General features: G+C 36.5%; 8 protein-coding genes across 19 annotated transcripts; 2 read left to right on the forward strand and 6 right to left on the reverse strand.

Annotated features, from left to right (window-relative positions):
- Window positions 1-3,482: 3,482 nt before the first annotated feature.
- On the reverse strand, window positions 3,483-9,990 carry LOC109080907 (methylcrotonoyl-CoA carboxylase beta chain, mitochondrial). The gene is made up of 17 exons (XM_042757347.1): window positions 9,767-9,990; window positions 8,998-9,064; window positions 8,784-8,868; window positions 8,566-8,667; window positions 8,338-8,465; window positions 8,137-8,249; window positions 7,258-7,371; window positions 6,873-6,937; window positions 6,688-6,787; window positions 6,509-6,604; window positions 6,354-6,426; window positions 6,189-6,265; window positions 5,754-5,820; window positions 5,467-5,623; window positions 5,225-5,339; window positions 4,984-5,069; window positions 3,483-4,038 (listed from the first exon to the last, which is right to left on the reverse strand). Exons 1-17 carry the CDS (start codon window positions 9,902-9,904, stop codon window positions 3,921-3,923), a joined length of 1,701 nt encoding a protein of 566 aa, XP_042613281.1. The 5' UTR covers window positions 9,905-9,990; the 3' UTR covers window positions 3,483-3,920.
- A 531-nt stretch (window positions 9,991-10,521) lies between these two features.
- LOC109086776 (mucin-17-like) lies at window positions 10,522-15,655 on the reverse strand. Of its 2 annotated transcripts, none has more exons than XM_042757325.1 (14): window positions 15,466-15,655; window positions 15,207-15,368; window positions 14,878-14,980; window positions 14,169-14,439; window positions 13,766-14,087; window positions 13,428-13,533; window positions 13,178-13,307; window positions 12,938-13,100; window positions 12,737-12,842; window positions 12,110-12,462; window positions 11,742-11,838; window positions 11,373-11,652; window positions 11,042-11,258; window positions 10,522-10,895 (listed from the first exon to the last, which is right to left on the reverse strand). In XM_042757325.1, exons 1-14 carry the CDS (start codon window positions 15,547-15,549, stop codon window positions 10,785-10,787), a joined length of 2,505 nt encoding a protein of 834 aa, XP_042613259.1. In that variant the 5' UTR covers window positions 15,550-15,655; the 3' UTR covers window positions 10,522-10,784. The 2 variants fall into 2 exon arrangements, with proteins under 2 accessions (XP_042613259.1, XP_042613258.1); XM_042757324.1 differs by having other exon boundaries at window positions 15,159-15,368.
- A 17-nt stretch (window positions 15,656-15,672) lies between these two features.
- On the reverse strand, window positions 15,673-30,169 carry LOC109086725 (transcription factor TFIIIB component B'' homolog). 6 transcript variants are annotated; one of them, XM_042757307.1, is made up of 34 exons: window positions 29,869-30,169; window positions 27,468-27,704; window positions 26,129-26,696; window positions 25,871-25,977; window positions 25,692-25,748; window positions 25,324-25,443; window positions 24,637-24,767; window positions 24,357-24,451; window positions 24,167-24,221; window positions 23,936-24,061; window positions 23,606-23,839; window positions 23,212-23,424; window positions 22,606-22,776; window positions 22,436-22,511; window positions 22,171-22,351; window positions 21,041-21,114; window positions 20,758-20,931; window positions 20,422-20,662; window positions 19,966-20,014; window positions 19,322-19,464; window positions 18,999-19,221; window positions 18,723-18,892; window positions 18,545-18,602; window positions 18,314-18,391; window positions 18,047-18,215; window positions 17,825-17,967; window positions 17,506-17,739; window positions 17,221-17,329; window positions 17,026-17,125; window positions 16,858-16,939; window positions 16,399-16,588; window positions 16,087-16,291; window positions 15,915-15,987; window positions 15,673-15,809 (listed from the first exon to the last, which is right to left on the reverse strand). In XM_042757307.1, exons 2-34 carry the CDS (start codon window positions 27,689-27,691, stop codon window positions 15,688-15,690), a joined length of 4,995 nt encoding a protein of 1,664 aa, XP_042613241.1. In that variant the 5' UTR covers window positions 27,692-27,704; window positions 29,869-30,169; the 3' UTR covers window positions 15,673-15,687. The 6 variants fall into 6 exon arrangements, with proteins under 6 accessions (XP_042613241.1, XP_042613244.1, XP_042613240.1 ...); XM_042757310.1 differs by lacking the exon at window positions 29,869-30,169 and adding an exon at window positions 28,206-28,398 and having other exon boundaries at window positions 23,326-23,424; XM_042757306.1 differs by lacking the exon at window positions 29,869-30,169 and adding an exon at window positions 28,206-28,396 and having other exon boundaries at window positions 27,468-28,125.
- Window positions 30,170-30,726: 557 nt separating this feature from the next.
- On the reverse strand, window positions 30,727-64,734 carry LOC109086807 (disabled homolog 2-like). Of its 5 annotated transcripts, XM_042757336.1 has the most exons (15): window positions 64,597-64,734; window positions 63,340-63,479; window positions 45,203-45,411; window positions 41,304-41,452; window positions 40,765-40,863; window positions 40,512-40,643; window positions 40,236-40,319; window positions 39,117-39,140; window positions 38,977-39,009; window positions 38,426-38,488; window positions 36,026-36,637; window positions 34,918-35,065; window positions 33,877-34,377; window positions 32,524-32,603; window positions 30,727-32,379 (listed from the first exon to the last, which is right to left on the reverse strand). In XM_042757336.1, the coding sequence occupies exons 3-15, from the start codon at window positions 45,282-45,284 to the stop codon at window positions 32,311-32,313; spliced, it is 2,076 nt and encodes a 691-aa protein (XP_042613270.1). In that variant the 5' UTR covers window positions 45,285-45,411; window positions 63,340-63,479; window positions 64,597-64,734; the 3' UTR covers window positions 30,727-32,310. The 5 variants fall into 5 exon arrangements, with proteins under 5 accessions (XP_042613270.1, XP_042613272.1, XP_042613268.1 ...); XM_042757338.1 differs by lacking the exons at window positions 63,340-63,479; window positions 64,597-64,734 and adding an exon at window positions 54,849-55,238 and having other exon boundaries at window positions 33,877-34,374; XM_042757334.1 differs by lacking the exons at window positions 63,340-63,479; window positions 64,597-64,734 and adding an exon at window positions 54,849-55,233.
- A 4,878-nt stretch (window positions 64,735-69,612) lies between these two features.
- LOC109076513 (transmembrane protein 8B-like) lies at window positions 69,613-187,198 on the forward strand. Its single transcript, XM_042757326.1, is given in 14 exon segments — window positions 69,613-69,797; window positions 104,186-104,375; window positions 113,676-113,883; window positions 126,925-127,058; window positions 129,697-129,965; window positions 158,763-159,142; window positions 170,269-170,365; window positions 171,604-171,727; window positions 172,645-172,787; window positions 174,682-174,860; window positions 175,343-175,489; window positions 177,024-177,140; window positions 186,408-186,546; window positions 186,549-187,198. Coding segments are annotated over 14 exon segments (2,406 nt in total). The 5' UTR covers window positions 69,613-69,712; the 3' UTR covers window positions 186,743-187,198.
- Window positions 187,199-190,151: 2,953 nt separating this feature from the next.
- On the reverse strand, window positions 190,152-195,680 carry LOC109063286 (glutathione hydrolase 6-like). Its single transcript, XM_019080366.2, has 4 exons — window positions 195,472-195,680; window positions 193,873-194,282; window positions 193,663-193,776; window positions 190,152-192,972 (listed from the first exon to the last, which is right to left on the reverse strand). The coding sequence occupies exons 1-4, from the start codon at window positions 195,588-195,590 to the stop codon at window positions 191,744-191,746; spliced, it is 1,872 nt and encodes a 623-aa protein (XP_018935911.1). The 5' UTR covers window positions 195,591-195,680; the 3' UTR covers window positions 190,152-191,743.
- Window positions 195,681-217,205: 21,525 nt separating this feature from the next.
- Window positions 217,206-229,191, forward strand: LOC109065635 (threonine--tRNA ligase 1, cytoplasmic). 2 transcript variants are annotated; one of them, XM_042757333.1, is made up of 22 exons: window positions 217,206-217,408; window positions 217,702-217,767; window positions 218,134-218,324; window positions 219,073-219,196; window positions 219,407-219,528; window positions 220,199-220,316; window positions 220,403-220,467; window positions 221,199-221,277; window positions 221,469-221,615; window positions 222,690-222,788; window positions 223,080-223,246; window positions 223,407-223,569; window positions 223,933-224,070; window positions 224,278-224,355; window positions 224,440-224,540; window positions 224,753-224,857; window positions 224,938-225,010; window positions 225,115-225,229; window positions 226,207-227,067; window positions 227,231-227,294; window positions 227,811-227,868; window positions 228,466-229,191. In XM_042757333.1, the coding sequence occupies exons 1-19, from the start codon at window positions 217,352-217,354 to the stop codon at window positions 226,353-226,355; spliced, it is 2,157 nt and encodes a 718-aa protein (XP_042613267.1). In that variant the 5' UTR covers window positions 217,206-217,351; the 3' UTR covers window positions 226,356-227,067; window positions 227,231-227,294; window positions 227,811-227,868; window positions 228,466-229,191. The 2 variants fall into 2 exon arrangements, with proteins under 2 accessions (XP_042613267.1, XP_042613266.1); XM_042757332.1 differs by having other exon boundaries at window positions 226,207-227,294.
- A 48,233-nt stretch (window positions 229,192-277,424) lies between these two features.
- Window positions 277,425-280,225, reverse strand: LOC109065634 (growth arrest-specific protein 1-like). The gene has a single exon (XM_042757360.1). The coding sequence runs from the start codon at window positions 279,671-279,673 to the stop codon at window positions 278,891-278,893; it is 783 nt and encodes a 260-aa protein (XP_042613294.1). The 5' UTR covers window positions 279,674-280,225; the 3' UTR covers window positions 277,425-278,890.
- Window positions 280,226-288,358: the final 8,133 nt, after the last annotated feature.

Here is a 288,358-nt window from a genome sequence, read left to right on the forward strand (position 1 = left end):
TGGACAATACGATTTTCATGGTCAACTTTACATTTATTTTTGCAAATGTTTGAATGTTTAGATTAGAGTGCACTTACTACTACGCTGTAATCAATTAATAAGTGGAGCGGCTGGAAACTATAGTGACCTCTCCTGGTTGGAGTTATTAACATCATCAACTGAAAAGCAATCGTTCCGCAGGCTTATATTTCAGACGTTTTAAACCGATCATCTGAGTCTAATATGATCCTGCGGGCCGCATTAAAAGACACTGCTGGCCGCCGGTTGCCCATTTCTTATCCACGTAATGAAAAAATTTATACGTCAGAGTGTTTAGAACCGGTTCTTTGAAACAAACTTTTCAAATGAGCCGATTCGCGAAAATGAGTCGGCTTCGACACATCGTACTCACCTGTTGCTTAGCAACTCAAATTGCCACCGCGTGAAAATCCCTGTCTCTGGCATATTTCTGCATGCAAATCTCTAATACCCCATTCACGATGCTGGTCGCTGCTTTAAGTTCATAGGTTGTGCTGCTAACGTTACATCGAGCGATGAGAATCACCCGCCGGAGAACACTATCCACGGGTCTGTAACGTTAGATGCTAAAAGCTGGAAGGAGAACCAGCTAATTTAGCTAATGTTGTCAAAACACTAAACAAGTATATTTTACTTTAACTTATAATGAATTAATTTTTCTCTTCAGGTAAATGTATCAAATACAACACATTTGCGGTTTCTCATACTATCTGGCAGAGATGGGACCAAGTCATACATGTGCAAGTCTCAAGTAAGTCTCAAGTCTTAACCTTCAAGTCTCAAGTAAGTCCCAAGTATTTTTTTCTTGGGCAAGTCAAGTCAAGTCAAGTCTCAAGCTATGTCAAGTCAAGTCAAGTCAAGTCCTGTATTAAGTCAAGTCAAGTCCAAGTCAAGTCACCTCATTATTGTAATTTTACCTGCAGAATCTGATCTTAATAAAGTGAAAAGACAAGATATAAGTAACTGTCAGTAAATTAAAATAATTTGGATTTGCATTGTAAATACTCATGTTCAGTAAAATACATCATGGAATCAAACAAAATTGTTACTTCATAAAATTATTTATGTTTCACTTCTGCCAACAGTGTTTGAAATGTTTTAAATTTTCAATATTGAGTCCATAAAACAAATAACAGCTTAACATCCAACAGACTCCTCTCTGAACACCTCCCTCTCTCTCTCTCAAACACAGTTTACATACAACATTAAACTTTGTTACATTTCTCCTCTCTCTCTCTCACACACACTCACTCTCACACACTCTCTCTCTCTCTCTCTCTCTCTCTCTCACACACTCTCTCGCTCACACACTCACTCTCTCTCTCACACACACTTACTCTCGCTCTCTCTCTCACACACACACACACACACACATACACACACTCACTCTCGCTCTCACACACACTTACTCTCGCTCTCTCACACACACACTCTCTCTCTCACACACACTCACTCTCTCACACACACACACACACTTACTCTCGCTCTCTCACACACACACTCTCGCTCTCTCTCTCACACACACACTCACTCTCACACACACACACTCTTACTCTCTCTCTCTCTCACACACACACTCACTCACACACACACACACACACACACTCGCACACACTCTCTTTCTCACACACACACTCTCTCGCTCTCTCACACACACTCCATAAGAGTATATCCATAAGTCATTACCTCTTTTACAAGGTATTGCACTTGCAAAATATAAGATTCGAGATTGTTTATTTTTATTTAAAGGAATTAATTAATTATAAAAGCGATTTAAGGGAATAAAGAAAAAGAAAGGCTTATTGTATTAGTGAAATAATTTTAACTATTTGCAACTAATATTTTATTTTTAATTATGCATGCATTGTCTCTAATAAAGGACATTATAGCATATTTTTAATTCAAAAAGGCAAAATGTAATAAATAAATAAAAATGTTAAATGTTTATCTACTTACATTTTACCAGGCATTCGTTCACTTCTTTAATCATTTTGACAATGATGAGCTAGACCGCTGAACTTTTTAGTCTTCCTAACAACAAACAGAGCGGTGCATAGTCCTAATGGAGTTCATCAGAGAAGCATCAAGAATATCAATATTTTGGCAGTGAATCTCTTATTTGCATCTTAAGTTTATTGCCAATAATAATGACAGGTTTGTGAAAGTGAAGAACATGGTGAGTTCGCGCAAAACACATCTTCAGCACAGCGACTCATTTGCACGTCTCTGATTGGCCATTGCGTTCAACAGACATGTCTGTGATTGGCTACAATGCTCAACGCTCGTCGTGAGTACCTTTAATGCAAAGGGAATATATATATATATAAAACTGTAAAATGCACTTTTCATGATTAGGTAATCGCGGCAGCTGTCGTCTTATTCACATTTGTTTTTCTGATTAATTGTTTTGCTCTATGAGAAAGACAAGGTAACAAAATATTCGGGGCTTTATTATAAACATTCGGGGCTTAAGCCTCCTTCGCCCAGCCCTAGCGCCGCCCCTGCAAGAAACGCGTTTTTTTGACGGCCTGCTATTGGATCGTTAGGAAAGATTAGATAAATGTGATCATTTATGTTTGGGCCTTTTTTGGGCCTGAAATCGCTGATACAACCTTTAATGGCTACTTTAGCTATTATTACATTAGCTAACTACCAACTAACCAGATAACATTAACAAATTGACAAGCACTAACTGGGCAGAATGGCTCTTCAGATGACGGACGAAATTGGAGGTTGTCGTCTGGCTGTCCGAGATTTGTATGTTGCATGTCTTGCAAAGCGCTGTTCTTCTTTTGCCATCTTGCAAAAAATTCTTGAAGCCAAAAGCTATGACCCTCGGTACCCCTCCGGCTGACATGTTGATGTGATATCTGATCTAAGTGGGCGTGGTGTGCGTAAGGTACGAGAGGGCATGACTGATGATAGTGTCGTGATCCAGTGATGACAACGCTATTCTCAGCCTGCGCTCCAGCTGAGTAATCAACTTTATTTTTTAAAATAATTTATATATTTTATATTCAAACTGAAAACATGATGTGATTAACACTCAAGTCATTCAAGTCATCGTGTCTCAAGTCAAGTCAAGTCCCGAGTCTTTAACTTCCAAGTCCGAGTCAAGTCTCAAGTATTTTATTTTTTGTCAAGTCAAGTCACAAGTCTTAAAAATAGCGACTCGAGTCGACTCGAGTCCAAGTCACCAAGTCACAAGTCCCCATGTCTGCTATCTGGATATGAACATTTTGTCTCTGTACACAAAGTTAGTGTACAATCATGAGAAAATCTCCATCTGCCATGTCCTTCTGTAAACTCACGCAAAGTAACCAAAGTGGATCATTGTATATTTTCCTTAAAAAAATAAACATTCCCTTAATTTCTAATGTTTGATATGTAAGTCTCCTCCAGTGCTATTAACTAAAATTAAAACAAAATATAGTAAAAGTTAATTAAATAAAGCTGAAATCAAATTGCTAGCCAGTTTGTCCCACATGAGGAATTTAATGAAACTCTGAAGTGTAACAGAAGTTTGGTAATTCAAGTGTTTTTGGTATTTGAGTAGTGCATTCATAAGTACATTTATATGGTACAGAACCATGGTTTGTTACAAAAATACTACAGGTACACTTACAATGCTTATTTCTTTAAAAATGATCTTAAGATGTTTTCTTTCATGTTCTTATACCAGATAATATTTTGTGATGATTTACTGTTTTATGTATCAAGGGAACAAAACAACCAGAAAACTACACAACTTATGAGACGCATCACTCAGTTACAGGCTTTAAAGGTTTTACTGTTGTTGTCAAATATACAAAGACAAAACAAGTCTATAAAGTTAGTGCACTACCCAAAAGACAGAGGGCATTGATTTAATTTAAAAATTTATAATCTTTACAAAACCAGATTTACATTCTGAAGACACCGAAGCGTGTTTTCTGTGTGGGGGCGTTGAGAGCAGCACTCAGACTCAGGCCTAGGACGAGACGAGTGTCAGCCGGGTCAATGATCCCATCGTCCCACAATCTAGGAGGAAGTGCAACAAACGTGAAAATCAGACATTACACAGGGAGGGGGAGTAGTAGGAAAAACTAATTCATATGCCCATGTTGTCTAATAATGACATACTGTACTGTTTAAAAGTGGCACCAGTAATATTTTTTTAAAGAAATACATTTCTTTCAAAGACATAAAAATCTTACTGACTCCAAAATGTAAAAACAGTGCATTACACTAGCAAAAGCAAAAAGCAAAATTAAAAAAAACTGCGTGCATTTTATGTAACACAATTTAAAGCTACAGTCCATAACTTTTTTTTGGTTAAAAATGATCCTATATCAATATCTGAGCAAGTACATAACCAGCCAGTGTTCAAAACTATCGCCTTACTGTAGCCTGTCACACAACGGTTAGCTTATAATAATGTTTTCTGATTTGAGTGGTATGGGTATGTTTTCGTGGGAAATTCGAGCATGCCACCGTGTCATTACGTCACGTCTGTAAACATAAAAAGTTGTCCCGGCTACTAGGCTAATCGCATGTGAGGATCCTGGAGGATGATAGCCTTTTCTAACAGCAGCTAGAATAATTCATTTTATCATTTTGATGGCGGACTGTAATCCAGAAAGGACACGCAAGGAAGATAATTCCGCAAACAGCTGCAATTGCAGGTTTACAAACAGAGATGGCGACGCGGAGGCAAAACTTAAGGACTGCAACTTTAAACATCAGTTATGATGGAGGCAGTCGTGGCCTAATGGTCAGACTTATAACCCAAAGGTTGTGGGTTTGAGTCTCAGTAACGGCAGGGATTGTACTGTAGGTGGGGCGAGTGAATGGACAGTGCTCTCTTCCACCTTCAATACCACGACTGAGGTGAGACCAAACCCCCAAGTGCTCCTCGGGCGCATACGCCACACACAACGTTCACTTTCACTTCACTTCACTAAACATACATGGCTAACTAGTTACCTGGCACTGGAATAATATGGGTTTCCCTCCTCCTCAAAGCGTTTGATAATTGGCTCTTTCATTGCAGCTTCCTGTTCTGCTGTCAGCTGGAAAATAACCAAAAATGTGTTAAAAGTTAGCTAAGATGTGTAAGCTATATGCCTTTTTAACTCTCAGTAAAACATCTAACTTCATTTCCCAATTTCCCTTTAAAGATTTATAAATTCAGTAAATTGGCAGTGTTTTTCTTTCTTTTTCTTACCTCTTTTCCTTCCCTGGCTTTTTGATCCTTAGTTATTGTAGCCAGCACTGTGGCTGCCTGCTCCCCTCCCATCACAGAGATCCGGGAATTAGGCCACATGTACAGGAACCTGGGGCTGTGAGGTGGACACACAGTCACTTTAATGAGGTAGTTTATCTTGTGCTCTTCAGTCAACTGGACACCTGGAGTATGTTTTTAGAGTTGTACCTTGAGCAGGTAAGTTTACTAATAATAAAGCTTACCCATAAGCTCTGCCACACATGCCATAGTTCCCTGCTCCATATGATCCTCCAATGATGACAGTAATCTTAGGCACATTGGCACAGGCCACAGCGGTCACCATTTTAGCTCCATCTTTAGCAATACCCCCAGCCTCATACTCCCTGCCAACCATGAAGCCTGGTAAAAACAGGGAAAGACAACATCAATTTCACTAGACACACACATACGATTCTCTGCTGACTCATTCAGTATCAGAGCACTGTACTGTAACACTATGTATGCACTGGGATGAACTATACATACTGACCTGTAATATTTTGAAGAAAGAGCAGTGGAATGTTTCGCTGACAGCAAAGCTCAATGAAATGCGTTCCCTTTAAAAAAAATAAAAATAAAAAATGGAAACAATCATTTAAAAGTAAACATTGTCTATCCACTTTAACCGCATGGAAAAGAGCAACCTGGAAGATTATACTAACCAATTATTTGGGTTCAACAGAAAAATTCATTTTTTAAGAGTAGATTATGAGTTTTCATTTTTATGCGTACTATTTCATTTAAGCACAATGGACCGTATGCATACTGACCATCTATGTATTTCTGCTAAAGTCTCAGCGCAACACAAGCTTCTGGTATTCCAGTATTCTCCCATAGCAAACTGTGATAGCTTTTCTGTCGTTTTTCTAATAACTGATGATCACAAATAATTATAAGGTCAGAACAATGATCAGGAGATACTCACCTTCTTTGCAGATTCTGAGAACAGCACACCATTATTGCCAATAATTCCCACAGGGTAGCCAAATATCCGTGCGAAACCTAGAAAGCAAATGAAGGAAGCCAAAACAAAGTCAGAAATCAATGTTGAAATTCAACCACAAAAAGATGTTTATTGAAAAACATCCACCTGTGACGAGTGTGTCTCCATAGAAGGCCTTGAATTCATCAAATCTACTGCCATCAACAATACGAGAGATAACCTGAAATTTGAAATTCAAGTTCTGTCTGCTGAGGCAACATTTCAATAGGCTTGTATTTCTGTGATCAAACTGTGGCCATTACCTCTCGAATGTCAAAGTTGCGTTTGAGGTTGTCTCCCACAATGCCATAAAGCTCATCGGCAGGAAACAGAGGAGCTTCAGGAGGTTCAACAGTGACCTAATGAGCAGTGGGCAAGTTAAAGAAAATCAGCATCAAGTCATGAAGCATCTCTGAGAAGACAAGAGCAGCTGTGTCCTCACGTCAAGATTCTTCTTGTAGTTCAGGCTTCGAACGGCTTTCCGTGCAAGATGGAGGGCGTGATTATCATCCAGGGCATAATGATCAGTCACACCTGACTTTCTGAGGAGAGACAAATGTTGAAAAATATATTAGTCCAAACAAGCTCAAAACAAGTGTATATTGAACACACAAGGGCTTCTCGAACCTGCAGTGAAGGTCTGCACCTCCCAGGTCTTCAGCAGACACCTCTTCACCTGTAGCAGCTTTTACCTGTTGAATACAGAGTGGAACATTTATAAACATAAGCAGAGAGTCATATCATGCTCCACAAGCCCCGTTCACACTGCCAGCGACAAAGCGGCATGATCCCATTCATTTTCAATGGAGAGCTAGTGACTTTTTTGTTATATATGTATATATATATAGATTGTGCTTGTATTTTTTAAAGACATGTCCAGACATGCAGTCTACCAATAACATTAGAGCGACAGCACTAGGAACGCCCACAAGCGTCTCCAAAGTACAGTCTAACCACATACAGTGCAAAGTCGCTGGCGGTGTGAACGGGGCTTTAGGACAGTAACACCTACCAGCGGTGGTCCACCTAGAAAAATGGTCCCTTGTTTGCGTACAATGATGCTCTCATCAGCCATCGCAGGCACATAAGCGCCCCCTGCTGTACAGGAGCCCATCACAACAGCAATCTGAAACATAACAGGTAAAATTGATCTGCCTTGATGAATCAGCTCCCTTCGAGATGACTGAAAGCACAATTGTCATGTCAGTTACCAAACAATGTTTATATGAATATATTTACTTGTGGCTATATATTCATAAATGAGTTATATCAATGGTTCTCAAACTTTTTTAGACGTCCCATCGTCCAACACAATTAAGTGAAGGCCCCCTATATTGATTAAGATATTTCCTTTGGTATTTTTGTTGCATAATGACAATGCTGCTTTTCGGATTTTTGTTTTTATTTTTTATTATTAACAGAATCTGGGAGTGTTGATAAATTAAAGCTGCAGTCTGTAACTCTTTTTTGGTTATAAATGATCCGAAATCAATATCTGAAGAAGTACATAACCAGCCAGTGTTCAAAACTATCGCCTTACTTTAGCCTGAGCACAACCCACACACGGAAGATAATTCCACAAACAGATGCAATTGCAGGTTTTCAAACAGAGATGGCGACAAAGAAGCAAAACTTACTGCAGCTTTAAATGATCTAAGATTCGTTTTGTAATTCTGGATGATTTGAAATACTGATTCTGTATGTTCTTCAATAAAAGTAAAAGTTAAGGGGAAAGAAGAAACATTTCACTTAAATATTATTTCATCATTACATCCTGACGTTTTGAGTCTTTAAAAAAAAAAAAAAAAAAAAAAAATTAAGATAGCCAATGCCCCCTGTTTAGGAACCACTGGCTTATATGAAAAAAAAAATACCACATAACAAAAAGTACCTGTGCAATTCCCTCCGAGGACAGGCGGGCCTGATTGAAGAAGATGCGTCCAAAGTGATCTCTGTCTGGGAACACATCTGCCTGTCTGGGTAAATTGGCTCCTCCAGAATCCACTAGAGGGCAACAGATCAGGGATGAAATAAAACCATTAGTAGGAAAAAGTTGTTTTCTACAGAATAAGAACCCTCTGAGAGAACTCACCCAGATATATGCATGGTAGATGGTTTTGCTGTGCAATCTCTTGGGCGCGTAAGTGCTTCTTCACAGTAACCGGATAATAGGTTCCACCTTTGACAGTAGCATCATTCGCAACTATAATACATTCCACCCTGTGAGGTACACAGGCAGGGTTTTATGAACCATAAACTCTTGCATGTTACTATCAGATGTAACAATGCAGACATATTGATTGTATCGTATGCTGCTCACCCTGACACTCGACCGATACCAGTGATTATGCCTCCTGCAGGAACCTCCTCCTGACCATATAACTGATAGCCAGCAAACTGAGAGAACTCAAGAAAAGGAGATCTGCATTCAGACAAACAAAACAAAGTTCAGTGTGAAACCAGTCTGAAATGAATGGACAGCAACATTTCAATCATCACATTTTAGTTGTTTGTTAATAAAAGTGAGTTTGCTTTCACCCAGGATCCAACAGTCTGTCGATGCGTTCCCGAGGCAGGAGCTTTCCTCTCGATGTATGTAGGTTTCTCGCTTTTTCTCCACCTCCTTTGAAAGCAGCAATGTTGTGTAAACATTAGTGTGAGGAAATATACTAGCTGCCACAAACTACCCTCATGTAATGGCTTCATCTGCTGTGTTTAATGGTATCAAATCAAGTACTTGGAACTTGCTCACCAAGTTTGATCTTCTCTGCTCTGTCCTTCAACTCCTTCACCAGAGCTTGCATTCGCTCATAATTTTCTTCAATGTGAAAGATTTTTTTTTTAATTATATAAATGAGATGTGTGTGTGTATATATATATATATATATATATATATATATATATATATATATATATATCTATACATATATGTATATATACTTATATATATATATATATATACACACACACACACACACATATATATCAATTTTCTAATTTGTGACCTTGGTGAACTCAAGGCAGGTGAAATATGAAAAGAGTACTTTTGCTTCTTTTAGTAAGAATCTTTAAAAGATACATTTATATATTTTGTTTATATATTTTATTAATAAATGTGTGTGCAAAATACATAAAAAAGACATGAAAAGTTTTGAATGATATAATCAATCAACATTTTTGATTAAGAGTAATATGAGTTAAACACTTGTAGTGGTCGTATCTGATTTTTTTCTCTTATGAGGCATATTTTGCCCCACGTCTCAAGAATCAGCGGCCGATAGTGCAAGATGCAAATAAAAGTTTCCTCGTCTAATGTATGTGTATTATATCTGAGCTATTTCACTGTCTTTTTGAATACTGATGCAGGCATGCATAACTAAGAGAACGTAAATATATTTAACTGTTACAGCGGTGCTGTACGTAGTGCACAAGGACACGACATGCACGACTGCCGAGGCAGATGAGTCCCTACTGCCGGCTGGCTGCAATAACTTGAGTCCGAGGCTTCATTCGTGGCCTACCTGAAAGACCGGAGACTGCAAGTCGGGCTGCGAGCCCACTGCCGCCACTTTGTCCACATGATATAACCTGGAGACCACAGAATTTACACTCCTGCTCCGAATGAATGAAACCACCGGTCTAACACAGTGCAGAATCATGGCTCATCCTCTGACTGACATGCAACGTCCCCTGGCCTCACCACTTAGGTTGGACAGCAAACGGTTAACTCCCCGCCCCCTTCCTCAGCAAATAAGACCGGCGGACTTGGAACAGCCCCTCTGCTCTTTAAATGCACTAGCAGCATCTCTGCTATTTCTATCATACAAGGACTGCCAGAAACATGAACTTCAGCAGTTTGCTTGTATCATTTCATATTATTGATCTCAATAACTGAGTTATGACCAGTGGTTATGACTCTTATCCAATATCCTGTTATTTTGTCAAAAACACCATTACATATAGCTTAACAAAAATTTTAATTTCACAAAACTTGTGTTCATCATGCTATTAATCGGACACTCCAAACGGCAGAAATATAGTTACAGTCGGAATAGTTTGTTCAGTTTAAATCACTCTATTTTCATTTTTCCTATTTAAGTGAAGTGTATCTTCTTATTTATAACTTCTCCATTGCTGTAATACACAGACTGTGCTACAGACCTTAAATACAACTAACTATTGGCAAAATCTAATTATTTATGAACATTCTTTATAATAAATTATCACTGAAGAAAGGTATTATAACCCTCAAAAGGGCTTTGCCCTCAGAAAGAAAAAAAAAGAAACACAGTCCCCATAAAAACAAATATATTTGCACTGAACAATATATTTAAACTGAAAATCAGTAAGTAAATTAATACATGTTTTTCCTTCATTAACATAATTTAATTAAATAAATTATATTACCAACAATTCTCTAACAGGTGCATTAGAATTAGAATTAGAATTAGAAGTGTAACAGTGTTACACATCATTCACTCTAGTGCAATGAACTGGAATAGTAGCAGGGAAATTGAACCAGAACATCCCAAATAAGAATCAATCCGAATCCACAACTTCAGTGAAGATGTCATCCAGTAAGAAGTGGGACACTTGAACAGGATTCTTATCAGCATCCAAATCAGAGACAGGAGGGCTATTCTGAGGAGACTGCACAACAGAGGATGTAGCATTAATAAAAACAACCAATAAAAAAGATGTCATCAATTTAAACCTTTCATTTCCGTATTTTACATTAATATAAGGTGTAATAGTTCACAGAATACAATGATTTGCTAATAGATCACAGCTTGTACCTGATGATCTGCTGATGTTCGGGAGGGTGTGGTGGATACTCTGGCTGGGGACGAGGTAGGTGTGGACGTGTTCTCATCAGTAGCTGTTAATGGTATACGATGAAGGACAACCCTTGGCGAGTATCCTGACGGCACAGACGGCTCCTCATCAGCATCGGATTCTAAACCAGAGCTTCTGCTTCCATTCAAAACCATAGATGCCTGATGCATCTCATTCCTAAGAGTACAAACAGATTTAGTAGTTGTTTTCACTGTGAACAGCACTAAATATTGTGATTTCAACAAAGAATTACATACGGTGTCATTGGCATGAAATGGAAAGCATCCTTACCCTCTAGAAGGGGTTTTCACAGTGACAGGTGTGCTGTGATGCTTTGGTTGCAGGACACTATGGGCACTGCAGATTTCCTCTACAGATAACCTTTCTAGCTGTATCCGACACACACTTGAGATCTCTCCTGTTTGTTGTCTTGTTGGAGTTCCCATGGACTCTTTCAGTTTTGATGTCTGAGTTCGTTGAGGTGTTGTCGGGGCAGCTTGGGTTGACTTTAGCACACAAGGTTGACCTTTAAGGCGTCTTTCAGGTGATCTTAATGTCATCTGAAATGTACCTTTTTAAGAGAAATCAGAAAATAAATAAATCAATAGCACAAAATATAATGGGGACAAAGATAAATAAAGTCAATGAAGAATGACTGACTTCTTGTTGGTGAGTTTTTTGCTTGTGATGCTGGCAGACTCTCATCTGACTTTGGCATGTCAGAAGTAGTGTCAGAAGTAGTGTCTAACTGGTGTACCTATAAAACAGATGTTTGCATTGTCATTGTTTAACGTTTTATACAGGTGAATCTCAAAAAACCTAACCAGGTCACATTTCACTCCAAAACAACTTTTAAAATGAATTAATAAATAGATATTTTGTTCATTTTACTCCCTCAATACATAATGTCTGGAGTTTTTTTTATTAAATTAATTTTATTTTATTAATATATTTTATTAAATAATTGTGATTATTTAACATTTTTGAATAAAGGAAAAAAAAATCAGTAAAATGTGATTATAGCATACTTCACTTGAAATTTCAGAGGTTGTCTCCTCACTCTTTGTCGGACTAAGAGCGATTTGTTCATCCTTATGAGGAATGCTTGAGACACACACTTTCAGGTCCATGCTGTTCTCTCCAATCTCTTCAGAAACAGGCACAAATGCATCTGACAGCAACATGTGGGAAACTCCTTCACACCAGTTCTCCATCTCATCTGAGTCCATGGGCAGCATATTGCTTTTGAGGGACCACTCTGCTGCTTGAGGGTCCAGGGACTGCTGAGGTGTAGCTGAAAGGGTCTGTGTAGAGGTGGGCTGACGGAGGTCAGTTTCTAAAGAGTCATCTTTTCTTTTTGATAATTCAGGATGCAGTGTGCCTTGAAAAAAGATTCAATATCAATTGAAAGCATGAATTTAGAAGCAAATCAAAAATCATTTGTTCAAATAATACATGTATGTTAATAGACACTTAATTTTGACAAAAATAAATAAAGACCAAAAATATGGTTCAGTTTTTTTCTCTGGATCTGTTGCTCCCAATGAAAAAGCAAAAGCCATTATTAATTGGTTTCATTTTTAACTTAAACTGCTATTTTAACTTTTTTTTTATATATATATTTTGCTTTATATTATTATTTTATACATTTTTACCTCTCCTACAGCCAGCTGTTTTCCATTCCACTGCCACAGACTGACTCGCAGCCATCTCTTCTGTTTCAGTATTTGTTGGTCTTTCAATATCTTTTGACTTCTCGACCTGTGGTAGTTAATAAATTTATAGTTTTGTTGAATTTTTTATTGGGATAAAAAGTACTCATGCGACCGATGATCTGTCAAAATACAGAAACATACACTAACTGCATCTTCTCTAAGACCAGCTGGGAAAGAGTCTTTGTGAAGGCTGCATTCTGCAGTCTCATCCAATACAGGCACCAAAATATCAGAGAGCACCATGTGAGAAACACTCCCACATGCCTCCTCACGGTCCTCTGAGCCAATGGGCAGCAAGCCAGCACTATGACAGAAAGACCAAACCATCAGTAATTTAACTAATATTTTGATTAAAACTTAAAATATACAGATCACTCATACCATGTCTCAGCACTACATTGTGTTGACTCTGACATTAAGGTTGACGAAGGAATGGTTTGTGATTGCTCGTCACTCTTAGGGGAATCTCCAGTCTTCCTTTTGGGAAACGTCATCTCTACCAATAACTTGCCTTAAAAGCAAGAGGCATTAAAAGCATCAGAAACATTACTCAATTAAAGAAAATTCATCAAATTTTTACAGAAACTAAGCAGTAAATTGAGAAATTACGGTTTCAAGAGTTTTTCACCACCTTTTGCCTGAGTCTGTCTTTTCCTCTTGGGTGATACTGATGGTCCCTCGTTTGATGATTGTGTCACTGCACATGACAGGTGTACAGTATCTGGATCCTCTCTCACCTGTAGTACAGATTTCAAATAAAAGCCAAATTAATTACGGGTATTAAAATTATGGACATAATAAAACAAAATAGTTTTGAGATTGTTAACATATTTAAAGTTATTATTATACAATTTTGAAAATGTAAAATATTTGGAAATAAGAATGTACAATTTAATATCCAATATTGACCAATGCCATTAAAATTATCTGATAGTACTCCTTACCCAGTATGCCATTCAGATAACTAACCTGTGATCTTTCTGCCACAAGTGGGCTTCTCTTTCCAGTTGTTGTCCTTTCCTTGCTCAGATCATCTTTCATGTCCTCACAGACGGGGAGCAATATATCAGTCAGCAGTATGTGTGAAACACCCTCATGTGAATGCTTTTCCTGGTCTTCTTCTGTAGCGACGGCACCCATGTGAAGACTGCTTTGGATGGAACTTCCACTCGCCATATGATCACCATCTTCCATTTCAGCAGAAACCGGCACCGATATATCAGACACCACCACGTGTGCAGCATCCTCATGCCCATCCTCTATTTTCAGTTCCTCTGGTTGCAATTCAGTGCTATTACAGAAAGTAAAAAAAAAAAGTCTATAATAACTGTACACAGATCTAAGGACATTTATTAAGATAGATGTGTATTACCATGCTGTTGTTTTTGGTATAAGCTGTTGAAGTTGTGAGGACGAAGCAATCACAGAAGGCTCTCCGTCGAACTCCTCTTTTGGAATATCAGAGAAATCTTCTTGATCAGACCTCTGTTCCACTTTAATGGATTCTTCTTTAATCAGATGTGCTGGTTTAATGATTAGAGCTGTGGCTGGATCGCTATACCCAAAGTGAGATTGCGAAGGTCTTGAGAAATCATCTTTAGTAGATGTTGTTTTGGGGATTTTTGGCTTCACTTGCAATTTGCCTAGAAGAAGGAAAAAGAGATTATAAAAGTTAAATGACACGAAACCTATCAGGTTTGTTCTCATGAGTCAAGCAAGCAAGTCCGAGCTTCCATTTATCATTTCTGATGTGCTTTATGTACGTGTTGATCAATAAAAGCCTAAATTAAGTCTGTTCATCATATAGCATCTCTTCTTAAGACTTGGATTAAACCACATTTATTTATATGGATAACTTTTACAATATCTAAAAGCAAGTTTCAGTTGACTGACCTTTCGATGGATGGACAAAAATGATGAGAGAATATAAAAAATATCTTCATTTGTGTTTCAAAGATGAAAAAAAAAATGGCTTTGGAACATTATGAGGATGAGTAAATGACGACAATTTGTCATTGCTGAGTGAACTATCCCTTTAAAATGATAAAACAAGTCAGTTAAAGGGACATTAATATCATTACCTCTCCTAAACAGCACAGTATTCTCTTGAGATGCAGATGATGTCACACATGATGCCTCTCGGCAAGTTTCAGGCTTTTTAGCAAAATCAGCCATTTTTTCCTTCTGTGGACACAAGTACTAATCAACTCATGTAATGTGGTCCTAGTAAACTTGAAACTTTTACGTAAAAAAATAACTTTAAGGAGACTTCAAATTGAAATGGACCACTCATCAAGCAATTTTATAAGGTACGTGATAGAAGAACTCATTTTTTTGTTTAAATATAAACAAAGACATTTACTTGGTCACTAACTGCAGGAAGAGCTTTCTCACTCTCTGTAAGACATACAGAAAAGTCCTCAGGTTTTTGGAGCTCACAATCATGAGGGCTTTCCTTTTCCTTATTAAAAACATCCTTCATTTCTCCTGATGAGAGTACAAAGGCATCAGCCGAAACCATGTGTGAAACACCCTTATTACCAGCTTCAGTGTTCCCCTCAGCACTGTGCATCTGTGAAGAAACATTTAGTGAATGCCTAATGTATCAAATTATAATACAGCAAAAACAGTGTGAATGGTCTGTTTCAACAGAACAGCCTCTGACTCACTGGAGGGTCAACAACAGAGTCCTCATCTGTCTGGAGCTCTTTTCTGAGAGGACTTTCCCATTTCATTGGACTCTCATCGCTCATATTTTCAGAGACTGGCACAATGGCTGTTGATATCACGGCGTCAGGTCCAAGATGTGCTCTTCTCTCACTGTCTTCAGGGCTTGATTGGATTTTATTTAGAACTGTTTGTTTTTTGTGTGTTTTTTTTTTGGTTTGAATCTATGTTTGTGCTGTGGCTTGAGATGGTGGTAGATACTGACTGGGTGCACAGTCAAACTGGCCATTTTTTGAAGGCCCAACCTTCACACCTGGCTTTAGGTTTGGCTTGACCTTTATCTTGCCTATGGAGAGATCAGACAGGACATTACCATCTGGTCTCCTTGAATATACCAGGTTTAATATAGTAATTGATGTGACCAAAAAAAAAATGCAAGTGAATTTCCTACATCTCCTTTGAGTGGGAGCTTTAGTTCCTGGGGATTCTGTCAGGATCTCATCCAACTTTGGCACATCTGTTGGCTTTTACCAAAAGAGAAGACATTTTAATTAAAAGAAAAATGCTACAAATATATATACGCTCTGCAAATTATGATAACAAAAGAGAATACTACATCATACCATGACAGAATTACAGGAGAACATCGTGGGTGGACCAATTAAAGAGGTCACATCATCACGACTGCATTCCTGTGAGGATATCAATTGTGTCCTGGCACCATCTACTGCATCCTTTAAAAGAGGATCCATGGAGTCATCCACTAACTTGTGCGAGCTACTTTTACATGGATTACTGGTCTCTTCTGATGCCATATGCAGAGATGCACTACAAAACAAGGTCATCATGGATGAAAGGAAGGGATAAATCAAAAGTGTTTTTATTTACTGCGTAAAAAGTTATCGAATTAAATCTGGACTGGAAGGGAAATGTACCTGGAAGCCTCTAATGTGACAGAATGAAAATGTGAACTGCTCGACAACAGTGAGGTTGTTTGGAATTGTGCTGGCTGCAGTTCATAACGGGGAGTACCCTGCTGCCCAAAGGCAGCCTCGTGAAATAGCTGAGAGGCTGGAATCTCATATAGAGTTAAAATAAAGGTGGGCTCCTCCTCAGAATATTTATCTGTGACAAGAAAAAAAAAAAGTTAAATTAAATTATTTGATTAAGCAAGGATGCATTACATTGTCAGTAAAGATGTTTATAATGTTAAATAAATGCTGTTGAAAAGATATTGGGGAAAAAAAAAGTTTCCACAAAAATATTGAGCAAGACAACTGTTTTTAAAATGTATAAGAAATGTTTCTAGAGCACCAAATCAGCATATTAGAATTCCTATATTTCATAATATTACAGTTTTTCTTGAATAAATAAATGCAATCATGCATTGTCACCATTACCAACTGCACCTGTATCCACTCCAGCTGAATCTGAAATGTCAGATTTTGAATTTTGATTCAGAGGGGCACTGCATTCCTGCCAGAAAACATTAGTTCAAAGGTGTTTATTTCATTTAGCAAACAGAGAATACACAAGGTGTAATGTTTGTCAGGACTCTTCACCTCAGAAGCTTCTGATGGCTCTTCTGTGCAATCTTGCTTTCCAGAATCCTGCTCGTCTGGTATTTGGATGTCTTCAGCTGCACACTTGCCAAACTGCATCCTAAAGCAACATTTAAACAGCATACTATAAGTCATTTAATAAGATTATATAAATTCCTAATTATTATCAATTAAAGCAGCAAACTATGTTCATACGTGTCCATATCACACAGGGTGCTTGCATGTTCATTGGGAGGATCAGAAAAAGATGAAACCAGACTGTGTGCTTCAAATGGTGCTGATGAAGCATCACTGAGAACTTGGTCTACAAGAAACCAATCAAATAAACAGACTCAGTCATTTGCATGTACACATAAAGGATGGTTCCTAGTCAGTTTTTTGTTTTAACTTAAGAGTGTAAACATGTGGCCTAAATATTTCTATTAAGAAAATAAAATTAGATCAAACTAATTAAATACAACTTAAAAGTCTAAAACTCACCATTTGGTTCTGTATTTCTTTTATCAGTGCCGTCCACAAGAACTTTTGCGGATAAAGTTTGTGTTGAGCTAAGTAATGGGACAGGAGACAGAAGATCCTCATCCAGTTTACATCCCTGTAAATCCACCTCAGATGACAAAATCTTATCTTCTCTGGAGATGTTCTCTAAGTCATGATCCAAATTACTGTGCTGGGCTTGAACAGGACTCTGAGGTTCTGGCTTTTCAGAAGGATCTAAATGAAGATGTCGAGTCTATATCATTGGCGGTAACACCAGTGACCCTTAAATCGATATTGTCAATCTGAACATGAACCCCACCTTCTTTAGGCTCTGAGGTCTGCTGAGGGCTGATCATGACTGGGGATGTCCCTTCTAGGTTGGGTGTTTGCTTAGCAAACTGACTGTCTCTCTCTGGGGCAATATCATCTTGAGTATAAACTGAGGAACCATCCACAGAACAGCTGCATAGATGCAAAGACATAGGTAAAAAAAATTCAAGACAATTTCAGCCATCTACTGATTTCATCTGCCAGTGCGCACCTGACTGGAAAAATCCTCTTCAGCTCTGTCTGAGATTCCTCAATCATGACGTCTGTGACTTCAGATGCAACAGGCTCTGAATCTTCCTCCTTCTGATCAGTAATTAGATCTTCATTCTCAGACGTCTGCGATGGAGACCTATCAAATTCTCTTCTTCTTTCAGGCACATCTGTAAAAGTCACAGATTTTTTAACTTTTTGGGATCTGCTGCAAACCAAGTTAAGCACTTAATTATTAGTTTTTGATGTCTGAAAAAAGGTGTTGCACCTTCATCTGATGGTGTGGTGTCAAGAACCTGGGGCATCTCAAGGATGGGTAAAATCTTACTCGCTCCTGGAGGACTTCCTTATTTAGATAAGTGGTACAAAGACAAAGAAGTAAATTAAGTTGCGTTGAAAGGAAAAAAGACAAAGACAAAAAAAAAATGAAAAGAAAGAAGAAAGATGAAAGGAAAGAAAGACAACCAAATAACAAAAGCAATATTGCTTTTAATCTTACCAACTGATGTTAAGGAAGGAAGATCATCTACAGTGGTTTCTGCTTCATCATCCTGGACCTCCAAAAAGGCATTAAAGAAGAAAACAACTCACTGCAAGTCAAATATTTTGTATGTTTGGGTTTTCCGTCACATGATCAGAGCACACACTGAAGACACTCCTGTCACAAATTCTCTCACCTGAACTTCCTGAGGGCCGTTCTCTTCTGGAGTGACACTACATGTGCTCTCTTTCTCAGGACGGTCCCTGTGCTCTTCTTCGAGGCATTCATTTGGGGTATTCTTCACTTGGACTTCCACAGGACTGCTACACTGCAGCTGCACTGAGTCATGTTTGAAATACGGGGTATCTGGATTTGGAAAGAACACATGCCCTCATTCAGAAGAGAAAACTGGCCATTCACAGGCCACTGGACAGTCTTCTTAGCTCATGGTTTATATACATCTGAAGCTCACTTTCACTAAAATCTGTCTTCTGTACATTCAGAGGTCTGTGGATGGACTGTGCTGCCCGGCTCAGACTGGGTTTGGGCTTGGAAAGCCTTCTCCTTTTTTCGACAGTGCTTTGTTGGGCAGATATGGAGGCGGTGTCGGTTTCCTTCACTTCTTGAGAGACCCTCTCTTCTAGAGTACCACTAGTACAGCCCTGTTCCTCAAGACCATCCCTATGCTCTCCCACCTGCAAATCACATCAACAGTCACAGTTAACTGATTACTACTTGAGTAATGCACAAACAATAACAGATCACACACACAGAGTAAACTCCTCCAGTACTGACGTGAAGGTCTGTGGCAGGTGCTGCGTCCTGCTGACTCTCAGAGGTTGTTGATTCCTCTGCAGTGGTTTGTGCTTGACTCCTGAGGTAGTGCTTCACTTCGTCATGAGACACCAACACAACTGCTCTTTTCAGTAATGTCTGACCTGAGGGGATATTAGAAAAAGCATTACACCCATTTTCAACTGTTGATGTGTGTTGCACCAGATTTAATCTCAGTGTTTGTGATTAGATAAAGAGCCGAGAAACATACTCTTGGTAATGTCATCCACATTACCATTCAAATGTTAATACTTTTGCTCAGCAAGGATGGATTAAATATATCAAATTGATGGTGAAGACATTTAAAATGTTTCTATTTCAAATAAACGCTGTTCTTTTGAACTTTATATTCATCAAAGAATCATGAAAAACTATATGTATAGCAGCACAACTGGCAATAACAAAAAAATCTTGTGCACCAAATCAACATATCAGAATGATTTCAGATAGATCATGTGACACTGAAGACTGGAGCAATGGCTTGAAAACAGTTATTTTAAAAAGTGATGAGCATGAGTAAAAAAAAAATTCTGTGCTCAATTTGTTTAACTGGTCTAACTATGATGAAATCATTATAAAAAACATCAGTATGAATGCAGACTTACCATTAACTTCAGATGAAGTCAGAAACTCTAAATGATGTAAATTTAAACCCTAAAAAGAAAAAAAGGTAATTGGTGTATTAAATAAAATGAGCAATTTAGTCTTTCTTTTGGTCTGTTTACATTCAAACTCTGAACATAACCGAAACGGTGACATAATAAAAAAAAAAAACTTTAGAATAATATTCCACATCAAAAGACTGTAGTTTCATTAAATTACAATGCACTTCATAATCAGAGATCCATACTTTTAAAGATAACAGCTTTAAAAAAAATTATGCACTACAGTTTCAAACTACTCTGATCAATACCTTTATATTATAGTGATTACTGGCACTCTGTAATGTTATTGCAGGCTGAAACAGATCCACATCACACCAAAAAATTCCCAGCTTTTTTTTATTTTTTATTATTATTGTGGAAATGTTGAGCAGATGGAATTACAGCCATTTGTTTTACCTCCTCCATACGTTGATCAGCCTCTTTAGAGTCTTGCATGCCCACTTGATTCTCCATGGCAGTGCTGCTCCTGTCCTCTGGTGACGGATCTGACCCAGTATGACACTGGTCTATCTGATCTCCTTCTGAAGCAGTCAGATTGTGCTGGTTCTTTTCCGCTGTTGTCCGCTGCCCAGGAGAACATTTGAACAAGCTTTGTGAAATCTCCTCCTTAGCTGTGCTCTCTGGAATGAGCTTCTCCCTGACACATTATGAGGCAATTGAAGAAGATTTGTAATTAGAGGACTACTGAAAGAAAATCCCCTACCCTGACCTTGGGAAGATAATTTTGCATACCCTTGATCTTCTTTAACACCAGGGCCTGCTGTCAAGACTTCACTACCATGACCTGAAGCAGTCAGATTACGCTTGACCTTTTCTGCTCTCATCTGGCGTCCAGGAGAATGCTGCGGGCTCTGGCAGGACTGTGGTTGGTCTTGGATTTCAGAGGAGTTCTGTGAATCTTTTAGCCTGTGATATCATGTAATACAATTTACAACCGCTAAAAGATGTTTTTTTTTTTTTTTTAAAGATCACTGTGTAGTGCTGTAAACTGTTGAAAGAATGAATCATAATTTACCTCGGAGGAGTTCTCTCCAGAACAACTACAGGCTGATTCTGGAGCTGATCCTCAGCAAGACAGATGATCCTCGACTATAAGAATAAAAAAAAAAAAAAAAAAAAAACATGTTTCAGGATTATCCCTATTAATAGTCATTTAAATAATGTCATTCAAGTAAATGTAAAAGCAATATGATACTGTTCTGTGCACGTAAAGTTCCTATGCAGTAAATAAATCAATGCCAAAAAAAAATTAAAATAAAGAAAAAGGATATTTCACCCAAACCTTGTCATCCCAAACCTGTTGACTTTCTTCTGTGGAATTAAAAAATATATTTTGAAAAATGTCTCAATGAACGTCAAAAGATATTCATACAGGCTTGATCATGATTGTGAGTAAATGATGACAATTTTCATTTCTGGGTGAACTATCCTTTAAAAAGTGGTCTCAAACTCAATTCCTACAGCTCTGCAGTTTAGTTCAACCATGCTCCAAATCATACCTGCTTGTTCTAGTAATCCTGAAGACCTTGATTAGCTGGATCAGGGTGTGTTTGATAGGGTTGGAGCTAAAAATGTGCAGAGCTGTGAAGGAATGAGTTTAAACCACCTTTAAAACATTATTTTATCCTGGGTGTTTATCCATATCCTGTGGTAAACAAACCAAAAAGAGACTAGGCAGGTGTGATATCAAACTCAGATATGTGACCCTGGAGCACAAAACCAGTCTTAAATTGCTGGGGTATATTTGTAGCAATAGCTAAAAATACAATGTATGGGTCAAAATTATAGATTTTTATTTTATGCCAAAAATCATTAGGATAATAAGTAAAGATCATGTCCCATGAAGATATTATGTAAATTTCCTACTGTAAATATATAAAAACTAAATTTTTTATTTATTTATCATTAGTAATATGCGTTTTTATTTGGTTAATTTTGGAGGCTTTTTTGTCGATTTTTTGATTTTTTTGAATTTTCAGCTTCCATATGTTCAAATAGTTGTATCTCAGGCAAATATTGTCCTATCCTAACAAACCATACATCAATGGAAAGCTTATTTATTCAGCTTTCAGATGAATACATTTTGAAAAACTGACACTTCCAAGACTGGTTTTGTGGTCCAGGGTCTCATGTGTGAAAACATACCTCATTCTCTGCTTCTCGGCAGCTCTCATCTTGACATTCTTCTACTGTATCCTCTATCTCTACTGTTGCTTTTGGCTCAGAACATATTTTGACTTTCCTTTTTAACAAACTGGGCCTTTTTGAACGTTTGAAGGAGCTTTTTGAAATCTCCTCAGCTGCACTCTCTGGAAAGCTCTTCTCCCTGACACATGAGGCAGTTGATGAAGATTTGCAATCAGTATTGCTAAAAGAAAGTCTCTAACTTAAGGAAGATGATTTTACACACCCTTGATCCTCTTCAGCACCAGGGGCTGTTGACGAGACTTCACTCCCATCCGCACCCAGCTCAGATCCAGTACACTCTGAGTAAAACATACAAATCAGATGACTTTTAAAAACAGAAAACATAAATTTTTAGTAAGCACTTTAAAATGTATTTTTTTAAAAATCCTCAACCTTCCTGTGATGTTTTGCTCTTTTTAGTCTTTCGTTCTCTTTTTGTAGGTTCGCCTTCTTCCTTCTCACTCTTTTTGGAGCGTTTCCGTTTTTTAGTTGGGACGGCAGATGCCTCATTGTGCTCCTCATTCACTGCACCACTTTCTCCATCAGTAGGTTCTTCATTCCGTACTGTCAAGTTTATAAAAAGTATATTTTAATCATGCACACTGCAGTTCTAAGGTTTAGGGTGAGTAAGATTGAACATTTTAAAAGTACTCAAATTCAGCAAAGACTCTGATCACAAGGGACAGTAAAGACATTTCTAACACTACAAAAGATTTCTCTATTAAATAATGCTGATCTGTTGAACTTTCAAGTCATCAAAGAATCCTGAAAAAACTATCATGGTTTCTACAAAAAATTATTAATCAGGAAATGCTTCCGATGGATCATGTGACTAGATGATCCAGACTAGATCATTGTCTGCTGAAAATTCATCTTTGATATCACAGGAATAAATTACATTTCAAACTGTAACAGTAGTGCAGTGTAAACAGTAGTGTATATCTCTCATTTTGAGGGTCTTTAACGTGAGCTCGGTAATGTCAACATATTAACAGAAACCTTCAAGTGTCTTTTTGTTCTTCTTTTTCTTCGGTTTTTCTTCTTTTTTCAATTCTTTCCCCTTCTGGTCACCCTTTTTTGATTGTTTGCGGGTCTTTTTTGATTCAGGCATACATGACCGATCTTTATTGTCTGCGTTTACGGAGTCTTCCTCCACAAAGTCATCATCCACACACACAAGGTCACGATCTTCAGCTTCCATTAAGCATTTGGCTGAAATAATAAACAGATCTGATCGTCATTTAGCTGCTAATTGATACAGGAAATTATTATGTTCAGACACTCTGTGGGTTTTGGACCATAATGCACTACAAGCAACAGACAGAATGGACAAATCTGAATTACAATAATGAGTAATCACATAAAAAAAAAAAATTCAAATACAGTGTGAAACCTTTTTTCGGTGTCTTGTTTTTCTTGCTCGCCTTGCATGTTTTTGGCTCAGTGTCTTTTGTGCGTTTTCGCTTCTTGCTTGTGCTCGACGGCACATCCGCTACATTCATATTACTGCTGTCCTCGTTCTCCTTTTCTAAATCAAAACAGATATTGTCCACACTGCACAATTCATCATCATCTTCATCATCATTAATGGAGTCTTTGTCCTCGAGCTGTTTCACTTTTTTACCACCTGGGTGAGTGAGAGTAAAAAATAAATGAAATGAAATAACAGTGACACAAACAGTGGGTTCTTGAGATCTGAGACTGCCACTCTTGAGCACATTACCTTTGCATTTCTTTGCTTTACTGGATTTTACAACCAGTTTTATGGATTTGCCTTTTTGTTTGTCTTTAGCCAAGACCCTCTTCAGCAGGAAACTGAAAAACTCGCCGTCATATGGTCGCTTATTTCCTAAACATTCAAAATGTCAGAGCAAGGACTGCACGGTAGATTTTTAACAACAGGATAGACACAGACAGACAGATGGATAAATAGCAAAACTTGATAAATACTCACTGAATGCTTTATCCACTCGCCATGCATTCACTCTCTCCTCCTTCTTAAATTTACTCTATCAAAAAGAGAAAGAGCAAAGCACACAAACAGATAAAGTCTAAGACCTAATGTGAATCAAACTTAAGAGAATACATTTATACTCGGGGTCAGTCAGTGACATAAGAATGTTTGTTATGATTAAGGCTTGTACCTTAATTTCTGCTCTGCTACGGTGAGTCAACAGCTGAGCAATCATGGAGAAGTCTGTTCCCACCATACTGATGGCCAGATAGAACATATCCGTCTCTGAAACACACATGCATTAAAATTTCAAGATGCTCTTAACATGTTTCTTCACATAACTGAGAAGGGATGAACCAATAAAATTGTTTAACATTCAACCTACTTTTATGCTTGACAAGAGCGCAAATATCAAATCTCATATTTCTACACAATTATAAACCAACAGATGTAGCATTTAGCGTTAGTACCTCTGACAGACCAGCTTTTCACATAGTATTTTTTCCTGAAACTTGTGTATGTTGTAGTAGAGCCTCGTTCAAACAGTGGATTTGCGTTCTCAACAACTGTATCAGACGTCCTCTGAACACGCACTGTCAGACTGAACACGGTAATCAGTCAGTAATTCATGATTATGCATATATAAGATGAAACAAACTGTTACATCTCTACATCTGTAACCCTGCAGATGCATCGTTTCATACCATTAACCAAAACAAAACACCTAAAAAAAAAACTATTTCATTACTTGAAAAAAGATAAAGATTAACTGAAATTAAGTAAAATATATGACTCATAAATAAAATATATTATTTCAGTTAGTTTAGTCAACGTTTTCATTTTAAGTACTATAATAACCAAAACTTAATAAAAACTATATATAAATGACAAAAACAACAATTACTAACATTTTAATTAAAATTGGTGTAAGAAACTATAGTTTGGCTGGACTAATAAAGTTCATTAATGAGGTTAAGGTTTGGAAGCACATCTGAGAAGCAGTAGGGGAAATGAAAGCAAGCTATTTCACTTTCAACAAACTAACTAACTAATTAGCTGAATAACTGAACTAAATAAATCAATACATCTGCTGCATGCTGAAGTGAAAGTTTCCCTTATTAGGAACTGAATTTTACAGATTCTTTCAGGCCCCATACCTTTCTTCATCTAAAATCAGTGAGCCATCTTCTGCCACCCTGACTTTGGGAACAAGCAGTTCCTCATCATTATCATCATCATCATCCTCCTCACCTGCTACTGCCATATTTTTCTGCACCCTGAGACACAAAAACAATGCCATTATCTTGAAAGATATGACTCTAAACAACATGCATATCAAACCAAAAATTTTTCTATACTGCAGGAAAAATTGCAGTCCTGAATGTCAAGTTCATTTTACACTAATAGTCATAAACAGTGTAAGTACTCAGAAATATGAAAATTATTAACCCCAAGTACAAACAGCAATTCAGTGAATGGGACATGTGTGTATAAATAATAATAATACAGGTTTTATTTCACTTACGTGGGAGTCGGTGGAGCAGCGGTCTGTGTTTGAGTCTCCTCTGTGGAAAGGGAGGACCTTTGGAGATGTAAAAAAAAATCATAGGATGTGTGATAATATGATAACACTTTATAATAAGGTTACATTTGTCAACATTAGTTAACGAAATTAGTGAGCATGAACTAATTTAGTTAACTTACTTCATCGGGTTTGACTCAGGCAGGTAATAAATGAAGTCAGCTAAGGTCATTTTGTCATGATCTGCCTCAAAGCCAGGCTCACATTTAGGCCGTCTACTCTTCTTCTCCTTTGAGTGGCCAAAAACAAAGAAAGTTTACATATATGAATTTAAGATTTTGACTTTGCTTCTCAATGTTTTTGATAGATTTCTTATTTTCTAACAACTATTATGAGAAGCATAAAAAAATGTTTTTTAAATGACTTAATATTGACTTCACCATTCCTTCTTTCTTCCTCTCCAGCTTCATCAGTTCTTTCAGTTTGAGGGCCCTCAAGACCCGCTGCTTGTCTGAAGAGGTTTTGTTCCTGAGGGGAGAGTCTGGTCCATCAACACGTGACAGTTTCACATATGGTGAGAGTGTGCATGACACTGAAGTTTCTCCTGTTTGCGGCCCAAAATCCTCATTTGGGATTTTTTGGGGAGTTTGGCAAGGCTCTTGGTGAGACGCTGTTGATAACAGAGATTCTGGACAGCCAGATGTTGATGGAAGACATGGTGAGGATGGAGGGTAGTGGGCTGCTTTGGTGGCATCTGAGAATGTAGAGTTTTGTGAATGGTCTCTGCTGATATCAACTGGGATGGGGGACTGAGGAAAAGACTTAGCTGCCTGGAAAGGGGATGATGCCTTGGATGTCTCTGATGGAAGAGAAGCAGTCTTTCCAGTGGATGGAGGAGGAGCAGAACGGACTTGGGGTCTGGCTAGGTTTGGTGTGGCAGAGAATCTGCTCCTCCTCTGAAGTGCTGTAGTTGCAGGTGTGCTGACGCTAGATGGCGCGCCTTCATTACTGTGAAAAAAAATAAATAAATAAAAACTTGATTTGAGAGGCTTCTGAATCAGAGGTTTGACCACATCACTGTAGCTGCTATATAAATGTAATGTATGTATGAATGTAAAGTATTAAAAACACAAAATTGAATAGAATATTTACATTCATGTGCTTGGCTGTCGGTTTTTTCCTCAAAGTAACTAGCTAACATAAACTAGCTTTTATAGTATTTATTAATATTTTTAATTAGCTTTTATTTTTATATTTCAGATTTTAGTTCTTATTAATAAGTTCTTATTAGTTTTTTTTTTTTTTTAATTTAGCTTTCATTTATTTTTAATTTCAGTTTGGTTTTTTAGTCATTTTAGAACTTTAACTTAATTTTACTTGGTTGCCAAGACAACATTTTGTTTGTAAGATTGAAAATGTCTTTACTGTCACTTTTGATCAATTTAATGCATCTTAGCTGGATAAAAGTATTATAATTATTTTTTTTTCAAGAATTTCAAGATTCAAAATAAAAGTATTAATATCCACAAATGTTTGAATGGTAGTGTATGTACGATCATAAATGTTAAATTTGTTGTTTACACTTTTCCTTGTAGCAGGGAAATGCAATGCCAAAATGCACATAAATATACTATATATTGATATATATAAAATATATATATATATATAAAAAACCTTTAATATAAAAAGAGTATTTCTAAAACCAATGTCTCCCAAAAATATGCTTCCATTTGGGGTGGTGGGGGGTAAATTCTGGGGGTGCTGCAGATGTTTGCTTACATGTTCAGTGATGCTTTCTCTGATGGAGAGCCGGGCACATTTCCATCTCCTGTCGCCACAGCAGACTCTTTGACATCCAGCTGAGACTGTGGCTCTGATGGATGGGTTTGCTGGTTTTCATCTACTGCTGTGGACCCTTGAGAGCTCTTGTCCTCTGCAGCAGGCGCCACACTTCGACCTCCTGGCCGGACATTGGGCTTAATACTAATTCTTGCTCTTCGCATCCTCGTCAAGTAACTGTGGTAAGATCAAGTCAAGTCATACACACACGTCTATATAAGGATGAGGTGTCAAGTGACTGAGATCACAGTCACAGCAGGACAAACCCTATATAATATAGATTACAATTGTGTCATGTGGTCAAGACTGACTGATTGCATCGGTCTGGTGCTGGCCATGTCTCGCGTGGCTGCTAAGCTAAGTTTTGAAGGATATTATGGACAGTACTGACTAATTAAAGTATTTCTAACTCGTGGGCTTGTGTATTTTGTTCACTGGGTGAATTATGAACACCAGCAGTAGCTGAGATTAAAAATATAAAAGGGGTATCTTTGAACTGTTAAAAAAAAGCTCTATTATGGGACACTTATACTCGACAAACGCCTCTGATTCCCGCATGCATGAGTGTGGTGTGTTCACACTGATTTCCTGTTGGCTGCTGACAGAAATAAAGATGCCAGAATTACGAGCGATAAAGCGGTGAATGTGTATTGACAGCAGAAAAGCAACAAGCCTTACTTTAGTTCAAATCACCGTGTAACCCTGTCAATGTGATTGCCGCGATTTAAAGTGGTAATATGCCGTTTCAGCCGGTCGTATGGTATGGCTCCCCTGCAGCAACTTTCCCTGTACCGGCCGGTCTGATGATAACCACGCCACTCCAGACCTCTACTCGGTCGGCGAATGGCATTGTGGGTCTTTGTAGTTTTACTGTTACTCTCTTCGCCTCGTTTCTCTCGCCAAAAACTACATTACCCAACAGCTCCAGAAAATCAGCTGCGACTGATAGTTCACACATGCAGCAACACTCTGACTGAAGGCACGACGTTAACATGCAATACTATGAATTTTAAAACTGCAATTTACATTTTTATAGGTTTTATATTATTTCTATTTTATTTTATAAAGAACATGTTATGATAACTGAAAGAACAGCGTTTAAGCGACTACTCTAATGATATACTGGTAATTTAGTGGTAATTTTATCAGGGCTCTCAAATTAAAGCAAAAGTTTGGAGTGAGATTAGGGGAGGGGTCACTCAAATGGGAGGGGCCACAAAAAGGGGAGGAGCCATTCCAATATTTGAAGCACAAACTTCTCTCAAGTTTTTGCTAGCAGTTCAATTTTACCTATTGATCATAATTGACCTGATCAAATATGAATGATAACCAGGGTTCCCCGTTTTTAAACGAATCTGAATCAATTACCCATTCATAAAGCCAGTCACTTGCTTCATTCCTGAATGAATTAGTCATTTGAACGAATCACCTACTGGCAGTTTTACTTTCCTTTTTAAAGGATCTTTTCTGTTATTTAATTTTTTTTTTTTTTTTTTAACATTTCTATATTCAAAATGTTATATTTAAAACATTAACCTCAACATGAATTTATGAATTTAATTGCGCTCATGCCACCTCTGAGCCTCATTCAACATCTGAAAATACACCTAACAAGCCCCCTTTTGTGTTCTTCTGTGCCAACTCTGTAGTACAAATTATTATTATTTTTAATACTGATTTCATTTGATTGGTAACTTATTCTTATTCTACTTGATTTTATTATGCTGTTTTAATTAGAAATTTTAAAAAGCTTATAAATATATATTTTTTTGTATTTGACAAAAGATGACATACTTTTAATAAAGTTAGAAAAATGCCATCACAAAGGTGTAAAAACTAAATTCTCTGTACATCACTTTAAGGAGTCAAATATCATCTCGTAATGGGAAGGCTAATATTTGATCAGAATTTTTGATTATTGATTAGAAGGTGCTCCTGAAAATTTTGACTGATTTTTGACGATTTGCTCTGCAATCCTACTGTATGTGTACAGTATGTACATTGAGCATTGAGTTCAGTTGGCTCGTTTGGAGCCACATTTCTTTTTATTTTTGATAAATTTGTATTTTTGAAATATACAAAACAATGTATTTTATCTGGATGAACTTGTCTGTCTTTTGTCATATTTACGCATTGTTATATTAGAACATCGCTAGTACTTTTCTGGTAGCCAAAGCTAAGTAAAAGATTCTGGTGCAAAGCAGCTGGAGAGTTGACTGCATCAAATATAATTTAGCACGAATTTGGCTATATTCCACAACATCAGCTCTCACTATCTTTGATCACAGGCAAGTGATGTCGTCCAGGAATCGTAAAATCAAAATGCTAAAAAAAAGGTTACCTGCAGCATGTATCGGATCTCGCTCTTTCATCTTACACTGTGCGCGCATCCATGTTGCTTAGTAACAAACGCGCTTGCGGCAGGATCACGTAATTTTTGCGGAAACAACAACATTCTATTTTCTGATTGGCTGGTAGATTGCATTTAACTCTGTATAAGACAGCTATGAACTCGGCAGAGAGCATCCCCGGTATTCGTCCATTATTTATAGCAGGAAAAGTTATCCACCCTTATTTCTCAGCGTGAGAAATACAAGGTGTGGCGTGAGAGCGTGTGAACGGGTTGAAATGCGTGTGTCTCACGGTGAATGCGTGAGACTTTAGGGCCCTGTTTTATTCAAGTGACAATTACACCTTCGTTGTCTTAAATGGCTGTTTGGAGTAGCAATAGCATTCTAACATACTCTTACTACCTCAGTTTGTAGTATGTATGCAATGCGAAGTAAAAAAAAAAAAAAGGGTGCTTGCTTTGACATTACATTTTCAGTGTGCTGAATGAACAAGGAGACATATTAATCACAAATTTTAACATAATCTTTTTGACTGCAAACCTTCGTCTCATTTTCCCCACCAGTCATTATAGCTATTCTGAAATAACAAAAACAAAAAAATTCCTTGAAAAGTGCTAAATATGCCTTGCCTTATACTAGTTAGAAAAAAATCCTTGCAGTTATGCTTATGTTGTGAACAGTATGCTAGCATTCCATTCTGAACATAGCCAGTCTTAAAAAAATTGAAGTGTACTTCATTCAGCATGTTTTTCATCCAGTAGTTAAGAAAAATGAATTCAGTTATCTGCTGATCCCATTCAGAGATTATAAAGCATTGTACTACCAAAACTTGACATGTGAGTCTCAAACCATTCAGCCAGTCATCACTTTATTGTGAAGTAGACCTAAGTGGTCTTATACAGACTTGAATACAAACTTCGCAAAAGATAAATAGGACAATTCTGAATCTATTCCACTAGCTAAAATTCCAGTTTATTTCAGTGACTACATTTAAAAAAAAAAAAAACACCTTGTAGAGATGGCATAGTGCATAACAGAGCTGATATTTATAAATGTACACACATACAATTCACATAGATCATTCTGACAAGGCTTTAGCATCCAGTACAGGCAGTATAGTACACTTTCTTTTTTTTTTTTTTTTTTTTTTGCGAAACCATTAATTCAGAGATGAATGCATGTCTGTTGCACTTTTAAGCTTCGGAATATCATGTTTTTCCTACTTAATTTGTCAGGTGGAAACCATAAAAAAAAAGAGCTGAGCAGTAACATCATTGATCAGTCAGACACATCAATATGTTTTCTCAAATATTACCTGAAACATTCTGGATCATCATGTTACACGCAAAACAATGTGCTTAAATAATACTGCCTGACATTCATACAGGCATCATCCTCCAATTCTATGGATAGATATTATTTTTGACTGTTTATAGTTGCAGTACCACTGACAACATGCCAGTAGTAGCAATGAAAGATTATTCATTAAATACAATGTCAAATCAAAACAAAAACAGAGAACTTCTGACATGATGACAGTACATACTGTATATATTAGTGAATGTTGCAAGCTGACCACCTCACAAATAACAGAACACTGAATACAGATCAAAGAAAATAACATCTTTCAAGGGATTCAGTTCAAAAACAGGTTGATTAGAGTCAGTTGCTCTTTATAATGAACAGGCCAGAACAGTATGTATCATGTAATCAGTACAGAGCAGTTCATCAGATGGTGATTGCACAGTTATCATATCAGAGCATCCCTATAGATATTATATACACTTTCTCTCTGTTGTCCATCATGTTGTTTTGTGTTTGGACATTTAATATTTAAAAAACTCTGTAATCTTATTCAGTTTATATGCCAGTAGTGATCAGTCATGCCTTAAAGCTGTTCATAAATGTGGAAAAGTAAACATATAATGTCAATATAATACTGCAATGAAGAAAAATCATCAGACAAGACAGCAATAACTTGTCTACTGGTGCGAAAATGACAAAATTGCTTTTGAGTGCTTTCAGTACAGAAAATAAAACCACCCTCATCATGCTGTCATTTAGAGACACAATGCACCCAAATTCATGTTTGTTTGCTTTAATCATGTTTTAACAGCAGACCAGCACCGGATGATGGTTTATTTTTAGCCTGTCCATGATCATGGTTTATAAAACTAGGAGGGGTGCACACACTTCATTTGGCTGTGACATCAGAGCGAAGAGACCTGCTCTTGAACAGGATGCACTTTAGTGGGAAAGATACATAAAAATGGTGCTCTGTGAAAAGCGGTTGTGGTCGTGTATCCATTAGCTCAACCACAACATTATAAAGCTGAAACATGTACGATGGAATTATTATTTTTTTGCATAATTTCTTGTTCAGTGATTTTTGTTTGACTTGGAACCTATGGAGTCATCAAGGTGGCCGGCTATCATGCAAATGGGTTTCCAATTGGTTCGCTGAAAGGATCTAAGCCCACTGTCTTTAAGGGAGGAGCACTCTGTAAAGGCCAAAAGAAAACAGAAACATAATTATTAAAGAAGAAAAAACATATTCTTTAGCCTCTCAGAAAAATAACCTAAAAATAATGTTATTGTTTGATAAAATGTTTCATAATCTCTTCAAATAATGCACATATACGTACAGTTGCAGGTACAGATGTGCCAAACAGATTTTTTCCAAAGGAGCTGTCGAATGGGTTCTGACCTCCAATCTTCAGTGGCTCTGCAGTGACAAAAATGATTTTGTATGTTATGTCAAGATGTTACCAAAAATATAACCTACTGTATGGATTCCCAAACGTTTTGTCAGCCAAAGCCCTTTGACATAAACTATTTACTTGAAGCCCCCCCACCCAAGTCTTCACGTTAATACTTCAATAATTTAACAACACATTTGCATGTTCATGGTTCTCTGATGTTGGTTAATGGCAGGGTTATTATAGTTAGCTAAGACTACATCCATAGAAAACCATGTTACTGCAAATAAAAGCTAACTGAAATAAAACATTTAAAAAACTTAATTTGAATTCAGCTAGTCGCCAAGGCAACATTTCTCATTTTCATTTAGTTTAACTAGATGTGCTAAAATAATAAAAACATTAATAAAAACGATATAGACTATATATTAGGAACCCAATCATTTTGAATATAATAATAATAATTATAAAATTATTGTTTTCATAATTTTTTATTTTTGACTCAAAATTATTAAAAATCATTTTGAATAAATGTAATTATTAAAAATAAAGACGGAAATATACATTTATATTGTAATAATGCAATTGTGCAATCATGTTCACAAAAATTACTTACAGTTACAAAATCAACAATTCATTTTTAAATGTTAAACCCTAAAGCTATTATTCTACATTTAGAATATTTGAATATTCTAATAATATTATTCTGCTGTGGGGGGAAGTCGTGGCCTAGTGGTTAGAGAGTTTGACTCCTAACTCTAAGGTTGTGGGTTCGAGTCTTGGGCCGGCAATACCACGGCTGAGGTGCCCTGAGCAAGGCACCGAACCCCCAACTGCTCCCATGGTGCCGCAGCATAAATGGCTGCCCACTGCTACGGTTGTGTGTTCACGGTGTGTGTGTGTTCACTGCTGTGTGTGTGCACTTTGGATGGATTGAATGCAGAGCACGAATTCTGAGTATGGGTCTGCATACTTGGCTCTATGTCACGTCACTTTCTTTTTTTTCACTATGGTTAAACACTCATGCTTTTCTGCAGGGAGACCTCTGTTTATGTGAAAACAGGTTTGTGAATGCTTCTCATCACAAATCTGGTGAAATGTTGAAAACTTTTTTTTTCTGAAAATTTTTGAAAATTATGCAAATGTGAAATAAAGTGATTGTGGTGTATGTTGCATTCCCAAATGCACGTTATGAGCAACTCAAACTGACATCAGATGCAGAGACAGATTTTATGGCATTCTCATGTAACTGTTAAAATAGCTGAGATTTTAATTACAAATAGACCCATATCTGCTCACCTTTCCTTGCTGGCACGTTTGGTGGCTTAGCCATCTGGAAATCCTTAAACATGTCCTTTATATCTCTCTTCTCCTTTTCTCCTAGAGGATCCAGGTCAACAAAAGCATTACTGTCCACCTTTGGAGCGTCTTTGGTAGCTACTGCCCGAGGTGGAACCAGTGGAGGGGGACTGGAGCTCTGCTGTCCATCGGGCACAAGGCTGGGTGGAAATACGCTGGTCTGGAAGGGGTTCCCCAGTGTTGAATGAGGGGTCCAGGATCCATTGGTTCCATTGGAGACTGGGGTGCTGGTCCATGATGGAAGCTGTTGGGTAGCATTTGGAGTTCCAATACTTCCAGGAATGTTTCCCCAGGCAGGTGCAGGAGAAGTGGAGAAGACAGGTGCTTGAGTGAAGGGCTGAGAGACACTGGTGGTGCTGGGGAAGATGGAGGAGAGGGGCTGATTCCACAGAGCCGCTCCAGGAGGGGAGACTGCAGGTGGAGCTTGTAGAGACAACCCTTCTTTATAGAAAATATAGTGTTGATAAAAAGAAGATGAAATATTACAAAACTTATGACAAGAAATGAATGGACCATACATTCCTTTTGGCACAAAGAGCCATTTTTAATTCACCATATCAGCCTTCCTTTGGTGAATATTATACTACTGTACTTTAGTCTATTTGAATCATGCACATTGCTTATAAATCATGTAATGTTTTATTTGTTCACTGATGTCTATTTTTCCATGTGTTTGGCACTTGCTAGGTATTCATTTTGGACCATGATGTCTTTCCATGACCTTTCATTGATCATGAACTTTCAGTGACTTACACTGCAGTCAACATTTGATCAGTACAAGCAATCCCCGAGAATCAAACCCATGACCTCTGGCATTGCTAGTGCCATGCCCTACTGTTTGAGCTACAGGAATATATGAACAGAACAACACTCAAGCTAGGCTCAGGCTTTCATTTGAATAAGAAACACTGACATTTGAAAAAGCACTTTTTGGAAGCTCACAAATGTCAAGATATTTATTTATTGTCTCATATGTCTTACCAAGAGCTGTGAGTGTGTCGGTGGAGGAAGGGCTCTGGATGAACAGACTGACAGAGTTGACAGGGCAGTTCTCAGGTTGAGGAGGTGGTGATTCCGATTGGCTTGGTGAAACAAATGGATCCGTCTCAAGTTTTTCATTTGAAGGGGACTATAAAAGATACAAAAATAGTTATAAAAGAGATTCATGGAGCCAACCTGGTTAAATAAAAGGAAAAAAAAAGAAGAAGAAAAAAACAGAACCAGGATTAAACGAGCATATTGTAATAAATTGTAATGTGAAGAAATATGTTAACATTTTTACCACCAGAAGAGAACCTTATAAAATCTTATTTTTACTCTACAGTTCCAAGGTCGGGGTTAGATTAAATTAATACTTGTATTCAGCAAGGATGCATTAAATTGATCAAATGTAACAGTAAAGACATTTATAATGTTACAAAATATTTTTGTTTGAAATAAATGCTATTATTTTGTTGATTAATTGTAATGTTTTTGAAATTTATATTTTTATATATGTTTTTTTTTTGGATTAAATATAATATTGGACGCTGAAAATGGCATTATTGTTTTTTGGCCGAAAGGGAAAAAAAGCCGAAAATATGAGGTGAAAATATCTGCCTAGCTGTGTCCGCACCGCCCGGCAGTGTTCACTCTCCTTCTAGCCATCATCACTGTGCGCCGGTGTGACGCTCCACTCAATATTCCGCTCTATGAATGTGTGTTCCATTGCTCACGGCCCACGTGAACACTCCACTTATGTACTGCTTTTCAGAATTTTCATGTTGGTGCATCTCTAATATATAAGGTTTAATCATTCATACACACACACACACATACAAAAACTTGAGAATATATATTAATTTGATATGTAAGTTTTTATTTTATAAATACTTACCTTATGAGTACAACTCAATGAAGCATTGAAAACTGGGGCAAAAAACATTACCAGATCATAAAGTGGTATTAGATAAACAAGATTAGAGAGCTTGAAGTGACATGCAAGTTTAGAAAGAAGAAAGCATTAAGAAGTAAAGTAGAATGTGCAAGAGGCCTTTAATTATCAAGTTAAAAAGCATGAAATAATCCAGCGCCATCACTGCAACCTCACCTTTACACTCCTCCTGCCCCTCCCGGCTTTCATGTTGAGTGGTGGAGGGCTTATAATGACTGAATCCTTGGTTTGATTGACAGGTGGCTCTATTCCTCCATTCTCATGGTTCACTCCATTCTGCACTGGGTGCATCTTCTCCAAACTTCCCCCAAACGGATTAGGAATCACTTTCCCATGTCCGTTCTGCTCTTGAACTGGGACAGTATTGTGAGACCAGCTAGTGGCTTCCACAGCTCTGCCATCTAAAGGCCAGTGGCCATTACTGAGAGCATGGATGACGGTCCTGTTGGAGAGTTGGTCAAACTGCTGGCCTAAGTAGTCAGAGTCACCATTCTTAGGGCCACCATTGAACAAGTTATTAGGGTTGTGGTTGGCTGGGGCAGAATCGTCCCTGATTGATTGGTCGTCGCTTTTGGAAAATGGGTCATCACTGAACGGGTCATGGATAGGGGTGGGGAAGAAATTGATTTGAGAAGAGAAGGGGTTCTCAGGCGAGAGGCTGGACGGGGCTCTGGGGACAGAAGATGAGGTGAAGGGGTTTCCTTTAACGCAGTTCTGATTGCTGTCTATCTCAGTGGACAGATCCATCAATAGGATGTCCTCAGACTCCTGAAAGATGATTTGGGGGATAAGGAAAGACAAAAAATAAGACAAAGTCAACAATACATGAATGTATTTTTGTGTGGTGCACAGATGAAGTCATGCATGGAGTAAAATAAACAACTTGTTTAGGCAGATGCTGTGTAGTTCAATCAATCAGAAATGCAAACAAGATGGACATTCATGACATAAGTGTACAGCTCCCAACCATCCTGTATGACACAGAATTGTTCTTTCTTTAATAGAAAATAATTGAGTTTCATTTTAAATCCACACAGGATGCAGTTTTTAGCATCTTAGAACAATTTTTTTCCCATTTGAATCAGTTTTACACAACCTTTGTTGTGCTAAGTTTGCTAAGCTTTTAGGAGGGAAAAAAATCTCAGCAATGCTGCATTTGTTTGATCACAAATACAGTAATATTGTGAAATATTATTACATTATTTTTTTAAAACGTAATTTGTTCCTGTGATGGCAAAGCTGTATTTTCAACAGTCATTATTTCAGTCTTCAGTGTCACATGATCCTTCAGAAATCATTCCAATATGCTAATCTGGAGCTCAAGAAAGATTTCTCCTTATTATTAATGTTGAAAACGGTTGTTTTGCTTAATATTCTTGTGGAAACTGTGATATATTTATTTTTTTAGGATTCTTTGATGAATAGAAAGTTAAAAAGAACAGAATTTATTGAAATAGAAATCTTTTGTAAGATTAGAAATATATCCACTGTCAGTTTTGATCAATTTAATTGCCAAACAAAAGTATTAATAAGGAAAAATCTTACAGACCACAAATGTTTGAATGGTAAGGGATACACAAGTGCTAATATTAAAAATGTAAACATAACAGTGTAAAGTAGAAAAAAAAATGGCTAAAGATGGATCTAAAACACAGAGTTGTGAATTAAGAGCACTAATACTGGAAATGTTACATTTGACAGTAAGGGAAGAATCAAGGAAGAAGGGAGGGCAGCTACTACTAGCTTTATTTCTTTTATTGTAAATGGTAAAATGTAAAGACTTCTGTCCCTTATCCTCCTCTACCAAAGTCGGCAACCCTACTCAAGTGTTTTTTCCCTAATATACCATGCTTTTGACAACAAAACACGGGGTGAATAATGGATGACTAAAAATGGATGGTAATGGACACATTACCTGTTAACTTGTTCTCTCACAATGATTGCAGTGTTAGAAGAATAAAACAAACTCTGCATCAACACCACTTATAAAAATTTCACCATGAATGCAAACACCAAGCAGAAGATGACAGGCTATGGGAAGATTTAATCTGTTCTACCTCATATATTTTACATGTAACCTATTTAACACTTTTTTGAAGAAAAAAACAGCCTAATAAGGCTTTAAAGCTCCTCTAAAGAGCAGTGTCTTCAAACAACTGATCCTTGTTGAGTTTTTCATGCTTGTTATTTTCTTTGGCCTGAACCCAGGCCTTCTACTCCCCATGATGGCATTTTCTTCATTTGAGGTCAATCAAGCACCAGAGACTAAACAAGGACTATAGCAGGACAGGAGACTTGTCTGAATGCCACTAGTCTCTTTGAAACAGTGTCATGTCTTATTTGGATAATGTTGCTTTGGTCTGGTAAATGAGCTGGTGTATGATAGATTTTCCGTGGAAATAACATTAATAATGTTAGTGTATCTTTTTGTATTAATAAAGCAGAGTGTCACTGTCAGTACAAACCATTAATAAGCAAAATTAGAGAAAAAATACCTGAATGTGAATGTTTATACATCAGTAGTATGTGTGACTCATTCTTGCCCAACAGTCTTACCGAGGGAGAGTTTAAGTCAGGTGGGGTCGACATGTTTCCAAACAAGTCCAGCTGTTCAACTCCCTGCAACACAGAGTTGCAAAAAGAAAAACAAGATTATGGAAGGCAAACCGAGTCAGAGTAACCAAAACACCTAAGAGAAGAGCTATTCATACTGTGGGCAGATGAATGGGAGGAAATGAGCAGTGAAGAGAATGAGGCGAATTGTGTTTTTTTTTTCCAAAGACTGTGAGTGAAAGGAGTGGAGAATGGCCAGAGCTGCTGCTATGTGATGCATCTCAGTTATTTCCTGTCTGCTAACTTCATTAGCTTTCACCCCCTGAGGAGACTAGTTTAGGTGCTGTGTACAAATGGTGAACAACAACATGAAGACAACCCAGCAGGGGGCTTTAGGATCTGGGCCAGAGAGACACAACTCTACTGCTAACTCTGCTGGCATCTGGGAGCCTTCAGGTTGGAGGCAACTAACAAAAGTCGTTCACTGTTCTTTTGCGAGGATCAGGACCATTTGGAGAATGTAAACCATACCACACACAATAAGTCATACTCACTTTTCTGTCATTGTGTGAGCCTTCACTGCCATTCTGTTGAGGTAAGATTGATGGAAATTGAGAAACAAGTTGCACGTGCAAAAACATACAGTATGATTTGAACATTAAGCAGCTGATTCATTTAAGGTCTCAATACTTACCTCCATCACTTTATTGTTTTCATCCTAAAGAAAAACAAGATCTGATTAGTAGGACAGAAATAAACATTTGTTTGGGTTGAAAGAAGTCACAAAACAAGACACAGACTGAAGCACAGCTGAACAGAAAGTCACACTAGAAAGATGGGAATGTTTGCAGTCTTCCTGTTATGTCTGTGAGATAATAAAGTTTAGATATGTGCTAATGTGTTATGAATTTACATAAAGTCTTCAGAAGTGTCTGTGATGACATACATTATACATTATAATTCAGTTTGTATACACTAGATATACACAACCTTTCAAAAGTTTGAGGTTAGTAAAAATTTTGTAATGTTTCTGAAAGATGTTTCTTATGCTCATCAAAGCTGCATTTATTTACTGTACTGTATCGAAATACAGTAGAAACAGTATTAATGTGAGATATTATAACAATTTCAAATATCTGTTTTCTATGTTAATATATTTTAAAATGTCATTTATTCCTGTGATGGTAAAGCTGAATTTTCAGCAGCCAGTCTTCAGTGTCACATGATCCTTCAGAAATCATTCTGATAAGCGGATTTTCTGCTTCTGCTTGAGAAACATTTCTCATTATTATAAATGATGAATAATATTCTTTGATGGATGGAAAGTTCAAAAGAACAGCATTTAAGGACTACCATACTAGTCCCTTTTCTTATTGTTTAACCAGTCACGCATAAAGCAATTGTAACTTAACGACTGATTATTGGGTAAGAACCACAGACATGGATTAGGCCATTAGAACCAAAATCAGAGCATAACAACTGCTGCGTCTCGCTGTGTTCTGCTCACAGGGAAGGAGGAAATGTTCTATGGTGCGGCTAAATGGTGCTGAATATTGGGATCATAACACCTAGTCCTATCATACAAACTAAATAGAAATTTTTAGTTTGTATAAATGACTTTACTGTAACTTTTGATACATTTGATGCATCCTTGCTTAATAAAAGTATTTATTTCTTTAAAAAAAAAGGTCTTCCTGACCCCAACATTATGAACAGTAGTGTATAAAACTTGTTGCATTGTATGTGTGTAAATGTTTCTCATCAGCTCATATATCCTAGAATCATCTAAAAATAATTTCAAGGGCTCTCGAACCTTCTTTGAGCCCTCAACTTCTTTTTTCTTCATATTGAAGATTAACTGGAAAAGATCCTTCAGGTCAATGACAAGAGGCTCTGCCTGAGTGAAAACACAAACAGCGCGTTAAAAGGCATGTTTCCTGCAGGTTTATGGGGGAATGTTTGTGAATGAGAAAATATTTTTTTTTAGAGAAAAAGCTACAAAAAAAGAGAGAACAAGTTTATCTGTGTGTGCCTAAGGCTTGAGAGTGTGAGGAAGGAAAGAGCTTTGCTCAATAAAATTTCACTGGACCTGCTGTGCAGTTTTAATGGCGAAGAACTGGTGCTGGCCCTCTGCGCCGCACACATAGCCAAACGCTCTGCTGTCAGTGACATCCCGAGCGATGAAGGAGATCTTATTTACTGCATGCTCCAGTATTGCTGCCTGGGAAAGTCAAAACAAAATAACAATGAATACTGTATATGGAGTACCAAATGATAATTCAGTTAAAGAGTTTATACTGTACTAGTCAGTATAAAAGAAAGAGTGAGTGAAAGAAATGCACCCCTGTTTTCTCATCAGTAACAGTGATTCCTGAGAGAGAAATGTTCACCCAGACTCTCTGCTTGTGTTTGCCCTGAGAACGAGCAGCCACTGCCTTGCCCTGTGATCACAGAGAGAAAATACAAATCAATGTTTCCTGGATGCAGTCACTGTCCTGCTAAAATGTCTATCAAACCATTTGGATTACTAAATAAATTGTGTATATCTTAAAATGCTAAACAAACTACAATGGCCATAAAAATGACTTCATGTCAAAAATACTGGAAAAAGTTTTGTTGACTCAATTATTCTCTTTCTGCACATACATAGTGTCTTCAGATGTCTCTTTCTTCTCAAATCTAACAATCTTAGGGTATGTTTCCTTTCCACAGTTTTCTCTCTGGTGGTATTGAGGCACTATTTTCAGTTTAAAACGAGATGCAATGTGAAAGTTTTCTACAAATAAGTCCATCTTGTCCTGTTTCTCTGTCATTAGTTTAGGCTAATGGAAGTTGCTTAAGATGTGTACTAAAAAGTAAACATGCTTGACATTTCACTGACCTTTAGTTTCATCATGGAGTCTTGGCTCATCTTGTCTCCTCTTGCTTCAGGCACATCATCTACTCCAATCAACTTGGCTTTGTAGCGAACTCCATTACCTTTGAACCTGGCTAAGAGGAACTCATCTGTTTTCTCTGGGCTTGCTGCAGCTGAGAAGAGCAGATAAAGAGAGATAGATTAAAATCTAAAACATAAAATGTAATATTGTGAGAATTAGAAATATTTAATCATTAGTACAGTGTGTGTTGCCATGTATTAAAGGAGAAAGAATTTAATGATTTAGTAAAATAGTTCACTAGATCGCTTTGAGCACATAGTACACACTATAAATGAGAACAAATGCTTCTGGAAAGATAGAGACAACAGATATTTAGACTTATATACTATACTGTACTGTACTGTAATTCCCAACCAGAGATACGAATACCCTAGAAAGTACTGGGATGGATTTTGCTTTTTTAAACCTATAAAAACAGAGGCTTAAAAATATTAGGGCTGTTAATAAACTAAATAATCATAATTATATTTTTTTTTTTTCAGGTCCTGTTTTAAGAAATGAAACATACATGTGCAAATATTTTAATAAATGAGCAAATATAACTACCATTCAAAAGCAAGGATGCATTAAATTGATCAAAAGTGACAATAAATGCTGTTCTTTTGAACTTTCTGTTCATCGTCCAGAATTCAGGAAAAATAAATGTATCATGGGTTCCACAAAAACATTTCATTTTAAATAATAATAATAATAAATGTTTCTTCAGTACCAAATCAGCATATTAGAATAATTTCTGAAGGTTCTTGTGATACAGAAGACTGTAGATGTCTTAAATAGGTTTATCCTTTTGAAAAGAGCTGAAAAAAGCAGGTTCTTCACCCATACATGAAACCACTAATTAAGTGTCCTTTCTGTAGTGCAGAAGTAGCCCCTGTCATTTAACCTTTTTAAAATACTGCTCCATGTAATTAACTGATTACAGTTTGCAGAATGCAGCTGTCATTCAAAAGAAAAAAAAAAATTCTAAAATGGGAAGGAATTGTGCAGTTCAGAATCATTTATGAAATCCTATTCTTAGTGGAATGAGAAACGATTCAGCGACGTAATTACGGGTGTCGCTGGGACTGATTGATGCCATTCGGAAGGAACCGATGGTACCAGCTGTCTGAGAGACAGAGTTATCTCTAGCAGCTCCGAATCTCAGTCTGAATGTTACTCAATCACTGGAAATGTCAGCAAGTTAGCCAGACGCTCATCAAAATATGTGCGATTTGCTCAATGGTGCAAAAAGATCTGAAGGAGGCTGATGAAAATGAGCACAAAGTGCACCAGAAAGCCGCTGATAAGCTGATCATGGGGGGTTCCTCCCAATGCATGTTTTAATATATCTGTCTGGCCACATTCTAGCTCTGAAATTGTGTTGTTTTAGATATGTACCACATTAATTGCTAGTTTGAGAGTTCATATCAGTCCCTCTTCCTTGGAAGCAACTCAGCTCTTCTCGGTGAGCTCTTCATTGGGTCTTTTAACTATTATCTAACTCTACTTGCCTTTTGATTCTTTGGACTTTTTGCCATTTATTTTGTGTCTGCCCTGTGTCTCAGTTCAGAACCAATCAGCTGACTATGTGGCGATGTCCGCTTTTGGCCAGTGGCGCTGCTGAGATGGCAGAGGCGGAGAAAGAGGGAGTGAGCCAGACACAGAGAAGCAAAAAGAGACTGAGAGAGAACAGCCTGGCAGAGGCCCAGACCTCATGTCTTCAGTGGCCAAGCTGAGGGACAGCATTGACATTCATCCCATGCAGGGACTCTACAGGCTTGAGGTTTCTGCTCTACAACCCCCTACCCAACGTAAACACATAATATCCATAAATATGAGTGCTTGCTAAAAAGTTCTAAAAAAGATGGTTCTTTAAAGGTTCTTTACATATAGTAACAGTGCTATTTAGAACCATATCATCCAGAAGAACACTTTTACATTGAAATGGTGGCTTACCTCTAACCTCCACCTATATTAGCTATTATTAAGGGTTTATTAATTTTGTCTGTCTGGTAAAGAATTCATGAAATGAGGTGGGCAGAGAAATCACAAACATACTGAAAAATGGCCTACTGCTTTCACAAATGAGACTGACCATGAAGGAAAGCTATGCCATTTGTGTGCCAGTCTAAATCAAAGAGTTGACTTAAAGGCCAAAAAACATATCCATTTCCAAAAAAGTTAAAGATATGAAAGAAAAATAGGCCTGTACATGAATTGCAATAATGATGTGGCTGAAAGATCAAACGTGATGTTGCATCGATATATTTTTGTTTCTATGTCCAAAACATGACTATGAAAGACCTCCTTCAACCCCAGATGCACCTCATCACCCAAATCACTGCTGGCTCCTCAGCGTGAGACTGTGGGAATCGTTCTGCTTGTTTTCATGCCTGTGGAAAAGGCTCATAAATAGACATGTTGGAGAGTGTCTTGCAGTCGCAGCTGGAAGATATTGTGGAAACAGCAACAGGACTGTAATGGAATCCATCACTAGTGTGCTCTGTTGGTATGAATGAGCTAGGCAACACAAACAATACCACTGTGCACCAGGTTCCAGCTTAGAAAAATAAATCCAGAGAAATATTGGGGCAATGAGGCCCCTGGAGCTCTGGACGGGGGATTTAAGGTTTCTGCAGGTGGCTGTTCGCCAACTTTGCACTGCGCTACACGACATATCAAGGAACTTGTTGAACTCAAAAAGTCCTCTCGAGTGGAAACCAGAAAGACCTTAATTTGTCAACTTTAATCACTAGATCATAAACATAATAGCATAATCATCATGCTACTACCGCATCAGCATCAGGTTTAAATGGGGAATGTCTGATCTAATATCCAAAATTTGCTGAAAATATCCTAATGTTATGAAAATACAGAAAACATGGTGCTTGAATTTTTTACTACCAGTTTTTGCAACTTTACCATTGCAATAAGGCTGCAAACAAGCACAATGTTTCTAAATGTGCTCTAAAGAATATTAAAAGAAAAGGGGTAAAGGTAATATATTCATACAGATAAATGGGTTAAACCTGCACATCTGTTGATAAGGAAGTCAAAATATATTCAAATATTAAAAAGTTAGAAAGCTTAAAGCAATATCCTATGAAACTAATAAAAACCGCTTTACATTTCACAACAAAAAATTATGACTGAAACCTTCCAAAGAAAGCTAACATTTTTTTTAATAAACTGATAAATTTTGGTTACATAACTATTAAATCAATTTTTATCTTTTTCCAGCTGTACAGCCAGAGAACATTATGGCAAATCCTTTGGATTCCAGACTGACCTATAAATCATGGATGTAATCTCAAAATGTTTTTCTTAACCAGCACTCCAAACAAGCTGCCTTTTCATCTGGGGAGGTGGCAAGTACAATGGAAGTATTTTCAGGTTTCAAAACTCTTATGAGGGCTTAGTTTTTCTTCAGAATAGATTCATTACATGTTTGTTGTGGATCAAGCATGGTTTTTGTAGGTGCTCTGGGGACGTGGATGCTGGGAGCAGCTCACACTCATATTACACACAGCAAGAGACTCACAGTAAATCTCAGTGGGACAGTCACTATACCACTAATGATGTGCTAGTAGATACAAGTAGGTCAGCAAAGACGTCTACTAAGTTTTTTACTTTATTATAACAATACATTACATATCCTTTTATAATGGAGAAGTTTCACTGAGAAACCACTAATTAAGGAAATGGATGATGATTGCAGCCTTTTGAACAATGATTGGCAGAGCTGATCTAAAAGTATTTGAACCATTTGCATTTGAACCATTTAAACCCAAGGTCTGGGCTGTATACAAACAAAGCAAGATACCGAGGAGTGCAAAGTGAATACCCCTGTCCTGTCACATACCCTTCTTCTTTTCTTTTTTGGAGGGTGTCTTAAAAGGTGCCTGCTCGACCGGGGGTGTGCTGGTTTCCACTTCTGCAGACATGTTTGGAGGCCAGCCTTGTGCAAAACAAGTGTGAAGACAGGATCAGTTGAAGTACTCTTGCTCTCCTCTCTGCAGTGTGTGCACCACAGCTTAACTCAGCAGTGGACCATGCTCAGCTGTGCCCGCACTGGATAGGAAAGAGACAGAGAGAGAAGATTTAGTAGAGGTTTACATATTTACAAATCAAATACAAATGCAGTCCTCAGAGCATCACTATATTTTTGTGTAGACAACAACAAAAAAAAAATAACAAAAATAAATATATGAGCCATTTACTAAAATGAAATATTTAGAAACCACATTACTTTTTCAGCTGTCAGTTTTCAACAATTTAAATTGTATGAACTAGTATATTTTGTAATATTAAGTATAAATTCAATGATGCTGTGATTCATATAGTGATTACATTTGTACCATAACCTACGAATATTTCTGCTTGTTTGTTTAAAAAAATAAAAATGTTTTGTTTATGTTTCCTACATACATCACTCACCCCATCAAAGTTTAATTTGAAGTTGATTCAATCTTACATTTGGACAACATATGTTAAAAAAAATCAATTACAGAATCCATTAAACCCTGTTGTGAACATGTATCTTTACTTGCATGTTGTGACTAGTGTAAGTCTCATGGACCTAAAATACACAAAGTGACAGTTCCTGGTTAATTTTCAATTGTATCTAACTGAAAAATAACTTGAGGTTCAGTGAGCGAGTCAGCTGTGAACTCAATAGTGGATCTGAATGACTCATTAAAAAAACAGTTAATAAGAGTGATTTGTTTGCATCACAGCTTGCGCTGTTCATTGTTGTATGCAGGAAACACTGGCATGCACTCAAATGATATGATATCTGACGAAAATGCATATGAACACGCACACAGCTTTCCTGTTCCATGTCAGCAGCTGGTGAATTTTGTTGATCACTTGCTCTCTGAACTCCTACTGGTTACATTTCTAGTTTCATCCCAGTGGACTGAATAAATAAACAGGGAATACTATAAATTTAAGTAGCTGTGCTTAAACAGAAGGTGAATAAACATCCTGGACTCGAGCATTTTGCTGTGGTGACTGCATTGTTCAGCCATGAATCCACTCACTGCCTTTAACACACCACACAACATTCATGTTTTGAGTTGATACAGATAACCGGCTCTCCTCAAGACTTATCTGAAGTGATAGGTCACCGAGACATTTTTGTATTCTCTAACCTTTCCTTTCTTGGCGTATCCATTACAGGACCACAGTACTCTTAGCCTCTATCTCCTGCTGTCTCTGCATTGCAATTATCCCGCCCTGCACCCAAAGACAGGAAGTCAAAGCTTCCCTTCCATCTGGGATCTATTCAATATCCACCTTCTTCATACCACAGACTGGCTATTTTTGCACATTTGTTTTCAATCAAAAAAAAAAAAAAAAAAAATTCCAAGTCACCCTTACATGAAAATATTTGGGAGGTTTTTTCTCTCATCCGTCCACTGACTCAAGCTGCCTATAAATACATCCACATTTAATAGGCTCCAAGACTTTTTCCTTGAAATAGCCTTCTGTAGAACATTCAACACAATGCTGCAATAATGTTACATAATTAAAAAACAACTTAGAATGTTAATATGGTTAACAGAATAACCATAACAACCTACTTAATCTTCTCAAATTATTACAAACATGCTTGTTATTTGAAACAAAGCTGAAAAACTAAAGTTTAAACTAAAGGAAAATGAGAAATGTTGCCTTGGCAAATACCTGAAATAAGCTGAAGCACTAAATGAAGCTCTAAAATTACTAATTGGAATTTATAAAAACAAAAACTGAACTAAAAATATATATATTAAACATAAATAGTAATATTTGGAAATTATATGGCAAAAGCACATGACAAAATTAAGCACATTACGAAAAATTTAACTCAAAAGAAAATCTGAAAAAATATCAAAATAAAAGTTCTTTCAAAAAGACTAATACTAAAATAACACTTTTTAGACGCAGTCATCAATGAATCAAAGTCAAATAAATTCAGTTTTTAAAACAGGCTACATTCTTTTTCCTGTAATCCAATGCTTTTGTGTCTCACCAGACATAAATAGTTCCTTACCCATAATCAGCTTCAACTCTCACACTGGCAACCCACATGTGACCCCAGACCTCTGCTGGTCATCTAAAACTACTGAGTACATTCTATTAAAAGAGCAAAGAGTACCAGCTGCGCTTCTCCTGAATGACAGCTGTTAGCAACTCATGGTAGACAGAGCAACCTTGGCACAAAACATCCACAAATGCAGCGTCCTTTCTAGACATGTGACTTCCCTTCCTGGCAAAAAGGAAGAATGGAAAAAGAGGAAGAACATGTCATGCTGGCGAGCTATTAAGGTGTTCTAGACAGGAATAAAGTCTTGGTATCTCTCTAGCTGACACCCTGATCCTATTAAGTCTACAACAACAGACGAGAGAAAACATAGCATGTTTATATCTAGCACACAGTCACACCTAAATAACAAGATACCAGACTGAGAGAATATCTGCACTAGCTCACACACACATTTGCATTCATACATGTTTAGGTAATTTGGTTCATAGAAAGCACAAAGACATCTTCAAAATGCCATTATTTTAGCATTATTATCAATTTATGAGCACTATATTGCTGGAAGGATTTTAAACCATTCAGTACTGAATTCATTCCGGTGTTCAAAGGTGAACAGTAACAGAAACTGACACAGCTGAGCAATACTGACATGGTTTATCCTAAGTGATGGTTCATTGTAGTAAACGTGTAATTCTGACCTTAAAATCTGACTGGATGATATGTGCTTGAAGCTGCTGTGAAGCGACTATAAATGAATACCGCAGAATCTGAAGTTGTGAGTTGCTATGTTACGTTAACAGCAAACAGAATAGTTATGCTAATTAACTATCCTTTCGTTTGGGGTCAGTAAGATTTTGCCCCATGTTTTTGAAATGTTATGCTCACCAAGGCTGCATTTATTTGATCTAAAATACAGTTAAAATAGTAATATTGTGAAAAATTATTAGTTTTTCTATTTTAATACATTTTAAAATGTATTCCTGTGATGGCAAAGCTGAATGTTCAGCAGCTATTACTCCAGTTTTCAGTGTCACATGATGCTTCAGAAATCATTCGAATGTTCTGATTTGGTGCTCAAGAAACATTTCTTATTATCAGTGATGACTAATATTCTTTTATGAATAGAATGTTCAAAAGAAGAGCATTTATTTTAAACAGCCTAGAAATCTCTTTTTACACTGTAGAAGTCTTTACTGTAACTTTTGATCAATTTAATGCATCCTTGCTGGATCAATGTTGAAAACAGTTGTGCTGGTTAAGGTTTTAGTGGAAATCTATATTTTTATGCTTAATATTTTTTATGGAACTGGATTTTTTTTTTTTTTTGTACAACATATATATTTTATACATTTCTATAACAATGTGAAAGTATTTCCTATTAATTTAATGCTTTCTTGATTAAAAATATTTTTTAAATAGCACCCCAAACTGAACATTGACCACAAACTTTTGGTTAGTGTATATTACTTAGTAGAAGATTAGTTTATTAAGAGTACCATTATTCATAAATGTGTTTCGTTGTAATAATTAGAGTTAATAAATTTAAAAATAAAACACATCCTTACCCCCTGACACACTGTCGTACCGCTTTAATAAACCGAATAGTGCGAAAAGCTTTAAAAGTAAAGTTGTTATTGTTTATAGTTTCTGCTCATTTTTGAAGCTTGGCCAAAGTACACAAACACAGTAGCCTATACAGGAAACATGAGAAAAAAAAATGTAAACATTTGCAGGAATTAGTGTATCCCTATAGACAGACCTCACACTATGCCTAGAGGGTTTATTATTTTTTTTTTTTTGCTAATGCTAGAAAAAAAGCAGATCTGCACAAGCAAAACCTCCTAATATGACACATCTGAAAAATAAATGTGACACATTTAATCACAAAAACACATTATCATTACCACTCCATAAACTGTGGCATAAATTTACAATGACTACATGGCATCAAGTATTTGGACAGTTTCATATAAACAGACAATTCATGCTCTTCAGCTGGCCAATAAAACTTAGTGAACTCTACATTCTGTCCAACCATGTGGTCACCATATGAGGCATAAGTTGCTCTTATTTGTGTGTATATGGGGTCTTGTACCTTTAAAACCTTTTCTCAAACACTTCCTCACATGGCTTTAGTACTTCCTGGTCAAAGTGCAAGAAAAACATCAATATTTGCACTTTCTCGCTGGCCTGAGAAAACCTCTTAGTGTCCATTTTCTCCTCCCTTGCATCTCAGCAGGTCTTCATACTTGGTCCAGGAGCCAGAGAGGACTAAGAATGGCTATATAAACACCATCTTTCCTCTTCCCTGTCCCCGGCCCCAAGGCTTTCACTTAACACGTAAATATCAACATGAAAAAAAGAAAGCTAAGACACATCCTCCCCAGCTCAATGCCAAGAATCTCAGAGCTCTGAGATAAAAACACTGGACAGAGCAAATTTCCATGGGTGTGTTGTCAGTTGTCAACAGGACACTGGATAACTAAGGAACACACAGTGTACCAGGAACAAAGACCTGATTGTACTCGTGCCACATGCAGGACCAATCGATATATTTAATCATGTACACCTCCGCATTTAAGACTCCTTCTGTTACTGGCTGAGGATAAAGAACTGTTTGAGAATGGAGATCAGCGCAGAAGCTGGTCATAGACGGGAAGCTGAGGTGATAATGATATTGATTCTTGTAACATTTTGCAATTCAAATGTAACATGTGGCTAACCAATTATTATATGACCCTTACTGCTTTGCGAGGTTTGCTATGGCAACCGTTGACAGGTATGGGCAACCCTTTTTATAGTGCTGCACTTGCAGGCTGGCTTTGCACAGCAAACACACAATCCATCATCCAAGACACATAATCAAACAAAATGAGGGCAAGGCACACAGCACACACAAAGCCTCCGAAGAAATTTCAAACAATTACAATTCACTTTGCAAAAAGACGAATCAATTACATGAAGAATTTGAAGCAGCACAGCTGTTTACAAAATTGCTAAAAACAAATGTTTCTTGAGCAGCAAATCAGCATATTAGAATGCTGAAAATCCAGTTTTCCATCACAGGATTAAATTGTAATAAAATTTCATAATATTACTGTTTTTACTGTATTTTTGATCAAATAAATGCAGTTTTTTTGAATGAGGTATTTTTCAAAAACATTAAAGAATCTTACAGACCCTAAGATTCAGCAGGCAATAAACAAGTTAATTTTGTACATTATATATAAACCAATTAAACTCTATTTCACAGTATAAAAATATATACAGCATAAAAGCCTATTAAACATAAAAAAGAACTGGCTACATTTACATTTATCAATATAGATTAATACATCATATAATACAGAAGCCATTAATCCAAACCTGAAAACAATAAATTAGTGCTACTGTACCAAAATTCCAGCTGAGTACTAGAATAGTACAATGTTAATGTACTACAGGCTAGATACTTTAACTTGTGCTTCAAATAGCACAGCAGAAGTAGACCAAACCCACTTTTAAAGTGTGATCCAATGATATTCATGGACATCTAGTCAAACTGCCCCTCGTTAAGACTCTGGTGTCCATACTGTGCTACTAAGGCAGACCCTGTAGGTTGATTTCTCAGCATGATGGTTGAACATGTAATGCACTCCTTTCTCACAGGAAATCATTATACAATTAATCTTCTCAGCATGAGGTCCCATGATAAGTAGAAACATTTAAAAAGCACAGTAAACCATAATTTTAGCTCTCTGCTTGTGTGGTCGTTCAGGTGTTCCAGACCCGCTACAAAAGAAGCATTAAAATGTCTTGTGTACAAGCACTGCCTAACCCATAACACCATAACTAGTTTCATCTAGTGACACAACAAACTCTGTATGGAACACCAAGCAAAGGAAAATCCCCTTTTCACACAATAATTGTCTTCAACCTTTACTAAAATGATGTTTAATGGAATGAAATGAAGACAAACAGTGCAGTAAGCCACAGGATTGCTAGAGAGATACAAAATGAACAATCTAAATACGTGTTTTATACACAAACCTCGGACACAATGTACTAACAGAGGATTAAAGTATGTCATTTGTGAACCTATACTGTAAATAGTGGTTTGTAGAAAAGGCAAAATGGAGTGCCACCAAAGTCTTGGTTCTGCAGCACAATGACCTAATGATTTCCAAAGTTTCTTTCCCAGATAATCACGTCCCCAGATTATCCGAGAGAATAAAATGTGACCAGCAACATTTAAAGAGTGCGCCCCAAAATGAAAATGTTATCATTGTTTCGGAAATTAACATATTAAAAATATATAATACACACACACAAACACAAAACACACACACCCATATATATATATATAAAATGTTCCAATAAGATACACTGGACCTCTGACTTTTGTGAGAAACAGCAAGACATTTAAATAAATAATAAAATTTAATAAGAAAAACACTACCATACAGGTTTGGGCCAACATATGGGTGAGCAAATGACAACATTTTTAATTTTGGGATGGACTATCCCTGGACTAAGTGTGTGGAGCTCAAGTGTTATTTTAGCGGATAATGTTGGAAGCAAAGGCTTCCGCACCTGGCCCTAAACCACTTTTCTTTCTTTATAGGTATAAAGGAAAAATCCAAATTTCACTTGTTTTTTTAGGAGGGGAAAAGTGCAGTACAAACAAACACTTGGGGCGAAGGACACTTACCTCAGCATGTGGTCACCACAGTAAAATACCACTCTACACATTACAGAGCTGCCATGACTTCTTTTCTGACCTATATATGTCCACAATGAAATACAATAGCAGTCCCTTTTGTCTAATAAAATGTCAAAGAGGCAGGAAAAGACAGCAGAGTTAGTGGAGAAGAGTCTTATTGAAGTCCAAAGTGATGGAGAGTTGCCTTTGTTTCTTTCTTTCTTTTTTGGACTACTTTCTCTACTGAAATATGTTGGTCTTTTTATGAAGGAGGTGGGGTGGGGGTGGCTGGATAGCATTTGAAGAGTGCAGGATGAGGGACAGAAGAGAGTGCCAACATCTGGTTCCAATAAAACAGCACACATTGTACCAACAGGAGAATGAAGAATGTCTTGACGTGGTGAGTAATACCCAGCATCATTTTTAAATGGTAATTCACATTTTAACATGCCCTTATTATGCCATTTCCAATATGGAGTATCACATACAATAGCTGTATGTGAATGTAATTAATCTGCAAAGTTGTAAAAGCCGAAAGTGCATGATAAATAAAGTTATAGCCTCCCAAAGAAAGAATTGACTCTGAACAGCATAAATGAGTTGTCAGTAATTCGATTCCCACTTCACATTTGCATTTGCATGTTCTATAGTAGTCGGTTGCAAACAACTTGACCCCGCCCACACACACGTCATTTGAGTATGTACCTCAGGCTTATTCAGGCTGGTTTAGTTTACATTTTCTTTCTGTATGCAGGTTGGTTTACATTTTGTTTGTAACTTTGTAGAAAGTTGTATATGGGCTTAGGAATGACAATATGTGCAACATATACACACAGTTACATGTATATATATATATATATATATATATTTGTGTGTGTGTTTATTTGTAGTCATTTTGTTTCTTGTGATGATTGTGCTTGTTTTTTATTCGGTTGTTTTGATTTTAAGTAAAAGCCTAACCAGTGATAAGGTCTGCAAACTAGCTTAATACTATATGCCCTATGTACATGACATCAGTTGTCTGTGTGTAACAACGCCTAGTGTATTGTCCCTGTTAAATAAACAAACAAATAAAATTTTACTGACGACTGCTTCTCTCACCTCGGGGAGTTCAATACAGGATTCATAAAACACTTGCTCTTGAAAGATGGCTCAGTAGCCAGTTTATTTAGATCAGCTGGCTGCACTGAATCACAACCTGATAAATAATAGATGTTTAATTGTATATATTTTCTATCGAGCATTCAAAATACTATGCCAATGGGCGTTTCGTTTCCAACACATGCTGTACATGGTAGACCAATCACAACAGACTGGGCCACCTGACCAATCAGAGCAGAGTAGGCTCACGGAAAGAAGGGATTTAGAGACTGAATCTTAGAACTGCTTTGAATGTTTCCTTTCAGAATCTTTGGAAAATGAGGTGATATTAAATACATATTTTGATAAAACAAAAGCGTTTTTGACCTTCCATGCATGTTAACTTATTGTAGGAGACTCCCAAAACAATATCAGGAACCTTAAAAATGGCATAGTAATTTTTTTTTTTTTATGACATCAAAGTGAGCTCACTATAAAAGTGTTACATGTTCCCCTGACATTTCCAGTTTTGAGAGAGGAACAGGAACGTATTTACTGTGGCATTTCCTCCTCTTAAAGTAGGCTACTATGGGGGATGGTGAAGCAAAGGGGGATGAAAATGCCATAGAGGGAAAGGAAGAAACTCTAGGCCTTTCAGTTAAAGTGACTGAAATTTCTCTTGTCCTCTCATCACTCAGACTCTAATGCCACCGCGGCAGTTCTCATGCTTAAAGGCTTAGCTTTTCCAAGCATTGCACTGTCATTAAGATCAACCAGGACTTAATGACACACATTCCCTTGCACTGATATCATACCTGCAACCAAAAGTAAACAAAGTCACCAAAGCTTGTGTGCCGCTTAAAACAGCACAGCATTATTTAAGGTCATAAAATATATGAGGTCACTATCATACTTGGGCTTGCAGAGATTCTGCTGCAAAGTATAAAAATTAAGTTTAAGCCATGATTCACCTTGAATGAGAAAATACAATACTAGTCTACTGTAAGAGGTTTCACATTAGACAGTAACTTCAGACACGAAGATGAAGAGGGGGTCTCCAGACTTATATCCAAACCCTGAATATGCTGCACCTTAAATACATGTGAGTGTGGGATCTGCATGAACTGTTTGATATCGGATGTGGTCACTGGTGATGAATGCAAACATCTGTGCATTAGGTCAGACCAGCAGCCAACATCATTGTCGTCAACCTATTTTTCCACTGAAACATTTAAAATCAACAGGTTCTATTTGCAAAAAGAAACAGTCGTGGAATAGATTTCGTACAGATATGAACAGGAGATATATTCCTCATTTTCGTGAGACCTGTAAATGCCTGAAGATTCAAGAATGTATCGACGACTCAGTGGTAAATGAAACATGCAACACTTCATTTAGCACGCTAGAATGTCACATTTGAATGGTCTGCGCGAAAGCATAGCACACGTTACTGTGACAATATTTTCAGTGTTTACGTGGGAAATCTGTAAAAAGCATATTACACGGCATTGCGATAAACGGTATGAGGACTTTAGACTGTAACAGAGCTGCTGCTGCAGTAAATGAAAACAGCCCATTATTATAAAAAAAAGAAAAAGAAAATAAATGAAATGATTCGTGTTTAAAGCACGAGATTCGGTTCAATAGCTGGCAAAAATCGTCAGGTTTTCTGACACCCACATTAGGCTACTACATTCATTTAAGGTTATACTCACGTACGGTAAGACATTGAGTGGATCCTGAAGCTCGCGTACTCCGATCCGGCAGAGAAAACGCGGCTTGACAACAGAGTCGATGCGTGCCGGGTAGAGCAGTATAATCCTTGGATCTGGCTCTGAGATGTTGACGGTGAAGCTCTAATTCCTGGGATGTTGGCAGCTCTGAGGAAAGTGCTCTGATGTTACTGCAGATTCGGTAACTCCCCATCAAAGTGAAATTTAACCCTCTGAAGACCAGACGGCGATTCTCCTCATTCACTGCATCACACGACACATGATCCTCTCCCAGTGTTCCCAACGCGCTGCTCTCACTGGCTTTCTTATAGTGCCAAATTTTGTCTAGATGACAAAAGTATTGTGATATCATACTTCAGTGGGACATTACAACACACTACTGCGGTTTCCAATCCGAGAAATTACGCAGTAAACGTCAACAAGGTATAGCCTACTAACACGCTGTGCCATGAACAAAATTCAGTGACCTGATGTTTATTCAATTTGATTTAATTCATTTAAAGTAATTTATATTGAGTAATCTGTTCATTCATATTTGTGTTATGTGTTTTAGATTTGTATATACTCACAAAAGAAAATCTTTAGAGTATACTGGAAAATGTTATTAGAATGTAATTCATATTATTATATGATAAACTGAGTAATCTGTTCATTCATATTTGTGGTATGTGTTTTAGATTTGTACCTACTCACAAAAGAAAATCTTTAGAGTATACTGGAAAAATGTTATTAGAATGTAATTAATATTATTATATGATAAAAATATTTATATTCAAGTTTCAACCCCTGCTAAAAACAATGATATTACAATGTGAAGAATGTAGATTAGTCTAATATGTGTGTGTGTTCTATATACTGTATATCTCTCACGGAGTAGCCACACACACACACACACACAAATGTGAAGAATGTAGATTAGTCTAACACACACACAACACACATATAAACTTAATCAGTATGAATTTATAATTAGAGATTTTTTAAAGTTTGTAGTATTTTAATTTTATGCATGTTTTTTGTTCTCCGACGTCAGTGCATGAATGAACAACATGTAAAGTACTACACTGAAAATGAATGCTTGTGCTCCAGTGTAAATCAGAAGAAGAAAAACTTGTTTTGTAGACTAAAATACATTATGTGGCTAAATGAGAACATTGAGAGGAAAATATTTCCTAAACCTTGGTGAACTTATACATTGTATAGCACATACATAAAAAAATGCTTATATTGCAAATTTACACACCAAATTTTGTTGCTAGCCATATGATGAACTGTGACACAGAAAAGATACCAAAAGGTGAAACGGATATGAGTCCTTGTCGTATTACCCTTGAAATGACAGACATCCCTTCCTTCTGTCCTCTCACTTCCCTTTTTCTCTGCTGACTCATCAAACATGTAAAGAAGAGCCACATTCATAAAATCTTTGCAAAGAGGCACTGAAAAAGAAGCATTTGCTCCACATTTGTTGTTGAGCGCAAAACTTCCCCTACTTCAGCTGCAGGACTAAAATAAGGCAAAGGTCTAGATAACTCCCTTATCTAAAAGAACACTTGGGGGTTTGCAGGTTGGTCCATCTCTAACTAAACTGTCATTCAATAATCAGATCAGTAGTGGTGTGTTGAGAAAGCTGAGCAGACGACACCAGTCCTGAGATATATCATGCAATTCTATTAGCATTTTAGATAAGCAGGCTCTTATAAACAAAGCAAGTTTAATCCACACCATACGTGTCTTCAAACACTAAAGTTAAACAACTGCTAAAACCCTGCTCATGGCAGTAATTATTTGGACTAATATGAAGCTTAGTTACCATAGCGGTGGGTCCATAACAGGGCCGGATGCCCAGAGCTTGTTTTACTATTCGACTTTTCAAATAATGCCAGACATACGAAGGTGTTTTTCTCTATAGTATGTCTGAAAAAAAGATTCAGAAAGGAAGTGTAGAAGGATTAATGAAGGAGGAATGGAAAATCCTTTATAGGAAAGTTGGGGGTGCACATCTTCCGGCCTGAAGTGCTTCAACTCCTCAAAGGCCACTGCAAGCCATTCATCCAAGGCTATCTGAGTTCAGTGGTCAAATGACGTTTCCTCATATTTTACAGAAACCCCTTCAATGGGTTGGGGTTTGCCAAATAAAGGCTACATTAACTGGCTCTGAGGCTCTTGCATTTATGAGAGGAAGAATCCAGTTTATTATATGTGTGCCAAACAGTTCGACACTGGCGTGTCTTTGTTGCTGAACTGTATTATACCAACTGTTTGGGTGGTTAAGGATGAAGCAAAACATCAAAGGCATTTCCTTTATAGAGAGGATTTCCAGTTCTGCTTAACCCCAATGGATCTATTAATCTCTTATCACTGAACACAAGTTAGCTCAGTGCAGACATATTAAGATATACTAAGCTTCTCTGCAAACATAAGATAAAACCATACGTGAGCACATATTAAATATAAAAACATTAAACATAAATGTGTGCTGCGTATGTTTTTATTAAGTCAGTAGGTCAGTAAAATGACAAGGTACACATCTAAAAAATTATGAACTTTTTTTTTTACACACAAGCTAAGATTTCTCACAGTACAGAGGCAGTATAGAAGCTAGAACATAAGTAAAAGTAAAGAAAGTTTAAAATAAATACATACATAAAATGTATTTATAGCAAAAGCCTTTGCAGTTATGCTATTTAAGAATCAGATAAAAATAAATCCTCCTCACATTTGGGCTATTGAAGCTGCAATACAGTATTTACAGTATTTTGCTTTTCCCAGAATGCTGATACTTACATTCCAAGAGCTGGTGAGTCACAGACATGCGCCAAGTTTACACTGTCAGAGTGTGTGTGGGAGGGTGGCAGCTCATCATGAAAAGAGCTTTACATCTAAACACTCGAATCTGACAGAAAACTGCAGTTCAAATCAGAACAATTCATGAAAAACTACCAAGACTGTCAGACAGATCATGAACCTTTTTTTTAATACTGTATATACACAGTATATATATTTCAAAGTCTGGCATGAAAATGGTAAATTAAGGAACAATAATCAAACAGAAAATTCTGATGAGCTTTCTCCATAGTTTTTCCTTACCACTTTCGACTTGAGTGACGCAAGCAAGACAAGACGATCATCCGTAAATGGACAACAGATGTTTTTTTTCCACAGTGCTCATGATTTTTGCAATGAAGGTATGGAGTGTATTAAATCCCATTCACTGCAGGAAGAGAAAAAGTTAGAATGGCAGAGAGAGCATTCCCGGAATGTAGGAGTTACATCCTTTCCCAAAATTCTGCTTTCTTACTCAAGTTTTAACAGATGCCTAGAAGTGTTTTCAAACTTTTTTTTTGTACAAAAGAACAGAAAAGTTGTTCTGCAACACATTTCTGACAATTTCGTGTATGCATGTGAGTGTGTCCGCATACTTATGTTTGTTTACCATAGTCTTTCTAAAAAGTCATCTCACAAGTGGACACTGAGCAACCACAGCTCGTGCCAAACTGGTGAGGAATGCCTCAGTGGGTTAAAGACTTTACATAACAATTTTCCTTCACAAACACAAGCAGAGCAGCTCTTTCCAGCCCAAGAGAGGCTTCCCATCGTCACGAGTGTTTTTGAGCTTTCTTAAAAGTCACTTAGTGTTTTTATTTTCTGTCAGAGGAAGAAGCTAGAGGTCTTTCATTTTTAATGCGAGAGGCCAGGCGGACTGAGAATCCAGCAGTATTAGAGGGCACAAAGGACTTAAAGCATTTATGTGTTTTGTGGGTGAGAGTGTTTTCAAATCTAGTGGAGACAAAGCTGCCCAAACATGAGCCAAGTACCTTTTTACACCAACTACATGGGTGTATTAGCGTATTTGGTAGGGAAGTTTGGCTTTCTGCCCAAGGTACAACAGAGGCTGCCTTGTCAAATGCTGAATAAAATGTACAACCGTGTGCTGTACCCCTCTCCTTCTTGTCCAGTAAAACATTTCTGTGCTTGATGGAGAAAAAAAAAGAAATCATACAGACCCACATATGGAACTTATTAGTGTGCTAAGAGAAGACTAAAGCCAAGGGAATTGTGGAACTAGGGCATCGATCTACAGAGAGATATTAAAAAACCTGGGGAAGTTAACACAGGGTGAAGTGAGACTGTAATGGTGTTTGGACAAAGTGTACATGCACTGTAAAAATGATTTCATGTATATACTGGTAAGTTTAAATACATAGATATACAGTAGTTAGGCCGACTTTCTGAACAATACTGAAACAATGAACTATCTGAAATCAGTCTACTGTAAAATATAATGTAACTCAAAACATGAACTACAGATACACTACAAAGGCTTTCTAATTTAACTTTTCTTGAAATGAATTATTGAGCTAATAACCATATGCTTTTGTGCTTTCAGGAAGGATGCTGGTTTGCAGCTTGTTTTTCTATTTAGTGCCCAAACTCTGGAACAGTCTTCCATTGTTCGGGAGGCAAAAACACTCTGTCAGTTTAAATCTTGATGAAAGACCCACCTCTTTAACCTGGCATACGTATAACACACAATCATATTTCTATAATTCAAATGCATTAAAGGATTGTTTGGTTACATTAATTAGGTCAACCGGAACCGGGAACACTTCCCATAACACCCGATGTACTTGTTACGTTGTTAGAAGAATGGCATCTACGTTAATATTAGTCTGCTTCATTCTTATTCCGAGGTCACCATAGCCACCCGGATCCAGTCTGTATCCTGACCAAATGGTGGATCAGCACCTAGAGACCACCACAAGAACTTCCTAAATGTCAGCGGAGACCATGACAACTAGATGAGCCCTAGAGACAGACCCCCTCGAAGACCTCATCAACTAGACAGTCATCGGCACAAGTCCTCAGCAAAGACCACGAGAACCAGACAAGACCTCTGCACAGACCCTGCGGCCAGCTTTGAGGGAACTGGATAGATGTTCTGAGTGATGCCAGTCCACAGTCTGACTTGTGCAGCCTGGAATTAAACCACACCGTGCTGGTTTTGTCTGGCCAGAGGAGAACTGCCCTCCCCCCCCGACTGAGCCTGGTTTGTCCCAAGCTTATTTTTTTTATTTTTTTTTTTATTTTTTTTTTTTTAACTTTTGTTTTTGTTGGAGTTTGTTTTGGTCACCCTTAGTTGGGGACACTTAATATTTTGCAGTATTATCAACTTCATTATTTCACAGCTTTTCGTGGACTTACAGACAATTGTGATTAAGAACAACAGTATGCAACAATAAAATTCTGTCAGAATTTTACAGAAAAGAAGATATTATGTTGATAGCCGAAGCGTTTCAGTTCCCACTGACTTTAATTCTATGAGCAAAATACAATGGAAATCAATGGGAACCAAAACTTTAGTTTGGTTACCAACATTTTTCAAAATACCTTTTCTGATGTTCCTTCTTCTCTGCAAATGTAATACAGGTTTGCAATGATACAAGGGTGAGTAAATGATGACAGAATTTTCATTTTCTGCTGAACCATCCCTTTAAGTGCATTTGATTTTTAAATGTCAATCATTTTTGTGGATAGAAATAGCTTTTTCTTTTTTATTCTTTTTTTTTTTAAATTGAAGAAAAGCTGGAAGATATGCTATTTGCTTAGACATTCTTTATATATTTTTCTGGATATACATCATCTTCTTGTCAGTGGGTCTTGATGTTAAATCACAGATTTACACAGATTTACTGTAGGCCTACATCAAATGTTCAAATAGCAATTTTATGTTTTAGCCATAGAAGGTGACAGAGAAGCTAGAATTATGTAGTGCACCCTTAAGACAGCAATAGATTAGATTAGATTAGGGCCTACATCAAATGTTCAAATAGCAATTTTATGTTTCATAGCTCTAACCAGAAGTGCAAGAATATAAATACATAAAAACTCAAATAAGTGAATATGATTTACAGAAAAGTGGGGTGATATATATAAAGTATTGAGCACAGTGGGTGAAAGTAATTCTGTTGTGTCTTATGTGAAAGCACTCACGTAAATGTTAAAGAAAGCACTCACGTAAATTGCAAATCTAAACGAGACTTTCTCAAACGAGATGTTTTTTGAGTGCCAACATTACCATCTGATATGGCAAAGGAACTGTTCAGGATAGAAGAGCCACCAAGAGAGTGGTTGAGATCTTTGAGACAGATTTACCATCTTTTACAACAAGGCCTGCAGCATCATCCAGCACCACGTTTATTACAGCTATAGTCTGTTCTCGCATCCAATCCCAGACACATCTTGCTCTAAAATTGCCCATAGATTCATTAGATTGTCTAATATTAGACTGTAAGTAGAATAATGTACAGTCAGCTGGTCATTTTTGTAAAATAAACCCTTATAGGTTTGTTTTTTGTGATAATGATCAGTTGACTGTACATTATCATATATCATACATTACGTAATTACATAAATGGACATGCAATATTGATTCAAGTTTAAATTATTTGATTATATGAGACAAGAGATTGCAAAGTGATATTTTGCACTCTGGTGAAAATGTTACTAGTTCATAAAGGACACACTGTAGTCTATATACTGTATATCTTTTCATTTAATTGAAGAAATGGGAGAAATGCTTTAATGGGAATGATGAAGAACAAATGCTGCTTTTGACTTTGTCGTAAAGTGGCTTTCTGCCTTGTAACACTCTTTAACTTTTCAAATTCTGCCTGTACTGTTTGTGGTTAGACTTAGAGTGAAATGAAGCAGTCCACTGACAATACTCCTCTAAGACCATAAGTGGCCTCAGTGCAGTCAAAGCAGAAATCTTCATCAAAACCCCCACTTATGTAGTGTTACTGCACAGTTTTCAGAAGGATTATCCTCGGGTTGGTAAAAACAGCACTAATTCATAGTGTGAGAATAAAGTGCATTTCTTTATCCTTTTCTCTTGGTGGTCACAATAATTACGGTTATAAAGAGTCTTATGACACTCTTTTTCTTCATGTTTTCTCTATGTTTATGACACTCCTTTACTCCATGTTTTGTGAATAGTTTTATCTTGAAGTATCACAGAGTATGATGAATCCAGTCATTTCAACTGAATCTTTTTTTTTATTTTTATTGTATTGTCACTTTTGGGAAACAAGGATGCATGTCTAAAGAACATGAAACCACATGCATATGAGTTCCTGAAAGCCACTGACCGCTGATGAAATGGAACCATCTTTTTTGTCTAATCAGCTCTTTTCCCTCTCATTCCATTATTCTTGAAAGAAAAAATCAGCATTTTTGTAGTGACTCAGTTTAACTGAGTTAGAATGTACAATTTTCTTCAGGATACACCTGTTATGGTCTCCTGGAACAACTATTTTACAGCCCCTTTGACAAAACCACGGAACTTAAGAACAGCATGACCTTACAACACAGGATGTGGCCCCTAAAACCTCCCGCTTCAAACATATGCCTGTACAGTTAGAGTAGATGCTGCATTAACATACCAGACAGTGTAATCCCTGTTAAACATTGTTATTTTGACTGCACTGAGAATAGAGCATTGGTACTAGCAGATTTCAACTGGTCCTCCTCTTTGAGTATGGACTTGAAATAGGTGGACAGAAGTCTAAAACATCATCTTGAACATGCTGAACGTGTATACAGTACCTATCCTGTATGTCTATGTAGTTTCCACTCCAGAGTAAAAGAAATAAAAAGATAATTGTGACATTTCTCACAACTGCAACTTTATTTCTCCTATTGCATATTTTTTTCAAAATGTGACATTGTCTCACAATTTGACGTTGGATCTTACAAATGTGACTTTATTTCACATTGACTTTGTGACTTTTGTTATTTGTTATTTTAAATGTAATCTCACAATTCTTCGTTTTTTAAATAAAAAGTAAATTTTTAAAATGTTTTTTTAAATCTCAAACGTTCACCAAGACTGCATTTATATGTTAAAAATAGAGTAATATTGTGATTTTTGTATTTATTTACAATAATTGTTTTCTATATAATATAAAAGTATAAAATGCAATTTATTCCTGTGTTAGCAAAGCTGAATTTTCAGCAGCCATTACTCCAGTCTTTAGTGTCACACGATCTTTAAGAAATCATTGTAATATGCTGATTTGCTGCTCAGGAAACATTTCTTATTATTATGAATGTTGAAAACAGTGGCACTGCATTATATTTTTGTATAAACAGTGATACATTTTTCAGGATTCTTTGATTAATAGAAATTACAAAACATTAAAAAAAAATAGAAATCTAATAATGTAACATTATAAATATCACTTTTGACCAATTTATATATATACACATACATTTTTGTTACAGTTTACATTCATCTGTTTATCTAGCCTGCGCAGTAGAGGACAAGACTGGAAATATCACAAGTGCTGAATAAGCATGCGGCTAATATGGGTGTTCTTCCACAAACCCACTTGAACAACACACACACACACACACACACACACACACACACACACACACACACACACACACACACTTAGAGTTTCCCCACTGACCTCCATTCCACAGGCTGAATTCCTGCAGGTCTGACAGCAGTAACTGTGTGCATGTGAGCTTCCAGCAGGTGGAGGGGGGCCAGCTGGCCAAAGTAAAACAGCATGATGGGTCCTCGGGCGTACAGAGAGGCATCTGGGAACTATTAAAACTTGTTAAAAACAGTGATGGTGTTTGACAAAGAAAATTATTCATTATAAAATGCATTATCAACAAATACATTCTTCCACTATTAAAGGGGTCATATGACGTTGCTAAAAAGAACATTATTTTGTGTATTTGATGTAATGAAATGTGTTAATGCGGTTTAAGGTAAAAAAAAACACATTATTTTCCATATATATGCATATTATTGTTTCTCCTCTATGCCCCGACTTTCTGAAATGTGTTTATTTTTACAAAGCTCATCATTCTGAAAAGCGAGGTGTGCTCTGATTGGCCAGCTATCCAGTGCGTTGTGATTAGCCGAATTCCTCAAGTGTGTGACGGAAATGTTACGTCCCTAAACATACTGTGAGTCCCGGCGTGACAAGACAAAAACAACAAAACCTATTACAAACGAGACATCTGTTGCGTCCAGTGGGGACATAATTGTTGAATTTATTTAGTTATTGATTTTTTGACTTGTAAATGTTTTCAATTTTTGCATTTGTGATCATGTATGCGTTTGTGATCAAGAGTAATGTAAAACAGTGTTGGGCAAGTTACTATAAAATTTTAATATATTATTTATTGATTGGTTGTTACTTTTTTTAGTAGTAATGTTGTTGTTGTTATTATTTCTTTTTTTTAGTAGTTATTTAGTTTAATTGCTTGTTTTGTTTTTTTTTTTATGAATGTTTTTATATGTAGAAATGCATACACGCTCCCGATAAATATTTATTAAAGTATCAACATTCACAGAACAGTTATTTTTAACTAAAGCAAGCGTTTGCTGCCTGCATGATTTGGCAGACTGCCAGCAAAGAGCGCTGCGTTTATAATCTCTAAAAGACATCTCAGTTCATCGCAATCTCACAAATATCTGTTATAACACAATAAATATATGCATAATGAATCTTTCATAATGTCTATCTGATATCTGTTAATAATAGTGTATTTGTTAACTCTTTAATTTCAGCACTGCATTGCTCAACGCAGCGAACACGTGTTATAGCCCAAATGTATGCTTGCACCTGTCAATCGTTTATATTTTATATTAGTTCCTGTTGCTTTTGTGCAATAGATGAATAACAGTTTATTTGTTTTAGATATTTTACCTTGAGATATTTCTATTTTGCGGGAGTCCCGTGATTCATTTTATTCTCCTGCATCCCGCACACACAAGTGTCCACCCGCTCGCTCTGGCAGCATCTTGTTCCGCGCTGCACTCTGTTGCGCCAGGTCTCGCGAGAGCAGGTCTCTAATCCACTGAATGCGCTTGACTCCACAGTGCGTGTGCTACATCCTTTTTACAATCTCTAGATTATAACACACTGCATTCTGTCGGCAATGTAACGTGGCAGTAACGTATAGAGACCTCGGCTTGTAACAATACTCGAATTACTATTTTGAAAATTATAACGCGTTAAATTACTCTGTTACTAAAGAAGTAATCAAATTACAGTAACCCATTACTAAGTAATGCGTTACTGCCCAACACTGCTCTACACTTCTCAAAACTTGCGTTTGAATCATCAGTGACAAATTCTTTAAATATGTAAAAGTACTTACAGACTGTGAGTCAGAAGCGCCAGACTGTCCTTGCAAAGTTAGAATTGCCTCCGTAAAATGTGCTGCAAACATCTGAATATTTGGGTCAGGGGGCGTGTCTAGAGCATTTTAAATGGGGTGGCCAGTCTGGGGGCACTGGCTGAAAAGAGGGTGGCCGGGGGTGGTGTGGGGTGGGGGGGCTGGGGGTTAGGGGGGGTTATGGTTTGCGGCATGTTAAGATACATCGTGTATACACTCACTAAACAAAGAGTGACAGCATTTTTTAGGGGTAATGAACACTCTTTGCAAGCTTTCTAGTCTATGATCCATTTAAAATGTAGAACTTTGTTTTTCAGCCACACACTCGTTGCAAAGTTTCGGGAATGACATCTGCATATTTATGTGGGATTCACTCTCGAAGTAGCAGTGATTGACACAATGATGACCAAAGCAATAGATGGGAGAAAATATGTGAAAATGGGCATTAAGACTATAACTTTAATTAACTATATTTAATTTATAGATCTTATACGATTTAAACTGCTGTTTCTGTCAATGCTCCAGTGAAAAATACCACACAAACCATACCATAAATAAATCCATGTAAGATTTTATATGGTCACATTATGTAATTATGTATATAAATGTTTAATGTTTTTTAAACATTTATTATCACATCATTTTAACACCTAAATGTTTCAGAAGAGTATAGGGTACATGTGATATTTAAATCAGAAATCAAAGGATTGCTTTGTTTGCGTTATATGTATATTTAAAAAAAAGTTATCGATTTCCTGAACCTGTTCTGCACGTTGTAGAGACGTCCAAGAAAATCCTTAGCCCGACGGTCAAATTTTGAACCTCATATCGACGTCCAATGGACGTCGTAGTTTGACGTCCAGATATGTTCCGGATTTGCACGTCGAGTAGACGTCCAGATATGGTCCAGACCGACCGACGCAATTTTAGACTTGATCTGCACGACGTATAGAAGTCTCATGTTTGTTGGGTAGAGCACCCTCGCTAATTTTAGAAGCACCCTCAGTGATTATTTCTGGAACCTTGTTAATACGCTTTTATTGCCAAAACTATATACAATAAAATACAAATGCACCTTAATAAAACAATTGAATAAATGCATATTTATAAGTTAAGCACTTAACTAAAATAAGTAGGCTATTAATAAAATAAATAACTAGTGAAGGCTGACTATAATCAGCTTGCTTCCATTTAATGAGATAAGCCTACTCCTCATCTGAATTAGAAAAAAAACGCTAGTCTTCAGTGATGCAAGAACGTTTGAGCATACACGTAATCTCTGAATAAAAAGCAGAGCCTATTCATAAAAGAACAATGTATATTTAAAAGCACACATCCAGTTTTGTGTGAGTGAAGGAAATCCACTTGAGAGTGGAGATTCGTGCTCGCGCGTTACATGGATCACGTAACATTACGCGCTCTCGATATGTCAAATATCACGCTATAGAAACCGCCTAAAATTAAGTATAAAGAGGAGAAGAAAGCCGACGTAGGCAGCTACACATGCCAGGATCCGCCACTGCCAGATGCAGTTACAAATTTACTAAAAACAAGTCTATCGCAAGACATCTGGTGGGGGGGGCACCTGGGGTGGCCAGCCAAATTTCAGGGGGGGGGGCGGTGCCCACCCCTGGCCACTACGTAGACACGCCTCTGACTGTCCTTGCAAAGTTAGAATTGCCTCCGTAAAATGTGCTGCAAACATCTGAATATTTGGGTACTCAGAATTCATGCTCTGCATTTAACCCATCCAAAGTGAACACACACAGCAGTGAACACACACACCGTGAACACACAGTGGGCAGCCATTTATGCTGTGGCGCCCAGGGAGCAGTTGGGGGTTCAGTGCCTTGCTCAAGGGCACCTCAGTTGTGGTATTGCCGGCTCGAGACTCAAACCCACAACCTTAGGGTTAGGACTCAAACTCTCTAACCATTAGGCCACGACTTCCCGACAGAACCACCTTCTTGATCATGGTGTCTCCCCTGCCAGGTAAGTATAACCACTGATTTCTAGTCGTGTCCTCTTTTGGAAGCCCAAACAATGTAGATTCCCATTCACAACGAAACACACAGTGTCTCCACGACATGGCAGCAGCGGCAACAATACTACAGCAAGAATCAAAGTTACGACTTCTTTCTTTGCGTGAACATTTGGGCGGCGTTATGCAAATCTTCCCATATCGTGACGTAGACATGTGGGGGAGTGTTAGATTGAGACGTTTTAGTAGGGTGGTTGACTCTTAATTTTTATAAAGAATATCTCTTTGGATTTGAGACTTTAGTCTTTGCAGCTTTACAGATCTTCTTTATGAACCAAGAGCTTGTAACACTCCAAAGAGAAAGGAAAAATTTAAATTGCATCATATGACCCCTTTAAAACACTCCAAAGGCAACACAGAAAGAGATATTATTTAGGGGGCAAAATAAACAGTTTGGAAAAATGCAATTCAATAGCTCTTCCTATACAATTTACCTGTTTTTCAGTTCTCTCCGCTGTTCACGTCTGGAACTGTATTTGTTCATTTTATTTTCCGTATATTTAACTGATTAGGTTATTTTGTGAACTATTGATTATCTTCAGGGTGAAGACGAACAGCAGGGGATCAAGCATAGTGTCCTTCTTCATTTTACTCAAATATTTGTAAAATATGAGTCAATTTCTGCATGGGGACCCTATTTTTTTCTATTGTACATTCTATAAAGTAATGACTCACACTCATTCAGTTTTAGACAGTATGTTGTCAAGAATGAACAAGTTCAACACTTAAAGGTGCTTTATGTAGGATTGACACCGAGTGGCTGAACTAGGTATAGCAGTCCAAATTCAAAATATTGGAGAAGATTTTTTTTACCCGGCCCCTCCTCCTCAGACTTGACGCACACGCAGGTTGCCAGATTGACGACACAAGAGTGATTGAGTTAGTATATGTATAAAAGTTTGTATTTATTTAACAAAATGTGGTTTTGGACAGAAAATTTACTTTTTGGCTAATTGTGTGATGCTGTAAACGCTTGTTAGCAATTGAAAAAAAAAATCCTTTACTGTTTTGTAACATGATGAATACCCTGTGGAAATTATAATACACTACCAAAAAATAAAAATAAATATATAAAAATACAAATAATTAGCGAATACAAGAATAAAAAAAAAAGCCCGTTCATGCATTTTGTTCATTTCAGACCGTTACTACAGAGAATGGAGAACAATCGTGTGCCTGGCACATAGACTGTGGCCTGGCAGTGATGGAGTAGGAGCGGTAGGACATCTAGTGGTGAAAACGAACAGTGCAGGCTGTGACTGAAAGACGTGTTTCTTTGAGCTTCAGTTCACCTGACTACCGTTTGAGGTGTTTGAGGCTGTAATAAACAGCCATCGGCATGCATGGTCAGGGTTATCATTTAAATAATTTTTTCAGTAATAATTCAAATTTTCTGCGGAAACAATTGTATCAAGAACATGTTCAACATAGGCCCCATTGCATTTTCTATAGCTCAAGGTGAAGTGAACTTCAGTAATCGTTTGCTCTTTCCTCCTACCCAAGATCACATCTTCAGCCTCGGTTTCACCTCGTATTCACCTTGTAGACGCAGTTTTATCCTGCGCTGACTCACACAACTGACACTTTTCTCAAAATATCACGTCACACGTCCATTTTCTCACGAAGTGAAGAGCACCCTAAGTTTAAAATGTAATTATCGGTGATTTGCATAGGTCACAACGGCATTTAAAACTACTCAACAAACTCACAGTTCTTGAAAAAAAAAAAAAAAAAAAAAAAAAAAAAAAAAAAAATATATATATATATATATATATATATATATATATATATATATATATATATATATATATATATATATATATATATATATATATAGATGGCCAGGCTGGTTTTTGTACCATGTTTTTTTTTTTTTTTACTGCACCCTCTCATAGAATAAATTAGGAACATATAGCCTATAGTAGACTGTAAAACTGTTTATAAGTAAACCAGTGCTTTTACTGCTTCTGAGGTCATAATATTCATGGATGAAAGTTCTAGTGTCAGTCAGCGGCCAATAGATGGCAGTAGCCTATTAGCCTTTGTCTTCAACACGAATGTGTGACACGAAATTTAATGAATATTACTATCTCAAAGCAAACAATATTTCATTACTACAAAAATAGAATTTCCTTTCTGTTTACCTATGAAGTAATACAAATAAAAAACGCTATTGTTACAATTCAAGTGAAAACATTACGTTCAGCGCATTCCTCATCAAGTAGCTGTTGTTTTAAATTCCAATCATTAAAAAAACGTTTCTTGGATATTAAAAGCACGGAACACCATCGCTGTAACGTGGTTCTTGAGAAAGTAAACTTGAAATGGTGTTCATTTGTCGGACAAGCCACCCATGTCTCCTACCAGGACAGAGCGAGACACCAGTCCCTTTGACTGACGTTCTCGTCCGCCAATCAATTGAATGGATGTGTGGCGAACTTCCAATCACAGCAGAGAAGGGGCGGGGCTTTCTCGGAATAGCCTCTTCGCTATTACGTCATGCGCGAACAGCTGGTCCGTTGCAAGAGCTGAAAATGTGGACAAGCGGAGCGATATAAAAATCGCGTCCGTGCCGTCGGGGCGAAAACAGTCAGTTTATCACGATGTGGTGGCTGGAAGAGCTTAGGTCGGGGATGGGCCGTCTGGAGATCCTGTTGCTTGTTTATACCTTGCTCTGCTCTCTCGGAGGTGAGTCTTTCAGTGAGGGTTGAAGTGCGATCTCTATCTTGATGCAGTGGAGCTGTCCTTTGTGCTGGTGCTGAACTACTTCACTCAATGGCTTGGCCGTAGCCTATATCACATTCAGTGCTAGTGCACTTTGGCCACCCAGCAGGTGGAATGCGTTTCTTCTTTGCGCTGATGTCTTATCTGTGTTTTAATGTTGTCCTAGGCACATCCACGAAAATAAAGCACTGACTAGAGTGTGCTACATTCTTGAGGAGCCTCGCGCGAGAAGTGGATGCTTCTTTATGTCTAGCAAGACTTCTATCATAATCTCGGGCTAAACTGAGAGCAAAGTAATTATGTATCACGTTCTGTATCGGAACACACTTTATTGTCTTATATCCCTAATGCACGCTGGCCTATATTGTTTTAACTTAGTTGTATTCTAATGTAGCCAATAATCAGTTTTAGCGTGATTCCCATAGTATCAGAATCAGTTGCCTTTGGGAAATATGTAGGCCAATTATAGCTTTTTAATGTTAAGCGTGTAAGTCTCGAGACTTGCTTCTAGTCATCAAACGCTTGATAGCGCAAGAAGAGCGCCGAGTTGTTTCTTGTTGCTCTCGAGATGCATGTGTGTAGATCGCATCGATAAGGAAGTTAATCTGGCTGACAGAGCAAGACAATACCTGCGCTGCTGTGTCTGAAAGCGCATCTGATGGATGCTGTGCTGCTTTAGTGTCAGCTGTAGCTACTTGAGCTCCGACACTGACTTCACATCTCTTGCTGTTCTTAAGTACGACAGGAATAACAGGCACTGTGGTCTTCGTTGTCTTTTAAACTCATTTTTTTAAAAAACTCTATTCCAGTGTACGAGGATGATTGTATGATAATGAACGGTAGCACACATCACAAACCTAAATAGTAAATTATTACTATATATTTGCTGGTGCTTTTTGGAAACGTTACAAGGTTAGAGTGCAGTCATTTGTTTGAAAAACAACAACAACAACAAAAAAAGATACTGGCGAAATTAACTATTTTGAATTTTTTTTACACTGTAAATAGTTAATATTATTATTATCGTTATAACATTTTATTTGTTTTTGTCCACTTACAATTCCTGTAATTTCTATCTGCTTTTATGAGTTCTCAGAGTTTCAGAATTTTTTTGCAGTTGAATGCAAAGTGGTTGAACGTGTGATGAACCTTTTAACACCACCTTAATTATATATATATGGTATTTATATATATTCAGCAATTCTTGAAAAAATGTTTCACTCTTTATTTTGTACAAAACTGCAGTGCATGCGCAACAAGAAAGGTTGTCTCTTGTGGAAAATGTTTTCCATTTCCTCCAGTGAATACCTTTTTCTTTTTATTTGTCTACTTTACTTACTGCAGATGAGATTCATAATGCATGAGCAATTCATAAGCATCACTTGACTAACAGGGCACCAAACACATTGCAAGGAGATACGCCAGTCACAGGACTTGGCTGCGCGCTCGCATTGATCACAGTATTGACAAGCGGCAGGAACAGAGTGATGCTCTGAGGCTAGCACAAAGGAGCAAGACCAATGAGCCATCCAGTCTCATGGGAGAACGAGTCAGAGCAGACCAAAGGAAACAGTTCAATGTGACAGACGCAGACAAAGAGCTGGGCTGAGACTCAGTGAGTGAGAGAAGAGTCTCTTAGCCTACCGATTCTGTTTCTGTCTCTGTTGTTCTCTCTGGAATCTGACTGTCGCTCTCACACACACTTAATGTTTTAACCGGGTTTGATTTTATCCTATGTCCTTTTTTTTAAAAACTGTTGTGTCAATACACGGTTTTCTGGTAAAAAATAATTAGATACATTGGTATATCACTTAGTAGATCTATCTATCTATCTATCTATCTGTCTATCTGTCTATCTGTCTGTCTATCTATCTATCTATCTATCTATCTATCTATCTATCTATCTATCTATCTATCTATCTATCTATCTATCTATCTATCTATCTATCTATCTGTCTGTCTGTCTGTCTGTCTGTCTATCTGTCTGTCTGTCTGTCTGTCTATCAATCTATCTATCTATCTATTGACAGTGTGTGTTTGTGTGTAACAAAGCTTTGTGGTATTTTGAGTGTGAGATTGACTTTTATGTTAAAACGAAGCATGCTTGTGAACTCCCATTATGCTGAGATGTGACCTGTGAAGGGAAGCTTTTCACTGAGTGGTAGTACATTACTTAACACTCACATTTACTGTGTAAGTAGGTGGCTTGTTATTATTGAGTTGAACTCAGTTTAACGTATGAGGATGGCAGCTGCTGTTAAGGCAGCACTGGCTCATCTGTACCAGCAGCTGTATCTTAGATCAGGGGTTCCCAAAGTAGGGGTCGGGACCCCCAGGGGGTCGCAAGATGATTTCCAGAAATCAAATAATTAAAAAAAAAGATTAGAAATAGCATATTTTACCCATAAATTAAAAAAAAATATATATAATTAAAAATAAAACTCCAGCATGTTGCCCACCTTACTAATTAGGTAAGATTAATGTTGAAATGTAAGTAATGAGTAAATAACTATAAAATAATATTGTTGTTAGACTGTATTGTCATTTTGCTATAAGTGCATTTTCAAAATTCACTGAAGGTATGAATTTATGTCATTTATGTTTCTTTAAGGAATAGTAACTATTTACTCATAAATCAAAACTGGTATTCTGAAAACCCATAGGAAATTCCTGAGGAAACCCATGGCTATACTGTACTTACTGTGCTATACTATACAAATACTTATCAAATATGCAAAATTATAATTGTCTTTTCAGTTCCTTTGTGTAAGGCCTTATAGTATATAGCCAGTGATTACTAACATTTTGTATGCATTTGAAATAATATTCCACAAAGTCTTCATGCCTTTGCTTTGCACTCCTGCATAACACAGCACAAACATTGGCTCCATCAGCTGTCCCCATGCAGCAACGCATATCATCTTTACTCACGAGCAAGTCCGAAATCAATTAAAACGCTGCAAGACGAACAGTGCCACAACAAACCCGCAGGGAGATTAAGGGCTTCATTACTTTGCTCAGTCTGATGAATGCGCGTCACTGCTCTCTGATTGATGCGACGCCATCACATAATTCAATATGCACCGCACCAAGATGCTAATCTCAAAGTCTCCGGTAACTAATGGAAGTCTGCTTTTGTAAGCACTGTCAAAAAGTTCTTCAGATGGTTGAGTCATGTGTGCATCCGAACTGTGGGAAAATCATAAAGTCAGTGATAAAAAACAAAAACAAAACATTTATCAATAATAAATGGAGCCCTGGATAAACTCTTGAGATTTTTAAACATGAAAACCTTCTAGCTTCTCTCTCTGTTCCCCAACATCTTATGATTGGGGCAACCTTGTGGCTTCTCCCTTTATTGAGAATAATGTCCTAAGGTCTGTTGCCTTTTATGTAATGAATGCTTAAATCAAATTCATCTTGCTTTGCCAAAAAAAAAAATTGCTAGAAGAAAAGCTTCTGAATGTAAGTGTATTTGTGTGTAGTTGTTAACTGGCACAATCAGACAAAAATCAAAACAAGCTCTTTGAAGTTATATTGCATAATAATAGAATTCCCCGAGAAAGATTTGTGAAAATGGACACACATGATATGAGTGATTTCATATGTTAAAACCATCTTGAAATTTGTATATTGTTGAAAACTGCAGTGATACTGTAACTAATATGTTTTGTGCTTAATTCAAAATACAGATGGTACTTTAATCAGTACAACATGATATCATGACTTAAAATGTGCTCTACTGGTTGAGAGGCCTGTTGAAGGGATAAGGAGCTTTTTCTACCTGATCTGACAGATGAAAATGAACGTGTTGGTCTAATCTAATGAAATCTGGTTAAATAATTTAGATCTTGGTTTTTAACTAGACCTATTCATTAGATGTCTTTCCTCTGTATTTGCTCATTGCCTTTGACCTGATAATGTTGAGTTTTTATATTTATATTTTATATAAAGATTTGTTGTATTTAATATAAAAAAAGCAGAAAAGTTACTGTATTCATGTGATAATGTCATAATGTAGCTTCATTTATCTTTCTGCTCTATTTTTTTTTCTTGCTCATAACCTAAGTTATTGCTTGCTCAACATGTGCAGAACAAAACCTGGAACTAAAATCAAGACATTTTCCAGGGTCACCAGTTCATCATTTATACTATTTAGCAAGTTATGAGTGATTACGACTGAATCATCATCGTGGAATAATTAAAGACACTTTTTTTTCTCCCCTCCAGTTTGTTTCAGAAACCTATGAAATAGCTGACAGCTCTAAAGATCAGTTTTGCTGTGAAAATAATGTTCAGCAATTTCGCAGTACAGTATTGCACAAAACATAAAAAAATGCCACCAAATAGGTGAAATCATTGACAAAATTTTATTGCCAATCACTGTTCAGCAGTTCGTTCTACCAACATTGCATGTTTGTACATTGCAGTCCTGATGTCTATCTACAAACAACCACAAACAAATAAGCACCCCCCCCCAACACACACGCGTGTATATATAATATGCAGGGAGAGGATAAAAACACTCACTTCTATGACTTTCAGGAATTAAAGCAGGTAATTGATGAAGCCTAAGATGTTCTCGATTTTAGCGTATTGGTGAAGATGACAGTTTTACGACTTGGATATTATTATATCTGCATCAGACACCCTGTTTGTCATTTATTACTGCCAAGCTATCTTTGCCATGAATCACTTTAAGGAACATAAAAAACCCAAAACAAATTATAAAGCCATCCATTAACTGAGACTGACTGCACTTGAGCAAGTGACAGCTGAAGTGATTCTAAACGCTTTCGAGCATAACACCAACATAAAACGTATCGAGTAGAGAGGATTGCATTATCAGATTGCATTTGTTTTGAGTGCCACCTTCTGATCCAGCAGCTTTATTCAATTTAAACCAGCAATACTCTTTTTCTATTGTTGGAATGAGAACACATTTGGTGCGATGTACACGACACAGAGGCTTGTGTTCTACTCCAGAGGGCTGGTCTGTCATCCTCTGCTCCTCTCTGTGTGATTTTGGCATTAGGGCCACTTTGCTAATTGCACTCGGCTCGGCACATCCGTACCCTTACTGAGTCACCAACTGCTACCAGGGGGAAAAAAGCTCTCTATCCATCATCAGGATCTCTTCTGCCTTCTTTTTTTCAGTCACACTCTCGTTCTCCATGACACTATATCCTCCAATTCACGCTGCTTGCTGTGAAAGGTTACCGCGACACATTTCTCTAATCCTCAAGCAAACATTAATTAGCGGAACCATTTTTGATTTCGATAGGCTCTGTTCTTGATTACAGAATGTGTTGAGTTCAGTGGCTTACAGAAAAAAAACAAAAAAAAAACAAAAACATTGAAAATCATTAACAAGCGGCTTTGCTCTTCTGTTGTACAGAAAAATCAGCACATTCTGAATTTCCAATTCACGTAAGCTGGGTTTTTTTGATTTCTCTTTCAGTGCTTCATGTTTGAGATGAGAGGGATTGATGGGAATTAGGAGAGATCAGGGCCATTAGGAGCACTAATCCACGTGTAATCCAGCACCAGCCAAAATAAAGTTTCCTCTGGGAACTTGTGCTACTCTTGGTGAGGAAAAAGCACCTGCTTTTGGTCTGCATAAGAGAGAAGGACATGGTGACGGAGTGTGTGTGTGATTATTAAAGGGATAGTTTGTTTTAAGCTCTTTTATCATGACTCATGTTTCACGAGACTCGCAGGGCAATCACAAGAGCAATGCTATACCAGGTGAGCTACCGAGCAAATTTACTATACATCTGAAAAGCCATAAATAGATCTGGTTATATAATGTTAATGTCAAAATGTATTAGTTTATGAGTCATGTACTATGCTAAAAGTGTTTTGGGTTCATAACATAGTATTTTGCTAGGAACTGCATGAAAATAAGTGTTTATTAATCAATAATTTGCTCTTGTAATTTGTAATTTGTGTGCAAAGGAATAAAAGTTGTTGGTGTTTTACTTCTTCTAGTGTTCATTTCAGTTGAAAACTGCAGTGTATTTTATGTATAGGTACATTTTTGGAGTTGAAAATGTAGGAAGTAGGACGTTTTTCCAATGAGCCTGTGTTTAAAACCAGTTCCTGTCACATTTTTCATTAGGATGTCTACGAGTCATACTGTATATTTACTCTGAAATAGCGAGAGAGGAAGCAAGAGGGAGCGTAAATATGAATGCTGAGAAAGTGACAAGGAAAGGAGAGAGAAATGGAGAGAGACGAAAGCGAGAGAGTGAGGCTGACAGCTGCTTTGCCTGTGGCCATCCAGAGCGGCTGGTGTGCTGAGGAGCCTGTTTGCACAACTGAGGCCTGACAGATAAAATTGCGGACGGATCGTTTGGATGCTGAGAGGAGCGGAACAAGTCACAGAGAGAAAGAAAAAGCAGAGAACTTTTCTGCTGTGTCTGCTAGCGCTGTAACAACGTCATCCATCATTCCTCTTATTATCATTAATTATTATCAACGCACCAGAGGCCCATTTACATCAAGCTCACAGAGAGGCAGAAAGGGCATTCCTACACATCCACAGAGCTGCTGCAGTCTTCGTGTGTGTGTGTGTGTGTGTGTGTGGGCGAGCATCTTTTTTGTGTCTGCCAACGGTGTTGAGCTTATTTCCAACTGGCCTAGCCTGGGCAGCGACATCTCGGAGTGTGGTATTTTTGGGCTTTTTTTTGATTGCTTATGCAATGCCCAAGTGTCACAGGCATTTTCTGCTGCTCCCTTTTAAAAGGGCAAGTCATAATGGCTAAAATGGCCCCACAAGGGCCTCCTGAATTGGCCTGTGTTAACATATGGGAAGACCTGCAATATAAATATGTATGTTTTATTACTGACATTCAGTCATTGTCATAATTATAGATCTGTCTTTTGAGCAAATTTCTAGCAGTTTTATGGGGTTTATTGTTTTTTTACTTTTTAATACTAACAATTGTATTCAAGCACAGTTTGTTTGTGTGATCATCATTTTTCAATCATTGGCCATCATTTAATTTCCATGTATAAGACTCTTCTTTCCAAAATATTGCTAAAAAAGAATGGTTATCCAGGCTGCATTAAAAAAAAAAAAAAAAAAAAAAATTAAGTCTTTACTGTCAATTTAATGCATCCATTCTGAATAAAAGCATACAACATACTAACCCTAAACTTTTGAATGGTAATGTGTGTACATATGTGACCCTGTCTGTGAAATCCAGGCTAAAGTCTCAAAATCTAATTATGAGAGTTTGATTTCAACCATCAATATCACTATGATTTCAATCCTTGACATGGCCTTACTCAGTCAAAATTAAAGATTTAAAGGTTATATTTTCACAGAAACTTTATGAAGGATGATTTTATGTAGAAAAGAGTAAATCACAAAAAAATGACTTTAGCTGGGTTTTCACAGGCAGGGTCACACACACACACACACACACACACACACACACACACACACACACACACACACACACACACACACACACACACACACACACACACACACACACACACACACACACGTGTATATATTAGGGCTGTCAAATGATTAATCACGATTAATCACATCCAAAATAAAAGTTTTGTTTACATAATATATGTATGTGTACAGGGTATATTTATTATGTATATATAAATACACACACATAAATTATATATTTAGAAAATATTTAAACGTATATACATGTATATATTTATATTCTTAGATTTTATATTATACATAAATATATTTAATATATAAATATAACATATTTTTCTTAAATATATACATGCATGTGTTCGTATTTATATATACATAATAAATATACACAGTATACACACATATATTATGTAAACAAAACTTTTATTTTGGATGTGATTAATCGTGATTAATCATTTGACAGCCCTAGTATATATTTTTTTTAAAAAAAATTTTTTTTTTGGTTTTGTTTATTGTTGTTTATTATTTTGAAGGCCTTGTTTTTTATTATATATGGTCTAATTAATTGTTTCAGTGTTTTAGTACAGAATTGTTTCTATTCACAAATTTCAGTGCTTTGAGATAATTAAGGATTTCTAGTTCAGTAAAAATTTATTGGTACATGCAGACCTGTGTTTTATTGCTTTAATATAGCAGCAGTAATATTGATTGCAGATGATATTTGCATATATCTCCAATTTTGGAAGCTTTTGGGTGTATTAAAAAGTACATCTGGACATTTTACATTGCCCATGCTAAAAAAAAAAAGCCCTAAAGTGGCTGGCTGTCTCCCAACTTGACTAAACTGGTTAGGATTGTCATCATTGGTGGTTTAAGAGGGGTTTTGGGGCACTTTTTAGCTGTACTGTGACCAGCATGGTCAGGCTGGGCAGCCATCTATAGACCAGTTTAACACCAATTTGGCTGGGTTGAGAGACCAGCTAAGACTTAGAAGACCACCTTAGGCTGGTTGTTGTGTGTGTACATTTTTTTAATTTATGTATTTATTCATTTTTTGGTCCTGCAGGGTTCTATTTGAAGGAATTCAGTTTTTCTTTTTGACGGGAGCTATACAGATATTCCCTTTAAAAGTAGTTTCGGGTAAAAGATCAAAAGTCTGATTCGCCATTTCTTTTTTAAACATTTGTACTGTACCTATCCTTTAAGACATCTATTCTGTGTGCCTAAAAGCAGAGCCATCCACACTTCCGAACCCCTTGCGGTCTGATTGTGCTGCAGTTGCCTTGGGTCTTTATTCAGCAGATGATGCCTTGAATGATTCATGATGTGAGTAAACTATGGGGGGCACCTGGGCATGAGGAAACTCCCCTTGAGGTCTGCCTGTGTCAAAGGAAGGCAAAAGACTCTGAGCATAAGGGCATTGCTGGAGTTAAAATCACTCCAGTGCTGCAGTGAACAGTGTTCAGTGGATCTGAGATGGTAGAGTGGATTCATATTTGTTCGTTTTGCCTTCTGATTTTGTTAAAGAAATATTCCAGGTTCAGTACAAGTTAAAAACCACAGAGAACACTTGTGGTATGTTTACTGATCCATAAGATTAAAATACTGCTTCTAAAGTTGCCATAAGACATTAATGAGTGTTGACAATTTTAGTTTGAAAAAAAAAAAAACGAAAAAAAAAAAACACTTTTTAACCTTTTCTGTGTAAAGTTAATCCAATTTTACAACTTTGTCATCATGAAAACGTAACTCAATGAACCAACTGTAAAATGACTGATTTAAACTGTAAAAATGCTTTACAGCTCACATAAAACACAAGTACACAACAAAAATAATTCACAAGTAAAAATACACAAGTAAAACTACTGTAAAAATGATTTAAAAATCCTATCAGCTCAAATAATACACAAGTAGTAATACAAGAAAAGTACATTTACTATAAAATGATTCATTCAAAAGCTTTACAGCTCAATTACTACACAAGTAATGCAAATAATACACAAGTAATAATACAGAAAGTAAAACTATTGTAAAAATGATAGAAAAGCTTTAAGGCCTAATACACAAGTTTTAACAAAAATAATATAAGTGATTTTTATAAAATTATAGGCTTTACTTTCTCCCATTCACTTCCATTGTAAGTGCCTCTATTAACCTCTATTTTGTTATTAATTTTTGTTTTAGTCAACATGCCACAAATGCTGTCAATTACTAAACTTGTACTAAACCCAGAAAATAATTTTAATACATTTTAAAGCTGCAGTCGGTAACTTTTGGGGCTCGCGTCTGGCGGAAGAACATTGTAGCCGGAGCTACTTCTCTCTAATATAAACAAAATCCACCGCTCCCGGCTCTTCTGGTCTAATCAGCGCAGGGCTGTGCCATAGTGTTGTTTTGTGTTGAAAATGTAAAAAATATATATAATGAGCGAGTATATCATGAATCCATTTTCCAAACCGTGTTTTTGTCTTATCCTGAATCACTACGGTACACCTATAATAACTGTTTATATTCAGACTATTTTAGTCTGGTTGGGGTCAGCAACGCTGCAGAGTAGCACAGTACCTGCGTGACTCGCCATAGATGTAAACAGAGAGAAGTAGCTCCGGCTACAATGTTCTTCTGCAAGACGCGAGCCCCAAAAGTTACCGACTGCAGCTTTAACAGCCTTTTCAACTGGCCTTTCAACGTCCAATTTACCACAGTTGTATTTCAAAGACATTTTTTGTAGCATTTGAATATTGGATGATTGAAGTGTGTGGGTATTTTTGCACATTTTGTCCCACGATCTTCAATCAGTCAAATAAGACCTCAGCACTCAGCTCACACTCAGAGCCACATGACCCAGCAGGCAAACACTTCTCCAATCTCTAGGCCTCACCGCCATCTCGTTTCATAGCCTCGCTGAGTGCCCTGTCAATTGTTCATACCTGATCCTACGTCTCCATTTTCACCCTTGCTAGCATTAATATTAAAACCTCACATCTTCTTTATTACAGTCTTCCACCTTTCAGCAAGGCCGCACCGAACTCTCACTGCAGCCCTGCCAAGAAGCTGAAATTGGCTCTTGGTCTTTGCCCTGGGTCCTGTCAGGTGCAATATGCCAAACGCCAGAGAAAAGGCTTCATTTTTGGCAGCAGTAAATGGGCCTGGCAGGCCTGGTCTTTTTATAGGTTTGACAGATGAAGAGTGAACATTAAAGATTTTCTTTTTTCAGAAGCAAATCCTTCACCTGTGAGCTAGCACTCAAAACAATGCTACAATGCTTGTTTAGAAGGCAATTAACATACCTCTGCTGAGAGGAAGTGTGCCGTTGAGTGCTAGTGTGCTATTTTGGATTTATGCTGTGCCATTTTCACGCTGGTGGCCTTTTCATGTAATACATTTGTTCTTTGAATGGATTACAGTTGTTTGAGTTTGAGTCAGCCATTTGTATGATAAAATAACAGACATTTGCATGTTTATCCAATTTGAAATATGTATAGTACATGAAAATACTTTCAAATCATCACTTAAAGGGATTGTTCACTCAAAAATGAAAATTCGGTTATCATTTAGACAACCACATGTTGTTCAAAACCTGTATGAGTGTCATTATTCTGTTGAACACAAAAGAAAATATTCTGAAGAATGTTGGTAACCAAAGAGCAGCTGGTAGCCATTGACTTCCATGGTATGGAAAAAAAATACTATGAATGTCAATGGCTACCAGCATCTGTTTGGTTACCTACACATTCACACACACACACACACACACACACACACACACACACACACACACACACACACACACACACACACACACACACACACACACACACACACACACACATAAATCCTAATTATATATCTCCTAATTACTGCTTATTAATACTTAGTAAGATATATAGAATATGTGCTTTATAAGTACTAATAAACAGCCAATATTCTAGTAATATGCATGCTAATAAGCAACTAGTTAATAGCGAGAATTGGTCCCTATACTAAAGTGTTACCATATATGTGTGTGTATGTGTGTGTTCTAAAAAGTTTTCATTTGTAAAATCATATATTTTTATGTAATTCTTATATATATTACCCTGCTTTAACATATTACCTTTCAACTAAGCTGTGCCCATTTAGCACTTCTACACAAGAAACTGAAGCAAGAAAATCCTCCGGGAAGAAATGTTGTCCATGTGTCTGTCAGAGATTACCAGGCTAGCAGTGTATTCAATCAAACCTGTGCCACTTTAGCCTACAGAAACTCTGTAACAGCAGTAAGCCCCACAACACGGGCAGAGACTTTCCTCATGCTGCTGGAGATCAATGTGACCCCTGGGCTGCTAATCTGCAGACAGCATATCATTGGGCTCTGTGTCATTCTGTGAGTGTCTTTCTACCCCAGGAGCTTGAGAACATATTAGAAAGGCCACCATAACACCTCTGACAGATCTGCGGCACTGAGACCGATGGGCTTCACATGTCATTCGGTCGAAAGCTTCTGGATAATAACCGAAATAAACGTCCCTCGTAGTCATCTAATTGCATTTCCGAAATGTTATAAATGCTTAATGACCTGCTCTGAACTCTAATAAAATCCTGTGCTGACCTCCCTCTAGGGAGCTACTTAATTGGATTACTTTTTAACCCCATCATCTGTGTCTCATTTCTGTGAAAAACCCTTGTCCTTGATTATCTCACATCTTATCTTTTAGTCTGCTACCTCGTCATTTTATTTCAAGATGAGATTGCTCGTCTTTCTTGCTGGTTATTGGCAATTTCATCCGCATTGCTCTGCATCAAAAGAGAGAAAGAAAGCACATTATGAGTGCCAAAAACCAGCCAGATCTCATTATTCGTAGGTATTTGATATACACTGAAAAGTACAATATGGTCATATTCACAGAATATAAAATATATTTACATATGCACAGCTCTAGAAATCTAAACACATTTTTCAGTCCCCATTTTTTATATATAGTATCTATATTACAATTGATAAATATTTTTGTATAGTTATATGTTACTATTTTATAGATATATATTTATTTTTAAATTTGCCACCAGAAATCTCACAGAAAAAGTTTAATGTGAAAAGTGAAATCTTACAGAACCCTAATTCCGTTAATTCAATATTCAGTTAGCCTAACAGAATCTGTAAACATTTGTAACATTTGTTTACACACAGAATGATTATATTTTAGATGCTGTCTGTGCATTAATAATGTATAATTCAGTATTTATACAAACCTTTGAAAATGCATACACTTAAACAAATGTGGGATCAGTACTTTTTTTTTTTTTTTTTTTTTAGTTTTTGAAAGAAATTGATACTTCTATTCAGCAAGAATACATTAAATTGATCAAAATTTTTATTTAGAATAAATGCTGCTTTTTTCCCCTTAACTTCATGTTCTGAATTCGGGGAAAAAAAGTGTTACCATTTCCACAAAATATTAAGCAGCTTTTCAACATTAATAATAAAAACTATAAATGTTTCTTAAGGACACCTAATCAGTATATTAGAATAATTTCTGAACCTGGATAAATGAAATCATGGAGTAATGACTGCTGAAAATACAATTTTTTTTTTTTTTTTTTTTTTTTTATAATAATAGAAAAACTGCACTTTTCTGCCTTTTAAATGAAAAATATTGGAAGAAAATTAAAATGTCATTGGCTCGTAGACACACTTTTTTTTTTAAAGAGAAATGGTCATTGGCTTGTCTGAGAAGTCAAACTAAGGTAAAAAGCTTCATTTTCTATACTTTATGATGATTGCATTCCACGTTTTCAGATGCACAGCCGGAGTATTAAAACCAATTGTGCCATAAAGTTTATTTACAGAGCACTGGGTTAACTCCGGTCATAAATGGCAAATCAAATTTACCCTTGGTTTTACACCAGCTTTGAGAGTACTTATCGACGTGTGCTCTCTGCCTCCTTGTTGCAAAGGTGTGTCTTAATGAATCACTCTGCCATCAAACATAAAATACCATCCTGTGCAGATCTGTGCATTTAAGGTCTTAAAAGATGTCCTGCTATAAGTACAAATCGATATGTCCTCACCTCTGTATGTATTAACTAAATTAACCTTTCTTTTCAATCTGGTTTTGATAATTGCAGAACAGCAGGATTGGGTTAAGTATGTTCTTTGTCTTATAAAACAAAAGAAAGGCTTTCAAGTTAGTTAAAAAGATGATGTCCTTCACTGAATTGCACATGCACTGTAGCTGATGTTGGCCTTGCTAGTCTATTAAAAAAAAGATTTCAGATTCCTGTCAAAACATTACAGGTACAAAAGGCATTAATATTCTGGTTACATAAAAAAATGTAAACATGAATCTGACCTGTTTAAAAACTTTTTTTTTTTCACCTATATATCTGGAAAAGCAACTTTCCATCTTGCTGACGAGTCCATGTTTTCCTGTGCCCTTATCTTTTCTTTTCGCTGAGTCTCTCTCTTTCTCTTATTCAACTCTGGCAATATATCACTACATCAATTCTGAGCAGGTTGCCATGCAACACAATGGCACAGATGGGTCCTCTGTGTACGGCTTTGAAAAACAGGTGATGAAGTGGAGATTCAGACCTTCTCTGATATGAATGTTGAGTTTTTTTTCTGTAAGGCCTGCGAACAGAACAATGATAAACTCATAAACAACTTGTATATATTATACACAATAAAGAAAGGGCTACAGTGGTCACAGGAAACCTTACAGCAACCTAGCTCGAAAGGCAGTTGCAGACTGAAGCATTTGATTTACTCTGACATTTACTCTGTGATTCCTGCTTTTCAACTTTTCAAATAATAATCTAGCTGGCTGACATAGATGAGGCTTTGCTGAAATGGCAAGAATGATTTGTGATAGCCTTGGTACCTATAAGATGATTTGCTATGTATGGCATCATCATTTTTCAAGACTTGGATTATCCTGTATAATTACTTTTTTTCTCTAATTATTAATAGTATTTATAATAATATACAAATATTTATATGTTTGAAAAGTGTATAATAAATATTTTAAGCATATTAACTAAACTAATAAATGTAAAAAAAATATACATTTAAGATCAAAAATTATAAATGTAAATAAATTTTTATAAATTTAAATTACCACTAATTTTACCTTAATTTTTTTTGTTTTTTTGTTTTTTGTTTGTATTGTTTTGTTTTGAGATCAAGAGGTCCTAACTACTGTCTTGACTTTATTGGCGGGTATAAAAACTGTTGTAATATATTCTTTATCTGTAATGTGTAATGTTTTTGTGTGTTATAATATGATAAGCCTTTGATTTAACTAGCAGGCTTAAGTTGCATTTAGTGAAGCATCTGGCTCAAAATTTGATAAGGATACAGTTTTAGCCTCATTTAAAGATAATCTTTGAAGTCTTGAAGCCAAAAATAGAGAGTAGTTGCTGAACAAATACAAAGTGAGTTTTTGCTCACTGCCAGGCTGTGCTTTTGATAATAATAAAAAAAACTCTGTCTCAAAACAAGCTGTCACCAAATTATAATAAAGAATTCAGACACTGGGAATGCTTATCTTCTCAACTACTTTGGAACTTCACTTGTCACTTGCCGCTAGTAACTCTCAATTGTTCATCCCAGCCATTATTAATGATTACTTTTCATATGCAGCTTCTTATGTATTTGCATATGCTATGGAAATTCTCCTGGCAGTCACAAACAATTCTTTGTTCTATCGTTGTACATAGTTTTTTCCCCTTTTTCAATTTATGCTTATTTATTTATTTTGATTATTTATTTATTCAGTTTTGTTTTCTCTAGGACAGTATCCCAGAGAGAGTCAGTTTTTGTTGTCATTTTATAATGAGCACACTGTTGATGTCTTCACATTTAATAGATCAGTGTGAATTATTTAAATGGCATGTGATTTATGCTCCTTTATATAGTGTACACACTAAAACATGCTTACTGGGCAGAGTTTCTATCAGTACGGTGAGCCAGGTGGTAGCCTCGGGTTGTCCAATCAGAACACTGCAGGGAGACAACGCTTTATCTTCCCCTCAGCGTAGTGAGTGTTTCTGGGGAAATGGAAACAAGGTTTTGCCAAAGGACAAGAGCTGCAATTCGACATGTGTTGGCAAGGTCATCGTCTCTCTGGGAAGGCACTGGTGCATGCCTGGAATATGAGACAAGCTTGTGCTAAGGTGGAAATGATGTAAAGTAGCTATTTTGGCTTCTCTACATAACAGGAGCATTCACACTGTCTGACCAGGGATGGCACGTGGACTTTCATCCAGGTCCCACTGTTCCCCCTACTGTTCTCTCTTCTAGTTTTGCTTAATCCTTGTGTGCTCTCTGACCTAGTTTGAAACTCTTGACTCGACTTGATTCATCCCTGCACTCGGTGTGAGCTCCCCTTGCTTGTAGTTTTGTTTATCCTCAAAAAGAGTACTTTTTATTTTTGGAAGCAGTGAGAAATAATTAATGGTTTGACAATGTCATTTTCTATTCTTTTTACAAACTAAAAAAAAAGAAAAAAAGAAAATATGCTGCAGTTATTTAAGGAAACTTTTTCTACTTGATCTGATTTTTAAAAAATGATTTTCATTGGTGTAAATCCTATTGTTGCCAGGTTGTTTCAGTCATTAAATTATTTGTTTTGATTTTTGTAAATTGTTTTTTTTTGGTGTTGTTTCTGTTGTTGAATTGTAAAAACAAACAAACAAAACTTTCACAATTACCTGACAAAACCTCCTGACAAAATTATTTATGCTAAGATTAAAGACTTTCACAATTTACCTTTGGCATGCAAACATCCCCTTGTAAATGAATATACCCTATAAACGTATTCACATTCACTCCTGTGTTTCAAGCAGCTTAGTACTATAATTTCAGCTAGATACATGGAGTACACACTAAGCGGAAGATATCACACTATGAAGGCAATATTTCCATGATCAATGAGTTTAAAATTAAAAAGACTGTTTTTATACTCCTTTGCAGAAATATAACCTCAAGTTTTCAAATTGAGAGTTGATTGGCACTAGGGATGCATATTATATTATTTTATTCAGTTCTATGCAAAAGAATCAGATTCAACTTGGGCTGCACAATTAATAAAATTTTTAATTTCTAATTGCAATAACAATTACGGATGCCACAATTAAGTCCACTCATGTTATTCTGCATCCTTAAGATGTTTTTTTTTCTTTCTACATGTTATCTTAAGGGTTTTTTCATTGTTTTAATTTTAGTTTTAGTATAACATTATAATACCATGCGTATTTGTACTTTATTTAAAGAAGAAACCAATCCAATGTATAGTTCACATTTGAGGCTTAATACTATAGAAAAGCAATAAAAGGTTTTCAGTTAGAGTGTTTTCAGCTTGTTTATTCTCATCTAAAAATATGGCATGCGATTGCTTCAAACAATGGTATAAGTAAAATTTATTGTAAATTGTGATAATCGTAATTAATAATTGCAACTACAATTTAAAGGGAATAATTGACGATTATGATTTTTGTCATAATCGTGCACCCCTAGATTATCCAAATAATGTATAGTCATACAAAGCTATTATTATCAGAGTATATCAGTAGGATGTTGCTCTCAAATATTGTAATTTCAGTATGCATTATTCAAATTCAAAAATGTTTTCATCCTCTTGAACTTAATTTTGTGTGAAGTATTATTTTAATGTGGTGAATAGTTCAGTGAGATGATGGGAAGCGACTTTATTCAGTAGTTCTGTTGAATAATACTGACAGGCTATGAGTCTGTGTATTGGGGGACAAGGGCATAAATTTTATTAAAGTACGGGGGATAATAAACATAAAATTCTCAAGAGCAATTTTTGAAGGGGACACAAATAATACAGCAAATTGTAATTGTTAGGATAGATAAGTGTACACCCAACACCCAGCACATTGGTAGATCTACAATATTAGCCTAATATCAGTTCACATACAGGCTTATCGGTGTGTTAGTTGTACTGTAGTGGGTGACTTACTATCCAACAAGCTACGATATTAAACAAACTACCAAACGAGTAACCTTATAATCGCTCATGGAAAAATGCATTGGATATCATCATTTTATGTCATTATATTATTTAAAATTCACAGAGTGTTTTTAGTATTGATTTTTTTTTTGTGTGTGTGTGGGGGGGGGGGTGCATTGTGCTTGCCAATAGCAAAACAAAAACACAACATACTGGCTGATGCAGCTTGGTGTGTCTTCATGTTTGACTATTATTATAGTAAGCTGCAACCCCGGTCATAAATCCTCATGAAGGTGAATATCGATTTGAAGGAGAGATGGAGTGAGACTGATGGCCGTTTTCATGTCAAACCCCTTGGCTGGGCTCTGCTAGCAGTGCAATAACACGAATGGTCCAGTTTATCAAAGCACCCTCCCCCTTCATATCATGGCCTGTTTATCACCTTGGCCAGCCTCATAAAACAGAGCTTCATCCTCTCTTTCCTGTGCAAGCTCAGTTCAGTGACCTCCAGCTCTCAGCGACAGTCACGTACACATATAGTCCCATTTGAATAGGAGATTCACAGCCAAGCAATCAATGAATGTATGTTTGTCATATGCCCACTTAGAAATGGTCTTTTACATATAGCAGTAAATAGCACACATCACTCATTGTAATGTGGAATAAACACATCTCTTAAACTAAAAGAATAAAATATATTACATGCTACCTGTGAGTAACATCTAAATTATGATTTATTAATTTTACCTAACTGAATGGACCTAAATACATTAGTGTGCCCCAACAAAAATATTTTACACAAATCAGATCAGGTAGAAATATTTATTTTAAAAAATGCGTATGACAATTTGTATAGTTAATTACCAATTATGTTTATAGTACATTTTGGTTTTCAGACTAGTATCTGACTAAATGGGTGATTTTATATGAAATAACAATGCATGTACCAACACTAGAGAATTTCTGTCTTTAGAGAACATCTGGTCTGTTTAGGGTTTGATATAGTATACTATGTTTTATTTGGGTCAAGCAATCCATCTTGAAGTTTTTCAATTCGGGGTGTCTAGCAGTGGGGCAAAAAATCAATTGCTTTTTAAAGAAGTCAATTCCACCATCCATTTCAGGATATTTGTCAATAAGTGAGTGGCCATGGACTATTTCCCCACCAACTGGAGGAAGCACTCACCACTAAGTAACCATATAGAGAAGGACAGTTTGTTTGGTTTCTTGTCCATGAAAGCAGATATGTCTGTGTTGCATGATAAGGATATATTAAACCATAGCAACATATTCCAGGAAAGAGCCCCAGCACAGAGACATTACAATCTTATTTTGTGTGATCCTTATAATGGAGTCACAGTGTCTTTGACGTACACTTTAGCTAATAATATGTACCTTTATGGTACTAATACATACCCTTTAAGAGTAAATAAGCAACAAAAATGTACCTTTTGAAAAGCTACTGCCCCAGTGACAATTTGTGTACTTTTTGTACTTAAATAATTTATTTTAATACAAATTAAACTTTGAATTTTTTTTTTTTTTTTAATAAATTTTTGGTCATTACAAATTGAAACCACAATTTCTGTTACTTCATACATATTTGACTTTACTATTATACTTAGTAAGTATATATATATAAAAGAAAAAAAAAGAATGTACATTAATATGTAAAACCTTTTCACGAACTATTGGAACTGTATAATTGTTTTTTAAATTGTCTTAAATCAAAATGAAATAGCATATTACACATCTCACTCATTCTAATTGCTTATTTATGATGGGTATATATGCTCTGTATTGACAGATTAATATTACAAACCCAAACTCTTTTGAAGATTAAACAGGTGTGCTGTGCCCAATTCCACAAATCATTCGGAGACTGTTAAAAATGCATGATCACATTGATCAATAACAGGAGATGAGAAGAGCTCTCATGCAGCAAGCATCATCAATACCTGAGACTAACCAGTATAATTAAAGACCATGTATGAACACAAATCAAATAGGGCCACTCATTATATTCTCATACACATGGGCATATTGGCATTTCAAACATAATACAATAGTGCATATGTTTTGTGACCTGAGAGTAAATACTGTTTGCGGATGGTTATGGCTGGATGAGTCAGTGGCACATTGTGATTACTAATTCATTGGTGCCTATACAGGGCATACAGATAACCATTCAACTCTCAACAAGCAAGCACACACCAACATACACTTGCACACATTCACACAGACTGAGGTAATAGCCGGGTTTTCTTGAATACAGTGCATGAATACATGTGTGGGGTAGTATTATACATGTCAGCACTACATGGTATGTGTTTTCAGTTCCAAGTCTGAATGCTGTTCCATTGATGCATTATGTTTTTAAGCTGCATTTCCTTTAGATTCAAGGTCAGTTCTGAATACTGTGTCCTGTTTTCATGTGAGACGATGTGGACTTTTTACATTTACATCAGTTGTAATTAACATAAAAAAACTCAGCTTTTTATCAGAAGTAAATAGACCCTATACTGCATTATGTAAAAGTAACATAAATTGAGTGCAAACTTATATACATTTGTTTTTACAGAATGAAACACAAATGTCAAATGTCAAAAGCAGGAGAGAAAAAAAAAATAAACACAAAATTCTGTTTTTTGCAAGTTTTTAAAATAAGAATTATATTTGCACATTCAGGCCACATTAATTTAGGTTTATCAGACAGGTGCTCAGTCAGAAGGCTAAACATTAGCTGCCTCCACAAATATCAGTCTATCCTATATCACTGCTGTGCCATAATTATACGCTCTGAGTGAGCGCTGCACTATTTTTGGAGTGAGCTAATAAGTAGCACATTAGTAATGATCCATTGACTACCAGCCAAGCAAATGTTACTGTGTTAATAGTCGTTAGCTCATAGCTATAAAGTTTTTAAATGATGTTGCTCAATGTTCATGGTGAAGACAGGAATATGCAGAACAGACCAGGTGTTTTGTTCTTTTTATTTTAATTTTTTTGTGCTGTGGCATCATCAGTCATATGATGTTGAGAACCAAAATGTTATTATAAGTGGGTCACATATCAGCGCATATCTACAAATAATTCCAAAATGTGTCCTATAGATGTAGTTCAACACATGCAATTAATGAAAATAAGTTAATTAAAAGTATAAAATTAACTTTATTTAGCACGAATGAATAACTGGGTTAAAAATTATATTGTATTGCCAAGCATTGTGGACATGCTACCATGGCAGTACCATCAGTGCTTGAAGTTAAATAAATAAAATATGAATCCATTCAGAATAACTAAACCACTGCCCAGCACACAGGGGCGCTGCACAAGATCCCGGGCCCTATGCATAGGCAGTCCTGATGGGCCCCCATGAAAATATCCAGGTAAAATAAAATATATTCCAGACTTTTCAAGGGCCCTCTTTTCCTTTGGGGCCCTGGTAATCAGTACTTGTTTTACCCCCAGTCCGACGCCCCTGCCAGCACATAATCTAAAACACCTTCAGCCGTCATTCATTTTTAAACAATCTTACTTTTAAGCCAAAGTGCCAGCACATTAAAGACTAAAATAAGTGCCGGTACCAGTGCGTACCAGCCCACTTCAAGCACTGAGTAAATTTTTTTGAAATACACTACTGTTCAAAATTTGGGGTCGATAAGATGGTAAAAACTGTAATGTTGTGAAATATTCTTGCAGTTTTAAATACCTGTTTGCTATTTTAATATATTGTAAAATGTAATTTATTCCTGTGATGGCCAAGCTAAATTTTTAGTAGCCATAACTCCAGTCGTCAGTGTCAGATGATCCTTCAGAAATCATTCTGATACACAGATTATAATACTGATTATAATACACTGGTTCTCAAGAAACATTTCTTATTATCATCAGTATATATATATATATATATATATATATATATATATATATATATATATTGCCACTTTTGATCAATTTAATACATCCTTTCTGAATAAAAGTATTAGTTAAAAAAAATATTACTGACCCCAAACTTTTAAATGGTAGTAGATTTCAAAGTACCATGATATTATACGATCTGGTTTTTAACGGGAAAGTTGAACTCTTTCAAGAGAAATACAAGGCATGACATGTTGTTAGATGGTGTAAGTGGCCTTCATTTCAAAGTACAACACATTTTTCACAATATTTATTCTCTATTAATCCTGTCATGCCCTTTAAGACTGAAAGTTGTGTGCGTGTAAGTGTGCGTTCAAGAGTTGTTAGCCCACCAGGGTTGCTCCCTTATTCAACATGTGACATTTGTCATTTTGACATGTGTTGATGCCCTTTGGAATTGTGCCATTTTTGCTTGCTACAGGATCTTCATAACCTGACCCCCTTCTGCCACCCTGTAAGACACAAACAAGCTGAAACAGTTAGGCTCCATCCCCATGTGTTCCCTCATCCCCTGGGTTTCTGCACAGGATCGTACAGACATTACTGAGAAGCTATGGTAATCCCAAGTTACAGGGACCAGTTGTTTTTTCAAGGTTAGCGTGTGAAGCTGGGCATGTCACATTTGCTCAGGCAAGTGTCTGGTTTTGTCAAAGACGGGCTGTGGAAATGCACTGGAGAGAGAGAGAGAGACAGAGAGAGGGAAATGTAATAAAAAGAAAAAGACTTTTGTGTTTGAACCAACCCTGTCTTGAATTCAGGGTCTTAATAACCATCCTTGGTCTCTATTCAGTTGCGTTAATCTTAAAGGATTAGTTCAGTTTCAAATTAAAATTTCCTGATAATTTACTCACCCCGCATGTCATCCAAGATGTTTATGTATTTCTTTCTTCAGTAAAAAAGAAATTAAGGTATGTAGTAGAAGTCATGGACTCCAAACAGCTGAAGGTCAAAATTACAGTTTCAGTGCCGCTTCAAATGGCTATAAACCACACCAGACGATGAATAAGGATCTTATCTAGCAAAACGATTGGTCCTTTAAAAAAATAAATAAAAGTGTATATGACTTATAAACACTTTTCTCTCACTTCTGCCGACTGTCAAAATGGAAGTCGCTCCGGTGGATGATGTAGCACGTCGGCATTGCGTGATTAGTGACGAGTCCAGAGAGAGAACAAAACAAAACGCCGTTCATGAATTAGAAGCACAAAACAAGGATTTATTAAGGAATATGTTGGAGGACTTCGATATAAGCCAAGAGGAGACTGGTTTTCCTTTGCTAAAGTAAGGAAACATTGTTTCCTTTTGTCCTACATTTCCCAGAGGCTTCCGGTTTTGACAGTCAGCAGAAGTGAGAGAAAAGTGTTTATAAACCATATAATTTTTTTCTTTTTTTTATGACCAATCGTTTCGCTAGATTAGACCCTTATTCATCGTCTGGTATGGTTTATAGCCATTTGAAGCTGCACTGAAACTGTAATTTTGACCTTCAACCATTTGGAGTCAATTGACATCCACTATATGGAGAAAAATCCTGGAATGTTTTCATCAAAAACCTTAAGTTCTTTTCGACTGAAGAAAGAAATACATAAACATCTTGGATGACATGGGGGTGAGTAAATTATCAGGAAATTTTAATAATAATAATAATTAACAATTAAACAGGATGTTATTCACACATGACATTATCATTGAGATTTACAGTGACCACAAAATGAACTTTAATTACTATCTTGATTTTTTCTAATTCAAGTGCCTCTGAAAGGATGTGAAATGGATGACCATGCTGCTTTAATTCATTCTAATCTCTCAAATGTATCTATTGTGTTTTCCATATTCACACATTGTTCTGTTTGGATCAATGAAACCTTTGGACATATTAAACCAGAGGAGTCACGGATACATTAAGGAAGTATTGGCTGCAGAGTTGTTAACAGCGTTTAGTTATATCACCCTTCACCCAGTTGCTAGGAAGTTAATTTTAGGTGATTAATCAATTCAGAGAGCATAGAAATGTAATTAGGAGTCTCTTTTGTTTTAAGAGGATGACCTTGTGATGAATGTTTACAGGCAAAACCAGACTCAGGGGACGGTGGTAGACTTAAGACAGTCTGATCTTGAGCAAAGTCATGGTGTATATTTTCTAAAGGCTTGTGTGTGATTATGGCTATCAATTATGTAAATTATGCAAAAATATGTTTTAAGTACATTAATTTTATGCCAATTAAAGAACTAAATTATTCACATATAAAATTTGTTGGGAAACCAAGACGTTATTTTAGCATGTGAAAGCATATTATCATTTATTGAATAGATATTTAAAGTATTATGTATAGATTTTACTAGTATCGGCACAGTAATCTTTTTATTGCTTTTCTTAAATTATTTATTATCATATCAGCTTAAACCACTATGGTTTTATCTACGATTTGTATGTATTGATGTATTAATGCATATTGAATAAGCAGGTCTTGAGAATTTTTCACGTTTCCAGGGTTCTCAGAAACAAGTTGTCATAGTTGGTTAAACTTGTGTAGTGGTGAATGGGAGACTACAACAAATATAACTTTTGCGTTCTCATTTGCTCAAATAGCAAAAGAAAAAGCCATGTTTTTGAAGGATGTCAAATTTACCACCCCTCCCTCAGCCATTATATTATAAGCACCCTTGCAACAGAATAATCTAGTTTTTTTTTTATTAATATAACACAAAATATGGCGTTATATGTGTACATTTAAAATATCCATCCATATATATATGTGCATAGGGTTCATTAGACATATGGACAGACAGTATTTTTTTATTTATTGGATTTTTTTTTTTTTTTTTTTTTTGGTGCAGATGTTGAAAAAAAGTTCTTAAAGTCTTAAATTTGATTTGAACTCTGCAAGTGCCCCGTTAGGGCTAAATTGGCCCCCAAAAGTCTGGTTTACATCCCTGATTAAACACTAGTGGATGATGTGATAACTTGTGGACAGGGCCTTGTTTCGAGGGCCCTGAAATTTGCAGCAAGCTATTATCACATCAGCATTATAAAGAACAGCATGTTATTTGAAAGTCATTTGAGGATGTATGCATATTCTTTTCCTCATTTATTATTAGCAGTGTCCATTTTGCTGTCCATTGTATTTGTCTTATGTTGATAGTAGGGATTTGTTTTTCCTCTCTGAGATCTTAGATTGATGAGTGCTAAGATAAGTAGTGAGAGAGAGAGAGAGAGAGAGAGAGAGAGAGAGAGAGAGAGAGAGAGAGAGAGAGAGAGAGAGAGAGAGAGAGAGAGAGAGAGACAGATGCCGAGACAAAGACGAAGACAGAGAGAGTTTGGCAGGCCTGTTTGTTTGCCCTTGCCCGAGCCAAGCCTGGTGTTTACAGCCACTGCTGATCCACTCCACAGCACTGCATAGATGAGCGATATGAGACTCATTAGCCCTGATTGCATTTATCCACTTCTGTGCTCCACTGGCCGGTGACAGCTCAGGCTAGAGATTGATGGAAATACAACAGGGGTCAAAAGCGGAGAAATTAGACCCTGTTGAGTGGAGGATTTAAGTGTTTTGTTGGTACGTATTTTGTGGTTGCTGGACTGTGTGTTTGTTAGCAGAATTTTGTGTGTAAAGCTGCTTAAATTAGTCCTTAAAATGGAATCAAAGTTCACCCCATTTGCATAGGACTTCTTGTTGGTCTCATTGTGCATGATTCATCTGTGCTTGTTATTGTTTTTCTCTTTGAATATCTTATTTAACTTGGATACTCCTGCCACAGTGTTGTTTCAAAATGACTTTTAAAGACAAGATTTGAATTCACTGTTTATCATGGAAACAATTATTCTTCAAGGTTTGCTACACTTAGATAAAAAAGTACAAAAGCTGTCACTGAGGTGGTATCTTTTCAAAAGGTACAAATACCTAATGTGCATTTTAGGTACTACTACAGTATGTATACCTTTAAGATACTTATAGGGGTAAATTAAGTGTAAAGGGTGTACCTTTTGGTTTTATCGTAGTGACAGCTTTTGTACCTTTTTTTTTCCTGAGAGTGTACGAGTTGGCGTGTATATTTGTGCATTTGGCAGACGCTTTTATCCAAAGCAACTTACAGTGCATTCAGGCTATACATTTTTTTTTTTTTTTTTTCAAACCCACGTGTTTTGCACTGGGAATACAATGCTCTACCACTGAGCTACACAACCTTTTGCAATGCTAATACAATGCTCTACCATATGAGCCACAGGAACACTGAAAACAATGTACACTTTTTATATATTTAATTAAGCAATATACATAAGACTTTTATTATAAGTATATAATATAAAAACATACATATATATACATATATACATATATATATATATATATATATATATATATATATATATATATATATATATATATATATATATATATATATATACATATATATATATATATACATATATATATATACATACATACATACATATACATTATATTATATTATATTTTTTTTTTTTTTTTTTTTTTTCTGAAAAATCATGTGACACTGAACACTGGAGTAATGGCTGCTGAAAATTCAACTTTTCAAAACTACATTTTAAAATATATTAAAATAGAAAAGGTTTGATGAGCATAAGAGACTTCTTTAAAGAACAATTTAGACCCCAGACTTCTCAATGGTATATAAGATCGGTGGTACGGTTACTTAACGTATGGCTTAAGTGTCATCATGTATGACCTCACTTACTCTGATCCACCATTGCTCAGGACGTGACTAAGAGTAGTGCAATTAAATCAAACCCTTTTGAATTAGCTCTTAATGCGGTTTTCATTCGTCTTTGTGCAAACTAAATCTCTGACAACAACTTCTGTCTAACAAGTGACTAGAGTAATCCTGTATGAAACTCAATTAAAACTGGGGATGCATATTGCATTATCTTGCAAATGCTGCTGCAATACCTCATAGCTTTCAACCATCTTGACGAGGCTCCAGTATTCAAGCTCAGGGCTGGAAACACATCCTTTCATGTCAGTCTGGATCAGTCATCACTGCATGTGGAACCTCGGCTGAATGTTGTCATGTCAGGCAGAATGTAAAGGGCAAGTGACCGAGCTGTGGTAAAGAGCTCCCAGGCAGCAGTCTGTGCTTTTATCAAGGATAGAGGCTCAGAAACACACGCGTGGAAGGAGAAAAGAACTGCACTCTGCTCACTGCCATTAATTATGGAGCAGACAGCGATGGTGTGTGCAGACAGGCTGTGTTTTATGCAGGTAGAATGAGTTGTCAGTCTCAGGGCGGCATATTACCGAAACCCTGGGCAGCACTGACAATTCCCAGGATTTCATAAAAAAGCACTTTCCGTAGACTTTAACAAGGGGGTTATATAGCAAGTCGAAAATTGCTGTCGAGGTGCAAAGTATCAGGACTGCATGATCAGAGTTCACCAAGGGCAATGTGACTGATGCTTATGGGGCAGTTTTTACTGCTCTGTCTCACCTTGTGCTCTTCTCTCATTTGGCCTTTAACGAGAGAGTGCTTTTGAAAAGTACATACTGGTCTTTAAAATGATAGCCTCCAATTTGACATCTGCTACCTTTTTAACTTTGATCGTGTAGGTGACCTGAAGCTGACCCATTTTGAGTCATTCGAGAGAAACACCCTTCATGTCCCAGCAGGCTTTTTTCTTTCTCATTCCTGGTGTTGACTGGAAAAAGTAGCTCTGTTCCAAAATCCAGTGAGCCACCTCACTGCCTACAGAAGCATCCTAACGGTCATGGATCATGATTTTGGAATGCTCTACATACGCAGTGGCTCCATGCACCATTCAGTGTAGCTGATTGTTGACATGACAGATTTTACTGTATGCAAGAGAAATGGCACAAAAATTAACATGACACATACACACATTTTAATATGATATTAATAGTATATGGGTGGTTAAATTGGTATTGACAATAAAGGTTTTTATTATTTATTGTTATTTAAAAAAAATATATATATTTTTCTTATAACAGATCAAAGCCAATTAATTACAGACAATTATATTTATAACACAATTTTTAAGGGACCACACATTATTTTTAGTAGTTATTTCCTGTTCACACACACACACACACACACCCACACACACACACACACACACACACACACACACACACACACACACACACACATATATATATATGATTATTTATTATATATATAACATATTAATATATTATTATTTAAAATTATACATAATATATAATTAATTAATATATTATTAATACCTAATATTACCCAACATATTGATTATTGGCTTCAAAATGAAATATACTAAAATTATTACTAGTTGTGGTATAATCCAAAATGTCCATATCGGTACATCTTAAATTCTAAACAGTTTTTGCAATATTTAATGAATTGTAAGTATATTTAAAATCAACAATTTTTCTTTTAGTCTGCCATATTTTTTATTTATTTCATTCTGGGATTGAATTCTGCACAAAGGATGCTGCTGCTTCAAAATTTGGACAAAACATTGTGAGTGTACCTATGATATAATAAAATGCTGTCTCTGCAGGAGACATGATGATTTTCAGTCTTTCAGTCTTAGCTCACTCTTTCTCTCTGGACAAGAACTGGCACTTAAAATTGATCTCTCACTTTGGTGGCCTGTGGCCATCTCCTTTTGATCTGCGTCTTGAAGTATTTCCTTTCTGTCCAACCACGGGCTAAACAAGCTGCAATGTGTCATCCTGATGTATGTGGGTGCTAATTTGCTGCTATTAAAACATTTCAAGTAGGGCGATTCACACAGACAGATTTTTGAGGCCTAAGCTTGCGGTAATTTTCTTAGCCCCCCCACACCACCACCCCCCCAACGGGATGTGCTTAAGTACTAGTGGCCTCGGTAATGATGTTGCCAGAGCAGATTACACCAGGCTTTGCTTGGAGTGTCTCTGTGAGCATCTCTTTGAAGTTTGTAATCCATGGATTTGGGCACGGATGTGGGAGATGAATGGAGAGAACGCATATCGAACTCGGAGAAGAGCATTCACCAGGTGAACCTGCCTCGAGAGCTTAGTCTGAGAGATACAGACATTGCTTGGAGGAAGAGTGTCAGTGTGCGACCCCCGAATGCGCACATTTGTTTGATGCAATTTAAACCCGATTGCCTAAAGCCTGAAGCAAAAAGAGCAGTTTTGAAAGCACTTTTATGTAAAAAAAAAAATGTAAGACTGGTGTCATTTTTGGCAGCATGCTTGAATTGCAAAGGGAGCTGCTGAGCGTCTGTGACCTCTGTTAAAACTTTCTACATTTTATCAGTGAGGTGTCATCTATCATTTGAGCTGAATGTTGAATTGGTTCTAGAATGTTTTTTTTTTAATGTTTTTTATGTAAACTTTAGCCCATTAAATAAATGATTTTTGCTTTTTAAGGTAGAGAGTAAGAGTGTTTTTTTTTTTTTTACAATATACATTTTTGGCTGCAACTCCTATTGAGTTGGTTGAGCATTTCAATTTTACACTACTGTTGAAAAGTTTGGGTAAGTAGGATTTTTAAAAAATGTTATCATAAGAAGTCTCTTATGCTCTTCAATGCTGCATTTAGTTGATCAAAAATAAAAATACTGATATTGTGAAATATTATTGCAAATTAAAATAACGGCTTACTTTTTTAAAAATATATTAAATATAATTTATTCCTGAAAGGGCAAAGCTGAATTTTCAGCAGCCATTACTCCAGTCTTCAGTGTCACATGATCCTTCTTGCTGAATAAAAGTGCAGATTTCTTAAAAAATAAAAATAATAATAATCTGACTTGACACTCATGGCCACTCCCTGGTTTGATGAAGTTTATGTGAATTGAGAAAGAGGGCAACAGAATTGCATTACAGGTTTTTCCCAGTCACTCCACAGAGCTAAAAAGGCCATGTGCCAACTTTTATTGTGTCATTAACACTCAGAACACCAGTTATCTACTTCTCTTTGCATAAATAAGTCATGTTTCTCCTTCTGTATCTGACTCTTGTTCCTCCATTACACATCCTCCATGCACATCCTCTATCCCATATTCTCCCTTAAAAAAAATTCTCATCTAGCTAAAAGCATCATACTGTAGGCAGTACCGTGGATTCAGGGGTTGGATCACTTTCCCTCTGGAGATATGATCCAATGGTAATTTTATGATGCACATGTCATAAGTAATTTCTTCATCATAGCATTCCAGTGTGATGAAAACTGACGGAACAGCTTCTGCCCTGATATGCTACTCAAGAGATGAAGGAAATTAACGCACAAAAACTGTATAACCTTAGGGAGAAGAATGACGTAGATGCACATATATAGTAGCCTGTCTTTGTGTGAGTGGTGTGCGAATGTGTGCGCCTGCTAACAGCTAATTTTTTCCTGGATTCATTCCCAGCGCACTTATCTTAAGCAAGCATTTGAGGAGTTCTTTCTCAATCTAAAGCATCCTTCCAAGAACTCCATAAGCTTTCCTCTGCTTCAAGGACACACTCCTTCCATGCTATCCTGACAGCACTAATCCAGCTTGTGTCTGCAGAGATCACCTCCACTGATGTAGTCAAGCTTCTTGGAGAAACTGTAATGGTTGTAGACATCTATGTGGGACGTTTTCAGGATGGCGTGGTTAATTGCTTATACACTTTTTCAGTCTTGTGGGAGAGACCAGGGGATGACTATGAATCTGAGACAGAGCAACGAAACTGCCCCATAAAAACTTATTAATTAAACATTGAGTTTTGATAATATCTCTGTTTTTTTTTTTTTTTTTTTTTTTTTTTTTTTTATAAATACAAAAACTTTTAAATAAAAAAAATAATAAAAAATAAATTAATAATTTATCAAAGGCTTATCCTTAATTAAACAAGCAATATATTGTAACTCAGTGGAGCTATCTTCTAAATAATAAAATTTAACTTTTCTGCTCTTTAGTTACAGTAACAAACTAATGAATTTTCATTGAAAATGCCACAACGTTATGCAGCATATGGATGGGCAAACCATAGATATATGGTAGGGCTCTCTGACAATCAGAACGATTTCTGATTTTGTACCAGTATTCTTTTTAATTACCATATGCAGGACTATCTCACACAAAGTATCAACTAAAGCCTGTGAAATTCAATAATTTATTAGTTTGTTAAAGACTATTGAAGACATGACTATACTTGCAGTAGCACAGTCAATTTGCTGTCAAGTGTTCATTGACAGGTTTTGTCCAATATGGTGGACAGTAGGTACAACAGCCCTTATATAGATATGTACTGTATTGTTTCTGACACATATGTAGATAGAGATTTTGCTGAAAGGCCTCCATATTTTAAGACGAATTAAACTCTTCGGGCTACAGTAAAGAATGTTTTTCATGAAGACATACAGTAAAAGCAATCTGTCCTCAATATCTCTGCCTCTCATGTGTAGAAACAATGACAGTGGGGAATATGGGGCTCTACATATGTGAGAGAGAGACATCATTAATTATTGATTCCCCATCACTGCTGGAGAGGTAATGTGACTGGGAGAAAAAAAGTGATATTAATTTTAATACTCCTCAATCTGAAGCTTAGATTGAAAGAAGGGGACTGTATTGAGCGGCAGTAAACTTTGTTGTGTGGGAAATATTGACATGAAATGTAATAAAAGGGTTTGTGATTTATTACTCGTCTGGTCCATTGTGAAACATCTTTTGTGGCCTGTGCAGTGGCAAAAAGGAAAACGACACACAGAGACATGAACAGTCTTTCCCTTCTCCAAAGGGCATTTGCTTTTCTCGTTTCTTTTTAGTTAATGCCCATTTTGAATTGTTGTACTTCAAAGATTCCTCAAAGTTATTTAAATACTGATTAAAATCAGTGAGATGCCAGTATTAATATTTTAAAAGCAGAGTTTGTGTTCTGCGAGAAAAGCACGAACAAGATATGCTGTGGAAGGACAGAATTACTTTAGAAATGTTTATATCCACATGCTAAATACATCCTTCTTGTGTATTAAAACAAGCTTTGAAATGATCATGTATTCATTGAAAATGTATAAAACAAATACTACATTTATATAATATATACCAAATAATAAATTATTTTGAAGCAATTAGGACCATATACAAAAGCACTCCCCCTTCAAGATTTTGCCTGATTTTTCTTTATTTTATAAATATATAATTTTATATTGTGGGCTTGTAGGAGTAGATCACTTTTTTTCTTATTCAGGAATATTTAGTGAGATTTATTGCATAAGTGTTTATGCATGCTATTTTGTATTGCTGGATTGGATTAACACTGGATCAAAAATGAGCTTAATATGAATCAGACATATGAACTGAACTGGTCAACTGACTTAACTGTTTTGAACTTATTCGATAATGTGTGTGAGTGAACTGCTGTTTGACAGGTTGTGTATTGTCAAACCAACTATAATTTAAAAGAAAAAAATAAATAAAATAAAATAAAATAAAATAAAATAAAATAAAATTTAGTGCAGAGTTTGACTCCTAACCCTAAGGTTGTGGGTTCGAGTCTCGGGCTGGCAATACCAGGACTGAGGCACCGAACCCCCGGCTGCTTCCCGGGCACCGCAGCTTAAATGGCTGCCCACTGCTCCGGGTGTGTGTTCACGGTGTGTGTGTGTGTTCACTGCAGATTGCACCTGTTTAAGCTGTTTGCAGTCGGTTAAAGCGGAGATAAATGTTTAATGAATTCACCACACAGTTTACAGGTGTAATTCCTGAACCTTAGTATCCTGCTGCTTTCAAAGTACAATGATATCCTTGCTTTGTGTACAAGACAAGAGGACGTATTTTGACACACCTGCATTGCATCAGCACATGTAACGTTCAAACAACATGACTTTGTTGTTTGACATGAGGGGTAATCAGCCTGTCCACCTCTGACTGGGCCACCAGTAGGATTTCTGTCTGAAAGAAATGTTTGCTTGAGAAAGTAAATCACATTTCAAACTTAGAGTTTCAGTTTGCTGTATAATTTCCAGTATTTTTCTTTTAACTTTCCTGTCAAATCATTGAATCATTTTGCACCTATGAAAAGTGGCGCTTTCCAACTTCAGTAACATGTTATGGTATTACAGCTGTAAAATTACAAACAAAAAATACACATTCTTAGACACTGAATTTTATTAACTTTAAATAGTCCTCCTCTCATTTTCACCTCAAAATTTTGGGGAGGCTGTGCCTCTCCTGCCTCCCCTGACGAGCCGCCACTGCTTAAGGTATTTAAGCTAGTGAGGTGGTTGTTATAAATGCTACATTTCAGCCCTGAATGGACATTGCTGCAGTTCATACAATACCAAATGGTGTTGGTCCATCTACTATATTTCACTCAGTAATTTTATTCGCACTGTAAGTGATTGCACGTGAAGCCCATCAGTGGGATGTACTGTGATGTCTGAGCTAACAGATGAAGAGGCCATACTGGTGTCATACCTCTGAGAGTCCATCAGCTTAACAAAAGTGTCAAGGCGGTTGATTTGTTATGTCTGTTAATAACAGAAGCAAAGGGTTCGACGGGAAAGAGATTAAACAGACAGCTAGAACTGACACACAGGTGCTGTCATTTGTCTTCACTCATCAAGCTTCCCAACTTTATACATTTCTTCTCATTTTCTGCATGACACACAAACTATCTCCAGAGATATTTATACTGCAGTGCTGGTCCTAAGCTGTGTGGAATGCATAGTATTTATGGGTATGAGATTTGGGATCTCCTTAGTCAGGGGCTTTAGGGTGTTCAGGTTCAGTCTGGCAACAAATGCAGGAAGACAAATGCATTCATTTTCAGAACTGTATTACATGATTGCTCTGAATGTGTATGGCAATATTACTTTAAAATAGCAGTTTAACAGTCTACAAACTACTCATAATTTAAGTACTTAAATTTCAGTAAAGCTACTCTGTTGAAAAAGTTTATATATATATATATATATATTATCAGATTGGATCAGGATAAAAATTATTGTTTATTTATTTTGTAATTTAATAAGTACTCTTTCTCGCAAACAAAGGGTTTTTTAAATGAATGAATCTTGATTGGGGTGAAATGAATACTTTTATTCAGCAAGGGTGCATTAAATTGATTAAAAGTGACAATAAACTCATTTGTTACAAAATGTAATGATAAATATTTATTGAGCAACAAATAAGCATATTAGAATGTTTTCTTAAGAATCACATGACACTGAAGACTGAAATAATGCCGGCTGAAATTTCAGCTATGCCATAACTAAAATAAAATTACATTTTAAAATATATTCAAATAGAAAACAACTATTTGTAAATTCATTGTAATATTAATAAACTATTTTACAGTTTTAATGTGCTTTTATCAATTGGAAATAATGTATGTGGATACATTTTTTTCAGGATGCTTTGATGAACAGAAAGTTTAAAAGAACAGCATTTATTTTAAATCTTTTTTTTTTTTTTTGGTAACAGTGTAAAAGCCAATTTAATGCATTCCTTCTGAACACAAGTACAGTATTAATTGTGTTCAGAAAAAATCTTACTGACCCCAAACCTTTTGGCCATGTGTATAATATATTAATCTACTGGATGTCTTGACTGACCTTGACAGCCATTCACCATGTTGAAAGGGCAGTCAAGATACTTACTGAAGATGCTTATTAGTAACTGCAACATTCATCTGGGGCAAGCAAACTGCAATTGCACCTGTGCATTGAACTCACAGGGAATACAAAAATATCATGGAAGCAACTGGGCAGTTGAGTATAAATGCTTCCCTCTACAAATCATTGAGGAGATTGGAAGCCATTAGGATCTCTGACGATGGAGCCATAGGAAGCCACAGCTCATTAAGGCAGATTGCAAATGTCATTTTGCTGCTTCCTCCCTGGCCTTGTATTGAAGGATTGCAATGAAATTAATTTTGCATAGAGTCTGGGTTTTTGAATCAAAGCCAAAGCATGCAAGTGTGATTAAATCACTGGTGGGGCTTTCAGAAGGAAGGTCAACCAAACCACATCAACACTGATTCCTTCAACCCTCTTCCCACCCCGCTTCTAGCCGATCACCATCTTTTATCTAAACAACTCTCTCTCTCTGTTCCATTCCCTAGATTGCCTGTTTGTAACTGACTATTTCACCCGGACGCCTCGCAAGCTCAACGCCTACCGCTCTTTTGCCAGCGTGGAGCTGTTCCACTTCAACGTGCCTGAAGACACCGTGGTGGCTGTTTGGAACCTCATCACCTTCAAGGAGCAGGGGGGCACCTTCGGAGACAGCTGCCCAGACCGCAACGTGACAGTGTGAGTTGCCTAAACTTCCAGGTTACATCCATTAAGGGTTTGTTTGTGGGGCAGAGAAGGACAATAGCTAATGAGGTCAGATATGTCCAATCAGCATTTCAGATGAGAGGAGGGCAGATGTAAAAGCCAAATGTCACATGTGTGAATATAATGACGTTTCTGATGCACACGCTGAAAATTACTCGCTGTTTGCACTGATAAAATAGCTTTTAATCCAAGTCTAAGGATCATTTCCCAGATGCTGATCATTTTCTGTGCTCTCTATAAAAATGCATTTATCAAGTGTGGTGCTGGCTGAATTCACAGCATAACTGCACACTGGAGATCCATAAGCATAAAATACCAGGTGACACATGAGATTTAAAACCCAAATCTGACATTTTTACTAATTTTCACAGGGTCACATTCAGTCAAATTGTTTTAATTCATTCTAAATGGCCTCTTAAATTAGGATGGACCTATACTTTTATTAGTCATAAAAGCCATTGAGTCCTCAGCACAAGGTTAAAAAAATGACCTTTTTTGGTTGATGAGAGTAAGGGATATTATTTTTATACTTTAAAAGAATATTCTGGGTTTAGCACAAGTAAAGATCAGTTGACAGATTCTGTGGCACAGTGTTGATTACCATGAAAAACTGTATCTTGTGTATTATTTGAGCTTTAAAGATGTTCACATTATTTTTACTGTTATTTTAGGGTTTTATGGGTTATACTGTCTTGGAAACAAACTTTGCAAAACTGAATATAACTTTACACAGAAAAGTTTAGTAAGTGATTTTCACACTGAAATATTTTTATATCTTTGTAACAGTATTTTAATGTTAATGGATTTGCTACATTCACTTGCATTCACTTGCAAGTTGAAATAAAATGTGTTATTTAACATTATGCTGTTGATTAAACCTAATTTGTATTGAACCCCGAATATCCCATTAAACCTGGTCAGATTTTAAGCCAATTTTAAAAAAAAAAGTAAAACTTTGCTTCATTTCCACGTTGTCCTGAACACACTCGCTCTTGTGCATTTTTCCTCCACTGAACTCTCCTATACTTCATAAGGTGTTCTTTTACCCTTAATTTTTCTGTGTCCATTTCTTTCAAGTCATTCTTGAATGATCCCGGTGCACTTTCATAGCCAGCACATGGTGTGCTAGCACAAGAGCTGTTGTTAAAGTTAGTCTTGGCCCTTGGGTAATCAAAATGGAGAATATTATTCACTGAATACTCAGGTCTTCAAATCCCAGCACAGTGACTGTCATTAAAGTTCCATCAAAACACTGACCTTGTTATCGCCTGTCACTGAATGTACACCATAAGTGGTGAGGAAGTAACTCCTGGCTGTTTTTAATGTGTGACATTATAAAGAGGAGAAGACACTGTCCTTGAGTCAATGTTCCAGTACTGGTTTCTCTGACAAATAACCTCATCACAGAGGTTTGCTATTCATGCATTCAATATTAAAATTAGAATATTAGTGTATGTTTTATTTTCTTGCCGCTACAACTACTTTGACATAACAATTAACATAAAAGTAACATTACCTGTAGCATTAAGCACAGGTTATGATGTTTTAAATGCACTCCCTCCACAGACGCTCTTTGGCTCTTATATTTCTTTGATGTCAGATTTCTTTTAGTACGCATATATAGAAGAACCTTCTTATGCCTCCTGTATTATCTCCCGGAGGTATATAATACCGTGAATAAACCTCTCTGGTGGCCTCAAGGGAAAGCCACATGAGAAAGTTGCGGTATAAACAGTGATCTCAGTGTTAACTTCGGAAGGACATATTTTAAACTCATAATGTCAGTCATAACTCCAGGGGAACATATTGCCTTTCATAATTACAGTAAGTGCGCCTATGTTCCAGTTTGAGCCATAATGAAATATGTGTCTTTGGGGCCTATCAAGTAATATAAATGGCCTGCCTGCGATTAAAAAAAAAAAAATTCCTGCTTTTGACAGGAGTGTACCCTATATTGAGTAAAATAGTGTTATAGGTACATCTAACAATCAGACTGGGAAAATGGAATGGAAAATAGATAGATTAAATAGATTATTAATAGATAAAAAGAAAGATGAATGTATGGATAGATAGATAGATAGATAGATAGATAGATAGATAGATAGATAGATAGATAGATAGATAGATAGATAGATAGATAGATAGATAGATAGATAGATAGATAGATGTGCCTCCATAGATTGCACTGTTTGTGCGTACAGATCATTTACTGTGCAAAGTTTTGTCATGAGGCCCCAGGTCTTCTTGCTGTTTTCATAATGAACAAGGCAGGGCTCCATTCTGTCGATTCAGCTGTCAGATAGCAGGCAGGGGGTGCCATAGAGAGATGGTAATTAAAACAGGCTGTACTTGGAGTCGGGGAAGAGATAAAGAGGGAGGATAAGATATAGAAATGGGAGAAAGCAGGACGACTGGGTCTAGTGGATAACAGCCCCTGCTCTACAGCCCATAGATCAATATGCTGCTGCCGGACAGGCTATGACAACTCTAACTGAGACCCATACAAACCAGGAGGCCTGGGCAGAAACTCCTGAGGTGCTCCCAGGAGTCCCTTTTTTTGCATTCAATCATCAGCCAATCTTTTGGGGAAACATGCATTCAAACATCAAGCCAACTACATCAGATATTCAATGTGCTATGTGGATTGAAGGGATAAGTGGTGTAATGTTCGGATTCACATTATAATTAAGGTCACAGTTGTGATTCTCCAGTCTGTTTGTGTCTGACCTCCTGGCTGAAGCCTGGAGTCTTTGCCTTATCTCTCCCTCATCAATAATAAGACAGCATGTGTCATGCACATTAATGATCTTAAGATCTAATTCATCTCACATGCTCGCAGAGGGACCGGGGACTCAATGCATGAGGCATGGTAATGCGAGACAGCAAAACAATGATGGAAATCACCCCATCTCAATTAGTCTCTAGCACTCAGTCTGCCTGTTTGTTTAGACAAATGCAAGAACAAGAACAGCAAGATTTATGGCATTAATTTGCATAATGCAGGATCTAGGTGATGCGATTGTTAACAGACCTAATCAAGACATAAACTAGGAGATGAGTGACAAAAACACAAAGACTTCATGTCAGAGTTTTCATTTTAATCTCAAAGTTTACCACAGGTTACATGCAGAAACAGAGAGCAAGCTAATGATATTTACAAAGTTAACTTCTTTTTTGGTTAACTATGAAGAAGATTGCATGTGTTTTTGTAGTCTTTGGAATGCCCAAACACTCCCAAACGATTTGCTCAACGATTCATTTTTCCAAACTCCTTCTTTGTGTGATGCTAATCTAAGGTGATTAGCCTTTTTCACAAAAATGGGAAATTACGTCAGCACAGGGTAAAGTTAGTTCCGTTACAGGTCTGCGCCTATTATAACATTATGCCCTTTCCTCAAATAATGCTTCTTACCTTTTCTGTTTTCCAAGTTGTTGTTAGATAATCTACAAAGAAATAACATTTTACTTGTTAGTAACTTTTATGGCCACTCAGACTACTGACTCGTGAGATAATATGCTCAACATAGTGCTGGATGGTTTCTATTCTCCATCTCTGAGATCTCTTTTTATACAGTCTTTGATCTCCGGTACATTTAAGAGGATTATCTCAATTTACTCAGTCATTTCCCTCGAATCACCACATGATAAATTACTTAAAAATGACAACATTTATGTTCAGATGCACATTTTTTTCCAAGAATACATTAAACAATACTGAGTCCGGTTGAAGCATATTAAACTCAACACAACATAATCTGATAAAATAGGAATAAAGTCATGAATATGAGTCATCTCTTGTTTAATTATTATTTCCCAGGGCACATTATACAACGTACATTTAAACCATCACGTTAATAATGCAAAGGACAGTAAGCAGAAAATACAATATTACTTTAATAATAATAATAATAATAATAATACAAAACTTAGCAAAACTAACTGAATTATAACTGCCACCATTTAGAATTAAACAAACTTGTATTTGATGACCCGAGCTGACGCAAAAGGTTAATTGTGAAATGTTTGTGCTTTATACAGTAAAGTACCAGCAGTTCAAGCATTTTCATAATCTCTTATTTGTATAAAAAGACTTTGATTCTCAAACTCATTCTTGTTAAGTACGGCCACAGCTGTCACTGGAAAAACTTTTAACCTGCAAGCACCAATCCAAAAGCCAGAAACATGGAAGTGTGAAAAAGGATAATTGGTCGATTGGTCTCATTTCATCCTGACTGTAATACCTGATAAAGCAGTGTTTGTGAGCGCAGTGCTGCTTTGTTTACAGGGTTACCGGGGAAACTATTTTTACCGCTCCAAAAGTGGCACCTAGTGGCAAAGAATGTATTTGCATTTTCATTCAGACCAACTCGAAAAGACCAACAACTGGGCAGGCAATATGCTAATGTTTCATGTTGATGTCAACATGAAAGGGTTTGGGATTCGTTTTTAAAAACGACTCGTTTCAATGATTCAGAGTCGACTCTTTCTTTTGAGAGACAATAACTTTATACACTGTGCACTTTCAGATTAAAAACTGTGCATGATGTTTTCATTCACTTAGAGCTAAGTTACACACTGCATGAAAGGTAATTTAAAAAAATCCATAATAGGGCCACTTTAATGCAATAAAACTATAGTGCAATAGAAAACGACTATAAAGAATCTGAAACTAGATATCTTTTCTGGACTCTCATTTTTAGTCCAGATTAAAATTTAAAATATATTATACAAAAATCTGAATGGCTGTTTATTACATGTACTGTAAATATTGTTTGACCTTTAATCTCTGTGACAAGTGAGTGTCAGAAACTATAGTTGCATACCAGTTGTGTAGTGCTTTGTGTACCAGGTTAGCCAGAGTATTATTTTCCACAGAATAAGCTTGCATTTTCATTTAGCTAATTGCATCATACACAGAGTGTTGTAAATTGTTGATGGACCAGAAGCTAATGTTTGTTCTTAAAATCTACACTTATGCTAACAATACTGTGCATATTCATTCCCAAAACATGCCGTATTAGTGAATACTAGCACATCAACTTGCTTATCTTCAAATTACCTTCATTTAGGATATATTGATAAATGTAATTATATGCTATCAATTTGATAGATTAATCAGTTTACGTTATTACATTTGCTTTTGTGAGTGCTCATTTGTGCTATTTTTGCAGCCAAACTTGCCTTGTGTTAATTACCAAACCTTGTTTTCACCTTGATTCAAACTCTCTCCAGCCTAATTGACAACTAGGGATTAATAGAGTGTGACCTTAAACATTGTGAGGAAATGCACTGACATCCAGAGCATGTTGATCTGATTATGATGATCTGTTTGCTGCAAGTCCAGTTTACATACAGCTTGGAAACTGATGTTAGGACAACTCTGTATTGCTTTGATGAGCCTGGCAGTAATATGTTTGGATGTGGTTTGCTAGCATGTACGGATGCATAACTAATCGGGTCACTACAGAGCACCGCATGCTTTGCAAAGGATAGTGAAGCCAGGCCTTTGGAGCAATAAATTGCATACATAATGGCATGTACTTTGCACCTTGTGTGAACTGTACAGATAAGAGAATTAAAGGATGCATGGTAGCTTCATCAGGTGAATTCATTCAGTCCCAGGGAAATGTTCATTTACAGTAAATGCTAAGTTAATTAGAAAAACAGACAGGTGTCTTCTGCTGTGGTCATTTGTGTATGTGTATGTAAGTCCTGTGTCAGTCTATTGCACCATACTCAACACTGGTGTTGTTGATTATCTTTTAAGAAAATTAAGAATAAAATTGGCAACTTTACAATAAAGTTCAGTTTGTTAATAGTAGTTAATTATTAGATTAGAATCATTATTAGAATCACGAACAACGCTGACAGTTTTAATCATATATTTTTAACATTTCAAGATGAATACATTGAAATAACTTACCTGATATATTATGAAAGAACATGAATCAATTTAAAACATGAAATAAACAGGATTTGATACATTTAATTTATATGGCTATATAAGTTATGCCTATGGCTGATATACAGCCATATCTCGTCTACTTGTGTGATATTGCCATAGTCCATAATCCATAATAACGCTTCCTCCAGTGATAAAGTCCACAGACAACTGCTTTGATCTGTTTTTGCTTGTAAAAGGTGCTTGATCTGTGCATATTTCTCTCCTGATGCATACACTCTCAGAAATAAAGGTATAACAGCTGTCACTGGGGCGGTAGCTTTTCAGAAGGTACATATTTGTACCTTAAGGGTCCATTTTAGTACCTTAAAGGTGCATATTAGTACTTAAAGTGTACATATTAAAACCCAGTAGGTACAAAAGTGTACATTTTGAAAAGGTACCACCCAAGTGACAGCTTTTGTACCTTTATTTCTGAGAGTGTACGAGGGGACTTTTTCACTGGTAATATAAGTAATACACATAATTTTGCCAGAAGCAGCAATTTTTTTATTTATTTAAAACACAGTTTTTGCTTAATAAAACATTTAATTGATGAAATAGTCATATGGATTATTTGTGATTTATTGTGTTTTTATCTTCTGCTTGGACTCTCATTCTGATGGCACCCATTCACTGCAGAGGATCCATTGTTGAGCAAGTGATGTACTGGTGAATTTCTCCAGATCTGTTCAGATGAAGATGGTAGCTGATTTTTTTTTTTTTTTTTTTTGGATGAAGTTAATATTAAACATTGTTAAAAAATAACCTAGCACCATAGCTGACAGTCTGTGCAGCGTGTTCATATTACTTGCATGGATGTCTGTATAGTTTGAACACTCCCTCGGAACTACAAAGTAGTGCGTTAGTAAAAATCTGGAGCTGCCACTGCCAGCCTGGCAGTGGAAAAAGTTCATTGCTCCGTGCAAAACACAACCCATATAAAATCATTATCCAGTGCTGAAAACATCTGTCTGACAGTACAGAACACAAGCTTGGGCTTTAACAACAATAGCCAAGTTGTCACATTCACATGAGCAGTATGGGGTCTCCATCTTAGAATAAGACACTGGATGATGATCTTTTAGGTGCACTAGCTCAGAGTTCAAGAAGGGAAGGATGACTTATACAATAACCCCTACAGAGCTTCAGCAGCAATACTTTGAGTTATTACCTGTCAAGGATCCCGGACCCCTGGGTTAGCATGACCATTTCTGGCGATTGCATGTCTGTTTCACAAAGGAGAAACACACAAAGAAATCACACAAAGAATAGCTATTATAAGTATATAAGACATATAAGTGGTGCCTTTTAATTTCCTGTTATATGTTTGTTTTATTTTACTTATTTATTTTCAAGATTGTTGATTTTTACGATTTTCATTCTTTAATGAGACATTTTCTTCATTATGATATCAGGAAAGTTATATTACCTTGGCCTCTAATTTTATCCCCATGAAAGAACATACAGATGAATATTAATAATTGTTGGTCTTTGTTTTCAATTGGGGGAAAAAAATCATCCTAGATGATGTGTATTCAAGTCATTGAGCATCACATCATTGACCCAGATTTCAAAAGGCATGTTTCCTGAGGGTGCTGCACCACCTGAGCAACTGCCAGTGAGAAAAGGATCGTTTTCTTCAGGTGTTATAGACTATTCAGGTGTTATAGAATACTTTTGGTGTTTAGCTAGCTGTGCACAGTGATGGGGGTAAATCCATTTGTGAACACTTAAAATGTGCCACAAAGTGATATCAGTTTTCATCATGGGTGCCACTGTGTGACCATTGTGTCATTGTGTGACTTTATTACACACGTGGTTGTGTTGTCTTTTGGCATTTTTACTTGTCTCACAAAGCCATTTCTACCTCTGAAAATTAAAGAAACGGAGAATGAAAGAGTAATTGAGAGTCTTTATTGTGAAACCTTTCATATGGGGACTTTTTCAACCCAAGGATTGTCAGGGTTGTGACTGACAAACTACTGGAGACACAAAGCAGAGCACTGAGCAAAAATAATTGCAGACATTGAAGTCTTTTAGAAAAAGTGTCATGGCATGATTTGTTGCAGGCTCCTGCTGTCTGACTGTGTCTGTATCTTGACTGACAGGGTAGAGACTGAGGGAATACTTTTTACTTTCATGGCCTTGTGCTCCCATGTCAAAATGAAGGAAAGCATGTTGTGGTTTTGTGTTGACTATGAGTCTGATGTGAGTGAATGATTTTCGTTTCTTTCAATCTTCTCTCCTTTACTTGTAATTGCAGCCTAGTTGGGCGTTGTTCCAAATCAGTGCTTTCTACAGTTGTAAGCATTGCTCAAAACATTAACGATGAAGATAAATGTTTGAATATTTGTTTACGATTCACTTCATGCATAATTTAGTATTGGTCACAATGCTCCATTTCCTCTCTTGTGATCGAGTGAGAAATTGTTGCATCTTCTAATTGATTCAGGACTAACTTTGATGTGCTTTCTCTGGCCCTGTGTTTCTCACTACATGGACTCATTTGTTTGTCTTATTATAGAACTCATTATATTTATACATCTACTCACTTGGAATGTACAGTACATGTGTGAAATCTCATGCAAGTTTTCCTATATTTTGGATTTGATGTTTTGTTATGCTTCCCGTTGACTTCTATTGTAATTTTATTATGCAAATGAAACTTACTAACACTAACCATAAAATATAAATTAATAAAAATAAATTAATAAAACATTGTGTTTAAAAAAAAATTGTGAGTTTTAAAAAAAGTATTTATTTAGTCTGTTAAAGTACATATGAAGCATATTTCTAATTGAAGACATTACCGAATGTCTGCAAAGGTAGAATTGTTTCAGATTTAGCTAAAATACATGTTTGTAATAATATAAACTTTCCAACATTTTCTATTCTTCTGAACATCCTCTTCTGAGATCTTAGATTTTAATTAAGATATTACTTAGTATGTTTATTAAATCATTACTTTGTGTGGGCCATTGGATTGCAGAAGATTTCAGGTTTTACTATACTTGTGGGGTCATTTGTGTATTTCTGCACCTCTAGTGGCACCAAATGGAATTGCAATTTTGAACATCCCAAATAAGCTTAATGTCATTTCAACCAATGACCTTAATTGGGGGCGGGATTACCTGTTTGACCTACTAATGTCAGTGTGTTTAAAACAGTCATTTCTGTAGTTTTTGTGCCAGCTTTAATAAGAAACTCAAAGCCATATTTGCATCACACTGGAACGTAAATAATTCGAAACAATAACTGATGCATTTAATCTCATCCAACATAACAGTCTGAGGCATGTCTTGAAATGTAACTGTGGCCTTGGTTTACAGGTACTTCAGGTCAGGAGCTCCACCTGTAATCAACCCCCTCCAGACGCATTTTCCAAAGGACACTATTGTACCAGGCTCCTTTGCTGTCACTTTGACATGGACGCTGCCCAACCGCACCACAGGGGTTTTCAATGTCACCAGCCCCCTTCCAGGAGACTGGTTCCTGGCTGCACACTTACCAAAGGATAAGGGGAAGATCTCTGTCAAGGTGGGTTAAAAACATAGAGGATAAAGCAGTCAGTGATCAGAGGCCCAAAAATAAGGATAAGGGGAAGATCTCTGTCAAGGTGGTTTAAAAACATAGAGGATAAAGCAGTCAGTGGTTCGGCACGTACGTTTATGGATAAAGCAGTCAGTGATCAGAGGCCCAAAAATGCCTCTAGTCAGCGGGTGGCCTTCATGGGTAGTAATTTAAAACTCTGTGATTTCAGAACTTGTCATAGACTTCTTTTTCAAAACAGATTATATATGCATTTCCTGTCAGAGTGCTCATTATTTCGCATGGCTTGTAATCTCAAAGACAATGGCACTTTTCTTTTGTATAATGTCTTGAATATTCATTTCTATATATTACATCATGTTAGAAGTGCATTACTTTTTTAAAATGATTAATTTTTCGTATTGTTCACAAAACCACATACTTGTCCGTGTGTGATGTATGTCTCTGCGGAATGAAAGCATGTTTCCAAGTAAAGGATGAAAAATCGAATTGTGAAATAATGTGTAGAATTAAAAAGTCATTCTATGTGATATAAAGTCACATTGTGAGATGTAAAGTTACATTAAAAGGAAAAGAGGATTTTAAAATACATTTTGTTGCAGAATTAAAAAAAAAAAAAAAGAACTGGATGTCTAGTCTACAAGACTGAACCATTTTTAAGTAGAACAAAACAGTAGCTCTCTGAACTTTTGAACGTTATGAAAATGGTTTTGGTGTAGGGTAGTAATGAAGCCAGAATAAGAGGATTTTGTTTCCTTTAAATAAAAAAGTCAGTTCATATTGAAACAAAAGGCATCAATCATGCATCATAAGATATGCGTAAATAATAGCATTTCAGCAGTGGCTAAATTACGACCTAAAGTAATACTCCCTCCCAGTAAACCCAAATGTACAGCAGGTTGTAGTATTCTTATTAAGGGTATTACTGCCCAAAGGGAATATTTAAATAGGTGAAAATCAGCCAGTGGAAAGTGTTTAAATAGCTCATGCTGCTGGGAGTCCACCATGAAGCACATGGCAATGTACTGGCTCACAGTAGATATATATACAGTAGAGTTCACATAGACAGCTTACACAGTTTCATAAATATATAAAATATTTAGAACAGCTATGTCATATAGGGGAAGTCTTTTTCATTCATGTTCTATTCATTTTCGTTATATAGTGGATACTGTTGTATTTGTCATTTAGAAGTATTGCATGGTAGAGCCTTAAAATGCAGTATAATGAAAGTGTTATGCCTACCTATAATAATTTTTCAATTGTGGATTGTTTCGCAGAAATAAGCAGAACCATCAAACCAGAACCAAGACTATCACAATCAAAAGTTGAATTATTTTTTACATGTTTGTATTATTATAAATTTAAATACTTTAGATGCTGTCCAAAAAATGTTTCCCCTAGTGTATGTTATACAGGCCACACAATCAGAAATTGGATATGCCAAGATTCATGTTATGTCTGCCTTACAGATTTATGATTGGATACATTCAGCTGGTTTGGATTTGCATGTACGTAGCTACGGAGAACCAGTTTTCTCTGTTTCACTGAGACTCACATCTGCTTCAATTGTGCTGCCATGCATAATTTAGTCAATATCTGATAGTCTTATAAAATGGTAGAATAGTGCTATTATAATCTGGAAAATAGGTCTAAAATATGATTATGTGCTTGCTTTAATTGTATTAGAAAACAGCAATAGCCAAAGTGTGTTTTTGGCCTCTAGAACATATATCTTCAAACTGTGCTAGTGAAACTTATAAATGAGATTTGGTTTTTAAAAGAATAGTTCACTCATAAATGAAAATGGCCATAATTGAATCATCTTCATGCCATTCCAAACACTTATGACTTTCTTTTTCTGTGGAACACAACTTGAATATTCATGAGAAATGCCCAGTTTGTGGACAATTAACTGTTTTGAATTGGATATTTGCAAGGAATAAGAATCGGTTTACAGAACTGTGAATGATTCATTTATGAATCAGGCTGATCTTCTTTTTTTTATATTATTCAGTTCTTTTTGTTGAGGTTATTGGGGAGGTTAGTCTCATAAATGAATGATTATTACCATGTTTGTTGGGTTGTTAATGGAGTTCTTATGAAGAAGAGCTTACGATATGCCTACGTCATATGTCATCTGCTGTATCATGTTAGTGTATATTGATAGTGTTAGTGGAAGCTAGAGATTACAGTTTATAAAGTTTTAAATATGGATATTTTTCTTAAACAAATGCATCACTTTGCTTCAGAAGGCCTTTATTAACCCCACAGAGCCATGTGGAGTACTTTTATGATGGATGCATGCACTTTTTTGGGGCTTCAAAATCTCGACCCTCATTCACATTATACATAATATAACTCCAATTGTATTCGTCTAAAAGAAGAAATTCGTGGATGGCTTGAGGGTGCGTAAATCATGGGGTGAGTACATTTTGGGTGCCTTTAAATTAAGTCTGCTCCTCACACCTAGACATTTGATATTTTTATAATATTTTTATGGTGCTTCTGTGCTCTTTTGAAGCTTGGAAGTTTTTTTAGTTTAATTGCTTGGAAAAGAGTGACTAGCACATGAATTGAAACTTCTGTTTTTATGTTCAATGGAAGAAAGAAATTCATATTGGTTTAGAACAACACAAGGGCATTGTATTCTTTTTAAGTGACCCCCACATCTATGCCGTGGATCGCTTCTAAATGGATCTCACACTGGAGGAAACTTCTCGCATCTTAATTGGAATTCTCATGTTCACAATAGCTTTACCTCAATCTCCATTCACAAAACTTAAAATGTCCACCACAGCTGAGTTTTGTCCTTCGCTGCTCTTACTTATCTCAGAGCCACAAGGCGAGCATTTCAGCCTTTCTCTTTAATTAACCGCAGCAGGTTTGCTTGTGGTGGAGGCCATTCCCCTGGATTAAGAGCAATAATTCTACTCGGTGTACTATGCTTTAAGGGCACCGTTTTCCTCTGAGCCAACAGGGTCACACTGCCAGCCAATTAGACAGAGCCAAAGCTTGGAAAGACGAAGGCTTTCTCCTTTCTGTTGGCCTGGCGAATGACAGCACCTGTGGAGCAGAAAAGCTCATGGCCGAACCTACTGAGGTGGAGTAATTGGAGGAAGTGTGGAAAGCAAGACCATGCTTTCCCTGAGGAATACATGTGTTATTTATTCAGTGTAGTGTAATGATGGTTAAGTGTGTGTGTTATTTATTTGGTGTAGTGTAATGATGGTTATAACGGTTCCCAAACTTTTAAGCCCGCGACCCCCATGATAAACGCTGCTGCCCAGTGCGACCCCGCACCACCATATATATATGTTTGATTATTTTTTATTTGTATCAGACTATTATTGAAAGAAACACTGATTTAACAAGCATTGAATAACCCACTCAAACGAGTAAGTTTAAATATTCTGGTGACCCCCCCAGCGAGTTTTTCAAGGTTTTGCGTTAGTTTAGATGTGACCCTTGACTGATTTCCATGGTGAATTTTCATTGCTGATGTCACGTGACACACCGCAGATAAGCCGAGAGTACAAAGTCATCTGAATGATGATGATATGCTTTTATGTAATCATTTTCCTTTTTTCATTCAAAATATTCAGTCTTTTCTCTTGTTAGATATGGCTTGATGAAATACAACTGATAATCCGATTTGTATCAAATATATGCAAGGGTCCCTTGTGTTTGTTCTGATTTCTTTTTAAACATTTATTATAACGCACATCGCGTTAGAATCAGCTTTGTATGCGCGATGGGCGACCGCCAGCTTAGTTTGATCAACGCAGACGCAGTTCACAAATCGGATCTGTTGTTTTTACAAAAACGGTGAATTCATCCAGTTTTTATTCCCGATAACATACTTTAAAAGTACACCATTGTATCTGATGCTCACATAAAAACGTGTGTAATTATAATGGAAACTTATTTATTTATTGCCTCGTAACTTTGAAAACATCTTTGTGATTTTACAAACTGCTAAATGTATTGTTTTTTTATTTAACGTATTGTCTGAAACCTAAACTAAACATTATGTGGTTGAAAACAACTGAAAAGTTCTGATGACATTTCCTCTGAGTGCGCCTGTCTCTGTTAAACTCAGCGCCAGCCACACGCGCGAAACCACATTTGACCATTTCACGTCATGCACTGACCGGTGTGATACGTACACTCAAGGGACCAGTCTAGACTGATTTTACCGGTGTGATCGTGCGTGTTAAAAGGGTTAAATCAATATAGTCAACATCAAAATATATACAACCTAATATATTTTCATTAACTTTAACACTGCTTCATCATCTTTTAACCCTGCTTCTGTGTTTTATATGCGTCCACACCAGAGTTTTAAATTATGGGAACCACTGCTATACAGCATATATGCTGTATAGGACTTCTTTTTGGTTAAAGGGGCTTGTAGGCATTTGATTGTGCCACAGATTATGCCTGCCACAGTGAACTATCACACATTTACCCTGTGCCAATCTTGGTAATGTACCCGGGCACCAATTTTCTATGTGTACCATATGCAATCAGCACCTGTTTACATAAATAGTTTTGGAGATTGCATTATTTCTGCACCTGTCAGAACTGTTTAAATAACATGATTCAGATCAATTTGCTAAAAAATATAGGCTTTACAAAGATGATTGGTGCCTTTAACTGAATTTTTTCTTTTTTCACTTTTCTGATGGGTGCTCCATCTTCTCCCACTTACAGTGTTTCTTTCACTGACAATGAAAAACATTAATCATTAAGAAATACAACTGAAAAAAATACTTCTATTTTTATATTATTATATATGCTATTATTATTATTATTATTATTATTATTATTATTATTATTATAAATTATTATTAGAGGATAATTCCAAGAACAGTTTTAACAGTTATAAATTCCAAGAGGAGATTTTAATATAAATTCCAATTAATAATAATAATAATAATAATAATAATAATAATAATAATAATACTGCAACTAATAGTAATAAATATAGAGATTTATTTATTGTTGTTGGGAACATTTGGGACTGATAATATTAATAATAATATTGTGATGTAAATACAAGACACAAGCAATGCAGAATAATAATAATAATAAGAAATATTAAGATTGAGTTAATGCTATTGTGAACATGTGGAACAGATAAATAATAATAATAATAATAATAACAACAATAATAAAAGTTGTTATTATCCTTTCGGTTGTATTTTTGTTACTATTTTAACTTAATGGATGATTAGTTTTTGTTAGACTCTTAAAATCCCATCTTACAATTCACATCATGAGTGTAACCTGCTACAACCAAAGTACAAGCCCATAACTGACTGTCAAGTAACAGCTTGCAGGATCGAAGCTCTGTGGACACATGGTGCACAGAGGTGAATCTCAGTAGAGCAAAGCTGCAGCGGCCTTCAGCAAAGTGCAAGTCTGTTCTCTCAGCTGATGAACTCCACAGTGTCTGTGAGGCTAATCAGGGAGCAGCCGGACCCTGCTCTGCAGGCGCACAGTCACACAAGCAGATGGCCAATTGTAGAGAGAGAGAGAGATTTATGTTATTTCAGCTGGAGAGAGAGAGAGAGAGAGGGAGGAGAGAGGATAGAGAGAGAGAGAGGGAGGAAAGGATAGAAGAAAGATGGGGTGATGAGTAAGAGTCAAGCACACAGTAAAGATCAGCTGGCCATCTCTGCTGCGTGAAGCTGGCAGAGTGGATGAATATAGTGACCAGTAACCAAGCATCCTGACAGTTTGCCTTGCACTAACTAAACTCTTGGTCTCTGAATAAATCAATAAACTAATTGGAACTTGTCAGCACTTGGAGACGTGTTATTGTTCAGTGTGTCTTTCTTCTTTTGGGGTCTACACAAGTGAGGAGGGGTCTGTCAGTTTTGTGGCTGATTATTTCTTTATTGAATTTTATTTAGAGATAGTGAACATGCCAAAGCACATTCTAGGTTAAGGTGTCCCAGGTCAGTAGATGCCAATGTTCTTGTTTAATGAAATTCCTTATAATTCCCTCCCATTCATGCAGGGTTATTTATGAACCATGTTTGTTAGGGAGGAGAAGGTCAGCAATTTTAATCAGATAATGATCTAGTTTAGTCAGTCAGTCAAATCTTTTTGAAACTGTAAATATTTTCAATTTTCAATTCTTTGACAACAGTGATGGGATAACTTCACCTTTAAAGGGGCAGTTCACACTCATCATTTAGTCACCCTCATACATATAATGAATGCCAGTGTTATGTTGACATTTGACTTTCACTGTATGGAAAAAGAAGTTGAAACTCTTCAGACTTTTCATACAGGTGGAACAACATGAGGGTGATGAGATGATGAATGATGAGTTGAATTTTTTTTTCTGATCTGTCCCTTAAATGTAATTGCATTTCCTGTAAACAGATCTGAGCTTTAACTTTCTGTGTCCTGTCTTTTGACAATTAAAAAAAAAAAATCTAATTATAGGGCTGTTACCACATGATTATTGTGACCAAAAGAATTCAAGTAATTAAAGTATTATCACAATATCTATTGAAATATGGAGGAAATAAATAATGCTATCAGTCAAATTAATGCCCCCCCTTTTTAAAAAAATTTTTGCCAAAAAAAAAAAAAAAAAAAAGAAAAAAAAAAGCTTGAAAAAATGACTGTAGGGAGGTGCAGAGAGTTTGCAACCATAATACGAAAATAGCTAGCTGTTGATCGGCGCTTCCTGCAGACTGGGGAGTCTTAACACCTTGTCTTTTTTTACAGAATCCAAAAACTCCCACACTGATGAGCTAACATTTTATTTTTTTATTTTTTTATTTTTTGTGCAGGAAGAGTGTCTCTTCTTTGTCTGTCATCTCCTCCAACATGGTTTTGAGTGCCAGTAGTCAATACACACTACACTGACTGCTGTTTTCTGTTTTATGATGAGTGGCAACCGGCATTAAGGTGCAATACCTCCACCTACCATGTTCAAGTGTCAACTAGATAGTTACTAGCCTGGATTATTTATGACATTATTATATGTAGTATTCACACAATATCAATATTTTTTAATTTTGTTTGAAATATCACAGTTTTTGTCAGTATCATATTGTGAATGCAAGCAAAAAGGGGTAGCTACAACCACCCAACTGTTGATAGAAGTAGGAAAGCAGAAATTTTCTGTCATCACTAATTTATTTCCCTACTTGGGAGCTGAAGCACAGAACAGAAGTAGAGAATAGTTGGAGATGTGTGGGGGAACACCAGACTTTACCAGTAATGAAACTGTGGATCCCTGCAGTTCAGTTCTTTGACAAATGATACATGTTTTTTTTATACCAGGCCAAAAAGCTACACTCAAATGCCTTGGTGCCTTATCTGCTATGGGTTCATGCACAAGTATTCTTTTTTCAAGTTCAATCGTATTTTGAGGAATTTATATATATTTTTTTTTTTTTTTTTTTTTTTTACTAGCCTGTCAGTTACATTACCAGACACATGTTTGGAATTCACCGTGCTCCACAATAAATGATAAAGAAATCTTTTACTCATTGGCCATATGGACTCCTTGTTGTTCTGCATGAGCAGTGTGTCAGAGATATTATCCCTCACACAGCTGGAGACCACATTATACATGCAAAATGCCAACAACAGTCCGCTATCAATTTTGTGTACTGTTTGGTGCACTGTGCGCGTGAACAGAGGGCTTTAATTATTTCACTAGTTGCTCAAAGTTGCCAAATTTGTGCTGTGAAAAGGGAAGCAATTGTTTGCATCTTTTTCTCTCTCTCTTCCTTTTGTCTGCACTGAGTGTCTGCACTGGCACATGAGTTACAAACGCCCCCCCAATCAAATCAGATCAATGAAGAATTGTAAAGAGGCAGAGGCGTCACAATTCGACAAATCTTGTATGTCAGACACAATGCAAAAAGCACAGGGTGGATGGAAGCGGGGCGGGGTGCAGAAGCAAGGCCATGTCTGCCTCCACCAGCACCAGCTGTGCCTGCTTTATGGATGCAGCCATGGACAAACAACAGATGGGGCTTCTTCTCAAGTTTGTTATTTAATGGTCGCTCTTTTGCTTTTTCATCCTTATTATTCCACCTTACAACTCCAGTCTGCCATTTTAAGCTAAAAACTGATGTTTCTATTTACTTAGATTGTGTGGTAGCAATCCATTACGTTTTGGATAAAACATTGCATCCAGAGCAGAAGGACATTATTACGAACTAAACTTAATACTTACTGAATTAAATACTTGCTTACTACATTTTTTTTTTTTTTAAAGAAATCACTTTTGTTCAACAAGGATGCATTAATATATATATAATATATTATAAGTGTCCGTGACATTTATAATGTTACAAATATTTATATTTCAAATAAATGCTGTTCTTTTGAACTTTCTATTTAGTAAAGAATCCTGAAAAACTAAAATATTAAGCAGCACAATTGTTTTCAAAACTGATAATAGTACAAACATTTTCTTGAGCACCCAGTCAACATATTAGAATGATTTTGAAGACTGGAGTATTGAAAATTGAGCTTTACCATGACAAGAGCAAATTACACTGTAAAATATATTGAAATAGAAATATGTAATAATTATAATAATATTTCACAATATTACTGTTTTTACTGTTTTTTTTTTCTTTATTTTTGGCATCACAGAATAAATTACATTTTAAAATATTGTACTGTATTATGAGAGACTTGTATGCTTATTCTTCTAAGCACATTCCTGTATATAACAGCTATCTGTACATTTACTATTCACATTCATAGTAATGTGTTTATATTATTTAGTCAAAATGCTATTCTTTTCTTATTTTGTGTTTAGTTATATTACTATTACTGAGTCATGTTAGCCAAATTGTATGTGTGTGTGTGTGTGTGTGTGTGTGTGTGTGTGTGTGTGTGTGTGTGTGTGTGTGTGAGAGAGAGAGAGAGCGTATTCTTGGCCAGTAAAACTCGTTCAAATTTCTGAATACTGAACAGTAAAAAAAAAAAAAAAAAAAAAAAGTAAAACTGAAACATTTTGAAAATTGTCTGGAAATGAAGGTCTGAATAATATCTACACACTCTGGTAATATGCTGTAGGTATTATAGTCATCTGGGTAGTTTATATACGTATTATTAAAGCAATAGTAGTAGTGTGCCTGCAATAGCAAACTGCACGACAGTCTATAAAAAAATCTTTTGCTGTAATACGGGAAAAAAAGGGTTATTGAAGCCATCAATGAATTGCTCTTGGCATGTCCAGGTAAATGTCTCACTTATTACCTAGAAGACAGACCTGACACCTTGACACCTATCTTAGATCTGGTGTATGGCTGCAGAAGTGATTTGCAGAATGGTTCATGCTGAAATTAATGAGTCTCCTAATCAAGCTGAGAGCGAATTAGACCTTAATAATACACCAGAGATAATGAGCGACACATGACTCGGTCTATGCAGTGACACCTGCCCAGTGGTGAAAATCCACTAAAACAGACCTTAATGAAATGAGAATGTGTTCTGCCACCATTACAACACATACCTCTAGTGTGTCAAGGCTACTCCTGAAGCGAAGGCTCTGAGATTTTTTAGAGAGAGAGATTATAGTTGCATTAAGCATCAGAGCAAATGATGGATAATATGTGGTTTTGATTAGCTGCTTCTTCTGAAATATTGATATTGATGTTTACTGTCATAATGAAAGCTGCAAAGAATAAATGGTGGATAATTTGCTTGCTTCTTGCATGGGACGTCGTCATTGCGCTGGCCAGGGAGTCATCCGTTTCTAAGGTGTCCCGTTGTCAAAATCACTCGAGTGCACTGAAACGTTCAATCCCTTGAAAATACTGAGACCGCGTCGGCTGCTCATTATATTCACAAACCAGAAATGTCTCCGTAAGTCTTTCAAGCGTAATTATATGAAGACAAATCCTTCTTTTTTTCTGTTTTTAAAAGAGATTTTGTTTGTAATTATCTATCTCTAATATGCCTGATGGGAACAATCCTGCAAGCTTTCTTGTATTATACAGGATTCAGGCTTATACAGATTCAGAGTAGTTAGAAAAAGATTAAAAAGACCCCTTTTCATTATTTATTTATTCATTCATTAATGTATTTTCTATAATCTACTGAGATACTAATATTTATATTGTAAGCATGTGGTCCCTTTCTTTACTGTTGTGTATGCATTTCATGTCTGAATGCAATTATTTATATTCCAGATGTTTTTTTTTTTTTTTTGGAAAGAAGTCTTTTTATGCTTACAAAGGCTGCATTTATTTGTTCAAACTTATTGTAAAAACAGTAATATTGTTAAATATTATTACAATATAAAATAAGTGTTTTCTATTTTAGTCTATTTGACACGTGATGACAAGCCGAATATTCAGCAGCTCCAGTCTTTAGTGTCACGTGATCCTTCAAAAATCATTCTAATATGCTACTCAAGAAACATTTCTCATTATTATCAAAGTTAACTTTTTTGCCATTTTTAGCACATCACGTGGCGATGGATGGATTAAAACAAAACAGTTCCATTCAGGAAAATGAAAATAGAATTGTACTGAAATAAATTTTTTTAACATTTTGCAATTATTGATCAATTTTGATCAATTTATCCTTGCAGAATAAAAGCACTTTTCAGCAAGAATGCAATACACTTTTGAATGGTATAGTGTACATTTATTATCCGCTTTTCTTAGCAAAAAATGCAGTACAAACTCTTATGTATTTTATAAAGTCACTGCAGATTTCAACAGCTGCTATAAGCACAATGATGTGTTTATACAGTGATGTCGCCAGCTATGTTTTAATGCACAACGTCATAATCATGTCATCAGTGTCTAAGTCTTTAGCAGATGAAAGCCTTTGTTAATTCTCTGAATATGTGTTATATTAATTCTCATAACATACACATAAAATTTTTTGTTGAGGCTTTTTAATGTTTTTTAGTTTTTTTATTTCATGTCTTGAAAAATATCTAATTATAGGACGACTATTGAGGCAGTGAATCCCACAGTATAATTAATCACACACACCACTGCAAGCCAGTTAGGTCTTTCCGTAGCCCAGCCCCCTCTCTTCTCGTCTACTGAATAGCATTTCAGTACTGGAAGAGGCTGTCACTGCTGACGACTGCGCGGTTATTGTTTAACTGCATTGAACTGACAGATGTGCCAGCAGACTCTCGCTCCTTACCTTATGAAGTAATGTCTAACTGACCTCAACAGGAAGCCAGCGGTGATATGCGGTTGACATTCGACAACACTGTGGGTTGAAAAAGCCAGTGAAAATGACCCCACATCTCAGGCAGTAGTCCAATACAAACGACGGAAATGACGGGACAGTGCACTCTGGAAAGCTAATGTATTCTTTTAGCGTGATTCTTAGACATTTAACACCTCTTTGTTTGGTGTGATTGTGTTTCTCTGTGTGGAGACGGTAAGAAAAGAGGCTGGCTGAGCGAAGGGGTTGTACAGTACTATGCCGTTCGACAATGATGAATGTGTTTAGGGCAGGAGTACCTGCGTGAGAGAAGCAGAGGTTTCTGAGATGAAATGCTGCATTGTAATTTGCCATGGTGTGCTATAATAAATAAAAGCTCTTGGATTCTCCCACCACCTCTCTGTCTTTAATCTCTCCACCTCCCTTTCTCTCACCTTAAGTCTTCATGCAATTACACTGAAAAATTGTCTCTGAATCTATACAGATCATCGGATCTTTAATTGGAGCATACGCCACAACATCTGTCATATACTGAAACCAATGTGGTTTTTACAGCTACTTATCTCTTGATAACACTGCCAACTGTGATCCTGTAATGGTGAAAACAAAACAGCCCAGTTTAAAAAGCCTTAGTATAGTCTGTTGAAGCAGTACATCTCCTGTAGTTATCAGTGGCATGTTCAAATACACTGTTGTTCAAACGTTTGAGGTCTGTTTTTGAAAGAAGTCTCTTATGCTCACCAAGGCTACATTTATTTGATCAGTAATAAAGGAAAACAAGTAATATTGTGAAATATTATTACAGTTTAAGTAACTGTTTTCCATGTAAATGTATTCAAAAATTTTATTTATTCCTGCGATGGCAAAGCTGAATGTTCAGCATCATTACTCCAGTCTTCAGTGTCACATGATCCTAAAAAATCATGCTGATTTGCTGCTCATGAAACAATTCTTCTTATTATTAGCAATGTTAAACAGTTGTGCTGCTTAATATTTATTTATTTATTTATTTTATTTTTTTGTGGATTCACTCAGAACATTCAAAAGATCAGCGTTTATGTGAAATATAAATCGCCACTTTCGATCAATTTAATGTGTCCTTGTTGATTAAAAAAATCTAACTGACCCCAAACTTTTTAAGCTGTAATGTTTGTTACATTTCCATTTGTTATTTTCACTGGTGCTGGACTGAAAGCACACCACCTTGCACTCTGAGAAAGGAACCAAAATTTTTTGACATAAATTTTATATCAAGCATAATTAATCAGATTATGCCAAATAAATGTCTCAGCTTTCCACTATGTTCAGTAATAATTTTTTATTGATGAATTTCAATCCCCAACTTTTTATTTTTTATTTTCTCAAAATAACTTTTTCCTGCTTCTTTAAGATGATGCATTTATGTTGTTGTATTCCTCATTTTTAAAATCACTTTTCATAAAGGTGTGTGCTAAAAGAAGCAGAATTCAAAGATTATGTTGTTGTATTCCTCATTTTTAAAATCACTTTTCATAAAGGTGTGTGCTAAAAGAAGCAGAATTCAAAGAAGGCTCTCTCAGTGGGAGGTGTTGTGCAGTTTGCCATGAGAAATATCACACAGGAAATCATCAGAAGTGATGCAAATGCAACGACAGTTTCCCTCTGTTTGAAGGGATCATAAGGCTCTCTCAGTGGGAGTTGCCCCCCTTCCACAAGCATTTCCATTTCATGATACGCATGTATATACTGTATATGTCTTGTTGTGACACTGTATTTCATGGCTCAGTTTATTTGAAAATGCTGGGATTTAGCCTGTAACTAATCCATCTATTTCCTGTTTGTTTCACAATTTTTGTGCAGGGTCTTCTCGAGGAATGTCAGTACCTCTTTCAACCTCAGCTCATTGTTCAGAGGCTCATTGGGATTTCAGTGCTGTATCCTGGTTACTTCATTGATCAGATGATTCCTCTTCACAATAGATCTGTACTCTACAAGTGAGTGACTGTTTTTAAGGTGAATCATTTCCAAGCAGACTTAAACACACACAGACACACACACACAGGGGTGGACTGGGACAAAATTTCATGCCGGGAAACCTCACATCCATACACCAAAATTATCACAATAACAATGACATCAGTACAATATCTTTATAGCAACATCTGTAATACTAATACTGAACATGTTATTGCATTAAAATGAGTTATATAATGACCATGATAATAAGCCATATTTTTCCCTTACCATCGTTCATTTTTGTAATGGTTGTGTTGTTGTCTGCCCTAGCTCCCTCTAAACCTGTTATAAATCGATGTGAATATTTGTCTGCTAAATTACTACTGTAATATTACAATAGATAATAGTGATGTCCTTTAGCATATAGTGTTTTGAGTGATGAGTAATGGGCTGCTACTGCTAACAGATGCTTGCAGTTTAATACTTTACTTAGTAAACAAAGAAAAAAGTATAAAACCTATTTACAGATGAAAATGACCTGCGCTTAAAGTCCTGAACAGGTCAGTAGTTTTGCCTCTCTGCTCCTCCTGGGCACTTACACTCCACTCTCGAGTCTCCTGCATTGATTACTCTGATCGAAATCTGTTTGGTGGAGGCACGGAGCATGTGCGAGCAGAAGCACAGCGTTTCCAGTCATGACTACTATTTCATGATTTATTGGATATTTTTATCCAATGGCGAATTCGGAAATGTTCGCTTTAGTACATTCGGCAGGCAATTTTATATATATATATATATATATATATATATATATATATATATATATATATATATATATAATATCAGGGCAGCGGGCCAAATTGTTTGCCAGGCCACCAGAAATTCTCCTGATTGCCAATCCGCGCCTATACACACACACACACACACACGATAAAAGAGAAAATTCTGTTAGAAATGTCTAGGGTCATTTTTCCCAGAAAGATTACTACTTTTATTAATACCTTCATTCAGCAAAAGTGCATTAAATTTAACAAAAGTGACAGAAAATACATTTATAATGTTACGAATAATTTCTTTCAAATAAAAGATTTCTATTCATCAAAGAATCCTGAAAAAAAAACATAATTTCCACAAAAATATTAAGCAACACAACAATTTCCACCTTGATAATAAGAAGAATGTTTTTTTTTTTTTGAGCAGCAAATCAGCATATTAGAATGATTTCTGAAGGATCATGTGACACTGAAGACTCAGCTTTTCAATGTGCAAATTATATTTTAAAATATATTAAATAGAAAACATTTTTTTCCTAAATTTTAATCATAAAAATGAAGGCTTGGTGAGACTCCTTTTGAAAACATTTTTTCTTTTTTATTGAAAACATAAAAAATCATACCGACCCCGAACTCTTAAACGGTGGTGTAATCACCCTCATGTTATTCCAAACCCTAAAACTATTCTTTTAAGATTGTGAACATTTCTACTCTATTGTCATCTTCACAGACTTTTACACATTTTCCATATCAGACACACAGACACTCACACTGTGCAAGTATCTCACCTTTTCTCTCCCTCGTTCTGCACTCAACACTTTAACATTCCACACACATCTTTCTCTCAAGCTTCCCTCTATTTCAGGCTTCTACTCTCATTAGATTCAGATATTAAAGCTCTCCTCTCAATTAGCAAATAAAGTCTTTCTAAATGAAAAAGAGGAAAATAGAGGAGGGAGAGGTGATGAAATGCATTCATAAATGACAGGGTACACAGAAAAGACCTCGAGCACTGGACATTATGAAGACAGGCTTTTTTGTATCATTAGCTGAACATTTCAGAAGGACAATGCGCTGTATGCTGTGACACTTGGGTCTCTGCTGTTTAATGGATGTCTGGAGATTAGTGTACACTATTTTATAGCTTATATAGGATATCTGCCTCATGAAATAATGTATATGAAGAAATGTCTGTAATATGTATATAACTTTATATGTTAAATATAGTTATTATTCATAGCTCTTGTTATTTAGACAGACAATGATTAAGTTTTTACAAGAATTTGTTATATTTATAATAGGACATACTATTTAATCAGTTGTGAAATACAGAACAGTGCTGCGTAAAATTGGAAGAAGGGATAAATTAACCATGCAATAAATGATTTTTTTTTTTTAATTTCAAGGCAAATTTCAAAGTTCACGTTCCAAACATTTTTTTTTTTCCAGAAGCGATCCAGCGGATCTGTAAACAAATTGTGTTATTTTCGACTGAGCATTTGGAGTGCTGTTCATATCGTTAATTATCAAAAACCAAAAGACAAAGCCAAATCTAGATATGAATAATTTATTCTAACTTCACAGTTGTTCTCAATCACTGTTCAAATTGAAAAGGGCAACTTGCATTAGTTTCCTGATTACTTGTTATGATGTAGAAAATTAAGACGGAGAGATATCACTTAATTATTTTATGCATTTTCAAGAAGTTTGTTAAAATGGGCTGAAGTTGAAAGTTCTCCTGAGAGTACAAAAACACATTCCCGTTTAAATATTTCCTTGGCATTTCAATAAGCATACCGATATTGTTCAATACTGTCTTTGCATCTCATGAGACGATGTCTGCTACAGTCAGTGTAATTTTCAAACAGATGTCCTCTACATTTCTCTCCCTTGTACTTGGCAGAGTGTTCATCCCAAACTACATCTCTCGGGTGAAGGTACAGCTTGTGGACTGCAATACAAAGAACAAAAGTGGGGAGAACTGTCCGGTTTTGCTGAAAATCCGCTCGAGGGCCCCGCCGGTGCATAACTCTAGCGCTGTGGACTGCAGAGACAATGTTCCCTGTGAGCTGGAGGTCCTGCTGCCGTCCTGGGAGCAGTGGTACTATATTTTGGTGGAGCGTTACCTCAGTAGCTCAGATGTGTACTTTCGCATTGGAATTCAGGTTAAAGGTAAGAGCTTGTTTTAACTTTGAGTTTGTACTGGATTAATCATAGTTTCATAACCAATCTGATCAATTCATCCTCCACAACAATCACTCTGTACTCTTTATTTCTTTCTGATTCGTTTTTGTCATCATGAAGGGCTTTGCAAAGCCTTTAGCTCTGTATGAACATACAATGGCCCCAAAAGTATTTAGACACTTGTGAATACCAAAAAAAAGCCTGAATTTCATTGCATAGATAACATAACAACAAACAAATTTTGCAAATAGCAGTTTTTTTTCTTTTCTTAACTTAACTTAACTTCACTTTTCTTTTCTTTTTTCCAATGTGATTTTAGTGAATGTATGAAGTTTCCTCTAGTTCAAACAGGCATCCTAGCAGAGTAACCACATGTATATCATAATTAATGTGATCCTGAAAATTTGACGTTTTCAACATAAGAAATGTTTCTTGAGCACCATATCGGCATATTAGATTAATTGTGAAGGATCATGTGACTGAACAAACAGTTTTGCCATAGCAATAATAAATTGTGATACTTTTTTGCAATATTACTATATGTACTGCATTTTTGATTAAATAAATGTAGCCTTGAAAATAAGATAATTCTTTTAAAAAATACAGTAAATAATAAAAAATCTCACTGGCCTCAAACTTTGTTACAGTAGTGTACAGTAAATGTCACTTGGTTTGGTATGATATAATGAATAACATTTATTCATTAAAACTTGCAAGTGCATTTCTTTGGGTCAATTGTGAGTATAATTTTTTACCATCATCTGTTAATCTGCAACAGGAAGAATTTAATGCAGGAATCTATATAGTAGATGGGGTCTTACATGTCATTTACCATGAGCTTTCAGCTAGTAACACAAAATCACTCTATGAATAGGTCCACCTGGTACCATATTTTCCAGCCAGTGTTTGGGGGCATGCTACTGGATGCCAGTACATTCTCTGATTCATTGATGGCCTGTAGTGCTTTAGGTTGCAACAGTCCCAGCAGACTCCTGTGGAAATATTTTAGTCCGGCACAAATAAGAGTGCAACAGCTTGCCGATTTGATCCAGGCTTCATTAATTCTTTATTAGGATTTATCAGTACAAATGTTACAAGCATATGGCTTCTAGTCATTGTTTGGTTCCAGCATCGCGATGAATTGCATTTGAGCATATTAAAGCTACCTGGCTGGAACACATTTCGACTTCACTGCTAGAAGGCTTTTTACAAAGGCAGGTGTTCTCATGGCCCAGGTGGAGTTGTGAAATTAAAGTGTGTTTAGAGAGAGACAGGCTTTGTTATGAATCTCTGTGACAAATTGGAACCTCAGTGGTCTCAGATGAGGACCTTGTCATGGATTGGAGCGTCCGTGTTTTATTCTGCCTGAAGTTACAATGAAGTGTTGATGAATTCCGTACTTTTCTGTGTCTTCAGTCGTCGTGATGAATATGGCAATTGGACTGCTCGCAAAGTGTGAAATAGACAGGGCACTCAATTCAGTCACATGGACCGTATTACTGCAGAATCGGGAAGTTGCACGCTCACTTTAAAAGACTCACTTTGAGTTAGATTCGCTCTTTCTGCTTAAATCTGCACATTGTTTCACATTACACAGCATGTTGTTTATAGTGTGTTCATATGAACTGATTTTGCCAGAATGTCTGATTGGATCTCAGTTTTAGAGCATTAAAATATTATGCTAACTATCATTCACAACTTAAATGACCTTTCTAGTAAAACACCTCCATTTTATAAGGTCAGAATTGAATTTCCCTCCTCACAAGAGAAGTGCTGTTAGCAAAAATCCCCCACTCAGCTTCTTTCAAATCTACCATGTTCTCAAATTTTGTGTGAGGTTTCTCTGTTCGTCTGTTCCCCCATTTTTTCCTCCATGTCCTGCGGTGCAGCAGAATCCCTGCCTTTGTTACAGCCTTGATGCCAAGGGATGTTGGCGCTGATGGTTTGGTAAGAGGGGATGAAGAGGAGGGCCACTGATGTTCAATGAGGCTGAACAGTCTCAGACCAGCTTAGATAAAGCACTCACAGGGGAAACAATTGGCCATGATGAGACGGTGTACCTGCAGAGAGCATTATCTGCGTGTAAGGAGCAGAAAAAGGAAAAACCTGTCTAGCAAGGAATTATTGCAGTGCCCTTCTATTACATTCAAGGCTGAGAGTCAATTTTGTCACTTCGTAAAGGAGGAACAAAATCCTTTTTTCTCAATGAATTTGGGCCATCAAAAGATTAAAACATTACAATAGATTAAAAATATCATGTTTTTTTGTCGTCTTTTTTTTTTTTTTTTTTGCAGATTTGCAAGTAATCTCATGTTTTCTCATTCCTTTTTAAAGCATTCAGTCATGAGATATCAACATAATAAGTACCAAAGATTTGTACTACTAGCCTGCAGAAGTCCATGGGTAGTTTTTGCATTAACAGTGTTTTTGCTCCTAAGTGATTTTTTATATTTGTTGATAATATTTGTTATTCTTCCATGCAAAGACTGCAGATGACACTTTCTTATATTTTTGCTACTGGCTTTGTTTTTAAAACATGATCCAAATGGATCAATGTCCAATGATCCAAATGATCCAAAACATCAATGTCACTGCACACTAATTTCACATGAAGTTAATGCAGATTTATAGTAATGGAAGAATATAGACGTAATGATGGATGATTAAGATTAAGTTCCCAATATACCAACATCATTACTACCGCTTATATAACATAGCAAATCCAGTGTCCCAAGAGCACTGTAATCAAGGTAACTATTAGACATCATCTAACACTGTCATCCATTTCTCCTCTATGCCATTTTTCACCAGTTGTGATGGTCCATATGCTGTATCACATGACCTTGTAGTATCACCTGTGTCTGAAGGTTTTGGTCAGTGCTTTTGTCAGCCTTAATTCAATTACTCTGAACCCAGCTCCCCTTTCCTTGATCAATTTCTCTGAACAGCAGATACTGGCTGGCTGCCATCTCTCTCCCATCTCCCAAGTCAGTATGACTCTTCATGTCCTTCCTTTGCTTTGTCTCTGTACCATTCAGTTCTCTTGATTTTCTTAATGGAGAAAACAGATTGTTTATAAGTTCAACAAGAACCATATGGAAGTTGCTGTGTGTGTGGAATCCCTTTCCTCTTTGCTGTTTTCAAGACTAACCTTTCTTTATTATTAAGACAGTATAAAAACTGTCTTAATAATAACAGATTTTATATGATCCTCTGATGAACTGAACTACTCTTATAGTGTAACCTAAAAGATTATGAAATTACCAGTAGATGTCTTGAAAACGATTACAAATTTTCACACTTTATTATAGTCATGGGAAATTGGGCAATGGATTTGTTTCAGTAGACACTGAATATTATTCTCGTCATGGCTTTGATGTATTGTTGTGGTCAGGTTTTCTCTCTGTGAGATTCAGTAAATCTTTCATCATCTGAGTGAATCATGTCCAGAATGAAACAAACACAACTAGACCAAACAGAAACAGGCAGTGGTTAGAAAGTGACTCTGTTTTGTTATTCAAATGTTGTTGTGGTCTAGTATATCTATTTAAAAAAGACATGGATGTTCAGTTGGTCTTTTAGATCAGGGCTGTAAACTCATAACCAGTATAGAGGAGTCAAACTTGGACTGAAGGATGATTTGAGGAGGAAAAAATTAATTATGCTGAAAACATTTCCCATTCACTTATTTCCATAAATATTCATTCATACTCTGATAAATTAGATTTAGTCATTTCCATGTGCTCCTTTTTGTTTTACAGCAAGTTCTGTGGCTGGCTGTATAAAGTCTTTCAGGGTAGTCATCTAACTTTTTTCTTTTAGACTGGTCATGACTATTTTAAGTCAGTTACATAAAAACTAGGGGTGCACGATAAATATTGGCCGATAATTAATGCGCATCTTGTCAGTAAAGCCGGTTCTCTAATCAGTGGTAAATTCAATCAGGTGTGTGATTCCACACAGAGCAGCTGTTACTACACAGAGCCGTTGTTAACTGACAAGCTGATAATGAATGTGGATTTGCGCAGATTGTCAGTTAACAACAACAACTGTGTAGTAACACCGAGATGCACATTAATTATCCAATATTTATCGTCCACCTCTAATAAAAACATATAGTTTTTAATTTGAATGTAAAAGGTAAGACTGATTATTCCTCAGCTAAATGCTAGCTGGTTAGACTTGTTTATTTAAGACACAATCTTAATATAGTGGCTATGTTTATTCAGCTGACCTTGGACTTTATTCCAGAAGTATATTGTGGACATTCTCTTTAATTTCTACACCAAGGTTTTTCAATTATAAAAACTGACATAAGGTGACATTTAGTCCACTCTGGCCAGTGGAAACCAAAAATGTCCAATCAGGGCCGTAGCTGGGGTTTGCGGGGCACCGGTGCAGGTCATACCCGTGGGCAATGTTTGAGAATGTGTTATTAGTTAAAGTAACGTGCACAAAAAATTGTATTAAGCAATGTTTAAGTTTTTTCAAGTTTGTAGATGTCCAGGTACACTCCAAAAAATGCTGGGTTGTTTCAGCCCAACTTTGGGTCAAATATGGACAACCCAACTTTTGTGTAAAATTTTTAATTAAAAATTAAACTCAGTGGTTGGGATAGTCCATATTTGACCCAAAGGTGGGTTGAAACAACACAGCATTTTTTAGAGTGTACAGAAACCGAATAATCAAATGTAAAATGTCATTGCATAGTCTTCACAAAATAAATTAAATATAAATTAATTCTTGTTAAAACTACAAAGTAATTCAGTAATGAGCAGCGAGTGATTTTCTCTCTTTTAATTTTTTGATTAACATTGAGGACCCCAACAGCAGCTGGTAAATTAGGAGCGGTCCCTTTAAGAGACAATGCATCCAATATAATGATACACATCCGATTTCTTTCTCAACTGTTTACATTCACTTAAGACATAACTGACAGTATTTCGAGGATACTCACCAAGATGGGTATTTCAACATAATTTATGTATTTGTTGCTTCAAGAACAGGCAAAACTCATTTCGCTGTTCAAGGGCTGTGAGACGCGGCTCAGAACTCAGGGCGCAGATGCTGAATTAAGCTCTTTCACTTCTTTTTGTGTTTTTATGTCTAAATTGCCGTTGTGTATTTGTTTGTTCAGGCACAGGAGGACGTGAAGGAGAGCTCGGTTCAGTGTTCGCACATCTGCTTTTTTGCGTGCGCACCGAACACAGCACGAGAGTACTCAGTTGAGCTTGTGCTTGAATGCTTTAAAATCACTTGAATGTTTAAATTGGCAAGGCTTAAAAACACATGCAAATAATAAGCTTTCATGATGATGCGCAGCAATGGCCTGTCAACTGTCCGGAGCTTCTTTTTAGGCTGGCCTCAGGCAGTCAGTTGAAATCGCCAGGGGGCCCTCCACAGCCATTGGCCCCTATAATCGTCACCACCTTTCACCCCACTAGTGATGGCCCTGTGTCCAGTCTTAAATGAGTTAAATGAGTTCATTGATTTTTCTGTCCTTGTACAGTAGACTAACTAGATCTAATCGCTAAGCATGATTTTTACATACTTGTACAATAGCATTAATAACAGTACATAGTAGTAGCTCATGGTGCTGCATTTTGAGGCTGTTTTTTTTCTTTTCTCCAAATTTTACTTCCCTTGTTGCTGTTGGTAACACAAAATGGCCATATTGATAGTGTCATTAATTGTTCTAATCACTCATGAACTCAAGGCTTCAGGGAGTCCTCTTTGTTTTACAGACATCCACAGAGCCAATTTGAAATGGATCCCAGTCATGGGTTTCAAAAGCAGTTTCAAAACAAACTGCACTTCATCATACAGTTATAACTGAAGCCTCAACAGAAAGGGTTTAGGGCTTTAGCTCAAGCCACACTTGCTATTGCTGCACACCACCGTTGTTGGAGATAAATTGGGAGAACCACAATGCAAATTGGAGATTTTAAATTTTGCTTGATTTTTCTGGTGCTCATTGGACTCCACTTAGCCCTTAAGGAGACGATAAGTTTAAAACACAATAAAAGGAGGCTTAATTGAGACTGATGTGTTCTTATCACAATTAATGATTGTGATGAGTTTCAGTCTTAACATGGTGATCTGACTGTTAATAGATATAAACCCTCCAGAGCTCCAATGACTGAAATGAGCTAATTCAACACTAAATGAAATAACTGCATTTTCTCAACAGAGGCAGATTTCTCTTCAGTAATGGCATCAGCACAAATGTGATTGGGAACCGTAACACAAAACGGAGAACAAATAAGGTAGTTAAACATAATTGTGTTTTCGACGAGGCCCATTGTTATTGATATTGATTGTTTAGCTGGTCTCATGAATATTTGGAATTTTCTTTTGAGTTTAACTTTGTTTATGATTAAACATCCTTTAAGCTAGCTTTTTAAAAGTAAATACAGAAATATTTTGTATGAAAAAACTTGGTTATTTGACCTATTATAATAGTCCGCTATTATAATGTAGAGTTACATTTTAGAAATGATGAATAAAAAGCGCAAGAGTGTGACCAGTATTGAAGCGCTTTCTCACTTTGAGGATATTGAAGCTGTGACCTTCTAACACAGCATCTTAAATGCAAAATATAGTGCAATTTGCCCGCCAGTAGCCATGAATTCGCAATGTCCAACCTTCATGGAGCCATAAACCAATTTCACACAGGGAATTGCATTTTTATTGACTTTTACATTCTCTACAATGGGCACGAGAAGCAAAATGTTTCAGATTCGGGGGTTAAAGGGTTAAGTTGGATACATATATTTGTTATTAATGTTGAAATGTGTTTGAAGGCCAATGCAGGACAGAAAAGTCTGTGAGCAATAAGCATCTGTACCAATCTGGCAAATGCCAACTTGGTTAACAGTTGCTGGGCACAGCTCTCATGGAGATATTGGGCAAGAATAATCATATGTATGCAAAGAGATCAAACACCTGTTAAAAGAGACAAACAGCTGCTTATCCTTCTTGTTGACACACTGATGGGAGATAATGGCAGGAGATAATGAGGAAAGATATGTTTAAAGTGCACTCTTGCTATCAATATCTAAGCTGTTCTGGACACTTTACCTCAGACCTGTTGTGATCAACAGTGATGAGGCTAAATGGACCAAATTAAAGGTTAAGGGAGGAATTAAAATTAAAATTAAATAACTGTCTTTCAAATTATCTGGTCCATAACATTATTGTAACGGTCCACCTACTGTGACATGAAACAGTGACAGAAACTCACATGTAGGACTGGGGTTGACGTTCAATTACAGACCAAGACAGACTGCACTGATGCAAACTTAAATAAACAGGGAAACTAGAATGATGACTAGACACACCTGGGACACATTGGAAACAATTAGGACAGGAACAGGAAGGCCCAAATAAGGAAAACAGGAACATACACGTGACAGATCGCCCCCCTCTAAGACGACGTGTCCCGCGCCATAACAGTACCATCGGGGAGAGCGGGTCAGGATACAATGGCAGAACAGGCAGTTCAGGTTGCCATGGTGGAGCTGGTAGCTCAGGAGGCCATGGCGGATCAGAGGACTCAGTAGGCCATGGCGGATCAGAGGACTCAGTAGGCCATGGCGGATCAGGGGACTCAGGAGGTCATGGTGGATGCTCCGTGGCATTAGCTGGCCTGGCCACGGGTATGTGCCCCCCCCCCCAAAAAAAAAAAAAAAAAAAAAAAAAAAAACAAAACAAATATTGGGGAAAACTAGGAGTCCTGGGGGGCATTCTGAAGGAGCAGGCACTGGAGGGCGCTTACGAGGAGTCGGCACTGGAGGGCGCTTATGAGGAGCGGGCACTGGAGGAGTGGGCACAGCAAGGCACTTTTGAGGAGCGGGCACTGGAGCGAACTCTGGGGCTAGGATGAGGGCTGTAAACGGTCTTTTCCTCCTCATCCTGCTCCCTTGGTTATGGGTGAATTGGGGTGGCCGGCAGGCCTGATTCGGGAACGGCTGGCTGTCTTGACTCGGGAATGGCCGACTGACTACTTGACTCGGGAACGGCCAGCGGAGGGGTCCCAGATCGGGTTTGGAGACTCTTCAGACACCGGATGTCTGCCTCCTTCCAGTCGAGGTTGGTGGTGTCTGGGAGCTCCCCAGGGTGATGGTAAGTAATCCCAATCTGGAACAGCGTCTCAAGTGTTTCCCCCTTGTTGGAGCTGGCGAGGGCGAGCAGCACGAATGCCCTCGTGAAGAACTTCGCTCGTTCCTCCATTTGGGGCGGGGAGAAACGAGCAGAACGAAAAAAAAAAAAAAACCTATTCAAAAAATGAAAAACAAACACGGGGAATAAGACGCCGTTTACTTTCTGTTTTGGGTCTGGAATTCTGTAACGGTCCACCTACTGTGGTGGAGACGAGGAGACGAAGGAGCGCGGAGACGAAGAGGATTAACATGAAACAGTATTTTATTTGACAGAAACTCACACGTAGGATGGGAGGGGTTGAGGTTCAATTCCAGACCAAGACAGAGTGCACAGATGCAAACTTAAATACACGGGGAAACTAGGATGATGACTAGACACACCTGGAACACATTGGAAACAATTAGGACAGGAACAGGAAGGAGCAAATAAGGAAAACAGGAACATACACGTGACAGTTATCTGGTAAATATGTGCTATTTATTAAGTTGTTATTTCACAAATATACGCAGGTTATTACTGTTTAAAACTACAGTAGTTCTGCACAACCGTGGATCAAAGTTATTCTCACGATTCCTGTTAAAATCATTAGGTTAAACACATTTTTAATGTCTAAAGGGTCCATGTTAACTTTCAGTTTTTTCCCTCAAATTTTGTGACAATACAACAGCAATAATAAAATGTTTGTAGAAGTACTCTAGGGGTCACTGTGAGTGTTCTGAAATGGAGCCGCACATGGTGGCCATTGTTTGTGGCCATAAAGCACCGTCGTTGTGTGGGGGCCATTGTGTGTGTTCATAAATTGACCAGTATTTTAAGCCTTTATTGTTGATTTGTTATAATACTATTGTACAGTATATTTGTTTGCTTCGCTAATGTTACTGAGTTGAGCCACTGTGGGAAATTTAGGAAATCTTAATCTAAGCCGCTAAGATATATTGCATCTAGAGATGGATCAGAAAAATCAGTCTCACTATTTGTTGTTAGGGCACATTGTGAAACATTAGTGAAGTAAACTAATTTTGTTTGACCAGGCGAAACACATATAACAAAATGAAAAAATGCATATGTTAATTTTGCCACTCCATTAATTTTGTTTTCATTAATTATTTTTGTTTTAATAAACACTGGGGTTTGTTTTCTTCTTTTTAAACAGCACTACCATTATGCAGTGGTGTATAAAAGCACTCATCTCCTTCAATGCCACTGTGATTGAATGTTTTATTGTTTATTTTCTCACAGACACAAACCTCAAAAGCATGCAATCATAATTTCTTCAGGCCATTCATGTGGATTCCTTAAAATCATTTTCATAATGACATGCCATTGAATAATTAAAATGTGTAATTTTGTTTATTATTTAAATTATGGCAACAAAAAGCTCATTCCTGTCCATCAGCAACACAACAGTTTGAGTTGTTACAGTTTTTTTCTGTTGCTAACATCCCTTTGTCCAATCTGTAGTCACATTTCAAAACACTATACACAATTAGCACAATATCAGTCTGCTGTGTGCATACCTTTAACAAAATTCATGTTGTTTTCACACAATATTCAGTAAATTAACACATTTCTAAAATGCTTAAATTTTCTTTTCACATAAGCTTACCCCATAACAAAATCATAGATTTTTCTTAGCTTTTTTACAAATGCTTGAACACAGCATGACAGAAATGAAGACCTAATGTTCCAAACTTTAAATATAGTGTAAAGCCTCTACTTCTGCAACAACAGCAACTCAAAAGTATTGAAAAAAAATCTCTCTATATAAAATATTGTAACAGATCACTGAAATGTTTAAAAATATAGTGTAAAGCCTCTACGAGTAGGTGTTGGATTACAACAGAAGAAGACCTGGGTTTGAGGTTGTGAGGGAGACAAAGAATATCAGAGAGGAAAAATAATGCCTGGGAGAAGGAGAGGAATAGTTTTAGGAGGGAGAGAGTAGTTGGGAAGAGGTAAGGGAGGGGTAAGAATGTGTGCTGGACTGTGCATTTTTATGTTTGTTTGTTTGTTTATTTTTCCCTCTTACACATGTGGAACCTATGAAAGCTTATTTTTACCATGGAATGTAAAGTGTAAAGGGTAATTGTGACTTTGTGACTCATCTCACAGACTTTTATTTCTTGCAATTGTGAATTTATTTCACAATTCTGATAAAGTCTGAATTGTAAGATGTAAACTCGCAATTCCAAAAACAGAAGTCCAAATTGTAAGATAAAAAGTTCATAATTACCATTTTTACTTTTTTATCCTGTGACGAAAACAAGCTTGCATAGTAACAAAAGGCCATGCATGTTGTAATTTTTGTTGATCACTGGCATCAGCTACCATAGGTGGAACCATCCACATCCAACCCCCACCCGCTGGAGAGCAATTTCAATCAAGGTTCTGCATGGGGACCCTATTTTTTCTATTGTACATTCTATAAAGTAATGACTCATTCAGTTTTAGACAGTATGTTGCCAAGAATGAACACAATATAAAATGGGTTTCAGTTGAATGTAACTAAATTACAAAAAACAATGAATTTTTATATTGTCTATATACAGGTAGAACTGAAACATGTATATCAAACATGTACAAGAAAGTAATGCAGTTTTTGTAAAGCCATCAGCTGTTAGTATTTTGACAGTCACTGTGCTTTTATTTACTGTATGTTCCTATTGGTTAGTAAAGTAGTGCTAATGTTTTGTCCGAATGGCTCATTTTTGAATCACGTTTGTTGTGTTTTGATAGATTTTGTATATGTAGAAAAATGTATCGTTTGGATTTAACAAAATGTGGTTTTGGCCAGAAAATTAACTATTTGGCTAATTGTGTGATGCAGGTGTGTTACTGTGTTAAGAGTTTAGAAAAAGTACTTTAAGTATTAGTAAATGCCTGTTAGCAATTGAAAAAAAAAACTGTAATACTTAAGAGAACATTATTTACACATCACCAGACGGTCACGCTTGATTTAAGAGAAGAAAAGCCATTGTGTAAAGTGAATAGTCTAAGTTTTAACACTGAAGCCATACATATACATCTAACAGTGCACTCAGTCATTTTTATAAATAAAATTTATACTTTGTTTTTTTTGACAAGACATGAGTTGAAAACTTGATGCAGCCTTTCACTTCAAGATGTTAACTGATGAATCATCTGGTGGATTATTGTGTTGTTTTTATCACCGGTTTGAACTCTCATTCTGATGGCACCCATTCACTGCCAAAGAGGTATTGGTGAGCAGGTGATGTAATATTAAATTTCTCCAGATCTGTTCCAGTGGAGAAACAAACAAACTCATCTATATCTTGGATTGCCTAAGGGAGAATATATTTTCATTTTTGTCTGAACTATTCCTTTAATAACTTAAATGAATGCATGATATGTGTCAGTATGAAGCTGAAGACCACTTGGACAAATAAAGTCAATGAAACATAAACCAAATATTACTGACAGCACCTATAAAAATAAACAGCATACAAGATTGATAGAGTCATTCTCTTTCTTCTTCAAGGCACTTTGTCAGCAGGCCAATATGTTGATAAGGCTTCAGAATCAGATAACCATTTTAATTACTCGGTCAATAAGTGAAGTGAAGCCGGACTTTGGTAGTAACAGAAGATATTAGTTTCAATAAACTAATTACCTGCTGCACGCTCAACACAGTGGGGAAAACAAGCTATAACAAAACCATCAGTGGATATTACAGAACTTATTTAATGCAGCAAATGGGGAAGGCCAGAATAAATGCTGAGCTTTTCCTATAAAATCAATTGTATTGATGGAAATGTCTCACAATTTTATGACTGTTCTTGCTTATTTTAGACATTGTTTGGTCTTAGAGTTATTACAATCATTCTTTCTTTTATCTTATTAAAACCATAACCATAAACAGTCCACCTGATAAGGGCTAAAAAGCAACATAAACCTTTCTTAAATAATGAGTGATGTGCCTCTTTAACAGAATTAGATGGGAAAGTCATTAAACAATGCAATTACTACTGTATGTCTTGTAATATGACGTCTTGGAACAAAAGTGGCATCAGTGCAGTTTAATGTTTGCTTAAATATTCATTTCTTTTTAAGCATTCAGAAATGCATTATGCTTCTGCATCTAAGTTGTATTTGTTTGTTGGCTTTGCTGTCTGTTTCTTCATTCTGTAGTTAGTCAACATGCAGTTATAAGTTTGGGTAAGTATTAATTTACAGGAAAAAAAATAATGTTATTGACCGCACAACAGTAGTGTGTATGTACAGTATGTGTGCACACTTTATATGGTCTTACTTAAGTGATTCCTTATTAGTAGTATATATAAATAAGGTATGTGGTGTGTTTAGTATATCATTTATGATTCATAAGCAGTGTGATGTATATGGAAGTGTTTGAAAACTGCTGTGTGGGAAAATTGAGTGCCACAAAGAAGGTCTAAAGTTCCCCTCCTGTCTCTCTTTCCATCTGCATTCAGACATGAAGTATGTCATCGAAATTTCACCTCAGTTTAACAGGAACAGAAGTTCCCAGACTCTCATGATTGGTCACGATATGTCCATCAAGTGTCACTTTGTTCAGATTTGCACAGAATGTCTTGTTGCTCTGTTCGTTCTAGTTTCCATAAAAGAAACTTAAATGAATTTCATTGTGACACAGTGGTGTCCTGACAACAAGAAAATAGGAATTCATGCCTTGTTTTTTCAAACAACTTAAATTCAAAGGAAAATAAGGCTATTATAGTTCATGCCATGCTGATGTGAAAGTTTGGCTTGTAGGTTTGTTCGCTTTAAATGGCATTTTATGTGCTGCAGAATACTGAACACGCCTTTAAACAGCCTGGTAATTTAAAGGAGTCATATGAAGCAATTTCAAATTTTCTGTTCTCTGTGTTTAAATCTCTTGGTGAATAAAGAAGATCTGTGAAGTTGCAAAGACTAGACTCAAAGTCTCAAATCCAAAGAGACATGTCTACGTCAGTATGTGGGAAGATTTGCATAACGCCGCCCAGATGTTTATGCTAAGAAAGAAGGCGTACCTTTTATTCTCGTTGGAGTATTGTTGTTGCCGCCGCCACCATGTCGTATAGACGCTGTGTGTTTCACTGTGAAAGCGAAACTACTTTGTTTGGCCTTCCAAAAGAGGACGATATCCGCTTCGTCATGCCTGGAGCTGACTCTAGACCGCGGCTCACTCTAGGCCTCCGGCCTCTGCTCACTCAAGGCAGCAGTGTGTGACGCTGTTTCGTTGAGAAAGCCAAAGTACTTTGTTAAGAGGCATAACATTTCCGTCACACGCTTGAGGCATTCGGCCAATCACAATGCACTGGATAGCTGGCCAATCACAGCACACCTCACTTTTCAGAGCGATGAGCCTTGTAGAAATCGACACGTTTCAAAAGGCGGGGCATAGAGGAGAAACAATAATGTACAGTGTGTGAAAAATAATGTGTTTTTTAAACCTTAAACCGCATTAACAAATTTCATTACACCAAATACACAATTTTTTTTATTTTTCGCAACATCATATGACCCCTTTAAAGAACCAACATGCATTCAAAAAAAAAAAAAAAAAAAAAAAAGAAAATAAAAAATAAACAAATGTAAAAAATCATGACCTCCATAAAAATTCTGGCCCACACCTACTTTTCATTGTTCCTCTGAAACAGGCTCATTTCACTGGAGTCCAGATTAAAGCTTCTGTAATTAAAAAAGAAATTGCTAAGCACAGCTTGTGTGTTGCAAGACTTTAAACTATTCCAGAAATATAACTCTTAATTAGTGGGCTTTTCTTTTCTTTTCTTTTCTTTTCTTTTCTTTTCTTTTCTTTTCTTTTCTTTTCTTTTCTTTTCTTTTCTTTTCTTTTCTTTTCTTTTCTTTTCTTTTCAGCTAGAACAAGGGCCACTTGCTCCTTAATTAAATATTCAAAAATAAAATGACACATGCCATGAACACACAAAAATAAGGGCTTTACAATTTGAGCAGAGCAGAAAAGTTGAACAAGAAAGCACATGTTTTAGACTGATAAGCCTCCGTTTGAGACTGGCCCTCCTGCCATTTATTGTTATGGCAGTGCATGGGTGAGAATTAAAAACAGAAAAGAAAAAAAAATGATAATGGGCAAAAGAAGGAAAAGAGAAGAAGTCTAACCTAAACAACCATGTCTCTTAGGAGCCTGCTTCTCAGCTGGGGGAAAAAAACTTCCATGAGCCTGTTGACCCGTTGTTATCAGGACTCTGAGGAATCAAAGAGCCAATTAAAAAGGATTTAGAGTGTGCTTTATTTCCCATTAATGTTAGTGAACAGCTTGAAAAATATTGCGTGTCGTACTGAAGCAGCACAGGCAGACGGGGAGAGCAGTAGACACGGACTGCCAGGAGACTGCCTATCAAATAAAAAACAATTATGTTTTGTTGTAAATATTCCATGAGTAATCTTGTGTCAAAAAGCAGATGAAAGCGATTCATCTTCTCAAAATATTCTTGGTTTACTTATCTGTTTGCCTTTTTGTGTCTGAAAACCTCATGCATTAAACTTTAATGTCACTGTGCAGACAGGCATCCTGCATTAGCCTGTAAAGATATTTAATAATAACCCCATCCATCTTACGAGATAGAAGATGACCTTGTTTAACATTGTTCTGAGATAACGGTCAGATGTTGGAGAGAGCTTTTCATCCCCTCTGACAATAAAGCCTGGACAGAGATGATTGCATTTTTCGGTACGGCACAGAAATCCCTGTAAGTACTGTTGTTAGGAAGATGTCTACAGTGAGAGGAATTGTGTTGGCTACAGAAGGACAGAGCACCTGCTTGCGCCCCTGTGTCTAGGTGGATCACATCAGTGCATTTGCTAATCTTCTGGGAGTTGAGACTCGAGAGATAGTGAAAGCAGCAATTTCTCTGTGGATGTACACAGTGTTTGTCCTAGAAAGCCTGTTTTCTCAACCTTTACATTGCGCTGCCTGTGACTAACATCTTATCAGCGAGTGTCCCTTAAGGATTGGAGTTTCCAGAATGTGGTAATATGATTTTTATTTATTAGACAGCTCTGTGGAATGCTTGACTCTGATTGGTCAGTCCTGGTGGTCAAATGACCTCTAAACAGTATATTTCACCATCATTCATGCCAAAATACTGTCACTACACTCATATCTCCTGTATCATTTTGCAAAGTAATAATATATGAATTAATATAATAATACTGTTGCAGTGTTCAATTATTATTATTATTATTTTAATAAGCAGAATCTTTAAGGTGAAGGACAAGTAAGATAATAACATAAATATTTAAAAATAATAATTAAACTAAAGATATTTCATTAAATAATTTTAGTAAGGAACCTCTGCTTTGCATTGAAGTGTGTAAATTATCCTTCAGTGTTTTTTTTTTTTTTTTTTGTTTTTTTTTTTTTTTTTTAGCACTTGTAGAGATTCAGACATTATGCATGAAATATTTGCATTTATATATTAGCAGACATTTTTATCCAAAGTGATTAAGATGGCATACATTTTATCAGTGCCCTGAGGATCAAACCTGTGACGTTGGTGTTGCTAGTACATGCTGTACTGTTTGAGCTATGGGAGGGAAAAACTGTAAAGATGTTTGTGGATTTATTTTTTTAGGATATTAAAAGCTTGGTGGTAGAACCATTGATGTTTATGTCAGTATCGCTGCCAGTACCTGAAGATATTTGTCATTTTCCTTGTTTTTTTAGGACAGTGATAGATACAGACACGTTTTTACAGGATATTAAAAAATTTGTCATTTTCACCTGCTCTCTATTTATTGCACCATTTTTTTTTTCAGATTAATGATCAGATTAATGATCATATTAGTACTATTGTATGTAATAGATGATATTCCCCCGTTATTAAGGACTGTAACACAGAGTCTTGTGATACATTCATGATCGTTACAGTAATCTCTGTCTATCTTAGGTTTACCTTCAGTAATTTCTCCATTATGGGCTTCAACTGTATGAAATGTCATTTAATTTAGTTGTCAAACCTTTAATACTTTCTCCTGTTGCATTTCAGAGACTGCAAGTAAGCCATTTGTATACCACAACTTGCATGGTTGCAAGTTAAAAATGTTAGTTTATTAATTTGATTAGAGTTGCAAACATTATTTTGATGAGTGCTTAATAGTGTGTGCAATTCTAACTCAAATTCCCATGTTAATTTTTTTGTAAAAAATAAAAATAAAAATAAAAATAAAAAAACGATTGGAATAACAATGTAATTGTTCCTTAGGTGTTTGCACACATTTAGTGAATAAATCTCATTCTGATTCAGATTCTGCTTTGCATAGGACTGGCTAAGCAGAATAAATGTGGAAATTAAGTGTCAATTAAGGTGTATAAAGGGAAAGACCTGTCAGCGTTTAATGCTGTTATGTTTGACTTTTTCAAAGAGTTTCTGTTATGTTGACCTTTTTCGTGGTTACTATTGTGCTGAAGAGTATTGCATGTGGTTAATTTGAGGTTACATGAAAGTATACACTAATTTGACTCCATTTCCAATCCAGTACTACTTGTTCCTTAAATTTATGTTAAGATACATTTAGTATCTGATATACTAGCTGTTCATTTTTATCGAAATACTAAAACTCATTTAGTTGGAACAACCTTTTTTGTTGTTGTTGTTCTTTTTTTTTTTTTTTTTTTTGAGAAATCAAACTAATTTTTTGTGTTTATCATGTAGTTTATTGGTTATAATTTAAGTAGAAGAATTTAAGCAAACTGTTGCATTACTTTTTTTTTGTTGAGCCAAAAAGTGTGGTTCTGTAGTGCTATCAGAACATTTATCTGTTTGTTTTAAGCACCACTACCGGCACAAAAGAGCAATACTGACTCAATCAATGGCGAGGCAGGATTATAAGGTATGTTTGTTCTACCGATGGCAGAAGGGTGAAATGTGTATGGGATCTTGTTTGAAAACAGATCAACGAGAAAAAGACCATCAAATAAGAAGGTAGTTACTGGTTACCTGTTTGACAGCATTATTTGGCACCCTAAATCATCTCAGACGGAGACTTGAGGACTTTGAGGAAATTGAAGGGGCTTTAGGTTAGTGCAATACATTTGTACTAAGATTTCAATGAATTTCTGAATCAAGTTGGCTACACAAGGGTACGTTTTTACCAAAACTCGCACTTACAACACAAAAAGCAAAGATATTGTAAAAAGCAAACACGTGTGCTTGTTACTCACTTGTTGCATTTTTAACCACTCTTTGCAATTAGGGAGTGTGAATAGAATGAACATCACAGTGGGCTCAAGACCTCGCTGTTACATACAGAAGAGATTGTGGAGGGCAGAACAGTACTGTTGTAGCAACTAAAGCTTTTAACAAGTGACTGAGAGCTCAGGTTGAATATTGTTGTGAATGCGGCAGACAGTTGCTCAGTTCCTCACGGTTGTTTTCTTCAAGATTGCAGAGGTGTTGCGCTTCCTGGTCTTTTGATCTTGATTGTCATGTTCTGTTTGTTACTGACTTGCTTTCATCAGTGGATTGTGTTTTAATTTGGAAATAACAGGAAAACTTTTTTCATTTTTATAGTGTTGACGCATGAACAACGGTTTGAGGTTTCAGACACATCCTTCCGTAATACACCTGGCAGCTCAGAAACCTTGAAATTGTGAAGTATACTTTGAAGTGCAAGTGTCTGATGTTGTACAATAGGTGCTATCAGTGGAATAAGGGAACATTGTTCTCCTTCTCAACAGAAGGCTGGAGCCCGTTGTACAGCTGGAAAGGTACACTGGGCTTCCTAATGCAACCCTGGGGCAAGGGCTTTTCAAATCCTTTACTCTTGAAGAATATGAAAAAGTCACGTTGAAAGTCAGCTTCCTACAGTATGCGTCATACATGCCAAAGGCAGCTTTTACACCTTAAATGATCAGTCTTTCTATAGAATAGCACTGACAGTAAAAAAATATATATTTTTTTATTATACCTGTAATTATACCTGTGATGGTAAAGCAAATTTTTCAGCAGCCATGCATTTGTTTCAGGATTTGTTTTTATGTATAGACCGTTTTTTTAAAAAGCATTTATTTTATAGAAATATAAATATTTTGTTTGTAACACTATAAATGTCTTTGTGTTGAGCCTGAGGAATTATTTGAATGATGAATTATCAGGGAATGTTTGGCAGATTATTACCATTGCTCATGGCATACTGCAGTGTAAGATTTGAAAATCTTTAAAAGTCCTCATTAACAAGCTTTCCTTCTTTCTTTCACACATTTGTGTGTGTGATATGCCTGCCAAATCTGTATAGTGTCAAACAAGAACAGTTCTGTTCTGTTTTCTGTCTTTTTATTGATCTTTCCTTTCCTCTATAAGATTGTACTACTTTCCTCATCATCAAAGTCAAATGTTATCAATTTATGACTCGAAGTCAGAGATTTTTTAGTGTTCAACACTGTATGTGTGTTCTTCTGAGACACATTGAGCCTGACAAATTATATCTTGCTATGATACATTGTGGTAATTAATAATTACAATAGAATGTGATAGATCATGATGATGAAATTAAAAATACAGTAAACCCTTCAGATAAGAACCTCTGTTATCTCTGAAAATGGCCTCTTCGTCAATATTTTAGATTTGCTATGAATGGTGTTCATTCATCTGTTCACTTTCTGATTTTCAAAACTTTTGGAAGTACATCAGCTGGAATGATTGTTTTATTTCCTTGTATCATTACAGAATATTTGGAAGCATTTGATATTGTCTAGCATGCAGTGCTATTTGTTGAAACCTAAATGAGTTTTAAATAGAAAAGAGATTTACGTTTGAATACAGCTTAAGAGTCCTCATATTTTGAACTACAGTTTGTCCCTGCATTATCAGTGCTAAGGAATGACTAGTACTTAAGTAAAAGTGACTACTTTTAATTCTCTGCAGAAGAGAGAGGCATCTGTGCAAGCCTCCTGTTCAATATGCTCTCTTAAACCTTTCCCTTCTCACAGAACAGTTACCATAGCAATACAGAAGGGTATTTCCTCTCTTCTCTCTGTTTTTCTTGACCTCCACCAGAGGCCATCTCAGAAGAGGACCTAGATTGCCTCTGATTCTGAAGAGAGAGCCCTGCATAATTTCTACTGTAGTACAGTCACAGCCTCATGACTGGGGGTGTGACTCGCACCGGCAGGAGTCTGGGGGAGGAATATGCTTGAGGAACATGCAGCAACCACCCACATCTCATCTGTCCACTCCTCTCATTCATCTCCTCACCCCGCTGTGGGAGTTTAATGAAAGTCTCAGCTTGTGCTCAACCGTAAGATCTGACCTTTTCCGCTGTTTCCGAATAAGCATAGTTTCAATATTTACATTATTCTGTGCTTGTGGTTTTCACAGTAATCATACCCTGTGGGTACAGCATTCATAAGTGGCGAATAAATGGATGGATGGATAAACAGACAGGCAGAAGGATGGATGGACAGATGAATGGATAGACAGATGGATGTATGATAGGTAGTTAAATGATATAGACAGACAGACAGACAGACAGACATATAGATAGATAGATAGATAGATAGATAGATAGATAGATAGATAGATAGATAGATAGATAGATAGATAGATAGATAGATAGATAGATATTTGGATGGATGGATGGATAGATGGATGGATGGAAAGTTAGATGATCAGACGGACATAGAGATAGATGGATGGATGGATGGATGGATGGATGGATGGATGATTGATGGATTTTTGGATTGTTTAGTTTTGCACATCCCTAACAGATGGATGAATGTCAATTTGAAAAAAGGAAAAGAAACGAGTGTTCAGTAGCCCAGCAACCTGTTTCCTCAGAAACAGATATTGCCTTGTTAATCTCAGTGACATTATTCACTCTTTTTGCACTGCATTTGAATCAATACTGAGCCCAGCACACTTTCATTAGAAAGCACCGGATGCACACCAGGCTTTATTGGTGCTCCATGTTGTAAGAGAGACAATGAGGAAGAAAAAGAGAAACAATAACCTGGTGGACAGCCGTGAGAGAAATGACCATTCGCTCCATCAAAGATGCACAGATAATGGGGTCATTTCAGTAATTTGGCATGAGAGACGAGTTGCACTCTTACTCTGCGTTCAACATGATGTTTTCCTTTTAAACCTTTTGACCTTTTGTGTGCTCTTATGATTGGCTTTTGTTGCAAGATATTGATCCACAGATGAGAAACCTCACCACGATCCTTCAATCCCACATTAAGAATGAAATGAACAATTTATGCTAGAATTAATCTGTGAACGATCTAATACAATTAATTCAATGAACACTAAATATTTATCTTGAGCATAAAGAAATCACCACATGAAACAAAAACATTTATTAGCAGAGGTGAGTGTAATAAATTCAATGTTACATAACATTACAGGCTTATTCTCCTAGGCACTCAGTGTCTCACACATCTCCCCTACTTTGTGAAACGTTTGATCATACGTATTACCATACGCAGTGCCATTAAAGTGCTACTTAGCCAAACTGAGCCTGCATTAGACGTGAGCACTAGGGCTGTGTATCACTAGTAAAGTCACGATACGATGCGTATCATGAAACAGAAGCCACGATACGATACGTATCAAGATACAGAAGTGCACTAAATTTCACCTCAGAAGAATTTTGTAAAACAGCTGTTTATTAAACACTGCATACTAGGCTAAAGTGCCATTTATAACTATTGGCAGAGCAGGCAGTTGACCTCTGCATTATGAAGGACCTCCATAACTACCACAGTAGGCTACAATATAGGGTAATTCTGTTCGGTAAGGAAGTCGAACCGGAAGTTGAAGTCGGCCGCGTGCCGCCATCTTGTAGCAGAACTTCACTTGCGTTAGCATCCCATTGACTCCCATTCATTTTGGCGTCACTTTGACAGCGAATAACTTTATATCTGAGGCGTTTTAAAGACTCCATTTGTCCATTATTTATTTCTAAAGATACACGACAATGTATAAAGGGCTCCATTACCTTCTATGTTACATTATGGCCCCGTAGAAACAGTTTTTGTAAAAATAGGCTAACGATTGCATCATAACCACTCGACTCTCTGTCGCACAGTAGAGATATTACCGTACAGACAGGAGGAGAAGCTCGCAGGCAATCGGGGAGACGTCAAGAGATATGGCGTACTGGCGTTACATTTTAAAATACTATACAATATAATTAATCAGAATACTTACTCCTGCTCACTCACGCCAAAGAACTCCCCGCTCAAGCTCCCCGTCTCTGCAGGATTAACGATGGCAGTTTGCACGCACAGCTACTAGAAGATTTACATCTGTCAGACAGGTTGCTGACGTCATCAAGCTTAGTTTGAGTCTGGGCGTCAGAAACGGAAGTGCTAAAAATCGCTAAAAATGGGCTTCACTTGTCTCAATTGAGTTCCAATGGGGGGTCGCTGTGTCCATTTCTTTTACTGTCTATGGGTAATAATGACATGTTTCACACTTACATTGGGCACTCCCCACCAGGTACACTATTCTGATTGTTTGCATCTTGTTTTAAGCCCAATAATAATAATAATGTACTCAATCTAAAAAAATTTATATTGTAATGTACTCATTACTACATTACTACATTACAGCTACATTATCTTTCTCAACAAGGAGATGGTAACATCATTGTTTCTAGAATTAAAGCCACAGCTTCACTGTTAATAGAGAAACGCGACAAAACGGTGGTAATTCATACATACACAGCCTCTCTCTCTCGCTCTTTCTCTTTCGTAAATAAACATGATGAGTTACACTTTTCTGAGAATAGAATATTAAAGTGGAGATCGCTAAACTGCAAGCTAACCGGTGTTTTCAGAAAGCAAGCGCGTTTATCCACAGTGGAGAGAGAGCGCGCAGGCACATGGTTGCCAGGTTGACAAAGATAAGTAGCACACTTCGCAGATATTTCCATATTGCGCAAATGGGAAGCTTTGTTTCGGGGATTACGTCTCTTTATATCAGGTAACCCACTTGTGTTCCTCTGCGGCCAGATTAAACCTTGTTGTAGCCTATATATTATGCTCTTTTCATTATTTTTTAGAAACCTCGCACTTTTCTACTCAATTTTAAATGCTGTTCTTGTATTCAAATTAAACGTGGTTCACTGTTGCACATATGCCACAATATCGATACTGGGCCAGCTGTATCAAATCTCTATTAAATTTGGATTTCTGTTGCAATTTTGATACTATATCAGCTTGAGCACTAGTTTAAGAAGTGAAACTTTGATCTAACTAGGTCTCAGGGAGGAAATCTCAGAGCCCTAGAGGGCACTTTTGCATGCATTTACATCACCAGATGCAGGGTTCACGAAACGGTCAGAAGCCAGTCTTGTTTTCAACTTGCGAGCTGAAGTTTCTTCCCAGAAAACCTGCGAGTGCAATATTAGGCCTTGGTGGTCCAAAGATAATGCCTCAGGAAATGCATCCTAGACACATCCGACAAAGATGCCTCTTCTTTGTTTTGCATTTGGTTGTGATTCTGACATAGACTGAGAAATGAACAAACGCTGCTGACAGCCACAAGCGAATAACATGGTGGAGTTGTTTGCAGCAGTCTGATGACACAAAAGGTCTGTGCTGGCTTCAGTGTCAGGGTTCGTGGGTCTCCAGGAGTGGATTTCATGAGAAATATATACCTACATACTGTATACTGCTTGTGCTTCCTGAGGCTTCCTGAGGATTTTTTTTCCTTCTGCTTGATGGTGTCATGTCAGTCTGTCAGTATCAAAACACTTTAAACTGTTGTGAGATGTTGTAAGAACCTCAAGAGAGACGTGTGACTGCAGATGAATTCAGATTAATCTTGAGCTGAATGTCCAGGAGGTGAACTTTTTTCCCATAGTATTTATAGGTACTTGTGAAAAAAAGCACTGAATGAAGCCTCCCTTGACAAATACATCACACGGCTTTTGAATCTTTTATGTGCCCACAGAGCTGTTGATAAAAGCAGCCGGTACATAGCAGCCCATATGTGTAGGCTATGTGTGATTTGGCTAGCATTGCTTTGGCTAACACGGACTGCATTTGAACCTAAAACACACCTTCGATTCCTTCTCAGCATATTGATACAGTATGAAAAGAAATGCCTTGTTGACATTTCATTTCTGTTTTTGCCTGTAACTAGCTTGATTTACAGTATTGATATTCCTCGAATTATGACATGTTCACATTTGGTTATTTGCTGATCTGCACTTTTGGCAAAAAATAATCTGAATCATGAGAACCAGTGTTGACTAATGGCAGTGTATGCAAGGTGTTTCAGTGATTACACTAGTCTTACCCTATGATATATTCTTGCTTATTTTTATGGTATGTTTGTGTTTATGTAGAGTACTTTTTTGATAGTAATTAATACTTTTGTTCAACAAAGATTCATTTAGTTGATATTGAATTGACAGTAAATACATTTCAAATATTTCTATTTAAAAATGCTGATCTTTTGAACTTTCTATTCATCAAAGAATCCTGAAAAAATAAATCAGTCACTGTTTCCACAAAAATATTAAGCAGCACAACTGTTTCCTAATAACAGAGATAAGAATAATAAATGTTTCTTAAGCAGCAATTAACCATATTAGAATGATTCCTGAAGGATCACGTGACATTGAAGACTGAAGTAATGACTGCTAAATGTTCAGCTTTGCCATCATGGGAATATATGACATTTTAAAATATATTAAAATAGATATTTTTTTTTATCATATAAATGTAGCCTAATGGAGCACAAGATACTTCTTTCACAAACATAAAAAAAAAAATCTTACTAACCCTAAACTAGTATAAGTATGTCGGTTGTTTCTAGTATTTGTTTAATTTTTTTTCGTGCATATTTTTATAAGTGTAAGGCTTACAAAATGTATATAAGATGATGTCTCTTAATGTCTGTGATGATTTCCCCCTCCAGTGGTGAACAGTTAATATTATTTGTGTGGAGATCATCATCATTTTGAAACACATGACAATGTCATCCCATAAATCATCTCCAGTTTAATTGGTGTGCAACTACTGTAAACTAATTTAGTGCAAATACATCTTAATCCAAATTGTTTTCCACATGTATTTCCTCAAACATCCGAGAACATTGGATTGTGTTGACTTATTTTCAGAAATGCAAGTATACATAGAGTTATATATTTTCATGTGAAACTCTTGCCAGGAAAGCCACTTTGATGTTGTTATGAGTTTATTGAATGTTTGGTTGCTAGGTTACCATCTATTGACAAAAAAATCTTTGACACTTTCTCTTTATATTGTTCCACATCTATATCTAAGGAAGTGGAGATAATGGTAAGTTAGAGAATGAGTCAGGGATTCATGTTTCATAGCCTGAGCTGTACATATACAGCTAACCTTCCGCTGTGGGGCCTTTGGCCAAACAGGTGCTGAATAGAACAAGATGACACATCCTCATCCTGGACCAGATGGCGTGTTCAAGTGTGAGCCCTTAGCTCCCTAATTGTGATCTTTTGTCCATCACTGCTTTTGTCAGCAAGAGTTATAATGACATTTTATGGCAAAATAGATGTAATTACAGAGGAGCAAAACAGGTTGATTTGATCAGACGGTGAGGGCTTATAAATGCAGGATTCGCATACTAATCAAGACTCTGTCACACAACAAAGGGAGCGCTTAGTGAGGATTTGAGAAGCTTGCTCAAAAACAGACTTTTAATAACAAAAACCATAGGGAATTCAAAATGACATGGGGAAATGACAATTGAGACTGAACGTAGGACTCAGGAAAACATGGGGCAAAATACAGGAACTAAATTGGGAACACCTGGAACTAAATGGGGGAATTGAAAAGACACAGCTGAATAAAATGGAACTTAATAGGAAAAGGACAGACCAAATAAGGGCATAATCAAACATGGGGAAAACTAGGACATGGAGCATGTGGGGGAGGAAAACACACACAAAACTGTCCATGGGCATGACATTACTTCCCCCTCCCATAAGGCACGTCCCGCACCATAACAATTCCACCGACACTGGAGTGGACTCGGAGGCTGGAGCCATCATTTGATGTGCTCACTGATTGTAGCCAACTGTACTGTGCTCACTGATTGTAGCCAAAACTGGAGCAGACTCAGTGGCTGGAGCCAACACTGGAGCAGACTCCTCGGGGGCTGGAGTGGAGCATGTGGGGAAGGAAAACACACAAAACTGTCCATGGGCGTGGCATTACTTTACTTTATGAGATGGGGAGTCCTGAGGGGTTGGAGTTGAAAGTTGAGTGGGACTGGAGGGGAATCGTTACTGAACTCCGGGAATGCAATCATCTCTGTACTGTGCTCACTGATTGTAGAGGAATGTAATTGATGATGTGGGGACAGGGGCTGGAGCCAACACTGGAGCGGACTCAGGGGCTGGAGCCAACACTGGAGTGGACTCGGGGGCTGGAGCCGACACTGGAGTGGACTCGGGGGCTAGAGCCGACTCCGGGAATGCAATCATCTCTGTACTGTGCTCACTGATTGTATCAGGTGCTGGAGTGGAATCTTGTGTGTACTGTGCTCACTGATTGTAGCCAAAACTGGACTCGGGGGCTGGAGCCGACATCTCTGTACTGTGCTCACTGATTGTAGCCAAATCTCTGTACTGTGGTGATTGATTGTAGACTGGAGCTGGAGTGGAGTAGGGTGATTGGGTGGAGACTAGAGTTGACTCAGGGGCTGGAGGGGGCACTGGAGTGGACTCGACAATCCAATGCTCTCTTGGTTTGGTTTTGGATGCTGTGGTCTTTTGTTTGGCGGACTCAGGGGCTGGAGCCGATACTCTCTTCCTCCGCATTCTAGTTTTATGAGCCGAGGTGAAGGAGACTGCTGCTGTCAGCTGAGGACTTGGGAGAGAATTGGCTGGCAGGCCTGACAATGGAACCACCAGCAGGCCTGACGACCAGGGAGAAGCTTCGGAGAACTTGGGGGTACCTTGGGTTGGGCAGATGGTCCGTGCTGAGGTATGTGGGGATTCCTGGCATGGAGTGAGCTGGGGCCACATGACACATTCCAGAGGGAGCTGGATGAGGCGACTTTAAATTATCCCTTACTTCTTCCACTTCGTAATCGAAACAGTTCAAATAAAGGACGAGATCAATCAGTTCGATCAGGAAAAAAAAACACACGTGGGGAGATCGCAGTTGATTGTGTCATCGTCCAGCCCCAGTGGGAAACACGCACCAAGAGCAGCATCGCACCAGCTCACACGGTTGGAAAGCTCAAGAAATTCCTCCACATATCTCTCCAAATTACGATCCGCCTGCCACAGACACCACAGCCTGTCCTCAGCCTCTGTCATCTTGTATGGTTCAGTCTTCTATCACGCATCAAAGGAAGCGCAGAGCGAGGAGACGCAGGAGATTGCTCTAAAACAGACTTTTAATAAAACCCAAAGGGAATCCAAAATGACATGGGGAAATGACAATTGAGACTGAATGCAGGAATCAGGAATACACAGGGCTAAATACAGGAACTAAATGAGGGAATTAAAAAGACACAGCTGAATAAAATGGAACTTGATGGGAACAGGAACAGGACAGAACAAATAAAGGCATAATCCAGGGATCTTCAACCCTGCTCATGGAGAGCTACCTTCCTACAGACTTCAGTTCCAATCATGCTCCAATACAGCTGCATTTAATTGACAAGTAGCCCTAAACACATTGATTAGCTGGTTCAGGTGTGTTTGATTGTGGTTGGAACTGAAATCTGCAGGACAGTAGCTCTCCAGGAGCAGGGTTGGAGACCACTGACATAATCAAACATTGGGGAAAAATAGGACATGGAGCACATGGGGAGGAAAACACACAAAACTGTCCATGGGTTTTGTTGAGATGATTTTGCTAATTTCAACAGTATTGGATGTGTGTGTGTGTATACACTAGTGTTCAAACGTTTGAGGTTATGAATATTAATACAATTTTAAATAAAAAATTCTGTCTAATGTATTACTGTGAATATATTTAAAATTTAATTTAATTAAGCCATTACTCCAGTCATCAGTGTCACATGATCCTTCAAAAATTATTTTAATATGCTGATTTGGTGCTCAAAAACATTTCTTATTATTATCAATGTAGAGAACAGTTGAAAACAGTGCTGCTTAATAATGTTTTCTTTGGAAACTTTTTTTTTTCAGAATTCTTTGATGAATGTTTTTTTTTTTGGAACATTATAAATATCTTTATTGTCACCTTTGATCAATTCGGTCCTTATTAATTAAACATTAATAAATTATTGACCACAAACTTTTGAATGGTTGTATATATTTAATTACTTTTTTGGTGACGTAAATAGCATTTGAATCTCGAATCTTAGGTCTAATTATTGCTGATTCATGTTCAACAATTGTTCCATAGATTGTGATCATTCATTAAAATGAAAATCAGTGATGTACATTCTGCTCTCCTGTGATGTAATGCTACATAAAACATTTGGGTCCCCAGAATCCAGGTACAAGAGCTCTTTAGTGACTGACGTTTAATTACCCCATCCACCCGCAGTAATAATAATCCGCTTTTGAGCCTGATGAGCTTTCTCATCAGGACTGTCTTTGGATTATGGATGTGGAAAAAAAAAAACCTTAATTTAAATCTAAAATCATGTTGTAACTTTTGGAAACATTCCCTCATCACTGGCTCAACGGCTGGATGTAAAATTAGCCAGAAAGTGAAGTGAGAGAGCAAGATATGTAAGCGACAACACAGCAAACAGAGCTGTGGGGGAAAGCGACCTGACATTTCAATAATGAACCATTTCCACCTGATTCACTGCATTTTGCAATAATCGTGGGTGCGAAGAGAAATATGACTGTAAGATTTCTGAGTCCTCAGTGGCATAACTGATCGTTCACACCCTGAGGTAATCAGGAAACAGTGAAATGTGTGGAGCATTTCCTTATTGTCCTCATCAGTGTCAATTAGTTATCTCAATCCCACAGCATTGTTTTGCAAATTTGCATTTAATCAAAGTGTGTTCCATAACCCTGTCTAATTTACAAAGTACCATGTTATGACAAAGCCCGCAATTAAAAGATGTTAAGAACAATCATGACCTCATTTTTATGTGATTTGGGACACACTGTTTTTGTAATGCAAAAAAAAAATATTAGTTATTTTTTGGAAGATGATAAGATGATAATAATACGGTTTTTGGTGTGTTTGTGTGTGTGTATGTGGCATGAACATTGTGTAGAGCTGAGAGACCTATAAAAGGAAATATGATGAAACGGACATTCCCTTGGCATTTTTTGGGTCCTACATAAAACACATTGAACAGTACACCACACTTAGATCATTTCAGACTACATAGACACTCAGCAATTATTTGGCCTGTCATCTCATCGCAGACATCTAAGCATATGCATGGAACTGAAAAAAACTATGTCTCTGCTGAAATGCTAGTTAGATCTAGCACAAAGGGACAGGAATGACAGGAAGATGCTTTTAGCCTCAGAGTAACCTGAGTGGAGAGTTTGAGCTGTCAGCTTCAGTCAAGGGATTTGTCAGAATTCAAGACATCTTTATTTCATTCTTATTTCACATCTCTCGTAACTAGCTTCACCTTCAAGTTCCTCAGCGGAAAATGTGTGCCGTCCCAATTTTAAACACCTCCTTTGATCTTTTCTCTTCAGACTGTTCCAAGCCCAGCGTCTCCAAGGGCTCCTCAGCCATGAACATGCCCCAGTCGTTTGGCACTGTGATGGGGTTTTCTCTGTCAGAGACCCTGCCGGCTGCCAGCCTGCCTAACGTGCCACAGAACCCTTCGGATCAAGGATCTCTGTTAACTGCTGAAGAAAGCATCACTTACTTAGCACCCATGGCAGACACAAATAAATGCTGGCCCATCCGGCCAACGCTGCGGAATGAACTGGACACATTTTCAGTTCATTTCTACATATTTTTTGGACCCAACATCTCCATCCCTCCAGACCGTGCAGCGATATTTGCCATCAACCTAATGCCAGTGCTGGACAGCGGAGGCGTCCTCAACATGGAGCTCAAACTCAATCTGGTGAGTTGAAATGGTTTAAATCTTCCCAAAGAAGTTGTTCATATCTAGTGCAAAAAACTGAATGATAAAAATATTTATTTGATAAATGCTACAAATTTTTTTTGTAAAATCTCACCTTTTTAGATATTGTTTAACTATGTAACCCTATATATTTTTTTAATAATTTGTGATAAAATCTAAAAAATAATAATATAAAAAAGTTTTGCATATGTGTTTTATGTTCAGTATAATCTATGATACATCAGGCTTTTATGGCTCATATAGTATGATATAGGTGTATATGGAGCTCACACTCAAGAAGGAAAAAACACCTACAGTTTATTCATAGGCCCTAAAGTGAGCAAAAATATGAAATCTGATGCAGATGTTGTTATTTGTATGGCTAAAAAGTGCAGTGAGATTCTGATCTCTGGTATCTGGTCTGTAAATATCAGTTGTCAGTCTATATCTTATTATAATATGTCTTAGTAAGATGATATTTAAAAACTTAGTTTTATGATCAAAGCTCTGTGGGGGGCAAAAATATAATGCAATGCAATACAGTGATGTATCTTACATTTTAATATGATTTTTCTACAGATTATCTATGGATAATCAACCCAAGCTAAGTTGAATTAGTAAAGTAGTAATGAGTTCAGTTTTCATCTTGATAGATTGCTAACAATATAAAATGTATTGTTACATTTACTTTATAAAGTTTTAACAAAAAGACAATGACATTTTAGAATGATACTAAAAGGCCTTTTACGTGCTAAATTTATATATATATATATATATATATATATATATTTTTTTATCACACAACAATGAAGTAGCATGTAGTAGATTGTATACATGTTTTTTGGCAATGTTTTGATCATATTGATATTTTAGAGGCCTTAGAGATTTGAGTATCAAACTTGATACAGTAGGCTTTACAGGGTTAAACCTGGAAACAAACAGTGGTGTTTTACTCTTATATATTGTAGCTACTTATCAATATTTACATTTCACATTTATGCATTTGGCGAACACTTTTATCCAAAAAGACCTACTGTACGTTGCATTCAAGGTATACATTTCATTACTTCAGGCATTCAAAGAGCATTTTTTATTATTAATATTATATTATATTAATATATATTATTATTAATATTATTTAATTTTACCTTCTGAAATGTGTTTACTTTATGTTAGAATGGATTACCTTGTACCAGCCTCCATGGTTGTTGTCAGAGCAAATGGATTTGGAATCTTTAATACCCTTAAATCTGTGAGCATATTACATATACTCACCTAAAAACCATCAAAAAATCATGATAGCTCCACTCAAAATGGCAGATTAGCAGAAATTTTAATTTATCACTAACAGCATACTGAAACATCTTGCAAGTCTCAGTACACTTCAGTCGTAGAAAATTGTGGTACAAGTGTCATTTCACCTTCAGCAAAATCCATATATAATTCTATGGTACCTCGTTTAAAATTCTGTGTATATGCTTTTTTTGATGTTGCGGTTGAAAGAATATCTTTAATGCAGTGTTCTTCCATCTGCTGGAAAGATCAGACTGGCTGTGAAATACCCACTGGGACTATGGTACCCAAATACCTTTGATGGAGTCACCTAGGCACTTCTAAGGTGTTTGAAGGATTATGAATAATTCAGATCTTTACATTTCTCCTGAAACCAAGAGCCCATATGACATTTAACTGACCCAGGTTACAACTCAGGAGCTCTTCAGCTAAATTCTTGTGGGTGGCAGAGACTCGATGCACCGTAGACTGATTAATGTCAAATGTTAGCAAGTGTCAGCCTGTTCTCACAGCATGAGACGTGTAAAACTAAATGGGGGATGGTTGCAAATGTCACCATGTTTGTTTGTCTCAGGTGCTTGGTGAAAGAGTCAGCTTCTGGTTGTTGATAATGTGCATGTGTCTTCATTTGTGTATCACTAAAGAACCCTTAAAAGTTTCTATGCCAAGTCCACACGTCCAAACAAACAGAAGACAAACATAGACCTATTTATTAGTTGATATCTCACGCCTCCACTGAAACCATGTTGAAGGCCACAGCCCTCTCAAGAGCTACCATTTCTCTCAGATTGTATTTATGCATTTAATGGATGTTCCTTAGAGTGGCACTGAACAGGAAAGGGGGAGAAGAATGAGCTCTTGGTGGCAAAGGTTACTTTAAAAAGCCACATATGAGGCTTTCAGTAGATGAAAGGTGGGATGTTTGGCAGTGAGAGTGAATGCTGAGCGGTTATGACTGTATTGCTGAGGAGGGAGGGGATGATAGCTGGTGATGAAGAAGGGAGAGTGAGTGCTTGGTAACAGGTTTCTTGACAGCTTAAATGCTTGCAGCTGCATTGGTGTGAAGAGTCATCACACAATGGCCCCATTTCCATTTCCCAGAGTAGGTGATTCTTATCAAAAATTCAATCTCTGAGAGCATAATACGACTTTTATGGAGGAGCCCTTGACTTGTTAAATATTTAAGTTCAAACAACTTAACAAATTGTGTATCTTTACTGTCTTGAAGTAATATTCTGTGTCCAATGCAAGTTAAGCTCAGTTGACAGCAGTTGTGTGTAATGTTGATTTCAACACTGGTCTAAATGAAAATACAAGTGTCTTTATACTTGTTTTTTTTTTTTTTTTTTTTTTTTTTTTTTTTTTTTTAATGGAGGTTAAAAGGAAGGTTGAATACTTCCATTGTTTTCCACAATGGAATGGGGGCAGTTTTTTTAGATCATTAAAAAAAAAAAATAATTTTTTTTTTTTTAATTCACATTTATTCATTTTTACCATCATTTTAGGGTTTATGACATTACAGTTTCATGATGACTTTGTTGTAAAATTGGATATATGCTACCGTTCAAAACTTTGGATTTTTTAAATGTTTTTGAAAGAAGTCTCTTACAGTAGGATATACAATAAAACTGTAATATTATGAAACATTATTACAATTTTAAAATGTTTTCTATTTAAATATATTTTAAAATGTAATTTATTTCTGTGATGCAAAGCAAAATTTTCAGCAGCCATTTCTCCAGTCTTCGGTATCACATGATCCTTCAGAAATCATTCTAATATACTGATTTGGTGCATATTAATGACAATAAGAAATATTTCTTATTATTATCAATATTAAAAAAGTTACATTTTAATATTTAATTAAAAATGTAATGCTTAATATTTTTGTGGAAGCCATGATAAATTTTTCAAGATTCTTTGGTGAATAGAAAGTTGCAGCCTTTATTTGAAATAGAAATCCTTTGTTACAATGTTAAATGTAAAATGTCACTTTGACCAATTAAATACGTCCTTTCTGAATAGAAGTGCTAAAAACAGAAACAAAAACAAAACAAAAAAAACTCTTACTGACCCCAAACTTTTAAGCGGTAGTGTAACTTACAGAAAAGGTTAGTAAGTGATTTTCACACTAAAATCATGTTAACGAGGAACTTGTTTGTCTTGTTGCTATAATGTGGAAATAGTGAGTATTTTAACATTTGTTCATTGACCCCATCCACTTTCATTGTACTGTAGGGGTTTTATTTTTTTATTTATTTTTTTGGTAATCAACATTAAGTCACAAATGCTGTCGACTGAGCTTTTTTAGGCCAGAAACTAAACTTCAAAAAAGTCTGTTGTTGATTATTAAAGCCCAGATAACTACAAATATATTTAAAAAGTAGTGAGACTTTCTCTGCTCCACCATTTCAGCTAAAATGGTTTGGATTATGAAGGAGAAGGTTCAAGTTCTCTAATCAGCACTTTGGAAAGTAGATGAAGATTGGTGGTATTTTTGTCTTTTACTGGCCGGCCAGGGTATTTTAAAGGGTTCTTTAAAGGTAGACTACGGAGCAACCCTGTGAGTGGGTGCCATGGTCATAAAATAAATGATTTCCGTCTTCTAGCCATATGCTGCCATCAGGGAAATATCTTGATAAGACGGCTGGATGATAGATGTCTGCTCCATTGACGTTTCTCAGGTTTATGAGCGCCATGCTTAATAGGAGCAATTCCTGTTTCTACAGGCAGGCACCTGGCCTCTACTCCTCAGAAAGATGGACAGAGCAGACAATGGAAAAGTGAATTGTAACACAATGTATATTATGGAGTAATAGTTCCCGACTGAGTTTTCCTTAAACAGACATCAGCAGGGGGTAAATGACATGGCTGTACTGTCATAAAAGCACACAACATGTAAATGTCTTCAGGTATTATGCATTATTTCTCTCAGTTTGTTAGAAGGAGTCCATCTGGTCAGTCCTTGATTCACCTTGCTGCCCTTCAGATTCTAGTTTCCAATCCTGAATACATCATTAAGCAAAAACATGTACTCACCACAACACATAACTCAAAGGAAGAATGAAACAAGAATGCTTCATGAGTCACTACATGTGGGATTTGAACTAACAATGTCCTGACCTCCAAAGATCTTTAACAAACACATCACACTGCCACAACTTCGACATTTGGCAAAAAGGAATACCACATAAATCAACACACATAGCTGTATAGCTGTAACAGCATGGTTTCGAATATAAAAACAAATCTACTCAATTACAGTATATTTTATAGAGGTCTTGCAGGAGCCAGATTTGATAAGAATTTGACAATGTCTAGAAGGAGCTCCCAAACTATGCAAAGAGCATGGAGTGTAGGACCACTAAAACGGTTCACTTTAATAAGTCAGTGTATTGTCGTGATACATTGGCTGAGAATTATAAATGGCTTATTGCTGTAATTCTCAAAGCCCAAAACAGAATACTGGGTTATCTTGTTTTATACTGGGTTATACTGCTTATACGTTAACCAGGATTAATAATTACCCCTGCCTTCGTAAGCAGACATTTCAGTCTGTATATTCCTAAACCCACGGTTCTAGTGGCTCTCTTTGGGCAGGAGAACAATAATAAGAGTACTAGTGAATGAAGTAGCTGTCAAAAAGCAGCTTCAGTGCTCGACCCCTAATGATGGAGTAATGGCTTATCCTCATGTCAGGATCCACTCAGAGTAGCAGCTTTAAAAAAATCCCAAAAATAGGAATTTTCTTTTAATGAAATGAAAGTGACAATTACTCAGGGAGCCAAAGAAATCAGCAACAGCACAAGTGGCATTACAGGCTTGTTTGATGAAATGTCTCAATTTTAAAAACCAATATAATAGCACTGATGCCCTGTACTGCCGAGATAATGGTTTTAGATATGATGTGCCTGAAGGCACTGCATGGAGATTTCCCAAGTCGCTGTTGTCTGCTCGCGATATAGCCTATAAGAAGTTGAATATATGGTCACTCAAATGCTATTTCAATCAAATACTAAATTCAGACTTTAATTTCATTAATAGACTCTAATCCTCACAACAGCAATATCTGGTAGAACTGTTAATACATTTCCATATGAAAACCTGCAATATAATGAAACAAGAGAGTACTGTTATTTAGTGGTATTTACAAACGTCTTTGAATGACATTCTTGAGTTTAATCTCATATAACTTGTCATTTTTGTAATGAGTGTCATCACTTTTGATCATATTGCAAATTTTCTAGACTAGTTTTTCTTTTCATGTATCTAGCACATACACTAATGTTAAAACGTTTGGGGTCAGTGAGATTTTTTTTTTTACATTTTGAAAGAAGCCTCTTATGTTCACAAAAAGGGTGCATTTATTTAACCAGAAATACAGTAAAAACAGTAATATTGTGAAATATTATTATTATTTAAAATAAAATACATTTTCGTTTTTCCTGTGGTAGCAAAGCTGAATTTTAAGCAGCCATTACTCCAGTCTTCAGTATAAAAAGAAAAAGAAGAAGAAGAAGACTAATATGCTGATTTGGTGCTCAATAAACATTTATTATTATCAGTGTTGAAAACACTGTTGTGCTGTGTTGTGTTGTGCTGCTTAATATTTTTATTGAAACAGTGGCTTTTTTCCAGAGTACTTTGATGAATAGAAAGTTTCTTTTTTTTATAGATTTTTTTTTCCCATTTGATCAATTACTTACTTAATGACCCCATACTTTTTAATGATAATTAGCTTAAATAGCTTTTTTAACCTCTCTGAATTTTTGGACTGGCTTAATTGTAATTGGTTTAGCCCGCTGTTTTGGCAGCTTTTCTGACATACACACATACACAGAGTCCCCTCAGCTCATGAGTTTGTCCTCCAGCAGACATGTACACCTGACAGAAAGCCAAGAGGTGAGATCTGAGCCAGTGTGTTGGGCTAATGAGCTGCAGTACATGCCAAAGGATAGGAAAAGTGTGTGTGCGTGTGTGTTTGTGTGTGAGGAAGCCAACCCTTCATGAAGGTGATTCTGTGTATCTATGTGTGCGTGTGTGCGTGTGTGTGTGTGTGTGTGCGTGCGTGTGTGTGTGTGTGCGTGTGTGTGTGTGTGCGTGCGTGTGTTTGTGTGTGTGTGTGTGTGTGTGTGTGTGTGTGTGTGTGTGTCTGTGTGTGTGTGTGTGTGTGTGTGTGTGTGGAATTGTTCCCCCCTTCAGCTGCTCTGAGTGGCTCTCATGGACAGTTTGAGGTCAAGTCGGACTCAGGCCTGCCGTCAGGTCTTAAGTGATTTCTGCAGGAACCAAGTGTTCGTTGCTCCCGAGGTCATTACGTACTTCAAGTCTGAAGGCAGCCTGTGAAAGTACCAAGTCCTTCCAAGGGCATTTTAAAACAAAGCCTGACAAACAAAACATGTCAGCCTTGGCGGGATAAACAAAATAACATATTTGTAATTAGTAAGCAGGACTATCCTATTTCAAACAGAAAGTGAATTGGATAGCATTTCAAAATTCAATTCAATTGATTCAATGTTGAAAATTACCCTTTGAAGATTATCTTAACTTCTTATTTTACAATAGAATGACAACCAGCATGTAGACTGATTAAGTAGCAGTTAATGTATGTTGGACACTTAATATGGAGGTTGTACTGTATGTGTGTGTGTGTGTGTGTGTGTGTGCTCATTTAGGAGATGCTGCCTCAAGTTTAAATTCAATTCAATTCAGTTCAATTAAATGACATTTTTACTGAATAACTTTATTATTATTGTTGTTGTTAACAATTTATTATCTGTCTATTTTGAATAGGTTAGTTATGCTTATCAGATTAGGCCTATGCAAATATATACCCTGTTGTGTTTATGTAAAAATATCAACCTGTGACATGCAGACTGTGAAGTATTGCTTTAAAAAGCCATTTTTTAACCAACACTTTTTTTTAAATTCTTGATTATATAGTAAAATAGTTTTGCAATAATAAAGATGCATTAGTAGTGTTTATTATGTGTCCCCTTTCCCTAATAAACTGCAAAAGTAAATGGAAAAGTTCCAAGTTCATGTAATGGGTTACGAGTAGTCAGAGGCTCTTATCAATTTACATTTCCTCGCACTGCTTAGATAACAGTGCTATTGGGATACTTGCCATAGAGATTATGTACTTATGTGCAACTAACATCTTTCTTAGTGCTTTGGGAAGCCAGCCTGATTCTAATGGCACTGCAGTTGAAAAACTTTGCAGTTAAAATACTTTTTTCTTCTTATACTCCATTGACTAAAGATGAAAAGTAAAAAAAAAAAAAAAAAAATGTTCAGAGTACTGTCACATGAAAAGACCTGAAATGATCTAAATAGCTGCACCCCATCAGCTTTAAAGGAGAGTAGAGACACAGAGTGTTTTTTATCTGATTTACCTCGATTTTCCTCCCATTTGGGTGTCATTCTTCCTTTCTTGTTCTTCAATTTATTAAGCTCTCTGTGCTTCCCAAAATTAGATGTAATTCAGCCCTTTTACTCTGGCAGCATAAAATGCTTTCAGTTTGGCCAGTGTTTAAGCATAGTCAATTAAATAAAATGTGCTACTTAATTTTATGTTTATATTGATGCTTTGCATATTTTTATTGACAATTAAGCATTATCACAAGAGTTCTGAAAACACCACAATTGTGAGTGTGATACTGTCTTTATACAGCAGTTCAATAAACAGGAAATTAAATATTGAGTAACTTACATTTTAGACCCAATATTGTTATTGTGTGTGTTTTTGTTCTGCCAATGAAAATAGTCCCAAACAAAGTCACAGCATAGTTGTTGCATGTCTATGAGCAAAAAGCATCAGTAGTGTTTTGTTACTGAATAAATCAAGCCTTTTTAACCCTTGTGTTTTGTTCAAATGCCTATAACACTTGGTGGTCAACTTGTTTTCTTTCAGTTAGGACTGATTTTGTATTTATTTGTTGGTTATATTGGTTGTAGGCCTCATTAATCTGAGCTTAATCTGAAGGCCTCTAATGAATTAGAGTGCAACTCTAATACTATCACTATACTTTTACTATACTATACTTTTTTTCATATTTTATATAAGATTGACAAAATTATCCACAATTAAGGTTTTTTGTTTTTTTTTTACTCAAAAACTGAGGTACATAAACTCAGATTAATGAGGCCTATGATCAATCAGTTCCAAAAAATAAATACAAAACCAGTCCTAATTGAAAGAAAACAAGTTGGCAAAATATTAAATCCCATATCTGGTGATAATATAGCACAACATGAGATTTAAAAGCAATTTTTTGTAGGCCAGTTATTTTTGACCGGGAACACCACAAGTGTAACAAGGTCAAATAAATATTTTTAAAAATTACAAAAATTATACATTTTTACAGGGGAAGTAATTATTCTATATGTGAATGAAATCAGTAAATCTTTGTACAGTGCAATAACATTAAATATCAAAATGACCCGAACACCACATGAAATCACTCAGTGTGTATGATTCAGTGACTCTGAATAAAGATGTGTTTTATTTTTGAATGAATCAGTTTAATTAAAGTCAATATGAAATGAACATTCTCTGTATCTATTTGCTAAATGCATATTAATGATCTTATGTGAACTATTCATCCATGCACATGTTTGATTTAACTTTTTGTTTGCCTCGTAATTTTTAATCAAAAAACCATAACTTGATTTTGTGGTGAAACAACAGACTTCTCATTCAGATCTGCCTCCTCCCAGTCAACAACTGACAAATTGAACCAGGCCAGTCCCTACATTTGTTTGTCTTTTTTGATGATGTTTCAATGATGTATGTCATAGTACAAAAAAAATTGTGCTACTTCCATTTCATTACAACTTGAGTAGTCAGGTTGCATTCTGCGTCAAGATAAAGAGGAAGTGAAGTTGTCTTCTATTGCTCCCTTTGCCAAGTATGTTTCCAAAAGGCCACAAATATTATAATGAATTAAAAATATATATATTCTATCCCAGTTACTGGCATAATATTCATTCTTAACAGCATATACTGCTCATCATTGCTTCTCCTACTGTTGCAATCAATTCTTTCCACTCAACAGGTGTTGCTCTGTCTAATGAATGCCAATAATGCGGTAGATGCGGCTTTTACATTTGACAGCAGACGTGTCAACCATTTTGTGGTCACTACAGTTTTGAAATGCATGGAGGAAACATTTGTGGGCTGTTAATTTTGAAACCATCTTGAATGACAGCCAAGAGCTGCCCTGAGTGAACCCAGCTGGTCATCCATCATTGTTAAAAACTTACATCCCTGATTGGGGTCTGGTCTGAGGCCAGCTCAACACAGGTGCTTGGCACAGCATTGACATTAAAGCACTCCACGCTGAATATCGAGCAAAAGAGAAGCCAGGAAATTTCGGCTGCTGTTGTACTGATTACTAAAAACACTGGCTCGATGAAAGTCTGTGGTTGAGATTCTCTTGGTTCATTTAAATTACATGACAGGCAATCCTATGTCACAGACAGTGGCTCTTCTTCTTTATTGTCTATTTGCTGCAGCTGTCAGGCCTTATGCAGGAAGAGACAGTGTTATAGATTTACAATGATGGATGACTAAAGCTTGCTAAAACAGGCAGACTAGATATTACAAGTGTGGACAGTACAGAAATTCTCAGGGTATGGTTATTTTGTATGAATTTATTATATTATAACATGTATAAATAATGTTTGTTTATACACTGCCTGGCCAAAAAAAGTTGCCATTTAGGTTTAAATAAGCAAATATTGGATTGGATTGTTAACATGTTTCTGGCATGTTGTATGTTTTGCAAAAATTCTTTTAACTCTAACTGATGCAGTGCGTTGATTGTTACTTGTCAAACAACCATGTCAGAAGATGCACCCATGTACATACTCCAGGATGACAGTGCCAAGATTCACCAGGCTTAATTTGTGAAATAGTGATTTGTTGAGCATGAGGAGACTGATTAAGGCAAGTGTGAGTACGGATGAACTTCTATATCTTATTCAATTGTAGTGGGAGGAGTTACAATCAGCTGAGCATCAGGTCTGCCTGAACTACGCTTGAGCATCATTCGTCACTCAAGTTAAATAAATAAATAAATAGTTCAGTTCTGTTTGGTGAACTTTGAAATTATACACTTCACCTTTAAATATGAACACAGTTGTTACATTGCACTTGCTATAAACTTAAGATCGCTCCTTAATGCATTTTAAAAGTTCAGACTCTTGAGCACTATTATTTCTTGAGGTCCAGATTAGAGATTAAAGGTTGACTTTTTGGAGCCCTCAGAGGGAATGTATGTATGTGGTTTCTTTGAGGTTGAGATGGCACATAAAACATGGCATGTCATTGAATTATGAACCTAAATCATGCCTGTCATATTACTTGCTGTCATAAAATGTCATGAATAACTCTGATTAGTCAAAGAACATGATACTTTGCTTCAAAGTGTTATTTTTTCCTTTCTATCTCTCCCCCCACAATTTGTGCATGTGAGAGTGATCACTAATTTGCCTCATGTCCTGGATTTGCTTATTCATCAAGCCTCTCTGTATTATTTATGAATGGGGTGAAAGGAAAGGGCGAACATCTTTATTTTCAGACGTCTGTGGATAGGGGGCTTGCAGTGGGAGATGACTGGCCTTTCGCTCAGCTACAAAGAACCTCTTTTCCTTTGATATTCCTATGAAATCTCGAACAGTTATATCACAGCCTCCTCCTTTGCCTGCTAAACCCTCGTTTGACCTGCTTCATGTCACCCACTATCTGTGTTTCAAAGTAACTTGATAATTAGCTTTGATGTTCACTTATCTTTAACAAGATTCAAACCTATTTTGTCTTTTTCCCCCTCCAGTCTTCAGTGAGAGGAGAGAATATTACGATCTTTGGCTGCCTGAATCATGGGATGCCGCTGTCCCTTCACGACAACACGTCAGTCTCATGTGAATCTGGTAGGACAGTCTATGATTTGGTCTAAGATGAATCTCTTTAGGCCATATGCAGTCTGTACAGTATCTTCACCAACACATTTTGTAATATTGTTTGCAATTTTAATTAAAAAAGGAATGCTAAAATATAGTAGCAAAAACTGTTTATTTGTACTATTAAAAAATAAATAATAGTAATAGGCTAATTGTAAGCTATCTTACCATATAGTATACAGTGAATAAATATTACATTAGTAAATATATTGATATTGATATATTACCTTACATTGCATTATAAGTAAAAACTAGGGCTGTATATTTTTAATTGGCTAATTAAAAGTTTTTGTTTACATAATACATGGGTGTGTATATGTATATTCATGTAGTACACATGCTGTATTATTTAAGAAGAATATGTTATGTTTATATATTACAATTATAATATAAAATATGAATATAAATATAAAATGTATATAATGTAAAAAACATCATTTATGTGTGTGTATTATATATACATAATAAATATACCCTGTACACATACATATATTATGTAAACAAAACTTTTATTTTGGATGTTGTACGTGATTAACATTTGACATAGTAAAAACATACAGTATCTACTTACAGTACCTCTTTTATTTTTTTTCCTTAGATTTATAGTGTAGAATTTATAGTGAAAAAATAAGAATTTATAGTGAAAAGTTTATATATATGTGTTTATATATGTTATATGTACCATAGTGTGTTTTATGTTAGATTTTATGTTGTTTTGTTAATGTTCATGACATTATTTTAGTGTCATGTGTTTTGGTGAAAAACGGTTACCATATGTTTTTGCAGTGGACAGATGATGTTTAAATTTATTTCTTATTGTCTTTTAAATTGCTTTGAGCCATTGCCCTTTGCTGTAATGTTCATGAAGACAACTCAAGTTCCCTAGGGCTTTGATCCAAAATCATGGCAATAAAAACAATGAAGTGCGTTTTTTGGAAACAATTCAGTTGAAACAAAGAAATATGTCGCCATTTCTATGCAAATGCAACATAAACTGCATCTCATGGTTGCAGGTGAGATGTGGTAAACTTGCTTCTACCACATGAATTTTCTTTTATGGTCCATTTTATGGTCAAGCACATCACTCAGATATGCACTTACCAGGGTTTTCTTTAGAACGCTCACAATAATAATTGTGAGTTCAGTCACAGCAAATGGTGGCACTAGGATTTCTTGTCCTTTAACCATTTGTACTCTTTCTTTATCAGAGTCAGTTTCAGGATTTTATCTCTCCATTAACACCACCACAAATATCACCAAGCTAAGGATTCCCTACCCACAGACGGGCACGTGGTATCTGAGCCTGCGTTCCCTATGTGCCACTGAACACGGGTGAGCACATCTTCTTTCTGTTTGTGTTTCTGCACTAAATTATCAGACTGCAGCTGCTGAGAAAATGATGGAAAATATTCATAGCACTCCATGTATTTACCTTCTTCAACATTAAGCAAGTGCAGTAGTAGCAGCATGTGAACTGTGGGATGTTTTCTATTTGCTGTTCTGATATACAGAACTTGTGAAACAATTCAGAAATACACTTTTATGTTGACCTAGACTCTCATAACCTTATTTTACCTTATTCAACATGACAATGTATTCTGACAGTGAGAGTTCATGTTAATTTGATATCTTCATTTAAAATTGCACAAAGAGGCTGTACAGTATGTATTTTCACACTACCATTGAGATTCTAGCATATCTGCTTGCCTTTGAATGTGAGATCATTTTGAAACAGTTTTACTGTAACTTTGACATATTTACATCCCATATTATCTTAAAGGAATAGTTCACCCGAATGAAGGTTCTGTTATCATTTGCTCACCCTCATGTTGTTTGTGTGACATTTTCTCTCTTCCACTGAACACAAAATGAGTTATTTACAAGACTGTGCTGCTTTGTATTTTCTATGAAAGTACAATGAAATGGACTGAGGAGTTCAACCTCACAAAAGCACCAAAAAAAATCATAAAAATGACCTTTGTGGATTGTGAACTATAATTCTTGTGAAGCCATACTGTAGCTGTGTGTCAGAAACACACAAGATAACATCTCTAATTTTGGGCTGTTTCTCACACAAAGCTTGAAAGCTTTTGCAACCCTAAAAGCTTCAATCCCCATTTATTGTAACTGCATGTATTTTTAGAATTCACAGAATGTTCAAAGACATTTCAGACTGTTCATTCTTAGTAGTTATCCTAAAAGCATCATTTCCTAAAATTCTTTCGCATCATCTCCATGTTCTTGTATAGGTTTGAAATGTGTACTAATGTAACAGCTGAGGTGTATCTTCGCTCTTACCTGACCCCCTGCATCAATGACTGTGGCACCTATGGCCAGTGCAAACTCCTGCGCACCAACAACTACCTGTATGCTGCATGCGAGTGTAAAGCAGGTGAGCACTCAAACCTTTTATGTGTTCTCTTATGTAAAACCATTGTTGTAGAAGAACAATTAAATGCATTGTCTTTGAATTTTCTGGTGTGTATAATAAATTGACTGTTTCATGATTTTCATTTACATTCTAGGTTCTATTTATTTGATCAGAAGTACTGCAAAATATATTTAGTTTATTTTATCATTATTTTTTAAAATGTAGTTTATTCTAGGCTAAACTGTCAGCAGCCATTACTCGAATCCTTCAGAGATCATTCTGATATGCTGTTTTAGTGTTTAAGAAACATTTCTTATTATTATTAGCATTGAAAACAGTTGTAATGAGATTATTTGATGAATAGAAAGTTGGAAAGTCCCTCCCCAGGGTGTTATCACCCTTGCGGTTAATATGATGATAATCACAGTAATATTTTATAATTCCAGTTATTATTTTTCTCCTCTACTGTCAGATGCCAATCAAAGTTAATTGGCATGTTGAATGGTTCAATTACGCATGTGCCAATCATGTCGCTCTATAACTATGAGATCACAAATCAAGTGGTTTTTAATTAGAGGACATTTGATGATCCTGAGAAATATGCTAATCACAACCTCTCAATTACAGCACCATTATAAAGCTCTGGTGCCTCGTTTCTCCTCTCCCCCTGGATTCCTACCCATAGATTCTTTTGTCATTAGCATAGACAAATTTACCCTTTTAATGAATGTTTTCTGGCAAACAGCTGAGTGCTCTGATACAGCACACATGCAAAGCTCTTCTCTGTTCTCGAGTGTCTGGTAAAGCTCAGTTGACCGTCTTTGTCGACACTCAGGGAGACTTCAATCACCACATGCCTTTGAGGATTTTTGTTTGTGGTTTGGCTAATTAAGGCTTCATAATCAGAGAGATTTGTGGTATGTTTTCTGGCATTTTCTATGAGAGGTTAGAGGTTCAGTACATCTATTTCCTTCATGGTGTTTATATAACAGTAGGCTGCCTGAATCCGATCTATATTTATGAAGCCGTTTACAACAGCTGACAGATGAGGAACAGAATGTGTGTGTGAACGAGGAAGAAAGAACATGTGTATTTCTGTGCTTTTTTATTTGATTTCTTTTGTTAGTTTTACATGCATTGCCAGTGTGTTTGTTTTATTTATTTGTTTTTCGCTTGCTTACTTTGCTTTGCGGATACGGACAGTAGTATATTTTACATACACAACCTTTCAAAAATGTGGGGTTGGTCGGATTTTTTAATGTTTTTGAGAGAAGTTTCTAATGCTCACTGAAGCTGCAATACAGTAAAAACAGTTTTTAAAATGTAATTTATTCCTTTGATGGCAAAAGCTGAATTTTCAGCAGTCATTCAATATTACATGATCCTTCAGAAATCATTCTAATATGCCGATTTGCTGATCAAGAAACCTTTGTTATTATTATCAATGCTGAAAACAGTTGTGCATGATGCATGTTTTTTTTTCCAGGATTCTTTAATGAAAAGGAAGTTCAAATGAACAGCATTTACTTGAAATCTTTCAAATAAATATAAATTATAATAAATATTTTTAACCACTTTTGAGTCTTTACTTAAAAAAAAAAAAAAACACCTTACTGACCCCAAACTTTTGAACAGCAGTGTACCTACTTTCAAAGGGATGGTGCATCCAAATATGAAAATGATTTCAGTCATCATTTACTCACCTTCATGTCATTTCAAACTTGTATGACTTTCTTTCCTATGCAGAACAGAAAATACATTTTAAAGACATGTTTTCCACACTCTTTTCCATGCAATTACAGTGAACTGGGACTGAAGCATTCAAGATACATGTTTAAAATGGTCTCTTTCGAGGCTATTTTGTGTCAGGACCATTAGGACCATTTTGTTCAGTAACGTATGTGTGCTTTTCTAGGTTGGGATGGCTGGGGTTGCACGGACAACACAGAGGCGTACTCATACGGCTTCCAGCTGCTCTCAACTCTCCTTCTGTGCCTCAGCAACCTAATGTTCGTCCCACCTGTGACCATCGCCATCCGCAGTCATTACCTGCTGGAGGCATCTGTCTATATTTTCACCATGTTCTTTTCCACTGTGAGTTTGAAGACCTATCAAAAACATACCAAAATGGGGATAGTATAAATATTTCAGTTGCTAGTTGCATGTTGATATTAATATTCCTCTGTCTTCATGAATAGCCTAAAATTAGATAAAGAAATTTACAGCTTAACAGCATAATAAAAAGGAATAATCCTAACTCTAAATTCTGACTGAACGAGGTATGTTCAAAGCGATTATAAATTGTACATTAAATTAACAGACCAGTCAGATTAAAGATCTGGAACTAACTGTTGTATACCTTACATTTTATATTAGATTTGCATTCTGTTTTGTTCCTGTATTGAACAAATATGTCTAATTAATGCAATTAGTGCTTGAAGACCTGCTGACTATCTCAAAAACCATTCACGAGTCCTAATTCAGCATATCAGTGACCAGAACCAGTGACATGTCAGAGTGTCATATTTTATTCATTCTTCCTCTGACCTTTGTTTTCTTCTTTCACCCCTGAACAGTTTTATCATGCCTGTGACCAGCCAGGCATTGTGGTCTTCTGCATCATGGAGTACGACGTGCTGCAATTCTGTGACTTCCTCGGCTCGCTCATGTCTGTATGGGTCACTGTCATCGCCATGGCCAGACTCAAATCCATTATCAAACAGGTAAAAATCACTCAGATGCAAAACTCAAAACACATTCAATTTCCATAAACCTTGTAGTTTTTCACTCTGTGCTTCCAAAGCTTGGCTAATATTCAGTTAGCTCAAAACATGTTTGCATTGAATAAAGAAGAAAAAAGTTGAAATTTACACCACCATTCAAAAGTTTGGGGTCAGTATGGTTTTTAAAGCAATTCATTTAAATCAAAATAATCTTTCGTTCAGCAGAATGCATTAAATTTATATATAAAAAGGTGACCATAAAGAAGAATATAATTTCATAAATGATTTCTATTTAAAATAAATAGTTTTTTTTTTTTTTTTTTTTTACTTTATATTCATTAAAGAATCCTGAAAGAAAAAAACTGTATCACAGTTTCAAGATAAAAATAAAAATAAAAAATTAAGCAGCACAACTGTTTTTGACATTGATAATAATAAGAAATATTTCTTGAGCACCAAATTAGCATATTAGAAAGACTGAAGGAAAGGCTGCTTTTCCATCACAATAATACATTACATTTTATTTTTTTATTTTTTTAAATTGCAATAATATTTAGTCAGGGTTAGGGTTAGCCTTACCCTAACTGTATATTTTAATTAAAAAAAATGTAGCCTTGATGAGCATAAGAGACTCCTTTAAAAAGCATTAAAAATCTAAATTGCAATAATATTTAGTTAGGGTTAGGGTTAGACCAAAATTGTCTTTTTAGGGCCACTGTCTATAAGAACCACCATCTGATAGATAAAATTACAAATGAAGGCCCTGGGGCCCAGAAACGCTGGATATTTCTTGTGTCATCAATTTCTATAAATTCATTTTGTGTGATTCGTAGAGGCCAGTAGTTTTTCATGGACTATATTGCCAAGAAAAGAGTTTTCCAAGATGTGCAAGAGAGCAGAAATTTTGTCCACCTCAGTAAAGCGCTTACACAGACTGTAAATATACAAATGTCAGCAGTCTGTCATGTACTGTCATAATGATGGTGACATTTTACTGTGGAGCTGAGTAAATATAGGTGGACACTTCCAGGTGTGTGTATGTGCACACTCTCTGTAGTTCAGTCTTCAGCTGCTCAACTGCAGAGGCTAAGAGTGAGCTTTAAGGAAAGGAGCACAGGGAGAAAGACAGTAAGAATGTGATTAACTTTGTGTTTGAGTAATTTAGAAACAGAGAGTGAGAGGACTACTGTTTGTGATGGAAGCATCTAATGGAAAGAACAAGAAAAAAAGCTCTCCTCTAGGGAGAACGCTTCTATATGCGTCAGGTGATTGCGTGTGCACGCCTGTGAATGTGTTTTGCTGAGTGCTGCAGTTTGCAGACACTAATCAAATCACCACAGTTCTGAACTTTAGGAAGGAAGGAAGGAAAGAGAGTGAGAGAAACATTTTTAGCACCACCTCTCTTTACTTACAGTCTGTTTGACAGAGGGTGGCCAATCCAAGATGGTCCTAATTGGACTGGGGATCACCTCTAGACATGATGGGTTTTCAATGTTTGGACTAATAATTGTCCTCTTTGCCGCTCTCCTACCAGGTGCTGTACTTGCTGGGGGCGATGGCTCTGTCAATGGCCTTACAGCTGGACCGCCATGGCCTGTGGAACCTTCTGGGCCCCAGTCTTTTTGCTTTAGGCATCATGGCCATCGCCTGGGTAAGTAGTTTTGTGCACATGCATAGATTCCATGTGTTTAGTATTGTAATACATCCTTATTAGATGTTAATATATCAATAAAATATGCCAGAATGCAGTTATACTAGACATGGCTCAGAGCATAAAAATAAACAGATGTTTGAGTTGTGGTGATTGATTATGTTACCTACAGCTACTGAAACTACTGGCTTAAACCAGCAAATGCTGGTGTGTTAGTCTTTAATAGTATGGTTTATGTTGTTCTTAGCTGGACTAGTTGGTCTTCCAGTTTAGCCAAGCAGGTTTTAAGCTTCCAGTTAATCTTCTAGCTGGTTTATCAATGCCTTAGCTAGTTTAGGTTTCTCTTCAGCTGGTCTAAGTGATCCTTCAGCCCAGCCAAGCAGGATTTTAGATCATTTAACTGGTCTTCCAGCTGGTTTAGGCATGTTTTAACTGATTTTAGATTATCTTCAGCTGGCTTAGTTGACCCTCCAGCCTGGACAGCCAGGTGTTCTCCCAGCTGGTTTAAGCAGGTCTTAGCTGGTTTTAGCTTGTCTTGAGCTGGTCCAGTTCTCAAAGCTTTGCCAAAAGATATTTAACCTGATTAGCTGGACAGCCAGTTGGTCTCTCAGCCTGACTAGGCCCAAAATAATTTTAAAACCACCCAACAGACCAGCAAACCAACTTTTTATTTTTTATTTTATTTTTTTATGGGAAAAAACAAAAAAATGGACAGCCAGTTGGTCTCTCAGCCTGATTGGGAAAAAACAAAAAAATTCAGCTTTGCATGTGGATAAAATAAATGTTATGATTGTTTGTAAATGTAATAAAAACACCATATTATAAGGCAATGTGCCTGTGTGTCCAAAAATAACCTTGTTCTTTCAGTCAGATGGAAATGGCAGTTAAATGGCAGCGCTATTTTTTCTTTGACTGTTGAGTGACAAAAAAGCACCTTTTCAATATCTATAATTTATGAAGGCATTTTGCGTTACCTGGTCCAACTCGTACTTCCTCGTTCAAGGCTGCATTTATCTGCACATTAGCATAGTGTGGCTTTAAAAGTTTCTCTGTTCTGTCAGTATTACCAGGCAGCTTGTACTTTATGCTAATTCCTCAAGCGTCCACACTGCTTTCCTGAAGTGAGATGATAAAAAAATAATGGGTGTTGGACAAGGAAAAGCCTATGCCAGAGCCTCTGGCAAATTATAGTTGAGTAAGAGAAGCACGTCCTCCCTTGAGTCGTATGTGCTGGTGGATATATATATGCAGAGAGAAGAGGAGCCAGCAAACTACTACTGCAGCTACAAAGATATATGTATTGTGTGAGAGAGTAATGATAACAGAGAATAGCAAATGTTCGACAAGCAGAGATCTTTTCTTCATCCTCTGACCTAAACTCACATCTGAAGGCACTAACAATGCTTCTAACAGAACAGAATGAGGAAAATCACATCTGAACTGAATTAAAGACACATTTTGTTATTTTGGTTTAGAGGTGTTACATATTTGCTACACTCAAACATGTTTTTGATGCAAGCTAACACATTTATGACAACTGGTAAAGCAAAAGAATAGTGTTTAATTTTTTGTTAATCTTATTAACTAAATAACTATTATTAACATATTACTACAAACACTCTTAATATAAGCACTACAGACTAAATACCTGAATAGGCTGAAAAGTCTTGCATTTCTGAATGTCATATTGAAAGACAATTCATTGAATGTGACACTGACTGTCAAATACACATGTCTATCATCTCCATGGCACATAATGGGTTTGTAGTTAAAACATGTCAGTTGACACCTCCATTTCAAAGCTCCCCGAGCCTACGCAAACACAGTACAAAGCGCCCCACTGTGTGATTTTCACATCCTTTTTAGCATCCTTAGTAGGAAAAAGCTACAATTTATCAAGATGCTACATTCACACAATTTGTTTACACTGCAGTTTATCATTATCTTCTGTGATCCTCCTGTTGTGTTTTTGGGCTCTGCATTCTGAATTTACACAGAAGTGCATAAATTAGAGCAGTCATAATGGCCGATTAGAAGTAAAAAAAGTTTTTTTTTTCTAGTAATTTTCTCCATAGGCATTGTGCAGTGAAGAGTTTTACAACTGACCTAAACTAACCAACAACATTATATCGTACTTATTGTTACAATATATACAGTGCCCTCCACAATTATTGGCACCCCTGTTTAAGATGTGGTCGTGGACTTCTAAAAATTCTCCTTTTTTTTAAACAACATAGACACCCAAATGCAAAAAAAAAGAGAAAAAATCCAACCTATTACTTTGTGTTAAACACCAAAAAAAAATCACACATTTTAGAAAAAAAAAAAACCTTATCATGCGTTCCACACAATTATTGGCATAACAATTTCGCTGAAAAATTTATATTGATTTTTTTTAAAATTTTACTTTTTCTGTAGTTGCCTAAAGTTGGTCAGCGTATCTAGGAACTTTTAATTAGTAATTCATGACCTTATAAATATGACGTGACACAGAGGCCTAATTCTCTACCCATTTGTCAACATGACAAGAGAACACTCATTCAAGTGAGGCAGATGTGTGTCGACCTTCATAAGTCCAGGCAATGGCTACAAGAAAATAGACACTCGCCTTAACTTGCCCGTATTCAGTGAATCATCTAAGAAGTTTTTAAAACAACTGGAACAGTGAACAACCAAGGCTGGAAGAGGTCCCCAAGTTTTATCTTGCCACAACGCACAGTGAGGAGGATGGGTAGAGAGAAGTAAAAAAAAGTCCTAAGCTCACTGTCACAGAATTGCATCCAAAGAGTGGCATCTTGGGGTCACAAAGTCTCCAAAACCAACCATCAGAACGCTCTCTCTACATCGAACAAGCTGTTTGGGAGGCAATGCAAGGAAAAAGCCTTTTCCTCACTAACACTCACAAAAGTAAACATCTGGAGTTTGCTAAGCGGCACTGGGGACTTCAACTGGGATCGTCTGCTTTGTCAGGATGAGACTAAGATTGAGCTTTTGGCAACAAACACTAAGTGGGGTTGGCGTTTAAAACAAAAGATGATTATGCCGAAAAGCACCTATGCCCACCGTGAAGTATGTTGGAGGATCTGTGATGCTGTGGGCCTGTTTCTCTTCCAAAGGCCCTGGGAACCTTGTTATGGGGTGCATGCAATTATGAAACGCTTTGAACTACCAGGAGATTTTAAATAAAAACCTGATGGCCTCTGCCAGAACGCTGAAGATGGGTCGTCATTGGGGTCTTTCAGCAGGATAATGATTCGCGCAAAACATGTGGCAAAATCTACACAAAAATGGTTCCGCAGTCACAAACTCAAGGTCCTCCATGGCCATCTCAGTCCCCAGACCTCACCCAATCGAAAACCGTGTGGGCGAGCTAAAGAGGAGAGTGCATAAGAGAGGACCCAGGAATTGGATGATCTAGAAAGATTGTGCAAAGAAGAATGGTCAAAGATCCCTCTCTCTGTGTTCTCCAATCTTGTGAAATGTTATATGAGGAGATTAAGTGCTGTCTTGTTGGCAAAAGGGGGTTGTACAAAGTATTAACATCAGGGGTGCCAATAATTGTGCGACACATGATTTCAAGTTTTTTTTTTTTTTTCTAAATGTGTGATTGTTTTTTACCACCAAACTAATGTACTTAAATAAAGGTTGGATTTTTTTGCATTTGGGTTCTATGTTGTTAAAAAAAAAGGAGAATTTTTAGAAGTCCATGACCACATCTTGAACAGGGGTGCCAATAATTGTGGAGGGCACTGTATATAAATATATTATATATTATTTTTATTTAATAATTTTTTTATTAAATGAAGAACATAAATAAATAAAAAAAGAAAAAAAATCTGAATTCGTTGTAGGTCCATCTTCTTGAATGGTTTGTTATAATTAAAAATCAATTTCTTTGGAAAATGAATGGGATTTTTACTTCCAGAACACTCCTGGTGATCTCTAAAGAGACAAAACAGAATTCATAGACGAGAGAGAAAGAGAAACATGTCATCTGGGTCTTCTCTCTCACCCTTACAGTGAGGTTTCAGTTTCATTTGTTATATCCAATAACAGATACAGTTTGAATTCTAATACTTCAAATCAAATTACACCTGCTAGAGAAATACACATTTTATTTTTACAATACAATAATGCTTGAGATAGTGCCTACAAAGTAATAAAGGCACATGATATGGCATTGTGAGGGGAAGGAATTCTCTGCATTTCTGTATGAACATTTCTAAAATATGATCTATATCAGAACTTTTTCTGTAAATCTCGGTGTTGTGATCATATACACTCATAGCAGTTAGGTATTTTAAGTGGTATTTTAATTGTTTCATTTTTTATTGATTTGACACAGCAGTTTATTGGAGGTCAGCATTCTGACTAAAACCATAATAAGAATGTGATGTTGATATACAGCTACTTTTGAACCATTGTCATCTTGCATGATCCTTCTGAGTTTCAGATTCAGGGTCAAACTTTTTCAGAATTTTTTGCTACAACTTTAGTTTTAGTGCAGCCAGGCCCTGATGCAGCAAAGCTGACAAATTTCATTACACGTCCCCATGCTTCACACATGAGATGAGGCTTATTTTCTCCTCAAATATAAAATATGTCATTGTTTCAGTGATGCTTTGGAACCTGGAGGAGGTCTTTGCAAACTTTCTGTGGTCATCAGCAGTAATGTTTCAAAAGAGTTAATTTTTTCTCTGTGGTGACCTCCCATGGCTCTGTTTCATACACACTGATCCATGATTCATGCAGTTTATTGTTTTGAGCTTCAACGACTCAACACTTTATAAATTCTCTGACACATGTTATGAAATAGTACATACTATATGAAAGTGAAGTGAAAGTGAAAGTGAAAGTGAAAGTGACATTCAGCCAAGTATGGTGACCCATACTCAGAATTCGTGCTCTGCATTTAACCCATCCGAAGTGCACACACACAGAGCAGTGAACAGCCATTTATGCTGCGGCGCCCGGGGAGCAGTTGGGGGTTCGATGCCTTGCTCAAGGGCACCTAAGTCATGGTATTGAAGGTGGAGAGAGAACTGTACATGCACTCCCCCCACCCACAATTCTCGGCCCGAGACTCGAACTCACAACCCTTCGATTGGGAGTCCGACTCTCTAACCATTAGGCCACGACTTCCCCCTATATATACTGTAACCTGATGACATAGATTACACATTGAATATCTGGGAAGTGTTTTGACAGATTTTAAACAGAAATTATATGATGTGAAATTAATATAAAATATTTATGATTTGCCCCACTAATTTAAGGAATTTGTCTGGGAGGCCCGTAATAATACATGAAGTATCAAATTACACAATTATTTTTATTTATTTATTTTTTATTATTATTCTGGATGCAGAAAGAAGGTTAAATACTTCTTGTGAACATATAAAACAGCTGATTGAGAAAAATATCATTTTCATCTATTTCATCCTTTTAAAAATATAAAGAACCAGGTACGGGTAAAACTTCTATATTATTGAAGTATTTATTAATATTTTGAATTATAATTTAAATGTAATTTTATTGATTTTTGTTTTATTTTTGACATTTGTATTTGTTTTTTATATTTCTATTTAGCTTAAATTGATTTTCATTTTCAGTTTTAGTTGTAAAAACCTTATACTTCTAAACTTTTTTTTAAGTTTGTTTCCATTTAAATCCATCATATTCATTTTATTCTGGCTTTATTTCAAAAAAGAAAATGATCTTTAACAGTTTTAGTTTTATTTAACAATAACAACTGTGATGATTTATAGGTTGATTGGATAAATTGTGTTTTGTCAGAATACATGTACAGTATTTTTGATTGGCTTAAATGGAGATAGATACTCTTTTTGGCATAATTACAGGGGCTACTGTTACTGAACCATGCTAACTAGAATCTAGTCAATAAGATTCTATTCTGTGATGTGAATATATTGACTGAACTTCATGCATGATGCAGCATCTCACAGACAAAATGATAAATAACTGCTGAAAACATAAACAGTTATGCTAAGTAGCTTGTGGGCTAGTAATACATTTTGCTTTCATAAATTGTGGCATCTCAGTGCTCCAAAAGCATGCTAACCTGATTTGAAGTGTGAAGCACCATGTTTCAGCTTGTGTCCAGGCATCATTGATTCGTGCGTCATCCAATCAATATCTGAAGGCATACCCTGCTTGACTGATGAATTCTTTGGAATGTATTAGTGCGTAGCCCTCAGAGGTGGTTAAATAAGTGTGATTCATCTCAGGAGCAGCCTGTGCTGTATGAGGATGTGGTCAGGACCGTGGGTGTGGGATTCTTTATTCCTTATAATGTGAAATATAAATGAGAATCAATTTCATTGAGTCAAAAGGAACATATGGGAGTCAAGTACATTTTGAGAATAATCCTCATCAATAAACACTATGCGGCATGATCTACATCAATATGAAACGTTGTTTTGTTGTTGTGTGGGAAGTTTAAGTTGGGTTGGTTCAGACTAGGCCCATCAGTTAAGTGTCACGTTTAGAGCTCATCCATTTTCCATTCTGTCCTTTTGCAACATGCACCTGTTATGTGCTTGGAGATTGATGCATGGGGAGATGTTGACACGAGGGAAGGATGTTTTGTTCTCATAATTGTTTAAGCTGTAGAACTCATTATAAACTCATAATGATAATGATATATGAATACACTGTAAAAATATGACAAGAAATGGAATTCCTTAACAGTTATAAAGTTTCACAGACTTTAGTAGCTTCGGTTTTGAACTTGCATAGAAAGCTGGCAAAAGCTGGAGTTGAATCAGTAATCAGAGAGAATATGAGATTTGCAATGTCTCAGAGGACCCAGAGCTTGCTATATGCAGCAGAAATGTGATTGAGTCATCAGCAGTCACCTGAGTGTGTGTGTGTGTGTGTGTGTGTGTGTGTGTGTGTGTGTGTGTGTGTTTGATTGACTGCTGCACATGCTTGACAGCAGTAACAATGTAGAAGCGTGAGATTTAAAGTGTCACAGCCATTTCAGGCCCCTTGCTTTCAATACTGTGGCTTGTTATACTGTCATAGGATATTAAAGAGATACTCCATCCCAAAATGAAAATTTTGTCATTATTCACTTACCCCCATGTCGTTCCAAACCCGTAAAAGCTTTGTTCGTCTTCGGAACACAATTTAAGATATTTTGGATGAAAACAGGGAGGCTTGGAGAAGTCGTGGCCTAATGGTTAGAGAGTTTGACTCCTAACCCTAAGGTTGTGGGTTCGAGTCTCGGGCCGGCAATAACACGACTGAGGGTGGCTTACAGGCTACTTACACTCTTCTGTATCAGCCGCACCACAAGGATACGTTTTTTTACGTGTATGTACGTTTTGGTTTGAAAGCAAACAGCGCATCAGCGCAACACGGCTGACACAGAATAGCGAACGCCATCTGTGTACTGCTCAGAATTGCCAAAATGGCGCTACGTTGATTTGGAGAGACACAGAGGAAAGGAATTGTTGAATAAAGTCATTATTTTTGTTTTCTTCGTGTACAAAAAGTATTCTCGTCACTTCATAAAGTTACGGTTGAATAACTGATGGCAGATGGACTATTCTGACGATGCTTTTCATACTTTCCTGGACCTTGACACTGTTATTTATTTGGCAGTCTATGGGACAGTCTCAAGTCTCCCGGTTTTCATCCAAAATATCTTAAATTGTGTTCCGAAGATGAATGAAGCTTTTATGGGTTTGGAACGACATGGGGGTAAGTGATTAATGACAAAATTTTCATTTTGGGATGGAGTAACCCTTTAAACTTCAGCTTTGAGTGTGTGCTAGAGCTCCCATTATATATTCCCTCAGCTGCACAGGACAGTTTTTCACAGTTAAAATTCATGCCGTGGCTATAAAATTGTAACCTGTGGCAAAGTTCTAGTCTACATGTTGTCAACCAGTGGAACATTATAATTGAAATGTCATGACAGACAGGGAGAAAAGCACAGCATTTCATTCTCTCTACACTGTCAGGACAGGTGGAAGGTTAATAATGACTTGGAGAACATCTATAGGAGGTAGAGCAAGTCTGATGGACACTAGATGCAAACTAGAGAGTCTCACTAGATGCAAAAGAGTCTCTCCAGTTTTAACTGCAGAGTTTGCATCTGTTAATCTGTACTGTTACACATCTGTTACACAGTGCTTCTCTACACTCAGCTGATAGATTAATACCGTGTAATGGCATTAGTAGGAGCATGAGCGGTGTGAAGAGAGTGTGGTGTGAGGTGTGGGAGGACAGCGTGCTTTACAGTCTTCATAAATATCAGGATCCCTACAAGCTGGAGAATTGAATTTCTAAGAAGTCTGTAAATTGTATGTCCAACTTTACAACTGTGTGCGTTCGGATCCAGCTCTTATAGCAGCAGCTCGTGTATATCAGAGCGTTTTTATGGGACTGCAGAAGCATCATGGGCATTAAATCTAATGGGGCCAGCTCAGATATCTGAGCCAGCTGGATTTTGAATACAACTTCCACAACAAAAACATGTGTCTTATTATATTATTATAATTAGTATATTATTATTGTAAGTAAAAAAGAGTGTTTTAAAAACTGTGAAAACAGTCATATTTGGGTCAGTTAGTCTTATTTTGGTAAGTCTTACCTTGAGTTGATAAATATGACATAAATTCAAAATTATGAAATTAAAAGTTTAAATGATGACAGTCGAATAAGATAAAAAAAAAAAACATAAGAGGAAAAGTTAAAATTATGAAACAAAAAGTCACAATTATGACATCAGAAGTCCTAATTATGATGTAAAAGACAAATTCTGACAAGTTAAAAAAAAAAAAAAACATTCTTTTTAGCTCATAATTATGACTTGGTATCTCAATTAAACTTGTTTGTCATAATTAGGACTTTTTTAATGTCACAGTTAAGTTTTACCAAAGCAGTGGCAGAAATTGGCTAGCAGAAGTGTTTTCAGTAAGTGACCCAGAATAATACTTTTATGTACGGTATAATATATATATATATACTATATATATATATATAATCATATCCAGAATAATACTTTTATGTACGGTATAATATATATATCATATGCTGCAACTAGTTATCTGTACTTAAATGGTGAAGTGAGATGACCACTATTGGTGAACTTGATGATACAAGTACCACTGGTGCCTGAAGACCCTGTTGCCTGTTGGTCCATGTGTCTTATTAATTCATGCATCTTTCTCATGCGTTTTATACCGAGCTGATTTATTCATGACTGACTTTGTCTGCTGCTCTCCTGTTCTTCAGACTGTGCGCACCATCCGCCGGCGCCGCTGTTACCCGCCGACCTGGAAGCGCTGGGTCTTTTTCCTGTTCCCTGGCACCACCATTGCCACATCAGCGGTGGCCTTATACGCCTTTGTGGAGACGGAGGAGAACTACTTCTACTCCACAGCATCTGGCACATGCTCATCGCCGGGAGCGTTGGCTTCCTTCTGCCGCCTCGTGCCAAACCTGACGTTAAAGTCACTCCCCTGAAGCGGCGGCGAGGCTGTGGCTACCAGCTCTGTGTGAACGAGCACGAGGAGATGGGACTGGTGGACCCAGCGATCATTACCATCAACAGCATATGCACCAGCTGATGATGTTTAGCAACATGGACTTTTATTTGCCTTTCTTCTTCTTCCTTTGGAATATAAAAACATGGAAAACAAAGCCAGAGAACTTACTGATGCACTGTAAATAATTTTTGACCGAAACACACACACACACACACACACACACACACACACGCATATACGTAGAAGTTTTTTGTCATTGTTATTTGAATAACTATTATCGTTAATAATATCGTTTGCATTGTTAGTATCTGGGAATGGTTTGTGTCAGTACACCGATGCACTGTTGTTAGTGCATTATTTAAACCATCTGAGCTGATTTATCTGCTGCTACTTGACAGTGACTGTAAAATTGAAAAATGTGTCATGTAATTTATTCATTGTTTTCTGGCACTCAAATGACCAAAAGTTTTATTGTGTTTCGAGGATACAAAGGAAGAATATTATCTGGATGTATCAAGGGCACCTTTTTTTTTTTTTCTAAACATCTTTTGCACTGAGACACAAAAATGTGATACTGTACATTTTTTAAATATAAGTATAGTTATCATCCAGTCACAATGTGTACATGTATAGTATAGTTGTTTTCAGTGGAATGTCTGATTGTACTTTGGATTGCATTGTATTGCCTTTGCAGCATAACTGATTGTCGATTTATAGATGGTTTAGGAAAGTGTCCATTGCCAAGACCAGGTTTTAATATGAAACCTCAGATAAATAACCTCATATTTCCTGTTGTATTTACCTAGCGAGGATCAGAGGGAGACATTTTAAAGCAAAAGCTAATGATAAAGCAAATAAACGTTTTATTTTTTCGGTATCAAATCGGATTCTTTATTTGGTTCTATGTAAAAGTAATGTGTTATTTCTTGAAATTGGCACAGTGTGTTCTTCCTCCGATATGTTGAAGAAACCGCAAGTAGGGGCCTCTGGGAATCAAAACCCCATTTTTAAATAAATAATTTTCTCCTAAATTCATATCATGACATCATCCTCTGTATGTCAGTTGTTATGAGGATGCTTATAAGGACATTTACCTTTGGCCTGTAGGATGTTTCCATCTGCATTAATGTAATGACTACACTAGCTCTGTGCCCTGCATATGTGTTTTCATATCACTCATCAGTCCTAACATTGAGCTTAAAGAATGTTTTTCAGTCTTGATGTCAGACAATGATACAATATCCATCTATTATATCTGCCTTTGACTAGGGATGAATCATGTGTCATGCTACTTGTTAATGAATACTTCTCATCGTACACAGAAGTGAACATTTGTGCAATTTACTGAACCAAAGGAACCACTTTTAATTGAAAGTACATCCAGTGATTCTGCCTAAAATTAAAACATAGATATCATTATCCTAATACAGGCAAAGTTACTGTAAAGAAAATATTATTTATGGCCGGTCATGACTTTTAATCACTCAGAAACAAACAACAGGGTTTGGGGTTGATATTATTATTATTTTTTTTTATGTTTTCAAAGAAGTCTTTCGTGCTCACCAAGGCTGTATTTATATGCAGTCTAATTGTGAAATATTATTAAAATATAAAATAGCCCTTTTCTATTTTAGTATATTTTAAAATGTCATTTATTCCTGTGACGGCAAAGCTGAATTTTCAGCAGCCATTACTTCCGTCTTTAATGTCACATGATCTTTTAGAAATCGTTCTAACTTGCTGACTGTGCTCAAGAAACATTTCTTATTATCAATGTTATAAATGGCTGGTGCTGAATATTTTTTGTGGAAACAGTGAGACATTCACGAAAGACTGGGGAAAGACTGGGGAAGTCGTGGCCTAATGGTTAGAGAGTCGGACTCCCAATCGAAGGGTTGTGAGGTTGAGTCTCCGGCCAGCAGGAATTGTGGGTGGGGGGAGTGCATGTACAGTTTTCTCTCCACCTTCAATACCATGACTTAGGTGCCCTTGAGCAAGGCATCGAACCCCCAACTGCTCCCCGGGGCGCCGCAGCATAAAAATGGCTGCCCACTGCTCCGGGTGTGTGTTCACAGTGTGTGTGTGTTCACTGCTCTGTGTGTGTGCACTTCGGATGGGTTAAATGCAGAGCACGAATTCTGAGTATGGGTCACCATACTTGGCTGAATGTCACGTCACGTCACTTCACAGGATTCGTTGAAGAATAGAAGGTTTAAAAGAACATTAATCTGAAAAAGAAATTTGTTTAAACAATGTAATGTCTTTGCTGTCACTTTTGAACAATTGTATATCCTTGCTAAATAAAAGTATTAATTTCTTTCCAAAAAATAAAATAAAAAATAACTAAAACAATAATAATAATAAATTAATTAATTAAAATAACCCAAACCTTTGAAGAGGTGTACTTAAAATAGTTTTTGCAATAATCAATTTTACTAAACCCTAGTGCACTCATTGTGTGTGTGTATATATATATATATATATATATAATATATATATATATATATAATATATATATATATATATATATATATATATATATATATATAATATATAATATATATGTATATGCTATATATATATATATATATATGTATAGATATATATATATATATATATATATATATATATTATATATATGTATATATATGTATATATATATATAATATATATATATATATGTATATATATATATGTATATATATATATATATATATGTATATATATATATATATATATGTATATATATGTATATATATATATATATATATATATATATATATGTATATATATGTATATATATATATATATATATATATGTATATATATATATATATATATCAAATTAGAGACAACAAATCAAGTCCTCTATAAACTTGATCTTTTTTTGTGATTTAGCGGTTTGTGTCGATATGCAGCTTTTTGCCAGTGGGCACTATGCTCATTTCTCCTCACACAACACATTTGCTAAGGCTCTGTCATGGGTTGGAGCAATCTTTTGCAATTTTTCTAGTCAAAATGGCAATGGATGAGAGATGTCACGCTGAGATGGGGGATGCGGTGAGATTGGCTGTGGTTTCTAGATGGCGAGTAGGTTAACTGAGTTAATGAAAACCATTTATTTCACTCATTTAAAATCATTTTCGATTCACAAAATGGCCTTTAACTGTGCCACAATTTGCAGTGAAATTAGAACATGGTATTAAAATCATGATCTAATCCATGCGCTTTCAGTAAATGTCTGAGTGTCTGTATTGCAAAGGAAGTGGCTCAGCAGGAGTCTGGACTGACAGCAGCCTGGACGCAGCATTGCAAATGGGAGGAGCAGCGTAACATGTTTTAATTAAGATAAGCATATAAATGTGTTTGCAGCCACTGAGGGCAGAATGACAGCACATGAATTATTCCAATGAATGAGCAACACTTAAGCCTGACACCCACTCATGAAGACACATGAAGTATAGTGGTTGAACAGGAAACATGACTAACATTCTGGAAAAACAGGAAAGCAGTTTAATACAATCAATTCAAGACATACAGTAGGAATAAAGTCATTTTAAATGTTTCACCAGTGAAACATTAAATGTTCATTGTTTCATTAAATCAGTGTTTCTATTCATAATTTTATTGTGATTCAAGTCTTGCATTTTTGGCATCAGTGCATTTGATAGGTTTCCCTCATATTTTGTGCGTTCCACACCTTGTGTGCTGTTATTTCAGTAGTAATGCTAAAGAAAGTAGTGGTTTTAGCAGACATTAAAATCTAAAGTCTACAATTCCCCTTCTGTCATCAAACGGAATTGCAAAAATGATGATGCAACAAAAAATGATTCTAACAGGTTTCCTGACACTCCCCTTACTGGTTGAATGAACTGATGGTCCTGCCCAAATCTAATCACACTAGTTGAGTCAGTAGTGTTGCTGGTGATGGGCTGGTTGGGATGTGGAAACTGTCTTACAGGTGACACAACTGTATAATGTGCTGTTCTAGGAAAAGTGTTTTAAATCAGAAAATGTACACACTCCAGCTTTAAGCAATAATGCAAGATTCTGAAACAAAAAAAGTTTTGATGTATTCTTCCCATAATTCCTGGCTTCATAACGCAAAGAATGAGGGGAACAGCAAAATAACTTCAATAAAAAAAAACTAACAGTGCAGCAAATCTGCACAATGAAGACTGACCACCAGATTATTTTTACAATCACAAAATCAGCTTTAGCAGCAGTGAGATATTTTGCATCGGCACAAAATATTCACCAACTGTACTTAGTACAAAACAGATCTTTAAAAAACAACACACTGTCAGCGCAATTTGTAACTATTTTTTAACCGAATTGGTGGTGAACTTCATACAATATTATTCATGATTTGTGGTGGACCTTTTTTCCCCTAAAAATCATACATTTCCATATGATTCACATTGTATGAATTCATACAAAACTGCAGCCACATAAAATAGTCACGTTTTCTCATGAGATTCTTACAAACAACAAAAGAATTAAGCTTTTTGTCCCACAAATCATAAATATCTCACATGAATTCATCTAAATAATCACATAATTCTGACATCAGCAAGTCCAGAAGCAAATAACCTTCAAATACGCATACTAGTCAAGCATTAAAAAATGTATAAAACTACATAAAAATATCTGTAGGTGTTTGTTGGTAACTGATCTTTTCAAAACAATTTTATAAAGCGGCAGTCCTTCGCTCATCAGGTTTATCAAATCGATTAACCTGTTACGGTCTGTGCGTATTGCATAGGCTATGATTCACAAGATTAAACAAAAGACATCTCAGAAAGGCATTTGAGAAAAAGCCACTTCTAGAAAGGGAGAGAATATTTAGGGAAATAACTTGCTTGTGTAAAAAAAAAAAAACTACGTCTTTTAAATCACCAGGAAACATTTTTTAGCACAAACAAAAATTACATTCATATAGATGTCCTTCCCAGTATTGTGAGGCTGAACATAACGTAAGTCATGTGGGGTATGAGTGCAATGCTCTTAAAGTGCATAAAATATCATTTTTACATGATATGTCACTACTGTCCAGATCTCTCTCTCTTTTTTTTTTTTGCATTAGTATCCATCAGCATGGACCTCAGTAGCAGGGGCTCCATAGGCTCCTACATGTTCTGCTCTCAGTTGCATCAGGATGGACAGAAAGCAATCTGAACATTCTCCCACCTCCCGTACAGGGCCATCTCCCTCTGAAAGCAACCGGAAGACAACAGAGCTGTTTGTGACACTAGAAATACAGCCAGACAGAGACCCAGCACCCCCCTGCTCTATGTGGAGCAGAGGGCTGCTCGCAGCCTCATAAGCAGACAGTCCAACGTCAGCCAGGTTTCTCAACATAACCACAGAATGAAGCAGGGCAGAAAGCCCTCCGGTCACAGCCACAAACTGCTTCTCCTCAGGATCATCCGCACCATCTTCAGTTATATTTAGCACTAGAGGAAAACTAAAATAAGGCTCCTGAGTGATGTCTGAGGTAAAGTCATTGAGAATCACTCCGCTACTTGGTAAGTATTGCCCAGATCCCCATGTGCTGTTGAGCGAGGTGGAAATTACTATGAAATTGCCGAGACTATCGAGGACTCCTACATGACTGCTTGTGGTATTTAATGTGAATATCTCTCTCTGACTTGTGTTGAAGAATTCATTCGCCAAATTTAGGAGGGCATTATAAGAGCCAAAGGCATTACCGAGATCTCCGTGGCTCGGAAAAGTGAGATTTTGCTCTCGGACTCTATCTAATATGTTGGATACCATTCCACCTGTGAGCTGGTAGGGGGGTGAGAGAATGCTGTATTTCTCCTCTGCCATGATAAGGGGCTCATTGATTTCTCCGCTGCCGGCCTGAGTGGCAGCAAGGAAAGCTGGTCTCTCTGCTTCAGAAATGTCTTGAGCCAATTTTACGGCCAGGTTTTCCAGGAAATGGGAGCTATTTAGGCTGACGCTCAGTAAAAGGTTTGATAGATTCCTGTTGGTGACACGCTCGCCCTCTGATTTCACACGGCCGGCCGTATCGCAGAACAGATCACACAGTCCTGACTGGAGTATTTTGTCCTTGTGGGTTTCTAAAGCCCTGGAGAGGATTCCATCGATAAGGAAACCCTCTTTAGCGACTTTCGTGGCGCCCTCAAAAAGTCGACTCCATTCTAAATGCCCGTAGTTGGAATGCAGCAGTTGAAGGCCCTGCAATAATGAGGGAGCACCATATGTAGGCAGCTTCTGAGAGGTGTCATGTATCGCTTTAAATGATCTTGTAGTGTGATTGTACAAAATTGCAGAAAACACTCCACCTTGAAGAAAAGGAAGGAAGCATGAATGAATCATGAATCAATTTATGCTTTTAGCAACCTTCTCAAAGGCAAATGCGGTGCTAATTAGTTGTAGATATTAACAACAAACATTATGCATTTGAGAGTCTAAACTGCTCAAATTATTTTTTATATCACTAATGGGCTTTTGCCATGCATAATTTCTACCATAACTCTTCATAAACATTATTCTACAGCTAAAGCTTTTAAACCGCTTGTTAAAACCCTCTGAAATGCATAACACTTCAACAAAACTTGCTCATGGTATTTTTAGAGAATGACACTGAATATTGGAAGTTAAACATTAAAACCACAGATTTCAGAAAATTACATCATGCTTCAGAAAGGCTAAAAAACATTATGAATCTCAAAATCAATGATGAATGTTAATAACACTGGCAGTGTTGTAGTCGAGACCAAGTCATTCAAATTCAAGTCAAGACCAAGACCAGAAGAGGATCATGTTTGAGTCAAGTCCAAGACCATATTTTCATGGTCTTGTCATGGACTTATGACATAGACTTGACAATTTTTGGTCTCAGTCTTGGCTCGAACTCCAACTAGCTGCATTTGACTGCAGCACTGAGAACTGTTCTTCTTGTTTTAACCAACCTGTGGCACTGAAACATTTTATTTGTAGAAGTCAAGTGATGAAAAGTGCCTGATACTGACCTAATCCAGCAGTGTGTGGATGAACAACTCCTAGGCAGAGTAAAGCAGCAATCCCTGCATCAACCACATTCCCTCTCTCCTGAAGAAGCTCCTTACCAATACTGGAGCAGTTTGCTATAAAAAAGAAATCACACAGGAGACATTAAAATATGTTTGATACATATTTACGGATTTGGTTTGTATAATAATAATTAATGAAAGGAGTCTTGCCTGAGTCTGTGATGATAGCAGCATTGTGGTACAGTGATTGACTGTGCTCATGAGTGTGACTATCATGATTATGATCATGAGCATGATCATCATGATTATGATCATGAGCATGATCATCATGATGATCAAGAGCATGATCATGATCTTGTCCGTCTTCGTGGTTGTGGTCATGGTCATCATGGTCACCATCGTGGTGGTGTTCGTGCTGGTCGTTCTCTTCATCCTCAGAAGTCTTGTGTGTCTTGTTAGCCTCTTGATGATTTAACAGGTCCTGACGCTGCTCAACTCCAGGCCAATAGCCATTCCACTCATAGATCATAAATCCAAAAACAATTCCCAGCAGAATCACAGCCACTGTGACCCTGACACAGGTGTCTCTTTTTCTTGTCCTTCTTTGCTGAACGATGAGTCTGGAGGGGCGGAATTTACAAAGCACAAATATAAAGGAATCAGTCTTAGTATTTCGCCAGTCGTCTTATCACTTTACTCTGGTAGCTGATAACAAGAATACAACGCACAACTGGACAACAAATAGTTCACTCAAAAGTAAAAATTCGGTTAATGTTGTTCATATCTCATTCATGTGCCCGTGTTCAGATGCACACAAAAATAAGCAGCATTTGCTATCACTTCTTCAATCTGAATGCAGATTCAAATTGCAAAAAAAAAAGCAAAAGATGGCAGAGGGTCATGTTGATACATTATCCCCCCACCACCCCACACACACTCACATTCACATACTCACTCACTCCTGTCCCATACACTTTTTTAAAGTTACGCCACTGAGTTTAGCACCCAAATGCATCATGAATATGTGGCCAGTTGCATAAACTTCTTAGACTAGTCTTATAAGTTAGTCATCCAATTTTTTCTTCAAGACTGGTATAACTTCTTAAATTTGGTTACATATTGGTCTAATTTGAATCTGAAAACTATTGATTAACACTTGGCTAACTGCAAGAAACTAGTCAAACTAGTTTGTAAAGACACATTCTTGACATTGTGACTTTATGCAACTGGCCCCTGGTTTGACTTGAACGCTGCGCAGACCGAGCGTTGTATGACTTCAAAGTACCGCGAGAGCGATTCGAAAGCATAAGGGGCGTCTGATGTCATTTTGATGTCATACAACGATCGGTCTGCGCAGCGCAATCAAAGCCAAAGCCTGAATATTTTAGGCAATACAGAAATCCTGGTCAGGACATGTGGAAAAGGGCACGTATGGTCACCCTAGATGAAAATCATTTAAATCATTATTTATTATATTAGTAAAGGAAATCGATCACAACTCTTCACTGGCAAGAATATCTATAAACGGCATATCATTGAGAACATTTATATCGGAACACATGTAGAATGCTAGCGACGCGACGCGGCAAAACCTGAAAGATCCCATTACATTCAAGTGTGTGTGCACTGCAGGCGGTGTTCTCGCGTCGCGTCTTTAGCAGGGTCTTGAGCACCTGTTGTCGCGCCAACATCACTAAGCAGCCACAACATAAGAGCAAATGCACTTAACATTAAAGCAGATTGTTTTGAAATGACAATTAACTTGCGCGACAGACGTAAAGCTAATTTTACTTTCATTTTGTCACTTACGAGTGGAAATCTATCGTAATTTCGTCATCCTCATCTTCAGTGCAATCGTTTCCATCTTGCACGTCGTTTGCAAGTACTTTATATTTAACAGTGCTCTGCACCATTTTCCCCGTGTGCATTTCGGCTGTGTCGTTAAAATACTGAATCCAGTAACCTAGAAATCTCCTACTTCCTGTTTTTCCTGACAGTCAGGCCAGGTAGAAACTGCACAAAAACGACTGATGGGCGTGAACGTCAAATCCATTGTGTTTCAAGACACATTTGTTTCACCAAAATGTGGTTGTGGCTAGAAAGGATAAACCAAAAAAAAAAAAAAAAAAACGGAAGCTAACAATAAATTAAATTTTCTACCTATTAGATTGTGTTTTATCAACGTCTACATACCCAAACCCTAAAATTACCCCTTACAATAATGCAAAAATAGTTATTGTTGTACAGTGTGAGAACAATATATACCCATAGGCGCATGCCCAGTAGTTTTTGCTGTATGACAAATAACCTTTACCCCAAAATGTGTCTATTCAAACTATGTACAGTGCACAATTAAAAATATATATATATATATATATATATATATATATATATATATATATATATATATATATATATATATATATATATATATATATATATTACACGATAAATGAATAAAGGCAAATGACCTTCAGAAATAAAACCACAAGGAGAAATATTCACTGGAGTACAGCATGTGACAACTAACACCTTATTTCTACTCAAACAGTAGTAAAGGCACATACATTAAAAAAAAAAAAAAAACCTTTGAAGATGTTTTATGAAAGTCAGAGGTGTCCACAAAGGCTCAGGCTCAGGGTGAAGCAGTGGGGCTGGTCTGTGCCGATTCTCAATGTTCCAGTGACCTGGAAACAAGCTGAGAGCATAAGCCTCAATATTCCTTTCAAAGTAGCCTGTGACTCCAAGTCTCCATCTTCAAGGGAATCATGGTGCACTGCTTCCCATCTTATTTACTTTTTGACATTTACTGGAAGGTTTTCAAACATGCAGAGTCTAATTGAATATAAAATTCCTGCAGAGATGGTGAGAACCACTGTCATATACAGGGAGAGATTGAGAATCTCAGCAATACTGACCGGTTTAAATGTCACTCATGTGGCTATGACTTTATCTGTTTATACGCTCTATTCTCTGGGTATCACTTGCCCTGTTCTATTCCACATGTAGCTACAGCAGTATTCAAATACACCTTTATATAGCCCTGAATGTCAGCACATTAGAAGACTGGAAAAATGAAGAAGAAGTTCCATGGAGTACAATCTCTTTGATCAATTTTATGTGTGTTTGAATAGACTCTGAAGCTAGGTGATTTGTAAGATATACTGTCTGGCAGCGGTTCCTTTGTGAGGTTTGTTTTACATTGCCTGGTGCTTCTTTTTTTTTTTTTTTTTTTTTAAGAAACATTCCATTATTATTCCTGTGGAGGGGTTTTAGGAGATCTGAATCTTTATACATTAGGCACAAATAAGACAAAGCTATTGTCAACAAATTAAATTAAACTTTCTCATTCGTATTTGTTCATTTGAAACAAATGTTCCAATATTGTGAACATGAAGTTTGTTTGCATATCATTAATATTCTGCAAAACATAAGAATTGCATGAAGCTGATAATGTCTTTTACAGGACACAGAAGTATGCTGTGCTGTACACACACACATATATTCTAAGTATATAATATTGTATATAGTATGTATGTATATTTTGTGATTGTCTTGCCATGGGCTTACATTTTAGCATAGCCAATATTTTATTATATTCCTTTTGCTATAAGGCTGCATTATAAATTAACTGAATATCAACAGAAAACCTAAAGGTACGGTTGTAATATGAGTCCCAAGAATGAGGATCTAAATGCAGCATTTACTTAAAACCACAAGAATCCAGGAACAAGAAAGCACGAGAAAGAACTAATCACCAACAGCCAGAATGGGACATGACAAAAGAATAAAATGCACTAAATGCACAAGACAACCTAAGAAAAACTGATGATGAAACAAAATGAATTTCTGGGGTGTAAATGAATGAGGGCAAAATGAACAAAGACATCACTAGAACAAGCACACTAAACTCTAAAATAACAGATATTTAAAGAAACAGAATCAAAGATGCCTGAAAACAAAGAAACAATGCCCATCAAGCATGTGATAGCAGCATGAATTCCAAACCTATGACAGAAACATTTGCAAATATCACCTGTCTATGATAAAGTAGTTTATAGTTGTATTTCATGAGTTAAATGAAGGCAGGAAGAAAAGGCATGAGGGGAATGAATGTGGATCTAATAATAAATAGGCTACTGTCAGTTTTTCTAATTGCTTTTGGTCCTTGAAGTCAGGATTCTGTATCCCCTTTTAATTGGATAGACTTCAAGGCCTCTTCAGCAGTTTATCATATCATAACCCATGGACAGCCCAGAACGGCCTGTTTAAACCCAGCTGATTTGACCTGCTGTTCCTCCTAAAGCTTTGTTTGGATGCATATGGTAACTACTAGAATGTTACCAAATTCAGCAGTGGCCCAAATATAGTGGGCCATTCTGAGCAGGGATGGAGTATGGGTTATGTCCTAGATTTTTTTTTTTTTTTCTTTCTTTTTTCAATCGGGCACCTGTGTTTTCAGTTTAAGCACATTTGTTAAGTGCTGATATAGTCCAACCTTCTTTTGCAGAGTAAATTTATTCTGAAACTGCCTTTCTCATAGAGTCACTAAGAAAATGTCAAGCCTCCCTGTAGAATACCAAAGAAGATTGACCCATTCAGGTCACATACAGTATTTATCATATTCTTTCACAAGCTACAACACAATAATCCACACACTCCATTATACATAGACTTATCAGTTCACAGACAATTTGACATTTTCACTAAAGCAAATCACATAAATAAAACATTTTTTTTTTTTTAAAGTTTTCCCATTTACTGTTTGGACATCTCACAGAAAGAACTCCTCCACCTCCTTCTTACCATGTATGGTCTTGCTATCTGCAGTTAAACTGCAGGAGGATCTCTTTTGTAAGTGCAGTTATGAGTCCATGAGACTGTGGTGCCCATTATGAACTGAGGTGGTGCCTAAGTCAGAGGCAGATGGTTTTGAATGATGACTGAAGCAATTATCTTTTTGGATATTTCCATATTTTATAAAGAATCCAATCTCAAATGTATTTCAACCCAACTGATCATTACACCTGTCACAAAGATTAGGTTTTGTATAATCCCACTCCAGAACTAATTGTAAGCTTTAGAATCAGATTGTGCAGACCTCGAAGTAGTAGTTAATCACCTTTCATTCTGCAGCTATCAAGATTTCCTTAGAGAGTCGTTCAATTTCAGTTCAAGTTTTATTTGGGGAAAGTTCTTTGTCTCAAAGCAATTACTAAATCACACAGACTTGTCTATCAAACTTACTTAGCAATGCAAATTTTTAACCGGTTCCCCTTAAGGGTAAACAAGCCTTAATAGTAATTTATTGTTGTTTGGATGTTTATTGGTGTTTTTTAGTTGAAAGAGAAAGTTTTTGTACCATTTCAGTAAGAAATAAGATGGCATCATGGGTTAGAGCCCAATAAGAAGCTGATTTTATTGGATGGGAAATATGCTGAAGGATATTGATAAAGTCACCTTGCCCACACCCTAGCAAAAGAGCACCATAATTAACTTCATGACACATCATGTAGCTGTTGAGCATGTCTCATAGCTGTATGCAATGAAATCAATATTTCTATCCAGGTCTTCACTGCACTTATTTTCATACTTCATTGACCTTCCTATTGATTCTTAAACTATTTACCTCCACAAGCAACACATGTGTATCCACCATAAGAACAAACAGTGCCATCTAAACTAGATTAAAAAAAAAAAGTCAAATAGAAAATGGGAATAAAATATTGAGAGTTAGCACACACCACTGAGACTGCCCACTGAAACAATTTGTAATGATTCTCCTAGCGAACAGACTATTAACAATTAATGCACAATCAGTGTGGATGATGCATTGAATATACAGTGTATAACTCTGCACAATCTAGACTACTGTTGTTCCAAATTACTGTGAATTACCTATGGCTGATTCACAGCCGTAACAATTTTATTGGCAGCTACTTTCTTTGTATTTGCCAGTGGAAATAGTTCCAAATAAAGCCAATACTGAATCAACAGCTGAGCATCTCAGAACAACTCACAACAGTGGCTTTTTGAACGAATCAGTGTATTTAAAAGAATTGGTTGCTCTGGTTGTAAATCATAATCAGAATCGATGAAGAACTCCACATTGTGACTGAGTGCAGTGTGTCCGAAGATTCATCGGCCAATATTGCCACAAAGTGTCCTGGCACATGTTGGGCAAACCTGTGGATACGTCATGGTGCATGAATGAATAAATGTCTCACTCATAATTGTTTAATTCCTGAATGAATCAGTGTATTTGAACAAAATAGTTGAGTCAATGAATCAATGACTCACTCATAATTGACTTGTTCTTGAATGATTCAGTGTTTTTGAGCTAATCAGCAGGGGTGCACATAAGTGATCCGCAGGTCCACATGCGCGACCAAAATAAGAAATTCACTGTGTTAATAAGTTCAGAGCGCGCGTTTGCGTACCGACATGGTTTACAGCTGTTAATGCACAATCACCATTTTAGATCGAGAAAGTGTACTAAGATTTCTATTCAAACTAAAAGCATATATCTAGGCTACCCGCTACCGTTTTCAAATCACAATGCAAAACTGTGACATTTCATTCACTGACGCTCTACAGTCGTCAGCGCTAAACCCGGAAGTGCATATACTTACTTGCCGGCAACCTGCCAAAATAAAAGCTTGCTGATTTTAAGTTTGAAAATGATGAAAGTTCAAATTAAAATAATAAAAATAATAATAAAAATATTAGCATTTTATTTTTAAGCTTACTATAAAATAATTGTATTTGTATTTAATGCTCCCATTTTGTTTTAAAATAAAATAGTATTATCACACTTTTATTATTTAGTTTATTTTTATATATATATTTATATATTTTATATATATATATATATATATATATATATATATATATATATATATATATATATATATATATATATATATATATATATATATATATATACAGTGGGTACGGAAAGTATTCAGACCCCCTTAAATTTTTCACTCTTTGTTATATTGCAGCCAATTGCTAAAATAATTTAAGTTAATTTTTTCCTCATTAATGTTCACGCAGCACCCCATATTGACAGAAAAACACAGAATTGTTGACATTTTTGCAGATTTATTAAAAAAGAAAAACTGAAATATCACATGGTCCTAAGTATTCAGACCCTTTGCTGTGACACTCATATATTTAACTCAGGTGTTGTCCATTTCTTCTGATCATCCTTGAGATGGTTCTACACCTTCATTTGAGTCCAGCTGTGTTTGATTATACTGATTGGACTTGATTAGGAAAGCCACACACCTGTCTATATAAGACCTTACAGCTCACAGTGCATGTCAGAGCAAATGAGAATCATGAGGTCAAAGGAACTGCCTGAAGAGCTCAGAGACAGAATTGTGGCAAGGCACAGATCTGGCCAAGGTTAAAAAAGGTTCCTAAGAACACAGTGGCCTCCATAATCCTTAAATGGAAGACGTTTGGGATGACCAGAACCCTTCCTAGAGCTATCGGGGGAGAAGAGCCTTGGTGAGAGAGGTAAAGAAGAACCCAAAGATCACTGTGGCTGAGCTCCAGAGATGCAGTCGGGAGATTGGAGAAAGTTGTAGAAAGTCAACCATCACTGCAGCCCTCCATCAGTCAGGGCTTTATGGCAGAGTGGCCCGACGGAAGCCTCTCCTCAGTGCAAGACACATAAAAGCCCACGGAGTTTGCTAAAAAACACCTGAAGGACTCCAAGATGGTGAGAAATAAGATTCTCTGATCTGATGAGACCAAGATAGAAGTTTTTGGCCTTAATTCTAAGCGGTATGTGTGGAGAAAACCAGGCACTGCTCATCACCTGTCCAGAGGATCCCCAAATCCAGGTGTGAAAAACTTGTTGCATCTTTCCCAAAAAGACTCATGGCTGTATTAAATCAAAAGGGTGCTTCTACTAAATACTGAGCAAAGGGTCTGAATACTTAGGACCATGTGCTATTTCAGTTTTTCTTTTTTAATAAATGTGCAAAAATGTCAACAATTATGTGTTTTTCTGTCAATATGGGGTGCTGTGTGTACATTAATGAGGAAAAAAAAGAACTTAAATTATTTTAACAAATGGCTGCAATATAATAAAGAGTTAAAAATTTAAGAGGGTCTGATATATATATTTATATATATATATATATATATATATATATATATATATATATATATATGCACTAAATAAATTGCAATAATATTGTTACTATTAATTTATTTTTTATAGTTATATTTGATGAGTCACACTATGTGCCATGTGAGGACCAAACCAAATCTCCAGGTTCTCATATGAGAACCAGGCAAAAAAAACAAACAACAAAAAAAATAATTATGTGCACCCCTGCTAATAAGCTATAAAAACTGTCACTTGTTGTCACCACCTACTGGCGTAATGATGTAACCTGCAAAAGAGTCACTGAAAATTCCCAATAGTAATGCATGGAGTCTACCTGGAGCATGTGAAGACATACAAGCTGAGTGATGCAAACAGTGAAAAGTTCAGTTCAGCTGTATAAAGCGTATAATATTTTTGGTCAAAATAATAATTAATAACAGTACTGTATTTCATATACGGTTATTTGTCCAAAATATTGGATACTTTCTTGCAGTTACAGAATTATACAATGTAAAATGTGGCCATTCAAAAGATAACAATGAATACACAATCGGCATGAACAAACAAACAAGGTTTAATACCCAACTGTGATAACGGACCATTTTTTTTCTCCATAAATAATTTTCACATTATCAGGCAAGACAGTATGACCCAGGTGTTCCAGGAAAGAGGGAGAGAGAGAGAGAGTATAACACACTTCTCATGCTCTTATTCAGGCAGCTGCACTAAATAAATGATTGTCCAGTTCTTATCTGGCAGCTCAGTCTGTCAACCACTCTTGCTGAGGCTGAGCAAAATGATGTGAGCCTCAGAACATGATGCCATGATATCTTCACAACAGAACATGGAGGCTGGTTTAGATTCTGCCTCTGCCATCACGAGATTAGACTCCCGTCACACTACCTTCACCGAGGGATCTATGTCACCTGTTGTGATGGCCTGCCATTTTGTAAAATGTTTAGATCATTGAAGTTCTACATGAAGATGCTATTATTTGGGAGAAGACTGCAACATTATCACAGTAAATATTAAGAAATCTGTCTGCTAAATGCCATGACTGATCAGAATTCAGCATTCCAAAGGCCAGCATAATAATTATTTCAAACCCTTAATACTCATCATTTGCTCATGTCACACAAACGCTAGAAGTAGGACGCTACCTATTATCTTCCTCTCACCCTGTAACTGACCCCTGTAGGTAGCATCATGACTTCACCCTACAGGGAAGAATTTTATGCTGAAATAGCTCTGTTAACACAGTGCATGTCAGACTCTGACAAATGCATTTATCAGCTCTGCAGCAGTGCTCATTTTTCACGGCTTTGCTAATTAGAGCACAAAGGGCATCCATGTCTGCCGTACTGGACACTCAATCAATACAAACTCGCAGTTCACGCCGGCTTAAGAATCCTGGCAGAACTGCAAGTGGAAAGGTTACTGTGCTCCAGTTTTAGCTCAGCGTGTCAAAACAGTGCAGCCCTCCTCAACAGTGCTATTATGTGGAAAAAATTAATAATAATAATAATAATAAAAATGTAAAATGCTCTTTATGTGTACTGTTAAAATGCAGTACCTTTTATATCCTTCATCAGTCTCCACATTTTAATATCTCATGAAAGCACTGGAGATATAAAAGGTACTGTACAAATCAACGTGTTATTCCTAATGGTTTGTTTCACAGGTAATATCAATGCATCAATTGACGAGGGCTTGTTTGGTTTGTGGAACATGACCTTCAACAAAACAGGCATCTGTTGAGCGTTAATTTCGTTCTGGCAGACTGCTTGGCTCATTGATAAGATGCTACAATTTCAGAGGCTTGTGATATGTGATGTTCATTAAGGGCCTTACAGGTCAATTATGTTTTGAGTCACGATCAGGAGGGGGAGAAAAGCTTTTAGCGATGCCTGGCCATTAAAAGGAAAGTGATCCATGGTACCCTGTGGCATTTTCCCCTCTGCTAACCACTTCCCATTTCCTCAAATTCCTCTAATGGTTAATCTTTCAGAGCCAAGGAGAGCACAATTTTTGCCTTGCAATTAACCTCTCAATGTCTTTCCTTACTAAAAACACTCCTGCAAAGGCTACAATGGAAGAAAGTGCATCTTATAGAGAATGTAAGGCTTTTCACCGCATTTGCAGGGGGTGGATATGTGTTTATGATGAAAAACTTCTTTGCCTTAAAGGAAATGGAGTCAACTCGGGGTAAACTTGAACTGATGTGTTGCTGATGAAGCATTCCCGCACACAGCCGGCCCAGTGGCTCAGGATTGTAATGCATTAGGTTTGTATAATGGAAAATGTGTTTCAGTCATATTACCAAGAATATTCATGACTGAAATTCATGCATGTCAAGTAAAACAATTTACAACTGAAAATGAGCGTGCTTGAATTTTTTTTGCCATTATTTATGGTTGCAGCATACAAGAAAGTCATAAATAGATTTTTTTGACTTTGAAAAAATATATAATGCTGACTGGTGTTAAGCTAAAAAACAGTAATGAAAAGAAAGGGGGAAAAAAGTGTTTTTCTATTTAATGTTGTATTATTTATTAGTAGCCTTATTGTGTTGTATAATGTTCAGATTTTTTTGATTAGATTGTGATCATTCTGTTTGGTGTGAATACCATACATTTATGTAGATATCAAAAGCTTTTGTATTTGAAATGACATAAAATAACATAATTGATTTTTGAAAAAAGAAAATGAAATTTTTCATGGGTCATCAAAATAATAATAATTAAAAATGTCTTTGGAATGGAATTCTTTAGAATTGGAAGAAACAAAGTACAAAAGAAAAAAAATGAGGTATACTTGTTAAAATGTAAAACACTGCAAAGATTTGCCAAGGTATATTAGGACATCTGTGAGTTTGCTGTGAGCTGGTCTGATGGTATTCATCACTCATCTGTGAAAGACACAGGCCACAAAGAGAGCAGCCAAGGGGTTTGACACTTGACAGAGGAACTTGTGTCAAATCCACTGGCCTGTCAGCTTGTCTCCCTTTAGTCCTCATTTACTGAAACCTGGGCAATGATACATGAGTGTTCTTCTCACTAAATGTGATGAAATCATAATCCACAGTTGTCGTCCTTCAACACTCATAATATCTGTATGAAATATAACAAGACAAATCTTTATATTTTGCCTTGTGCACATTCAATCAATGCCAAAATAGGGGTGTTGAGACACTTGAGAGGTTAATCGAGCTATTTGCATAGCTTTCTTTAAAAGTAGATCACTCTGTTTACATCACCAGTCCGGGAAAACACATCATACATAATCTGTGTTTGGTCAATAATACAAGTCCATTTTAAAGTGTTTCTAATTTGACATGTTGTCAGCCTTGACCTTGAGACCATTGTTGTTAAAAGCAGCTTTGCACATAGGGCAGAAATATGTTTGATGTAACATAGATCGTAGATATAACAGAAACAATACTGCATACTGTAGCTTCCAAATGATTATTGAATAATTCAATGTTTCAGTCAGAAAATATCAAAAGACTCTCATCATACTAACCAAAACGTAGTAATGTTTTTTTTTTTCTCCTTTCTATTTTTCAGTTGACTTAACTTTGTCCAAAACACACAATGGATTAAGTTTTAGATCTTTAGTCAACTGCTTCTTTAATTAAAAAGTGTCCCACTCTCCACCTAATGTGATGTAGAGGCCACTGGACCAGCCAGAAAATCAATTAACAGATTCTAATTCATCACTTTGAGTTAGGGGCAAAAGCAGGTTTCTCACACATCAACTGCGTCATTCTGCAGTCATCTGCACTGATGGCCCAATGAATAATAATGATAGTCTGCTCACATCTTAGTCAAGTGGTAATATTGCTTCTTAAAGAATTCCTCTGATGTGTGACAATTACAGTCATCTTAACTCAATACATTCATTTTTCAGTTCATTTACTGTACCTTCCCTGTACTGGTTATAATATAATCCCTGTATATGTACAGTGGCCCAAAAGTGTTTAGACACTTTAAACTGTATAAATGCCACTCCAGCAGAATGTAAAATATCAAGGCAGGTGACATTTAATTAAATGAAAAGGAGAAAAAATCTTAATAGTTAATAACATATACTAGTCATCAGAAAATATACATCCACTAAAAATCACTGTGACACCATGTAGCTGGTTTGTTATTTTTTGTTACAATGCATTTTTCTGTGAGATTAGTTACAGGAGATATCATATTCTGTCCTGTCAAGACTGCTTGGTGCTTTTCCAGGTAAACTGTGTAGAAAAAGCAATGGTTTGAGCAGGATATGATTATGACTAGAAGTTTAATTATTCTCATTTCAAAGCAATTGCATTTCATTCTCAAAAAAGTTCCCACAGTGGGGCTTTCACAATGCTCTCATTACACCAGCACATCAACAGTAAAACAATAGCAAGTATATTTCAAGCCTGTCTCACCGGTGATATGAAAAGCATAACAGATGCACCAGATGTAGGCTTCTATTTCGACGCATTGTTCAACGATCGGAGTGGCTGTCCAAAAAACACAAAATATGAGAAAATTGGAACTTCTTATAGCCACTTTTGTTAGCTGTCATTATTGTCACCTATTTTGAGTCCAACACCAGGATATGTTGATGCACAGTTTAAGTTGATTTGAGAACTACAGACCAAAGAAATCCAAAATCAAAGAAGTACTAATTGTGTTTTTGACATTTCATGTCAAAAGGCTCTTCTGTTTGACATATTTATGGTACTAGCTATTAAAGGGTGATACACTCAGACCCTGAGCACAATGCAGCCAATTAGTGCAATTTAGGTTTTGAACAACAAATCTTACGCTGAAGAATAAAGGGCTCTAAAGTAATCAATATCACTGCAATAGACGTGAATGGCTTTTGAATTGTAGATTGATTGCTGTTTCAAGCAAACTATTTCCCTCTATACAGACTAAACACTTTCAGAAACAAATAATGGGGACAGGGAATCAGTGGTCCAGACACAAAATGACCAGTTGGGGATTAAGCCATTAAACGTGTTGATTATCTATGTTTGTAGCACCTGAGGGATGTGGATGAACTGGACACAGGACAGAATGAGCTGTAAAGAGACCCATTTGCCTGAATTTACGTGACTTTTAGGATTATAAAGCAGATCTTCCTTTGTTTTTTTCCCAGAAAGTTTGAGCAATTTGAATAAGAACTGTGGCTTTTGTTTATCAGCCAGTCTGTTTTCCACATCTGAGATCTGAATAATTAAGACCTGTCACAACTTTGGCTCTATTATTAATCTCTGACACTAAATTGTCAAGAAACTATAATGGAAATCTGAAGTGTACAACAGAGCCAAAGGAATTTCTTTATCAAAACAGCTTGATGAGAAGTTCAATTACACTCATTCTGACTAAAAAGTAGTTTTTTAACAGACTGACATATGTATAAAATAATTATTTGCTTTTTGGGAACTGATTGTGATGTGTGGAACATTTTATTACAATTGAATTAGATTAAGAAAGATTAAGTAAAGTAAAGATTACACAATGAGATTTTTTTTTTTTTTGCAGACCACACATTTGGACTCTGATAAAATAACCCATTAATTCAGTATAATCTACATATTTTTTTATAAAATATGTGATGACAATTACCTGAGATTAACTGTATAATTTCACTTTGATTTTTCTTTGAATGACTGTGACAGCAAATCAACATGGTATGTTCACCATTTCAGAATCTATGATAAATTAAATTAAAATATTTGCAGGATTTGTTAAAAATAAAGAACTAAATAGCTCTTATTCAAATTAAATTGCCTTACATTAATCAATTACTATAATTGCACAGCTGACTAATTGCAGTTTTTGTGACTTGGTCATAATTATCCTCACTTATTTGTTTCCCACATCTTGATGAAATAAATATAGGCTTATAATTGTTTAAAAAAGCCCAGCATGTTTTGTTTACTCAGCCTTGTGTTTGACTAACTCGCTGTCTTTCTAATGTGTGGCCAAGGTTGATTGAAATTGCATTAATGAATTTCAAATAGTCAAAAAGCGGCACACACTGTAGAGCTTACAACCTTAAAAAAAGTTAAAGCCAAAAAGAGGAATGACTAGCTTGTTATTTTCAGCTTTTCAGAACACCAATCTTTGCCAAATGTCATAAAGTACTAACAAGGCTACAGTATGGGAAGACAACTGGACACCATCAGTAAAATCAAGCAATGAAAATGGTTGCCTTCACCAGTGAATGTAAAATTCATGAGGGTAAGATGGTAGATGTCTGCTGAACGGAGGCGTTGCAGAATAATAAGAGTAGATACAACATCTTCAAGTGTGTGAACTAATGATATCTCCAGAAAATGCAGTCCAGTACAGTGGTTTCATTTTTTCATCACAATGCAAAGATCCAAAGGTCTGAGACCACTAGCGAAAAGACTTATATTTAGCATTCTCATATTTGCATTAGAAATTATATTAATCCATGTTTCAAAGAACATCTTGTGGCGGTCCGTCCTTGTTCAAAGGGGTTTACATGGTCAATGTCATATTTCATATTTCTTATTCATTTCTCATCATAACATTTCTTTGTACTACGTTTTTCAGAAACGTCCTGTTAACTGCAGTTTAAACTTAGAAATTATTTAAAACTATACATTTTGAATACCAGATTATCAGTGTGGACTTTTCAGACATTCCTAAAACCAGTTCCACAGTAAGTCATGCTGTCACCCTGAATTCAGAACATCATTTTGTTCAGTCAAAACTGGAAGTGATATTTTGTGGTACATTTCTTGACAAAAATTATATTTGTGTGTAGAAATCTTAAGTGGATTTTGCCCATACAGTAACAGTCAGTGGAGTCCAAAACAAGAAACCACACAGACCTTCATGTGCAAATGAATTGAGAATAAAAAGTCAAAACGAAACAAAAAACAATGTCCTAAATCGAATACTTTATAGAAGATACCATATTTTGTTTGTAATTTTCTTCACAACCATTAAAAACGTATGTTCTACTGTATGAATATGTGTAAAATGAATAATGACACAAATGAATGTGTAAAATTCTTCCATGTTGTCACTGTCACTTGACCTACAGCATCAATTGAGTTACTTCACTACCATTAACAAATCATCTCATGTGGCCCCATAGTAAAGTGTCCAGATGCAAATTTCAGAATCTTGCCAAAAGTAGTTAATCATCCAGGTATGTTTTATGAATGCTATGAATTTGGACATACTACTCGGCTCACATACTGCTTTTCGTCTACTATATAAGCATTCGAATGCATTGTGAGACTTTTTTTTTTTTCAATATCTTCTCCAAGTCAAGTTTGGAAGTAAATGATGACAGAACTTTATTTTTTTGGGAACTATCCTTTCAAGAGGAGAAATTATGTGCAAATTAAATTATCTCTCTTTCTCAAATGCAAGTTATGCACTTGAGCCAAAAGCATAAAGGCAGCCTTGGACTGTAGGAGTTCCCAACGACAAATCTTAAATGATGAACTCAGATGCTATTGAGAGATAATGTATTTTTGGGCAAAAACACAATTTCGAAACTCCAGTTTTAGACAACCAACTCTGGAAATGACATTTCACAGCAGGTGTCACATTAATTTCTCTTTACGCCTAGACAGCCTTTCTGCACTGTAGTCCCACATCCACCCTCTCGCAGTCATCTCCTCCTTTCCTCTTTGCTTAAAGGAAGGTGATGGGTTCATCAGGCCTGTCACCAGAACTGCACATGCTGAGCTATATGGATTGATCTGCCCTGCTGTGATGACAGTTACAGATACAGTCCCTGCTTTCACCACAAGGTGAGACACAAGGTTGCCAGCCCTGCACAATCCCATCCTGTCACTGTAATTCGTTCATTTGCATCCAAAGTGTACAGCAACCTCGGTCCTTGGTAAGATATTTAAAGGCTGGGCATGTACTGCTGGATTTGAACAGAGGGCAGTGGAGGACCTGTTTCTGCTGACAAATACAAAACAAGCACATTGGGCATTCAGGGCTACCTCTGCAAGAGTGTGTTGAAGTATGAGGAAGAAGTTGGACAGTATGTGTGTGTGTGTGTGTGTGTGTGTGTGTGTTGTTTGGCAGGTGTTTGGAATGCTTTAGTTGCTTTGTGTTGTTTTGTAGGTTTTTGGGATGCTTTTTTTGATGTTAGGTGGTGGTATCCCATCATCCGCTGCTGATTGTGACGCTCCCTGGAAGGGAAGAAGCACGGAGAAAATGGCAGAAAGCAGAAAATGTGGCCCTTATGGTGCCCTATATCAGTGCTACCTGAAAGCATGTCACTAAGTCATCCAGACACAAGAAAGACATTAGGCGCAGCCTTCTGTATATTTAACAGCATTTTCAGGTCTGTGTGAACAGGACCTGTTGTCAAAATGTCAAATGAGCAAATCATTATTGTTATTGTGTGAATTACTGTGATATCTTATTCAAAAAAAGCGTTATACTAAACAAGTAGGCTAACTAAAAATACAAATGGGAAATTTTTAAAGACATTTATTAAAATCTTTTCATGATTAAGAACATGGGCGGCACTAGGGAGGGGCTAGCAGGTGCTTCAGCACCCCCAAATAAGACAAAAGCACCCCCTTAGCAACCCCAATAAATGAAATAAAATAAAGGAATTTGACTCATAATGCATGCATAACTCATGTAATGCAGCCGGAAGTGATTTGCAGTCGCAATTTTCATAATGTCATAGCATTTTATTTTAACCGGCTGCCCGAGGCCAGCCTAAAAAGACACTCAGGACAGTTGACAGGCCACTGCTGTCATCACGAAAGCTTATCATTTGCATGTGTTTTTATGCCTTGCCAGTTTAAGCATTCAGAAGAGTTTAAAGCATTAAAACACAAGACGCGGAAAAAGTCAACTGAGTACTCGCACACCATGTTCGAGCCATGTCTTACGGACAGCAACACCAAACCGAGCTCTCCTTTGCGTCATCCTGCACCTGAACGAACAAATACAAATCGCCGTTTAAACAAACAGAAAAAGGTGTGAAAGAGCCCAATTCAGCACCTGTGCACAGTATTCTGTGCGCACAGGGCACATGCAGAGAGAAGCGCTTGAACACCGAATTTGCCTCTTCTTGCTATTGTGCAGACAAATACATACAAAATTATGTCAAAATACCCGTATTGGAGCGTATGCTCGAAAAAACTGTCGGTTATGTCTTAAGTGAAAGTAAACAGTGGAGAAAGAAATCGGATGTGTATCATAATGGATGCATTGTCTCTTAAAGTGACTGCACCTAATTTGCTACTTTTTTGCTAATGGGTGCAGGACACTATAGTTCATTTATGTAAGTGAGTATAGCAAAATAATGTAAACTGTGACATATTATACCCAAAAATTCTTTACAGTGCTTCTTTATACAGTGGACCAGTAAAATAGATAAAAAAAAATTGGGATCAAAAATTATTCAGACACTTTGATCTGACCAAGTTTTGCTTAAGTGTTTTTTCTTTAATTGCTAATGCAACCTTTTTACACCACACATTTTTACAAAATCAAGTGGGTGATTTAGGTTATATTATCATTATTATTATTAATAATAACATATTTTGATCATATTTACTATTAATTGCCCAGCTCCCCCTGCCAATGATCTAGCACCCCCTCAGCACCTGTGTTATATATGTATGTTATTGTATTTGTTAACTACCAAAAATTTAATTTACATAATTAAAATAAGCATTAAAATATGCAATGCACTTTCTGAACATTTTATCACAACTTAATTTAATTGTTTTCAGTCCACTTAAATAATGTAACAGTGAACTTTATTTAATTTGTGTTTGGATTACATGAATCATTTGTTTAACTGAAACTGCATGGGTGGATTTTTAGTTTCCATTTTTAGTAGAATTGGTGTTTTTTTTTCATTCAGTGAACTGCTGTAAAATCAAAAAGCATGTGTAAGTGGATTTTAAATAATTCCATACATGGATTTTACATTTAAAAATGCTAAACAAATAATGAGTAAATTTTACTTTGTATTTTTCTTTTATTCTGTCTTGTTTAAGGTAGGCTAAGTTTACGCAAATGAAAAGAAATGAAAAAAGTTAACTCATTGGCCTTTTAAGTACTTTTTGATTATTTTAAGCAGGCACTAAAAGAGTACAAAAAAAAAGTTTTAGAGACTCTTGCTAGCAGCAAATTACATGTCAGTTTTAACACAATGCATGTTGCTGCTGATGCGTTAGTGGTAGATGGATGGAAAGATAAAAGACAGAAAGATGTTTTAACCCAGTTTCAACGTGTGTTCAACGTTACATTTTTTTTATTATTATTGTATTTTATTTTTGTTTATTTCTAAGAAGATTTGTCTCTGAATTATCTTTCCATCCATTGCTTAACTAACTCAAGAAACAGCAGCATATTTTGATTCGACACAAATGACTTTAAAATGCTGCTGTGGCTCCAGTCTAGAGAACACCCAGCAAACTAAACTAAAACAATGCTCTCTAGACTGTGCAGATGGCACATTTATCACAGGCAGTTAATCCTAACCAGCAATGGCAACACCAAGCAAAATATACATAAATGGTTCAGCTCGGAGAAGCGATCACACAGTACAGAAGTGCACACAAAACACTGCAGCAAGTCTCAAATGCAGGGATTTACTGGAATGGAGAAGCTCATTATTCAGTGAGGAGTTTCATGTCAGGAGCAGTAGGGGGGCCTGGGTTTGCCAGGGGCTTTTCTCTCTTGCATTCATCCTTGCTTTAATACTCTATCTTATCCCCCCTTATTCCCTCTGAGAAGGTGTGGAGTTCATTCTTGTTATTTCTCAGGAGAGTAATGAGACCTGGCTGCCTATCCATGTTTGGAGAATGCATAATGATTTTGGTAAAACATTATCAATGTTGATGACCCTCACTGGAAAGTCACTGTTAGTATTTTTAAATGAGTATTGGTACATGAAATGAATGTCACACTTTTCCAAACCTGACCAGACTTTCAGATTCTCTCTCTCATCTGGTTAATTGAGTTTATATGTGTGACAGAACAATTCTCTGACTGTCATGCTTGCACAAATATTTGCACTTATTAACCTTTAGTCCTTTTGGGGCAGATAAAGAAATCAATATTCATAGTGAGGCATTAAAGACAACACTGTTATATGATTAGACAAGCCATGGTGCAGTTATTTGCACTTTGCACTACACTGCAGCTTACAATAATGTACACAAATCACATTATAGACAATTACAAGGACAGGTAGCTGGACCTGAAACACCAAGGCAAAGCCTGTTGTTATTGCAAATTCAATGAACTTCTAATCATGTCACTATTGAGACAATATACAACAGAATGCTAAATACCACTGCAGGAAGAAGTGTGTAGAAAAAGTGCCACCCTGCACATTGAAAATTCAGTGAGCTTGTTCAATAACGACAAGGAGATGTGCCATTCTTTGTGTCTGATTAACCCGTATAGCATGTACTGTAGCATAGCAGTTACCACAGGCCAAACTGAACTGACATGATAAATCACAGCACAACATTCAGATTTAACCAAATTTCCCTCATCAATAGATCATAAATCAGTCAAATTTCAATTAAATTTTATGTATAATTTACTTTTATCTTATAGTAAATTAAATTGTCCAATGTTTTTATCCTCAAAATAGACTTAACACTCTTTTGTTACCCTCAATGCTCTATAGGGTCTCAAAATTCTTCTGGTCTCACTCCTTATATTTGAGAAAAAACAAAAAAAATAATAATTCACAAACGTTTTCATGTACACTGAATTAATGTTTTTCTAAAGGCAGCAGCAAGTTACATTAAGTGTAAAAAAGGTATAGCTGCCATTTACACTGAGGGTACTGTAAACGGTATAGCAGATGCTGTACACACAAAGTTAACAGAAGTAATATGCTATTTGTACTAAAAGTAAATATCTGAGCAATGCTGGGTGGAGTTAGTGAAAACAGCTTTTGCCAACGAACTTGCATTCAGAGTAAACAGACACACCAAACACAATGAACAGTGTCTGTGTGTGCTCACTTGTGTCTGTTTGTGAATGTTTCCATATGTCTGTTTTAAGTGTGTGAGAAATAAGTGAAAAATAACAACAGACTGAGTCTGTCCAGGATTTTTCATATTTTTACACTTACTTTAATGCAATTATGAGTATTTTAACTGTTGTAGGTTTTAGCATGTTTCTTGTTAGTCTTCATATGAACAGGATAAAATTCTGAAGAATGTTGATAACCAAATAGTTTTAGTGACCGTTGACTTTCATTGTATGAAAAGAAGAAAAAAAAACATAATAATGATAATGCATCCTTGCTGACTAAAAGTATTAATTTCTCTAAAAAAAAAAAAAAATCTGACCCAAACTTGCACAGTATGCACAATTTAAAACAAGTTACTTTAAAGTGTTACTGAAGTGCATCTTGAGGATTTGTTTGAATACATCTGGGAGGGTCAGCTGGTCTGACAGTTACAGTGAGTTCACTTTACCACTTTTTACATGAAACTGTCACTGTCATTACAGCTGTCAATGTCACAGTCTACATAGAGTACAGACAGTGAGAGACATGCCTCAAAAATATGGTAAGTGTGTGGATAAGAAAGCAGTGACCTGTGATTATGGAGATGTCTTTGAAGGGTATGCTTAAGCCAGTGCTATACAGAGAAAGAGTCCAACAACTGTCTGCAGAGACTGCCGAGAGAATTACTGCTTGCTCTCAAGGAAAGACCCTGTGGGCTGGATATATGAGTTGAGATCCTGCGGGAACAATATTTTCCACCTGACATCTCACACAGACTGACAGCCCTCCTCTGTTGCGTGCAACCTAATGGAAGACACGGTCACTGATCGATTAGGGCACTTTCTTGGGACTCACTTCTACTTTGTAGATTATCAGAGTGAGTTTGGAAGCATCTTTGATGGATAATATGATGGCACTAAAGATTTCTTTGAAATGTATAATTTAACCTAGAGATTCCCTTCAGAACAGCAACTCTCCTTTGTGATAAAGAAACTATATCTAAACTCCAAGATTCATTCCTTGAGTTAATGTTCAGAATCCATCATTTTAAGTTACCTTGGGGTTGAATTCAAGACACCAAAACCATACAAACTCCATACACAGCCGTAAAAGAATGTATTACAATTAAAGTCTCAGACCGTAACAATCAATAAAAAAAAACTACAATTCAAGCGGCTGCACAATAACCATAAGGACATCACAAGAAATAATCCTCTGAACACAATTTGTTGTTGTTTTTTCTTTTTTCTTTCTTCCTTATGTCTCAGAAGTATTTTTCTAAGGCGGATGGTTTGGTTTGAAGCCTGTGTGACTTCTCTAGAATAAATTACTGACATGCACAGGGTGAATTTGCATAAGCCATTGGCCTATCCTTTGAGAGAAGCAGTTTTAAAATGTAGATACAAACCCTTTGTTCCCAGTGAAATTCATTGGAGTCACCTGTTCCACTTAGGCTGGCAAACAGCTGAAATTAAACAAACAAGAGGAGGATTATCCAGACAATATTTATGTTTCCTGAAGAAAATGTAGGCTTCAAAGTGTATCAGAGATGTCCTTGACCTTTTTGATCGGTTTAACATTTATTAAATGATTTTAACCTTCGAATTTATCACCTCCATATTTCCATCTGTGTGTCATTACAGTAGTAACCAGAATGTTGATGGTGTTGATCCAATATTTTCTCAATATTTAAGACATTGATAACATTTGGTAAAATCACACATTGCAGTAAACGCAAGGAGTAATTTCGAGGAAAGTAATTATTTCCAACCATTTCATCAAAGAAACAGGAAGCATTTCTTTTTCTATCATTTCTACAGTGTTATGGCTTCAAAATGCACTTTCTGGACCATTAAATTACAAGATATCTAATAGAGGCCCTCAGGTCAGACTCACACTAGACTCATCTTCTTAAACAAGTGTAAGGGCATGAAACCTGACCCAACTTTCACCCTAACTTTGCAGTTACATGCAATTCAATGTGCTTACTTTATGCTATGCATATAAATTAAACCTTAAAAAAAAAAAAACCCCGGCAAAATGGACTTTCAGGATTGCGACTTTCAGTACGAACTTCTATGAGTCTTCTGTGCTGTCTCTGTCTGTTTTATGTTATCTTTGAACATTCTTCAAAAATACATTAGAGTAGGTGGACGTGACAAATGTGCTCAAAAACAGTTTTTAAAAATTAAGGAGCATAAAATTTTAAGCACTGGGAGGTGGGGGGATACAGCTGTGCATTCAAGCAGAGGAAGACCGTGGATGACACGGTTCCATGATTTCCTTCAAGCAGATAAAGACTGTGGAGTGACGATTTCCAACCATTTATGGGGATTGTGTAAAGTGTGATTCAAAGTCCAAAACACCATTGAGTTTACAGGCTTTGTTTGGCCATGCTGAACAATTAGTTTTTCAAAATGAATGTAAATCCTCCTCAATGGAGTGTGAAGCAAATTTACATGCCCTGCTCTTACACACCTATAACACTGACACTAGAGCTCTGACCAGCATGTGAATAAATCTATAAATAATATAGACTTTTAATGCACAGTGTTGATGTTCGCTTGAGTTGATTCCTTAAACATATGAAAAAGCTTAAAAAAAAACAAACAAAAAAAGAAGCCTAATGAAATATCAATATCTGTAACAGCTTCAATACCCTTGTAAAAAGTAGAACAAGTCCCAAAATTTTTGAAGAGTTCAAGCTACGGCACACTTAACTTTGCAAAGTGAATAAAAAATAATTAAATGTTCTAGTAAATCCTGATCCTAAACAAAACCATTTGCTTTTCTAATGACACCTCTTCAAGTCCACAAACACCTCTTCTCCCAATTTGATAAAATATACACTTTCCAGTCCACAAGGGTTTTCAGTTCAAGAGCCTTGCTTATGAAATAATACACTAAGTTAAATGTAGAAGTAGTAGTTAGAGATAAATAATGTGTCGTACCCAGGCCAGCAGATTTGCTATAAATACTTGATGTAAACAAATGCATTTTGTGCAAGTAGCCTCTAAGGTGCTGTTTGTATACCACAGTGTCATATTATGTTAGTATTAATTGTTGTGCTTCTCATTTCTGCCCACTAGGTGCCACTAGAATGCATTGCTCTTATACAGCTTCTCGAATTGAACCCCTTTATTTTACATTTGAGAGGAAAGCCCACTGTAACATTTTTTGCTGAAGAAAGCTTCGTCTTGTTATTACTACTCTGACTAAAATTGCACATTAAGTTAGCAATATATATAATTAGCAATAACATTACAGACGTATATACAGTAAAAGTAAATACAGTACCTTTTATAGGATGTCGTTCGCGGTGCATCATCTTACTGCGCCAGAAATAAACTGTCCTGCCTGCTGATTGGTTTGTACTCACGTCAATCACAGTAAAGCGCCAATCACGGATAACATCCGAAAAACATCATATTGTTGCATCAGCTTTAGCATTGGATTCCCTGAAATATCCGGGAAACGTGTGTGCCGGTGTCCTGAATAAAGACTGTACAAATCTGTAAATTGTTAGGTCGTGTTACTTGCGCTTGCTTGTGATATTTTCGTCTAATTATGGCGGATGTGAGCGTGACCGAACAAATGAAGGATCTGAAAATGGACGAGAAGAAGGTATCAGATGTGCATGCAGTTAGCTGACTAAGATGGCTAGTGAAGTCCTTTGAGACAGTCACGGCATGTAGCTGTCAAAATGCTGAATTCCTTATTTTCATGTTTTTTTGTGACCTTTAGAACAAGTATATCTCGTTTATGTATATGTATAGCTTTGCAGTCAGGTTTTGTTTCTGTATCACTTTACAGTGGGTGGAGTGACATGTTTGAACTATTCTATTTGTTGACATGAACAACTAAGTTAATTGACAGTTGAAAGTAATAAGCAATGGACGTGGCACCCTTTCTTTCAGAACGTCAAAGATGGAGGAAAGAAAAAAAACAAGAATGCTGGTGGAGATGCAGGTGGCAGGGCTGAGGTTGGTGCTTGTATTACTCTGGTGTTGTGTTGTAGAGTATTGCAACTCTTGCATATTCCACAATGGACTTCAAAGATGCCATTCTCTACACGATCTAATAAGTGCATTATTAAGCGTGTGGCTAGTATTGTGCACATTATGTAACTAGAAAATATTTGGCAAATGTGCATTGATTTAAATATATACTCCTTGCCAGAGGAGTATGGGCTTGGTTTGATTCATAATTGCAAAGGCAGTATATGTCCTGTAATACTAAATTGTGCAATGGTTTATTATTCATGATATGTATACTTGTGTAGGACCCTTTAAACAATGGACAGTGGTAATGTGATAATAATAGGAGTTTTGTCTCTTTCTGCTCTATAGTTGAGTCCTCAACCACAGTACATCGAGGAACGCCTGTCCATTTATAACAAGCTAAAGGCAGAACATGATGCACTGCTGGCTGAGAAAGCAGCAAAAGACAGCAAGCCCATCAAGATCACGCTGCCCGATGGAACAGTAGTCGATGGGGAGTCCTGGAAGACCACACCGTACCAGGTTGCCTGTGGCATCAGGTTAGTGATTAAACTAAATAGACAAGCATTTCCAATTCTGATGCTGCCAAGCTGCTTGGACCAATGACACTTGTGAAAGATTTGTAAACTTGCCTTCAAGGTCCTGTATGCAATTTTAATACTTAAATATTGCAAGTTATAAACATTGAGGCTTCATGCACTCAAAACATTGCTCTGTTTATTTGAATGATCTGGCATATGTTCATATTTACATATTGACTCAGCTAGTGGCGTGAATGTGGGGTGGGACATTGGATACAGTTGTCAACATTTACATTTGTGCATTTAGCAGACCTTATTATCCAAAGCAACTTACAATAGAGGAATATAAGGAATTCTTCGCAGCCAAATATATTAATAGTGTAAACTGTCAGGTTTATTAGAACGCTAGACTAGATAACATTTTTTTTGTGTGATGTGTGAATTGTTATATACAAGTCAACCTTAAACTTAAACCTCTCTATTTCATTGCAACGCACAAAAAAAATGGTGAAGTGCTTGATTGCATTATGCATCCAACTCAAGCAATAACTTGTAATCACAATGTACAGTATGACATTATACATTTATGCATTTAGCAGACACTTTTATCCAAAGCGACTTACAGTGCATTCAGGCTAACACATTTTACCTAACATGTGTTCCCTGGGAATCAAACCCACAACCTTTTGTGCTGCTAATGCAATGCTCTACCACTGAGCCACAGGAATACTATATAATGTGTTTTATAATGTGTTTTACTTAACAGCCAAGGCCTTGCTGATAATACTGTGATCTCTAAAGTGAACAATGAGGTATGGGATCTGGACAGGCCCTTAGAGGAAAACTGCAGTCTAGTGCTTCTCAAATTCGACGACGAAGAGGCACAAGCAGTAAGTTTAGAGTTTTCTTCAAGTTTGCATTTGCTTTATTCATTTTAATGAATTCTAGTCCACAATAGCAGTGACCCCACCTCAAATGAAAGGTCACCAAAGTAGTGCATTTATAAGCATAAAGAAATGTTTATATCATGAATTATTTTATTGCATAGATGATTTAAAAAGTGCATATTTGCATATTTTTAAAAACCTTTTTCTCTTAAGGTTTATTGGCACTCCAGTGCCCACATAATGGGAGAAGCCATGGAGCGAGTTTATGGAGGATGCCTTTGTTACGGGCCACCCATTGAGAATGGCTTTTACTATGATATGTTTCTTGAAAATGAGTAAGTCAAACATATTCTCTGTTGTTTTTTTTGTTTGTTTTTTTATTAGAATGATTTGGGGTGTTCATGAACAGAACTGTAGTATTCCAGAGCAGACTACAGGTGTTGAATTATGACATGCTTCTCACAAATCATCCATGCTAGTGCAAGTCGCTGTTGTGTCCATTTACAATCTATTGTTTAGAACAGTCAGTCAAATCTTGAAAAAGACATTAATTCATCTGTGATGATAAATTATGCTAAGTAGCTCGACAAGAGATAAAACATTTAGTCTTTTTGTTCAGGAGTTTTTTCATTCCTTTTTGCAATTACATGACCTTTTGTTTAACCAGAATCAGTGCAGTGGCTGTAGATAAGCAGGAAGGAACATAATAAATGCAGTAGTTTACTTGTTGAAAGCCAGTCTGTTCAAATGTTATTCTTTATGATAATAGCACTGTCAAGCCCTGTCTTGTTTGTTAGTGTGGCTCTGTCTGGTCCAAAATAGTCATAGAAGATGACTTCTGGTAAACTAAAGTTTCTTTAATTGGTGACATCTCTGAGATATTTGGTAATTCTTTGCACTGTAGTTTTTATTTAAGAAGAGCTTATGTTTTTTTTAACGAAACCTGTGCACCTCTGTGTGCTTGGCTTTCTCTACCCTCTCCCTTCCTTTCTTGCTGGTTCTCAGAGGTGTATCGAGTAATGATTTCCCCTGTTTGGAGAACTTGTGTAAGAAGATCATCAAAGAGAAGCAACCCTTTGAGAGGCTGGAGGTAAAGAAGGAGACTCTGTTGGAGATGTTCAAGGTATGTGCTCATGCTGTGAATAAACCCTTAACACTCGAGTGGCTTGAAGTTCAGTCTAGTGAAATCTGCTAATGTTTTTCTTCTAGTACAACAAGTTCAAGTGCAGGATCCTAAATGAAAAGGTTAACACCCCAACAACTACAGTTTACAGGTACGAGTTTGGTTGCAAAACATACAATTTGAAGTGTATGTTTTGTATTATTCATTTATTTATTTCATACCTTTGAAAAGTCTATTTACACTGCCATTCAAAAGTTTGTGGTTTGAAAAAAATAACACTTCTATTCAGCAAGGCCACATTAAATTGGTTGAAAGTGAAAAGACTTTTACATTGTTACAAGTGAAATGCTGTTCTTTTGAATTTTCTGTTGATCAAAGAATCCTGAATCAAAGCATAACTGAAAGAAACAAAGCTCAAATGTTTTCAACATTGATGATAAGAAATGTTTCTCCAGCATTAAATAAGCATATTCAGCAGAATGATTTCTGAAGGATACTTAAGACTGGAGTATTCATGCTGAAAGTTTTGCCATTACAGGAATAAGTTCAAATAGAAAACATTTATTTTAAATCTTAATATTTCACAATTACAGTTTTTACTGTATTTTTGGACAGATTAATACAGTTTTGGTGAGCCAAAGGGAAAAATCTTACCAACCTCAAACTTTTGAGTTATATATATATATGTGTGTATATATGTATGTGTGTGTGTGTGTGTGTGTGTGTATGTGTGTGTGTGTGTGTGTATATGTATGTATATATATATATATATATATATATATATATATATATATATATATATATATATATATATATATATATATATATATACAGTATATTTATACCTTAGTTTATTTACACATTTTGCTGCTGGTTCTGTAGGTGTGGACCTTTGATCGATCTGTGCAGAGGACCTCATGTAAGACATACAGGAAAGATCAAGGCCTTGAAGATCCACAAGGTGCACAATTCAGCCCTTTTCTTAAATTTTCCCCAGTATCCTTGCAGAACCTTTCAACAACTTAAACTTACTTTCAATTAAAACTCGCTTCCATAGTCCTCTATGTCCTATTACCCTAACCTGTACATTAGACGTATTATTCCTACAGCATGATGTGTAATCTCAAATGATGCATATGATGTTCATCACAGAATTCTTCTACATACTGGGAGGGCAAAGCTGACATGGAGAGCCTCCAAAGGCTCTATGGCATCTCTTTCCCTGATCCCAAGATGCTGAAAGAATGGGAGAAATTCCAGGAAGAAGCCAAGAACAGGGATCATCGCAAACTTGGAAGGGTATGTGTAAATGTTTGAAGGTGTACATGCATACATGATCGAAACCCACCACTCATCTGAATATTTAATGGATTTTTACAATAAACCATTTCACCATAAACCCAGGTACTGTTAACAGATATAGGCCAAAAATACACATGAAACATGCATGTGGCAGCACATCATATAAACATAAATATGCTAATGGTGCACAATGTTTTTGACTCACACATACAATAAAATCTTAATAAAAAGTCTTTCATACTCTACCGTTCAAAAGTCCATTTTTTTTTTTTTAAAGCAGTCTCTTGTGCTCACCAAGCACACTGTTAACTGCATGAATGTTTTCTATTATAATATATTTTAAATGGTCATCTATTCCTGGGATGCAAAGCTGAATTTTCAGCATCCTTTAGTCCAGTCTCCATTGTCACATGATCTTCCAGTAATTATTCTAATATGCTGATTTTGTGCTCAAGAAAATTTTATTATTATTATCATCAATGTTGAAAACTGTTGTGCTGCTTTTTGTAGACATTTGGGAAGGATTTGTTTATGAATATAAAGAACAGCATTTATTTGAACACGTATGCGCATCTGCACTACTGGAAGTAAATGATTATAAGAAGTCAGCAGTGTACAAATTACTCCAAAAAAGCCATTTTCCACTGAACATTTGGGGGACAAACTGCTCAGTGCTCACAATGGAGGACATGTGGACACCTTGGTGTGCTAATGACTCAGGCAGCAAGCTGCCCCCCTCTCGAATCTGTAGTGACTGCCGACAGGTCTGATAGGTGGAGAGAACGGGGACTGCCCATAAAGAAGGCAGATGTCTGTCTCCTTAATGTGCCATCTGTTCATGGGCATGCTGATGGGTGCACAGGGAACATTTTGTCACAACAAAAGCAAGAGCATAATCTGCCATTTGTTCTATTTTTTTGTCTCTCTTGCTCGTTTTAACTTTTCGTTCTTTTCCTTTGTATCCTCCTGTATTCTTGATTAGATTCCTGACCTGTATAATTATTGTTTCTCTCATGTTTGATGTTGTTGTTTTACACACTCTCTTTCTCTCTCTCTTTGCTGTCTTTCCAGGAACAAGACTTGTTTTTCTTCCATGACCTGAGCCCCGGTAGCTGTTTCTTTCTGCCTAAAGGAGCCTACATCTATAATACTCTGATCGAGTTTATTAGGGTGAGTTTCCCCCATTTCGAATTCGTAGTTCATTCTGTTACTACAGGGCCAATATCATCATTTAAAAAAATTACAATAGCAGACAAAACAAGGGTGTGACGTGGACCAGTTTGCAGAGGTCTATTAGCATATGCTAAATTGCATTTTATGGATGTCATGGTTCGGTAGACCATGTAATGGATAGGTTGGTCCACTTCATGGACCCCGTTAATGATTGTGAGCCAACCACTTGAATATTTATGTATGTTCACAGACCGTTTTTGTTGTTCTGTGCTATATTTTATTGTGTAGAGTGAATACAGAAAGAGGGGATTCCAGGAAGTGGTCACACCGAACATCTACAACAGCAAACTGTGGCAAACCTCAGGACACTGGCAGCACTACAGTGAAAACATGTTCTCCTTTGAGGTGGAGAAGGAGATCTTTGCTCTTAAGCCCATGAACTGTCCTGGACACTGGTACAAAATATTTCTATATTATTCCCTAAGCAACAGATGTTTTGAAGTGTTTGATAATCATGACAGGCATTGACAGTATCCCCAAATGCAGAAAGTTAAGCGAGGAAAATAATTTTTGGGCAGAATTTTCTTCATCTAGCATTTTTTCTTTATATGTCAGTCTGATGTTTGACCACCGGCCGCGCTCTTGGAGGGAACTGCCCCTGCGTCTGGCTGACTTTGGGGTCTTGCACCGTAACGAGTTGTCTGGAGCTCTTACTGGTCTGACCAGAGTCAGACGTTTCCAACAAGATGATGCACACATCTTCTGCTCTATGGACCAGGCATGTTACTTTGGAATACATGATACATTTTTATACCTTCTTCAGAGTTCCCATACTTGGAGAAGTCATTGAAACTGATAAAATCTAAAAAAGTAAAAAAGTAGTGGGATTTCTAATTTGAATTGAATTTGTTGGGTTATGCTCTTTATTAGTGATCTCTGTAGTATTGTTTTAATAATCCTGATTTAGTAATCACAAACAACTGGAAAAGCCATGGAAACTGTGTGGGAGCCCAGCATTTTTCAGTGTGTTAAAGAGCTATGTTTGGTTCATGAGTCTATTAATGATTTGTTTGTTTGAATTGCAATCAAGAGGTCTTTTTTTTCCTCATCTTACCTCCTTACCTATTTTCCTATCTAACAGATTGAATCTGAGATAAAGGGTTGCCTGAACTTCCTGCGTACAGTGTATGATGTGTTTGGCTTCACCTTCAAATTGAACCTTTCCACAAGGCCAGAGAAGTTCCTAGGAGAACCTGAAGTGTGGGACCAGGCTGAGAAGGTAGAATTTAGTGTCACATGATCCTTCAGAAATCAGAAAACAGTTGTTCCGCTTAGTATTTTTGTGGAAAAGGTGATACTTTTTTTTTTTTTGATCAATAGAAAGTTCAAAAGAACAGCATTTATTTGAAATAGAAATAATTTGTAAAGTTATAAATGTCTTTTACTGTCACATTTGACTTCATTAAGCCATTTTTAATTGTTTTAGCAACTGGAGAACAGCTTGAATGATTTCGGAGAGAAATGGGTTCTGAATCCTGGTGATGGAGCTTTCTACGGACCAAAGGTACAAACAGATAAAGCAAGCATAATATCAAATATGAACGCTTAAGAAAAGACTTATACTAATTTTTCTGTTTATGTGATTCAGATTGATATTCAGATAAAGGATGCCATCGGCAGGTATCACCAATGTGCCACCATTCAGCTGGACTTCCAGTTGCCTATTCGCTTCAATCTCACATTTGTCAGGTATGTTTACTCAAGATGACATTAAATCTTTGTTTGTATATAACAATAAAGGAAATGTAGACCGAGGACATCCAGAGCACTCGTTTCTGTTCCCTGTACAACAATGACATTTTGTGGTTATATTTGATTACTACACCCCTCCTGAATTTAATTTCAAAATCTTCAAGAGTGCAAGTTGTTGACTTCATAACCCAAACATTGTCTCTCTTCAGCCATGATGGTGATGACAAGAAGAGGCCCGTGATCATCCATAGAGCCATCCTGGGCTCAGTGGAACGAATGATTGCCATCCTGACTGAAAACTATGGGGGAAAGTGGTACGGCTGAGGAGGAGACTCATGTTTAGTCACAGACCATATGTGCGCATACCAAATTCTCCTGCTTTTGTTTCCCACAGGCCACTGTGGCTGTCCCCACGTCAGGTGATGGTGGTTCCTGTTGGACCCACTTGTGATGAATATGCCCAGAGAGTATGTTCTGCTCGCAATTTATCACATACTAGTAGCTGTTAGCTCTAATCCCAGCATAAACGGCCAGGTCATTGTTATCAAAAACAATCCCTTGTCAATCTCAGGTACAACAGGAGTTCCACAGGGGAGGGCTGATGACTGATGTGGATCTGGACCCAGGCTGCACCCTGAACAAGAAGATCAGGAATGCACAGTTAGCTCAGTACAATTTTATTTTAGGTGAGTGATCCTGCATAATGTTTAAAGGCAGGGTAGGTGATTGAGCTACATTGTTGTTATGCTGGTTGAAAGTCTCTTTACATCTCGATCGCAATCACTAAGTTAAGTGGTCTAAATGTATTTATGTGTATTATATATCATCTGTGGAAGGTGTAGGAGCATAAAATGTCCATCCAATCTTATCACTTTACCCGAGGGCTACGATAGGCTGTCCTACCTTCCTGTCAATGTATGTATTTACATACCTCTGCGCACCGTATTTGCACAGACATGATACGTCATCAGCGCGTTCCATTACGCTATAGCAGACCGAGCGGCAATGGAAGGTGTAATTGTTCTAATATTATGCGCTTTGTACTGTAATGTTTTCTCACTGGTGAATGAGACGTGAGGTAGTCTGACAGTGTTGCTTTCAACCCTCCACCAACACCGTCTCTCATTGTGTTGCTGGTTAGTAAGCCTCTGGTCTGACTGTGCGTGTTCACGTGTTTTGGGGAGGCGTGGCTTTGGAGAGTGATTCGCAGGGAGGGTGGGATCTTGCTATTTGCTAGCCTCTCTGAAATCACCTACCCTACCTTTAAATAAGAAAAAGGTGTAAAAATCATGGTTTGTTCCTGTTTACTACTGCTAATTATTTGTGTGTTTTTTTTAGTGAGTGTGTGTTGTAGTGCAAGTAGTTTAGTCATTTAACGAACTTAATTTTTCTAGTTATTTGCATATGGTGGCTAATGAATGGTCTCGCGCATTCAAAGAAAACTGCATGCTTCTTTGTAACAAAATTGCCTTGTTTCATAAAACCCTAAACGACACAAGCAAACCATGACAGCTTCTCAGTAGCTTGTATTAAAATGGCATGTGAATTTATTTCCCCTATATTTTAATTTACAATGTCAGCAGCATATATGTTTAGTTTACACAGACATTGTAGTTGTAATGAATTCACAGTGATCCTAACTTTTACGATTGATGTATAACAGTGGTGGGTGAGAAGGAGAAAAGCAGTGACACAGTGAACGTTAGGACTCGGGACAACAAGGTGCACGGAGAGAGGAGTCTGGCGGACTGCATGAAGCGACTCAAGGAGCTGAAAGCCTCAAGATCCCGGAACGCAGAGGAGGAATTCTGAACTCCCTAAACCTCCTGCCAGCTCTTCCTTCATATGCCATATGCTCAAATACCGCTGGGGAGCAGCGTGCTGCTATTCTGCACAGATGATCCATACCTTCTCAGCTAGATCTCTGTGCTTGAGGGGCTCCGTTTTTAAATCAGTGACAATATTTTATAACTAATCATTCAACTGTCTGAAAGTCTGTAGATCTGATAAATTGTCAGTACATTGCTTTAAAAAAAACTCTGTAAAAATATCCTGGGGTGTTCATTTGTCAGTCATTATTCTATGTTATAGGAAAGGGACTTTTCTATCAATACATGTGTATGGGTTAATGACAATAATGTCTGGTAACTTGTCTGATGTGGTTGAGATGAAATAAAACGGTATATCTTTCCACTCTTTTATGTCTCACTTTTGCTATAACGTCTTCAAATAGAGGTCGAAGCTGTTATTGTTGGAATATTTGTAATCATCATGAACAGTGCAGAGAAGAACACACTGCAGGAGCAGACGTAGCTGTTTACGTCAAGCGCACCAGTGCTTTCACTTTCACTTGCGATGTTCAGGTGATTTATGAGAAATTGTCTGATTTCAGATCGTTCGTCTAACCGGATAGACGAGCCAGTAGTAAACGAGATGAAGACTTCAGTGTTTTAATATTTTGGGACATATTATAGCTAGTTATTTTTACCTGCTATAGTGAAAGTATCTATTTTATTTTCCCATCGTATCCTTCTGCAGTCGGGCGACAGCTGAGGTTTAAAAAAAAAAAAAGACAGCTGAGGTTTTGTCTGCAGGATGTTTACTCGCAAATAGACTTCTGTTTTTTATTGTTCACTCATAAAAAGTTCTGTTGAACAGAATGCTCTTTAACTACACTTTAAACGCAGTTCGGCGCTGCTTTTAAAGGAAGAAAAAAAAAAGAATTCGATTTAGGATGATTTCCCTGATAAGGTAAGTCAAAAGTATTTTGTACGGTATATATGTGTGGGAAACACTGCTGCCATGAAATAACTATTGAAAGAGACGCCTTATGACAGGATATTAATACTGGACATTATATAAGCCGACCTATATAAAGTAAGGAAGCAATATGCTTAACTAGCCTCTATTTGAAAGAAAAACAAGATAGTTGGCTATACTGTTTAATTTCGCTTTCAGTTATGCGCAGTAACCTTGGTTGCTTGAAAAATGTACTTATGCGTTTTTTCTTTGAAAATGGCATTTGATATCGTGTTTTTCTGTCTGATGCAGACATGAAGTGGTATTTTTAGCGTTTAAAGTATTTTTGGGCCACTGTAGTTATATGATTAAGACGGAGGCTCATAAACCCGACAGGCTGAGACAGGCGTCAAAACATACATTAAAGTTCACCTTTAAAGCAATGTCTAATGTCTAACTTCTTTCAAGAACTTCTCTCAATAATAATAGTTTGCTATAATTAATTGAGAAATTATTTACTGGTTTCAGTTCTGCGATGGAGTTCACAGACGAGGAGAAAATATGGCTGCAAAGAGTGTCTGCTGAAGTAAGAATATTTTTCTTCTTCGTAATTTCTTTATCTCTTTTTTTGTATGCGAAAATCAAAATTTTCAATAATAATAATAATATTAATAATAAACACGCATGTTTTTCTATTTTTTTTTATGGGAATTTTAATGTTTTGAGTAATGATGGTGGTATTAATTATAGATATGAATTCTTACTGATTTTTATTAAACATCTAAAGACTCATCTTTTTTGCCTGCACTTAACCAACTAATACTAGTACTTACCTTTTCTTTTCTTGTCTATCATATTCAAAACAAACAAAAAAAAAAAAAAAAACCCTTTACGTGTTCTGTATTAGACTAACTGAGACTTGTCATAGCACTTGTATACCGTCTGTTCTCTCGTTGATCTGATTGTTTCTACTGTTATCATCTGTAAGTCGCTTTTCAATAAAAGCGTCTGCTAAATGATTAAATGTAAATGTAAATGTGCATCTTATGCCATGCGATGGTATAATAGTATAGTACAAGTTCTACTGTATAATTTTCATCTGCCTACTTTGAATTAAATCATCTGCAGCATACATATATGTAAATTTAATAATAATAATAATTAATGTATTTTACTTATTTAGATACCTGAAGGAAATGAACTCACTCCAAAGGAGAAGCAATTACGGGAGAAAGCAAAGCCAGAGACTGAATTTCAGGCCCAGCTCTTCCAGGCTATGGCTTCCATAAGATTTGCACTGAATGATCCCATAACCTCAACAATAGAGGTGAAAAACTCTGTCCATCAGAGAAGCAGTGTCTCATCACAATGTGGATAATCATCAAATGCCAAGATGATGACACGTTTCCCTTAATCTTTTTCATGATCTCACCTGGGTATTCTTATCTTATTAATGATTTATTAGTGGATGTCAGGTTTAGATCATACAATACACCAGGGAATGTGACGGCATTAAGTTTTTTTGACCTCAGCTCATGAAATGTTTCCTCAGTTAAGCACAAATGGATGCTTCATTGCTGTACAAAGTTGGAATATAATGCTAATGCTGTTTGCATGCTCTTTTATTGTTGTATGATCTATGAAATCACTGGAAAACAAGAAACCAGGTTGTTTTTGTTTTTAAAATGTCATGCTTTTTTCCACATACATGCTAATGCTTTTGAAATGTTGCCAAGTGAAGGTCTTTCAAAAACTCAGTACGCCTTACTTTTATCATGCTCGCAGGGATGATAACATCTCTACCTCATTCACAATACAATAACAAACAGTACATGTTTTCTTTTGCTCACATGTGTAATAAATAAATTGGACCATGATATTTGGAAAACAGTAAAGTTGAATTTTTAGATGTCTGTTTCAATACTGTTTACTTTATATGATTTCTATCCATAGTCCAACACAAATGTTATTTCCAAAAATGTATGTGCATTCCACCCTGTTTCCACAATTAGCCTAACATTTTTTAAAAGATTTGACTTTACTTTAAAATAAGTAAAAATTTTAACGAACCAGTGGAGTCTATTCTTATGTATTTTTATGCAGTAATTAAATTGTAAGATCCTCACAATTTCAGTATATTTTTTATAGCCGTTTGTGTGCAGGAAATACGTCACTTGTTGCTATTACTCTGACATCCACACGGTGGTGTTACTAAGCAAGATTACAAACGCCACAAGGAAAGAAGAAACCGATGAAGTAAAAAAACCAGACAGACTGAATTTTAATCTTCTCTTCAATTAACCCCTGGTTCTAAGTGATATATAGCAGAGGGCCGATGAGCACTTCATGAATCCTCCATCTCCTGCCTGGGGTAAATTCTCACCATATGTTTCATCGGGCACCTGGCCATATGGGGTTAGAATGCTCCATTGAGCTAAACAAACTGAGCTTCTCCTACATACAGAAGTCAGTGTATGAGGACAATGAGGGCTGCCTGAGCTCACTGTTCTGGATCAAGAGTCTCCAGCAACATGGCTCATCAGCTAACCTCTGGAGAGAAGCTATGAGAGGAACTTTAAGAGGAGTAAAAATAATGCATTTAAATAACGCTCACACAGCTAAATGTGCATCAATCATTATTTGAACTACATGATATATGAAAGGCATAATGCACAGCTAGCTGTAAATCAATTTTTTTTAATGCATGATGTTTGTGTCCGTGTGTGTGTATATATGTGGATCTTTTGAATTTTTTATTCATTGAATCCTGAAAAAAAAAAAAATACAACATTGATAATAATAATAAATGTTTCTTGAGCAGCAAATCAGCATATTACAATGATTTCTGAAGGATCATGTGATGCTGATGACTGGAGTATTCTTGCTGTATTCAGTTTTTTCCAACACAGGAATAAACTTTTTAAAAACTTTTTTTAATTGTTAAAATATTGTTTATTTTATTTTATTTTATTTTTATTTCACATTTCTCCGCATCAACAAATATGAATGTGAATAAAACCCCAAATTATGGTGAGTTCCCCATGAAGTCCCCAAACTGCCTTCTTTAATATTGTAATGTCACAAAATTACATGGTTCTGCTTATGCAAGTTTGATGACATTCCGGCACATCTGGAAAGTTTGTTGGTGACCTCAAACAAAGCCTTTCTGCAAAATCACAAGTATGACCTCTGCACATGACCCGATGTAAATTAAGCAAACCACTTTACACAGGCAGCTTGGCTGAAGAGTGGAGCATCACACATTTCGCACATGTGCAAGAGTTTTGCAACTTTGAAGTACATAATATGGGTTTATCCCCAGATAAAACACAGTGAAACCAAATATTTGCACTCAGGCTCACCACATCACAAATTGGGCATATATAATTGCAAGAGACTTGTCCTCACAAAGCTTCTGACTGAAGAATTAAAAGAGAATGTTAAATTGGATATATACAGACAAAAACAAAAAAGAGCAATATATGTTTTCTGTGTAGCTTATTTAATTCATGTTTTCTGATATATTTTTAAGGAAACAGCATATATATATTCTAGATATATACTGAAGTTAGCTTTACCAAAACAAGTTACATTAACTTACAGTACACTGTGAATTACTAAAAGGCAAACCAAATGAATGGCCTGACCTCTTACACTGTTAAAGACCCATTGTATAAATGAGCCCAATTTTTGTGGCCAATGACCTGGGCATTTTCCAAACTACATCCTTAATTTGTGCCTTGTGACTACAGAGGTCTGACCAATGACATGACATGAATAAATCATTTGTCAAGAAAACCTCCAATCAGAAAATACTCCAGGTGCTCAGTAACAAGCCTCCACAACCTCCTCCACACGACATGCCACATAATGACCATCTGGTGGCAATTAGCAAGTACCCCATGCTAACACCTTCCTCATAATGAATAGAGAAGAGAGACGTGTTTTTCGCAGTGTTGCTGATGTTTTATATTAAGCTGTGGTGAGATCAGGCCATTATTTTGATTGATGATTAAAGCAGCATTGAGCGACACAAGAGTTTTGTGTTGCACATTTTCCCACATGTAAAATAAGAGAGGAGGGATGTGAAATGCTTCTTCTGTTGACACTCACTTGCTGACTGTTAAAGGGCCACTATGCCAAAAAAAAAAAAAAAAAAAAAAAAAAACAGAATTTAGTATACTGGTATTTCTCCATAATGTATGCAGAAAGTGCTTGTCTAAAAGCAGAAATTTACATTTATGCATACATCATTGCTTATGGCTGGCTGGAACTTTCTCTTCAGACTCTAATTTGCTCATTCACACAAATTACAGTCATTTCTCAGTCAGTTAACTCATCTGTCAGTGTAAAGTGTTTGGACTGACAAAATGTTTGAGGCCTGTGCTGCCTTTTAAAGGGATAGTTCACTCAAAAACAAATATTGACATCATTTACTTACCCTCAAGTTGTTGAACATAAAGGAAGATATTTGTAAAAATGTGGGTAACCAAACAGTTGCTTGCCCCATTGACTTCCATTGTGTGTGGAAAAAATTGCAATTAAATACATACATACATACACACTATGAACATCGGTGATGACCAAAAACCGTTCGGTTACCCACATTCTTACTAATGTCTTTTTTGTGTTCAGTGGAAGAAAGAAATTCACATATGTTTGCAACAAGGCTGAGTAAATGATGACAGAATTTTCATTTTTGTGTGAACTATCCTGTTTAAAGAGTTTCTTGACAGATAAATCTGTAATACTGATTTCAGATTATATGAGTATTATATGAGATTAAAAACTGAGCTATTGCTATTTAGTTTCTAAAACCCTTTTTTTACCGTACAAAAATATTGGTTATGTAAGACAAAAGAAGTGCCATACGCCTACCTGCATTATTTTAAATACAACACCAAAAAAAAAAAAAAAAAAAAAAAAAAAATATATATATATATATATATATATATATATATATATATATATATATATATATATATATATATATATATATATATTCTATTTTAATATATTTTAAAATGTATTCCTGTGAAGGCAAAGCTGAATTTTCCATTACTCCAGTCTTCAGTGTCACATGATCCTTAAGAAATCAAATAATATACTGATTTGGTGCTCAAAAAAAAAAACAAAAAAAAAAACACTATTATTGTCATCAATGTTGAAAACAGTTGTGCTGCTTAACATTTTTGTTAACTGAATAATAAATGATATACTGAAAAATGAGCATGAGCTGTGATTGCTAAAAGGATACAAGACTGCAAGAAAAAGTATAATAAATTCAGATTTCTTGTTGAATTTAGTGTGTTTGCAAAGTGGAACATAAACAGAGCATAATGGCTATGGAATAGTCTTTGGTTTGTTTTACTATTACTCTTAGTTAAAGGGGTCATATGATGCGATTTCAAATTTTCCTTTCTCTTTGGAGTGTTACAAGCTCTTGGTGAATAAAGAAGATCTGTAAAGTTGCAAAGACTAAAGTCTCAAATCCAAAGAGATATTCTTTATAAAAGTTAACACTCTTTCACGCCCCCCTGAAACAGCTCATTCTAACACGCCACCACATCTTTACGTCAGTATGTGGGAAGATTTGCATAACACCGCCCAGATGTTCACGCAAAGAAAGAAGGCGTACCTTTTATTCTCGCTGCAGTATTGTTGTTGCCGCCGCCATGTCGTATAGATGCTGTGTGTTTCACTGTGAAAGCGAAACTACTTTGTTTGGCCTTCCAAAAGAGGACGATATCCGCTTTGTCATGCCTGGAGCTGATCCGTGCTGGTCGCTGAGGAAATACATCAAATTCGCAGTGTGAATCACCGAATCGGCTTTCACCTTGGACGAAGTGGAGTTCAGCCCGGGGTCATCACATGTGGTTGCTGCAAGACCAAGGTACGCTCCTTCATAGAATCCTCCAGCCGCACCATTCTCAAGCCACCCACCTCTGCTCACTCAAAGCCGCGGTGTGTGATGCTGTTTTGTTGAGAAAGCAAAACTACTTTGTTTGGCTTTCCAAAAGACATGACTAAAAATCATGTTTATATCATGCTTATAATGGGTTTTATGTTTATGTCTCGGACAAGGCATCACAAAATGTTAAGAGGCGTAATATTTCCGTCACATGCTTGAGGCATTTAGCCAATCACAACGCGCTGGATAGCTGGCCAATCACAGCACACCTCGCTTTTCAGAGAGATGAGCCTTGTAAAAATCAACGCGTTTCAGAAGGCGGGGCATAGAGGAGAAACAGTAATGTACAGTATGAACAGTATGTGGAAAATAATGTTTTTTTTTTTTTTTTTTTTTTTAAACCGCATAAACACATTTCATTGCACCAAATAGACAAAATAATGTTCTTTTTAGCAGCATCATATGACCCCTTTAAACAAAGAAAGTACTTTCTACCACCAAAGTCTTAAATTATTAATAACAGATGCCCCAGCAGAACATATAGCCAGGAATCCAGATCAGGATAATTGATTGACTGTAAGGATTATAAGTGGCGCCAGAGCTCACGTCATGATACCTGGTTTCTATTCAAAGACTGCCTTTCTTGGCTAGCCGATCCAACCAGTGCTGTCCTTTTCTGATTGGTTACAGCTGAAGAACAGCATTTGATTTCGTAATTTTATTTCAGAATTTTTAATTTTGTACATTCATTTTCTTTTAGTTTAGACTTTTTATGTTAACTGAGCCCACTGTCAAGAATAAACAATTAATAGAAAATTTTCTGCAATTTTACTTTATTTTTATTTTTACTTTTTACATCATGGTCTACATACAGCTAAACAACAGCATTATTTATTTATTTTAAATTTTACACATTCATTTTCCTTTCATATTACAACTTTCATGTAAAGAAAAAACAGCTAAAATGAAATTATTTTAATGGAACTGAAATGAGTTTTTACTTTATTTTTGCTTCTTTCTACATCATGGTCTACATGCAGAAAACAAAAAAGGTTCTGAAAGTGCAAGCTCTCTATGGGTATAATGTCAACAAGCATACACATAAAGTTTCTTGGAGTCTAAACACAATTATTACGCTTGATTTCAAACATCTTTTTTCAACCCTCTCTCTGTGCCTCTCAACAGGCCAAACATTCAAAAGGGGACATGTTTTAGAAGGGAGACTGGGCAAGACAGAAGTATGCGCTGAGTATTTTCTTCTCATTTTTTCTTCCTACTCTCGCTCTGCTTTTTCTCCCTCCCTGAACGTTTACTTTAGCTCCTTAAGAGAGAGCTGGGAGGTTTGGGTCCCGATTTGGGTGCCCACAACTCACCAGGGCCTGCAAGCCTGATGAAGTTCAAGCTGACAGCTGCATAAATCACAGCCCACTGGAGCTAATAGGTGGCAGTATTACAATCCAGCCCCCCCACCTCGGACCACCCAGGTAGCCTTTACAGGAATAGGAGCATCCAGTCATATCTAACACAACTGAAACTGTACAGCCATCTGAGGCACTTAGCCCCCCGCTCGCCACTCCTCTGGCTGCTCCTTGACGGGGACGGGCTCTCTTAGCAACACAAGAGAGGCCCGTCTGGCATCTGGACCACAATGATTCATATTTGGCACTTCCATAAAGGCTTTTCGGGCCTGCTTCAGTTTCAAGCCCATTATGGCCTTTTCTTTTTCTCTCACGTTCTTTTGGAAAAAAAATAAACTGTAAAAAAATCTAAGCCAATAACCAAACAGAAGTCACTACCTTTCCACTAAAGAAAAATTTGGGATGCTTTGAGCCGATTGTTAGTCTTGTAAAAGAGGCAAGAGTACAAAAATAGCATGTTAAGCTACTGCATACGTTTTAGTTATAGCTGCTATAATTTTGCATCTTTATTTGGACATTTTGTGGGAATATTACAGTTTGAATAAAAAGTTTAGATCAATTTACAGCACATGTGGCAAAATTTTAATGACAACAAATTTTTTCACTGTCCATTTAAAGCAAATCTGGGTTACAGTGAAGCCCCTACAATGGGCCAATTTATAACCATTAAAATAAATTAATAAAATAACAAGACACAAACAAAATGGATGTTAACATGATGTTAGTGTGAACAAAACCCTTTCTATGTAAGTTAAACTCAACTGGTAACACTTTACAATAAGGTTCCACTTTTTAACTTTAGTTAACTACATTAGATAACATGAACTAACAATGACAAATACTTGAATTTATATATATTAAATTTAGTTTGATGTTAATTTCTATATTTACTAATACATTATTCAAATCAAAAGTTGTATCTGTTACTATTATTTAATGGACCTGAGCTTTCATGAACTAACAATAATGTTGCATTTTTCAACTAATATTAACAAAGATTAATAAATACAGGAACAAATGTATTGCTCATTGTTAGTTAATGTATTAATTAAAGTTAAAGGGATAGTTCGCCCAAATATGAATATTTGATGTTTATCTGCTTACCCCCAGGGCATCCAAGATGTAGGTGACTTTGTTTCTTCAGTGGAACACAAACTGAGATTTTTAACATAAACCGTTGCAGTCTATGTGGATGGGAATTACGGCTAAAACATACAATAAAACTAAAAAAAAAAAAATACACAAACAAAACCAAATTAAACCCTGTGGCTCGTGACGATGAATTGATGTGTAAAGACACAAAACAATCGGTCTGTGCAAGAAACTGAACAGTATTTATATCATTTTTTTTTTTTTGCCATTTTTATTTTATTTTTATACCAGTTGTACAAATGAGGACATCCCCAAATGGAGGTTTATAGCGATTTTGTCAGGTTTTGCTCACTTTTGGCCCAAAAGTTTTGGGAATAAATTTGTCCCCAACATATGGTTGAGTAGGTACACATATACACACACACTCACACGCTGTCACTGCCACACACGATTATTTACCTTAAAGGTAGCTTGCTCTGTTCTCGCCTTTTCACAAGATGCATCATCATCTTAAAATGATTTGTATGTTCTTTTTACAGTGTGTGGGATCTGGAAGCAGTACAACTTATTAAAACAACCTTGAATTATGAAGCCCTCAGAGATGGCGGAAGTTGCCTCTAATAATGTGTGAAGTGGAGACAAAGAAACTATGAATGAAACCTTCGCTGCATTACAGACATTGCCCAAAGCTAGCAAACTTCATCACAAAAAGTACTTAGTGCATTAGTCTATCTATCTATCTATCTATCTATCTATCTATCTATCTATCTATCTATCTATCTATCTATCTATCTATCTATCTATCTGTATGTACAGTATATATAATCTTTAAGATCAAACATGTTTTAAGTCCTGGTATATCTTAAAGAGGACAACCCTTTTTAATCATCATTTAACTAAATAACCAACTAACTGTAAATAAATGAATGCAAGATAAAATAATGTTTATAATGTTGTTTTATTATTGTAATATTCATATGAGTATAGTGAAAAGATAGGAATATATATTATGCTTTAATACATGCAGTATTTGATTAAAAAAAATAGTTTTTTTTTCATAATAATAATAATTTCATAATATGATTATTTTCTTATGCATCAATCAAAAAAAAAAAAAAGTGTAAACAGTCAGTCTCAGCAGGTTATTGCTGTTTTAATGTCACAACCAAACAATATTGAGCATGTATTTTTCATGCTAGGGAGGTTAATGGGAGGAATTTTGCCTATATGCATGTCAAAGCCTGTCAAAGCCCAGTGGTGAGTTGCATTTCCATGAGAATCTGCGTGCATTCAGCAGTGCCTTCAACTTCAGTTATAGTGACATGACACCCCTTCACACCATCAATACGACTCTTGTGCTGAAAAAAATAAAAAAATAAAATAATAATAATAAAAATAACTCACTCAATTCAGTGGCAATAACCAGGACCTTAGGTCACTGCTTTGGCGACCTCAGGATTCAGCCCGTTACAGGCACAGTATGTGGGTGTTTTACAGTAAAGTGTTTTAGCTCATAGTCCATTAATGACATTTAAAGCTGTGTGGGTGTCGATGAAGGGCGGTTTGAACATTTGAGGAAAAAAAGAGAAAACACAAACACTGTTCCAAACACTGTTCACCCCAGGGAAAAATGATACCCTCTCCCTCCTTCTGTACACATAACACTTCAAGGACGACAACATATCAGCAAATGTGACAGTCCAAATGAGCTGAGCTGCTGTAATAAAAGAAAAATAAAATTCTAGTCAAACAAAGTTTCAAGGGAGCACTGTTTTACCTCTCAAGAGTTTAGTTTTTGATGTCATGCCACATGACAAATTGTTTTATGTCTTGAGGTGATGCTACTAAGATATGAAGCATTCAGCAATAATAATTCACCAAACCACATATCCTGGAAAAGTTCCACAGGTATGTTAATTATTTTCTAGATTAGATTTTGATCAATTTAATGAAATAACCAGGTTCGAATAAAATATATTAACTTTTAAATGTATATATTAAAACACACAGTAGGTCAAAACTTTGGGGTTTGTAAGTGGGGGTTTTATGTTTTTAAAAGAAATCTAAATTTACTTCAACAAAAATTCAGTTAAAAAACGTAATATTGTGAAATATAAAAATGTATAACTGTTACCTATTTAATGTTTTAATTGTCATTTTAAAAGGCTGAATTTTATTTTTTCATCAGTCTTTTGTGTCACATGATCCTTCAGAAATCATTCTAATAGGCTGATTTGCTTCTCAAGAAACATTTATTTTCAGAATCCTTTGATAAATCGAAAGTAGTACACGTAGCAAGGTTTTTTTTCAATTATTATTATATAACAAATAAAAAGAAAACAGAATTGAAAAAGAATAGAGCAAGCTAGTGTTAGAGGCCTTTTTTGCTTTTGTTAATTGTATAATAAATAAAGAGAAAACAAACAGATAGAATACAAAAAAATTAGAGAAGCTAGTGTTTTTTTTTTTTGAATGAATGAATGAATGAATAGAGTGCAAGTCTATTTTTTAAAGAATAGAATTAGAATAAAGAGTGCTATAGTTAGTGGGTCAAATAAAGATGGAAGAGATGAGTTTTTAGCCTATTCTTGAAGATGGCTTAGGACTGAGCTGCTCGGATTGAGTTTATTATACCTAACCCTAACAGTACCATTCAAAAGTCTGGTGTCAGTAAGATTATATTTTATTTTTTATTTTTTTCTGGAAAGAAAAAAAAAAGTACACAACTGCTTTCAGCAGCAGCAAATCAGCATATTAGAATGATTTCTGAAGTATCACGTGACACTGAAAACTGCTGAAAATTCTGCTTGGCCAACACAGGAATATATATTAAAATATATTTTTATAAATTTTGCTAGTATTTTGTATCAAATAAATGCAGTCTTGGTAAGCATAAGAGACTTTTTTTGAATAAAAAAAAAATAAAAAATCTTACCGATCTAAAACTTTTGATTGGTAGTGTATAAAGTAAAACGCATGCACAGTCCCTGATCAGTGATGACTGTAGCAGTACACTGGACATGAGGAGTGTTGCAGCAGCGTTGTGCCAGGGCTCTGTGGTGTTATTCTACTGTGGTTGCGGAGTAGGACTCGAAAGAAACTAAAACAGGACTCTCCTGCAAGTGGCCAGTGACAGCACATAAGGTTGACCAGCGTGACCACAGATGAAACCTTAAGTGTGGTAATACTGTTGAATTTTAGGGAGTTTTTCTTCTTTGGGTTAAGAGGTTTTGCATCTTTTACCCACCTGCTGTCTCTTTTTTAATGAGGCACAGTTTCTGTACTCAGTGTGACCAGTATGCATTGGAGAGCCTTTTGAAGAGATTCCAGTCTTTGCTTCTTGAAAGCTTCAAGCTGATTACAATCCCCATCGTCAATGAATACTGGATCCAAGTATATGTCTGTCTTGAATCCTGGATTAATTAGCCTTCTGTGATACGGGCAATAGGCCAAATTAATTTTGTAATCTGTCTTAGAATAAACAAGAACCTTTGGGGAATGCTGCATTCCTCCATTTTTGCTTCATTAGGACCATGCAGATCTTTTGTGAGGGTTATAATGGGATTTCTATGGACTAAGAAGCACCCCAAGTTCTGTAATGTTTAGTATCGGGTGCATTTTCCTATTCTAAGCACCTAGAAAAATTCACTCAACTTTTGTTTCCCAACACTAATGTCTGTTTTTCATGATCTTGAGTTGAATACTTATGACTCTGTGACTGAATGTTAAATTTAATGCCCAATTTAACACAGGCTTTCTTGTCAGATGCCTCTTTGTAGTCGTGGTCCTTCTAATCCTCCAGCAGGAAGCTGGGTGTTATTGATGTCTGAGCTACACCAGCGGAGCTCCATTGTGCGGCTGTGACAGCACGTCCCTGGGTCCGGCCTCAGAGCTGTCAGGTCTCGCTGTCTCACTTCTCAGTGGGCACGCCATGGCCAACAGTTAGGGGTCCTAAAGCCAGGTCCTGAAGCGAGATGCCAGGCTCGACTGAGTAGCAACAAGCCCTGTCAGGGTCCAGGTGTCATGGGTGAAGGGTGGCTTTGTCTGTTTGTCAACAGATGCCTCAGAATCAGAGGTTAAAGGGGTCATATGATGCAATTTAATTTTTTCCTTTCTCTTTGGAGTGTTACAAGCTCTTGGTTCATAAAGAAGATCTGTAAAGTTGCAAAGACTAAAGTCTCAAAAACTAAAGAGATATTCTTTATAAAAGTTAAGACCACACCCCCCTAAAACGGTTCTTTCTTCCCCACATCTATGTCACTATGTGGGAAGATTTGCATAACGCGCCCCAAATGTTCACACAAAGAAAGCATAGAAGGCGTAACTTTTATTCTCTCTGTTGCCGCCGCTGCCATGTTGTGGAGTCTCTGTGTGTTTCATCGTGAAAGCGAAACTACTTGTTTGGCCTTCCAAAAGAGATACGCAATGCAACGCGTAAAAAGAAAGTAAAAGTCATTATAATCAGTAATTATGTCCCCAATGAGAGTCTCGTGCTGCTGGCCTGGGAGACCATAGACATAATAGTCTATGTGGAGACGGCATATGTTAGGGGCGTAAGATTTCCGTCACACGTTTGAGGCATTCGGCCAATCACAATGCACTGGATAGCTGGCCAATCAGAGCACACCTTGCTTTTTCAGAACGATGAGCTTTGTAAAAATCTAAGCATTTCAGAAGGCGGTGCATAGAGGAGAAACAATACATTATATGGAAAATAATGTGTTTTTTGAGCCTTAATATGCAAAAACACATTGCATTACACCAAATACACAAAATAATGTTCTTTTTAGCAGCATCATATGACCCCTTTAAAGAAATCTGCTGTTCATTTGGACCCCACCACACAATTCAAGTGTTACAGAAGGTTTTGGGTGAAAATCAACACAAGTCCCTGGTAAAATATTAATGCCAACAGTTGATTGTCAGATGACATGACATATCAAGGCATGTATTGTCTCTCAAAATGTCTTCAATGAGAAAAGTTACATTCAATAATGTTCAAAAGTTTGGGGTGAGTTTGTTTTTTGAAATAAATGAATGCATTTCTTTTCAACAAGAACACAATAAATTTTGACAGTAAAGACATTTATAATGTTCTAAAATAGTTATATTACAAATAAATGCTGTACTTTTGAACTTTCTATTCATCAGAGTCCTGAAATCATTGTTTCCAAAAAAATATGAAGCAGCACAACTGGTTTCAACATTGATAATAATGTTTGAAACATTGAAATGTTTCTTGGGCGTCAAATCAGCATATTAGGAATACATTACATATAATATATATAGGCCTATTAAAATAGAAAAAGTTCTTCCTGAAACTATTATTTTTCTTTTACTTAGTTTTTACATTTTATGTCTTAAAATGTCCCTAAAGAATTAAGATTTCTCTATGATTACAGTCTCGGGTCCTCATAACATGAAAACTACTGTATATAGACTATATAAGAATATTCTCTAAAATGAAAATATTTGCAGGTATAAATAAGCAATGATAAATTCACCATAAATTTACTTATACGTAAATAGACGTAAGACGTAATTAGACGTAAATATATGCAGTTTACAGACTGATTTAACTATATAGACTGATTTAATTCATATCATTAACAGTTAAGAGGGTCTACCTGGAATGACAAACATTTACCAACAAAATATGAGTGTGTGAGCAAAAACCACACTGTACCAACTGCATACTGATTATCAACATGACAGTCACATGGCAGCCACAAAGAGTACAACCCATTTTCACTACATCCCTTGACTGTACACAGTAGCACACATTTCATTCAAGATAATTGACAATCCATTTTCCTTTCCTTTCATCTTTCACCTAATCCTTTGTTTGTGCAGCTCTTAGTCTTGTCATCATGGTTTATTTAGGTACTTTGCCAATCTTAACAGAAGTCGTCTCTCTGCACTGTTACAGTCCTTGGACAAGCCTGTTGCTGAGAGATATGAAAGGCCCAGCATTTGCAACCATAATCTTATTTGCTTGTGGTAATGATTATGTTAACCTTCACTTTTACACACCTCAAATGAAGGTTAAGGAAATTCTCTTGGGCAACATGTAAGTTGAACTACACTCTGGTTACATAAACTGTACAGTACAAATTTGATTTACAGGTGAGCCAATCAAAAAGCAGAAACAGTAATAATTATGGATTAATACTAAGAAAATAATAGAGACAGTAATAGTTTTAAAATACTCTTTTTTTACAACATAGATGAGAGATTCAAGAAAATATAAAATATTTGCTTTTACGAAGAATTATGAAAATATTATTATACAAACAATTATAAACATAAAACAATATAATATTTATGATACATAAAGTAGTCTGTATATATAAAAAATGTTTTATTTATTGTAAGGCACCTTTTATTAAAAAAGAAAACTGTTCTTCCTGAAACTTTTTATTTTATTTTATTTTATTTTATTTTATTTTATTTTATTTTATTTTATTTTATTTTATTTTATTTAACAGATCTTCCTGAAACTTACAAAACAATTTATCATAAAAAACAAACTGTATGGAAAGTTTTTCTTTTATTTATTTAAAGTCACTGGATTGATTTTATTTGAGTAAAACCATCAACAAACTCAGCAGTCTTAACAAGATGGACAAATTATACTTTGACATCTGGAAACATAATGGACGTTAATGACAAAATGAGCCTGGACTCTGAGCTCAAAAAAGATAAAGTGGCAAGTTGACAAATTCAGCCTATGAATATGACTTCATCTTCTCTGTCCAGAGGTTAAAGTACGGATGGGCGCAAGAAGGAAAGAGTTTTTATTTTCTCACAGCTGCAAAGGGCAGTGACTCATACCAGAGCTTGTCACAAACTGTTGAGTTTTGACAGTTTGATATATAGGCTGTCAAGTCTTCAGACAGACCAGTGGAGTCACAGAGGTGGGGAGCATAGGAGGGTGTATGGAGAGAAAGAGTACCTTTGTTTTGCTGGATGAAGCCATGGAATTACAACATATTTCTAGGCGTGGAAATCCATTACCTTCACCAAACAGTGACATTAATAAAAAATAAAAAATAAAAATAAAAAAATTAATTGGAATGAAACTGAAAAAGTGCTATACTTCTTGCATGGAAAATTTAATTTGGATAAAATAATTTAAGAAAACATAATATAAAACATAAGATAAATATTCTAACATAAATAAAATATAAGTAAAAATACATAGATATGTAAGGATCAAGTAGAATTATATAAAATTTATAAAAATGAATTGATCCAAAGCCATCCATTATCAATTCTTTTTGATAATGACATGGAAATTAACCTCTAATCGACTCTAATTAGCACCCCAAACCACTTCACAGTGGCGTCTTTCCAGCTAAGAGAGTGAGGTATCTGCCAAACACTTCACCTGCCCTCTTCAAATGGAAGCACTGGTGTGTACTGACATTTCTTTTAACGACAGGATTTATAAGCACAGCCAAGGCTGCGGGACAGTGGAAGGTTCAAGTTTCCAGCGCTCGCTCAAGAGAGGGGCGTTCCTCTATGCTGCAGCCCAGAGCACTGAAGGTGGGACAGGGTAATTACAAGGAGACAAGACCTGCGCTGAAATCACCACTTCCACCTAAACCATGTCATATCAGCTCTGATTTATTCAATAGTGAAAGGATTCCTTGTAAGCCCTAAATAAATTTTAATTGCAGTAAGCTGGTTAACACAGAAGCTTTAAAGGGGTCATCGGATGCTACATGCACTTTTACAAGTTGTTTGAACTGAAATGTGTGTTGGCAGTGTGTGAACACAACCACCCTATAATGATAAAAATCCGATCTCAGATGCCTGTCTTTGTGACATCACACAGACAGACCCCTCGCACGATAGTTTGATTGACAGTAGTGTTTCAGCACAGACTGGACCATTGTTTCACCGCCAGAGCAGATGTAGACAAGAATGATTCCAAAGCAATTAAAGTGTTTTGTTGTTGGATGTAATAATGAACAGAGCAGTCATTATTTACTCCCGACATCTGAGCCACTGAAGACGCAGTGGATAACCTTTGTTTGTGAAGTGAATATACCCCGATCTACCTAAATGCATCTATGTTCACACGAATCATTTGTGGTCCAGCTTCACCAACAGAAGAAGTGAGTATAAGGTTTTTTAATGAATCTTTGCAAATCGCCTTTCCTAATAATGTGCTAATTATCCAGTTTCATGATGAATGCGACTAAAGTAAACAGTCTCTCTGAGAGCAGCTCGGATATTGTGTATAGAGAGGGGCAGGGTCAGCAGAGCTCATTAACATTTAAAGGAAAATGCTACTCAGAAAATGTCTTGCTCTGAAAAGAGCTGTTTTTTGACAGGGTCTCAAAACCTGTCGGCTTAGAGGCCAAAAACTGGGCTAAAAATCGTGCAAAAGGTGTTTTTTACACTACCCATTTGAGAATTTAACATTTAAAGGAAAATGCTACAAAATGTCTTGCTCTGAAAAGAGCTGTTTTTGACAGGGTAAAAAGGTGTTTTTACACTACCGAATCATATCAACTTGTGGAAAATGGGCATCTGATGACCCCTTTAACATTCTCACTGTCTCCTTCCCTTCCTCCCTCTGCTTTGGCTGGGAAATTTGAGGGGATTAGGAATTGGTGGCAGTGTCAGAGGGGGTTGCTGGGAAAAACAGTGAGCGCAGCATGGCTCCCACAAGTCGCAGAAAACTCATGCTGGATTCTTCTAGCTTGCAATGCAGCTGTCGGGAAAATGGCAGTTAATGTACTATATGTTTCCTGTATAATGGGGAACAAATGCAAAAGCAAACTGATACACGCATCCCAAAAAATTCTCCCCTTAACACCCATGTCAAAAAGCTCACATTATAGCAAAACTGACTGATGAACTACCTGCAGTTGTAAGTGTTCAGACACTATGGCCCCATTTACACTGCATGGTTCAAGTGACCCAATTCCGATTTTTTCCTCTCATGTGGCACAGATTGGATATGACCGGTGAACGTGTAAGCAGGAAAAAACCGCATGGATTCCGAATTTCTCAGATCGGATTCAGGCCTCATTCATATGTGGTAATAAATCTGAAATGAATCGGATACGTGCATTTGCGTGTGCCATGTAAGCAGACAAATCGGATATTCCCCAGTAAATGCGAGTCATACGTCATTAAAAAAGTGACGTCAACTCAGGTGAACACCACCAACTGAGATCACATGACTTATTATAGGCGCGATTGGAGGACGAAGGATACACACAGTGGAGCAATGCGGAGGTTTCATGTCTTTTAAGTCTTTGGGGCGAAGAGACAGTGCAGGCAAAAATGCAGGGTTGTTACGAAAATAAATCCGTGTTTGAAGACATTTCACGAGATATGGGGAGGCACGGTTTCAACGCTTTTTTCTCCGCTGTACGAGACCAATGTTTTGCAGATTTTTTTGTTGACTTTTCAAAATATTGTGGAAAGCAAAACACTGTGTAATTTTATTTGCATCTGCATCCATTGTATTTCGTGCTGTTTTACTTCCTTTTCCGGGATAGAACGTCTACGTTTGGTAGTTTAAGCAGTGTATAGTGTAAATGCAAAAATCGGATACGGGTCACTTTTAAAAGATGATGTAAGTGGGTCATCAAAAAAATCGGATATAGTCAGAAAATCGGATTTGGGCATCAAGACCTGCAGTGTAAATGCAGCCTATAAGGACTCAACAAAGGCATCATCTAATTTGTGACTAATTAAGTAAGTGTATGTATGTGAGTGTGGCTTTGACTAAACAAATCACTGATCAACATAGTTAGTAGATATACATTTCCGCAGTTGTACCCTTCAGCTAAACTGCATTCTCAAGGTTCTTGTCTCACTTGTTAGGTCATGTTGTGGCATTTATGGGTTTGGTGTCTTTGTTTTTGTTCCTATGGGGTTGAAACTGCTTAGCATCCCAGCTATTTCTGATGTCAATGGCAACCTTAATTGAAGAGCAAAAGGGGGTATCAGAATGACTCTGATCTTCCATGATCTCACATCAAGCGGTGCTCATAATCTTAAAACATTCAGTTAAGATTATTAATTAAGATTACAAATATGATAGTATTCTGAATATTTAATGATCTACTGAAATCTGAATGCAATGTGCAATGAGGTATTTATATTCATAATTATTTATTCTCTTTGCAGAGTATGAGAATTTGAATATTTGAAAAGATAGAAAAGCAAGTTAGTTCAATAGACTTTGAGCAAAAGATCCAAGAGCAATAACCGCCATTAATGATGAGCGAATAGCAACATGAACCCAGATTTCAGCTTGTACTGTGCAGATCTTCCAATTCCCAAATGATTCTGAGAGTGAGAAAGAGCATTTGGTTTCTGAGAAAGCATGTTTTTGGCTGGCCTGAAGGAGGATGCATTTCAAAGAGCTTCAGTACATGTCCAGGCCTGCTGGAGGGGCAGATAGAAGAGAAAGAGAGAGAGCAAAAAAAGAGAGACCCAATTACTGACCTTGGGAGGGAGTCAGAATTCCTCAGATTAGAGTCACTGGCAGTTTGCTTCACAAATGCATTTCTCGTAATTGAGTATGCGACCTGGCTCCATTAATCTCCTGTCTTCTGCCTGTTGGTGAGATCAATCCATCCAAGCAGGCAAAAGTTATTAACGAGGACCGTTAGATTCTGTGCTAATTTGGTACCATTTCTAAGAAAAGCTGTTGCATCTAATGAGCTTCATTCATTATGATTGGCTCATGCTGGAGGCATTGTGTTTTTTTAAGTTAAGGCTTAGTCTTTTTGTGAGGCATTATTGCCTCAAATTTTAATTATGTGACTCTCAGCAAAAATGGTGCAAACTTATTTTCATTTAATACATGTACGTCACCGTATATAGGAAGGCATTGACACACATCTGCTTCCAGTTTAAATCAAAGAGCTTTGTTTTCTACAGCATATATAGTATATGTTCAGGCCATATTAAAAGAGTTCCCTGTGTTGCAGAGCCAGCAGAAATGTCATAAAACTATGCATGTTGGAAAGTTTCATTTACCAAGAGGAAGGTTACGATGTTGCAAGCAAATCCCAATTTTACTCAGCGGCGCAAAATGTAATATAAATGATGCAGGAAAACGTGTTACAGATTATTGCACCATGCTTGGACATGAATAAAAGCATCATTTGACATTATACAAAGACTTGATTTACAAGCCTAGCCCTGCAAATTGTGTAAAAAGCAATTATTAGCAATTTTTAAATTATAAACTTCTCTGAGCTACCACAACACAGAATGTGCACAACCAGAATCCATTCGGACATCAGTCAGCACTTTGAACCATGTCACTGTGACATATGGCCCAGCATTAACCTTTGCTTGTATAAAGGTGGGATAGTGTTGTGCAGGGTCTCTACATGGCTGTCTGCCATTCTGAGATGAAGCCATCGATCCATGGCTTTTCAAAGCATCTTCTTTCAGCCAGAGCCTCAGGCAACAGTCTTTAACAGATGGGCCATTCTTCAGAGGCAGCCTTCCCTCAGATGGTGATACAGTCACATGTGAGCCCTTTGAGCCAACTGGCTATACCCTCTAATTAGACATCTTGATGGCTTCTTTCACTCATTCTGCACAGAGCTTGAGAAACCCAGTGGAAAAGACAATAGGAGCAGGTATTTAGCTCATTTCACAATGATATTCATGGGAATGTCTGAGTGACTATGATTGAAATTTAAGCCCTTTTAAAAAGAATCATTTATCATTTGCAAGCATTATGGGAACACTACTTTTGAATGTTCTGAGACAAGTATAGTAATGATGTTTAAAAAAAAAAGTTAGACAAATGTCTAAAACATTTTTATATATATATATATATATATATATATATATATATATATAAAAAAAAAACATGAATGATGTAGAAATAACAATTTTGTTTTAATGTTTTTCAAAAATATTAAATATTTGACTTTGAACAAATTTTCTATTAATGATACTAGAAGAACATCTGAGAGAACCTTACCAGAATGTTAAACAAAGTTCTAAGAACTTTCTGAGAACTGTTAGCTAGGTATGCATGCTCAATACATTTCAAAAACATTCCCCACATCTTTTTTCCTCTTTTTACTTTCCACATTTATATTCTCTCACATTCCTTTTCGTTCAATGCTAGCTCTCCATTTTGTTTTGCAATCTAATTTGTTCTGCTATTTTTAATTCTACTATTGCCATCTAAACTTATTTGAGTTAACAAGAAATATTCTGGGTTTAAAACAAGATAAACTCAAACAAGTTAACAAGCCAGGGCTGTACTGGGACAAAAAAAAAGAAAAAAGAAAAAAAAATTAAAATAAAACCAGCCCTGGCATTTATTTGGTCCAAACACCCCACCACTACGATCAGAATCGGTCCATTTGGACAGCACCCATATATATGGACAGCACCCACATTTGGACCTCACAATGTGGGGAATACCAGTTGCACACTAACACTGTGTGTGTTTATGTGTGCATATGCCTACTGTGTATAAAAGTTTAAGTAGACAACTGTACTCACTCACTCTTGACTTGCTATTAATGGTCAAAGTTATGACTGTTTGAGGAAACTAACTAGTAGGTTATCTACAAAAGCTAGAGATGCATGGTTATGATTTTTCTTGGAGGATTCCGATTGTCAGCAAATGGGCTGGTTCTGATTTTTTTTTTTCTCACAGTCCAGACTACAATCTTTACAAATTAAATTGTAAAAAAAAAAAAAAAAAAAAAAAAAAAAAAAAAAGTGAAACAACAAAAGTTTTCAACTGAATCATTTTTGGAGAATGTAAAAGCAGAAATTCTTAATTCTTCTGTTTTTGAACTGTAAAGTCTGAATTTTTAGTGTTGTTGTAGGGTTTTAAGCGGTATGTTGTCAAGGATGTATGGATATAACTTTAGATATAAATTCAAAATGGATATAACTTTAGATATAAAAGAACATTTTTTCACACTGAAATCATGTGGCTATATCATAAATGAGTATTTTACCCTTTTTCAGATTGGTCTCATTCACTTCCAGTGTAAGCGCCTCACTGTACACCATATTATTGCTTTTTAAAAAAGAATGTGTCAAAAGAACTGTGCATTACAATAATATTTAAAAAAAAAATTTAATTCATGATATCTTTATGAAAGATAATTACTGGACAGTATGCATCAGTCAATGATAAGCATGTAGAAACAAATGTTGTGCTTTTTAAATGATCAAGAGCAGACTAAATCAATTTAGAAGGAAAAACAAATCATATTTTTGAGCAGCCAAGTGCTTCATATCAGATATCTCAAGACAGTTTTCTGCTATTCCGAAATTCACTGGGCGCAAGAGATGCGGTGTACCCTGAAAAATATGTCTGAACAAAACCAATAACCTCAAGCAGTGATTGCATTCTAACAATGTAACCTAAGGCCTACCCGATGCACAGCAGGCCAGCTGGCACTGCAGAAAGTAACACCACTCGGACTCATCAGTAACTCCATCTCCACAACGCTGCTCAGCAACACTCCCGTACTCCAGATTCCATTTCAGTCAGCTGCGTGCTGGCTTCCCAGAACTGTATCTGCTTAAATTACTCCTCACAAGCCTCTACAACATGGCACACAAAATGATAGATCATCCCTCAAATCCTTGCGTCTTTTCTGTTATCATATATCATTCGTCCTTTCAGAGATATACATTGTTCAACAGATCCCCACAGCAGTGATATGTCTGCAACCATGGTGTCACCTTAAGTTTGTTATAGAGAGGGTATAAAGGGCATATAGAGAGGGTGTAAAGTGCATATAGAGAGGGTGTAAAGTGCATATAGTATTAGACATCTTAACATGGCTCAGTCTCAATCCTCAAGAACAATAGAGAGCTTTGATTGTGAAATCCACTCTCTTGTAATGGATGCCACAGCCAGTGTCTTAACACTTCCCTTTTTGCTGTGTGAGGAGGGAGTGTGTTTTTGTGAGAGTGCTTGTTCTGTGGTACACTTCATGAAGAAACTCAATGGTGGAAACAGTCCCACAGAGCAATATCACCTTCTGCTGTGCATTACATTTACATTACATGGATCACAAAGTTACAGGTTTTATTATTTTAATTTTTTTCGAATGCACAAATTCACATGCATTTGAGAAGCACAGAGAGAATATTTGGATTGCCAGTATACTTACATTTAACCCTCTATGGTACGATAGTCACTGTGATTTTGCCAAGTAAGACATGTTCCTGGATCAACATCTTTTGATGATCCTGGATCAACATTATTGTCCAAAAATATAGACTTAACCCAATCCCTTCCCCTAAACCTAACCCTACCCATAATTTATTCCTAAAATCAGTGGCAAATGATAGCTGATTTACAAGGGTGTAGAAGCACCTAACACTGATTGTAAGCCTAAAACAGATATTTCCTGAAAAGTTATATCTCAGTTCTGATTGGTTGATTGAAATGTTGTTACAGGATCAACAAGGATGTTGTTCCAAGAACATGTTGTACTTGGTGAAATCACGCTCACCATGGTACGATATAGACTCCAGGCAACATAAACACATTTGGCTTGATGTAACAAAATAGCAAGTAATGATTTCATGCTTGCTTCACCAAGAAGAAAGGATCCAATACAAAGAAACAGAAACTGATCTTCTTTTCCAGTGGTGTTCATGTAAACTACAGAGGGTTTACAGGTCCATTACACATTAGACCAGTAAGTGGCTTAGGCAAACAAATCCAGACTTACTGTGGCCAGACTCTTTGCATTACCGCTCATCTGCCAAAAGGGAGGGTGCAGAAAAAAGGGCTCAAGGACTTCTGAAATTATCTAATCATCTCTTGCTTTTAACTTTACATATTATACTTGAGTCAACTACTCACATTTCACTGCTGGTTATATATGCTCTATATAATTGTGTATGTGACAAATAAAAAAAAAAAATCTTGAGTCCTAATAGAAATGTTGGCATTTCTCACACTTTATATTGTATAGCTACTATATCATCCATTTACCAAAACAGCTGTGAGGCCTGTAACCAAGCAACAACAGAACTATATTACTGTGAACTGTCAAAAAGACATGATCTTGGTGTAGATCTTCATCCTGAAGATAATCAATGGCAAAAAGTGTGACTTTAAACATGAATTTTAATTCATATGTGAACTCTTTTTAGCATAGCTGTTCATTAAAAAAATTATGCAAGAATGAGCACAACCAGCAAGAGATTCTATGAATGAGTGACCAATGAAATTAATAATGTGTACAATAAGGTAAAATTGTATTGGGTCTAGAATTTAAACAACTCAACAACAGTCATTCAGCTGCATGGACATGCATCATATTTGCTCTGTTATTTTCCTCTGAGTTCTTCTTCTTCTTCTTCTTCTTCTTCTTCTTCTTCTTCTTCTTCTTCTTCTTCTCTAGTATTAGTGTTCCTCAGGGGGTCATAGGAAAAAAAAAAAACTTTAAGCAAGATGCAAAAAGGACTTGACATTTGGGCAAACCTGAAAAAGGCCTAGCCTGCCAGTTGTCAAGATAAATAAAGCATACATGCACTAAAACCTTGCCATGTCAAGCAGAGTAGATTCGTTTTAAGGAATCATGCCATAATTTTAACAGATGACATCTTACCACTTTCCACAGCCCAGACAACTTCAAAGGGAGAATATCGTATTTATTGATGGGCCCATAACTCTAGATCTTTTAAAACGGTCAGGTTTCATTAGACAATGAAGGGAAAATAGAAACCAGATGAGAGTTAGTCCACTAGACTCAACTAAGCCTTAAGGCAGATAGGGTAAAGGTAAAGAGATAGCAGATCTAAAAAGTAAATGTGTAGAGAAGCTATAAACAATGCTTTCAACAAAACAACTTTTTATATAAATAATATTACAAGTTGTCTATGTAATTCATTACAAGACAAAAGCAGAAACACTAGCTTTTGTAGCAGAGCATTTGGTTTCATTTGGACCCTTATAAATCAGAAAAGAGGAGAGTTTACTTTGTAGGGACATAAAATGTCACTGGAGTAGAATACACATAATAGAGTTTTCCTTCTGGCTCTTTTAGTCCTGAATACTTTTAGAAAATAAATGATCTTAAATCTCATATTTCACAATTTCACCTTTGTTCAACAATGTAACCAAAAAATAAATAAATAATAAAAATAAAAATAAAAAAATTTAAAAAATCTATAATATATATATATATATATATATATATATATATATAATATAATATATATATCGAGGAAATATATATATATATATATATAATATTATATATATATATATATATATATATATATAATATCCATGAAGATCTTGAACATTTCCACTTTGGGGTGGAAAATATTTTACACAATTAAAATAAAATGACTTTTATTTTTGTTAATATCTTAGCTAGTATTACACACACAAACACACAGGTTCTATCAGGCTGTTATTGTTTGGATGGAGACTTGCTGTCAACTGTAAGAAGGAGGTGGGTTTTAAGTGGACTACATGATTGGAAAAATCCAACATATTATATCACCAAATAAAAGTCTGTTGTTTCCCCGAGAAGATCAGAGACATTTTGATTAACAATTCCAAGCTCAAAACAAATCATTAACCTATGCAAAGATAAACCATCCACAATAAGCTTCATAACATGCATTTAGAAAATAGATAAGGTGAATTTTCCCTTTTCCTAATAAAAATCAACGATAAATCATACTCTGCTCTGATTGGTCAGCAGGGCACACATCCTGAACCAGTAGCCTGCAATGCATCTGTGGCACAACGGCTGTTTCTATAAAGTTGGGCAATTCAAACTTCTGACTCACAGCCTGTAAGTACGTTTTTTATTTTTAAATAATTTGCCAATGATGATTCAAATGTGAGTTTTGAGCAGTAGAGTAGGCTTGTTGTTTCTCGGATCACAAATGCAGACATGGTTTTATGTTTACACAGCGCTTTATGCAACACAATGCGTAAAAAGAACGTAAAAGTCATTATAATCAGTAATTATGTCCCCACTGGATGCAACAAATACCTCGTTTGTAATGGGTTTTATTGTTTTGTCTCATCTAGTGATGTCCAGATCGCAACCGAATCTTTCTATTTAACCGGATCTTCTTAGTGAACCGGTCGAACCAGTTCACCAAATCAGACTGAATTGTTTGGAACGATTCGCGTCTCCAGTAGGCACTAATCCACAAATTACTTAAATTATTTGGTTTATAAACGTGCCTAACACTCTCTCTGACGCGAAATAAACAAATATTCCGAGTTATTCAGTTTATCCTAACGGTACATTGACTGAACTGCTAAAAGAGGACCGATGATGGCATGTGCTCGAGCAGAGCAGCTGGATTGAGTCTCGTGCTGCTGGCCTGGGAGACGGCATAGTAAACTGACAGTCACCACTGATAAGCTATTACTAAATATTGTAGAAACTTAATTTTCTGTAAAGTTGCTTTGCAACGATTTGTATCGTAAAAAGCGCTATACAAATATACTTGAACTGAATAGTATGTTTAGCAGTGTAAGATTTCTGTTACACGCTTGAGGCATTCGGCCAATCACAACGCACTGGATAACTGGCCAGTCAGAGCACACCTCGCTTTTTCAGAACAATGAGCTTTGTAAAAATCGACGCGTTTCAGATAGGCGGGGCATAGAGGGGAAACAATAATGTACATTATATGGAAAATAATGTGTCAGACGCTGACGTCACAAGCCAAAAACTCAGGTTTCGCTGTCTACAGGATAACACTGCAACCAGAGTTTTTGAAAATCTTCACCCTGGCAGGGGTTTTCAAAAATGTTCGGTTTCAGTGAACTGGTGCTGCGTTTTCATGTGGACGAATGGCCTAACTGCGTATAAAGAGCTGCGGTTTTAAAAATAACTGCGTTCGTGTGGACAGGGCCTTTGACTCGTTGGATGGACCCGGTGCTTTATTCGCAAATGTTTTATGTGATATTCCAGTTTTGCGCATAAGTTAAATTTGCATCTTTGGATGGAAACATAGCTACTTCCAGTTTCTGATAGGAATTAGGTAAATGTAGGTTTGTCAAGCAAACAGAGTATGAAATATATAGTGAGTCGAGTAAAGATTGACAGATATGTAAAAAATAAACAGGGTCTGACTTTAGAGCAATTAATTACTGTTTTGTACACATTGTCATGTTAATTATAATTCAAATGCATTTTGTTTTATTGACCACAATATCATTTCTATTTGTCTGAGAGGGGAACTTTTGAATAATTTTGAAAAGGGCAGGGGCTTGACCCCAAACAAACATTGCTGGGAGCTGCTGCTGCCAGAGCTCTGGTTACAGTGTGTAGTAGTACATGTGTATTCATTTGTGTGTGTCTGTGAGTACGTTTCCTCCATGTGATCCTCCTTTAGGACCACGGCTTCCAATAGCTGAGGTAATGGGTCATATTTTGGCCGGGCCTCAAATATGCCTTGGGGGAGATAACAAGATGTTCTTCTAATATCACAACTTGTGTATCTGGGTTCTGTTATATGTGAATAGAAACAGAGTGAGATATATCCCACTCTGTCCATCTGTTTGTCCGTCCATCTATCTGTTTATCTATCCACCTGTCTATCTGTCCTTCATTCTGTCCTTCTGTCCATCTATCCATCTGTCTATCTGCCCTTCCATCTATCTGTCCATCTATCCTTCTGTCTATCTGTCCTTCTGTCTGTCTGTCCGTCTGTCCATCTATCCATCTGTCTATCTGTCCTTATGTCTGCCCTTCCATCCATCTGTCCTTCTATCTGTCTGTCCATCTGTCTATCTGTCTGTCCTTCCATCCATATGTCTATCCATCTGTCCATCTATTCATCTGTCTATCTGTTCTTCTGTCTGTCCATCTGTCCATCTATCCATCTGTCTATCTGTCCTTATGTCTGTCCTTCCATCCATCTGTCTATCTGTCCTTATGTCTGTCCTTCCTTCCATCCATCTATATTTTTATCCTTCCGTCCATCTGTCTGTCCATCTATCCATCTGTCTATCTGACCATCAATCTATCTGTCCTTCAGTCCATCTGTCTGTCCTTCCATCCGTCTGTCTGTCCATCTATCCATCTGTCTATCTGCCCATCTATCCATCTGTTTATTTGTCCTTCCATCCATCTGTCTGTCCATCTATCCTTCCTTCCTTCCATCCATCCATCGAACCGTCCATCCTCCATAAGCAAATTCAGTCTTTTTTCTGGATCACAAGAGGCCAGGATAAAGTATAAAAATGATCTCTACAAGAATCTCATCTTTTTCCAATGCACGTATCCACAAAATAATAAATACACAAAAATATGAATCATTATGTTAATAGCGTTCAATTTTTTGGTAGTTTTGTTTAAATATTACTGTAGCATCAAGAAACGGTGGGCTCCTTAATGCAATAATAAATTATAACACCCAGAAATATGCTGATGACAAAATTATTCAAGATTTGTTCAGGACGGAGGGATGCCTGACCCTGTGGCCAAGATGTGGTTGGTGAGAATGTTTGCATACACATGCTTTTCTTTATGTATTGTCCTGTTCTCATTTGCCTTCCCTGGGCGATACACTGAGGTTTTGAGATGTGTCAAGGCCCTCAAAGGTCTGTTTGAAGTCCAAAGTCCAGCCATATGGACACAGTTATGAAAATGACTGCAGGAGAGGGACTTTCTCACATGATCATCACGTCACTGACATATACAAAGAATGCCTTCACAAATGTAGCTGCAGGCCATGATTTCCTCCCAAAATTGTTCCTGAATGATTAAGTATTAGCCCTTTGACTTCCAAAAAAAAAAAAAAAAAAAGATTTTCTTTTTGAAGCTACAAAACTCTCATGCCTGTGTTTTGTTTTGCTTTGTTCATGGTAATAAAATTTGAAAATTCAGTACCTCAGACATCTTGGATGCATTAGATCTTAGGATATTGAGCTTATTATTCGGTCACATGGGATGACATTTTAGGGTCATAATACTTTAAGGTCAATACATTTCTATACAAAACTCGTGCTATTTTGCTGCTGTCAAAGATGATAATACACTGCTCAAGCCAATATGCAACATTTGAACAATAAAAGGTTGTTCTGCTCAAAAATACAATTCTGCCATCATTTTCCTCATGTGGTTTTAAACCCAAAAGATTTTCTTATGTGGAACACAAAAGTGACCATTCTTGGTCCCCATCCACTTGAAAAGAGCAGCTTGCACATCTTTTGGACTTCACACTAGAAAGAAAAGCACATCTGTTTAAAATATGAGGGAGAAATTAAATTTTTGTATGACAATATATTTTCTTGTTCAGATTTAATGCATTAATTTAATATTGCCAATCAATTATTTCATTTCAGTTATAGATTATATAGGTAACACCTACATTCAGAAAGGGGAGGGATTTTTTTTTTTCATGAATGGATGATAAAGAGGAAGCGATGAGGAAGTTTGAAATGCAGGAGTCATCAGCATTTCTGTATGCAGTTACTATATGGACTACTAGTTGCAGTGTGCTTAAATTACTGCTCCCATGCATGTGGATTACTTGGCATGGCTGCTTTAAACCGCTGGTTTGGCACAGCAGAGATGCTACTAGCTGAATAGTTTATGTGCTTCTTTGTTTGTTTACTGTGGTTTTCTGGTCATAAAATGAGAGGAGTGGAGCGGGACAACCCTTCCCTTGCTCTGCGGCGCACAGGGGCGATTCCAGGATTTTCATTTTAGGGGGGCTCAGCCCTCAATGAGGAATGAGGGTATATATATATATATATATATATATATATATATATATATATATATATATAATAATTCAGTGGGTATGGAAAGTATTCAGACCCCCTTAAATTTTTCACTCTTTGTTATATTGGAGCCATTTGCTAAAATCATTTAAGTTCATTTTTTTTTTTCCTCATTAATGTACACACAGCACCCCATATTGACAGAAAAAACACAGAATTGTTGACATTTTTGCACATTTATTAAAAAAGAAAAACTGAAATATCACATGGTCCTAAGTATTCAGACCCTCTGCTGTGACACTCATATATTTAATTCAGGTGCTGTCCATTTCTTCTGATCATCCTTGAGATGATTCTACACCTTCATTTGAGTCCAGCTGTGTTTGATTATACTGATTGGACTTGATTAGGAAAGCCACACACCTGTCTATATAAGACCTTACAGCTCACAGTTCATGTCAGAGCAAATGAGAATCATGAGGTCAAAGGAACTGCCTGAAGAGCTCAGAGACAGAATTGTGGCAAGGCACAGATCTGGCCAAGGTTACAAAAAAAATTCTGCTGCACTTAAGGTTCCTAAGAGCACAGTGGCCTCCATAATCCTTAAATGGAGAGCATATATATATATATATATATTTATAAAATATATGTATATATATATATATATATATATATATATATATATATATATATATATGCTCTCCCATGATATTGTATTGATGACTGTATTTATGACAAAGAACTGCACAGATGCGGTCTGTGGATTGAAAAAGAATGTGCTGAAAGACGGGGAGGAGACAATCGAAGTCTGACACCGTTTTCATATGAAATTTATAGGAGACTGAGTCGATAATGAATTCATGCTATAGACCCCCCACCCCCCACCCCAAAAAAATGGGCTAGCGACGCCCATGGAGGCGCAATCTCAGTCCTCTCTCTTTTTCTCTTACCCCTCATGCTTTTTACTGCATTTCTTTCCATCCCTCCTTCTCTTATATATTCTTTTCTTCCATGCACACTCTCAATGTATCTCAGTGTATTGGCGCAATCTCAAGCATGCAGTGTGAGATGATTTGTCTCCTCATTGGGCAAACTTGAATGCATTGCTGAGTAATATCAGCCCTAGCAACCTTCTCCGTTGCACAGCAAAACAAATCAACAGTTCTGTTTCTCAGCAAATTAAACAGCAGACTCACACATGTGGACATAGGAATGCTTACCATATCATATTTAGGTTAAATATGATATAGTAAAGAAATTCACTAGTTATGTGCCTCTCATACGCTATTATATGTTGTAGGAGGAAATCTAGTTGTTTGCCTTGGGGAATGTATGGAAATGAAAGAATGTGGTTTCAATCACACTGGTAAAAAAAAAATGAGACATGACTATCCATTTCAGATGGTTCCCGCTTTAAAGGCCTCATATCTTCCTCAGTAATATTGAAATGTAAAACTAAGACCTGACCATTTCAATCCATACCAAAATGTAAATGATAAAGACACACATTCCAAAGTACCTCATGCAATGTCTGGGAAAGGAGTCATCTTTCACCCTCACTGAACAACACACTCAGTCATTGCTGTACATTGTTCCAAAAATGACTGTCCTTCTCCCTGTCTTTTTCCCAAACATTAATAAAAGTCCAGCGTCTGGAAAACTCAGAACTGCATCTGCTCTCCGTGATCCCTGGGCCTACAGACTGTATACTGTATGAGAAGAGTCTTCTGCTCTGGAATGTGTAGCGGAAATTAAAAAAGAGAGTTACACATTCAAGTGGTAGAGAGGAAATTGAACTAATAAAAAAAATGCCTTGCTTCATAAGGCTTGAGTCCAAACATTTTTATTAACCTGCTTAGCTAAAAACAACTGCAGTGTGCAAACTCTTGAGAAATATGCTTGGCCACTTGCAAATTTTTCATTTAATTTCTTATTTAATTTTAGTGTTGTTTTTGGACTTAAAACTGTTAAATATGAATGTGTAAAAATATTTTATATATTGTCTCTTTCGATATTAATATGGAAATAATTCATTTGAAATCATTTATACACACACTCACATGCATATAGCAAATTTATGTATAAGCATAAATAGTCATAAATTTCATTTGCATAATGATATTTAATGTTGTCCATTGGATGCTTCAGGAATGCTATGCCTCTGTGCCCCTGAGAAGTCAACATACAAGTCGCAACAACTATATTCTTATCTCTGGATCTCATGGATGGCATGAAACTGTAAGCATTGTCAGTGAACGTGTTAAAGAAGGACAATGGCAGCAAGCAAACTCAGCAATGGTTTGCCACTAAATGAGCCTTATCCTAACCATAAACATCACATTCAGCTCCAAATAAACATTTTGTTTTAAATAAACACTTTCTTAAATTTAGTCAGATAACGTCATACAGACAGAGATCACCAGAGCAAAGCTGGATAAATGTGTGAACAGTGATATTAGAGAGAGAGAGATTTTATATTTTAACTTTATTATATTATCAAAAAATAAGGAAACATTAAAAAAGAAAACTCACACTAAACAATGAGAGAAAATAATAATAATAACAATAATAGTAATAATAATAAAAAAACAATACTTAATTATTAAATAAAAAAAAAATAATGCTTCATTTATCACCATTCCATTCTGATACTAATTCAACTCAACAAGACAGAAATGACTGAATGCTGATTAAGATTTAGTGGCCAAAATGTTTTGAGTTGAAAATCACACATGCAGTTAGAGTGATACATCCCAAAACCACAGCCAGAAAACTTGTGCGGTCTGCAAGGACAGGAATGTCCATAAAAACAGGGCCTGCCTTCTCCCTAAACTCGAGTGGGGCTGCAGCCGGCTGAATGGGTGTTTAAATCTTCCCTGGAACAGCTAAAAAGGCTAAAGTCAGCAATCTTCTCTCTGGAGCCCCTGTGGTGCACAATGACTTGGCTATTCCTCTAGAATGGCCTAAAGACAAATGCTTTGAACACTGTTATCCAATCAGGCATTGGCTGAGACATGCTTCCTGATTGCTTAGCTTCCTGTTTGCTGCTTATTGCTAAGCCTGAGGTCTCCTAGATTGGCTAGTTGCTATTATCTTGTCAGATCCTCTCTGAAGATAAACCACAACACAATTGTTCCGAGCAGCTGTTTCCATTCTTTATCCTCTCCTTGTCAACCTCTTTTCTCTCTTCTAATCAGATGTTTCCTGATGGTCAGCTGTGGTTATAATATTAATAGGGACAAGCAACTCAAACAGTGAGTGGCAAGCCAAAAATAAAGAGCCATTTGGTTCTGGAGCTGTCTCCACTGAAGCTCTTCCCATCTGTTATATAAACTTACTGTATAAAAATTACTTTATATCCTCCTACTAAAAAATTGCATGATGCATAACATGATTTACTGTTAGACATAATGGTTTTACCCATTTGTCATATAAATTAAACTGTGATGGCACTATCTAATATTGCTGTATAATAGTATTAGTGGTAGCTCAAGCACTAAACCTCAATTGAAATATCAAGGTATTTCAGTCATTTCACATGAGCGATGTTTTGTAATGTCTTACCATTGGTGGTAAATAAACATAAATATAGATAGTAATATTTTTAACAAATGAAACATGAAATTCCACAAGGTGGGATTTCAAGTTCAAATGAAATGGCCATATTGCAGTCTGTTGTTGTTACATCTCTGATTCAAACAACCTGAAAATGGGCTTTCCATTTAGTTTGGACACACTTTTGGTTAAAGGCCCACCAATATCCAGCTCTGTCTGTCTACAGATTCACTCCACACACCCAATTATTAAACATTCCATTTAGTTTGGACAATATTTTGGTTTGTGTGTCTACAGTATCCAGCTCTGTGGATGTTATAAGTGAAGGACCAAAGCATGTCTATTTGGCAAAGTCAGGATTGTTTCCCCCAATTATTAAACATGTTTAAACACATCAAATACTATTATGCTGTGCTCGCAAATGTATAATTGTATGTTGGATAACAGACTAAATTCCCTCAGTTAATCAGTGGATAAATAAAGCTACAACACTTATTCCTTATGAAGCCTTTTCTACTGCATTAAAAGATGCACTTTTTAATTTCTACAAGATATGGGACCCTTTTCTCACTTATCTTGGTGGGGAACAAATATATTTACTTACCTTGGGCATACAGTACTCAGTGTGGAAAGTGGAAAGATAGCCCCATTATAATGCACCATTATAATACATCATGTTTATGCTGTTTTTAGCTATACCCTTTTTTTTCTTTTCATTCTTTATGTGCATGTTATTTATTCATTGCTGAACATCTAAGTGAATGTTCAACTTGCATAATTTGTATGGATGTGTAAACTCCATTTATGCCAAAACCTGTAATTAAATAAATAAATAAATAAAATAACTATACCTTCAACTAATAGAAGCAACATCTATAATCAAGTGGCATTTCCAAGGGCCCGCAGAAACCCTTAACTAAACAGAACATATTTAAGCAGTCATAATTTAAATGCCCGAAGTAGATTCAGCATGAAGTTCACTTTTAGGTTAAATTGTTATGCATGACTCTGCATGAATCTAGATTTAGACTCTGAATAAACAATGGATGGACAACCACCAAAGAACTAAAGAAGGTCAAGAAAAAGAAACTCTTATTGTCACTGTTATTCTAGATCATTCTGAGACAGCTGATGTTTTGTCTTGGATGAGGTTCAAGATCTTTTAGAAGTCTGGGAAAGATGTGTGCTTCTAGTGTGCACTTGGAGAGGTTTAAGCTGTGGGTCAAACCAAAATTTCATCTTGGCAGATGGCTAGTAAGGAACTCTAAGCCAACTGACAACACAAACTGTCCCAATAAGATTGTTCAGTACTTCTAAAAACAACTATGGAGACATTATGACAATACATGAGAGACATGTTAGTGTAAAGTATAAAATCCCCTTTAAATTAATGAAGCACAACCATCATTTGTCTTCATTATAATGGTATTTTTACTTATAAATCCTGAAATACATTTTCCAGAAATAGATTAAAAATATAAACCACTTAACCACAAAAGTGACGGAAATTAAGCAGGGCCTGGAAGGGAAATGTCAACAAAAGTGGGAAAATGAAAAATTACATTTAAGCATCATCAAAGCATCATCATAAAATAAAATAAACAAATGTAAAGAATTCCTTGTTTTCTGTTTGTTAACATTTCATATCTTACATTCTGGTTTATCTATGGGTTTAGTGCAGGCACTACAGAATATGTTGAAAGGTAATATGAAGAAAAAAAATATGCCTTTGTAAATGTAAAAATTGTAAATAAATAGTTTTCATAAAATAATTTCTTTCTGACACTGGCACACAATCTTTAATAGTGAGCCTGGTTTACAGTGAAAATGCTCTTTTACACAGTCCTCCACATGTCCGCACAGCTGGCAAGACGGCCGCAGACACAAACAGAGGGAGAGCTCTTTAAGCCACTCAATGTTAACAATAATAAACCCAGCACACATAGCCGATTACTCAAACATGTGGTCGAGAGTCAGTCTATGTTAACCATGAAACTGTTGTAAACATCACAAGTTACCATATTTGCATAATTCCCGCCTTTGTTCTGCATGGATATCCCACGAAAACTTGAACCCCCTCAAACGCTGTAGCTCGTTCATGTGGATATCATGTTGACAAGACCCTTTGCTCTGCGCTGTGAAAGTAAATTCGGTTTATAAATGGATAGTTCCGGTCCTTTATTCTGATTGGTTGAGCCGCGTTTAAAGCTGTTGTGAATTACACTACAAACATACACCTTTGTTTACTTCTGTGTATTGGAACCACAACTGTTTCTAAAGGAACTACATTGGTGGAAGAATACTGTTTTTATTTATATCATTACACTTTATTTGCTCTGTTTTATTCTGTGAAACCTTACTACGGCTATAGAATAACCGTTTTATAAAAGCATTAAGCCCCGTGAAGCTGTGGTTTACAGTGAATTTATAACAGCTAAGGGAGTTTTAGGCACTGCGCTTTGCGTCGTTACTTATACCTTGTCTACAACGGACGCGCCGCGTCGCATCAGCTAAAGACTGTCTACACTGGACGGGACAAAGCGACCGTTGAAAATCATTTGAAATTTGTGTCAGCACGTCATACATAGAATGCAGCAGCAGTTTTCTGTAGACAGCATAACTCATTATAATGAGTTCTATAGCATTTTGTCGCGCCGCACCGCTCACATCCGGTGTAGACACGGTGTAACAACGTCCCTTAGCTGTTATAAATTCACTGTAAACCACGGCTTTTTGGGGCTTATTGCTTTATACTATGATACCACAGCAGTATAATCCCAAACTTTTGTTGAGTTCCCATCATTTCACTGACGACTGCTTCCCCAATTCATGCGAGTTCAGTACAGAATTCGTAAAACGGTTGTCATTGAAAGATGGGTCAGTGCCCAGTTTAATGGGACCAACTTGCTCTTGCTCATTCGAATCATGTATTTTTTGTTTGTTTTTTTTTTTTTGATTTTTGTTCTGTCGAGCATGCAAATTGTGTGTTGTGCTGTGTATACACTCTGCATGTATCTAATATGTAGTTTGCTGTGTTGTGCAGCTGTAGGTCTATGCCCACTATTGTCTAGAAATGTGTCGATTAATATAGAATTTCTGTAGTTTTTGAATCATGATAAAGGATGGAGCAATACGTTGGATTACAAACTGTAGTCACTAAGCAGTTCTCCATGTCTGTGTTCAGCTAACGTGTATACCTTTATTGTTTGGGTCTTTACTACGTTCAGTTTCCGACATGCACTGTACGCAGTAGACCAATCACAACAGACTGGGTCATTGGACCAATCAGAGCTGAATATCCTCACGCAAAGTATGGGTTTTGAAAGAAGAATTTTTGAACGAATCGTTTGAGAGTCACTGAGAAATAAGGTAAATTTAAATGCATATTATATGAAAATGAAAGTGTTTTTTGACCTTGCATGCATGTAAACCTGTTGTTGGGACTCCTAAAACCAAATTATAAATCTTTCAAATAGCACAACTGGGGCACTTTAGAACAGGGCCCTTCAATGTTTTTCAAGGCAAGGACCCCTTAGGCGATAGAGATATGGAGCAGAGACCCCCTAATACAAAATGTGTCAAGCAGAGCTACATATTAAGCATATGGCCTTCCATATTAATAGAAACTAACCATGTTAGGCCGAATAAATTATGTTATGTTTTATGTTTATTGTTTTAATAGGGTTGTTATGATTTATGCACATTATTGTTGTTGCACATGCATCAATGCCTGTATATTACTTTTTATTGTTTAAATTATTTATCCATCATGACAAACAACATATTGAGATAAAAATTCATTTTTAACAATTCAATTCACAATTCATTAGTTGTTTGCAGTTGTTGTAAATTATTTTAATGGATTTGCAGAGTCATATGTTATCATTTTATTAGTCAGATGGACATTTACATTTACCTGAACTTTAGCTACAAGTTTATTAAAAATTAACATTTTCATTTTACTGTCAGATGGACAAATAAACATTTACTTGAACTTTAGCTTTTAATTTTAATTTTAATATACATTTCTAACTTTAATCCTTGTGCTTGTATTGACATGATTGTCGCTGAATTTTCCAAGCTAGCGGAGTATTATCCTGTGAAGATGTGGGTTAAAACCATGCACACACTGTACCTGACACATAACATGCACAATTATATCTTTTACTTAAAAAAAAAGGCAAAGTTGCAAAACCCCTTAACATTCCCACACACCCACTTCCTCTCTAGACCTCATGAAAACTATTAAAGGACTGTTGACTTTTCTCTCGGCTGGATGTGCTAACACAGACTCCGTGTCGAGGTTGAGGGGGAGTTTGGATTGCACTCTCCATATGGACACAGAGAGATGAAAAGAGAGATGGAGGGATGACCTACTGTGAAGGTGTGAAAGCGAGGACCAAAAGGGAAATTCTCAGCGTGGTGTTTTTGATTGAGGTCGAAAAGACAATGCACACCGAGTTGGCTGAGAGAATTGGAAGAAGCTGCAAAATCAGCCAGATTGTGATACTTAGCTTAGGTTTGACTTCAACACGTTCCCTAGAGTAACCGGTTCCTTCACCGGACTCTATTTGACTTCACTAAATCAATGAAAATATTAACCCTCGGGGATTAACGTTGTCCAATAGGGTTGAAAAGCATCGCAAAAGACAAAATACATTAACCTCACACTATCAGCCAAAAGTAGACCATTGACAGAGACACTTGACTGTATATCAAAGTTAAAGTTCAAATGAATGTCATTCCCTCATATCATTCCAAATGGCTTGCTTCTAAGGAACACAAAAAAACATATTTTGAAAATTGTCCATACAGTGAAAGTCAGGGCAGTCCAAAACAACATTGGTGGAAACATTCTTCTAAATATTATGTTCTTTTGTGTTTTACATAAGAACAAGTAATTTGGAACAACTTTAGGGTGAGTAAATGATGCAAGTACTTTCATGCTTGGGTGAACTATCCTTTACATTGTATATCATTCCTTTCTAAACAGTTTGTTTAAGGGGTGAGCTGTTTTGGTGTTTTGCACAACTGTTTCCAATCCAATGGCTCAGGGCAGAAGGGTTAAGCATCCCACAGATCTCACTGGCCATCTTGAAGCTCGAGCTGTGAAATGCCTGGAGCAAATGGATATATCCCAAAATAAACAAAAATTAGGAAAACCAAAAGGAGGGGTCGAAACAGGTTCTCCAGAAAGAGCTCTGAAATTAAAGGACAAAAAGGCAAATGTGAACAAATTTGACCCTTTAACCTGTTCATTGCCACTTATTTGGATAAGCATGTTAGAGTGGAGAGGGCACAGCATCTGACTGAAAAGCTACTCTCAGCCCTTAAGAAGAAAATAGCCTTTGCTTTCTGTCCAAAAGCATTGTTCTCTACTGTGGATGCTTGTTTGAAATTTCAGTTTAAAATAGCAGAATTTCAACATTATACCTCATTTAATACATTTAATGAGAGCATGTTCACATTGCCTTTTTTACTGACTCACAAGATAGAGTTAAATCTAGTGTTACAGGGGTCTTGCACTGTTCCACCAAGCAGATGAAAATGTTTTCTGAAGCATGACACACTGAATAAACATAAGTGTAAAAACACATGGCCTCCCTGTTTCCCCTGTTTGCACTGATCCAGAAACAACTTTCACTTTTCTGATCTTTTGAGCTTTGCAGTTATGAGTGAAACACTAAACTGGTTTCAGATCAATGGAAAAGGTTAACTTCTGAGAGGGTCGCAATGGGATATTGACCTGACAATCTCATGAGGTTTATCTCTTTTTAAAACACAGAGGTCATACTGCAGTTGCAATAAATGGGACATAATCCCCTGAGGAATTGTGGGTGCTTTTCACAGTTTTAGTATTCCTTGCTCGCTCTTTGGTCCATGACATAACAAAAGCAGAGCACCTTGAGAGGTGGCACGTTATTAAGATGTCCCAAAGAACTGACAATCAGTAAGGTGCCTCCAACTAAATCTACTGTTGCACTCTGTGAGATGAAAAAAAATAATTAATAATACTGAAATTTAACTGTCAACTGAAGGCATTTAAACTTTTGAGAACTTAATGTGCTTGAGCACAAAAGACTTTCAGAAAACACAAATATTATTTTACAGAAAATTCTAATGAATTAAAGAAAGTGGTGTGAGAGGCCATATGTTTGGCTCAAAGTTCTAAAGAGAAGAAAATCAAAGACAATCAAAGAAAATCAGAGCTAGGCATGGGTAGGAATGACATGGCAAGGCTTACTAAAATCAGTCTTGTTTATGCCATCGCCTGCCCAAACATTTATCAGCGGTAAAGTGACAACAGGCCATCTAAATATGTGCTGCCACAACCAAACAAGGAAAGCCAGAAATACATATAAATTAAAAATGATTTGCAGACTACTAACTTCCAAATGAATACTTGATTACGCTGCAATTGGCTCCCCAATGTAATATTACTTTCAAGCCTTTGGCAAGAAATACTTGTTGAGAAAGATTTGTAGGGTCTCATGGTCTTTAATTCTTTTCAAAGATTAAAGGAAAATGAATAATAAATCTGACTTATGGATAAAAAAAATCTAACTTAGACATACAATGCCTTGCGAAAGTATTCGGCCCCCTTGAACTTTGCGACCTTTTGCCACATTTCAGGCTTCAAACATAAAGATATAAAACTGTAATTTTTTGTGAAGAATCAACAGCAAGTGGGACACAATCATGAAGTGGAACGAAATTTATTGGATATTTCAAACTTTTTTAACAAATAAAAAACTGAAAAATTGGGCGTGCAAAATTATTCAGCCCCCTTAAGTTAATACTTTTTAGCGCCACCTTTTGCTGCGATTACAGCTGTAAGTCGCTTGGGGTTTGTCTCTATCAGTTTTGCACATCGAGAGACTGAAATTTTTGCCCATTCCTCCTTGCAAAACAGCTCGAGCTCAGTGAGGTTGGATGGAGAGCATTTGTGAACAGCAATTTTCAGTTCTTTCCACAGATTCTCGATTGGATTCAGGTCTGGACTTTGACTTGGCCATTCTAACACCTGGATATGTTTATTTGTGAACCATTCCATTGTAGATTTTGCTTTATGTTTTGGATCATTGTCTTGTTGGAAGACAAATCTCCGTCCCAGTCTCAGGTCTTTTGCAGACTCCATCAGGTTTTCTTCCAGAATGGTCCTGTATTTGGCTCCATCCATCTTCCCATCAATTTTAACCATCTTCCCTGTCCCTGCTGAAGAAAAGCAGGCCCAAACCATGATGCTGCCACCACCATGTTTGACAGTGGGGATGGTGTGTTCAGGGTGATGAGCTGTGTTGCTTTTACGCCAAACATAACGTTTTGCATTGTTGCCAAAAAGTTCGATTTTGGTTTCATCTGACCAGAGCACCTTCTTCCACATGTTTGGTGTGTCTCCCAGGTGGCTTGTGGCAAACTTTAAACGACACTTTTTATTGATATCTTTAAGAAATGGCTTTCTTCTTGCCACTCTTCCATAAAGGCCAGATTTGTGCAGTATACGACTGATTATTGTCCTATGGACAGAGTCTCCCACCTCAGCTGTAGATCTCTGCAGTTCATCCAGAGTGATCATGGGCCTCTTGGCTGCATCTCTGATCAGTCTTCTCTTTGTATGAGCTGAAAGTTTAGAGGGACGGCCAGGTCTTGGTAGATTTGCAGTGGTCTGATACTCCTTCCATTTCTATATTATCGCTTGCACAGTGCTCCTTGGGATGTTTAAAGCTTGGGAAATCTTTTGTATCCAAATCTGGCTTTAAACTTCTCCACAACAGTATCTCGGACCTGCCTGGTGTGTTCCTTGTTCTTCATGATGCTCTCTGCGCTTTAAACGGACCTCTGAGACTATCACAGTGCAGGTGCATTTATACGGAGACTTGATTACACACAAGTGGATTCTGTTTATCATCATTAGTCATTTAGGTCAACATTGGATCATTCAGAGATCCTCACTGAACTTCTGGAGAGAGTTTGCTGCACTGAAAGTAAAGGGGCTAAATAATTTTGCACGCCCAATTTTTCAGTTTTTTATTTGTTAAAAAAGTTTGAAATATCCAGTAAATTTCGTTCCACTTCATGATTGTGTCCCACTTGTTGTTGATTCTTCACAAAAAATTACAGTTTTATATCTTTATGTTTGAAGCCTGAAATGTGGCAAAAGGTCGCAAAGTTCAAGGGGGCCGAATACTTTCGCAAGGCACTGTACATCACATACAAGTTTATTACAACAAAAATGTTCCATTAGTGAACTGAAAAATGAGCACATGAAATGAAAAATTTAATTAAAATCTAGTTTTGGGCATATCTTGTGCCATAAGCACCATCCAGACTGCATAAAATAAACACTTTATATTTTTGTATTCACTATTAACTAGTTGCATATTAGCATACATGTTACTAGCATATTGGCTGTTTATTAGTACTTCAAGTACATCATGCCTCACTATTTATTCTGAATTTAAGCACAGTCAGTGTGTGTTTTAAATTTAGAAAAGTGCCTCAACATAACCTTGATTAATTTATTCTCCCTATTAAAAGCAAAATAGTTCACTCCAAAAATTAAGGCCTGAAAGATCTCTAAGGCATGCAACCAGGTATGTTCAAGGCTGACCATATCTGTCTGGTAAATGGACTAAAGCCAAATTATTTTTCTTTCTTTCCCTTCTTTAGAAGAGCATTCATCACATTGGGCTTGCACTTCTTCATACTGAGCTAACCTAGTGTAATGTGACTCAATCTAATAAAGCAGCATTGCCACTGGAAGATTTCCATTGACAGAAGACACACACCTGCCTCAAAACCATGGCTCAGATGCAACAGAACCCTGAGCAGGATGTCAAGAATCTCTGATTAAAATTCCTCCCCCGCCCCCCACCCCCCTGTGTTGAGAGAGCAGGTCAGAGTAGGAATAATTGTGTCAGATTCCTTCTTCGTCTTTCGTCAAGGTGCCATAATGAAGGCTGAAGGATCCAGGCCAAAGATTTGCTCTCTCCTAGCCCAAGATGGGCTGTAAACCAATACCCTTCCAAAACGAGAGACAGCGTGGCTGTATGGGGGATGAGAGGAGGGGTGAGCGTTGTTTCCTTGGTGACCAAGCCCTTTTAACTTTCAACAGCTCTTTAGCAGAGCAGGGCAGCAAAAAAGGTTTCTGTGAAAGCAACAGCTGTTGTTTCCTCCATTTTTGTTAGGCTCCAAAGTGCAAGGGTATTCTCTTAGTCCAGTTGATAGGGCTGTGAGATAACAGAAAAAAACAACAAGTTGGAAGAGCACACTTATGTTTCACTGATTTATACAAATCAGGGCTGTCAAGATACCAGATCTTCACTTGACGATTATCATGGTCAAAATAATTCACAAAAAAAACATTATTGCAATATCAGGCCGAGAGGAGGCAGAGAGTAAATTTGTAATCATAATTGTACAAAAAGACACACTGTTGATCAGCACATCCTGCAGACTGGAGTGTCTAATATCTCATGCATTTTTACAGAATTCAAATAACTCCCACACTGATGAGCTAACTTTTCTCGGGTGCAGATACTGTCTCTTTTTTGTCTGCCATCTCCTTCAACATGATTCTGTGTGCCAGCAGTCACTACCCACTGTGTCATCAACATCTTTTTCTGTTTTACAGCAACTGGCAACCAGCATTAAGGCCCAAATACCACCACCTACTATATTCAAGTGTCGACCAGATAGTTACTTCTTCTGGAAAACAGGAGGCAATAAGCAAATAAGTTTCATATATTATTAATTATTCCCATCAAAATTAAAACGCATTACTTCAAGTATGTCAGTACATGTCAATGATTCACTTATTCACCTTAAACCAAAGAAATGTGTTAATAAATGACTTGGCTTGTAACTGTGAGGCAAATAATAATAATAATAATAATAATAATAAAAACAGATCTAGGCTCAGTTCACACATCAACAGGAATTGGAGTGTTGCACTGAACATGGTGTAATTCTGCAGGTTTTAGTTTGTTATCATTACTTCAGGCTTGTTTTGAAAATGCAGGATGAAGTCACCGCCATCTTCCAAAACTTTTTTGGGACAAACAAAAAGGTTGCAGTTAGCACATTGTCTGGGAAAGAGCCAACTGGAGGTTTATAAAGGAAAGTGATTATGAAAGAAAAATGGGGACTAGAGTCCAAACATTTTCTTTCCCAATCAGCCCTGTCCTGAGGGGATGTAGAGAGAGAGAGAGCACAAATAGGCTGTTATTTTGCCTCCTGCCTTGACAGGAGGGAGAGAGGGAGGGTGAAAAAATAGTGAAGCGGTCCATATATGTGTCCGTGAGGAAGGAAGGAGGGAATATTTGACCCCTCTGCTGCAGTTGTTGCCCATTGGGAGGAGGTCTGATTCAAGGCAGCTGGCCCCAGAGCTAGGTATCACTCTTTTTATTTCTGCTTTGAGTTTCTGGTGATTTTCATTGACCATTTTCATTGGCCATGGAAGCCAAAGCTCCTAGATCTTTAATTTCCTGCCTCTTTTTTGTCCAATGTAAGATCTTGAATGTAGTCTTACTGTACAGAAGACCCCTCATGCAGCTGGATACAGAGAAAAGTCAATCTGACATTTAACTTGTTCAGAAAACCTAAACTCTACTGATAACATAAATAGCTAATTACTTGATTAAATAAATAACTAATTAATTAAATAAGCAGGTGAATAGATGATATAACAGACAGACAGACAGACAGACAGATAGATAGATAGATAGATAGATAGATAGATAGATAGATAGATAGATAGATAGGTAGGTAGGTAGGTAGGTATAGGTTGGTTTAGGATAGATAGATAGATAGTTGGTTGGTTTTATATATATATATATTGATTTTATATATATATTTTTTATTTAAAAAAAGATAAAGGACAAACAGGACAAAAAAAAAAAAATACATAAAGATAAAATCTATAAAATATATATTTGTGCACTCGGGATTATATATATATTTATTCCTGTTGAAAATTTACTGAACATTTAGAGAACTTTCTAAATAAAAACATTGGTTGTTGAGATTAAAAGCAGTACAATTGAATAGAATATTTTTTAGGATGAAGCTGGACCTGGACCTGTGAGTATTTAAAGTGGGAGTATCGTCCATTTTTTTTTATTATTTCATACATCTTAAATACACAAAATTCCAATATAAATAGGAGAGTTAAAGGAGCCCGAGAGTGATGTGTGCAACCCTGATGTATGTCAATAACAGTGACCGGGTCAACACACACAAGAAACACAGACAAACACAATAAATAAGCATAGATTTTCTTTTTCTTTTCTTTTGGTTTGTTGTTGTTGTTCATTGCTTTTTGTGGATTTAAAATCATGAACTTCTATAGAAACTCCTTTAGGTTTACTGCGTTTTGTGTTAAAATGCTCAATCCAAACTGAATTCTTTATTTGTATTTGCTATACAAAATCACTTCTGAAAAATCTATACACTATTGTGACATATTTATAAATCCTCTGTGCACTCTCTCTCTCACAGATCGTACCAAGTCAGTAACCCAAACCATGGGTACTCTGGCTTGGCCTTTGCCATAAAAGAGACAACATAATGGGTGAAATGAATGTGTGAAGGATGAATCCTTTCAGGAAAACAACTGGGTGCAATTTGGCCCATGGCCCTGGGGGTCGACTTAATAGAGTGAAACCCCCAGCCCCCATTCAGTTTCTGAGAGACTATTAACTCTTAACAACTCCCTTGCTAGGGCTTCATTATTTATTCTGTTCAAGCTTTTCTTCACTCCTTCCCTCTCTCTGTTTGTGTTCTCCATTTTATTATCTTTGATTGATATTGCACTTAATTAATCATTTGATGTTGTTCTGTATTGTAATTCATAGTGACCGCTGCTAAGTGCTCTCTTGACTTTATGTAGGCTGTTTGAGACGTCTGGCAATAAAGCATAATCGGTTGCTTTAAAACAAAGTTTGTAGGTTTCCTCGAAAGTTAACGCAACAAGTAGGGAGCTTAAGAACGAAACGAAATACTCAATTGAAACAGACTGCTATCATATACACAACCACAGCTCTGTACACAGCGTACACTGTAAAGAATGATTTTTGTTTGTTTGTTTGTGTTTTCTCAAAGTTGTGAATAAAACAATAATTAGTATATATTATTTCAAAGTTTCATGTTTAATTCAATGTGATTCTTGCTGTTTTTTTATAATTGTTTGTGAAATTTACTTGCAATTTCTGAGTGAAAATTTTTCCAATATAGGAACACATTCAGTTCACAACAAATGTAACTTTTGAAATGCCAGTCCTAAACAGGCCAAAAAAAGTGTACTATAAACACTAAAACAACTGGAAATTTAGGGTGAGGTGATAATACACATAATAAAAGAAAGGAAAAAAAGAAAATCTGTTTTGTTCACTCTTTATACACACATCCAAATTAATTGAAAATGTAAAAGTTTTAACACAGAACTGCCGTCTCATTCCCTGTGCAGTTGAGCCTTTCATTTCTTAAACAGCACTGCTGCTTGTTTACTTTCATCTCCTTAGGGGTTAAATCTCTAAAAACACATACCAACACATATGGTTGTCTGCTCTCTTGAGGCAGAGGGACGACTTGTTTCTTTAAATCAGGCCTATAAATCCTTCTGGTCACTTCCTTCAATAGGAGTGAAGCTGGGATGAAGACTGAGTTGCTCTTCAGGGTCAGTGGAGCCATTCAAGTTAAAATGGACCTCAACAGCAGGCTGCTCCTCGCAGCTGCCCTGTGACCGTGGAAATTAAGTTATGCCCCGTGTCAGCAAGTTTTCTTCTTCTTTCGGAAACCCTTTCTACCTCAATCGATCCTCTCAGTGCTCATTTTTTAAAGTTTCTCCTATTCGTATTTATGAGAGACTCTGAAGTGGAGTCTTAGCTGGAGTATTTAGTGTTGATAACAGACATAATGGACAACGATGGGACAGAATGAGGTATTGTGTGGTTGTAAGTGAGAAGGCCCAGCATTCTTGGTCAATGTTAAGTCAATGGCCTCTTGTTGAAAAACACACACACACACACACACGCACTGCTTCTTTACCAACAGGTCTGCAGGGCTCAAATGGAAAACCTCCTCTTTTCCTCGGTTTCCTCCACCCTCTTCATTCGCTCAGCCTCTGTGTCCTTCCTCCTTCGACATGCGCTTGTGTTTTGCTTGTCTGTGGGATAGTTTATTTGTCCTGTGGTTGGATGAAGAAGCTGGATGATGACTCCTGCTTCTGCGGGTGTAAGCGTGTGTCTGCAACAGCTGCTTGCTGCCAACAATTCAGAGCGTTACGAAGCGTTAGGACATGCTAAAAATCATCTAAAAGATTAGCAGTCATATTTTAACACTCTTTTTGACTTTTTAATGAATCGTTTAATTTTCAAGGCTAAACAAAATAATTTAGCTTTGGGGAATTTGAGGAATCTGCAAGAGAATGTGGCTCGTGCGCCAGTTTTCTGCTTTTAAAATGTTGTTTCTCGTACATGAACATTATAATTCTTTACAGATTAATTGCTGTTTCTCATTCCCTGGAACCATTACCCAGCATTCCTTTCTCTCTGCCCAGTTTAGGGGCTTCTCCTCCTGCGTCTGCATGCTTCCCTCCCCTGCGCTGCCTGTCAGAGGGATTTTATGGCTGTTGATACAAAAAATGGGCTCTGGGCTGCTCTAGTAAAAAACACCTTTCCTTCCATCACCTCATTATCCTCCTGAGTGAAAACAAGCGGCCAAACGTCTCCTTCATCTGTCATTATTCCCTTATGAGTGATCAAAGTTCTGCTTTTCCATTAGCACCAACTGTTACAGCACACATGAATTACTTCATTATTCTAATTTATCTGTATAGTTGTTCAATAAATTTCATGGTAAGAATAAAGAGTAGTAAAATATTAAAACAATTTGCTCAGCTGTAACATATGGACACTGAACTTTTGTCAGTTTAACAGCTAATACAAATGTTATGTGAATTAACAGAAATGACTTGCATGCTTTTATTGCAGTGCCTATGTACAGTCAATTTAAATAAACACAATGCTATCATGCTTCATAATAGCATTATTCATCCATTAGCTTTAAAGTAGCTAATAGTTCAATCAAAAATTTAGTCAAAATGTAACCTCGAGTAGTTCCAAACCTATAAGAATTTCTTGGTTCTGTTGAACACAGAAGAAGATATTTTGAAGAATGTCGGTGGTTGCTGGTAGCCATTTTATTTTTCCTCGATACTATGGAAGTCAATGGCTACCAGCAAAAGTTTGGTTACCAATAATCTTCAAAATATCTTCTTAGAAGAAAGAAATTCAATCAGGTTTGGAACAACATTAGGATGAGTAAATGTTGTCATCTCTTTAAAACTTCAACGCTACATACATACCAGCGACCAGCCAAGGCAGAGATTCACATTTTTTTTCAGCCTTAGACACTCTTAGTATTTCCTGGACCCCCTGATATTTCAAGTTATATAAAATAATTAATAATTTAACAACACATTAACATGTTTAAGGTTCTCCTTTGTCAAATAATAGTAAAAAAATTTTTTTATTATTTTAATACAATTTATTGCAATTTTCAATTTTATGATTTAATTACCAACTTCTCATTAATTGTTGTTAGCAAACTAAAATTTGGGAAACCCTGAAATTGGCCAATGTCAAAATGTCATTGGCTATTGCCATCTAGAAAGAATAAACATGCCTCACTATCACAAAAAGCTCATGTCAGTGTTCGCAACAATGCTAACAGAAATGGTACGAGTCGTTTCCAGAGTTCCAACAATATAAGAACAGGACATTAAGCTCGCTTTATTGCACTAAATATAGGGTGCAGATTTGGGAGATGCCCTTAGCAAACTCTCAGGTAAGCGATCTCTTTGTGACCGGTTTAATCCTGAGCTTTCACATCCAGGATAAAGCGGCAGACCCCGAGAGAGCCAGGACATAGGTCTTTTTACTCATTTCAAAGAGCCATGAACTCAACAAAGGTCTTCCATGATGAAATCAAAGTGGCAGCTTGGTGAGGAAAAAACCCTGATTTGTCTCTAAAGAACAAAGAAAAGAACAGTTCCTTCATCTCTAAAAAGGGAGCATATGCACAGTGTGGGTGTAAAAAGAAAGAATAGTCAAAAATCTATATAGAGCAACTAATAAACAAACAGAGTGTTTAAACGCCAGAGACCAGCTCACAGCTTCCAGCATATCATTTAGAAAACAACTGTTACTTAGGAATAAGACTACAGGGGGCCTCAGCCAGCAACTTCATTATTAAATACCTTGTGCTAACTTTAAAGGATTAGACTAAATCCTACCCAATGTGCTTTCCATTTCATTGCTTAGCCCAGGCTCAGCCATACCAACTGTGTACATGTCTCATCACTTATCACATCATTTCTCAAGAGTTTGACATCAACAGTTCTTCATTCTAACCTATGCTTGAGCACTACGACAAAAGTATTGAAATTTTATGGGCTAAGGAATAGTTGCAAAATGTTGCTGAAATATAACTCGAACGCCCTGCTGTGAGGTTTCCTGTCGTTTTCCCGTACCTCTTGGATGTGGAACAATTTTTTTTTTCCAAGCGGTAATTGAAAACACAACAAGTGTAGTGTACGGCCTCAAGACAATTGGTGCATCTAAATTAATAATGAAACAACTTTTAGTCTAAACCTACATTTTTGATTTTTTAATTTTGTTAAAATAGAACATTCATTGAATGTGAACACTGAAAAAAATGATTAAAAATAAATGTAGAAATATAATAATAACAATAATAATAATAAAAAAATCCTAATTCAACATTCTAAAACACTTAATTTCTTGTATTGTCTAAAATCAGATTTCTTATATAAACCCTAACCAAGATTAAACACTCAGGATTAAAGGCATCAGCTGCAAACGCATTACTCTGAAATAGACTTCCATGGCAGTAGTCTCCTCTCTACCTTGACCCACAATGCCACTGCAGGAGAGAAAAAAAATCTATCTTTTTATTGAAGAGGCCACAGTGACATGACTAGTTTAGATGCTCGATTTCAATTGTTCCATCCTATTGGGCATTCTGAGTGCTCTTTCATTATTTCATATGGCACATGCTGGGCTCTATTGCATGGACTGAAACTGAGCGCAAGAGGGGAAAAAAATGTGGTCTTCGACTACCCCCCAAAGATGATGAAGTACATAAGCAGGAGTGGGGACTGCATAGAGTATGTGGACCGGGGGCCAGCGGATCTTTCCCACATGCTACCCCGTGGTTCGGCTCTGAAGAGGTGTCAGCGAGCTCTAGAGGAATGAAGTCCCTGGGCATTGTGCTGGTGAACTATTATGTGCTTAACATTACCATGACAAAAGTGCCACTCGACTTCTCCTCCATTCAGTGGGCTGAAGGGCCCTTGTCCCCACTCTAATAAAACATTTTGCAACCATCACCCCCATTTGAAGACCCTGGTGACAAGAGTGGGAGAATAAGAGTGGAGGGTTTTAACAGCGTGGAGCTGAGAGACAGAGAGAGGCCTAGCTGAACATGATTAAATGACATGGAGGCAACAATATACGCATATATGCACCCTCAAGCCCCAGATGAAAACCTGCAAATGTCATTTTTTTCTTCATTGATAACATTTACCAACAATCAAGCAACCCATTACATCATACAGAAAACTTGGCACAAATTTGTTCAAGTGTAAAATGGAAATACATGCAACAGCAATTGATACAATCCAAGTGGAAGTTTAGCGTAATGCACAAATGTTTTACTAAAAATTTGAGTAGTTCTCTACAAGTCTTTCACCATTCACGAGACAAACTCGGGTGCTGTATCCCAGATACATATTTTTAGTCTCTCTTTATTAAGATGGTTAAAACAAGGGTCTCCAGTCACACTGCAAATAAGATAAATTTGCTTTTAAGAAAAAGTAGTATCAAGAATCCTGACACTGTTAAGTTCAAGTTTACTTATTGAAAATGAATTTCTGCTGGCTTTCCATTTCAGTATCTAAAAAGATCAATCCACTCAGATATAGAACTTGTTACAAGATAATCAATTTGCAATTTGTGTTGTTCTGCTACTGTTTCTCTGTTAGTTTAGAAGAACTAAAATCCTTCTTTATACAGTACTGGCGTGCAGACAAAAGCCTTTAAATAAACACAGAGATTGAAAAATAAATAAACCTCTGTCTGTCTTGGCCCGGATGCAACACGGACACCCCAGGGAAAAGCAACTCGCACTTTTGTCTTCACATTCTAAAGATATCCAAATATCAGGGTTTATGCCTTCAGCAAACACTTGTGTTTGCTAAGTCGTGTGTCAGCGCTTCAAGCTCCTTACGTGTGATACCTAAACTGTTCCTGAAAAGCTGTGCTTGGCTAGCTCACATAATCTAGGTTTTGCATTGTAATCCATGCATGGGGTCGATACAGTGACACTTTGTAATGACATTATGAAATATGACAAAAATAAAAAGAATTACACATACTCGGTTTAAGTCTTTGTACTTTTGTTTTTATGCCTTCTATAAAAAGAACATCACTGAGGCAGCCATACAGTGAATTCAGACATTTAGACATTTCTACACAGTCAATAGTTCATCTTAGATAACAATTAAAAGATTCTCTGACAATCTGTACACTGTACAATATCTTAAAAGAAAAATAATTACAACAAAAAAATTAACTTCCCTTTAAAGCTGGAATCATCACCCTTTGTTTTGAAGGTTACTTTAAGACAAAAATAAAGTTCTCTCTCTTGAATCTCTAGGACTTTCATAAGATGTATCAAATGTTACCAGCTAAAATAGAGATCTACTCCTTATTCATTCCAGCATTCCAAACACTTTTTTACAGAAGGAACTTATCCAAAGTCATTTGCAACTTTATAAAAATACTTTACATATTTTTTTTTTTTTGTTTAAATCTAGTTTTACATTGGCAGTGCACAGTTTTATAATTACAACTTTCACTGTTAAAACATCTAGGTAACAAAATAAACTTTTTCTATATCTTTAAGGAAATAAATTTGTCTTTTACAAAATAGCACTTGAAATAGGCAAGCTGGTGTTTAAGGCAGTTGACTGACCTAAAGTACTTTGTATCCCTGCTTTTAACTTCAGAATCAGAATTTGAGCTTGATAATTAAAACTTTCAATAGACAAAGCATTGTTCACCTGCGCTGAATCTGTAACTGTAAATCTGCATAGTGAATCAAAACACGTTTACAATGTGACAATTTCTGGATAAGAACTGCACCTCAGTGTCACTCAAAGCTTAACTTGTACTCTTTGGAACAAAATCATGTCAAGCTGTGTTTACACTTATGCCTTAAAGCTAACTAATTGTTATTTTTATGTTACTAGTGCTTTTTTTTTCTAGCAAGTAATCCAACAATGACATTTTCTTCAAAACACTTGATTCTTTAGTAATTAGTATTTATTCATTCCATGTAATTCCTAATTATTTTGCTACTAGTCACTATCCCAAGTCATGTCAAGTAACTAATCAATTGTTACTGGTATGAAATTGACGATTTTTGCCAGTTGTGGTTCAGAAACTATTTGGCACATGAAAGAATCTATTTAGGTTTTCAGCATACTGGTAACATTTTTATTTACTTATTTACTTTTTTATCTACTCTGACCAGTAAAAGGTAACTAACAAGTAACTAGTAAGATAAAGTTTACTAGAAAAAAAATGGAATAGACACTAGTAACTACTGGGAAAACTAGTAGAAGATGATGAAAAAAATAAGCATCTATTTTACACCTGATAAAAGTTGAATATGATCGTCACTATTGGATTGCTTGCTATACATAAAAATAAAGACTAGATCGTTTTAAGGAATAAATGTTTAAACAACAGCTTGACATAAAACGAACTAGAAAGCAGGAGAAAAATGGCAAAAATGCACTATTCCCGAAAAGCCTTTGGAGCAGATCATTAACTCGACTTAAAATTGATCAAGGAAGCGGCACTAGAGCCAAAATGGATGCCACCACGGTCAAAACAGAACATGCCACAACAGCAGAACCTGTGTTCCGCGTGGGTTCTGGCTCTGGGTAATCCTCATCATCGGGCTCATCATCGTCCAACCCACTGGAGCCTTCTTCATCCACGGGGGGAGAGTCAAAGCAAAGGGTTTTCATACTAGTTTTGATAAACTCGCAGACGGTCCGCTCTGAACCATCACAGACGCAAGTATCCAGAAGTTGAGCTTTGGGAAGTTTGCGCATGTTCGCGATGACATTGCGGCACGGGTTCGAACAGCTGGAGCCGCTGAAGAGTTTCCCGCAGTGCAGTAAATAATCGCCCATAGCGCTTCGGCACTGGATATCCCTCTCGCACTGGCGCCGGGCTTCGGTGCAGCCCATGCTGCTGGTTTTGGGTAAGCACGGTTCGATGGCTCGCTTGATCTCCCGGCAGCGGGGGTCCGAGGCGCAGCTGCAGTCCTCCAGCGCCGGGCCGCTCTTGGTCAGGTTGAGTTGCACCAGCGACGAGATGCAGTGACTGGGACACTTCTTCCTCTGGCCGCTCAGGATCGAGTCACAGGCGTGCAAGTACTGGTCATAAGCGTAATGACACTCTGGCTCCGACTGGCAGTTCAGTATCGCTTGCCAGCAAATCAACCGACGGCCGTGGCGGTTGGAGGAGGCGATGGAAAAACAACTAAAACACACAAGCATACAAGCGAAAGGCCAAGTGAATGTGCGCGCGCCACGAACCAAACCTGCACGAGTTGCCATATCGAAGTCTGTAATCGTTTGGCTGGCGTCAGGTCAGTTTTAAGTATGCATATTTCATATTTCCATTGCATCAAGTGAGGGGAAAATCCCTCAGCTCAGAACATGTTTGCAAGGTCCATCCAAAAGAAAAAGTTTGTTCCACAATTGCGTTGAATCTATAAAGACATTTTCCTGTAATCCATGTTTTTTAAAAAAGAAGCCTGAATTACGAAAAGTGGTATTTCCAGCAAACGGGTTGTTCACTCCATCTCCCCGGTTCGTGCCCGTGTGACAGTGCGGTGATTCTTGTCTTTCTTGTGGGCAGAAGAGAGGATCACGAGCTCGTCCTCTCGCGTCTCTCGCTCACATCCGAATGCGCTCGCGAGCTAACCTCACGCTTCCCCGGCTGAACCGATAAATTCACAGGCGTGCGCTTGTCGTCCGTCATTAAGTACGCATCGGGACGCGAACAGATAATAACACGGCATTCAAATTCACACACTGGCCCTTTTCTGACCCGCTAGTTTTGCTTTATCCATTCTACTCCTGCGGAAGGTTTAGAGATTCCTATTGGTCAGACCGTTTGTTGTTGCAAATTTCGACGTCAAGTAAGGGGCGGGAGAATGGGGGTGGGGCATGATGGGTCAGGAATGGTCTCTCTCCAAAAGGTTTGGATTACCTCAGAGCAGAAGAACCAACTATTCTGTCGTTTCTCAGACTTTGTCGAATATGAATGACGCGGCTACTTGAGCAGCATCACAGTTGATTTGGAGACTATGCACGAATACTTGATCACAGAGAGCCAGTGTTTAGCAAGAATCCGTCGTTTCTGTTCAAGAACAAACAACCAGCAACTTTCTTGTTGAACAAAATCGATTAGGCTGGTTTTCAGTTTTTCTGAGACAGTCAAACGCAATGCAAAAATTTTTCAAGCAGTTTTCAAATTGTTTAATGTCTTTTTCAAGCAATTTATGCTTTTCATAGGAATTTAAAACAGCTGCTAAATTAAAGTAAGATAATCTGTTGAGTCAGTAAAATTTCTTAATGTTTTCTCTTAGGCTCACCATGGATTTACTATTCAAAGGATTAATTTTTTTTATTTATAAAAATATATATATTTTTTTTTTTTTTTTTTTTTATGGCAAAGCTGCATTTCAGCAGCCATTACTCCGGTCTTCAATGTCACATGATCCTTCACAAATCATTCTAATATGATTTGCTGCGCAAGAAACATTTATCATTATTATCAAAGTTGAAAACTGTTGTACTGCATACTATTTTTGTGAAAGCCATCATTTCTTTCCAGGATTTGATAAATAGAAATTTCATAAGAGCCTTCAAAACAGCATTTATTTAAAATAAAAATCTTTTGTGACATTGTTAATGTATTTACTGTCAGTTTCAATCAATTAAATGCATTGGTCTAATTGCTGAATACAAATATATATATATATATATATATATATATCCTTTTGAACAAAAACTTTTCAACAATTTCCTCGCAGATCTCAAGACTTTTGTAAAGTGTTTTTTTTTTTTTTTATTTGGAATCAACTAAAAAAGTCAATCTCTATTGTCTCTGAGTCAATCTTAATGCAACTCAAGTGTGAGTTTCCATCCAATAAATCTTAACTACATATGGGTTTTCGTGAAGAAATGTAACAAATGTGTTGTGGAAAGTCAGTTTTCTTTTATCAGATGTCACTGCATCTGTAATGGGTTTATTTTAAAGGATATATAATTAACATTTGACCTTTGCTAAAACTCAAAGCTGTTACCATACCGGATTTAATTGTATAAGTTTTCATCCTTTTAGACAAGATTTTATAAAATAAATTGTTACATTTCACAGCAAATTGAAAATGCATTTTGGGGAATGCCATTTCAGCTTGATCCAGGCAAGGAATGTGTTTGAAAATGATAGTTCCTGGCTCACTGCACCATGTCTAGCCAACTACAATAGAAAAAGAGACATTGGCTAACAGGAGCAACATCGACCCTGTTCAGTATAAAATATACCCGTGAGCCCTGAAAAAATCTGGACTCCTTATGTGTAAAATGATAACATGCAAGTTCACACTTGAACATGAAAAGGGGGCATTTGCTGATGCTTAGGATGGAGGATGAGTGGGTCCACCTAGCACAATGAGAGTTTGTGTTTCAAACACTACTCTGGAGTTAGGAATGTACCTTTAGGCCTCTGTGCAGGAAGCTTCTGACCCTAAACAATGAACTCAATGTCAGTTACAGATGGTCAGATCTTACAATGACGTTTTCGCACCAGTTCCAGGTGACGGATGTAGGGAACTCTATACCCCATGAGTAAAAAGTCTTGTGAGCACAGTGATTTGATCGAGAGATAATAGTTGCTTCATTCTGTATCTAAAAGTGAGATCAACAACCACCTTAGTAACAAGTAACTATTTCAGGTTTACCATTAAACATCATAAGACACTGTTCTTTCCATTTTCTCTGTCAACTTCAGTAACAGCTTCATTTAGATTTAAAGGAGATCTAAAACATTTATAAACAACTGTTTTCTTTGGCAGGCCAATTTTAAATGAGCCAGATGCTTGTGCAAGAGAGAGCTGCATGCCTTTACTTTAAATGGGGATTCATTTAAATTAACAGCATACAGCTTTAAATGGGGATACATGCCTCAATAATGCATTAATGGCAAACACAATGAATTCACAGCACAATTGATGTCCTTTCCTGCACATTATTAGAGAAACTTTGATTGTTAAACATTATCTTGACTTTTTTATGAGATCATTCTTTAGTAAAATATTACACAATAACAAGATGGCATTTTTGAAAAGGGTTCTGGAAATTTTTGGGTGAGTGCTGATGTGTGTTGATACAGCAAAAGTAAAGCACAGAATCCCTTATACAGATATGTATATTCCTGTAAGAACTAATTATTATTAGTTAAAAGCTTAATTGAAATGAACAGAAAATGATTTCTTCTTATTCCATGCTCTAAAATATTAGGTTATGTTTATGTTTGTTGCTTAATATTTTGTTCTGTAGTCAAATGTTAGAGTCAAATGTTACCAGCTATCATGCAATCATTAAGACAAAGGTAAAAATCACAGATTATGATTAGAATTTATAGCTCAACATGTACTGCCGATTTAAAATGTTTTAAACTAAATAACATTTTATATTGCTAAAAGAATGTGCATGACCTTTATTTTTTTGCTCTAATCTATACCTTTCTTATACTTTTGGAGGCCTTAATGAGAAACAGATTCCTTACAATAATCCGTGGGGTGCTGTTGCCAAATTCCTGACCCTGATGGATGACCCCAAACAAAAACTCGCCCGTGCTGCAATTAGAATGACCTCAAATTATTTTTCCCCCTTTTTCATTGTATCATGGCAAAACACTGAAATCATACCACCAGAATGTGAACTTCTTTTAAAGAACAGAGTTGTCAGTACAACAACATAGCAACATATTTTGAAAAAACAAATTGTTGAACATTTTCATCCATTAATTAATCCTATAAAGGGGTCATGTAATGAGAAATCAAAATTCCCTTCTTTTGACATGTAAGAGGTCATTGTACTTTAATAAACATCCTGTAAGTTTCAGAACTCAAAACTTTCTCATTAGTCTAAAAACAGCTTATATTGGAGCCAATCTGCCAAAACCACAGGTTGTGGAATGTGCCACTTTATGTCGTAACAGTGTGGCTAAACCCCACCTCCTCAAAAGAAGATCAGTGCATGCTTCTACATCACTCCCTGTTAAGCCCTGCCCACCAATTCATGCATGTAGTGTAAATAACAAGAGAGACAAATGCAGGGCAACGCAGAAACCAAACGATAAAGATGGCTCCATAGACAACAACACAGAGATTTCTTGCCAAACATGCTACACAATTATAGCTCAATTCAGAAACTAACTAAATAATAAAGTATTACTAATAGAATTTCTGACATAATTTGGAACTATCCTATGGGGGGAAAAGGGAAATTTCAGTTTATACAGTTGGATCCTAATTGATTTTTAGCAGTTTCTTATAGGATTGGTTCCAAATTATAATCAAAATTATAATAACATTCCTACAGGAAGTTGTGACAGCACAGCTGCTCTTGGTTTTATTGGGGTTCTAAACACACCAACAACTGTTGTTAGTGCCATGATAGAGATATAGACAGCTGGCCTTTACTGTTGTCCAGAACTGTTTAGAAATGAGCTGCTGCTGACGTCAGTTGAGAAATAAGCTTTAAAATGCAACATAACCAGTACTAGTTTATAGTGTTCATTTTTAAAAACACATCATCTTTTTAATCTGGACATAACTGTGCTTCACCATTCTTTGTCATGAATAATACAAAGCCAAAACCCAACACTAAGGCATTGAGCTTTTCAGGGAGTATACTCTGTATCTATGTGGAGTGTCCTCTGGAATCCAGACATCAATATCGCAGTCAGGGAGGATGTTGACTAAAAACCTCATTCACTCTCATTCCATTCCAGCACTGCCAGCAGCTGCCATCCCATCTTCTGACTGACACCAGATAGGAGGACGGATATCTTGCCAAGTCCTGTTTGAACCCATGGCCATGTCAACTCCCTTGATCAGCATGCACACACACACACACACACACACACACACACACACACACACACACACACACAGACCAGCTGTTCCAACACATGGTCTCCTTGCCTTTCCATACTAAAAGTGACTATTTATTCAGGCCTAAGAGCCCATCATACCATTGCAAAAAGGGGAAGAATGCAATGTGTGCATATGGGGCCAGCCAATAAAGACATAACCCCTCACAGACATGACCTTAATCCAACAAACACGGAGTGCAGCATGGAATAATTTTACTGCATGAGACACAACAAAGCCTGACAGTAAAAACGAGTGGCACCACAAACATTCTTTGTGGGCATTAATGATTTTTTAGAAATCTAAGGGCAATGCTAAAGTCACGCAAACGCAGATGTAAGACTTGTTCATTCAGAAAAAAACTTTGGATATGAGGTCAGGTGTACAAATAATTCAGATGAGTAATTTCTTAAAACTTGCACAAAATTAATGGCCCATGTTGTTTCCCACACCCGCATGCAATTATGCACAGCTCTGCTATTCTTTCATAATAGTTAATGCACCTATTTGTTGATATTTTTGGCAAGATGCATTCATTACAAAAATACTTTAAAAGCATATTAGTTGAGAGAATATAAAATATTCACACTTCACAGCCAAATAAAATATAATTTGTGGCTATGGTGGGAAAATGTTCTCTTAATTTCTTAAGCCTGTTACAAACACCTTTTTTTTATTGGCACTGTATTGGTATCAAAGAGCCATAGCTTGTATAACACACACTCGCCGGACCTTTAGTTACCTTGTGACGGTAAAGGGTAAGTGTCAAAATTGGCATGCAGGCCTCAACAATCACCCTATCCTTTGACCCTCTGCCCCCAGTTGTTGCAAAAAGCGTGGCCTGGCCTGACCTCTGGTTATGGAGACATAAAGAATGATGTACTGTAGGCAGGTAATGCAAAAACTTTAGCATGATTCCCTATTTTAGTACATCATGCCTGTGGCCCCTGATGGGTTATGAGGGCAATTTATTTTAAACGATCACTTTGAGCCTAAATGCTGGCCACTGCAAAGCTTAGAATAACTGAATGACACTATGGTTTCTTCTCTAAATAAATAGATGTGGGGAGAATGTTCAAACTCCTAGCCCCCTTTTTCTCTCTGTCAGAATTTGTTTCCCTTCACTCCCATCTGCGAGCTGTAAGAGCAATTTTTCGCTCCCTTCCTCGATTGAGAAATGCTAAGTTTTCCTTCTAGGCAGCTGTGGACTGAGCCCTGCCCTTCTTATTTTACCGCTTGGATTAGATGATATCCGCTATCACTTCAGGCCCACATAATTGCATCTCACTAGCTTTTATCTCTCCCTTTTTCTTTCCCACAGGCACATACTAAATAAACTGCATATGTCAAGATCTCAAGCAATAAATTTTCTATTTTAGATTACAACAACAGTCATATTCTATACCTAAGAGTCTTCCATTAAATGTGATTTACCTGTTGCTAAGAGCATTTAGGAGAGGGTAATGACTTTATGGTAATAGAGAGAAAAGGGAATACAGATACAGAATCATTCATAAGTCTGGGGTTATTTTTATTTAATTTATTTATTTATTGGTGAAAAAATAAATTAATAGTATTATTCAGCAGTGATGCATTAATTTGATGAAAAAATGACAGGAAAGACATTCATAATGTTACAGATACATCACGGTTTCCACATAATCCCACATGTTAAAGGGGTCATATGATGCTGCTAAAAAGAACATTATTTTGTGTATTTGGTGTAAGGAAATGTGTTTATAACATTATTTTGGACAAACTGTACATTATTGTTTCTCCTCTATGCAAAGAGGCCTAGAGTGAGCCATGATCTAGAGTGAGCCGCGGCCGGCTTGAATGAGCAGAGGCGGGTGGCTAGAGAACAGTGCGGCAGGCGGATTCTACGAAGGGGCGTACCTTGGTCTCGCAGCAACCACATGTGACAACCCCTGGCTGGACGCCGCTTCATCCACAGTGCGAAGTTGATGTATTTCCTCAGTGTCCAGCATGGATCAGCTCCAGGCATGACGAAGCGGATATCGTCCTCTTTTGGAAGGCCAAACAAAGTAATTTTGCTTTCACAGTGAAACACACAGCGTATATACGACATGGTGGTGGCGTCAACAATAATACTACAACGAGAATAAAAGGTACGCCTTCTTACTTTGCGTGAAGATCTGGGTGGCGTTATGCAAATCTTCCCACATACTGACGAATATATGTGGGGGCGTGTTAGAACGAGCCGTTTCAGGGGGCGTGGACGAGTCTCAAATTTTATAAAGAATATCTCTTTGGATTTGAGACTTTAGTCTTTGCAACTACACAGATCTTCTTCACCAAGAGCTTATAACACTCCAAAGAGAAAGGAAATTTTGAAATCGCATCATATGAACCCTTTAAGGACTGGAGTAAATTTAGTTTTCATCTCATAGAAATCAATTAAAGTTTAATATATTTTCAAACAGAGTTACTTATAAGTTATTAATTGCAATATTTTTACAATGTAACTGTTTTTACTGTATTTTTATCAAATAAATGCATTCTGACTTATTTTAAAAAACATTTAAATATTCCTATAGACCCCAAACATTTTTGTATATATAAAACAATGACAAAACACTTTATATAACACATTATATGTGCTATAATATGTCTATTGAAATGAATGTTTTGCTCCAACTGTGTTTCTATTGTTTTTTTTTTTTCAACTCTGCAATCCACAATCATCTATTAAAATACCATTGTTGCAACTCCCATGACATGACTATGAATCATCTTAATAGCTTTGGGTTAGGAAATTTTTTGAGAACTTTGCTTTTACAGTCACTATTAAGTCATATTATGCATTGAGCTGAATGAATTTTAAAAAAAGTGGCGCTGTTAAATAGCAATTAGACATGTAATATCTGCTTATTCATAGAATTACACATGGCAAATTATTGTGTAGGGTCATTACAGGATAGCCTAGAATAACAGGGTAGGTCTGCATGTGTTGTTCTGTATGTGAATGATTATCATATTCTGACTGGTTTCTCTGTTATCTGTACAACCCTCAGCCCAGCTAATCTAATCTCTGGTCTCCAGCTTTAAGCATAATCATGTGTATATAAAGCAAGACTGTGCCTGCAAAGCATTTCATTATTTTGACACAGAATGATTCTAGCTGTAAACAGGAGTCTCAGGTTAATAACAGGCAGCTGGGCAGTTATGGACACTTTCTAGCTGCCACTATCTCTAACTCACTATGTCACTCTATCATGTGTTCTAGATCTAGATAAATACATTTCCACGTACAATTGAAATCCAAAGTTGAAAATCTAAAACAAATCATCTTTAAGCACTTTTGAAGTCTATATATATATAATGCATTACAAACGTATTTTTAATGCATGAATACGTATAACCATAGTACATTATAATACTTATCTATTTATTTATTTATTTTAATTTTTTTTAAGAAAGTATAATGTATAAAAACACATGACAAAAAAAAAAACAATTGTAGATGCAAAAAGGAATCTGCATTTTTATAAAGCTTTTTAACTTTGGTTACAATTATGGTTGAAAATTGCTTTTTAATGCATTTTGAATTAAATTATGAATTCCTTTACCATGCATTACATATTACAGCATCAAGCAAAGTGTTATTTTGACCATCCAAAGTGGGCAGAATTTATGCAGCTTTCATCAGATATTGCGGACAAGCAGTGTTGCCTATACAGTATGTGTCTGCTATTAACAGGGATGAAAGGAAATATGCATGAAAGTGTCTTGTCACGGTAAATTTTACAGCATCCATTAATTAAGATGTTTTTAACTGTGACCAGATGTGACCTTATTAGCCAAGTGATAAATTCACAACTGCATAAATCTCACTCAGAGAAAATGCATCCTCAGCATTCACATACAGCGTTTTATGAATCCTGTTTGTTACTATTATAAATGATCAAGAATGCAAGCTGTCGCTAATCTATATGAAAAAAAGAAACTTTCCAAGAAACAGATGCTCATTTGCAATACACGCCTAAAAATTCCCCACACAACACTCATTACTTCACTCACAGCTGAGCTCGGTTAATGACAATATATCTAG

The sequence above is a fragment of the Cyprinus carpio genome, chromosome A5, assembly GCF_018340385.1.
Source record: "Cyprinus carpio isolate SPL01 chromosome A5, ASM1834038v1, whole genome shotgun sequence".
Lineage (NCBI taxonomy): Eukaryota > Metazoa > Chordata > Actinopteri > Cypriniformes > Cyprinidae > Cyprinus > Cyprinus carpio.

Excerpts from the sequence above, each read along its gene's own strand:
- LOC109080907 (XM_042757347.1), bottom strand. The coding sequence starts at position 9,904 with ATGATTCTGCACTGTGTTAGACCGGTGGTTTCATTCATTCGGAGCAGG. Across the intron at positions 8,466-8,565 it reads GGTATCGGTCGAGTGTCAGG|GGTGGAATGTATTATAGTTG; the intron begins GTGAGCAGCATA and ends TGTACCTCACAG. Across the intron at positions 8,250-8,337 it reads TCTACCATGCATATATCTGG|TGGATTCTGGAGGAGCCAAT; the intron begins GTGAGTTCTCTC and ends GTTGCCCTCTAG.
- LOC109086776 (XM_042757324.1), bottom strand. The coding sequence starts at position 15,549 with ATGAGCGATGAGAGTCCAATGAAATGGGAAAGTCCTCTCAGAAAAGAG. Across the intron at positions 15,369-15,465 it reads ACTCTGTTGTTGACCCTCCA|ATGCACAGTGCTGAGGGGAA; the intron begins GTGAGTCAGAGG and ends GTTTCTTCACAG. Across the intron at positions 14,981-15,158 it reads TTCCTGCAGTTAGTGACCAA|AAGGAAAAAATGGCTGATTT; the intron begins GTAAATGTCTTT and ends TTGTGTCCACAG.
- LOC109086725 (XM_042757307.1), bottom strand. The coding sequence starts at position 27,691 with ATGCGAAGAGCAAGAATTAGTATTAAGCCCAATGTCCGGCCAGGAGGT. Across the intron at positions 17,126-17,220 it reads ACCCTGTGTGATATGGACAC|GATGCAGTTTGGCAAGTGTG; the intron begins GTATGAACATAG and ends ATGTTGCTTTAG. Across the intron at positions 15,988-16,086 it reads TCTCCTGTAATTCTGTCATG|CCAACAGATGTGCCAAAGTT; the intron begins GTATGATGTAGT and ends TTTTGGTAAAAG.
- LOC109086807 (XM_042757336.1), bottom strand. The coding sequence starts at position 45,284 with ATGTCTGCAGAAGTGGAAACCAGCACACCCCCGGTCGAGCAGGCACCT. Across the intron at positions 39,010-39,116 it reads AAAACAATAAAGTGATGGAG|AATGGCAGTGAAGGCTCACA; the intron begins GTAAGTATTGAG and ends TTACCTCAACAG. Across the intron at positions 32,380-32,523 it reads GCACATCTGTACCTGCAACT|AGTGCTCCTCCCTTAAAGAC; the intron begins GTACGTATATGT and ends TGGCCTTTACAG.
- LOC109063286 (XM_019080366.2), bottom strand. The coding sequence starts at position 195,590 with ATGCACACGGGGAAAATGGTGCAGAGCACTGTTAAATATAAAGTACTT. Across the intron at positions 194,283-195,471 it reads ATTACGATAGATTTCCACTC|ACTCATCGTTCAGCAAAGAA; the intron begins GTAAGTGACAAA and ends CCGCCCCTCCAG. Across the intron at positions 192,973-193,662 it reads TCCACACACTGCTGGATTAG|GTGGAGTGTTTTCTGCAATT; the intron begins GTCAGTATCAGG and ends CTTTTCTTCAAG.
- LOC109065635 (XM_042757332.1), top strand. The coding sequence starts at position 217,352 with ATGGCGGATGTGAGCGTGACCGAACAAATGAAGGATCTGAAAATGGAC. Across the intron at positions 219,529-220,198 it reads GATATGTTTCTTGAAAATGA|AGGTGTATCGAGTAATGATT; the intron begins GTAAGTCAAACA and ends GCTGGTTCTCAG. Across the intron at positions 225,011-225,114 it reads GTGATGAATATGCCCAGAGA|GTACAACAGGAGTTCCACAG; the intron begins GTATGTTCTGCT and ends TGTCAATCTCAG.
- LOC109065634 (XM_042757360.1), bottom strand. The coding sequence starts at position 279,673 with ATGGCAACTCGTGCAGGTTTGGTTCGTGGCGCGCGCACATTCACTTGG.